Source organism: Petromyzon marinus, chromosome 10 (genome assembly GCF_048934315.1).
Source record: "Petromyzon marinus isolate PM22_M1 ecotype Great Lakes invasive population chromosome 10, UKy_Petmar_22M1.pri1.0, whole genome shotgun sequence".
In the NCBI taxonomy this organism is placed as follows: domain Eukaryota; kingdom Metazoa; phylum Chordata; class Hyperoartia; order Petromyzontiformes; family Petromyzontidae; genus Petromyzon; species Petromyzon marinus.
In genome coordinates, this window is record NC_133676.1 from 11,838,262 (window position 1) to 12,116,223 (window position 277,962).

General features: G+C 48.2%; 10 protein-coding genes and 2 long non-coding RNA genes across 15 annotated transcripts; 2 read left to right on the plus strand and 10 right to left on the minus strand.

The window, feature by feature from the left end:
- Nucleotides 1-74,004: 74,004 nt before the first annotated feature.
- On the minus strand, nucleotides 74,005-77,265 carry LOC142924234 (uncharacterized). The gene is made up of 3 exons (XR_012941425.1): nucleotides 77,005-77,265; nucleotides 74,493-74,611; nucleotides 74,005-74,150 (listed from the first exon to the last, which is right to left on the minus strand). It is a non-coding gene; the product is annotated as an uncharacterized LOC142924234 (long non-coding RNA).
- Nucleotides 77,266-82,116: 4,851 nt separating this feature from the next.
- Nucleotides 82,117-98,131, minus strand: LOC116940893 (cyclin-dependent kinase 5 activator 1-like). The gene is made up of 2 exons (XM_032951225.2): nucleotides 97,263-98,131; nucleotides 82,117-91,966 (listed from the first exon to the last, which is right to left on the minus strand). Exons 1-2 carry the CDS (start codon nucleotides 97,563-97,565, stop codon nucleotides 91,334-91,336), a joined length of 936 nt encoding a protein of 311 aa, XP_032807116.1. The 5' UTR covers nucleotides 97,566-98,131; the 3' UTR covers nucleotides 82,117-91,333.
- Nucleotides 98,132-105,375: 7,244 nt separating this feature from the next.
- Nucleotides 105,376-116,853, minus strand: PSMD11 (proteasome 26S subunit, non-ATPase 11). 2 transcript variants are annotated; one of them, XM_032951223.2, is made up of 14 exons: nucleotides 116,729-116,853; nucleotides 114,595-114,696; nucleotides 113,712-113,836; nucleotides 113,087-113,158; nucleotides 112,658-112,715; nucleotides 112,071-112,265; nucleotides 111,082-111,226; nucleotides 110,541-110,601; nucleotides 110,355-110,417; nucleotides 109,313-109,438; nucleotides 108,617-108,652; nucleotides 108,235-108,286; nucleotides 107,816-107,958; nucleotides 105,376-106,802 (listed from the first exon to the last, which is right to left on the minus strand). In XM_032951223.2, exons 1-13 carry the CDS (start codon nucleotides 116,814-116,816, stop codon nucleotides 107,816-107,818), a joined length of 1,266 nt encoding a protein of 421 aa, XP_032807114.1. In that variant the 5' UTR covers nucleotides 116,817-116,853; the 3' UTR covers nucleotides 105,376-106,802. The 2 variants fall into 2 exon arrangements, with proteins under 2 accessions (XP_032807114.1, XP_032807115.1); XM_032951224.2 differs by lacking the exon at nucleotides 116,729-116,853 and adding an exon at nucleotides 116,387-116,700.
- A 1,734-nt stretch (nucleotides 116,854-118,587) lies between these two features.
- Nucleotides 118,588-122,741, plus strand: C10H1orf35 (chromosome 10 C1orf35 homolog). Of its 2 annotated transcripts, XM_032951222.2 has the most exons (8): nucleotides 118,780-119,202; nucleotides 120,657-120,810; nucleotides 121,060-121,105; nucleotides 121,224-121,306; nucleotides 121,394-121,457; nucleotides 121,551-121,609; nucleotides 121,707-121,832; nucleotides 122,206-122,741. In XM_032951222.2, exons 1-8 carry the CDS (start codon nucleotides 118,830-118,832, stop codon nucleotides 122,627-122,629), a joined length of 1,329 nt encoding a protein of 442 aa, XP_032807113.2. In that variant the 5' UTR covers nucleotides 118,780-118,829; the 3' UTR covers nucleotides 122,630-122,741. The 2 variants fall into 2 exon arrangements, with proteins under 2 accessions (XP_075922290.1, XP_032807113.2); XM_076066175.1 differs by lacking the exon at nucleotides 121,394-121,457 and having other exon boundaries at nucleotides 118,588-119,202.
- A 1,427-nt stretch (nucleotides 122,742-124,168) lies between these two features.
- LOC116940889 (ADP-ribosylation factor 1-like) lies at nucleotides 124,169-129,130 on the minus strand. Its single transcript, XM_032951221.2, has 5 exons — nucleotides 128,868-129,130; nucleotides 126,741-126,907; nucleotides 126,260-126,370; nucleotides 125,952-126,076; nucleotides 124,169-125,363 (listed from the first exon to the last, which is right to left on the minus strand). Exons 2-5 carry the CDS (start codon nucleotides 126,883-126,885, stop codon nucleotides 125,202-125,204), a joined length of 543 nt encoding a protein of 180 aa, XP_032807112.1. The 5' UTR covers nucleotides 126,886-126,907; nucleotides 128,868-129,130; the 3' UTR covers nucleotides 124,169-125,201.
- A 3,084-nt stretch (nucleotides 129,131-132,214) lies between these two features.
- On the minus strand, nucleotides 132,215-143,467 carry LOC116940888 (uncharacterized). The gene is made up of 2 exons (XM_032951220.2): nucleotides 141,329-143,467; nucleotides 132,215-137,766 (listed from the first exon to the last, which is right to left on the minus strand). Exon 2 carries the CDS (start codon nucleotides 137,729-137,731, stop codon nucleotides 133,919-133,921), a length of 3,813 nt encoding a protein of 1,270 aa, XP_032807111.2. The 5' UTR covers nucleotides 137,732-137,766; nucleotides 141,329-143,467; the 3' UTR covers nucleotides 132,215-133,918.
- Nucleotides 143,468-150,150: 6,683 nt separating this feature from the next.
- LOC116941156 (uncharacterized) lies at nucleotides 150,151-151,745 on the minus strand. The gene is made up of 3 exons (XR_012941426.1): nucleotides 151,649-151,745; nucleotides 150,992-151,096; nucleotides 150,151-150,183 (listed from the first exon to the last, which is right to left on the minus strand). It is a non-coding gene; the product is annotated as an uncharacterized LOC116941156 (long non-coding RNA).
- An 881-nt stretch (nucleotides 151,746-152,626) lies between these two features.
- LOC142924196 (cysteine-rich motor neuron 1 protein-like) lies at nucleotides 152,627-155,480 on the minus strand. The gene is made up of 4 exons (XM_076066008.1): nucleotides 155,300-155,480; nucleotides 154,138-154,242; nucleotides 153,560-153,652; nucleotides 152,627-152,929 (listed from the first exon to the last, which is right to left on the minus strand). The coding sequence occupies exons 1-4, from the start codon at nucleotides 155,465-155,467 to the stop codon at nucleotides 152,627-152,629; spliced, it is 669 nt and encodes a 222-aa protein (XP_075922123.1). The 5' UTR covers nucleotides 155,468-155,480.
- On the minus strand, nucleotides 155,477-179,990 carry LOC116941147 (uncharacterized). The gene has a single exon (XM_076066176.1). The coding sequence runs from the start codon at nucleotides 178,278-178,280 to the stop codon at nucleotides 156,450-156,452; it is 21,831 nt and encodes a 7,276-aa protein (XP_075922291.1). The 5' UTR covers nucleotides 178,281-179,990; the 3' UTR covers nucleotides 155,477-156,449.
- Nucleotides 179,991-189,599: 9,609 nt separating this feature from the next.
- Nucleotides 189,600-207,129, minus strand: LOC142924197 (mucin-6-like). Its single transcript, XM_076066009.1, has 21 exons — nucleotides 206,997-207,129; nucleotides 206,360-206,419; nucleotides 205,280-205,442; nucleotides 204,348-204,594; nucleotides 203,812-204,005; nucleotides 203,338-203,443; nucleotides 202,389-202,542; nucleotides 201,100-201,412; nucleotides 199,691-199,737; nucleotides 198,498-198,672; nucleotides 197,617-197,755; nucleotides 196,294-196,638; nucleotides 195,705-195,992; nucleotides 194,829-195,331; nucleotides 194,196-194,504; nucleotides 194,000-194,046; nucleotides 193,397-193,779; nucleotides 192,837-193,091; nucleotides 192,150-192,435; nucleotides 191,376-191,635; nucleotides 189,600-189,739 (listed from the first exon to the last, which is right to left on the minus strand). Exons 3-21 carry the CDS (start codon nucleotides 205,417-205,419, stop codon nucleotides 189,614-189,616), a joined length of 4,317 nt encoding a protein of 1,438 aa, XP_075922124.1. The 5' UTR covers nucleotides 205,420-205,442; nucleotides 206,360-206,419; nucleotides 206,997-207,129; the 3' UTR covers nucleotides 189,600-189,613.
- A 12,560-nt stretch (nucleotides 207,130-219,689) lies between these two features.
- LOC116940887 (GTP-binding protein Rheb-like) lies at nucleotides 219,690-239,494 on the minus strand. Its single transcript, XM_032951219.2, has 8 exons — nucleotides 238,932-239,494; nucleotides 233,703-233,774; nucleotides 233,381-233,448; nucleotides 231,609-231,691; nucleotides 230,099-230,155; nucleotides 228,964-229,011; nucleotides 228,748-228,829; nucleotides 219,690-226,442 (listed from the first exon to the last, which is right to left on the minus strand). The coding sequence occupies exons 1-8, from the start codon at nucleotides 239,125-239,127 to the stop codon at nucleotides 226,350-226,352; spliced, it is 699 nt and encodes a 232-aa protein (XP_032807110.1). The 5' UTR covers nucleotides 239,128-239,494; the 3' UTR covers nucleotides 219,690-226,349.
- A 4,012-nt stretch (nucleotides 239,495-243,506) lies between these two features.
- On the plus strand, nucleotides 243,507-277,191 carry LOC116940886 (actin-related protein 3). Of its 2 annotated transcripts, none has more exons than XM_032951217.2 (13): nucleotides 243,507-243,585; nucleotides 243,844-243,899; nucleotides 250,979-251,034; nucleotides 252,123-252,247; nucleotides 253,952-254,062; nucleotides 258,039-258,134; nucleotides 259,239-259,346; nucleotides 260,457-260,600; nucleotides 262,480-262,653; nucleotides 266,670-266,762; nucleotides 270,771-270,896; nucleotides 275,412-275,495; nucleotides 276,661-277,191. In XM_032951217.2, the coding sequence occupies exons 2-13, from the start codon at nucleotides 243,856-243,858 to the stop codon at nucleotides 276,754-276,756; spliced, it is 1,257 nt and encodes a 418-aa protein (XP_032807108.1). In that variant the 5' UTR covers nucleotides 243,507-243,585; nucleotides 243,844-243,855; the 3' UTR covers nucleotides 276,757-277,191. The 2 variants fall into 2 exon arrangements, with proteins under 2 accessions (XP_032807108.1, XP_032807109.1); XM_032951218.2 differs by having other exon boundaries at nucleotides 243,547-243,597.
- The last annotated feature ends 771 nt before the right edge of the window (nucleotides 277,192-277,962 follow it).

The following is a 277,962-nucleotide window of genomic DNA, read 5'->3' on the forward strand; positions in this document are numbered from 1 at the left end:
AAAAACAAAAAACACCATGAGCGTTGTGCACGTGAGAGAGAAAAAAAAACACACACACAAAACCCGCAGTAAACCCACGCATACTTGGGGGTAACCCTCCAAGCTCCACACAGATAGTTTCAATGATCCATTGCTTGACTGCCATATCCTGGCCCCTTTGAACCTGAGCCTACAGCGCCAGGTATTGTCAGGCGGTCTGTGACAAACACGTTAGCAAATACGTCGTCACTTTATTAGTACTGCTACACGATTTCCGTCGCCTCGACTCACACTTACGTCGCTGACAGCAACCGTCCTGTCCTTGATTCTGTCGCCTCAGCCTTCGCCTCCACTCCAATGCCTTCGCGCAATGAACATATGTACTGGACTGCAGAGTACAACATATTATTTGAGGACAGTATTTTTGGAGATTTGACTGGTGCGGTGTGCGATGAGAGGGGGTGTCCCAGTTTGGTTGAACGGAAAAGTGTACAAGACGGTGGTGGGGCCGAGTGCTGGGGCATGAGAAAGAGAGGAGACCAAGCTATGGCAGTGACAGAGATGAGGATGTTTGCCGTGGATGTTGGGTTTAACAAGGACAGGGTGAGAAATAAAGAAGTGAGAGGAAGCCTCAAGGTGGCAGAAATCACCGAGAAGGTGAGAGAGAGAGAGAGTGAGTGCTGGTGCGGAGAGACAACAGGAAAACGATGTGGATCAAATGGTGCAAGTGATGCAAGTGGAAGGAAAGAGGTCAAGAGGAAGGCAGCAGAAGACGAGGTGGAGGGAGCGATGCGGTGCGATGGGACACGCTGGCCCGAGGAGTGGAAAGAGAGATGGCACAGGACAGGGCAGCGTGGAGGTTGGCAAGGACAGCGCCTCCCCCCCCCCCCCCCCCTCCACGTGAGGGGGACAAACGCGTGGAAAAAGCAGATTTTGGAGATTCGGAGAGAAAAAAATGCTTTGATTTACGTCGCTTCGATGTTTGTCGCACATTTCATGAACGTATCCTCGACGTTAACCGGGGAATTACTATATACAGCTCTTTATCCCCTGCTCGTGAGAAATAGTTTGTTGATATTTAAGTGGGGATTATGTTAATAATTGCATCTTTACCCGCACTATAAAACCCGCGGCTGTTCGCGTATACTTTTGCAACATATGTCATAACAAGGTCTTTAACGTTCGTCTTACAATAGTCGACAGCATCTCGAGTCCACGGGACTCTCTTCCCCTCCACGCTACAACTTTCCGTAATTACCAATTATCAGGTGCGCGGAGCGTGCAGTGACTTAAATAACACGTGAATACCCACCCGTGTTACTTGCACATACAAATACGAAGATCCCATGTGTAGACTTGACGGTCTCTTGGGGCAAGTGCCGTTAGCGAGCACCCAGCGAAGCGCACGCAGAGGTGGGTGTTCAGAACCACGCCCGTCCGCCTTTGTCTCCCCCGTGGCAATGTGTCACGCACGCACAGACGTGTCGCCACTCTGCACGCACATTAAACCGCGCTCGCGGGGTTTCGCGGCGACGCCAGATGCTCAATCCGTGTTGACTCACCCGGTATCAAAATTCATCGGCGATGTTTTCGCCGCTGGAATGAAAGCCAACTCAAAGAAAACAAAAAGCCGCGTTCTTTACCACAGCAGCGCTCTCGCCCCCCCCCTTCCCTTCTCAAGTTCCTTCCTACATTGAACAAGACCACCACCTATTTACGGGCGGGTGGGCAAATAATGACGGACTCTCCTACTTTTTTTTATTTTCGGCATCGGTGGGGTGTTTTTTTCTTTCTCCCGTTCTTTTTCGCGTTTCATAACGATACCCATATCTGCTCATATCTTTGTACATATATAAAGTGGTGTGGCTAGATAACCTGAGTCAACTCCTGTCTGTCTAGGTGCCAGTGGCGACGTCACACCGGCATCCCATTGCGTTGAGCCGGGTTCCTTGCTTGCTACACATCCCACGCCTCGCACCGCGCAAGTGGGAGGGGCCCCTTCATCCGGCAGTGGATTGACACGTTGCTGTAAATGATACAATAATATTAATTACAAAAAAATGTGTTGCCCCTCTGGCTGGGTGGCTGGAGGGAGGGACGAACGGGCACGTCCAAAGTACGCAAGTGATAATAATAATAATACTTGTATTTACATCGTTCCCGTACCGCCACGAAGCGTCTCATACCGCAGTTGTTAGCCTAGGGGACCCCCCAATGGCAGCATGTCCATGTGAGTTGGAAGGCAAGGTGGTATTAGGTGCGCTTGGTGTGTGTGTGTGGTGTTCGGTGCGCTATAGAGGAGTGTGTGGTGTCTGGTGCGCTACAAAGGGGTGTGTGGTGTTAGGTTCGCTAGAGGAGTGTGTGGTGTTAGTTTCGCTAGAGGTGTGTGTGGTGTTTGGTGCGCTAGAGGAGTGTGTGGTGTTAGGTGCGCTATAGAGGAGTGTGTGGTGTTTGGTGCGCTAGAGGTGTGTGTGGTGTTTGGTGTGCTATAGAGGTGTGTGTGGTGTTTGGTGCACTGTAAAAGTGTGTGGTGTTAGGTGCACTAGAGGTGTGTGTGGTGTTTGGTGCGCTATAAAGGTGTGTGTGGTGTTTGGTGCGCTATAGAGGTGTGTGTGGTGTTTGGTGCGCTATAGAGGTGTGTGTGGTGTTTGGTGCGCTATAGAGGTGTGTGTGGTGTTTGGTGCGCTAGAGGAGTGTGTGATGTTTGGTGCGCTAGATGTGGGATGGAACAACAGTCACGGCCGGATTTAAGTGTCTTTACCCCCAGGGCACCCACCTCCTCCCCGGTTCTTCCCTCTCCCCCTTACGCACGCACACACCCGATCCTTACACAAACACACCATATCGTACGCCCATATACTTAACCTGATGTATATTATACTGCTCTCTTAGTTTATCGTGTAATTGGGAGCACAATGGACTCGCGATCCAGAAGTCGCCGGCTAGATTCGATCTCCTGGCGCGATAGGTGAAACAATTGAGAGTTGTTGGTTTTTTAATATCCCCCACCCCCGCTTGTGTTCACCCAGAGTTAGTCGAATTAAAGGTTGCACGTGGTGGGGTAAGGTGCGAGTACAACCTCTTCTTCCAATAGCGTCTCACCAGCGTGGAGGAGTAGGCCAAGTACTCACCAGAGTGGCGAGATGTGAACTACCTCGCTTGGTCTCCCAGGAGGTCGTGGTTTCGACCCTGATTCTGACGCCTGCTGTATATTTGGAATTTGCATGTTCTTCTCTCCGTGGTCGCGTGGATTTTTCCTCCGGTCGTCTTCCGGTTTTCCCCTCCACATTTAGAATCAATATACGTTTAGAGTATTTGGATGCTTAAAATGTCCACGTCATTAGCCATTTCGTTGAGCTATCATTTGTCGCCAGGTCGCTTCTGACACAGAGCTATAGAGCTTAGTGGGCCTTACATGGTGCAATTAAACAATACTTTGTATAGTTTAGATGTACTCTGTAGTCATTCCGCTCTCGAGTGGAGACCCTTCCGTTAGCAGTGGCGTGATGGAGAAATTGCAGGGCTGCACATTTATCTGTTTTGATTGCGTGATGTTCTGCTGGGAGCTGGGGGTCAGTGGTTTAGTTTAGCCCGGGTCCGATTACGGAAGAGTTCATCTCTGCCACATGGGAAAAATTGTATGATGAAATTAAAATAGCCTCATAAAGCAGAAATTGATAAAGACAATTTTCATAAAGACTCTTAGTTTTTGTAATTGAAAAAAAGTAATTTTATTTTATGAGCCTCTATCGAGTTTTTGGCCCTGTACTAATTTCCTTGTCTCACCAAACTAAATGCAGTCTTGCTCACACTCAATGCATAGAGACCTACTTACTGTACTGCGTTGCTGTAACATCCTCTCCAATGCCCGAAACAAAGGTATACCTCGTGCGCAAGATTGCTCCATCTTTGCCTGATCCACTATCCCCTGCTACGGGATAGCTGCACGGGTGATACCACACCCGGCCAGTAGATGTCATAAGGGATAGACGTTTCAATTAATATCCCTGAACCAATGTTTCTCTTTCGGGATAAATTATTTATGGAACGCGGATACACTCTGAATGCGACCCGTCTCTATATTAATGCTTCCCCCACGTCCCGTTTTGGTAATTGGGAGTTGTTTAACCATACTTCACTATTCTGGTCAGTACGAGCGGAAGAGTATGACCGGTTAAAATATCAACCACTACTTGATGTTAGTCGTGGATGGTTATCGAAGTCAGGCAGTTGGGTTCATAGCGCAGTCGCAGTGCGCTAACCACTGCGCCCACCGCTACTGTCGCTACACAGAGGTCCGGAAGCTAAGCATGAACGAGCCAGATGACCTGAGCTCGATGAATACCGGCCACTCGCTCCCCTCCCCCAACTCTCCTTCACCAACCAGCACTGACCAGTGTGGTGATGTGAGATTAAACGACGCTCGTGACCTACACGGCGTGGAGGCGGGAGGAGGCTTTCATCCAGCAGTGGATTGAAAAAAGGGTCGTGCGTGCCATGCAGACAAATGACCGTCAGAGCGCGAACTTTTAATTCGACCCTGCGAGCCACTGAGCTCGACTCGTCGATGACATTTTCCACGCAAAATTCCACTGTCGACTTTGACTTGCAATTGAAACGACACGGAACTGCGGTGGTAGATTGGTATATCGCTGAGTAGTGCCACGCGGTTGATTTGCGATCAACCTAGGTTCTTCAACTTATATACATCGATTCGTCCGCGTGCGATTCGATGATATTTTAATTAAGCGTTGTACGCAATTAGTTCACGCAAACGCTGCTTGCGTGATGAATCCTCGCCGAGTCACGTGACTATCTGCACACAAAGACAAAGATTCCCCGTGTAGCCTGCATAGACTATTGGGGCAAGTGGTGTTAACGAGGCCAGCACGGCACACGCGTGGATGGTGTGGCTAACACGGCGACTAACGGCCGCCTTTGTCTTCCCTGTGCTGATGTTTGCATACCGTGTCAGTTACTCAGTGAAGGCTGAGTGAGGCCCAGGACCGGTTTAGACAATCGTCACTTATGTTTGCCGTGCGGAGGATCGAATTTGGGTCGCCGGGTTAGTAGTGCAGTGCGCTAACCACTACTCTGTCGCTTTACCTGGAAATATGAGAATACAAATACGTGGTAATCGCACCTCCGATTAGAACGGTTGGCTACGTACGGTGCGAAAGAAGTTCAACATACATTAAAAAAATAACTGCATTGTAATCCTTCCGACTCAAGTCACCATCAAAATAAATGTGAGCAAATATGACAGACTGACTGACAGGCACAATATTTCTGTTATGAAGGGTTTTTATTTTCTCATCATTTGTATGGATGTAAGTCGAACTTCTTTCGCACCGTGCGTCGCCAACCATCGTAATCGAAGGTTCAGGGGAAGGACATTTTTTTACAGATTTGACACAGACACACAATTGAAGGGGGGGGGGGGGTGGAAGGAATGATCATAAGTAAAGATTTTAATACGAAGCGCCTTGCATTTCAAACATCCCTTTCACTCGGGTGAAATCATCGCGCGAACATACTCTTTGGTTTTTGCGGTAAACTCAGGTAGGTAAAAAATAAAATTGATACAGTAATTTTGCTGTGACGGTTCCACCTGAAGACGGAAGCTTGTGTTGCCTCCGAAACGTCGTGATTTAATTTAGTTGTTTTTTCATTAATTTTTTTACCTACGTGACTTTACCGAAAAAAACAAAGAGTATGAATCCTTGCAGTCACGAAAACTTCAAATCTAGAATCATCACGCGAACTTTTGGACGGAGCCTCGTGTGTATTCCACGCGTGTGTAGCAGCTTTAACTCAGCTGTCATTCACACGAGGTCGTGGCCGGCTGACTCGGAGGTTGGAGCACTGAGCTGGCACCGCTTCGAACCTGAGTTCGAATCCAGGCAGTCGCCTGTGGTTGAACCGAGTTCTCATATGTGGTGAGTTTTATTGCTGCCATTCCGCCTTAAATGTTGACCGGCAGCTATCATACCCTTTGAGCGATGTGTTCCGCCCAAGCACACTTAATTTTCTTCGTCACCATTACATACCGGAGTCGTTTGTATTCTGTTCCATGTATTCCTCTGTTTGTCTCACGGTGCGTTTCCAAGCATGCATCTCTCCACTTTTCAGTTTTTCTCCTCTAATCTATGGTTAACGTCCACGTGTCTAATCCATGTCCATGTTTCTAATCCATGTCATTACACGAAACATTCTGGGAGCCGGACGCTGTTAAATTCCAATTGTTTCCAAAGGTTACAATTAATCAACTATGAACATTCATGCGCCGACTTGGAATTCAACTTCAGTCAATTTTCAGTGCCAATTTGTTTCGAATTTTGACACAATCGTCTCATGCAACTGTTGTCTTTTACGGGATACACCAATGCACGAGAATGTTGAAAATTGTACTTTCATCGCGCTTACAATGTCTCGTGCTCACTCTGCCATCTTGTGGCCTTCATCGGAAAATCTGGAGACGCGGGGGCAAGGGGTTGGCATTGAAATTCACCCTGGTCGGTCTTCTTCTTCGTCTTCGTGTGGCTGGGTAAGCAGTCGTAGTTTGATGTCGAGGTTAACCATCAATTCAACGGCTTCAGGCGAGGCAGTGTGAATGGTTGCGATGTCACCGGGAATGGATCTCTCAGGGCAGGAGTTTGAGTAACGCGAGGCGACCGTTTGACTTGGGTGGCCACGGTCACATTCTGGGCTGCTCCTCACGTTCCACTTGTGAAGCAAGTGGCTGTCACATCGTCTTCCCTGGCTAGGTCCTCAAGCGGTCGAGGGTTGTCCAAGTTGTCAGTGGAAGGTTTGAACCCTGGAACTTCACTGCTCGGGTCAGTTACCAGGTTGCGATTGGTGATGTTTGCAGTAAACCAGAAGTTTCGCCATAGAGAGGTAGGGCTGTCATCGGTTTGTAGGGCTTGGAGTGAATCCAAGTAAGGATTGCAATATTTCATATGTGTGCGTGGGGGGGGGCGTGCCGGACTTCATAGGTGCTCACGAATAGCACTTGCCCCTACAGTCATTGGTGACCAGGAAGAGAGCTGAGACCATCAACCTGCTATCCTTGCTGCCTGTATTCACCGGGCAATGCTCTGACCTCCGAGCCACCCGGACTACCTCCACCCCCATTCCCGATGTTGACGTTGCTGTCGATGAAAGAGCTGACGAAACTCCACGCGCGATTGCCGTCACCAGAGCCAGACCATGGATCACATCATCCCACAGTGGACCCTGCACCGCCGTGCCACAGGGCAATATCACCGACATCCACCAATCCTCACACAGAGACTACTGGCATGGCTTAATAACCTCAATATTCACACGCGGATACAGAATATGACGTTGCTAATTTCACCTCGCCATTCGAAAGAAGAAGAAGAAGACGCGCGACTGATGACAGGGAAAGGTTATCTTCTTTGGTTTGTCAGTGGAGAAAACGCGCTATCTCCGGAACTCGCTGGATTCTTGCACGTGAATAGATTTAGTGAAGCAGGGTTATCCAGATTAATTAATCAACTTTGGATTATTCCTTGATAACGATTTACAATCAAGTACTCTCGCGTGAGTCGCGACAGATGGTGCGATTATATTATTAACCATATCTCAGATTAGATTACCACAGGGTCATCGTGCAAAACAATGAGGGTAATAAACTACAGGAAACATTTGGCAGAATAAATGGGTCACGGTTCCCAAATGTTACAATGTTCAACAATGATCAAAACGCATTTAAGTGTTACTATAGAATGAACTAATGTGTTACGAAATACTCGACGATTAAAAAGGTAAAGCATGAGCAATGTTGAACAATTTATTTTATATATTTGTCTATATCCTTAAACGTCATAAAATGTCATTAATGAGATTCTGAGCTCTCCTGCGCATTTAAATGGATGAAAGTCTGCAATGAGAATAGAAACCACCAAAGACACCCACGTGCGCGTTGCTAATCATATCACAAACAGAACGTTGTATGTCATATGAACCCCATCCCAGCTGGGCCCCTATAGTTTGCTCTGAGTCACGGCGGGTCCACCGAGCGGTTCCTTCAGAATTGTTGTTCGTCACTCACGCGCCCCAGAGGACGTTCATTGTGGAGGTGGAGCGTTTGAAATCATCTCGCGGGCAGGATCGTGTGAGATAAATAACGTACGGCTCTCGGCGAGGGCTCTATCCAACGGTGGATTGATCATGGATCGTCATCTTGATGACTCGCATTGCACAAGTACAGTCGTGTTTCACTCCATTGTTCGAGCTGTCGTAGATGTCAAAACATGTGAACGTGTCAAGTCACGCCAATCGTGTAGTGATGCGTCCCACTCGCGACATTGCGTCTGCAATGTTGTGATTTAATTTTTATACGTTTATTTTTCACCAAGGTTCTCCGCGGCTGAATGCATCTTGCCCTCGTAAACAAATAAAATCAATCAATAATAAAGCAGAAGGCAATGTGCTGATGTGTAATTCATGAAATCGGTTATTTTTTATTCAATATTTCAAAGCGCAGAACGTCTCTCACAGTAATGAGTATGAGGACGCTCTCACATCCTCAGCAAAATCTGCAGCCACAAGAACGGCCCTTAATTATGTGCCAGGCTGCCGGTTAACCACGCAGTGCAAGGGTTACTGTGGGGGCCCATTCGTTCCTCATGCTGGGGACTGGGCGTGGAGCGTGGTTGGCATGGGCCACAGTGATGGGGGGGGGGGCTAAATGGGGTCTCCTGTCCAATTTCTCCCTTTTTCATATCCTGGTGTCTGGGCCATTCCCGTTCGTGTGCCCCGGTGCAGTTGCACCGCCTGCGCACTCGATGGCTACGCCACTGCTGCTGCGGACGCAAACATCGCTGAGGCTGCTGTCGTGGGTAGTGAGCGAGGCTCTGTGCCCAGTGGCTCGGTCTCGTAGCGTCTCGCGTGGTTCGTGGCGCAGAGTGACACCCGGGGATCAGGGCTGAGGGACCACGTGAAGTCTCCGGGCATCTCCACCAGGAGGAGCCCATTGGGACCCGGGCTCAGCGAGCGCCTCACACCGACTGCTCCCTCCGCCGGGTTTCCTGGCCACAAGCTCACTCATCACTCGTCGTTAATTACGGGCATCTTCATCGTCGACCATGATCTATCCACTGCTGGATGAATGCCTCCACAGGCCTCGCATGATCGCAATGCAACAGTCTCATCTCGCTCGTGCAGTGCGAGCTGATCTTACTTGCACGTAGACGCTGTAGAGAGGCCACTCGCACTGCGCCTTCCGCCAATAGACAATGAACGCCACGTGGCGTGAGCTGCGACTGACACGGGCAGCGCTGCTCTCATTCTCAACTGCTGAGTGGGCAGCAGCAGCAACTCGCGGGCGGCAGAGGGCAGTGCTGCCCCGACAGTCAGAATCAAAACACTGTATGTAATTATACTGAAGGAATCCGATGAACTATACGACTTTTTCACAGATGTCCAGTAGGGGCGGGTAAGAACGTTACAACAACAACAACAACAAAATTAAACACGATGAAAGGTTAAATAAATCACTTAAAATACAAAATAATAACTATCTTTTATCTTACCAGGTGAAGGCCACTGAGCTATTCGCTTTTTATTTCAAAAGCGACCTGACCACAAATGACAGCTCAACAAAGTTGTCCATCATGTGCAAATTCATAGCAGCAAAATCATACGAACGGATGTTTGTTGGCTGCCCCTGCAAAAAACCTCACGGACACTACCGCTGTGCCATAAACAGAAGACGCTCTCAGTCCACTGCTGGATGAGTTATGACCGCGTGTTGACATGGCCGGAGGCGGTGAGCTGTGAGTACAGAGGCGCCAGGTGCATCGTGCATCGCAGAACCGTGAAAGACGCCGACAGATTAAGGAAGCCGACAACTCCTCAGTGGACTGACCGTGGCTGATTATGGCGATGAAGAACACGGATCAGCGTTGTGCCCGGCCGTGCTTCGATTCCGGATGATTGAGCCCCTCTCAGTTTAATCGTCATTTGTGGTCATTGTATTCACACACTGGGAGTCGAGCGGTGGCGCTGTGGTTAGCGAATTTTGGCTATGTACCCAACTTTCTTCAGAGCGGCCACGGCTAACATCGGTACGTCAGTGGCATCTCGTAGTATGTGAACCGATTTTGAGTCAGAGGCGGATCGAGAAACTTTCCAAGGAGGTCCCGAAGTTCCCAAGCGTTTTAAATCGCCATTCAGTGTCGCATTTCTGGTAACCATCAATGCTCTACAACACAGTACAGCAGTACTCATTTTCTGGATCTGCAGGTGTGGGGGGGGGGGGTTTGGCATTGCCCCAATCGCCCCCCCTCCCCTTGGGTCTACCACCACTGGCCTGCCCCCCCCTTCACCAACCCCGCGTTTGTCGTCGTGGTAAAGTATGGTCGAATAATACCCCGGAAATGGCTTTTGGGAAGCCTTCAATCAGCGGTTGATGAATAAAGGGCTGTAAATCGTAATTATTTGCCCAGGAAAAAATCCCACCAAGTCTCGAGATTATTTTTTTTCTGGAGAGTCCTGCATTTGGTTGTTTGGCCAATTCCATTCATTTGTGTTTGTCTTCACGTGGTAAAATATAACGCACAGATGCAAGCAGTCCACAGACTCAATGCACAAACGAGTTGACCAAATCTGTCTGTGGGTCGCAATCACTGACCTAGCCACGCATTCTTTGTATATTCATCCGTTTGTCAATGCACCGCTGGGTGAGGGTCTCCCCACGCCGTACGGATCGCGAAGGTTATTGAGCCTCACCACGCAAGGTCAGTCAGCGCGGTATTGGTGAAGGCGGCGAGAATAATCGTGGGAGCATACAAGCAGTATTGCACAACAATTAAATGTTCTGCACGCCCCTCTACTGCCCATTACACGTAGCCTCGTGCCGTGTATATAATTACCCAATTATTGGCTTGGGGAATTTTAATGGGACGTAATAGGGCACTCTCGCTTGCTCTCGATGCATCAAGAAGCGAGGGTTAAGGAGCCGCATGCATAATCCTGGGTTTGTTAACCACGGAGATTTCCCCTTGTGACGTAGCGACCAATGCGATCGACTGGCCACGCTTCCAAGGCCTTGTTGACAAAGAGCCTTGAGACCCATCAAGGATTTCCTGGGCAAATCAAGGACATTGTCGTTTATATCCCCATCTCGTGTCGGGGACAGTCACCCAACAGTGGACGGACAAAGGAGTGTACATTATATTTCAACGATTTATTTAATTGCAGGAGGTCGCTTTCAATCAATACGAGCTTTAGGGAGCCGTAAAGTTTACCAATTTAATTCCTTTGCATCTGAATTCATTCCCGAACCTCACGCAGCCAGACGGAATACGACACTTGAAGAGGGATTCATCAGAAAGGAAGAGGTAGTGTTGGGGGTTTTTTTTTCTTTTTAAAGATGGAAATATTATGGCGAGAGACAACTACACTACAGAGCCAAAAATATGGAAGCACAAATCGTCTGGATACATCTACGAGTCAGAATCACACGAGGCAGACCGGTGCTGGAGCGGTTAGCGCACTGCACCATGAACCTGACAACATGAGTCAAATTCCCGGACACGGCTAACATCAGTGGCGAGATATATCTGAACCGGGCGTAGGAACTTAAACTCAGCAAGCGGCACCGACCGGTGTGATGGAAGTATCGTCAAAGAACTCTCATGACCGACACGGTGTGGGGAAACCTTCATCCAGCAGTGGATTTGACAAACGACTGAAAATCATCATCATTATTATTATTATTATTGAACAGACGAGAAGAATAAAAACGATTGCATCGATGTCACCGTAAGTGCTAAAGGAGTAAGGAGGATTATATGCGGTACAGTATTCTCGCCAACAGCCATGATCAACTCACTGCTGGATGAAGGCCTCCCCAAGCCATGGCAATCTCTCAAGAGCCCTGGGACGTTGCAAGTCATCGAGGACCAACACAGAAGCTGATTTCTTCACACCACTTATACCAATAATAGTAATTTACACGTGTAATGTGCAAATTATCCGTAGATCACAATGATTATACAGTATCTCACAAGTACACCTATATTTTCAAAGATAAATTGTATTAAATATTAAACACCGCAACGGCTTTGCTTGCCGTGCATCATAAAGCCCGTTCCCTTGCCTGGCCAGTCACGCCCTACACACAAAGACAAAGATCACCACCCCTATAACCTGAACGGACTGTTGCGGCAAGTGCTGTTAGCGAGCACCTCATTTGAGGCTGAGTCGACCTTAGGGAGGCCCAGGACCGATTCAGATCATCATCACAGGGTCGCCGGGTTCGTGATAACCGATATACAGTGTCTCCACACATACACACACACAGACTTACACGTACAGCCGTTTTGACAGTTCGGGTAAGTGCTGTTGGCGAGCACCTATTAAGGCCGGCACGGCACACCCTGAGGGGTGGTGGGTGATATAGTCAGCAATGCGCCCGCCCGCCTTTGTCTTTCCAGTGCTGATATTCACACGTGCACATACGGTCACACATTGCATCCCTCTCTCTGCGTGTCATCGACCTCGGCTGAGGTTGGTAAAGAATGCAGTAGGTAATAAAACTACTCAGACATGTTGAAATTGTATAATCGATGACACAATTGTAAAATCGATACCACTTAGAAGAATCGAAAACAGTTCAGTGTCAGTGTTTTCCTGATTAAACAAATGCTTGCGATGTAACCTTGGTCCGGAAAGTCGATAGGATGATGGCCAAAATTGACTTCTCAAGCAGAGATACTGCGCTCGATTAATAAACTAACGCGCAAAAGTATCGCCACCTTTGTCCATCCACTGCTGGATGAGCGTCTCAACACGACCATACTTCGCCACGCTGGTCACTGGGGGTTGGACATAGAAAGGGTGAAGTATAGTACGCTTCACACAACAACATTTTTTCTACGGTGGCTGATTTTTCCCCATGCGAGCACTATCCAGGCTAAACTTCCTGCTTAGCTTCCTGTATCTGGTGGTCATAGGGCGCGTTCCGGGGTGATTATGTCACAAGCTTATACATCCAGGACCATATGAATGCACTGTACTGTATTATGTTAATGCTGGTGGTGCTGCTGCTGCTGCAGGGTCACACAATAGTAAAATGTGGCCGCATCTATCTTCGTAAATATTTAATTGATTTGGAGCGAAAATTGCTTTCTCCGACCTGAGCGCGCGAATGATTAAGCGGTATCCCGGAGGCGAGATACAGACTTTGGGGGGGGGGGGGCGGGAGATTGGGGGTTGTTGACGGGTGTGTGGTGTGTGGGGGAGAGGCAGGAGAAGGGGTTTGGGGTGATAGGGGAAGTAGTCTCGTTGCCGTGGAAACCGAGTTGCAGGTAATTATCGGCCCTAAAAGGATTGCCAGCTCGCATTTGTGGCTCCATCACACACGCGGGCCCCCTCCGAGATCTCCCTCGCGGCAAACTCCAAGCGAGACGCTCTCTGCTCTTAATCGAATAACCTCGTCAAGACACGCAACAGCCAGAGCATATAGGCCAATATCACCAGTCACACAATATTATGAACATCGTAATAATCAAGGCCATCATCGTCATCCATTGATATCGTCGATATCAATATCATCATGATGCTGATAATCGCCGTTATTAACATTGATCATCATCACCATCAAGGTAAAGATCACCATCAGCATAAAGATCAACATCAAAATCTTCATCACCAATATTTATCATCGTCAAAATTATCAGCAACATCATCCATATGAAGATCACATGATTACCCAGAAGGCTAGTTTATATTTGGCCCAATCCACATTGTGCTGTGTTTATTTATTGTTATAAGTTGGTCGGCATTTGTTACGCTTATTAATGTTTTTAAATCGCGTGTTGTTAAATTACTCTGGCTGTCGAGGCGATGCTGCTCCATGCGTTCTTTGGGTTTTTTTAAACTCCTGGTTACATAAAGGACAACAAAAACTACCGCATTGAATGAGCGGTTCAAACGCAGACCGATGCAAGTCCCTCCGTATGTGTCTGTGTATGTGTCTGTGTATGCCTCGTCGTGTCTCTGTGTGTTCGTGTGGCTGTACATTTCTGGGGAGCGGTAGAGTAGCGCTGCGCTACGAACCCGGCCACCCGAGTTCGATTCCCGTTCACGGCCAACATCAATGACGATTATCTGAACCGATCCTGGGCCTCCCCTTGGTCGAGTCAGCCTCAAATAAGTACCTGGTGCGGTGTGTAAACATCGCCACTGGGGAGACAAAGGCGTCCGGGCGTGGTGTTGGCCACCCACCCCCTCGTGTACCGTTCTGGCATTCATAGGTGCTCGCTAATAACACTTGCCCCTACAGTTTGTTAAGGCTATACGGGGGATCTTTGTAGTTGACTCTGCAGTACGTGTGTGTGTGTGTGCGCATGCACGAGCACATTGCCATGGTGTCTGCCCATAGCCGAGGAGGCGCCTTATGTAAGCCGTGTCCCGTGAGCACGACAAGCATCGTACGGGCCAAATATATATGGCCTTTAAATATTCCCTCTTTTGCATAACAACACTTAGTGATGTGCACATACACGTACACGTTTGTTATGCACAATTTTATTTCGCGTCTCAGACGTGTAGTGCAGAAATCGTCAAAAGGCACGATTGTATTAAGAATAAAATGTATACATTTGACATTTCATTTCCAAAAAATTCACAGAATGAATGCCTTTTCCCCTAACCTATGTATGTCGTCTGCTTGAGAAGCGCCATAGTTAAAGAGTGTTTCATGTACGTAAACATCTTACATGCTGGGTAGAGCGATGGCCCAGTGGTTACAGGCACTGCTATGAACACGGTGACCTGCGTTGGATTCTTATCCACGGCTAACTCATTTCAGTGGCGAGTGACTTCTGAACCGCGCCTAGGGGCGCTTAAACTCACCAACCCGCTATGACCGGCGTGGTGAAGTATGGTCAAACAATCCTCATGACCGACAGGGCGGGGAGAAACCTTCATCCAGCAGGTGGATGCTACAAATGGGCCGTCAATATATTTCACATTCAAAAAATAAAATGTTTCAAGACTACAATGAGTTGAACCGCAATGTACCGATACACGTGATCATACGGTATATTTACTGCGGTTACACAGCTGGATTTTTTTCTTCCCCCCATGACTTAATGCGTGATCCTGATCGGGCACGTCGAGACCAACAACCCGATAATGTCACGTGGCTCCCTCGCCGCAACAGCCGCAGAAATCGGAGCAAATCGGGGCGTGTAAGTTGTGCCTAGCAGCAGCAGGCATCACTTTAATTCTGTTACAACAGCAGACGCGATCTCGCCTGATCTAATTTTCTCCGCCGCTTCCAAGTGTGTGTGTTTTTTTTCCCTATCTCTAAATCACGGTTGCTGAGCACACGTCCCAATGCACCCCCCCCCCCCAAAAAAAAATGCCAAGCGGCCAGCAGCACGCCACGCCAGAGGGCAACACTCTATCCCACACATATGATATTAGTCCGCACTTTGCCGTAGCGCATTGCAAGGCCCCTCGGGCCACTGGGGGCCCCTGGTGGCCTTTAGTGCGGCGCCCGACAGTTACACAACAACACCAACACGTGACAACACCCCCCATCATCTTCGTCATCATCATCATCGTGCTGCTGTCAAACCCCCAATGGTTTCAAATGAGTGGCGGCCCTCACACTGATGATGTCTTATCGGCGACAGTGCCCCCCCCCTCTCTGAAAACGAGTGAGGAACACCGCTCTCAAGGTATCCTTTGCTTTCTCTTCCACGATGGCCAAACGTCTTCGACGAGGCGGGCGTACCCGCATACAAAGCTGCCATAGTTACGAGTCAATGCGTTTCTTAATTTGAACAAGGTGCATATGAACTTGAGGCGGAAAGAAACGATGAGAAGCAATTCGAAAGTCGAGCAGCGGTGCTGTTCTTGCTGATGCTTCGACACCTCATTTATTTATTTTTAAATGACCCTCTTACGAGTGTTGCTCGACATCATGTGATTGCATATCGTGAAAGCGACGGTTCTATGTCTTACATACGAGAGTGTTAAAGGAGATACAATGCGTGTATTGAGATTGGTGGGGGACGAGCAGAAGGCGTTTGCATGAACAAGTCGTTTTTTTTTTCCCCCAGAATGTATCCCTTATCGCGTTAGCGGGATATTTAGAAACGATGCCGTGTTGTAGCGGTCAGCACACCGGACCTGCGATGCAGAGGTCGCCGATGCGATCTCTTGGCGCGGCAGTAAAGAAAAAAATAAAGGTCAAGTTTCTCAAAATCTTTCACCGTTTGTCGATCGGCAGGCCGCTTGTGGTGGGGCAAAGTGTGAGTGCTCCCATGCACCTGTCCGGCGTGTGATGGAGTCGGCCGTAATACACCCTCGTGATGGGCTCCGCAGAGCTCCCTCTATGGGAGGCACTCCGCCATCAGCGTCGTGAGACAGCGACGTTTCGGGGTGCACCCCTCACCCTGTACCCATTCATGGATCACCCTGCAGAGAGAGAGAGAGAGAGCTTTCGGGGGCCACTGGGGCGGACGTGGAAGACGCTTTCGTGCCGGAGGGGGCGGAGAGGATTGACGTGGCGGCGATGGGGGAGGTAGGGGCGGTGGTGTGTGCGTGAGAGGGGGGTGGTGCTGTCTGCAGGTCACTTCACCTGCCCCCGCAAGCGAGGATTTAGGTTCTGTAATCTCGTCAAGGCGACACGAGTGGCGGTGGACAGCCGTGACCGAGGCCCATCACACGGGCAGACCCCCCCTCCCACCCCCCATCTTGGCTACGAACAACTACAATAGTAGCAGGAGGGGTGGGAGTGGTGGCGCAGTGATTAGCGCACCCAATCCTACCCTATGAACCCTACCAACTGAGTTGGTCGGTCATAACCAGCCGGGGCAAGGTATGGGTCAAACAACATCCGTGACAAAATACCTCCGTGACCGACACGGCGGGAGGAGGCTTTCATCTGGCAAGCATTTCGAGTGTATTTTGTTCAACCACGTGAAAGTTGCAAGAGAGGAATCAAGAGACCGGGACGACTCTTGTTTGCCCGCATGGCCTGGGACATTCCTCCGCCAGCAGGGGGGCGATTATTGCAATTGTATCATTCCCAATAATCTACTTTGGGAAAATGTGGACTGTTGACTCAGCCCATCATCATTCCTCCGAGGTCGACAAACTAGGTACAACTTTGTGCGGAAGTCAACAGTGGTTGTGCTACGAGTATACTGGCCGCCTCCATATGAATGTGGAATTTCCGGCACTGGCTCAGGGCTGTAAAAGGAGATGACCACCGCCTGAATGCTCATTTGTGCAGGAAATCAGTGCCCTTTGACTTCGCTCGCCTTGTCAAACACACCACAGTGTATTACTGAGGAGACAAAGCAGAAGAGTGTACCGATGTAATTAGCCTGTGTGTGTTAAGAGGATTCGCTCATCATGACCAGCCGTGATTGTTGGATAAAGGCCTGCCCAAGCAGTCGCCAATTCTCGCCCAAACCTACAATCCACAATCCATGTACGCCAGCTCATATTGTCGCTCCATCTGCCCAGCGGGTGTAACCTCTGACGCGTTCAATCCTTTGGCAGCGATTCCGTCTTGAGTCTCGACCACTGGCCATCATCCCTTCAAGCAACACGCCCTGGTCAAGTCCACTTTATCGTAACAGTCAATACAATGTCTCATATTTTGTTCCGTTGTCTCTGTCAAAGGCTGTGTCTGATCCACATAGCAATGAAGTTTATACACACCGATTACGACCTTTTTATTTTTTTCGGGACATTGTTACGTTGCTTTTTATTTTCAAATTCATTTTGTTAAAAGCACTCCAACCTGCAGGGCTTGTTCAACGCCTCCATTGTTATTTCGATCCGCCTTCAATGACTGCCTCGGTGTGCACACTCTGATGTGTTTAAAATGTGTCCCTTCTTCGTGAATACGTTTGCACGTGTCTTTTTTAGTTTGCGCATACTATATTATCTTGAGCCCATATTTGCAGCTTCTTCATTACGTTTTTAAATCATATCATATAAGTTAATTTTAATTTGTTGCGATAATGACTATGCCATCATAGATTACGATTGTGGATTATCTACATAGATACTGCATTTTCTAGACTGTAATTGATTATCCAGGTCTTAGGTTTTTTTTCACTGCAAACCTCTGCACCAATGATCGCTTCATGGAGCCTCCTTTTCTTTTTCTATAAATTTGTCATTCTGGCCGCGAGCCCACACCGTGGAAGCAAAGCTCATTGACATTTTTCAGACATCCGTTTCCGAACTGCTTCGCAGGATACAGTAATACCTGTTGGGGGGTAATCACTATTTATGGAACGGTGTGTGTGTGCGTGTGTGCGAGCGCGTGTGCGTGTGTCCGCCAAACCATAATATTATAGACAAGCGGAAGGCAGTTGAGTTTACAAGACAACTTTTTGTAGGGAGTAAAAAAGAAAGGTTATAAAGGGGCAGCCCTGGAATAGTTTGCTCACTCCGCTGCTGCTGGAAGGGATCTCAACGTGAGTAAGCTTTAGAGAGTCCCATTTTGACGGTATATAGTTGTGTTACACCCTATACACTTCCACGCCGGCCAGTCGTCTTGGAATTGATGGGAGTGCCCAAACTTTATCCCACCACACGCGACCTGCCGATCGGCCAACTGCGGTGAACCCCATTTTATATACCGCTGAGTGGACAGAGGTGGGTGAGGGCGGGGCGGGTAGGCGAGTTGTGGGGGCGGGGTAAGGTGACCCATTGCTTCAAATAGCGGTACAATGACTCGTCCTATCACAGTGTGTGTACCTTCGTCGCGGTCACTGTTCGTGTGGTTTTACTCTTTGGTTCTTTCGGTAAAGTCAGGAGGAAATAAATTAAATTAAATAATAATAGAATACGACGTTTCGATTGCCACACAAGCAACCATCATCAGGTACAAATGGAAGAGAAAACACACCTAGTAAACTTGGAAATATAATGCAAATACAACACAGACAGAGAGTCGGCCAACACAAGAGTCAACATCCCACACAGAGAGTCGGCCAACACAAGAGTCAACATCCCACCTGGTTGATTACGTTCTTACAAAGATTGCTAAATTTGAGAGAGAGAGACAAAACATAGACACGGAGACACACTTCGACAGACACACAAGCAGAGAGAGACTCACACAGAGGCAAACAGAGAGAGACACACACACATAGGCACACAGAAAGGAGGGGGGTGCAGAGGGGCAGAAGGGGATTTGTGTGGAATTCCTGTCCATAATTCCACGCCACATACATAGACGTAAACAAACACACACCACACACACATACACAGGGATCACAACTACAGCGTGAGGTGCGCGGCTGAAGATGGCCATTGGGAACGCGTCATCAGTTGGTTCGCTGCTCCAAGGTCACTTACCGAGCGCTACTCCAACAGCCCTGTCCCGGGCGATACGACTGAGCGTGCTTTCGCGGGGTTTTTTTCTGCACACGGCATTGATATAAATAATGTAGTTCGATTCCTGAACAAGCTCTCAGCACGTGGAGCAAAACGTCGAACACTGTCGAAATCCCCAACCCACAATCCAACCTACAATCTTCCAAAACACACACATATTGTTGTTCAGTCGGCGATTAACTTCCCTGGGACGTGCAGCGAAACGTCGGACATTACCGAAAAACTCTCGGGGGGGGGGGGGCAACCACAACACACCACACACATTGCGAGCTGTAGCCCCTGCTGCTGGGGAGCTCACGGGAGGCGGCTGTGGGGGTAACGAGGGGAGCGAACAGCTGTGTGCTCCGTGCGTTCTGCGTTCACACGAACCCAAGGCACTCCCCCGCCTCCGCCGCTTCCCCCGTCCATGCTGCACCCACGCTTGAGCGGTATTCCGGACAGGATTCGAGTGTTGTGTAACCTCCCATCTGTCCAGCGTCTGCCTCTCTACCTCATTCTCCTTCTCCCCCATCGCAGCCCACCACTCCCGATCTGATAAGCATCGCAGCGAACCAAAAGAAGACGCCGCGCGGACCCAGTTAGGGGGGTGGTGTTTGTTTTTGCTCCAGCCCACTGCTCGATGCAGTCCTCTCCACGCCGTATTAGTTAGTTGGTATTAGTTAGTTGGCATTAGTTAGTTGGCATTAGTTAGTTGGTATTAGTTAGTCGTGGCGAGTTGCTCGATTCGTACTCAGCGCGGCTTGGTTGAAGGGAGTGTCCCAGGGTCAGTTTATTTATCACCCGCCACTGATGTTAGCCGTGGCCAGGAATCCAACTCAGGCGGGCCGCTGTGTTCTTAGAATGCTATGGCGCCACCGGCACGTCACACTGGGATTTGTGGAGCGTCTAAAGACGCTGCTGTGCAGGGCAATTATAAACTACAGCGCATGTATACAAAATACACAATGGACGAAATGAAAAAAAAATCGAGCAAAACAAAAGCATGGGTTGGGCAAACGAGCAGCGGCTTGCCACGTTGGCCATTGACGCGGTTGCGAGTGCTTCGAGTTAATCCTGTGAGCTCTGATGAATGTTTAATACGGCTTCAGCTGGCCCTTGAAGCACATCCTTTTAAACGGAGTTCGACGATTCCTAATAAGGACAGTTTGGTTTGGCTTCTGTTTTGTGGGTCACGGTGACCAGTGACTCAAACTTGCCGGCTACCGGAGTGTGTTTGTATATATTTATATATTTTTATTCATTTACATATGAAAATTCATTAAATGTAACTACACAACATGTTCACGAACGCAAGTCTAGATTTAGCACCTGTTCCTAACTGTCAGGCCTACATTAGTTGTTTTTTTTGTACAATTCACTCATTGTGAATATTGCATCGCATTTACATCTATCCAAGAGACATAAGACACGCTTCATTATATACGCTGTGGTATCGTTTTTACAGCTCTAAGCGTTGTGTGCCTGCGATCACATCGCTGGGAATGCGCCAGACATTGCAGGGAGTTCTTGCAGGGAGCTGAGCAGGTTGTTGATCCTGCTCAGTGCTGGGTGGAGTGACCAACATGCACCAAACCAGGTTGTATTGGGGGCTATACTGCGGGCAGAAGAGGATAGTGTAGCAACATTTATTTCGGTGCGGTAAGATGCGCACCTCCGATTGGCACGGCCGTCTACGTACGGTGCGAAAGAAGTTCAACGTGCATACATGCGTTCCGCATCTCTTCTGTCAAACTTCAACTCAAGCTGGCCAGCGTGATGGTGTCGTACAGTTAAATATCTCCCCCCCCCTCCACACAGCATGTCCTGACAACACACAACTGCGCACGCGTGCGTTATGTACAAGATTTTGTATACTCCTCGTGCGTCTGTTCATATGAACGTACAGTATTGTATGTTTGGTGAACTTATTTCGCACCGCACGTCGTTAACCGTGCTAATCGGAGGTGCGAGCTAAGGACAACAATCTTAACACAATAAGGCAGTTATATACGTAACGATCGTTGTGTGCAGTACAATACTGTATTATACATAATGATAGTGGCGTCTCATTTAACAAAAAAAAACCTGAAATCACTAGGGGCCAAAACATTTGATAAAACCCATTTAAAATATCTATTTTTAAAAAATGCGTCCGTTCGAATTGCGGTCTTCACGCATCATGTGACACGTTTCCCTTCATCCCCCAGTTCTATCTGCGATTCCACGCGAGCGATCGCGGTAAGGAGGAGCAGCAGATGCTCGTCAATTCACGTGCTCCGGAGAGGCTAACACCTGCCGCCAGCCTTGCACACTGCGGCTTGTTCTGTGGCCGTTCGCGCACAAAACGTCGAGTTTATTATTATTTACCACCCCCCCTCCCTCCCACCTCCCATCCCGTTCATCGTCAGCGTGAACATCGGCAAGTAGTTAATGGTTTATCCACTGCTGGATGGAAGCCTGTGAAGACCGTTTGCCATTTACCGCAGCCTCGTGACACTTTAATCGGCGCTCTCCCCAACACTCCTGTCCTTTCGCGGCCAACCCCAGTCCGCGTTTACAGGCTTACCACGCGTCTCCGATACCAGGGAAAATGAAGGCGTCGCGTGCTTGCACGAGCCCGATGATTGCTCAACCCACGTCTCACGGCACGAGGGTCGAGCACCATGTAACATTAAAGGGCTTCTCATTGTGTCATCATCGCAAATACACCCACACCTACACGCACCTCCGATTAGCACGGCTGGCTACGTACGGTGCGAAAGAAGTTCAATATACACACGTAGCGCAACGATCTATCCCGCTCCTGCACACGAGCTGATGTCATTGCTCCATCGCTACAGTGTTCCCCTCTTTCGACTGCCACTCCGTCGTTAGTCCCTTCGAGTAATGGGTCTTGCCCAAGCCCGCTCCGACGTCTGGTGTTTTTTTCCTTGCATATGTTCTTGAATCCGCGTGTCCCTCCCTCTTCCCGTCTCCCCTTCACACAATTTAAATCTACACTGTGTTAAATCTCACCGGCCACTGGGCAGCTGTGAAATATTCTGCCGCGGCAAATCAGAATGTGTTCAAGGTCTCACGGGGCGTGACAATGGACCGGCTAGGCACAACGAATGAACAAGAGGAGAGATAATGTTACGGGTCGAGTCTTACCCCGTTGATTGGTCAACACACCCTTTCAGAGTGGTAGGACTGCATTTCACACTGTTATGGTTCGAGGTGTAGTTGGGAAACGACCATTGTTGTAGGCTGTCCTTCCAATCTCCTACATATATGCTCCCCAGCTTCAACAATCTGCAGTGACCGGCATATTGAAAGGTGGTCAAACAACCCTCACAAGCCACACAGCGTGAGAAGGCCTTCATCCTACAGTGGATGGAAAATAGGTCTGTGAACGAAATATAAACTTCGTCATCAGCGGTCCTGGGTCAGTCGATGTGAATTCCACTTATTTACCGTGAACGGCGAATGAGATGCTTGAAGACTCGCGCAGAGATCTGCGAAACTCGCAAACCTGCTAGGTTGCAAGGTGGCCAGTAGATGGCAGTACAGCAAATCGATCCCTAATTCTACGTGTGAAGAGCATTTGGGTGCAATCCTATGCCGTGCGAGTGATGGGATTTTTCAGGGCCATCCGGTTTCCTCCCACAAGCCAAACACTCAATCGTGAAATGGGTAAAAAAAAAATCCCCAATGTAGCAGGTCGCTCCTGAACACAATAAAGTATTGAGACTCAGTGTGGCTTTCCGAGGTAATTAATTCATGTTTTATAAACCCTTTCCATCTGCAGCCCTTGCATAGGTCCTGTGCTCACTACTTGCACGCATCCCGGATACGTTACCAACCAGGACTCGCTTAATTCATTATAGGAACCACAAATCGAGCTGCCACCACTGCAAAATGTCATTCGACACGGAGTCCAGTAACCGCCGCGGGAAAGGTTCGCACGAGGCCGCGATTAATAATGCACAACGACAAAGTGCGGGAAAGCATCTACACAAGAACACGGCAAGCAGGAGTTCATGTTTTTTGGAAAGGAAAAAATGCGTTGCAGTTCTGTAAAACAGATAAAGGTGCAGCCCTGAAATAGCTTGTTTATGCCACTGCCGGCAGAAGGGCCTTCCACGACAGAGAGATTGAGAGAGCCGCCTCCAAATGGAATTTCTTGTCTGCTCTTCCACGTTGGCCAAACGTCTTGGAAGAGGTGGGAGGACCCACACTACCCCCCACTACAGGCAACCGGACGATTTACCAACCGTGGTGTACCCCATTTACACTACGAGGTGAACAGAGACGGAGGGAGGGGGAAGGGGGTTAATAAACTTGCCCCATTGCAGCGCTGGGAGATTATCAATCGGGCGATCTGTGCGTTCCCAGTCCGCCGTGCCAACCGATACACCCCGGCATCTTTCCTCTGTAGTTCCAGACATGTACATCATCACGCCACTCGCTATAAGAAGCAACTCGCCTCGAGACTTCTGAAATTCAGCGGGGGGGACTTGCAAATGAAGTGTGGGTTTGCGATACTGGCAGTGCGAACTGCGGAGCATCACAAAAACACGAGCGGCTTCTCGCCAGCGTTCAATTTGCACCAAAAAGAAAATATTTGTAAAGCGTATTGCATTTGGGTCAAACAAACTTCATCCATCACATGCATTCATATTGGAGGCTCCATCGTTGTCCAATACTCTCGTGTGAGTACTCCCGCGAGAGGTGTTTCTAATTAAAGCCACACTCATTTGCACCTTCGTTTCGCTGCAAAACTATCTTAGTAATATTTCCTCCCTTTGTGTACGCACACTGCATAATTTTGCTGAGGTTGTTTTGTTGTTGTAGTTATGTTCGCATTGCACGTTTTTGCAACCAACGGCACGACTGTCAATGCGGAATATCCATTAGCCAAGTACCGCGTCTGCAGTTTTTCATGCAGAATATAACAGCGGGGACATCTGACCGCTCACTGATGTGGAAATTTCGTCGATGCTATCGGATGTCGATGGTGAACAGTTTGATTTTAGCATTGAAGAGACGCGTTAAAGTGTCTTGCATTCTCACAAGAGCCGAGTGGCTCAGCGACTCCAGGTTTCTCTCTCTATGGTCACCAATGACTGCACGACAAAAATAACAACAATCACAAACTATTTGCAGGGAATAAAGTGTTGATATAAAAAGGCCAACTAAGGGATGCCCTTCAGAAGTAATTATACCAACCAATATTCTTTCGTATGACGGACAAAGCTTATAATGGGATGTCTCGTGTGGCGATCCACTCAATCGCTTCCTGAGATCCTAAGTGGACAAATGAAGCGCCTTAGGCAACAGATTTCGGTTGGCAGGTTGATGCGATGCGCTCCATGGAAAGGGACTCATGGCCACAGTCGCGCTTTGGGGTCACATTACCTCGTCTTCAACTCGTGAAGCAGGGGGTCGCTTCATCGCCCCACGTGTACCGTTGTGCGGATTGGCAAGCAATTCTCCGGACCCTTCTTCTGACAGCTAGCAAGTGGTGCACTGCTATCTGTATGTATGTTGAACTTCTTTCACATCGCACGTAGCCAACCGTGCTAATCGGAGATGCGGGGGAAAGACAACAAACTAAACACAAAATGCAGCTCTAAAGAAATGAGTTTTCAACAGAACTGCTTTTTGTGCTGAGCTGGCATAGTTCCGCAGGGAAATATTTAGTAGAATAAATAAATAAATAAATACACACGCACCCACATTTTTCCCAACATCACGGAAAGGGAGGTCTGGACCGCCCGACTCAACACGCTGCCGCCGCGACCCTCATCAACAAAAGCAGAGTGAGAAACGAACGAACCAACTAATGGCAGATGCTGATTATAATATATAATTATATATACAGTACATTTAGAGGCCACACACCACAGATTCAATTACCCAATTACCAATCTTGTCTGTCGTGTTTAAAATATTGTTGGCATCATTCATGTTGTTTTATGCCTGGTTTTATACGATTTTGTTCACTCCGTTCGTCTATATAACAAACAAAGTGATTTGGCGATGCTGCATTGACCGCGGTGCACAAGCACACATTTGACAAAGAAAACAAACACCGACTAATGTGTTGAGTTGTTTTTTTTCTTCATTTCAGTCCAAAGGTGACATTATCACATCATACGCAAATAATGTATAAAGCAACTGATGGGTGAAGGACTTCCCCCACACCATGCTTGTCACGAGCGCTGATTGACTTCACGTCGCCACATTCGTCAATGTCAGTCGCCGAAGGTTGATGGGCGGACTCAGGACCGGTTTAGATTTTCTTTCGCCACAAACCCGGCCTTGTCAAATCAGATTCGCCGGAAAAGCGAGGCGGTTTTCCACTCAAAACTGAAATGGGGGGGGGGGGAGGGGGGCACTTATCTCCTACTTACAGCTCCGGGTAAGCAGTGTCAATTCCACAATTCCTTATCGCAGGTGCAAGCTTTGAATGTGACGACGACAATTTAATTCATTTACTTCAGGCGACGTAAGAGCCCATTAATACCCTGTGGGGAAGAGGAGAACATACATTTTAGCATACTAATGTGCTCTAATTCCTGATTATATTCATGGTTTTAACAATAATAATACAAATCTTAATTCGAGTGCTTTACACGTGATAGGTGAATTACATCAATCACATCTCAAACATTTTAAAAGGGCACCCCCAGTGGCAGCTGTCCCTGTGGGCACAAGGTGACTTGGCACATAGCCTGCAATCGTGAATCTGCCAGGAGGGGGATATCATTTCTACCTGTTGCACTAAATGTACGTCAGAGACATCAGATTGACTGTTAATAACTAAAGCGGCCTTGGGCAGGACAGGCCGCTGGAAGGGATCGTAGCCGCTGGTCGAGACTGACGATGCAGTGGCAATCAGAGGAGGGCATCCGCCCAAAAGGATGTCCAGAGGAGAAATGGAGCGATGTGATCGGCTTGTGGGCAGCAGCTGGACGGATTGCTGCGCTGTACGACGGTGCGAGGTGGTGACGGTTTAGGGGAACCTTTATCGAGAAGTGGGATTGATTATGGCTGATGTGGAGCCTATTGACAACAGAAAAGTATATTTCAACGAAGGACAAAATACATAAATAGGTGACTCATGAATGCTGCACATAATGGCACCGGTATTCTGCTTCCCAACAAAGCGGTTCTCGTTTAACAACCCAGAGGAGGTGATGGGCTCAGTCGACCCCGAACCGGGCCTTTACGAGCCGCTCACTCCTAACCGCTGCGCCACTGGATTTGATTTTAAAGCGAATACGTGACTCGATCGGGCAGGGGAATGGATGGACGCGCGTCCGGCTCACCCTGCCCCCGGCAAAAGTCCGCCGGGATTCGACGGCCCAATTTAGCGTGGAGGTGATAGGGACAGAGAGTGGCGAGGAAAGGAGGGGGGAGGACGGAAGCCAGGGGGGCGGGGGGGGCAGTGTTGGGGGGACGGTCTGGCAGGAAAGCGGTTGAAGGAGTGACCATGGGGATACTGCTGGTGACCGGATTTATATTATTATGCCTTCCTCGGTGCCTGCTCTCCCATTGGATGGAGTTTGATAAGTCTTCTCGCTCGAGGCTGCAGGGGGACGCATTGATTCAGACGCGGGGACCACAATTGGTCAGGACAGAGAGCTATTTTTCACAAAGACTGTGTCATTGGCTTAGTGGCGTCAGCTATTGATGTTGGAGGATTGGAGGTGAAGCTCTTGGGAGGGGGGGGGGGGGTGCTGGCAGGGTGGGGGTCCTGTGCGTGGTTGGAAAGCGACGAGGTGACACCTTGTGTGAGTTCCACTGAGAGCGAGGAGGCAGGTGTTTGATGTGAGCGAGTGTTTGATCGCGTAGGTGCTAGGTTTTATTTTTAATCGCCGCCACACGGATCCGCCTTTGGAGCTGGGACATTGATTGTTGCAATTTTTTTTAACCTAACACTGAGCGCGAAAAGTGACTAACAACAGAATTCTTCTTCTCATTGCGACCGGGATGTCCGGCATGGAGATGGAGCGATGAAATGTAAACACATACGGAGGTGCTCGGTGGATTGTTACATCCCATGGATGAATGTCGCCATCTCTCACGATCCAGCGATATAATGCAATCGTATATACATATATACACACTGCACGGAATAATTAGCCAAGCTGTTTAGGTAGGCAGCCTATACAGATCAATGTAAACAGTTAGCCATCCCATATAATATGAGAGCAATGTACAATCGGTCGGAATTGACCAAACGCCAATTCCTTTCACCTATTTTTCTCTTCCACAGCGCCGTAAGCGGTTTATTGAATCATACGGATGTGGGGGGGGGGGTAGGGATGGGTGATAGTGGGGGATGAACCCCCCCCCCCAAATTGATCTCTCAACTGGAGCCCAGTTCGTCAATTATTGAAACTTATCCACGGACAACCTGCCACGTGTGGGGTCATCTCATTAACCTTGGAAATAAACAAATGCAGGGGAAAGCACACAGAGCAGTGACCTCCCGATGACAATGATATATATTTAAAAAAAGTAAAAATCTTTCGTCAACAGTGGTCCCTCCACGTTCCAAACGTGATTGAGGGACCCAGCAAGCGTCAGTATACATTGCCCCCATAACATTAAACAATTGGCTTATTTAAGGTAGTGCGTTGGCAGAGGTGAACAAGCACAAATAACGAAACTCAGATTCGTCAACACAATATTGCCTTAAAAGTAAAAAAAAAAATAGGGAAAGTTGTCGAACAGTGGCTCTTCTTCACAGCAGTGATATGAAGAAGTCCCATGCTTCTCTTGCTATGAAACAGGGTCATTGCCACTAACGTCACCTATTGTACATTGTCTCACAGTGTTGATTTCGACAGTGGTTCGCACGTTGATTCACGCGCAGGCTCCCTCGAAGCTGTGCAAGCAAAGTTAACTGGCGGCCTCTGTGTTCGTGTGTCTTCGCTTGCAGGGACGTTTGTGCAGTGTGGGGAGAGGCAGGCTCATGCACCGAGACAAACAAAAAAGACACAGAGACACCGACACAGAGAGACGGACTGAAAGGGATGGGGAGAGGATAGCTACTTAGAGACAGCGAACAAGCGACAGAAAGAGGGGAAGTGGGCGGCGAATGTGGAGAAGCGCACACGCAGGTGGTACACGTGGCACACACGCGTGGCACACACGCGTGGCACACACGCGTGGCACACAAGCGTGGCACACACGCGTGGCACACACGCGTGGCACACACGTCTGGTCCGCGTGACGCAAATCCAAGCTCGGTCGCCGAACTGAAGACGCAGCGGGGAGTGAGATGGACGGGAAGGTCCATTTTGATCGTCACGGGGAACGAGCCAGACGCTTCGGAGGAGACACGGACCGGCACACCCACCATCTTCTCTCGCACACACCGGGATTGTCCATCAGCTAAAGTCTGGTCACCCCCCGCAAAGTGGAAGCCAAATAGACACAAATAATAGCGAGTCGGGATGATTGATGGCCCGTGGTCACAACTTAATCTCCATGCTTCTTTCGTACGGATGCCAATGTCGATGCAGAGCAACAACTGCAATTTCACATTCAGGTGGTCGAGCCAGATAACTGCGTCAGGAGCAGCAGAGTGTGTGCTGCGATGTCTCCTTCGTATTTGTGAATTGGGCATTGTGTCGTTATATATTGCATGCTCTGTTGTGGATGACCACAGTCGCACACGACTGGAGAGATTTTAAGTGTCCATTTGTGCATCAGGTATCCGCATCTGCCACGGTTTGTGCATAGGATTCGTTAGGGTGGACCGTGAACTTCGTGAGAGATCAAACGCCAGGGATCTTCCGCGTTGGGTCTTTCAAGAGGTGTTTTTTTTTGCAAGTTCTTTTGAACTCCATTCATCGCTCCATGCTTCCACGGGGGCACGACGTAATGAGGGAGTGGTTGCCACAACAGGAGAGGGGAGCACGCAGGCAAGGAGGCCCTCCACAGAGACTGGACGATTAACGCAGCTCGTATGCAGGTGCGATGGGGATTTGTTAAATAGCAGAACCGCGAGACATGGCGACGTTTTGGGGATGTCTTCAACCCAGCAGCGGATTAATCACGGCTGATAATAAAGCGGAAGGCAATGTGGCAATGTGTCATTTATGAAATTGGGTCTTTTGCTCCAAAATCGAAAAGCACAGAATGCCTCTCACGGTAATGCGCATGAGGGGTTATTCACCACTCAATTGGCCACGGATGCTGCTGCTGATGATGAAGAACACGGATTAGCGTGTTCCCGGCTGTGATTAGATACCGGAAGATTGATCTGCTCTCAGCTTAGTCGTCATTATAGTAATTGTACACTCATATGGAGTCGAGCGGTGGCGCTGTGGTTAGCAAATGTGTCTGTGAACCCATTGACCTCAGTTTGATTCCTGGCCACGGCTACTCTTTGTCGGTGGCGAGTGGATATCTGAACCTCGCCATGACTCACACAGTGTGGTAATGAGGCCTTCAGTAAAAGAGTGGATTTACAAAGGGCTGAACGTTACTATATATGTATGTACTTATAGACAAAAATACACGGAGCGTAAGTGGATTAAAAAAAATATTTTCATTTCAAACGCCTCACAGCGTGTCGTTTTTTTTTTTATTTCCGTGTCTTTTAAAAGAACGAGAACGCGTGGGAAGGGAAGGCAGCGGTCGTTGGGGCGCCAGATGTAAGGCGATGTTCCCAGTCGTGGCTCCTCTTCGAGCCCAACAGCGATGGACAGAGCTCGTGGGTGATGGCAATTGGCTTGCGTGACCTTGTGGGAGCCGGGCCTGGGCTGCGTCGCCTCGCTCCAATTGCGGCCGAGAGAACGCGCGCGCCTTGCTTTATTCACAGGGCATTGTCACTCAGAGCCACGCAATGAATTCATGAAGAGCAATGTTGGCTTCGATAACCGTAAGCAGCTGCTGCTGCTACCGCCTCTTGCCAACCACAGGGGGCGTTACTAGGAAGTAACGAGTGCACAGGCGGTTCTCAGACTGTTCATTTATACGGAGGAATCCGATGAGCTGTAAAGCTCTTTTTCACAGATGGTGTCATGTTCAACGGACAGAGTGACGTGACAACCTGCCACTCAACCGATCCTCGTCAGACATGTCGCCACTCACCTGACACTCAACCACTCAGGAAGGCGACATACGCAGTCTTTTTTGTCATTAACCGTCCACTGCTGGATGAGGCCTCACCACGCGGCTGCACATGGTCAGGTGAACCCATTACGCCAATGCATATGCACTAGCACTCGTCTGGTGACGTTAGCCGTGGTCAGGGACCGAACCCAAAGTGGCTTGGGTTGGTATCGCGGTGCGCTAACAGCTGCGCCACCGCTCCCTTCGTTACAATAATAATAAAAAAATGAATGCTAACGCGACAGCGTTAAAATTAAATAAATAAAATCGCGCACCCCTACATTTGTGCCGTGCGTATAAATAAACGAAGCGTTGTTTATGTGTGCGGTCTGCGGTTATACTGTAAATGGTGGCGGGAAATTCCCCCCAAGAAATCCAACGCTTCGAGAACGGAGCGTCGCCAAGGAGGTTCTGCTGAACGCACGTGCGCGCGTGGTGCTCGGCCATCTGAAGAGCCGCTGGAGAAGCAGCGGCAGTTCTTCATTGCAAGGCCCGCGGGCCACTGACGGCCCCTGGCGACCTTCAGTGGGGCCAGTGACGGATTATCCTCGTAGCAAAAAAATAGCTGCATATACTCTTTGGTTCCTTCGGTAAAGACACGTAGGTAGAAGTAAAACAAAATAAATCACGACGTTTCGAACGCGACGCACAGGCGCCCGTCTTCAGGTGAAAATCGCGATAGCCGCGGTGTCTGCTGCAGACATCGTTACCGATATGTCGTATTAGCTGGCATCATAGCGAATTAAGCAATACAATTACTTTACTATGCAAGATAAAAATTAGTGTTTTAATATTTATGTGTTTTTTTTATGTAGGGCCCCTTTATCACATCATATGCTACTAGCTTACTCCGGCACTGAGTGGGGCCCGTGACGTGGGGCCTCGCGACAGTCCACAACGAATGTGAACCCCACCCCCCCATCGCCTCGCCCCCCATCATCATCATCACCATCGTGCTGCTGCTGTCGAACTCACCAATGGTTTAACATGTGCGGCGGCAGCTCACACTGCCCCCGCCCACAGAAAATTAGTGAAAAACACTGGGGGCGTAGAGGATTAGAAGTTGTTGCGCTGTGCGTTGCGTTCCCCGCACCTCGACGTGAATGCGTAGGCTCGACCCCGCCTCCCCCCCCAACGATGAATCTGTTTGCAAGGGGAACCTCCGATTGGTACGGTGCGAAAAAAAGTTCAACGTGATATATACAGTCCATAATTGAGGTTTTTGGGGATAGATCGCGTAAATAGAATTGTGTCGTTAAATCCCGCCACCACCCGACACAGCCAACTATGGCTATCCGCCTGCTGATGTCTTTTGTAATTATTGGCGAAACGTCGTACTCGAATTGTGAATGTTGCGAGTTTTACTCTCCAACACACCGGTGTGCTGAACTAGTAACGAATTGGCACGTTTCGTTTACGTGACAAACCTTACTGATTGGCTGTGTCGAGTGGTGGCGGGTTTAACGACACACTTAAATTGACGCGATCTGACTCAACAACCTCTATCATGGACAATGCTGGCCGCGAAAGCCTTCGTGGTAGATGGTACATGCAGCACTGCAGTAGTTCAACGTCTTATATACAGTCGTTGGTGTACGGTGCTTTTTCAGGAATATTTTTATGTTGTTTTCTCCTGAATGTTCTGTTTGCACAGTCACATAGTCACTTTAGGATGTTTTCTTGTTCATGATTTTGCTTTGTTGCGTGCGGTTGCACCCGATTCAAGAGCCGAATGGCTCACAGGGCTATACCAAATAAATGAAACTGAATGAAACTGAAGTTGTGCGTCGCGCGTTTCAGAAACGATATAAATAAATAAATATACCGCGCAACAACAACAACAAACCACCACCCCCACTATATAAGGTGGCCTTGCCAAAGACGCAGGCACAAACGCAGCCATCTGCTTCCTGCTCTTCACACGATGGCCCCGCAACAAAGACAAAGATCTCCCGTATAGCTTGTAGCAGACTGTTGGGGCAAGTGCTGTTAGCGAGCAGCACCTATGAAGGCCGCAACGTTACACGAGGGGGTGAGTGGCCAGCACCACGCCCGACCGCTTTTGTCTTCCCAGTGGCGATGATTTTACACACCACACCAGGAACTCATTTGAGGCTGAGTCGACCTAGGGGAGGCCCATGATTGGTTCAGATAATCGTCACTGGTGTTGGGCGTGAGCGGGAACGAACTCCGGTCGCCGGGATCGCAGGGAAGAGCGCTACAACCCAAAGACAAAGATCCCCCGTATAGCCTTAACAGACTGTTGGTTGAAAGTGCTATTAGCGAACACCTATGAAGGCAGGCGCGGTACACAACGCTGGTGGGTGGCAAGCACCAGACCCGACCGCCTTTGTCTCCCCAGTGGCAATGATGTTACACACCTCACCAGGAATTCATTTGAGGATGAGTCGACCTAGGGGAGGCCCAGGACCGGTTCAGATAATCATCACTGGTGTTGACCGCGAGCGGGAATTGAACTCGGGTAGCCGGGTTCGTAGCACAGCGTAGCGCTAACTGCTACACCACCGCTCCCCACCACCCACACACACAGACATCCACACAGACACCCAGCAACTCACTTCCCTCCCTCCCCCCACTCACTTCCACAAACCCCAGACGTCACGTGCTCGTCGTTTGCACACACTCGGGACTCGGAAGACAAAAGGCAAGACCCGGTGGTCATAGACGGGATTTTTTTTCTTCTCAAAACGCCTTCACTGGATTTCCTTAAATCGTTATTCTTCACGATTGTTGCCAGTACGTCCTATGGCCTAATATCCCGGAACGCGCCCGACCTCGTATCGGGATCTCCGAAGCTAAGCAGGGCTGAGAGTGGTTGGTGCTCGGATGGGCGTGCACCTTCTCCTACACCAACCCGCGGAGACCATGCAGGGTGGTGAAATATTGCAGATAATATATATCGTCAAGCATGGCATTCTATCTTGAAAACAAAAAAAGTTTTGCTGGCTGGCTAGAGGGAGGGCCGGACAGAAGGTGGCCTCCAAATAACGTGCGGGTTTCTCGTGTATATTGTTTTGATTCAGGAAGGGACATTAGTTGGAACGATAAAATAGAATTAATGTATAAACTAATATTTGCTACTTTTACAGTTATTTCGCTCTTTTCGTCAATTATATTACAATTACGCTATCGACGTTATGTCATGACACGGAAATGTCCATCACTATTTGTTTGAAAACGGCCAGCGGAATGTGATATCTTTGATCTCCCTGTAAGCGCCATCGCACCGTCGCATACACAGGCGCTGTGAGGGCACACGCGGCGGTTAGATGGCAAAGGGACCACGCGCGCTGGGCCCTCCCTGACCTCTGATGCTCTAAATTATCTCGAGTGTTTTTCCATATCTGTCGGCCTATGCAGCTCTGCTTCTGTCTCTCTCGGTCTCCCTGTGTCTCATGTGTGCATCTCTCTGTATCTCTCCGCGCCCAACTTTCTTCACGCGTCCCTCTTCCCGTGTACACCTTTCTGTGCATATCTCTGCATCTGCCTGTCTCGCTGTACGTCTGATGTAATCATTGTTCCTGTGTTTGTTTTTTTCTCTGCGTATCTTTGTCTTTGCGTGTCTCTCTTTGTGTGGGTCATTAGGTGTCCATCTCTCAGTCTCACCATGTTGATTTCTGCCTCCCTGTGCCTCGCTATGTGTATCTTCCTTTGTATTTGTCTCTATGTGTGAGTCTCTCTCTGTGCGCCTGCCCGTGCCCTTCTATCCGTACGTGTCCATCTCCGTATTGTCTCCATCATCGTGCCTCTGCGTCCCGTCTGTCTGCCTATCTTTCCGCGTTTAACCCCACGTCTTTCCGTGCCTCTGTATCGGTATCTGTAACAGATCACACACACACCGCAGCCGGTGGCGTGCTCTCACCCCATTCGGGAACTGCCCCAATATGCCGTGCAATCGCTGGGGAACAAACGTGGTCGCTGTTGGCTGTTTTGGCCACTCCGCCTCCTCTTTATGAGTCACTCTGCCCCTGGTTTTATGGGACGATGCGGCGTGGAAGCCACCTGCCCCTCAGTTCCTCTCGTTGCAAATAAGGACAAAGATCGCACCCCCCGTTTGCTTGGGTCGTATAGACCGTGGCTGCAAGTGCCATTAGCGAGCTCCCATTGAGGCCGTAACTGCGTCGTGGTTGTTGCCAGCACCATGCCCACTCAGCTGCCTTCGTCCCGCGTTCTTCGATGTTTTTGCACCGCACCAAGTACCCATTTAAGCGTGGTTCGACTAAAATACCTGGCAGGAAGGTTTCTGATCTATAGTAAAACATAATGCCCGCAAAGTGCGTGGCTGGGAATCGAATTCCGATTTTGAGGACCGTAGCAAACTGCTTCACACGAAGAACAAAGGTTTCCTGGAGTAAGCATTAAGGGGCCACTTCACAAGACAAACAAACAGAAATACCCCCCTATAGCCTGAACAGACTGTTGGGGAAAGTGCTGTTAGCGAGCACATATAAAGGCCGGTACGGCACACGAGGGGGTGGGTGGCCAACACCACGCCTGGCCGCCTTTGTCTCCCCAGTGGCGATGTTTACACACCGCACCATGTACTCATTTGAGGCCGAGTCGACCTATGGGAGGCTCAGGACCGTTTCAGATAATCGTCACTTGTTTTTGGCCGTGAGCGGGAATCGAACACGGACGGCCGGGTTTGTAGCGCAGTGCGCTAACTGCTACACTACCGCTCCCCCACACACACACACGCGCACCACGTGTTATTTTTACTGTTCTCAATCAACTTCAGGCAAAGACAACAAGGAAGCCAAAATGCTACTAAATCAATGCAATGGCAAAAATAAACAGAGCACTGAAGTGACACGTGATTGACGCACGTGCACTTCGGAGATGGAGCATTGAGAGATCAATTTAACACGTAGACTTTCGCGACCAATATTATTCACAATAAAGGTTTTTGGGTAAGATCGCATACGTATAAATGTGTCAAAGCCCTCAACCGCCCGACACAGCCAGTATAGTTTGTCACGTAAACAACGCGCCAATTAGTTACTACCAGTGCCGGATTAAGCTAGTGCGGAGCCTAAAGCATATATTATAAAGGGGCCCTAAATAAATAACACATAAATATGCAAACACAAATGTTTTACTTGCATAGTAAATTAATTGTATTTTTATTTTATTTTGCTATACAGCCAGATAATACGACAAATCGCTAACCTTAAACACCGCAGTCGTTCATAAAAGTTGAAGGCGGTATAGTACTATAGTAATGGAGAAGTGGAGAATCACTGAACCGGAACTGATAGGTTGAAAGAATTTAGCGCGGGGCTCTTGAAAGTGCGGGCCCGTAGCATATGTAGCTATTTTTAGTACTAGGATAATCCGGCACTGGTTACTACTTCAGCCCACCGGTGTTTTGGAGAGTAAATCCACAACATTTATAATTTGAACATACATTTATAATTTCAATAGAATGTTGTGGATTTACTCTCCAACACACCGATGGGCTGAAGTAGTGACTAATTGGCGCGTTGTTTACGTGACAAACCTTCCTGGCTGTGTCGGGTGGTGGAGGGTTACAACACATTTACACTCACGCGATCTTACCCAAAAACTTTTATTATGAATGGCAGATCAGTCCATGTGCAAGAGCGAGATGGATCTGTCTGCGAGATCTCGAGTCTCTGAGCAATGGCGGCGTTTTGGAGAGGGCTCCAACCAGCAGTGGATAGAACGTGGCTAATGATGATAGTGCTGATGACGATGAAAGCTTCACATGAAAGGCATTCTCAAGGGCCATGCCACTGCCATGAATTAGATTGAAAGATAAATTTGATTTCTTTCCCCAGGAAGGCTCTACAGTATGTGCTGGGAGTCCTGCGATGGTGCAAGTGTTGTAGGGCACAGATCTTAGTGTCCCACGCACATCTACATAGGTCGCGATACGAACGCATGTGCTTTAGATGTCACAGGACAAGGGAACCGGTCGAAAAGCCAAAAAAACCCCACACATTTACGTTGTTCTGAGAACAATAATGTATCAACTAAAATAACCTATTTTATCATCACTCGTACGGTTGACCTTTTAATGATAAATAACGTAAATGCTAAAGCATTTGAAAATTAATCAACATCAAGCACCAACAAACAATATTGTGCGGATTCTAAGTCATTTCAACACTTCATTTGCTGCTCAGCATCGATTTGTGTCACATACACAGAACACACGGGGAATAATTGCGCGTGATGTATTAAACTGTGGCAAATAAAATTTACATTGCAAAGAAAACGCAACGGAAACTTGCTCATTATGAAAGGATCAATAAACTGACCCTTCCAACTAACTTCTTTGGAACAAATTTACTGAGAGTTTGTATGTCCTTCTTTGAAGGAGCAAACTACCCATTGTCTCGGACAGATAGCACCGCACAAAACGGAAGCAAGGAGATGTCTACCAGTGGCAGGTGGGTTTGCGCACACACATTCAAACAAAGCCGAGAATCATTATTTTACTGCCGAAGTGGAATAACGCCAGCGCACAACACTGGCATTTTAAGTGACCTGCGGGTCCTCACAGACAAACAAAGGCTCAGATCAGCGTCTCGGTCCGGATAGCCACCCGTGATTGAAATGTATTCTGTAAAGTGTGGCTTGAGTTGATGGTCTCAGTATGGCCATCGATGACAATACAAAAACTACCACTACGTAGCCTTACCAAAATAAAAAAATGTGGATCACAGTATTTACGACGACAACCGACGTTTTAAATTAACTGTACAAAAACAGTTAACTGTAAATCTAGCTCTGCATGCATTAAATTTTCACAATTTTGACTCTGAGAATAAAAATAAACAAGTAAAATGTTGGATTGACTGGCATACGAGGAACATTCCTCTAAAGCAGAGCAGGCGAGACAGTCCTGCCCCTTAGTGTGGACAAGAGGTCAATTGAAGTGGTTTTGTGGGATCTGCTTCCGCGGACCGTTCTCTATCTGTATACCACGGGGATGATGATGCACTCCTCTGCGAGAATTGCCAACTGATTCCTCGTCTATGCACCGCGATCGTGGTTGCGACGTCGACAGCAGCAGCGAAATGCTCGCCGGACGACAAGAGCCAAAAGATGGCAAAGGTGAATGGGAAAGAAATTAGAGAAAAAAATTCTGCTGCAGTTTATAATTCATACACATCCTCATGACCCAGCATTTCCCTTCACTGCATGTTGAGTGTAATTCCCGTAGACCCCCCTCCTCCCGCTCCCTCGCGTTTTGATGTGAACGTAGTGGACACAAGGCCGGCTGTATTATTAATGCGCTCAGATGAATGTGTTGGAGGATGTCTCGCACTCTTGGGGAGACTGTGTATGTAAAATAGCCCACTGTACGTCCGTGCTTCCGTGTGACGATGTGCCTGCCGATACGTGCGCGTACAATATGATGAATACGTTGTGTGCAATACCGGTTTTGTCTATGTAATAATAAGAATAATAACGCAATCAACATATATGCGCTATCCGCTTCGTTGCCACGGATAGCATCAGTGGCGGGTGATCATCGGAACCGGTCATTAGGCCCTCTTTTCATCGTGGTGAAGTATAGTCAAACAGCTCTATTGGCCGACACGGCACGGGGAGTCCTCGTCCAGCATTTGGTTTGATGGTGAACTATGAATGATTATTACGAGATGCGACGGTTGCGGAGTGAGTGGAGGGGAGCGTTGATTTGATGTGTGGAGAGAGGAATGTGATTGGTGGCACTTGGGTGATTGCCTTGTTAACATTCACATCGCAGGAGTCTGTTTGAAGCCCTAAAGTTGTCGCGTCGCGTCGTACAGCACGCAGTTGTGTAGGCAGTGTCTGTGGTGCGCCACTGACCGACACAAAGGTTATCCACTAACGCTCGTGAATGGAATTAGCCAAACATCCCGATGCAGGACCCTCCTGAAAAGGCGTCTTCAGACTCAGTGAGGCTTTACCGGGTAAAGGGTATTGCCATAGTAACAATGTCACATTTTTGCTGCATTAGTGGCCTATCGCAAATTCAACGGGCTGGCCTTCTTCGGATATTAACCTTCATTGCAATGTGTTTTGCCCTCCTAGCCACGGAACAATACACCGCAGATAAACGTTTGCTTCACCAATTCTCGACCAATATAATCTAAGCCCAAGGATTGCCCTTCACCCCAAACCCTCACATCACGACTCATTGGTGGCTCAGTAGACCGTGACTTCCGCGGAGTGCGCGGATTGTAGCAAAAACAAAAAAAACTTCCCGCGACACGATCGCTCCCGGCCGGACCTCGTGGAGCAGAAATAGCAGCCGCCGATGCTAATGAAGCACCACCCCCCTCTCCCCCGTTGTTATCAGAACCACGACGTGTGATTAACTCTGGCGGTAATTGGCCCAATTGGGTTGATTGGGCCGCGTCGCGGTACGGACGGGGAGAGGTAGACAGGGGAGGGAGTCGCAAGAGAAAGGTGGGAAGGAAGGTGGTGATGGAGGAAGTGCGAGGAGGGAGCGTCGCGGGGGGGGGAGGAATTCCTAGGGGGTAGGCATGAAGAGAGGGGCATCCTATGGGGGGGAGGGGTGTAGATAAAGGGAGGGAATCCTATGAGGGAGGAACGGAGGGAGGGGGAATTAATTCGAGGAGGGGAGGGGGGAAGTACTGGAATGGAGGGAGCTATCATTCAGCTGTTGTTGCTGTTGTTGTGACTGCTCTTGCCGATTTCGCGAAGAAGCGCGCGCGCGTGCGGTGAGCGCAGAGCGCGAGAAAAGGTGGGCGCCTCCTACTCGTCGTCGGTGGAGCAGCAGCGGCAGGACGTGCCGGGAAAACCAAGCGCGGGGATTGTTCCAGAAGGAGGAGCCTCTGGGGAAGGGATTTATTCATAGAGGCCGCGCCTCGGCGGGGGTGAAGGGAGGAAGAGCGCGTCCGCGCGAAGGACGCGCAGCGCGGCACCTTAAAACAACAACAGCAGCAGCATCTACCGCCATTCGCAACTAAGTCACCACGACGCTTGTGGCAGGCTAAGTGCACTTTCAGACCGCACGATACGTGGAAGGCTCGCTGGCAGGGCAGGTCACTGGACAGATCCAGGTGCCTCATGGGTTAAATCGAGTGAGATGCAAACGCACATGCGCTCACACACACACAAAGAGGTACGATCCGTCTCCGTGTCCTGCATAGACTATCGGCTCAAGTGCTGTCTGCGAGCACGATGAGGTGCTGGTTTGTCCAGCACCAGCCAGGGCCGCCTTTGTCTCCCCAGCGCTGATATGTACACAGTGCACACGATGCTCGCATTGAAACCCGAGTCGACCTCGACACTGGCGTCGTCCATGGGACAACAAAGCAACGACTGAACCACTGCTCCACTGAAACTGTTGTACATACACACAAGGACAAAGAATCCCCGCGTAGCCTTCGCAGGCTGTTGGGGCAAGTGCTGTTAGCGAGCACGACTGCAAACAGGCACGCAACGTGAACTCCCTTAAATGTGGCACGGAGAAGCTTATCAATTTCAACGGTCATCCACACCGAATAATTGCGCATCCAATTTGGATTGGGGTTGTTGGAGGAAGGGTCGCCTGTTCTTGATTATAATAAACCAGAGAGGAGGCCTGCATGGGTGGGGGGTGTGGGGTTGGTGGGGCTAGGGGTGGGGAGGCAATAGGAACTCCCTCTACCCCCACCCCTTTCTTCTGCTGCAGCAGTTCCACGATTACCTCGCGGGCCCCCCTACCCCCCCCCCTCCACTAATGGCACGCCCCCCCCCACGCAAAGCGCAGTCGGCGCCACCGTAATTAGGAGGCAGCCCGGCGAAACGCGACGTCGGCAATCTAAATGAAGTGTCCGAGATGGAGCGCCGCAGGTGCAAGGTGCGATACTGGACATCTGTGAGAAATAGATTTTTCAGTTCATCGGATTTCTCCGGCATAAAAAAAAAATATTCTGATTCTGATATCGGTGGATTGTTTGCATCGCTGCACCGTGAGAGCTGGCCACGGCTTGTCGGGGAGTCATTCATCCAGCAGTGGATTGACTGATGTCGACGACGACGCTGACCGATCCCACTGCCGTGGACGCGATTGTTTTTTGTTCCCCCATTTTAAATTAAGCCGTCGCTCGAATTTCGTTCGCGACGCGTCCACTCACTGCGGTGCAGTGAGGATTTTCTGCGTACAGTGGACGGCCTCATTCCGTGGACTCCTCTGTCTCTCTGGCATGCGCTGAGATTCACAATGGAAGTGTTTTCTACACTGCATATCCTTATATCAAGTATTAGTCTAAAACTGGGGCGGTGGTGCAGCAGTTGTTTGCGCTGTGCTACGATCCCGGTGACCCGAGGACGATTCCCGACCACGGCTAACATCAGTGGCGAGTGATATCCGAACCGGTCCTGAGCCCTCCTTCCCATTCGCCAACCCGCACTGACCAGCGTGGAGAAGTATGGTCACACAACTCCCTCGACCAACACGGCGTAAGGAAAGAAAATCTCCACTCAGTGGTGTACGGACAAAGGGCTCAAACGTAATAATTTTATTTAGGAGGAAAATATAATATTTTATTTTATTATTTTATTCATATTAAACAACGGTAACCCCGCTATAAGCACGCCGCCGGCTATGCGCTCCAATTCTCTAGGGGCCACATTAGATTCGAATAAAGCCTGGCCGAGATGACGCTGCAGGGCATGTCCCGGGGAGAAGCACCGCCACGGTTCTTACGGCACGAAGAACACGCGAAATTTTCAAATTGATCGGTCCAGAGTTTTCTTGCTTAAATAAATGCTGCTCGATCATAAAACATACATCGCAGCCATTTTCAATCCACCACCAATGGATGAAGATGCGGTTGACCATACTTCACCACGTTGGTCAGTGCGGATTGATGAAATATGGGGGTTGGGAGGGGGGGGGCATGCAGGATGTCACTCGCCACTGTTGTTATCAGGGGCCGGAATCGAACTCAGGTGGCCGGGTTCCTAGTACACTTGTGCACCCCCGGTCTGGAAAGCTAATAGGCAGATGGACTAAAATATGTGTATCACAGAACGGAGTTCGGCTTATAGTATAATAATAATACCCTGGTTTACGGCAGGGATACATTCCTTGAATGTGCGACAAATATTGAAACGACGTAAAATCAAATCACTTTCCAGGGAAGGTGGAGGCGAAGGTTTGAGAGGCGACAGATACGAGAATGGATGGGTGATGCTGTCAGCGACGTAAGTGTAGGTTGAGGCAACGCAAATCAGGTAGCGGTATTAATAAAGTGACGACGTATTTGTGAAACAATGTGAAAGGGGAGACGTATATCGGGGTATTACTATATTTGCCTTTACTGTCAATATACAGCGAACACAGGGCGATCCGCTTGTAGACACCACACTGATTGTAGACACCACCATGATTGTAAACACCACACTGATTGTAGACACCACACTGATTGTAGACACCACACTGATTGGAGACACCACACTGATTGTAGACACCACACTGATTGTAGACACCACACTGATTGTAGACACCGCACTGATTGCAGATACCACACTGATTGCTAATGACTCTCTCGCTCTCGTCGCAAGGGGTGCTTACAATATCGGCTGAAAGTGACGGCCACAGCACATCTTGCAGAGGAGGGTCATCAAAGAATGCAATGCGCGTCTTGAATCTGGTGGGAGCCACGTCGAGGATTCGACTTAAAAGGATTTGCTCTCGATCGTGTTTTATTACTGTCGTTCGACAAGGAATTAAACGTTCTCAAGAGGACCTCAAACGTGCATGTGCGTGTGTTAGCTGCATGACGATGATAATTGTGCGTATGTACGTTGAACTTCTTTCGCACCGTACGTCACCAAACCGTGCTAATCGGAGGTGCGATAATTGCAGGATCGTGAGGAGACGTAGCAGCGGATTGTTAATACATTTACCAAGCAGTGGATGGAACATGACTGCTACAGATGATAACGATAACAACGACGATGGCGACGTTGGTGCGATATCTCTACAAGGGATCAGCCTGCACATCTCCCCGACGTGATAAGCAAGCGTCTGGCTCTCTCAATCTATATCTCTCTCTCTATCTCTCGGATAATCCCATCTCGCCGAGCACATTCCATTTGGACGTGCTGGTGGTGGGGGGGGCGGTGTCATCGTAGGACGTCGCAAAGCTCTCAGAGGACCCTCCTCCATGTGTCCTGGGGGGCCAAAAAGGACCAAACAACGGCAGCGGCAGGAGCCGAGGCCGCCTCGACCATTGGCCGCAGGCTTCTTATCGAGCGCGATGTCATTTACGATTTAAGAGAGGAGATCATGAAAATAACAAGCGCACGGGCGCGTTATGAAAGAGAGTGACAGGACCCTTCCTTAGGGGAGGGCCCCAATGGATTTTTTTTCTTTCTCTCCCCAACGACGAAATTTGGTTTTAAAAAAGAGACGGATTGGCCCGATCCACCCAATGGAGAAAAACAAAACGTGTATATATGATGATACTGCGTTGGCAGTGGTGCACAAAGCGTATAATAGATAAAATAAAATAACAAAACTAAAATAAACCCTCAATAACGCTGTCTCCACGAAATCTCCCACGGAGGCGATTAAATGGCTTAATAACTGCGATGTACACGCAAAATATTGCCACCTTCACCTTGTCATACGGAAGCAGAAGAAGAAGTAGAGGACGTTAAAATGAATAGTCGGTGTATATATAGAACAGACGTTTCGGGCAGTGGACCTTTTTCATAGCACATCATCCACGCAACGAAAAGGCTGGTTGGGAGTGGTGGCGCAGTGGTCAGTGCACTGTGAACCCGGTTGAACCACGTTCAATTCCCGACAAAGTCGAACATCAGTGGCGAGTGACACACCGAGGCTGCTCCTGCATTCCCTACCGCGAGAATTGAGGCTCCATAATCGCGGCGCAGAGACACGAGGAGCGGCAGACAGCCGTGGCCGACGCCCAACACGTGGCTATGAACAAAAATTTATCCCGTGCTGAGGAGCGGTGGCGCAGTGGTTAGCGCACCGGGCCTGTAAACACGCTAACCTGAGTTTGATTCCCGAGCCAGGGCTAACATCAGAAACGAGCGATATCTGAATCGGTCCTGGGCCTCCCAATTCCATAATTGGCACTAACCAGCGTGGTGGAGTATGGTCAAACATCTTCAGAGACCGAAGCGGTGTCGCGAGGCAGTGGTCCCGCAATATATGTAACGCAGGGGCGTCACATCCAATCTAAAGGTGCATGTGGGAGTGTGGTTTAACGGTCGTAAAACTGAGGGTGCGGTGTGTTTCATACTCACGTGGGATGGCCATAATGTCGTGATGAAACTGCATCACATTGCACAGACAGGCATGATTGTGAAAATAGGAATACATTCGATTGTATAAAACCCAATTTTAAGGAGAGCCGACTGATTGATCATACAAAATGGCACTCATGCGTGCAGCGTATGGACAATGAATCAACTCAGCCTGTAGGTGTGGTTATTATTCAGCTTTCAGACATTTCACTTTCACCCTGTACCCGAAGAGGGCTAATTAATCGCCACTCGGACCGCGTTCCATCATCTCTACCCCCCCTCCCCCACATTCACAGCCCACTGCCCTCCACCCCACCCCACACTTTTACACTGAATTCTAGGAATTAAATGGCTGTCTAGGGGCGCGGGAAAGAAGAGGGATGTGTGGAGGAGGCTGCCTTAACAGGAGATCCCATCAGCATTTTCAACGGAACAGTGGACACGTTACATTCTCGGCACCCAATCACGGTGATGCCTCCCTGTTTCACGGCACCGGCTCCCCCCCTTCGCCGTCTGCTGGAAAAGAGCCGAGGAGGTCACTCTGCTATCCTCGCGACTTTCAATCTCGGTCGGGCGCGACTCTCGCACTCATCTGCCACGAGAATGAAAATGTCCTCCGACGGATTTTCCTTTGATTCGCTATTGACAATATATATTGGAGCGTGTGTTTGTTTGTGTAATGTAAGGGGAGCGGTAGTGCAGCGTTTAGCGAGCTGCGATACGAACCTGGTGTCCCAAGTTCGATTCCCGCTCACCAGTGACGATTATCTGAATCGCTCCTGGGTATTCGCTAAGTCGACTCAGCCTCCAATGAGTACCTGGTGCGATATGTAAATATCGCCACTAGGGAGACAAAGGCGGCCGGGAGTGGTGCTGTTCACCCACCTCCTCGTGTGCCGTGTCGGCCTTCATAGATGCTCGCTAACAGCACTTGCCCCCTACAGTCTGTTGAGGCTATACGGGGGGGATCTTTGTCTTTGTGCTACAGAGAGGTGGCTGAGTGGCTCAGCAGTCAAAGCGCTGACCAGGCACCACGGGTATAGCTAAACACAGCAACAGCTGTGTTTAGCTATACCCGTAGTCAGCTATAGCCAGGGTTCTCACGTGCAACCGGTTCATGGCCTCAGATCGGTCACCAGTGTTTGCACGGAAACATTCCATTAAATGTGCGGTTTCACTTCATTGGCTAAACACCATCACGGAGAATTGCACGCTTCGCTTTTGAGACGCACATGGAGAATATTTTGCCGGGGCATTAAATGTGTTCATTTCATGTAGACGAAGAGGCCTTGTGTGGGGTTACTTCTGAAGTCGTTCAGTGATGCCACCTTCCAAGCCTAATCTCTCACCCACGGAATATATAAAACATACTTATATAATGGAGTGATCCTCTAAGTCCTAATACTGACACTGGGTTTGCAATATGATTTTTTTTACAAATTCACAGCGTATCATTTACTGCATCTTAAAGCATTAATTCAACAAAACATACCCGTATTATATATACGTTAATCCTGTGAAGTGGTGGAACAGTGGTTCGCACAATGTGCGAGGAACAGGGCTACCGGGGTCTGATTATCTGCCACAGCTATAAATTCAGTGGCGCGTGACATTTGCCAGGCGGTGGCGGCTCTGCACGTGGCTTGTAATGCAGCATTGCGGAGGCGAGGGTTGATGGATCACAAACATGTTGGGTATTAATTCCTTCCCGTGGGCTTCGAGGAGGAGCCATACCCTGGCTCGCCTAGGAGAAGGCAGTACAGCAAATGTGGACTGCACAATTGTACAAGAGCGATTGTCGCCCACGCACACGTGCGGATTTTCTCTCAATTGGCAGGATAACACCTTACGATAGAGAGGACCGCAGAACTTGGGGGAGGGGGTGGAAAGGGGATTTGGCGCCGAACTCCTTACCACGTGGCTGATGTCTTCCTGCATATCTGCGGTTCCGCGCTCTTCCGAGCCATTGTCTCTCTCTTCGAGAGTGAGCGAACACTGCGCGATGTGTAACGAGTTTAATGCATCGTCATCTGAACTGGCCCTGGGTCCCCTTTCACCAACACTAACCAGTCGGGCGGTGTATGGACAAATATGCCGCACCACTGACACGGTTTAGGGAAGACTACGTCCATAAGTGGATTGTAAATATAACTGTCAATTTTTTTATTATAATTACGAGGAGGTGGGTGGCCAGCAGCACGCCAGGCCGCCTTTGTCTCCCCAGTGGCGATGTTGACACACCACAGCAGTTACTCGTTTGAGGCTGAGTCGACCTAGGGAAGGCCCAGGACTGGTTAAAATAATCGTCACCAGTGGTGGCCGTGAGCGGGAATCGAACTCGGGTCGCCGGGTTCGTAGCGCACCGTGCTAACTACTGCACTACAATGCGTTACGCTTCCACAAGCTAGGGTAAAATGACAGATTTGACGTCACAGCTCACTTGCCGTGCAACAAATATATGCATTATTGAGTTTCCCCCTCTATAAAAAACAAAAGTGTATATTTTTAATTTTTGCATGGTGTACAGTTTGGAAAGTACCCACATGCCAAATTTCCAGTTTGTTGCATGTCGGGAAGTAGGCTAAACATTTTGAACAGACACACATTCACAACTTTGCTTTTTATATACGTGGAGATATATTCGCGTCTGTCGTGGGTAAAATGTCAAAGTAGCTTATTTTTTAGTCGAATTTCCAGGTCACATGCCAGACTTCCTAAGTGTGTCTCGACCGAGTGACCACAGCGCTTTAGGCCAAATAACAATTCCCCTCTTTCGTACCCAAGAAAGTGTCGCCGAGTCTCACCACTCTTGTTCTAGGATGGTCTTTTGGTGTGGGATGCTTGACCAATTCCAAATGCGAGTGTTTGCGTGGCATGTTAGGAAGAAACATCAGTGCGCGACGAAGACAAAAAACCACGCTCACGAGCAATCACAGCTCTGCATCCGTGGATTCAAATCATCCATTGATGTATCTCTCCGCCTACTGGCCACTTCACAGCCCAAGTGCACAACTCCATTGGGCTGCGAAGTCGCCATCCAACTGCTGGCCAGGCCCGTCCCCGCTGATCGTCGGGAATCCGACTCGATTGGGGCACATTCGGGTTGATTTGTTCATCAGCGGCAATGACCCTTTGCCCTACGATCAATGTCCTTCAACCGCTGGACTGGGGAGACAAAATGAAAACTCAAATTTTGAGAGTGGATGGGGTCATCGATGGCCGGATCGTGACAATCACGTGAGCTCTCAAGGACGCAGATTTTAATTTATTTCGTCCTTGTCCCCTCAGGGCTACAGACCTCCAAAAAGGGAGCGATATCGATTCAGAACAGGTAGACAGCATCCACAATTCCTACAGGAAAGTTACCTTCGTGTAAAAAAACAATACCATCGTTATCGTCACCATCCGCTGCTGGATGAAGACCTCCTCGACATTTCTCGCAGTCTCGCGATGCAAAACAAAAATGTGACTCCTGCACAAACAATCTAATCTCGATACTCCATCTCCACACTGGATGGCATTTCGGGCGAGTTCATTATTTAAACTGCTGCTGCTCCGTCATGAGTCTCGACCACCAACCACGCGTTCTACCCACGCTGACCTACTCTTCTATTTTTTCCAGTAAATACGATGTCTCTGGATTGCGTGTGTCCTCCAGTAAAGTGTTCCTCTTCCTCTTTCTGTTGGACTTCAAGCACGTGCCGCTTCACGTGTGTTTTTTTTCCGTGCGCTTTCAATGCTGGCTCAGTTACCTGCGTCAATGGTCACGCGCCCGATACGTGTTGTCAGAGCCGTGAGCACGGATCATAAAACAAACAACCTCCGATGGCAAACGCATGTTGGGACGCGTTACAGAATCCATGCCAATGCGTGGTTTTTATTCCTCGTTATTCGAACACCCCTCCCCACCCCACAACGATGAACACGGAACTGTAATTTTTTTTCCAGGGCAAATCGAATATCGTTTTTTTCTTTCCACATCCACAAATATAACACACGCACGCACACACACACACCTGCCTACATTCAAAAGGAGGGAGATTCCTTGAGCGGTGCGTCCCACGAGGCCTCGTTATGGATATTGACTCAGTCTGAGCCCAGCAGACGGCAACGGAGGGTGTTGCTTTTTTTTTGTTCAGACCAAATCTGCTCGATCGATCGCGTCGGGTTCGTTTTCGTCGCCTTTTGTAGCTTCTCCTTTTTCCTTTTCCTTCCCCATCTAGCCTCGTCCCCCCCCCGCCACCCCGCGTAGTTCCCTCTGTGAGCCGCGGAAACCGACAGCAGTCACGAGAATCAGAGACCGTCGAGTTCGGAGTGCAAGCGCGCTAACCGCTGCGCCACCGCTCCACGCCAATCGTTCGCCTATGGCAATTGGTTTGTTGCTTTTGCTGCTATTACATCGCAGTGCGTCGCAAGATCGTGAGCGGTGACAGTGGGCTTGAGGACACCCTCATGCAGCAGTGGATTGAGCAGAGCTGCTGCTGATTATGATGATCGAGCAGCTTGCCAGTAACAGCGGTTGTTTCATTTGGGTTCCACGCACTGTACCCGGTACACCACGTGCGTGTCACGTTGGTGAGCCGTGTCACTCTGACACACGAGACGCGCATCCCTGCCCCGGGACTTCTCACCTGCTTAAAACAAATTAAACTTGTCGAAAACTGCTCAAAGTAATGCAGTGTCTGAATATATATGTTTTAGCCGCATCAATTTAGCCCCACGCGTCTCTCTCTCTCTCTGTCTCTCTCCCCCTGTGCCACGTCCTTTCTCAAAGACGTCGGCGCGATCGCGACCTTCCGCTTCGCTACGCCCATAAAATATCACGGACAGGGCCGAGTGCCTAACGCAAAGTTCTCGAGTAAATAACTCAAATAGCGCTGCTTTAAAGCATCTCCAGTTGCATCAAATCGCCGTCCTCCCCGGCTTCCGGTACCTAGAGCTGCCCCAGTCACCACCACTGACGAACTCTTAAAGTCTTCAAGGCGGTCCTGCGACGCATCTGTACGCGTGTTCATCTGTGTGACCCCTTGTCTGGTAGGTTGGTCTGGTTGTATTTGTGTACGTGATTTGTTTACCTTCCTCTGACTTTGCACTTCTATCGCGTGTTTCTCTACTGTTTGTTGTTGTAACGTTCTTACCCGCCTCGACTGGACATCTGTGAAAAAAGAGCGTTACAGCTCATCGGATTTCTCCTGCAGAATAAATCAATATTGCGATTCTGTTACAAAATCCCGAGTCTTCGTCCCCCCCCCCGTCCCCACCCTCCTACGAACTTTCACCCCCAAGAAAGTCGGGTTAGGTTGGGGCGGATGGGGCTGGGATTGGGGTGAAAGTCTCCGCGTGGTGCCTGCTGCTGCTGCGGCATCTGCCGGGAGGAGCTGCGGACCTCGCTCGCGAACTCCTCGCCCGGTCCCGACAGCCGGGGACCGCTTCGTCGCGGGAAGGCCCTCTCCTGGCTCCGTCTCGTCGCTTGTCCCCCGTTCGCGCTGCGCGCCTCGTCCGTCTGCTGCCCGGGGGGGGGGGGGGGTGTTTGCTCCTCTTCTTCTCACTCCGCGTGTGTTTTTTTACATTTAAGGTTGAACGCGTTAATCGTGCATTAGCTCCGTTTGTCTGTCCGTATAGCTCTCTGCCCTGTCTGTCCGTCCGTCTAGCTAAATTGTGTATCTGTTAGTCTGTCCATCTCGCTGTCTGCCCATCTAGCTGTCTGTCCGTCTAGATGATTGTCTGCTTGTATATTTGTCCGTCTAGCTGTATGTCTGTCTGTATTTCCGTCTATCTGTCCATCTAGCAGTCTGTCCATCTAGTTGTCCGTCCATTTATCCGTATGTCTATCTGTACGTCCGTATTTCTGTCCATCTAGATATATGTCCGTCTCGCTGTATGTCCGACTAGGTGTTTTCCTGTATACTTTTTCCCGAACTTGTATTCATTATTACCATTTTCAACGATTTTTTTGCATATTAAAGCGAATCAAATGAAATCAAAACCATTTATATATCAACTCTGAATGTCTATACGAACGAGAATTTAGTCTAAAGTTGTGTTGATATTAGGAATTTACCCTGTTGAAAGCTGGACACATTGATTAAAGGGTAATTGCCCAAATCGTGAAGACCAAATCTACAAAAAACTTTTTTTTTAAATAGGCAAACGCCTTTTTCCCTGATTAGCTACACGTCCGCTTCCTTACTTCCAAGTCAGAACTCTATATCACTGCTAATTCCATATTTAATATGCATTAAGGAAATATTAACGTAATCCGTGTGCATACATTATTCTGTCTCCCTCGTTATACAAACCGTGACCATCTCTGCGTAACTGCGGTGATAGGGGGGGGGGGGTCTCCGTCTTTGCCCCTTTATCAGAGTGAAAGATCGAGCGTCAAATTATTGAGTGCCAAGACGTTCACGCGTTGCAGCCATTGGTAGAAGATGCCATCAGAGGCAGAGGGGGGTATTGTGAACACGGGCGAGCCTGCGAGAAATACAAACACTCTGTTCCCTCATGCTTAACAGCTTGTTCAATTCAATCAACGCAATAAGCCTTATCTGTTACTATTTTCATTATATTTTACCAGGTAAAGCCCACTGAGCTATGTAGCTATTTTTCAGAAGCGATCTGGCCACAAATGATAGCCCAACGAAGTGGCTTATCGCGTGCCGACATGTATAGCAGCCACATTCTCCAAACGCAAGATTCTAAATGTGGAAGGAAAAACCCGGAGGACCTGGAGAAAAAAAAAAGCCACCACGGGCAGAACACGCACACTCTAAATATACAGCAGGCGTCAGGCTTGGGATCGAACAAACGACTTCTTGCATACCAGGAAAGGAAGCTCACACCTCGCCACCGCAGCGCCCCTCCTCAACTCGTGCCGTTTCATTCGAGCCGCTTGGCATTCAGGGGCTTTCGTCCCCTGCTCGGCAACCGTAATTTACACGCACAAAAAATTGGGCGCATTGAACATTGAAAATCGAATGTTTGTTAGAATGTTTCTCGTATAAGACGCCATGCACTCAGGAAGGTACAACAACCTCCGTCTATAGGCCTCATCAAGGGACCAAACCCCGTCTAGACGTCTGGAACGATGGTGTTTACACCCGAGAGGGCTGTAAACCCCATCTTCCCTGCTTTCTCCACTGCTCCCTACTCTGCTATAGCTGTAGGCAGCCCTTGTGGATTCTGCGGGGGCCAATATTTTTTTCTTGAGCAGCCTGTTTTGTTTAGTTGACGGCCGCTTTGCGCTGCTGGCGTTTGTGTACCGCGTTACACAAATGAGTTAAACAAGAATAACAACAACAACGATTGGCAGTGGTGGAAGGGGAATATTGGGCTGGTACAGACGTAAACGGTATAACCAGTAAGCATGTGTAATGCTTAGTAAGCGGGTCCATGTTCACTCACCACCCCCTTCCCCGGTCGTTCAAAGAACTGCCACGATTTCAGGTTGCATTGCAATTCAAGAGTACATTCAGTTTTTCCCCCTTTTTGTTCTATGCCGTTTGATACGGGTTCATCCACTACCTTTGCCCCAAGTGTAAAATTAGCATTTCATTTGCATGAGTACAATACAATTGATTCTCACAAGCGCCATTCGACGATGGATCGTGATTGCAAGAACATAATTGTATTCTACGGTGATTGTGCAATTGTGCTCGCATCGAGAGGATAACTAAATCCACGTGGAGCTCTCCAGCTCGCAGTGCATCACTCTGTGTCAAAGAAGAGCCCCCCGGAAGATGGAATCACGAAATGACGCCCTGAGATAATTTCAAAAGGTCGGCTTATGCGCTCGAGACACAACATTCGATACCCTATACAGAGCGTTCATCGCACGTCAATCAAAGCAAAACTTTGAAGTCTCACAGCTGGAATTTAGCAACATGAAGTGAAACATAATTTAGTGGCATTATCAGTAGCGTAAAATTAGCCAAATGGGAAATACACATCGGCTTCATGGTAAATGTACCCCATACCCTCACAGTATAAGCATTCACTCGGACATGATCGTGCACATCAGCAGTTCGTAAGTGGCGTGGGACCCTTCTTAAAATAATCTCAATATCCTTATGCTTGCAGTTTGCTGAAATTTGCATGACACTGATGCAAGTGATTATTGCTCAGCGTGCTGTAGGCCACCGTCAGCTCCTGAATTTCCCACGAACTCCACGCGTGCGGCCAAAGCGGAACTCAACGGGAATGTCCCAGGGATAGTAAAATAAAAAAAACTCATCGCCACCTCGTGCTGAACGTCACAGTGCCCACGCACGCAGCTGTGACCTCAACACTCCGTATCATTGTAAATGCGTACAACCAGGTGTCAATTCACCACTGGATATAGGCCTCCTCAAGTTTTGAGGGTTGTTTGTTTGTTATGGTTGTTGTTATGATCGGTGCTGGTTGGTGACGAGGGTCTTTTATGAAACGTATCCCAGGATCGGTTCAGATATCACGTGCCTCTGATGTCAACCGCGACGGGGAATCGAGCTCAGGTTTACCAGTTTCCTGGGTGTAGCGCACTATTACCACTGCTCCCACCCTTCTCTATGCCGATATTTTAGTAATAGCAGTGCTGTATTGCTGGGGGGGGGGGGATCCTCGCGAAAATAATCCGGAGCAAAGAACAGAGCAGCCCACACCCCAGGCCGCTCCACATTCTGTCCCTTGCAGACACCGCAATAACCGTGGAGGTCGGAGGCAACGGAGCAAACAGAGCGGTCATTGATAATTATCATCGAGCGGAAATTGCAGCCCACGACGGACAAATCCGGGTCACGGCGGTCCTTTCTTACCGTGGCTTCAGCTCAACTGCAGGGGTGTTACAACAAGAGAACTCCATCGCGAAGAAGACGAATAATAATACAATATAACCACGAGCGCTTGTGTGATTCTCCCCGAGTAGCCGGTATCACCCATAACCTCGGCAATGCCACCGTTATAATTTATTTCGCGCGCCCTCGCATCACAAATTCACCGCTTCAGGCTCCTCGTTGTACCGAGTACCGGCTGAATGCCAAGCAGTTTGTTAATGATCTGGGTCAACGCAACGAGTGTATTATTGGTGCTAGTTGTTATTCGGTTTGCTACGGCGTCCACGGCACATTGGCAATGTTTGTCAACGGATCAGTTGATTCTAGATTTGAAGTTTTCGTGGCTGCAAGGATTCATACTCTTTGTTTTTTTTCGGTAAAGTCACGTAGTTAAAAAAAATTAAAATAAATTAAATCACGACGTTTCGGGCGCAACACAAGCGTCCTTCTTCAGGTGGGGACAACGTAGCGAAAGCACATTGCTTAAGCGGTGTGCTTAAGCGGTGTGCTTAAGCGGTGTGCTTAAGTGGTGTGCTTAAGCGGTGTGCTTAAGCGATGTGCTTAAGCGGTGTGTCTCTAAGCGGTGTGCTTTTGCTAAGTTGTTCCCACCTGAAGAAGGACGCTTGTGTTGCGCTCGAAACGTCGGATCAGTTGATACCATCGTATCAGATTTGCCCATCGGCAACAAATGTCAAGTCTCGCTGTGTGAATTGTCTTACCGTGCAAATGTAACTGCGCACAGACACATTTCCATCTGTACAACTACATTCGTATGATGGTCAAACGAAAGTAAAAATAAAATAAAAAAACTGCACACACATTACGTGATACACACTCACAACTCGCGGTCCTGCGAGGTGGGCCTTGCATGCCATGACAGCCTGTGGATTGAGCGTTATCCTCTCGTAAGCTTGTGTTGTCTCCAAGTATTTCGGTTTCCTCCCCACATTTAAGACGTTATTTACAATTGAATTGACCAAACATCCCAATGCAGGATCCGACTGAAAAAGAGGGTATTGGGACTGAGTGAGGATTTCTCGAGAATATTGTGATTAACAGACCAAAAACATCCCAAACAAGTCTTGGGATTCAATGAGTCTTCCCTGGATAATTGAAGGACACAAAAAATATGCCACGACCGTGAACAAATACAGTAGCAGTTTTTTTTTTTGTGGGGCAGACACCCCCCTTCACCCTCTGCCACAAGGCAACACGTGCTGTGGTGAATGATGGCTACAACCCGGCCAATACATCACGACAATTACAGCGAAGGCAGGTGCTGTAAATGGGGGCAATGGAGCGACATTTGCATGCGTGCGTGCCAACCCTCGAGACCACAAGCACTGAGAACTAGTGTGTGTCCCCATCCCCCACCATCCTCCCCCCGTCTGTTGCAACAATAGTGTAGCTGCCACCCTGACGTCCTTCCTCATCACCCACCCAACCACCCGTCCACTTATTCACTCATCCACCCACTCATCCAGATGCCCACTGAGCCACCCAGTCAGACACCCACCCCCTACCCTCCACTTATCCACTCATCCATACTTTTCGTCAGCCACCCAGTGAGCCACAAGCCCCACCATCCACGTATTCACTCGTCCACTCACCCAGCCACTTAGCCACTCACTCACCCAGCCATTCCCCCCCCGCCCCCCACACATCTAAACACCCACATACACAATCTTTCACTCAACCACTCATCCACCTCGCCAGCCACCTAGTCAGCCACCCACCCAGCCATCCACTTATCTACCTCTTGAGCCAGCCAGTCAGCGACGTGCCCATCTATCCAGACACCCAAATATCCACTCAACCACCTACCCACTCGTCTATCCAGACACCCAAATATCCACTCAACCACCTACCCACTCGTCTTTCGAGACACCCAAATATCCACTCAACCACCTACCCACTCATCTATCCAGACACCCAAATATCCACTCAACCACCTACCTACTCGTCTATCTAGACACCCAGCCCCCTACCCAGCCAATCCAAGGCTAACATCAATGGCGAGTGATATCTGAATCGAATGTGGGGCACTCTTCTCCGAACACGCACTGACCAGCGTGAAGGATGGTCAAACAACCCCCATGACCATCACGGGGTGGGAAAGTGGCTTTCGTACGACAGTGAATTGACAACAAAAAAAAGCTGTGAAAGGGTGTGGGGTTAGGGTTTGAGTTACGTGAGGGCTGACGATGGGTAGGTTGGCCCGTAATTGGATGGTGAGAGAATGCTCCCTTGGTTTCAAGTTGTTTGTGTTGCTCGTCTGCCGTTTTCCTGCGGCAAAGTTTCCGTAGAAAATGACTCATGACGAACGAGTCTATTAGGCGACTAAACAAGCAAGCGCACCGAGACGTACCGGAGCGCATCGCTAGGACCCGGAGGGGATGGGGGGGGGGGGCCCACGTGTCTGAGTGGAAGTGTCCCACTGAGTGCACGCGTGATGTGCGACGTGCACGCGTCTTTGTGTCCGAGGGACGAGCGGTGGCGCAGTGGTTAGGCGCACTGCGCTACGAACCCTAGAGAGCCGCGGTCGATTCCCACTCGCGGACAAAACATCAGTGACGAATATCTGAAGCGGTTATGGGGCTCCCTTAGGTCGATTCAACCTTAAATTGGTATCGAGTGCAGTGTGAAGGAAAAAAAACATCAGCACTACGAGACGAAGTCGACAGTAAACATACACAATCGATAACCATCCCCGAAGTATGCCGCGTTGGTCTTAATAGGCACTCGCTAACAACACTTGCCACAACAATCTGCAAAAGCTATACGGCTGATATTTGTACATGTATGTGTTAAGCGTGTGATCATCAAGTAGACTGTTGAAGGGCGCTACTGGGCTGGTGAAGGAAGTTGTCCTCCAACAACAGAGGAGGGTCAGAGGATCGACGCTCACAACAACGAACGGTTATCTGAACCGGTCCTGGGCCTCCCCTAGATCGACTCAGCCTCAATATGAGTACCTGGTGCGGTGTGTAAACATCGCCACTGGGGAGACAAAGGCGGTCGGGGATGGTGCTGGCCCTCGAATGGCGTGGCGGCGTTCATAGGTGCTCGCTAACAGCACTTGTCCCAACAGTCTGCTAAAGGCTATACGGGGGATATTTGTCTTTGCATGTATGTGAGGATACGTGACGTCATGTAAGTCTGTATATGCGACTGTGTGTGTGTGTGTTCGTGCCATGTGTGAATATACTCCGTTAGCAATGTATGTGCGCGTGTGTCTCTGTGCCGAGCAGCACGAGCAGTCGACGTTCCTTGCTCACTTCCAGCGCCTCTGTCATTCTTTTCCCAAGCACTCTCACGCGAGCCGCATTTTATATATATGTCGCGACTTTACGGATCAATCTGTACCCAAACACGCCGATATTATTGCCATCGTCTTCACGAGTGTTGGTGGGTTTTAGTCCACGCATATATACACAGCGCTTCATTCAGCTGGAACATTGCGAAGAACTTCGTCAGATACGACGTTGGCACGCCGCGTCCATCTCGCCAATGATGACGAATCGGCGTAACTCCGTTCCGCCGATAATAATCCCTTCTCCAAGCCAGCTTAGCAGCAGTGTTTCTGGAAACTACGCCATGTGCATACACTATAATATATATGTGGACATTCATTATTTAAATCCACGAAAAATGTATTTCACGTTTTATAACGCATTGTCATCACGCTTGCATCTCGCTAAGGGGCGAGGATCGTGCCGGGTACGGTCATTGAATCGAGCAGTGAGAAAACCCGAAGACGTTCGATCAGGATCGTGCATGCCAGCTTACTCTGCGAGAGAAGGGGGTAGCGAGCTCTATATGTAGAGAGAGACAGAGATATATGCTAATGAGATCGTGGTCTCATTAGCAACCGAGTTTGCTGGTTTAAATATATTCACCTGGATAACATTGGTTTGGGAAGCCCGTGAACTAAGACAGCGAATGTATATAGTCTAAATATATATTTTGTATCTGTATATGAAGATGGGATAGGGAGCGGCGGAACAGTGGTTTACGTGCTACGTTATGAAAACCGGCTGTCCGAGTTCGATCATTATCGGCTACGACACGGAGTAGATAGCAGGAGATTGAGAATGGCTGTTGTATTTTATGTGGAGATACATGACGGAGGTTGTCGTTATCTACTTACGCAGATGAACGAATCACAAAGAATACTGTATTATTATTATTACTACTACACCATTGACTAGTTTCCAACGGGAGGTAAGCCCATCCACTCACCTCCCCGGACGAGGATCAGCGGAGTTCCACAAAAGCCACGCACGACTACAGAGGACGCTACCGCATGGCTCGTTGATTAGGCGCTCCCTGGATAAGTGAATTGGATGAATTGCCACTATTCGATAGGTTTGTTTTTTTAGCATAGCATTGCAGTGAATTTTCAGACTACTAGCAAAAATGTGTACAAAGAAAAAATACTCAGCCCTTATGCATAAACCAAACCCTATAACCATTACCTGAACAACTGCGTTGAAGTTCTCTTATCTTCAGGTCACCTTCAAAATAAATATCGGAAAATGTGACTCATTGACAGCAGCAGTGACGCAGCGATAGACAAACTATGGACCGGTTTTGCGCTGATTAGAACTCGTCAGGACAAATTGCTCACTGCTGCCAAATGCGCCTCTGGAAACCATGCATGTGGTCTGCACATTAATGTCCTGTGATGGGGTTTTCTCGTAATTTACAGATTTTTGTGGCGGTGAATGTGGCAGCCACTTCTGTCCGCAGAGGGGTCGAGTGAGACCATTGAATTCAATGTACACTTTTAAAAAAAAATGTTCTCAAGTGCACTATTCGTTGTGATAATAATCAATTTTAATCGACGCATCGTTGCACCAGAGCTAACACGCAACTCGTGAGTTAATCTGGAATGCTTGAGGACAGTGGGAGGAGGAGGAGGCGTGCGTCACAGCACCTGCGCAGCCGGGCCTGAGTTTTCCTCAAAAGGAATCAAAGATAAATCCTCGCGTCTCCCGGCTCAAATCGAGTGTCGCTCATCCCAAGTTGAGAAAACGCGGCTGGAAATTCCGCATTGTCATGGACGCGCACATAATAGGGGTGTCTTGTAAAACTTGACAAGTCCCAAAATCGAATCGTCCAGAAAGTAGGGCTTTGTTGAGAGTAGGCAGATTGAGTGGATGCAATCAGTGAAATATTGAGTTTAATTATGTGGCCATCTGTAGGGGTACTATAAATAAATGTCAAAAGTGAATTTCCATGTGATCTCGTGAAACTAGCCTGGGTTACAGTGAGGGAAAAAAGTATTTGATCCCCTGCTGATTTTGTACGTTTGCCCACTGACAAAGAAATGATCCGTCTATATTTTTAATGGTAGGTTTATTTGAACAGTGAGAGACAGAATAACAACAACAAAATCCAGAAAAACGCATGTCAAAAATGTTATAAATTGATTATTATTTTAATAATGGAAATAAGTATTTGACCCCTCTGCAAAACATGACTTAGTACTTGGTGGCAAAACCCTTGTTGGCAATCACAGAGGTCAGACGTTTCTTGTAGTTGGCCACCAGGTTTGCACACATCTCATGAGGGATTTTGTCCCACTCCTCTTTGCAGATCTTTTCCAAGTCATTAAGGTTTCGAGGCTGACGTTTGGCAACTCGAACCTTCAGCTCCCTCCACAGATTTCCTATGGGATTAAGGTCTGGAGACTGGCTAGGCCACACCAGGACCTTAATGTGCTTCTTCTTGAGCCACTCCTCTGTTGCCTTGGCCGTGTGTTTTGAGTCATTGTCATGCTGGAATACCCATCCACGACCCATTTTCAATGCCCTGGCTGAGAGAAGGAGGTTCTCACCCATGATTTGACGGTACATGGCCCTGTCCATCGTCCCTTTGATGCGGTGAAGTTGTCCTGTCCCCTTAGCAGAAAAACACCCCCAAAGCATGTTTCCACCTCCATGTTTGACGGTGGAGATGGTGTTCTTGGGGTCATAGGCAGCATTCCTCCTCCTCCAAACACGGCGAGTTGAGTTGATGCCAAAGAGCTCCATTTTGGTCTCATCTGACCACAACACTTTCACCCAGTTGTCCTCTGAATCATTCAGATGTTCATTGGCAAACTTCAGACGGGCATGTATATGTGCTTTCTTGAGAAGGGGGACCTTGCGGGCACTGCAGGATTTCAGTCCTTCATGGCGTAGTGGGTTACCAATTGTTTTCTTGGTGACTATGGTCCCAGCTGCATGGAGATCATTGACAAGATCCTCCCGTGTAGGTCTGGTCTGATTCCTCACCGTTCTCATGATCATTGCAACTCCACGAGGTGAGATCTTGCATGGAGCCCCAGGCCGAAGGAGATTGCCAGTACTTTTGTGTTTCTTCCATTTGCGAATAATTGCACCAACTGTTCTCACCTTCTCACCAAGCTGCTTGGCAATGGTCTTTTAGCCCATTCCAGCCTTGTGTAGGTCTACAATCTTGTCCCTGACATCCTTGGAGAGCTCTTTGGTCTTGGCCATGGTGGAGAGTTTGGAATCAGATTGATTGATTGCTTCTGTGGACAGGTGTCTTTTATACAGATAACAAGCTGAGATTAGGAGCACTACTTTTAAGAGTGTGCTCCTAATCTCAGCCCGTTACCTGTATAAAAGACACCTTGGAGCCAGAAATCGTTCTGATTGAGAGGGGGTCAAATACTTATTTCTCTCATTAAAATGCCAATCAATTTATAACATTTTTGACATGCGTTTTTTCTGGATTTTGTTGTTGTTGTCGTTGTTCTGTCTCTCAGTGTTCAAATTAACCTACCATTAAAATTATAGACTGATTTATAGACTGATCATTTCTTTGTCAGTGGGCAAACGTACAAAATCAGCAGGGGATCAAATACTTTTTTCCCTCACTGTACCTTGACATATGTACTATCACGTTTTATCCAGGACCCACGCCAATATCAATAACCCACATTGTGCCGTGCCATGGGAATGTGGAATGGTCTAACACCGGCGCTCAAATAGCTGTGTATCCTGCACGTGCAAGCGCGGTCACCGAGTGGAGAGAAGGAGCGAAGCGCCCCCCCCTCCCCCACACCGTGACGCCGGCTATGTACTCGAGCTGTCAGTGCCGTGTTCGTGGACTTTCGTGTCGAGCGTCAATGCCCTCGTCGCAAATATCCCCGTGGACGCGTCACGGCCGGGGTTCCGTCGTCAGAGGCGTGGACATTTGAAGTCGAGCGAACTCGACGCCCCCGCGCCCTCCTGCACGGTGACGCGCCGCGCTCTGCCCGTCACGGCACGCTTCGTGTGCTCGCTCCTCTCGCTCCGCGCGTCCTCTCGCAATCGGTAGACACGGGCTCCGGGCGAACGGCGTTGAAGGAGACCGCGGCGTTTACAGGCTTAGCCAGCGAGAGAGAGAGAGTATGAGATGGTGATGTTGCATTGTTGAATTATTTTGGTTGGGGGGGGGCGTCCGATCGCGTAAATAAAATATCACGACATTATGTGAAATGTGAAATGTTTACTCTCCAACACACACCGGTGGTGCTGACGCAGTAAGGCAGTAAGGGACTGGCACGTTTGTTCACTTTATTAATTGGCCGTGTCGGGTGGAGGTGGGTTCACGACATATTTCCCCCCCCCCAACAATCGATTACGGATGACCTTGGTCACGACAGCCAACGTGTCAAAAGATGAGGTTTGCTAGACATGTAAAATTGTCATCATTTCCACGAAGCTTTGTTGATTCACAAGGCATCATCTTTTTCATCTATTTCACCATCGTCGTTTATCATCATCATCATCCCGGAAAAGCCTTACCATTTTATTTTTAAGTACGGTCCTGCATTGGGATGTTGGATGCTTGTCATATCATTTTTAGCTTGGTCGCGCGCAGCAGAAGACCATAGTGTCTGTTATACTGTATGAGATCCCTTCTCCTCTCGTGTGCGGCGAGGTGGATTCTCTTCTCGTGTCCCTGTTTCCTCCCACATGAAGCCAAACACTCACAAGTGGAAATTAGCCAAACATCCAAACAATGCAGTCCTCTCCAGAATGAGTCTTGCCACTCGTTTGGTTTGCTTTCATCGATAAATAACGGGCATTGTAAGTCCCCGATGTGTATTCGGGTGCTTACCGCATGTTCTACGGTATGACGACGTCCGACGTTTCGCTCCACGTGATGGGAGCTTCTTCAGGAATTTACGCCGTTTGAATTCTAAAGGGGCACTGTCACTGGTGTTTCGGTTACCTCGAATACGGCGGTCACCCGACATCAACCTAGAAATTCGTCTCGAGGCCATCAGCCGCACGCACGGCACCGAGGAGTTTCCCACCGTTGCTCGCGCGGACGTTGACGAATCGCGTTCGAAGGGGGGAAAATACAACAACAGATCGATGCGATTCAAGATCCTTCAGGCCCACGAGCGACGCGTTGATTAAATCTGCGCGTGCTCGTTAATGGAATATCTGGCGCGTTGTGCGCGCATGATGGATTACAAGCGGCAGATCAAAAGAACACGGATATTTGATCTGGAGCGAGCAACGAGCTTAAAGGCAAGCGGTACGAGGTCCGCTGTCTTGTTTCACTTAGAAGCAATTATTAGGATACGAGCTAAAGAGGGTAGATCGGTACCACCTCAGGTGACAAATGCTAGCCCTGACACCATGGTCATACACACACACATGGCATGCACACCCACACAGAGAGTCACGTATACAGACATACATGACGACACGTATCCTCACATACATACAAAGACAAAGATCCGCCCTCACCTCTAGCCGTAACAAACCGTATGGGACAAGTGCTGTTAGCGACCACACACGAAGTCCTGCACGGTACGCGAGCGGGTGGTTGGCCACCACCACGTTCGACCGCCTTTGTCTCCCCAATGGTGATGCTTCACACACCGCACCATGTACTCATTTGAGGCTGAGTCGACCTACATAGACACGCACGCATACTTTTATAGCATTTTATTTTGTTTCTAGATGTCTCATACCGCGTTATGTGCAAAACGATTTTCTCTGGCAAACGTACTTTACGGTACCCTTCTTTAACTAACCCTTTCTAACCAAAAAAGCTAACGCACTCACCTTGCTATCATACAACATTGTCATTTGAACATATAGTTATTTAAGAAAATCGTTGGTAGACAGATGGCTCAAGGACCATATGCTGTGTTACTCGTGGTCGCGTTGCGCACGCTCAGAGGACAGACGGTGCAGAGAGAACAGCGCTGAGCCACCACGCGTACGGTCGGGCCTACGAGACGGTCGTGTGCTATTCAAGCGACTATACGTAAACCGGTGGCCTTCATTTAACCATGCCACAGCCGTACGTTGCTGTTACACACACGCGCGCGTACAGCGAAACAGATACAGTACATACATACACTGCGGTCATTCTCAAATCGCCAATGGATGAAGGCCTGGTCACACCATGTTAGAGGCGGGGGGAGCCCTTGCCCATACTTCACTACGCTGTCCAGTGCGGGTTGGTGAGGCGGTGGGGGGGTGGTAGAGGAGTGGGGGAGGGCAGCACTGGGTTGTGCTGTCACTCGCCACTGATGTTAGCCGTGGTCGGGAACTGAACGAATTGCTGTACCAGCGCTCCACCCAGATCTATAACAAAAAAAAATTACACTTTCATCCTGCGGTCACACTGCTCTGTACACACACACACACGCAGGCTCACACCGATCAGACCCAATCCCAAAACAAAGGATTCAAACAATAGAAAACAGACTTTCAAAATAAGTTGCGTCTTAAGGCGCGATTTGAATACAGCGAGGGATATAATAATTTGGTTTACCCTTCCTGGCAATAAAACAGTTGTGTTAAGATGTTAAAAAACAAAACATAAGCCTTTTGCAAGGAATCATGTCTGCATTAACCACACATACTTGTGGTGAACATGCAAACAAAAACATGCTCTGGTAATCTACATAATGGGACCTCCTTTGCCAGTACCAAAACATGATAATAGGTTTTCTCCTTTTTTCTGGCAACAAAACAGGTGTTAAGATGTTAAAACACCTAACTGAAACATTTTACAACAAATCATGTCTGCATTAACCACAATACTTGTGGTCAGAATGCAAACAAAAAACACACTGATAATATATGCATTGTCTTTGAAACTGATTGGTCCACACCAGAGACAGATTTCTTTTGAGCCTCGTCTCAAAACGGTGCTAGACCCCAGAGTAAAACCTATTCATTCTCATGCTCTGGAAATGTATGCATTGTCGGCTGAACAGGGAGTCAAGCAGAGCGAACACCCCCAGTGGAATTGAATGCCACAACCTTGGGGCCACGCGAGAAATGGCCCGGTCACCAATCGTCGTACAGAGAGACGTGACCTCGGCACACACAGGGAGGCCAGACTCGGAAGACCGACGTGCTCTCGTCGGTACACGTGGGCGAAGGAAATCCCGGAGCATCCACTGAGAGCCTAGCAGGTGAGGAGAAGAATCTTTAACTCGGTCCGAAACTGGAACCGGCGGCCAATGGAGAGATGCCAGCACAGAGGGGGGTGGGGAGCAATTAATATGTTCAGCAACAGGCGTGCGCAATGGGATTCCGGCAGCCGTATTCTGCACGTGCTTCGGGCGACTTAACATGTTAAGGGGTGGGGGGGGGCAGCAAAACGGTGATTTACAAAAGTTAATCCAAGAGACAGCAAATGCAGTATACAGTATATAAAGCACATAATAAACACATCCACATTGCATGGTCCACACACGCACACGCCCATATGCTGTATGTACGTATCGTATAATATACGCACGTTACATAAGCACGTGCGTTCTATGCACTCGTGAACGGATTAGGTAGGCTACGTGTCACGGTGCGCAGCTGCGCGCAGCGCGTGCACGAACGGAGCTTTCACAACGCGCATCAGCACTCTGATTTTAAAGCCCCCGCCGCTCGCGAGAGAACGAGACGTGCAGCTCTCTCTCCATCTCCACTTTCTCGGCCCACGCGGAGACATCATCATCATCATCCCATACGCCGCGGCCTCGTCATTTAACCCCGAGACGCGAGCCCCTGAAATCACGGGCAGCCGTCGCTCGCTTGGCTCCTGAATCCCTTCACAATGGTGGCGATGGATGGGTGGCAGCGGCGTCACCTGATTAGGCGAGACCTTTGGAATTGCTCTCAATACTTAGGCGCAACTACACCGCACGTGGCGAAAATTTACTTCCGATCCCGTACCATTTTCCAACTGCATCCACCCCCCGACCCTCTGCGCCTCGCTCGCTCTCTCTCTCTCTCTCAGCTCCTCAACTCGATACAGAGGCGCAATTTGTTCATTTAGGCGGGTGGCGAGCGACCCATCACCGAAGTAGGAGTGTGCAGTGGTCGGCCACCTCTTTTCACGAAGACGAATGGTTCGTAATAAAGGTTTTTTTGGGGTTAGATCGCGAAAGTATGAATGTGTCGTAACCCTCCACCACTCGACACAGCCAGGAAGGTTTGTCACGTAAGCAATAAGCAACGCGTTAATTAGTTACTACTTCAGCCCACCGGTGTGTTGGAGAGTAAATCCACAACAGTTACAATTCGAAAACGACGTTTCGTTGAATAGCAAATCGTCCGATAATGCTGGATGTAATTATCAGCGAGACGTCGTATTCGAACAGTGAATGTTGTGGATTTACTCTCCAACACACCGGTGGGCTGAAGTAGTAAACTAATTGCCGCGTTGTTTACGTAACAAACCTTACAGGCTGTGTCGGGTGGTGGAGGGTTACGACACATTTATACTTACGTGATCTAACCCCCTCCCCAAAAAAACCTTTATCATGAATAATATTGGTCGCGAAATCCTACGTGTTAAGACGAAAGGTTCGATTCCCGGGGTCAGTTGCATAAACTATTGAAGCGCAAAAAATATATATATCCATAAAACTCATATTTGAATCTGCGTCGCTGTAGGGAGATTTTCACCTAAGGTGTTGTGTGCAACTGACCACTGGTCCTAGAGCGCGGCCCGTCAAATTACAGGAATCATTCGAATTTATTTACCAAAGCGTGCGCGATATGACGGGGATTAGACGTTTGAGAGAGCGTGTTAATTAATTCATCCATCACAGACTTCACCGAGTCGCATTCTGACTCAGTTGTCAAGTTTAAAAACAGCCAAGACCAAAAATACCCATTTCGGTATTTATATAAATACACCCATTATCAAGCGTCTATTTAACCTTGGCAGTCAATTAAAGAAAACTATTCAATGGATGCATGCAACGTGAATAGTCAAACGCGTCAATAGACATTCAAGGTTTATTTACTCTCTAACATTAGAGTTTAAATAGATACTCTTTGGTTCTTTCGGTAAAGTCACTTAGGTGAAAAAATAAATAAATCATAAAAAATGTAATAAATAAATCATCGTCAGATGTGACAACCACAGCAAGGAAATGTTTTCACCTACGTGACTTTACCGAAAGAACCAAAGAGTATGGATCCTTGCAGTCACGAAAACTTCAAATCTAGAATGAGTTTAAATAAAATACCATGTGGATGTGTCAGTCAAAAGGCCTTCGGGTCCAACGATTAACAGGAACATTGTGTACAAGCGGACCAATCCTGTGAACTGGTTGTGACTGTTTTAGGTCTCATCGGCAGGGTCTAGTCCGTCAATAGTTGACCAAGCTGCCTGTGGCGTTATAGAGGAAGGAGCCATTCGTGACTACGGTGGGCCGTGCAGTACATGTGCAGCCCTCCTTACCAATCCACGGCTGTGCGAGGGTCTCCCTACGCCACACGGGTCGTGCGGTCATTGACCATGCGCGGATGCGAGGAGCATAGACAAGGGAGCATAGTACATTCCAACAATACATTTTTCTGCGCTCTGCTATCTACTGCCCGCAGCAGCCGATACCAACCCGTCCTGTGCACATCGATCACCCATTCACGCACTAACCAAGCACAAAAAACGTTTTTTTTATTATCTACGTGACTTTACCGAAAGACACGAAGAGTACAAAAACCTGCTTAACTTCTGAGAGCCAAACGGGATCGGGTGGAATCCGGGATTATTTGGTAATAGTCCGTGTTGCTATTGCAAATAAACGGTACGTTTCAAAACGATCTGACATGGTAAGGTGAAGCAGCATATCAGCTGTTGGAGATACCGGCAGGGTGCACGAGTGAACAGAGATGTGGAAAGGCACAGTTGCCAGGGTCCTCGCGTCGCCATGGCAATGGACATCGCGCTCCTCTCCCATGAAGGAGATCCCGTTGCCATGGCAACCGTAACCGGGGAAACGGTAACCCGGGGCGACGGTAGCCACGGAGACGGGGCTCCAGGCTGCGGTCAGTAAATTAATTTCGTCCACAACCTATGTGTGCTGCTGCTGTTATTATCATTATCAATGTGATAATGCATCGATTCGTCGATTAATGTTGTTGATTAACCACACGATGTGGGCATCCGATCGCCTGTGTAAGAATCTGCTCCCGAGCCAGTAGATTGCCGCTACATTAAATACGATGTCGACGAAAATAACAGAATCGCGACAATGTATGCATGGTTCCGCAGGCAGGAACACAGAAACTGCACGTGTAGAGAGTTCTGACCCGCCTAGTGTAAAGACGAAGACCACACACACATTAAAACTAATTATCAGTGATCTGTCCTGAGCCTCCGATTTGCACGGGTGGCTACGTACGATGCGAAAGAAGTTCAACATATATACATACAGTACATGTCCACTGCTGTAATAAAGGTTTTTTTTTTTGGGGGGGGGGGGGGTAGAGCGCGTAAATGAAAATGTGTCGTTAGCCCACCACCATCCGACACAGCTGATTAGGAAGGTTTGTCACGTAAACAAAATGTGAAAATTACTTGCTACTTCAGCACACCGACGTGCTGGAGCGTAAAACACACAACATTTACAATTGTTGTTGTGGGTTAACGACACATTTAAAATGTACGCAATCTCACCCCCGCCCCCCCCCCCTAAAAAAAAAACCAAACCTTTATTACGAATATTATTGGTCGCGAAAGCCAATGTGTTAAACTGGTGTCCACGACTCGACAAATATATTCTCAAGACAACGCCATCTCGCACGGTCGTGCGATGCAGCAATTCATCTGGCTCGGACACATCCATACGAGTCGATCTCTGCGAGGCGGACGTGTCCTCGGGCGCGTTCCCTGCTTTGACAGTCTCGACCTAGGGGGAAAGATCCTTCACCCCGACGGCGTCTCTTGCTCAAGCCTACACGCGCAGGCATTATATCAGGGATGCTGCTGCTGCTGCTGCGTTGTCAGTGGTGCACAGACGGCGAATACCAACAACAACAACAAAATTCCTCAGCACGTTCGTCCACGACACTACCTTGAGAAGGGAAAGTGTAGAGCAGGTGACGTTACGGGCAATGCCCCTACTTTATGTGCTAACCCGGCGGCTCGAATTCTATTCTCGCAATACGGCCAAAGTCGGTTACAAATGTCTACACCGCGAGCTCGACTTCGTCTTGGCGCGGTGTGTAAACATCAGCATTGGGGAGACTGTGCTCATCGGTTCTTGTGTTTGTGGATACGCGTGTGGAGGTGCTCGCATGGGGAGCGGTGGTGCAGCGGTTAGCGCGCTGCGGCGACCCGGGTTCGATTCCCGCTCACGGTCAACACCAGTGACGATTATTTTAACCGGTCATGGGCCTCCCCTAGGTCGACTCAGCCTCAAATGAATACCTGGTGCGATATGTAAACAACGCCACTAGGGAGAATAAGGCGACCGGGCGTGGTGTTGGCCAACCCACCACCTCGTGTGCCGTGCCGACTAACAGCACTTGCCCCAAAAACGGTAAAAGGCTATACGGGTGGTCTTTGTACTTGGATCGTGTGTATGCGTGTGAGTGTGTTACGATCCCAGTCAGCTGAGTTCAACTCCCGTCCGTTAACTGAGGTCGACTCAACATTAAGTTAGCAACCAATACGGCGTGTGAACATCAACACTCGGGATACAAAGGCGGTGGAGAGCCTCAGCATCCGCCCTCGTGTTCCACATCGGCGTTAATAGGTTGCTTGCTAATGGCACTTTCCCCTAGGATCTGCGTGTGTGAAATGTCGACTTTATGTAAATTATATTGAACATTATTGCAGAAGGGCTATCCTTAGGCGTACGTGACATATACGCCAGCTGGTTTGAAGTACCTTTACGTCTTTACAATGGTGAATTGTATTTTTATTCCGCCTAATTAGCATCGAAATGTCTCTATTTCCACAGAGTGGTCGTTAGTGATGGGACACATACGCGCCTTTAGTGCCTGGCCGACTCTGTTTTTTTTATTTTCCGGATTGGAACCACGAAGCCATATAATGCATCAAGATTGAGTTAATTAATCATAACATGTTGTATCCATACATCACCGTTATATTGATTCTCTCGCGACACTAATTGTGCCAGGCGTATTCAAGTGGCAGACAGAGACAGATTTCCCCTCCCGCTTCCCCACCGTCTTGCTTTTAACGGGCTGTTTCCACAAAATCTGTTTGCGAGCATCTATTAAGGGGTGCTCCGGTGTGGCGTGGCCAGATCCCCGCTCCGCACTGCTGATGTGTGCACACCGCATCGGATCACACATTCGAGGTTTAATTTTCGGAGCGGACCAATCTCTCTATATATAAATGCATGTAAAACGTATTTCGCACCGTGCGTAGGCAGAACCACTTGTAGATGCTATTATCTCTGTCCGGGAATCAAACTCGGGTCGCCGTGTTCATCGAGTGTGGTGCGCGTCATCACTCTACACAACATTCAAAGACAATCGTAAAGATTGCCCACATATCCTTAACAGACTGTTGGGGCAAGTGCTGTAAGCGAGTAGCACCTGTGATGGCCGAAACGGCACAGGAATGGGTGGGTGGCCAGCACCAAGCCCGGCCGCCTTTGTCTCCCCAGTGGCGATGTTTACACGTCACAGGAGGTGCTCATTTTAGACCGGGTCGACCTAGGGAAGGCCCAGGACTGGTTCGGATCATTGGTACTGGCGTTGACCGTGAGCGGAAATGAACTCACCGCACTAACCGCTGCACCACCGCTCCCGACAACAATGTCACACACAGACAATTACACGCACACTTCTACGAAGAAGCCATCGCGGTTCAATCTCGCTAAATTGCCATGCTGCTATAATTCAAAGGAGAGATTTTTTTCCAGCAAAACATTTCTAGAAAATTGATTCGGGTCGCTGTGGGTGCCCCCTGTCCCATTATCCGGCGGCGTAAAGCGATCGATATGCGCCTTCAAAGAAGGTATCCAGCCTCTGAGCACCACGCACCAGCTACTCGCAGATTTTGAATGTTTTCTCGATTGCATCAAGAGGACTGAAATGGGCTGAACATTTCGTTCTCACTCAGTCAATGAAGTTCCAGGTTCAGCGTCCGGACCCAGATATACTAACCGACGTCAGTGCCGGGCCGTAAACTTCGTTACAAGACCATTCACTCGCGAAAACGCACGCCGCCACCGCCGCTCACGCACGCACACACGCACGCCCGCCCGCATGGCCTCTCTTTAACCTTACAAATTAATTGTTGGGGCGAGCTCTGTCACAGACACAGGCAGGCACCAGACTGGGGGTGGCTCGATGGCCATGAGCGTCGCCCAGTCCCGACCACTTTTGTCTCCCTAACGAACGTGATGTTCGCGCCCTATCCGCACCATTCGCTAACCGCAAGGCGGAGTCTTGGGTAGGCACAGGTGGGATTCAGACACCAAGTTTATCGAGGCCACCACCCCCCGATTTGTGAACCGGAGCGGCAAGCTTTTAAGTCGTCGTGGGAACGAGGCATTAAAAGTGTGCCATGACGTATGGAGGATGAGACATGGACAAAGTTAGTGGAACTGTATTTGAGAAAGCGCAAAGAAGCATGGCTGGATATAAGCTTTGAGTGACGCGAAGGAACGGGAAGAGGTACGCAAGAATTCGAGAACGTACGCAAGTTAAAATATCCTATTGATTATTTTATACATTAATCGGGCGCAGGTAGAACACCTCACTCAAGGGGATTGTGGCCAGAGGTCGAACCTAAACAGAGTGATAGCCAAAGAAGTGGAACACGACCAAGAGGACGTCCACCACGGCTGAGGAATAACCTCGGTGTGCAACCGCGAGATGAGCTGATGGAGTGGAGACCAGGAAATACGGTGACGGCGTAGGCAGCCCTTTCTTTATTCAGCAGCGCTTGACGATACAATCGAATCTCTGAGAGCAGAGACGGGGATGTGAATCATTGCAAACCTTAAGAGTATCCCCAGAAGCCCCGTTAGATGATGGACAAAGTGCTGTGGGTTTTTTTTTTTTTTTAAGATGAATTTGCTCCTTCAAAAGGAACGGGTCAGGGGGGTCAGATCAGCCGCTTTGTTGGTGAGCTGCCGAATGTCTCAACACGGTGCCAGAGCCCGGGCTCGACGTTCCCTTGCCCAATTTTTTTTTTTTACAAATCTAGCTGCTGACCGCGTTTTCTCGCGCGCACGCGGCAGGGTCACGCGGGGCACCTGGCCGCGGGGTCCCTTGCAGGTTACACGAAGGCTGAAGCTCACGACAAATCCGATGCATTGCGATTCATGCGCGCATCGGACTCGCGTGCATGAATAGATTTATGTTCAAAGCTCGTACATGCCGGAGCGTTGGTAAGCGGTTGTGTATCAATATACAGGTTTCACCCCCACTCCCACCACCCCCCCCCCCCCCCACTCGTGTTTTGTTGTTGTTGTGGTATATGGGTTCCATCAAAAGGGCACACAAAGAGGAACCGCACGAGACAGCTGCCTATCGAGTAGCGCACACAGTACGCACAAAGTACACACACCGTACACACATACTGTGCACACAGACAGTACACACACGCACACAGTACACACGGACAGTTTTGACCCACTTCCGACCGCACAGCCACACTGCGAGTGAATTCAAATGGCATAACACGAATTTTGGGTAGAAATAGGTTTAGTCGCATGCACGTGAAATGACACAAACCTAACCCGCACAAAGCGAGGGAAACCTGTTTATATAATTAATAAATGTTTCGTGAAGCAGGACCATGGCCAGAATTGTCAGACATTTTTTATATGTATTCTTGTTCGGCCAGGTAAACAGGAGCTCCTTGTTATTTCTATGCTGCAGGTGCACTGCGTGGAGAGGTGAATCATGCTATTATTTCCGGCTGTTAACCACAAATGCGATTTTTTTTTAAATCCGGCTGAGTAATATACACACGCTGTTAACCTTAACGCGAGTTTACGCACCAATATATAGTATATTTTATACGAGTGTCTGCGAAAATAGCTTTTTTTCTTCTTGTTGTAGTTTCGGAACAGCCGAGGAGAGATTGTTGTTTCGTTTCTATGTACGTGTATGTTGAACTTTTCGCACCGTACGTAGCTAACCGTGGACATCGGAGGTGCAGCATTACTCATAGATGCGTGAGTGCTTCGTAGATAAATGCGTGACCCCCATTTTTCCAGCGATTTTATTAATTATCGCGATTCAGGACCGCGATTGCAATAAAATAAAAATTGATTCATATCGTTACGTTGCGGCGATTGCAGAAGCTGCGATTTAGGCCACACGAGCCCTTTAACGCATACTTATCGAATATGAATTCATACCAAACGATTCGATGCATACATTGTTGGGCTTAAGAATCTTTATTGATAAAAAAACACTCACATTCGTAAATAACATGAACCTTCAAAAATAAATCGCATATAAGCGACGTTTCAGATAATCGCCCTTCTTTACAGTACAGAGAGGGCAGAGGTATATTAATTTAATCACCTTTGTAACCCTCCCTATACTGTAGTTAATACATCCACTGTGGGGTCAACATATCTTCCAATTCGTATAATCATTGTGGAACGTTGGTACACATCGTACGCTTCCTACACGTGTGAGTGGCATAGCTATGCATAATTGAATAGTGTGTAAGGTTACGAATGGATTTATGCTAATGAAAATGCTAATGTTACATGTTACATTAGCATTTTCATTGAGACTGAAAAGAAATTATAATCGATTCCTGCATTGCACCGCAGCCCTGAATCGCGTCTGAATCCTCAGAATAATCTCAGACATTTACATTGCCATCAATCCAGATCTAGTGTACGGATAGAAGGCCTCCCACGTGCCAGTGTCGGTCGTTTCGTGTTTGTTTGACCATACTTCACCACGCTGGTGACTGCAGTTCATGAATATAGGGCGCCCAGGACGCGTTCTGGACAGCACGCGTCAGCCACTGACGATGGGGTCGCGGCAGGAAATCCAACTCGGGTTGAACGCGCAGCAAACGCATCATGTGTCCCCATGAAGCAGTATGAGTACACGCAACTATAATAGACGAGAACTCCAGGCCGTGGTCTGCACATACATTCATAAATAAGTGTGTTTCAATGTAAGGTCAATCTGGTTCTGTCGCGCAGCCCGCTAACCACTGCCACCCCTTAGCGCAACATGAGATCGGGCCCGTCGCTTTTATATTAAGGGCAGAGACACCACAATGGGGTCGCGCGGCTGCGGAGGATCCCACGATCAATTGGAGAGACAAAGGCGGCCTGCAGAGCCAACCGCGGAGAGCGGGGTGGGTGGGGAGGGGAGGAGGTGCCGTGACGGAGCCCGCGTGAGCGGCGTTGGCGGCTCGCGTTGGTCGGGCTGGGTGGGTGGGCGGGCGGGTGGTGGTGGCATTAACATTCACGGCGCGACGCCGCGTCTCGGGAAACTCGGGGGGTAAACAACCATTGGGGGGGGGGGGGGGGTGGATGAACCGTGGCCCGCGAGGCCTCACTGACCGGCGGACGTGGGGGTAAGAGTGGGAGGGGGGCCACACGCAGGCACCGTACACGAGGAGGAGGCAATTAAAGGTGGACAAATGAGACGGTGAAATATATATAAAGGTGACGAGTGTTGAAACGAGTATACGGAGAGAGACAGACTCGGGTAATGCATAAGAGGACGGGCTGCAGCACCTCCGATTTGGCACGGTTGGGTACGTACGGTGCGAAAGAAAGTCAACATACATACAGACAGACACGGGCATATAAGCCGCAGACGTACATTTGATATGTATAGAGAGAGATATTGGGACGGACGTTGGGACAATGTTTGTATATGTACGTGGTGGTGCAGGTGGAGATGGTGGTAATTGAGTAGGGAGGTGAGTGAGGTCTGACAACGGTGGTCGCCGCGGTGGGGTTGGGGAGCGAGTGGAGTGTTCTGCATGTATGTTCAACTTCTTTCGCACCATACGTAGCCAACCGCGCTAATCGAAGGACAACAAACTAAAAAAGCAACAACAAGCAGTTCTCCGGAAATTACTTTTCAATCCAGATTTAGGCGTGCATAGCTCAAGTCGGAAGTAATGTTACGGACAGATGTTGAATGAAATGGAAAGACATTGAAACAGACGTCGAAGCCCTTGCACATGATGTTTTACACCCAGCACCAGATTGCCCATTGAAGGGTGAATTGACTGTTGGGGCAAGTGCTGTTAGCGAGCACCTATGAAGGCCGGCACGGCACACGAGGGGTGGGTGACCAGCACCACGCCCGGCCGCCTTTGTCTCCCCAGTGGCGATGTTTACTACACACCGCACCGGGTACTCATTTGAGGCGGAGTCGACCCAGGGGAGGCCCAGGACCGGTTCAGATAACCGTCACTAGGTGTTGGCCGTGAGCGGGAATCGAACTCGGGTCGCCGGGTTCGTAGCGCAGCGTAGCGCTAACCACGACACCACCAAACACACCGCACCCCATCATCGAGGGGACCGGCGCAGTAAGCAAAGGTGTTCGCCACGCTTCGCCGAGCAGGCATAGAAAATGTGCAGCTGCCCCCCCCCCCCTCCCTCAGCCCCCCCCCCAGGCAGGGGCTAAAGCCACGGGTAAATAACCGCACGCTACAGCGGCCTCCGTATAGCCCCCCCCCCCCCGCACTCTGCCCAGCCCACCATGGCAATGGATCTGATCCATATGGCACAGAGCACGTGGGGAGCGGTAGTGTAGCGGTTAGCGCACTGGGCTACGAAACCAGCCACCCAAGTTCGCATCCCCCCTCACGGCCAACAGCAGTGACGATTATCCGAACCGGTCCCTGGCATCCTCTATATCGACTCAGCCTCAAATGAGTAGCTGGTGCGGTGTGTAGTAAACATCGCCACTCCGCAGGCGGCCGGGCGTTTTTGCTGGCCACCCACCCCCTCGTGTGCCGTACCGGCCTTCATAGGTGCTACTCGCTAACAGCACTTGCCCCAACAGTCTGCGAAGGCTATATGGGGTGGGGGGGGGGGGTCTTTGTATTTGTATGGATGTACTATGTTGAACTTCTTTCGCAGCCAACCGTGCTAATCGGAGGTGCGAGGAGGGACAACAAAAAGCAGTTCGCAAGAAATTAGTTTTCAATCTACATTGAAAAGTGTGACACCACCACCCGACACAGCCAATTCGTAAGGTTTGTTTAATTACTCTAAGGTTGTGAATTGCCACTTCAGCACACCGGTGTGTTGGAGTACGACATTTCGCTGGTGATTACAATCAGCTTCATCAGGCGATTTTTCCAGAATTGTGAAGACTCTATTCCCGCTTGGGTCTAAAATAGAATAAAGGTGATGTCATCACTGTGAGGCTTTCAGGTGCGAAAACCACACGCGGTTAATGTTGCCAAAAATAACAATGGATTATGTTAGTCTGAGAATATGCAGAACAGTTCTTAATATCGGTTGGGTTAGTCACAGTCGCGTAATGGGTTATGCTCCTTGAGACGAGATCAGCAAAGGTATTGTGGTTCATTTGTGGCAAGCACTTTGTGTGTACCGTGCGCGACCTTGTAATAATGTATTCGTTCGACAACCGAAAGCCATTTGATAAGCACAGAGCGGTCCTTATTCGGCTCGCGAGACCCATTGAGCAGCTCTTTTTCCACGGGACCCACCACGGACCCACCACGAACCACAACTATCGTCGCCAGCGGTGGTGGTGGAAGTGGTTGCAGGATATCCCCTCTGGCGCATACTCTGCGGCTCGTGCTGGCGCAGTCGTCCGTTGCGCGCGCTGTGCCCCGTCCAAGCGGGTAGACACGAGAATAAAAAAAAACGGACATTGGATGAGCATACGTAAGGCCAGCAGCTTCTCTCTAACTGTGCACCAGTTTATTTTTACATCAGTTCACACGAGGAAGGGGACTTTTTGGGTGGGAGAGAGGGGGGGAGAGAGAAAGAAGCACACACGTGCACAGAGAAGTTATCGACAGCACGTGTGGTATTTAAAACATTAACGTCTGAGGTGGATAGTAAGGGTAACATATCACGTGACCGGTCGAGCACGCTGGCTTTTCGATAGATTCTCGCCATACCTACCCATGACCAATCGTACATTAGACCGCACGATGTAGCTGCGATTTGATATAGAAGACCAGAGTCTGAAATCACCAAGTAAAAGTAAAAACAAACTCAATCGATTTCATTCATCAGCACCGGGAGTTTAGCTTCATCAGATTTTGTCAGCGACCGAGGAAAAAAAAGAGATTTCGGCACTCGGCACACCGCATCCAGTATAGCCCCCCACTGTGGCTTGGCTACGAGTCAAGTGCCACCCACTCCAGTCTAAAAGCAACCCGGAAAATTTGCAGTGAGAATCTATGAGGTTTTTGGGTTGGTTCACGTAAATATAATTGTGTTGTTTAACCTGCCACCACCCGATGCAGCCAATCAGTAAGGTTTGTCACGTAAAAAGAAAACATGTCAATTCGTTACAAGTTCAGCACACCGATATGTTGGAGAGTAAACCCACAACATCTTAAACCCACAACGTGCAGGAATGATGCAATCTGCATAGGGGCCCTCTGCACCATTTTGTTCCACGAGCAGAACCGATTCTGCCGATGTTAATCATCACCGACGATGTTTTACTTACGCTTGCTCACACAATACATCTTCACAAAGTCTAAACACTTTTCTTCAAGAGGGTCCTGCCAATTTTTGTTGTTGTTTTGCAGGAGGGTGGTGATGTTGTTTTGTGCAATCCCAGTGGAGTAATGTGCAGGTAATTTTGTTTTCAGCGTTGGCTTGTTTAGCCACTACCAGTTACATTGTACACGGGTTTTTTTTAATCTACGGGAGGAAACCGGAGGAAACTCCATGCAGGATGGGGGTCCAATGGGGGTTTAAATAGAAAACTAAACTATTTTTGTTTATTTTACTAGGCAAGGCCTACTGAGCTGTATAGATATTTTTCAGAAGCGACCTAGCTACCACGAAATGAAAGCTCGACAAATTGGCTCATCATCACGTGGAAATGCACAGCAGCCAAATACTCATGTTTAGCAGCCAAAATACGCATGTCTCTAAAATGTGACGAGACAAATCGGAGGACACGAAGAAATATCCACGCGGTCACTAGAAGAACATGCAATCTCCACGTACACAGGCTACGGGCTCGGGATCGAATCCACGACCTCCTGTATACAAGGCGAGGGAGTTAACCTCTCGCCACTGCGACTCAGCCGAGTCGGGGAAGTCGAGGCCTTTCTTGCAGCGAGGCTCGAGTGTTACCACTGCGCTACCCTGTCGCCTTGATGAGACTCGGAAAGTCGAAAACAATCCAAGAGTTTTCCCGATTAGAATTGCTGACTGATGGGCAAAAATTCATGATTTTGTACGTGGCGAGACAGAACCCCGTGTCCGTTTATCAATTCACAACTGACGACCAAATGCCTTGAAGTGAACAGTGGTAGTTGTGATGTGCAACCTACTCCCCGAGATGCGAGTACTACGTAGTTTAAAATACTACTAATACATTACAGCTCTTTGTCAATTCACTACTGGATGAAGGCCACCCCACAGCGTGTCGGTCATGGGGGTTGAGACCATACTTCACCACGCTAGTCCGTGTGTTGGTAAAACAGAGGTGGGGGAGGGGGTGTCGGGGGGGGGGGTGCCAGCACCACTTCAGATATCACTCGCCACTGATGTTAACCATGGTTGGTAATAGAATTCAGATCGCTGGGTGCATAGCGCATTGGGCTAACAGCTTTCGCAGTCTAGCGCGAGATTGAATTACTGTATTTGGTCACACAGATTAAATCGGATTTTTTTCAGAGAATTATCCCCCCCCCAACTGCTCCCCGCCCCCCCACTAAGATGACGTAAGAGCGATAACAGAAGCTCTCCCTCACCGTGTCTGAAATAACCTTTGCACGATTACCCTTGGATTTGTCCGCGTGCGCCGCGATGAATTCACCACGAGGATGGAGCAGAGCAATTCCCTTCAGCGAGAAGGGGCCCACTCGAGCGCGTTCTCACCGATTCCTCACCTGCACGCCCTGCCACCACTCGCCCATCTCTCACCTTCTGAACATCCTCCACCAAACCCACCACCTCTACCACCACCCCCCATTCCCTCTTTTCATGACACACAAGGTGCTTGTCACAAATGGACCACAATACCTTGCTGAACTCGTCATGGAACATAAACCATCACGCGAATTCCGGCCATCCTCGCAGCGGCTTTTGGCTGGCCAAGACGGCGATCGCATCACGCGCTTTCTGGAACGCTCTTCATTCCAATATTAGGAAGCCACTGGAGCTATGCACTTTTTTAAACTGGATCGAAAACTCATTACTTTAGAACTGCTTTTTGTGTTTAGTTTGTTGTCCTTACCCCGCTCCTCTGATTATCACGGCTGGCTACGTGCGGTGTGAAAGACGCTCAACTTACATACAGAACACTCCACTCCGTTCCCAACCACATCGCCAGTACCCACCCTCTTCTCAATTACCACCATCTCCATCACCACGCCCATGGCTCACATTGAGCCACATTGAGCCATGGGAATGTTCGGCTGTTTGTTAATTTGGATTGTGTCTTCTATTAACGTGTGACCGCCACGTGGCTAATTCTCACTTAAGATCGTGGATAATTGCGTTGGTATTTTCATCTGCGTCATCGCCAACGGAGGCTTGTACATCAGAGATTCCGGCAAAGACAAAGATCCCCCGTGTAGACTGTAGGGGCAAGTTATGTTAGCGAGCACGAGGGGGTGGGTGGCCAGCACCACGCCCGGCCGCCTTTGTCTCCCCAGTGACGATGTTTACACATCGCACCAGGTACTCATTTGAGGATGAGTCGATCCGGTTCAGATAATCGTCACTGGTGTTGGCCGTGATCGGATTCATAGCGCAGGGCGCTAACCGCTACACCATCGCTATATACACACAGACACAGAGACACACTGACACCAAATAGCCGTCACACCACATTGCGCCTCTCCATATTTGCTCATCATCACCGTTCCAATAAAGGAAAGAGGTGGCTGTGGAACTCTCTCCATTGATTGGTTTCGCTTCACAGTGGTTACTTTGAAATCAAGGCTTTTATCATTTAGCCTCTTGATTTTTTTCCCAATATCTCATGATTATTTAATCGTTTTTATTCAATTTTCATTATCTTTGTGTCCATGTTATTCTGTGAGTATTTTTTTACAACATATGTCTTTGTGTGTATTTTATTTAAACTTGCGTGAAGTGGCCGATAACCTTGTGGTATGAAAGGCGGTATATAAATAATGTAACATTATTACAGGACACGTTTGGTAGTTACACACTGCACGCGCCTGATGATTGGCAAACAAGTCCCACATGGATACATTCAACAGCCGCCATACGCCACTAAGTGGCGTTGACGGCACCACGGGGCTTTTTCCAGGCTCGGTGCACTCCGAGGCCACGTGAAGTGTTAAAGGTTCGCTGGCAGTTAGTTACGTGGACAAACCCAGGTGCCATGGGCTGACCGACTTAAGATGACTGGCAGATTGACCACCTGTGCCCCCCACATACATACAAAATATGTCCAACTTAATTTGAGCGTGCATCTGTACGTTGCGTAGGACAGATACACATACAACACTCACAAGGTCTCTCTCTCTCTCTCCATTTGACGCAGTGCTCTTTGAATCGCGTAAAGACATTTAGCAATCATCGGGCGTGTGCAGCAGCGTGTATCGACTTTGATTTTACGCGAGTAATCGTGCAAAGGCGCTCCGAAGGTATAGGTCGCGAGCACAGGAGGTTTGCGGAAACCTTTGGATGTCGAATCACGTGGATTCACAGAACAGAAAACGAAAGTCTACATATGAATAGTCTTTGGGTCTTTCGGTAAAGTCACGTAAATAGAAAATAATAATAATAATAATAATAAAAATGAGGGTCATAATGCGGTCATTATGACCCTCATTTTTATTGGGCTAAATCCATGTCAAACCTTTAAAACAGCCTGCCGCCTCAGCAGCTTTTCCCCTCTTTTTTCTCCTGATGACGATTACTTGTGTTGCGATCGAAACGTCGTGATTTTTTTACTTCATTTAAATTTTAATTATTTTATTCTTATTATTTTTTCTATCTACGTGACTTTACCGAAAGACCCAAATAATATGAATTCCTGCGGTTACGAAAGCTTTAAGTCAAGATCTACATATGAATTTAGATTTTGCTAAAACACGTGAAAATCCCACATTTCGTGTCGGAAATGACGAACTGCCTTTCAGAAATCTCTTCCACGATCTCGTTCAGGAATAACGTCTGCTGCCTCATTAACTGCAATTAGTGAAATGCGAACCTAACAGCGTTGCGTTGCAAAAGACCGCGTGGCGGTAGAGGTTTCCATCCACTGCGTGGCTGCCACTTAGAACACGTGCCTCGTTAACGTCCGCCAGTGACTTCATATGCACGAGCATTCATTCCAAACGACGTCCGTTACGAGAAAACGCGTGACTTCGTGAATGCTAGGCCTCTTAACTGCCATACGAATCCGGCGAGCTCGATTCGATATCTGGAAATGGTGTAAGACCAGTGGTATGTAAATTTGTGCTGGGCCTCCCTTGGGTCATCTCAGCCGTAAATGGGAACCCGGTAGTGCGTGTGAACACGAGCACTGGGAAGACAAAAGTAAGTCTCTGCGAGTATAAATATCATTTCGTTTTTAGTTCCATCAGTCTAGGAGCCTTCTGAACCGATATCCTTGAAGCAGCATTTTGTTTACGCAAATAAACTCCGCACCGGTTTCGCTGGGGTCGTCCACGCATTCCAACTTTTACGGATGGGACCCGATCAATGCCAAGCAGCAGCAACATTATTGATAATTAATGCGTAGTCTAAAACATGTACGTGCTATTTGTTTTAAGTAGAGCGAAGGAATGGAGCGCATTTATTTATTTACTTACGCGTTACCCATCATTCCCCCACGACGGCCCATAATCGGTTGTGATGATTAATCGACGCGGCTGGGCGACTCCACCACTGCAGAATACACGTGGGGTTGTGTCGTGGGGAGAGCGGGGGGTCTACATATCCTGCAGCACCCCAAGTCCACGCTTTTTAAAATCCTAGCACACGATCTGTTGACACTTCGCGCACATGTCTGTTTTACAACTATGACGGCAATACCGGTGGTGGTGGTACTCATCAATTCAGTCACCAAATATAGGGCTCCTATTAAACGTGAGACGCGCGATCATACCAACAGCTCCAGACTATAGACAGAAGCAATTTTCATCATTAGCCAGCGTTGCCAGCAGGAGTCCGCGCCGTGCGCTCTATATTTAGGCTCGCGTAAACACGCGAAGAGAGAGCGAGAGAAGTGAGAGAGACAAGTTTATGTTAAATTACAGACTCGGCCACGTCACCCCCGTGTGTAATTTACACTCGGCCGCTTGCGTCTCTCGCACGCACAAATACGCACGAAGACAAATATCCCCGTATAGCGTTAACAGACTGTAGGAGCAAGTGTTGCTAACGAGCACCTATGAAGGCCCGAACGCCACAAGAGAGAGTGGGTGGCCAGCACCATGCCCGGCCGCCTGTCTCCCTGGTGACATGTTTACATATCGCACCAGGTACTCATTTGAGGCTGAGTCGACCTCGGGGAGGCCCAGGACCGGTTCCAATAATCGTGACTGGTGTATGCCGTGTGCGGGAATTGATCTCGGGTGGTCGGGTTCGTATGGCAGCGCGCTAACCGCTACACTACCGCTCCACACACACACACAAAGCACCAATTTTTATTTTTTAACGCTGTACAAACTAAAGTTAAAAGCGTTTATACATTAGCTCTGTCCGTCCGTACCGGGGGGAAGGGAGGGCACAAAAAGACTCGCGTAAGCATGATCCAATTAGAATGAAATTGTAGAATAAAAGTTGTGGTGCTATTTGGAATGTGCCCTTTTGAAAATTATACGCACATTGATAAACGGGAGAAAAACTCAATAACACTGCCTTTAGCGAAACATATATAATTGGCGACGTTTGAGACAATAGGTCTCCTTCGTGATGTATTTCTACGTTTTATTATTGAGTTTGAGGTTAGCATAAGAGCCCAGTGTCATAAATAGAAGCTCGCAAACACGCGAATGTCGTTGCAATAACACTGACCCAAACCCGAAGTAGCCAACTATTAACGTGTCCGAGCCCTCCCATTGACCTCCCATTGACCTTATAACCCATTACCAACTATCCCCCCATGCACTCGTACTAACCCTACACCAACCCTGTTAATCTCTCTAATGAGTCATTATTACCATCGTAGCCCACTCACCCACCCTAACTTACTACTCGATAGCAAACCAGCCACCAGTACCAGCCCTGACAGTGACATTTAACCCTACCCGAAGCTTAGGCGCGTCGCTAGGGCACCTTTTTCATTTGGCAATGTGTGTCCGTGGTTCAGTTCTCGTTTACACACAATCACTTAGCAGACGTAGTGCGTTGGGAAAAGCGCTTTAGTCCTTTTAGTGCATGCAGGAGAGGCCCGTGGGGCGTTTGAGGAGGGGAGGGAAGGTGAGGGTTTTGGGTGTTCGTTGGCAGGACCTCCTCCCCACGCAGACCCAGGGACTGTTGCATGAAACCGTCTGCCAGAGAGGATGAACGTCCCCTGTAAACCGCGATCGTGCGGCGAGATGCCCGCCTCGTTAGCGGAGCGAGTCGCGTGCCTCTCTTAATCAATTACATTGGTGGCCGCTTTAATTGCAGCGCGCGCTTTTCTCATTAGGAAATAAAGAGTGGAGCGAATTATTGCCAATTACAGCGGCTGTTGCTGATTAACGCCACTTCTGTGAGCTCATCGCGGGCATGCATCATTAATGCCACCGATACCCGTATTGATAGAAATGATGATGATGATGCTGGTGATGATTGTTATGGAACTGCTGCCACTGGTGCTACTGCTGGGGACCATGACGATTTCGTTGCTACTGCTGCTTGTGCTACTGGTTGTGGCGGCGATGATTACGATTCGGCTGCGATTACTGTTGCGGCAACTGGTGCTGCTGACAGAGGGATCGGTGCATCGTGATGAGCTACTGGTTATAATGGTGATGGGTATTCATGGTGGTACCGATGACATGAATGGTAATGAATGGTTATACCTAGAATGATGAAGTTGATGACAACTATGATGATGATGACGTCGATGACGAGTTTCATGACGTTTGTGAGAATAGTGATGATATTTGTCATTATTGCCTATATATGATAACTCGAATAACTCATGAACGCCAACACACATCATCCAGTTTACGGAAAACATTTATTTCATGTCTTTTTCGCGATACAAAAAAAAACTATGACTTCACAAAATCTGCAATAAGGTTCCGTAAATTAAATATATATATAAAACAAAGCAGAATGACGTAATTCCAAAATGTCAATAAATAAATTGCACATTGAGCCGTTAATATTTCAGCAACTTTTCAAAAAAAATACACAATGTGAACACAGTTCATACAAACCAAAGGAACATATATACATAAATAATCATATTAGTAATTATCATCATAACAATAGTAACACTGTGAGGACGGGCCCTGTGTTTGAGATTGGCACGTGTATTTTTCGCCGCGATGCTGCATTGTTGTTCTGTCACAAACCATCAACAAACGAGTCACCTATGCATATATATGTATAAATATGTACACACATTTATTTTAAAAGCAACGAGAAAGGGGCCTCTGTTTTCAAAGACCAAAGCAATGCGAATGAGCCATAGAATGTAGACCGCCCCCTGAGTCGGAATACTATGGAAGTTCAGAAGATAGTAGCTGATATAACGTGTTTATGAAACACGTTTGTTATGGATCCACGTGGTTCAAACACGCACGTGTTGTGTTGCAATTGATGTTGCTGCTGCGTGGATTGTGCCGTGAATAGCCGGATTTCCATGAATTGTTGGCGAATGATGACTTTCAGTCCGATTTTTTTTACAAGAAAATGTTTCAAGCCAATTGGATCTGATGAGGCGTAAGTCATCAATCACGTACGGTAAAATGTTGGCCGGTAAAGTGTAAGCTCCCTACCCAGAATGCTTTTCCGCTGCATCGGTCACGAGTTCCATTCTGGGCCACGGCCGAGCAGCAGTGGCACGTGATATCCGAATGGGTCCTATGCCCTCACTGACCAGCGTGGTGAAGTCTGATCAAACAATCTCCAGCAACAATGCGGCGCGTGGAAGCCTTCATCCAGCAGTGGATTGACAAAGGGCTGTTAATGATTATTATTACATTATTATATGGGCCACGAATTAAAGCAAACTCATCACACTTTATAACAGAAAACAAAGATGCTTCAAACAATGGGCCTTCATCAAAGCAGAGAGAATGAGGGTGGCGAGATTAATTGGCTTTTGTTTGGTAATGCGTCAAGAGAGCATGCAGCGCGCTCCCCACCCACGCCGCGACAACGGATGCGTCTCCGTGTCACCCCCGGCACAGGTCAAAAGGAGACTCGTGCCATGGGGCGGCAGGCATTTCCAAGATCTCTTGTCGGACATTTCAGACACGTGAGATGGATAATGATCATGACGTGGGTTTTTTTTTACTCGGGAATTTAGTCAACAAACTCGAGACCGTAATTCAGATGTAAATTATGTGTCCACTTTAGCACACGCTCAATAACATAACGATAACAGAAAACTGCTCATGAAATGCCACGGCGAGGGTGCATTCAGTTTCGTTTTCGTGGAAAACCGTGAATTGTATCCATAAATAATTAGTATTTTGAAGAACAAAACACTGCGAATTGCTGTACCTATTTTTCGGGCGAATTGAAATTCTGACCGAAGTTGCCTACAGTGTGGAACTCCTCCCCACGTGCGAAGTCGCACCCTGTTTGAACAAGTCGCTCACTGTTTTGATCTTTGATAACACGGCTCAGCTGGAATGATCGTTTGAAGAAGTGACGTCTATTTAAATGTGTCTGCGATAACAGCAAATAATTCATCATAACCCCCCCTCCCCGCTCCCCCCAAAGCTTCTCCTCCGAGGCGATAACAGCGGATAAAAACATTGCCGTAAAGTCTCGAAACAGACGCGTGAACACCGCACGCCTACACGCGCGCGCACGCCGACACCCGCGCGCGCACACATACGCGCACGCACAACATACGCGCGCGCCCACGCACGCGCACAAAGCAGAATATTTTTGGGGCTGGAAACGAAACGGATTCCGTCTCCCTTCACCGCCCGCCCCCCTCCACCCACGCGCTGTGCTATCGCGGCACAAACAGCTGAGCAACTACGCGACTCCTAATGAGCTCAAACGAACACTAGCACAGCCAAAACGTGCAGCTATGGACGCGATAGTTAAGGGAACGCTACAAAAAAAAAACAAGCCACAACGTTCGAGTGAAACGGCAGCGAAGCGTGGATGTACACTGCCTCGGGCTGCTGTCGTTTTCGCTGTTGCTGCTGCTGTTGTTGTCAAGGTTTCAGCCAGGATTAACTTTTTTTTTACAAATAAATAGATAAATACACAAACTAGTCATATCGATTGGTTATTCTTCTCTTTTAAAACGAGCCCCACTTGGCAGTCGTGCATCGCGCATGACCGGTCGTTCTGGGCACGAATGGCTCGTTCCTGGGTTATGGGGTTCGAGTTGGCGCTCAAACGCAGAATCGCGCCCCTATTCGTTCACGGCGGAGAAAGGCTTAATGCCGGCTGTCGATGCTATTCCCAGGACGAGCAAATTATTTGCGCGACAGTTGTTTGCCTAAATAATGAATGCGATTGGGTTACTTAAAAGTCGTGGACTTAATTCTTTAGCCCATTAGCACCTGGCCCCCCGGCTCATCACGAAGATAGTGAACTAAATGATATCGACTTCTTGGTTCTTTCGGTAAAGTCACGTAGAATGAGAATAAAACAATACAACTAAATAAGACAATAAAATTCTCACGACGTTTCGGCCACAACACAAGTGGCCGAAACACAAGTGGCCGAAACGTCGTGAGAATGTTATTGTCTTATTTTGTTTTATTCTCATTCTACGTGACTTTACCGAAAGAACCAAGAAGATTAATCCTTGCAGTCACGAAAGCTTTAAATCGAAATTTAAATGATATCGAGTTAAACGGTTACTTAGGCGAGTTGTCGTGACAACTGCACGGGAATCATTGATGTAACACAATGGAGGTTCACGTTGGATAACATCTCTCGCGCGCGTATCGAGTGAGGGGTACCTTAGTCTGGCTAAATGAGCCTTTGGCACGTGTGTTGACCCCCCCCCCCGCCCGCTCTCCCTGATTAACGCTGACCCTGGGAATGCTGCCGTGCTCTAAACCCCAGCTCTTACAAAAAAAAAATCTCTACATCCGAAAAAAAATCACCCCATGAGCCTTTTCCATACCAACGCTTTCCAGCAGAATTTGCACAAGCGATGCAAACTCTGGGCGGATTTCGACTTTGTGGGTCTCACCAGCAGTCCGACCTGTTAAACAAATGCTGCCAGGCTGACAGCTGTTATTGGCAAGCGCACTTCACACGCATGATGGGGCCCGTTTTATTGTCTTCTGAGAAGACCCACTTTCTTATACACCCTGCCCTGAATATCTACCACAATTCACAACAATAATAATAATAATAAAAAGCATAGTTCATGCCGCAAAAGTTTGTTGTTTTGTCCTAGTTATACCTCATTTTAGAATACATGTCTGTTGTGTCGGTCGTCGCCTGGAAGCTGCCTTAGTCTGACCAATAAAGTCTTAGAGATGCCTCTTGAATAACAACTGTACAGAAATAATTTCATGAATCGCATGCCGGACCAGGTCCATCTAGTTCCGGCGTCTCACTTAAAAATCACGTTGTTATTGTTGTCGTTGTTTCTCTTATCTGTAGAATTGCATTGTTATGCAGCACTGATGGTGCACGGCCACAAAGATAACTTGTAAAAGTACAAAACCACCTCTATTTGCGGTCACGTGTGGATGAGTCCCATATACTTGTATTTAAGTCTTCCCCCCCACCCCCACGGGTCCACTCTGTGTACCCATGGCGTAGCGCAGTTAGCACGAGTCCTGGGTGCAAATAATAAAATGGGGCCAATGTGTAGCCTGGCGCCTGGGCTCCTCCATCCCGTGGGGTCCCGGTGCAATTGCACCGCCTGCACACTCGATGGCTAGGCTGAGGGTGATCGCGACTGCACGATCGCGCATTTGGTCCGAACAGTGTCCTTCGACTAAGCCGAACGAGAGCCCGCTCGAGCCGACCTCTTGCAACGGAGATCTGGGGTCTCTATAGCTACGAAGTAGTCGTTGAGATCATGTGGATATACAATTCCTGGTTGCATTGAATTGTTTGGGGAGCGGTGGCGCAGTGGTTGGCGCACTGTGCTATGAATCCTTCGATTATTGGCCCTTAAACGACCTGACGAGGGTGAAGTATGGTCAAACAACTTCTAAGACCTTCACGGCGTGGGGAGGCTTTCACCCAGCAGCAGATTGACAAAACGGTTGGAATTTTTCATTGTTATTAATTAAATTATCGTATATCTTTTATATATTACAGTTGGGATAATTACACTCGCACAGAGACACCTATTGCCGGCGTCGTGAAAGTGTCAACTAAGTCGCTGACGAAGTGTTAACGTGGCAGCGCACAGCGCCCAATCGAAACTTCCAGAAGAAATTCCTGGTCAGGTGCAGGCGTACGGGGCCGATCATGCACATCTACATCGGTAGCCAGCACGTGACATGTCCATTGCGTCAACGCTGTTTGGTTATTTTACTCTGATCACACGTTAACGACGGAACTCGTTAATTCCCGCGACTTACGTCGCCCCAGCTTTGTTTTGCATGTACAGACGTTTGAGAAAACACCACTAATCTGCCAATCGATTAATCGTTTTACATCTCCACCCTGTATCGCTCTCGCCGACTCGCTCCATTTCGTTGTTTTTTTTTTAGTTTACGCGTCGTAACCCCCAAGCGATCGGTAACCGTCACACCGTAAACCAACATCCGCCATTCGTCATCAAATGACGGTGACGTCACCACGGCGCCTGTGCCAGGCCAGGTGCACTTTGAGGCCACGTGAAGTATCGAAGGCTCGCTGACAGGAGGTCACGGGACAGACCCAGCAGGTGCCATGGGTCGGCTGACTGAGATGACTGGGAGATGCACCAGCTGTACCCCCTACTGTGCCAACCTGCTGTGCTTTAGCCACCCGGCGCTCCGCTCGTTGTTGTGAGCGTCGCTCCTCTTGCCCTCAGTTGTTGTTGGAGGGCGACTGCCTCCAGCTGCCCAGTAGCAGCAGCGTCCTTCACGAGCCTCCTCCATCATAAGTAGGCACACACACACACACGAACACACACACGCGCGCGCGCACGAATCGCCCATACACAAGTGGAGCAAGGTCATACGGATTTGTCGCGGGGAACAAAAGCGTCGCGAACAACCCTGGGTTGTTGTTGTTGTCGTTGTTACCAACACGCGGAAGAGCTGACCAATCGCAGCCCTCCGCCCTGGGGGCTCATCGCGTCAGCGTTCGCACGCAGCCGCGCTAACGCCGTGTTCGTAGTGGCACCGAGCAACACAGAAACGCGACCTTCCAAGGTCGCTCTTTTGTGTTGTGCTCCCGTACGCGTGCGACGGACATAGCACGAGGCAGCCCCGTAGCATCGGGGGGGGTGGGGGGGTACTGATTTCCACCCCCTGCTAAAGGTTCAGCCACCCCCTCTTCGTCTAATATGGGATGGGCACGACACAACGTGAGGTTCGGTACAATTAAGAGACGGACGTCGCAGCTTTGTCTCCTTGTGTAATGATCTCGAGGACGCCCTTCCGCTAGCAGTCAGTCACGTGAGCAAAGCAATTTCAGTCCTGCGCCTCTGCCTTTTTTTTTATCATTTACGGTGATGAGAGCAAATTGCCGCAAGAACGATGGACACCTCGGATAGAATCATCGTCGCCAGTCCTGTTTGTGGCGGTTCGACTGTCTCTCCCGTTTGTTTCACGTGGACTCTGCCGTGCCTCCCTCCCTCCCCTGAGTTTGTGTATCACCCCCCCCCTCCTCCCTCCCCCCTTAAACGGGGTCACGCTACGGGGCTGGCCGGCACAAGGCAAGAGCGGCGAGCGTCCGTGGACACAGCCTCGTGTCAACGACCCCCCCCCCACCTCGAGCGACTCCGCTCAACAGATGGCGCGCGGGATTAGCAGCGCTCGGCGCACCGCAGCGACCCTGGAGCCTGCGGTCCCCGACCGCACTCGGCTCCGACTGTCACGAGGGGAGCCACAGCGACGGGATCAACGCGTGGGGTTGGGGGGGGGGGGCTCTCGACGACGCGGCCGACCGCACCTCCACGCGCGACGCGAGCGCGCGTGGCGCCGCGTTCCTGCATGCGTCCGCCACTCGACACGTTCGCCAACCGGTTTAATTGATGGTGGCAATACTTGGCACACTAATGCCCGTGTTGCAGGCCAGGTCCACAGGGCCAGCTGCCCCCGGGAGTGCCCCTTCAAATGTTTGAGTTGGGCTGCCCCAGCGTAGAGGGCGCTATACATCAAAGTAAATCATTCTCACGATGATTAAGATCGTCGTGTCGTGTCTTTTTTTCGCATGCGCGTGCATGTTAATTATTTACACGCAATAATAAATAAAGTGATGGTCAGTATGCTGCTACTGATTGACACTACTGCGCGATCGAGACGTGACCGCATGTATAAACGCACAAGCTCAGTACCGTGTTAAATAATAAAGTGACGATGTTGATGATGTCTGTTATCGCTACAAACATAAGTCGATTTAACAGGATAACGTTGGGAGCAATGGCCATTCTTCAGAGTAGAATGTGTAGCCTTGAGTGTATTGAATGGTGAACGTAGTGAGTGTTCTTTTTCTAGATTTGAAGCTTTCGTGACTGCAAGAATTCATACTCTTTGGTTCTATTCGGTAAAGTCACGTAGGTAAAAAACAAATTAAAAAGAAAAGAAACAATTAAAAACACGACGTTTCGGAGGCAACGCAAGCTTCCTTCATCAGGTGGGACCAGTAACAGCCAAAATTATTTTTAATTTGTTTTTTACCTTACGTGAGTTTACTGAATAGAACCAAAGAGTATAGTGTTCTTTTTATTTGTTATTCTGAGCCCCCACTGCCAAAGCGAGTTCCTTTGTTTAACATTTCCAAATGTTGTTTTTTGTTGTTGTAATTACTATGTTTGCTTTTTTTTATCCCTTTCCTTCCTAACACAAGTTGGACGTAATATTCGAATTCATTATTATCGACAAAGCGGGCGTGGTTTGAGCATAGCTGCTGAAACGTGTTCACGTTCTCAAAACAGCTATCGATTTTATTTGCGGTGCAATTATCTCTATTCTGCATCGTGTTGTGTTGCTTCAACTTTGAACCGTTAAGTGTACACCCTACCGGTTGCCGCTCTGCTGACCCACACACCTTGGCAGCTCAGTTTGAGTGGTGGCGCAGCGCTTGTGGCCCCTTCACTGCACAATGAACTCGATCAACCTCGATTTCGATTCCAGGCCACGGCTCACCATCGTCAGTGACGAGTGATATCTGAACCGGTGCCTAGCTCCAACCCACATTTCACGAACACTCACCAACCCAGCATGGTCAAACAGGGCCCCGTGACTGGCACACAACGTGGGCAGATATATCTTCGTCCAGCAGTGGATTAACACAGGAGGGGCGGGGTGCAAATAAAAGAGTGTCTTGTCCATCAACGATTCATCACCCGGACACCAAGGTGACCTCCAGCAAACAGCTCAACAAGCACCACCAACAACAACAAATTCCATACAACAGCACAGGCGCCTTCTCATCAGAGCAGGCAGTTGTCGACGGGACGTGTCGTCCATCCATACAATCGAGTAAGTCGCCCTTGGATCAAGTCCTTCGTCCGAAGTATTCGCCGCTTCACATCGAGATTCGTACATATTTCAGGTTCCTCCCCCCTCTCCCAAGTGTATCTTGAGCGCGGAGAGGAAGCTATGGGATCGGCTCGCCTGCGAGATGGATTGTTCCATCGCAGGGCCGTGAGAGATGGCGACGGAGTGCTTGGAGAGGGCCGTCATCCGGCAGTGGTTTGATCATGACAGATGACGATAGAGTCGTTAATAAGCTCACGGCCACATGTGGGCCATCATCGGGCATTGGTTGAGTTGCTGGAAATGAGGTCGATGGGGGGGGGGGGTACGGCGGCGGGAGGGGGTGGAGGAGTTTGAGGGGAGGGGCTTGGGGGAGCACATTTTCTTTCCCCCTCCCCCACGTCCTCCACCCCCCCTCCAGACATACACCCAGACCCCACTTCCCTCCAGTGAGAATGATAGGAAGTGAATTTACAAAGTGACTTGACCGAGTTTCCTTTGCTGCCGTTTCACGATCCTCAAACTCGCAATTCCGCGTCTTTATTTCCCTCGGCGTTCGTCCTTTGGGGTTAGGCATCTCGCGAAATCATAACTCGTCGGCGCTCACAGACCCTCCACACATAAAGTACCTCTAGTCAGCAGTCGAAGCCTTTCTGACGTCAAGTTCTATCAGTCGTTCGCACTCGCGCAGCCAACGCGCTCGGAGTGAGATTCCGGGGCTCGAGAGGGGTTCGGTGCATGGGCATTTGATCCGCAGAGGGAACATCAGCTGGACAGTTATTGTGTTATTGTTCTGTATGACCTCACCGAGGGGGCAGCGGTGGGGTCAGAGTGGGCGGGACAGTGTGGAGGGGGGGGGTGTCATTGTATAATGCGTGACCGTGTGCATTGTATGTATGGGACTGTGTGTCCGCGTCTGAGACTGTGTGTATTGTGTGTGGGGCTGTGTCCGCCTGTGTGTGCGTGTGTATAGGGCTGTGTGCGCGCGTGTGTGTGACCGTGTATATTGTGTGTATGGGGCTGTGTGTGTGTGAGTGGAACAGTATATATGTCTTTGGGGCTTTGAATACTGTTTGTGTGTTTATGAGTAACGGTCTGTATTAAGCAGTGTGTACGTATGTTGAGAGACGGTGTGCGTGTGTACGTAAAGGACTGTACGTATGTAACAATATGAGTGTGCAGAGGGGGGGGAGTGTGTGGCGGGGTGTATGTATGGTAAAACGTGTGTGTGTTGAACAATGTATGTGGCTGTAGGTGTGTTTGTTTGCAACAGTGTGTGTGGACGTGTTTGTAACGGTGTGTTAATGAATATGGTATACCTGTGTATGGATGTGTATGCATATATACAATATCTACGGGACTGTGAGCGTGGGGCTGTGCGAGTGAGTGACATATACAGCACGTCGACTCTTAGCTCCTTCAACCCCATCTCCTATCGGGACGCGACCTCCTAAATCCACTCACTCTCCTTGACTCGCATCACCACTTAAGCGAGAATCTACTCCCGTACGCGCATCAACCCTCCCCCCCCCACCCCACCGAATCAAGTATGAACCTCTTGTATCCATCATTGCCGTATTTTTCTTCTTCTTCTTCAAATCCTCACACACGGTAGGACACAGCTAGCGCGGCTACCGGTCGAGCGTGAACGTCCACCGAGGCTGCAAGTCGCGAGCTCCCTCCTCCTTGAGCTCGGCGAACACCTGCGTGAAGTAGTGCGGATCGGCGTTGATGCGCAGCATGTGCGTGCTCATGAGGTCGATGATGCGCAGGCATCGCTCCCAGAAGGCGTCCCGGCTGCTCTCCACGAGGAACGGCTTCAGCGGGTACGAGATCTCGTTGCCCATGTAGGAGTAGGACAGGTAGAGGCACGTGAGCAGCGCGGCTCGCAGCTCGTGCTCGCTGCCCGTGTGCGCGCTCACCGCCTCGCGGCACAGCAGGTAGACGAAGACCACGTTGACGGGCGTCACGAACGCCTGGTCCTGCCAGCCCTGCAGCAGCAGGGACCGGTCGACGGCGCGCAGCCACAGGCCCGGCTCCGACGGGGACAGGTGGCGCAGGCGAGAGCAGCGACGGCACAGGAACTCGCCCAGGCACTTGAGCAGCTCCGAGGTGGAGGCCTGGACGACGACTCGGCGCGGCGGGCTCCGCAGCAGCGAGCTGCCGGACCCCGGCTTCTTGGACGACACCTGCAGCTGTTGCTGCTGCTGTTGCTGCTGCTGGTACGAGGGAGGTGGGGCCGCCTTCCCGCCCCCCGGTAACACCTGTGTGTGTGTGTGAGCGCACACGCACACACGCACGCCACCACCACCACCACCACGACGACGACAAGCGGGTCAGAGAGAAGTACGAAGAGCAGGGGGCAGATGTGCAGTCACGACGTGCTTGGTGGTGGTATTGACCCTGCAGGCAAGAAGTTTTGAATGCAACCCCTCCTCCTTCCAACCCTGCCCAATTTACCCCCCCCCCCACACTTTGTATACCGGCACCTGTGCCCCGTGGGCAGTTGGCACCGTCTGCCCAGACAAGAGCTGCCACGGTGGGCAGAGTTTGGCGAGCGGTGGAACGGCGGCGCGGTGGTCAGCGCACTGCGCGATGAATCACGCGCAATTATATTCGATTCCCCCGAAAGTGGCTAACACGAGTGGCGCGTAAACATCTGAACAGATCCTGGCACACCTTCGTCACAAACACGGACTGACCAATGTGGTGGCGTATGGTTAAACACCCCCCTCCCCTCCCCCGCCGCTCCACCGCGCCACGATCTACACGGTGTGGGGATGCCTTCATCCAGCAGTAGAATCACAATACACCGCGAATGTTGGTGGAGATGGAATTGCCTAGCGGTGGCGTGAGACGAGGCAGAGGGAGTAGTCGTGAAGATCACGTGACCCCCTCCCCCCCAGCCGCCCCCCGTAATCTGGCTGATGAATAAAGATTCGACGAATCATCACGATTCAGGCTCGCGATTCAATTCAAGAACCGATTGAACCATTTGCATTGCGGCGCATGTAGCGGCCTCTGGCGGCTACAGGGGGTCAAGTTACTCATTTGAACCTACACCGTCTACGACTCGAAACCCCTCGATTCCTCCACACGCGCGATTCGATGGATGTGTTGCGAATCTCGAACAAAGAGAGATATTTGGCGAGGTCGGTGCTTCGTGGTAACATGAGGTTTTGTGTCTGTGTGGCTGTAACGAATGGGCGATCGGATTCGACTCGAACACGAGTCGACTTGGATTCGCGTAAAAGTGGTGGAGAGGCGTTCCGCCTCCCCTTTCACAGCCCTTTGGCTCGTGGTGGAAATTCCACATTCCTCTGACGGAGTGAGTCCATGTATTGACGAGAACTGGTGAAAAATAGCGTATTTGGCTCAATTGGGCTTACCCGAAATAAACTGATTGACGCCCTATAAATTCGTCCTCGTTTTTGTTTATCGACCTTAGCAGGGAGGGGGTGATATGCGGAGTCGATTTGAAACTTGGGATTTGAACTAGGGAGGGAAACCCACCGATCGCAATGACAACGGTGGCGGTCATTGATGCGTGCGTCAGAATGATTGTGGTAACTGAGCGATGATGTGAGTGAAACCAATCAACATGCGCACCGTGATGTTTGGGGTTCTAAAGTCGCTATTTTGGTCTTCAAATGTTTTCTACTTAATTATATTGTTCCAAATGTTAAGATGTCTAGCCCTTACAGCACGTTAAGATGTGCACCCAACGACTCATTCGGTCGCGATGTGTTGGATAATGACAATGCAACGCAGACCAACATCTACACATTATCATCAGCCATGCTCAATCCACCGCTGGATGAAAGCCTCCCGAACGAATGCCTCGTCGTCTCTCCCGTTCGTGCCATGCCACGGATCCACGCCGTTCGTGATTGATTTCATCACATTAGGATAATGGGATATTCATATCATAATTGGTTTTGTTTCCGTTTCAGCCCACGAGACGTTCCCGGCGCATCCACACAGCTTGAGTCAGCCTGCGTCTCTGGCATGGTATTGTCGATCGGCTGATTTCACTATGTAACGCAACTTATGTCCCTGGGTAGTAAGTGTTATTTTCTAATTGCTTATGCCTCAAAAGTATAGAAAATAGCTATTATTCCCCACAAACTTTGCTTTTGTGACCACAACTTTATGTGCAGGAATGACACAAATGCACACCACGTTTTCTCATTGAAAATCGGTCAATTTCAAAATGTGACCGTCCTGGTCACAAAAGCAAAGTGTGTGGGGAATAACAGCCATTTTATGTACTTTTGAGGCATGAGCAATTAGAAAATAACACTTACTACCCATTTTTTTTGTTACACAGTGTTCGGAGCGATAACGACCCGGTCGTATCGATATAAGCACAGATCGACTGTGCATTCGCAAGTAAAGCTCTGGCAAATCGACGCGTGATGCAATAACATCACGTACATTTCGTATAATACTCGTGATAATGTACAGCCCTTTACCAAGCCGCTGGCTGGTCGAAGTCTGCCCCCAAAGTGGCGTTGGTCATTCAGGGTTGTTTCACCATACTTCACCACGCTGGTCAGTGCGGGTTTGGTGAACGGGCAAGGCGCTCAGAAGCACCGATTTAAGACCCGTGCTTGCGGGCAAATCGAACTCGGGTCGCACGTGCGGTAACCATTGCGTCTCCGCTCCACGACCACGCATTCCGTGCACTCGTGCGTACTGATGTGAGTACTGTACATATATGTACACGGATAAGACTATCTCGGCGCTATGCGCTTTGCCGGTCAGCGCAATCTGCAGAGAATCTATCAGTCGATAGGAATTGTTCGCCCGTCTCGTCGTGGCAGTTAGCGCCCGTTGACTCTCGGTATTGATCGGGCGGAATTTTCCGACACTCGTCGAGCCAGATTAAGGCACAATGGCGAGACGCAGTCGGGGGCGGAGTGGTGGGGGGGGGGTGATGAGAATGGAGGGAGGCACGGTATTGGGTAGGCTAGCGGTTCTGCATTGGATTCGTCAGTGGTTCCATGTTTTGACAAAACGGTGGTTGTGTATTGGATGGGTCACTGGGCCTGCGTCGCGTCACACGAGAGATCTAGATTTATCCAACGGTTATGCATCGTGTGAGTTAAGCATTGATACAATGTTTCTGCGTATGATGAATGCATTATTCTGCATTTTACGTATCAAGGTTCTCCATTGTATAAACCAGTTGTTCTGTATTGAATGGGTCGAGACTCTATAATGTAAGGGTCCTGTATTAGATCATCCAATGGTTCTTTATTGGTTAGGTCGCTGTCGCTGGTATTGACTTAAGCTGTCACCCGAATTCCCTATCATCAACTTTAATCGACAATTGGAAAATAAAAAAAAATATTTAAAAAACTCTCCAGTGTGCGACTGTGGCCATCCAGAACAGACCGTACAGCATACAACGACTCAACCCCCCGGTCCACAAATACGAAATAGACATCACAGCGATACACGCCGCTGCTCCTGACGTGGTTATGTGGCTCGACCACCTAAATGTGAAAATGTAATTGTTGCTCTGCATCGACATTAGCCATACGAAAGAAGACCGACAATTTCCTACTAATCATTTTTTTTGAAACCACGAATCACCAAGCGTACACATCCACAGCGACAGCAGACAGAGCGATCTTGAGCGATAGCAGGCGACGCGACTGTGCACCGCGTGAGATTGCGTCGTGACCGGCGGTGAGACTGAATCGCGCGTGAGAACGCACGAATACACATTCTATAGCCTGGCTGCTGAATGTGCAGTCGATATGGGGAGAGAGAGCAGTGACGCAGTGGGATAATCACCAAAACTGGCCACCTGAGTTCGATTCCCGGCCACGGCTTATATCAGAAGCGAGTAATATCTGAACCGAATCTGGGTCCAACCCACCACTTATTTTCACCGATAACCCACAGTGGCCAGCATGGTGAAGTATGTTCAAACGACCCCCACGACCGACGCAGTGTAGGGAGACTTTCACCCAACAGAGGATTGACAGAGGGTGATATCGTGCATTATTAATGTTAACTACGTATCGCTCGGAACCCTCTATAAAAGGACGGGGGGGGGGGGCGATTGTTCAGGTGGCAAGTGGGGGGGGGGGGGGGGCAATGCGCTGGCTCGCATTTATTGAAATTGAAACTGTAAACTAATTTAAATTTTTACCAGGTAAGGCCCACTGAGCGGTGTTGCTCTTTTTTCAGAAGCGACCTGGCCACAAATCATAGCTGAACGAAGTGGCTCATCGTGTGGACATTTACAGCAGCGAAATACTCTAAACGCGTGATGTTGATTCTAAATGTGGAGGGAAAAACCGGAAAACCTGGAAAAAAATCGACCCGACCTCCTGTATAACAGACGAGGTAGTTAACATCTCGCCACCGCGGAGCCCAATATACATGCCGTGCGGGTAGAGCCCTAATCTGTGCTTAAATACTTAAATCCACGATTTGTCTCTAGTACAGATCTGCATCATACAGACGACGATCGTGACTGGGCAATGCGAATTCTCATTCTCTGGGACTAGAGAGCTGAGCGACTGCGGTGAATTCTGATGGTGTTCTAGAAGGGCTACAATTCTGAATGACTGGTGTAAATAGTGATGATGCTGTAGAAGGGCTAGAGAGCCGACATTGGGCACAGGTAATAATGTCAAGCCTGTGCCTCTACTGCAACTAGAAACCACCCGAAAGTCCACATTTTAGATTTATGGGCCCCCCAAAAAATTAGGACCTCGGAAATGTATTGATTTATCTTAACCTGATCTGGACCTTTCTTAGATAGACTCAAGCTTAAAATAAATACATACACATCGGTCTTGATAATGATTTGCGAGCAAAACAATGACACATTCACGAAGGAATGGTGCGAGGGGTGGTGATAGCGGTCGGGGTGGAGATCGAGTGCTTTGATGGAACGTGGTAGTTGCGTGGTTCTTGCGGAGTATTGGATATGTCGTTGAGGGGTATTGGATGATTTGTGGGGTGGTTTTGGAGGGCGGCTTGATTTGGGGGTGGTTTGTGGTGTGGGGTGCGATGGAAATTGGGTATCCAGGGTATGGGGGGGGGGTAGTTAAATGTTGGGGAGCGGTGGCGCAATTGCGATCCCGTTGCGCTACAAACCTGTCGACCCGATCTCGATTCCCGCTCAAGAACGATATCAGTGGTGGGTATTTGAACCGGTACTGTGCCTCCCCTAGGTCGACTCAGCCTCAAATTAGTACCTGGTGCGGTGCGTAAACATCGCCACGAGGGAATCAAAGTGTGGGGGGGGGGGGGTAAATGTGTCAAGTCGTGGTGCTGGCCACGCACCCCCTCGTGTGCTGTGCCAGGCTTCATAGGTGCTCGCGAACAGAACTTGCGCCAAAAAGTATGCTAGGGCTGTCCTGTAGATCGTTGTCTTTTAGTGGTTGAATGGTTGAGGATTCCAGGTGTTGGGTGGGTGGGTGGGTGTTAGCAGGTTGAGTGGTTGAGGATGTCAGTTGTTGGGTGGGTGATTGCAGCTTGAGTGGTTGAGGGCTGTCGATAATTTTTCAAATAACCCGTCTGCGTGCGTCTCACCGGTGCGGGAGGCTGGCAGTAGGCGCTGAGGTTGGCGCACGAGAGCGACTTGCGGAGGACGCCGCCGCCGTTCCCCTGCGCCAGGGCAGGACTCGTCTTCTTCGCGCTCTTCTTGCGCGTGGAGGCGGCCACGAGGCGCTTCCACGTGAGCGCAGAGATGAGCATCGAGTGGCGCTTGAGGCCCTTCTCCTTGGCGTTCTTGCTGTTCTGCACCGCCGTGTAGCGCGCTAGCGACGCGGGGCCATCGTCCGCCACGGAGCGGACTTTGCGCGAGGACGGGGACAGGGACAGGACGGTACCCATGGCTCCGGCCGGCTCACGTGGGCAGCAAAAGTGCTGCCCTGGCGTCGTCGGATGAAGAGTGGGGTGGGGGGGGGCAGCGGAGGCTAAATGAATTAATGAATAATATAAGCGATAATTTGTGCAATTGTTACCAAAAATAAAAGCATGGATTTGAATGAAATACAGTCCGCACGGACGCGCGCTGTGAATGCTGCGAATGGATTGTCAAGCGGGTGAGACGGGAGCGTGAAATGAATGTCTCGCGGAGAACACGGGTCTCACAGCGCGATGTGGGGTGAGTCTGAACGGCATGGAGAGGCGGGGGGGTGTGGAGTAGACGGACGGTACGAAGAGGCGACGTGGCGATACCGTTAAGAGCGAGACAGAGACGTCGAGAGCGAGCGATCGGACCGCGAGACGGAGGTGGCGTGCGCCGTGCGTGAGGTGGCGCGCGCGGCGCGGCACCGCTCACAATGGATGCGCGCCTTCCCACTCCCTCTCTCCGTGGCGCTCGCTCGCACTCTCTCCCCTCTCTGAGCCGTCTCCCCCGTCTCCCGCTGCCACTCTAGGCCCGTCCCCCCACTTCGCCGGCAGCGCGATTCTATTGGCGGATTCCCACGTCTCTTCCATCCCTCCCCAACCGGCACCTCCACGCTCCCTCATACCCGCCCACCCATCACGTGTCGCCCGTATTACAATTGATGCGGTTGTTTTCGCGACATCCAGCGAATTTTTTTTGGGTAGAAATAGAACATTTATTTTATTATTTGTATTTCACGCTTCTATATATTTCTGCCTTCTCTTTTACGTAATCGACCGGGGCAATGTGTGACTCGGATACGTATATGGATGATAGCTGGAGGTTGGATTTAATTTCTATATTGAAAAAAACGATGTAAAATTTATCAAGAAACGTATGATCTTATTTGACCAAAGAAATCCATGCATTTCATGTATCCGTAAGCATAAACACATATACACATGGGTATGTGTAGATACTGCATATGACCAAGGGATATCGTGTATGCATGCCCCTATGCATTTGTATACATGTATGCATGCATACAAATGCATAGGGGCATACATACATAGATGGATAGGTGTGCAGAAAATACGTGTGACCTCAAGAAGTAGTAGGCCATGCTTAGAGACCACAGCCGTGGATCACATATAGATTTTATTTACACATATTCATGCGTTTGCACTTACGCACGCACGCACGCACGAATGCGTACGCCGATAAGCACGTGGGCACGTGTAGGCAGTGCGTATGACGCTCATGCGATGCGGCGGTGTTGACGGCGAGAGGGAGACGCGGGCGACACGGAGGTCCCGGTAGCTGTTTTGTTGCAGCTCGGCCAATGAGGAGGCGAGGCACGTGCGCACAGATAAACAAGAACATAAATAAATAAACAACGGCCCTTTTCAACTTATGGAGATTATAGTGACCTCACCAGCGGTTCGCCTGGCAGAAGGATTCCCATTATTGTAATGCAATTTGGCGCATAGCGAGGGATGGGGGGGTTGAGGAAGGAACGTGCGTGGAATGTGCGGGCTGCCAAAGAATGCGCTTTTAAAGAATGATGCTGATTACCATGATGATGATGGTTGAGCTGCTGCTGCTGCTGATGGTGAGTGGATGAGGAGAGTGTGAGTGCGTGGGTAAGTGAGTGTGAGTGAATGAGAGGGTGAGTGAGATGACCGATAACATTGTGAGTGAGTGGGAGAGTGGAGGCATTGCGTCGGTGAATGGGCGTGTGAGTGAGGTCAGTGAGTGAGGAGAGTGTGAGTGAGTGAGGGCGTGAGTCAGGACAGTGACTGAGCGACGAGAGAGCGATTAAGTGTGTGAGCGTGTGTCATTGGTTGAGTGAATGAGGCCAGTGTGTGTCTGTGGATCGGTGTGTGTGTGAGCGAGCGAGTGGAAGGGTGTGTGGGTGAATGAGTGTGTCGGTGATGTCACTGGTTGATGTCAGGAGCTGAATGAGCCAATTGTGCATCTGTCTGTCGTGGCTCAATTTTGAGATCGGGACACTTTGACTTCATGCCAAAGTAGGGATTAATACGTATAGATAATTACAGTGAGGGAAAAAAGTATTTGATCCCATGCTGATTTTGTACGTTTGCCCACTGACAAATAAATGATCAGTCTATAATTTTAATGGTAGGTTTATCTGAACAGTGAGAGACAGAATAACAACAAAAAAATCCAGAAAAACGCATGTCAAAAATGTTATAAATCGATAGGCATTCTAATGAAGGAAATAAGTATTTGACCCCTCTGCAAAACATGACTTAGTACTTGGTGGCAAAACCCTTGTTGGCAATCACAGAGGTCAGACGTTTCTTGTAGTTGGCCACCAGGTTTTCACACATCTCAGGAGGGATTTTGTCCCACTCCTCTTTGCAGATCTTCTCCAAGTCATTAAGGTTTCGAGGCTGACGTTTGGCAACTCGAATCTTCAGCTCCCTCCACAGATTTTCTATGGGATTAAGGTCTGGAGACTGGCTAGGCCACTCCATGACCTTAATGTGCTTTTTCTTGAGCCACTCCTTTGTTGCCTTGGCCGTGTGTTTTGGGTCATGGTCATGCTGGAATACCCATCCACGACCCATTTTCAATTCCCTGGCTGAGGGAAGGAGGTTCTCACCCAAGATTTGACGGTACATGGCCCCGTCCATCGTCCCTTTGATGCGGTGAAGTTGTCCTGTCCCCTTAGCAGAAAAACACCCCCAAAGCATAATGTTTCCACCTCCATGTTTGACGGTGGGGATGGTGTTCTTGGGGTCATAGGCAGCATTCCTCCTCCTCCAAACACGGCGAGTTGAGTTGATGCCAAAGAGCTCCATTTTGGTCTCATCTGACCACAACACTTTCACCCAGTTGTCCTCTGAATCATTCAGATGTTAATTGGCAAACTTCAGACGGGCATGTATATGTGCTTTCTTGAGCAGGGGGACCTTGCGGGCGCTGCAGGATTTCAGTCCTTCACGGCGTAGTGTGTTACCAATTGTTTTCTTGGTGACTATGGTCCCAGCTGCCTTGAAATCATTGACAAGATCCTCCCGTGTAGTTCTGGGCTGATTCCTCACCGTTCTCATGATCATTGCAACTCCACGAGGTGAGATCTTGCATGGAGCCCCAGGCCGAGGGAGATTGACAGTTCTTTTGTGTTTCTTCCATTTGTGAACAATCGCACCAACTGTTGTTACCTTTCGATTTAAAGCTTTCGTGACTGCAATGATTCATCTTCTTTGGTTCTTTCGGTAAAGTCACGTAGAATGAGAATAAAATAATAAATTGATAAAATAAAATAACACAATAATATTCTCACGACGTTTCGGCCACAACACAAGCGGCCTTCATCAGGTGAAGGGAGCGAGACTGTCTGGTAGGACAGCGCTGTCCTACCAGACAGTCTCGCTCCCTTCACCTGATGAAGGCCGCTTGTGTTGTGGCCGAAACGTCGTGAGAATATTATTGTGTTATTTTATTTTATCAATTTATTATTTTATTCTCATTCTACGTGACTTTACCGAAAGAACCAAAGAAGATGTTGTTACCTTCTCACCAAGCTGCTTGGCAATGGTCTTGTAGCCCATTCCAGCCTTGTGTAGGTCTACAATCTTGTCCCTGACATCCTTGGAGAGCTCTTTGGTCTTGGCCATGGTGGAGATTTTGGAATCTGATTGATTGATTGCTTCTGTGGACAGGTGTCTTTTATACAGGTAACAAGCTGAGATTAGGAGCACTCCCTTTAAGAGTGTGCTCCTAATCTCAGCTCGTTACCTGTATAAAAGACACCTGGGAGCCAGAAATCTTTCTGATTGAGGGGGGGTCAAATACTTATTTCCCTCATTAAAATGCCAATAGATTTATAACATTTTTGACATGCGTTTTTCTGGATGTTTTTGTTGTTATTCTGTCTCTCACTGTTCAAATTAACCTACTATTAAAATTATAGACTGATCATTTCTTTGTCAGTGGGCAAACGTACAAAATCAGCAGGGGGTCAAATACTTTTTTCCCTCACTGTACATATAGACATGTGAATAATAATACAGTACAGTTGTGGTTTGCGCACTGCACTACGAATCCGGCGACCCGAGTTCAATTGCCAGCATCGCTAACAAATATCTGAATTGGTCCTAGGGCATCTCCTAAGTGGTGTTCACCACCCACGGCCTCGTGTGCCGTAGCAGCCTTCAAAGGTGCTCGCTAACATCACTTGCCTCAACAATCTGTTCAAGGGTACATGGAGTGGGGGGGGGAATCGTTGTATTTGTGTTAACCTTACAGTTCGAGTTCCTGTGATGCAAGTTGATGTTAAATTTCGATTTAAAGCTTTCATGACTGCAACGATTCATCTTCTTTGGTTCTTTCGGTAAAGTCACGTAGAATGAGAATAAAATAATAAATTGATAAAATAAAATAACAATATTCTCACGACGTTTCGGCCACAACACAAGCGGCCTTCATCAGGTGAAGGGACGAGACCTGATGAAGGCCGCTTGTGTTGTGGCCGAAACGTCGTGAGAATATTATTGTTATTTTATTTTATCAATGTATTATTTTATTCTCATTCTACGTGACTGTACCGAAAGAACCAAAGAAAAAGTTGATGTGAGTTACTGACCTGCCGTCCCGTCATGCAGTTGTGCAGCCTCAAAATAATGCATAAACACATCTAAATCAGTTTTTTTCGCTGAACCTGGCAACCCTGACTCTTGACCACATCTTACATTATTGCGGAGTGATGTCTGCTGTGATATTCGACATCTTCACCAAGCCACAATGACAGACCAACAGCCCCCTTGTTGACCGAAACGGCACATGGATGCCTTCATCCAGCAGTGGAGTGATAAAAGGCCAATTCTTATATTTAATATTGGTCTGAGTTGAATATTCAATATCTACCTACGTAATACTGCTCGTATATGAATCGCACGTTGCTCAAATCAACTTTCTCCAGTTTTAATGTTTTCAAGCCCCCACGCACAGCGCGATCTCCAACTACAAGCCGGTCAATCTTTCTGCCCTCTCTCTCCACTCTGAATAAGGACCATTGCCAGACACGTCTATTTCAGAACAAATCTATTACCCGTTGTTGTGGAGCACTGTTGGTAAATAATGCATAAACAGACCTCCGTTCTGCGTCTTAGCGTATACAATAATCATCTTTGTTTTAGTCATCGACCTATTATTATAATTGGCTTGCAGACAAAATCGCAGGGCAATTTTAATGACATCGGTGGCAAGTTCGTTTTTTTTTCGACGTAACAAGTAGCCCGCGTGTCCTTGGGACGTGACAATCCGTCCTTCCCTCTCTAGCCAGCCAGGCAGCGAACACAACTTTTTTTTCAAATATAGTACGACACGTGCATTCCTAAATGTAAACACACACAGGAAAAATCATACAAATATTTTAAAGGTCACACACGGCGGTCTACTAGAGCGGCAAACACACATCCTTTGGGTTGACAGCCATCACAGTGAACGTTTGTGAAGAATATAAAGGACATCCTAGTGGGGAGGAGATGTAAAGTGATTAGCCGCTGGGCTATGTATGTTGAACTTCTTTCGCACCGTGCGTAGCCAACCGTGCTATGAACCCGGCGACCCGAGTTCGATTCACGCTCACGGCCAACATCGGTGACGAATATCTGAGCCGATAGTGGGCCTCCTCTATGTCGACTCAGCCTTAAACGAGTACCCGGTGCGACGTCTAAAAATCAGTACTGGCGAGACAAAACGCGGCCCGGCGTTTTGCCGGCCACGCAACCCCCGCGTGTGCTGGCCTTAATAGGTGCTCACTAACAGCAATTTCCGCAACGGTCTGTTAAAGGCTACGTGGAGGGGGGAAGGGGGGGGGATCCTTTGTCTTGTTTAGATTTCCTGACCGCAACGACAGATCGCGGCGGGGTTCTGCACCAGACAGACGCCGAATTGTCGAACTCACGCCCCCTGCTGCCTCCGCCGAATCGCCCTCGCGCGCTGTTGCACGCGGGGAGGGAGCGGCAGTAACTTCAAAGCGCGCGCGCGCCTCGTCAACAGAGACACTTCTCAATTAGCACAAGCGGCCAGTTGTTCCTGCGGGGGCTGGGCACGTGGATGATTCAAAAGGGTGATTGTTTTTTTATTACTAAATATCACTTCAAAGCATGCTTGCAGAGGTTTGGGAAACACACAGGAGTGTGTCCTGTTGCAGCGCATTCACGGGACGGATGGGAAACTCGATACCAGAGGTGATGCACAGATTCGTGTGGGTGATTTATCGGCATCAGCCATGATCAATGCACTGCTAGATGAAGGCCTCCCTCCGAAGCTGTTCCCTCTCGCATAATCCTGTGATGTAATACTCCAACCGAGCACGTTCACACGAACTGGGACCGCTTTAAGATCCCTTGGCCGTCACTCCGGCATCAATATTTGTGACAATAGGCCATGCAAACGATATGCGAGTGTTACTCTAACGTGGCGGCGTGAACACCAAATGGGCAAACGAGACCGATAAAAAAAAACAATAGAGACGATGAAAGAAAACGCGGCTATGAATTACAAATGATCAAACGATTGAAAGAGGTGGAGAGGTATAGTTATACACCTGATGAAAGTTGAGGCACGCCAGCTTGAGATTTTTTTTATGGGGGGGGGGGGTATCTTCAAATGGATTCCAGATATCGAAGCAAAAAGCCAACACGAGCTTGTGGGGCACTGTCACGGTAGATATTATTGGAGGGCGCAGCGCGAACAGTGCGGCAACTGCGGGATCTGAGCGAGGGTAGAACGCGTTGGCAAAGATGCGTGGTGGCTGGCATCAACAGCTTTGGCCACGATAACGTCTCAATATTGTCAACTGGCTGAACGCGGGCCGGATGTGCCCTGGGAAGACCATTTGGATTGGCTCATCGGGGAGAGAAGTACAAGTCGGTGACATTACGTTAAGTTGCCCGCCATCAAACCTGAGTGTCAGCCGGAAAAATATGGCTGGTGGCCTCTGGACTACCGCAAGGTTATCATAGGCAACATTAGTTACAAATTTCCCAACTGCTCCAGTAGCCTTTATTTGTCACCGAACCCATTGAGGAATGGGTGCGATGTCAGGGTGGAAAATTATTTGAGGGTGTATGTACAACCCTGTCAATCCACTGCTGGATGAAGGCCTCCCCATGCTGTCAGTCACGGTGGTTGTTTGACCATACAACCACGATGGTCTATGCGGGTTGAAGAGGGGGGCCCAGGACCGGTTAGCTGCCACTCGTCTAAAACTCAGACCAGGGAGGGACGTGTGCAACCTGAAACCTCTATGGTAATAGAGATCACATGCAACGATTCGTGCAAGACCTGCAATGTATGCATACTATACTTTCCCGTACCTCCGATTAGCACTGTTGGCTACGTATGGTGCGAAACAAGTTCAACATACATGTTAACGGTTTCCTGTTACTTTCACAAAAATTTAACACGATGTACAAATGAGCCTAAAACGAAACACTGATGGGACAAAAGCTAAAGCCTTTTTCAAATCGCACCCTAAATTATGCCAATTGAATTCCCATGGGTGTTGTCTACCGAATTAGGTTTCAGAACGTGTGTGCATCTTGGCCAGTGCCTTGGCGTGGTTGATAATGGGCCCTGCCTGATGAAAGGAATTAAATGGGGCCTCCTGTCCAACTTCCCCCCTTTCTGAAAACACAGCAACAGGACCCATCCGGACCATTGGCCCCGGTCCAGCCGCACTGATTGTACTCTCGATAGCTAACGGAGCTTATCTTGACACCGTGAGCATTTAAGACTGCGTCTCACCCAGACGTCAAACACATGTCGACACTCTTGGAAAACGTCGGATTTTATTGAGGAATAGACCAGAGGTTATCCTCTCGGCACGCCCTCCCCAGCCGGCACGACGAGTCGCTCCGTGCAGACGAGGTCATGGTAGGGTTAGGGGTGCGGTGGTGGGGGGAGGGGGGGGTTGTGGACGAGATACGGCTTGGAGGCTTCCCTCGTTATAACCACAGGTCCACCGCGCTTCAAACAATAACGTAAACCAGAAGAAATCGACATGACTGCAGACGCGCATCATTGGCATTAAAAATAACAGTAGGGCAGGTCTTCCCATGCAATCAAGTGTACTTTATTTCATCAGGTGAAATCTCGTTGGAGATTTGTTATCCCGCTTCAAAAATATCAGATAAACCTTGGTAAATATTTTCCCATCAATATTCTTTTTTAATTTGAAATGTGGGTTCTAAGTCTGGCACACCATGACTTGGATTTGCAAATACAGATCCTGTGATATCCACATTCACTTTCTGCAGTTGGCGATTTTTTTTATTTCCCTGCAGAAATATCAGCTGAAAATGCACCGCTGCTTTACTTTTGCTGCGCTACCAATGCTGCATTACTCGGTGCAGCACAACAAAAGCTACCAGACACGTGCCAACCAAATTGTTATAAAAGCAATGCAAGCTCTGAACGAACTTCAATAGACAGAGCCAACTATTGAAAAGATGACTGTAATAAAAAAAATTGGGACTTAACAAAAAAAATAGTGCACACAGTTGCCAACCAGAAGTAGTGCCACAAGTAACATAGGTACCCAAATGTGTCTTGCATGACATTCGTTGACACTCACTCATGTGCGACAGCTCCCACTGCAGCACTTGTGACACTGCTCCTGAAAACACATCCTCGTCGTGTTTCCTTGCAGCTTTGTCCGTAGACATTTAGCCGTCAATCGCACTATCGTCAGTTGTACAAAAATCAGACGGAGCTTACTTATTGTACTGTAGTATTACGTGGTATTTGAAGTGGACCCCGTACAAACGTGAGCCCCCACTCTTGGATTCTGAAGCCCAGAGTGCCTCCTGAGTGCCTCCCACAGCACAAACCCACGAACTCCATGGAACACCTCCGTGTGGGGGCCACACGCGCGTTTCACCTGCGACCGAGGTTTGTGGCCGACGCCTGTGGCGAATCCTTTATAAAACTGTTGCGTGCATAAAACACAAAACCGGGTTGAACGCTCTTTCACAGAGGGGACTCGAGCACTACTGGTCGCACACAGGTACACTCAGCGACCGCACGTGCAGCGTCCCCTCTCTCTTCAACTCACTCCCACTGGGCAGGGACTGAGGGGTTGGCCTTGGTTTGGGTGGTGAAGGTGGGGGGGGGGGGGTAGATGGGGGAGTGGAGGTGGAAGAGAATTAGGGGATAGGTTGGGGTGGCAGGGGGGGCAAGGGGTCGAATAACAGTTGATTCTGTGGGGGAAAACAACGGTAAAGAGAGGAAACAATTAGACAAGTAAACAAAACAAACTCGTACAGAATGATCAACATGGGTCTTATTTACTACATACAATTAATCTCACATTTTGGTCCACTAAGCCAAACTTCTGTACACAGCATGCTGCAAGAAAACAAATGGTCTCAAAGTCCCACTGGCTGATGGACCAAAATCTTATTTTCTTTTTACACGATGAAAAAGATCATTATTCAGTATGCAATGCCCACAATAAACAATGGCAGCACAAAAATTTAATAAGTGTGAATTAGATGTAAGTGTTATAATATAAAATGTGTTTTGTGTGGGCGTTGAGGTGGATCATCGCATTTTTTAAATCAAGAGCTATCAGCCACCTGAGAGTAAAGGCCAATACGCAATCTTGGCTCGAACTTCTCACGAAGAACACATTTACTGTGGGCAGGTATGACAACTTGGTACAGCATTGGCCTAGTGACAGGTGTTGAGTATAGCCTAGGAAAGCGGAGTTTGTCGAAAAGAATTACATGAATATTGGTCTGCAGAGAACAAAACCTTGGTTAGGCATGTTGACCTCTGATCTGATTGGAAGTTTCTATCCCAGTTGCTCACTTAGGGGGGGAGCATCCGTAAAATTTGTCCAAATTGGGCATTGACAACTGAGGTGGCCTTGGAAAAACACCTGAAAACCAACAAAGCGATTTTGTTTCAATAACCCACACTAACCCCATTGGAACACTTAACAACCCACTTTTGGCTGCACAACAAAAGTAATAATTAATTAATCTTGTCCACATCATCGACCTAATGTGAACAAAATTCATATTTTGTAGGCAATGAGTATGTGTGGGTAATGCATTTTTACCAGGACGCCTCTCAATCTTTACAAAAAAAAACCGCAGCAACCATTCCCAGCAACGTCGGCCACAAACCTGCCCAAGAGCATCGGGGCCCCCTTCAAAGTAAAACCTTTGCTAGAGCCATCGCCCTGTGGAGTCTGCAGCATACGCACCTATGTGAGCTTCTTTGCCTTGTTGTATAGCGCATCCACAACCTTGCTCATGCTCTGTATTGTCTCCAGCGCCGACTCGTACGTCTTGTCCACTGGCGGCTCCTCCCACACGATCAGGACGCCCTCGCCCTGGTCAAGGATGCCTGGACATGCGCACGCATGCGTGGATGTTAATGAGAAGCTCCAAGCCACACATCCGCTCCGTATGTGTGCCGAACTTCTTTCACACCGTACGTAGCCAACCATGCTAATCGGAAGTGCGGGAAATCGGAGGTGCAGGAAAATTCAAGCATATGCATCAGTGGGAAGAACGGAACTGCAATGGTAGTGAGAGTTAAGAAGCGTTGTGTACAGATGCACATTGAGGCGTTGATTGCCTTTGCTCATCACTGAATTTGCATTGTGCTGAACGAACCTACCGTAGAACTTTTTGTCCAAAATCATTTGTGAAAGCTTCTTTTCCACCAAGTTCTAAAAAGAATGCAATAACCGTTAAGAAACATGAGATCAAATAAAAACATTCCCTAAAATTGAAATAAGGTAAAAAAAGTACAATTCACCTCTCCCTTCACAATCCAGTCAATTGTTGACAGATTCAAGAATGAATGAAAATATTAACATTGTGAATGCAGGACCTATATAGCGACTGCATGGGTTATACAAATCAATCACAAAGAGGAATTCTAAACTATTTGTCTTCCAAACCCATTATGATGCATGTATAATGCTTGATGATAACGTATCAATATATGCATAATTACTTCATCCTGTGATTTAATAAAAACACAAGTAGGTACTTACTTTCTTTAGCTTGATGAGTGTTGCCACATGGTCAATCTAAAAGTAAACATATAGCAACGTGTTAAAACCGAAGAAATGGATGGCAATTGAAACTTATGTGGATTATGTAAATAAAAGTGTCGCATGAAGTTTAAAGACTTTCAGGAGGCTCCTACATTGGAATGTTTGACTAATCCCCTTATAAGCAGTGTTTTTCATTGTCCTGGAAAAAGTCCATGCATTGCACGGAATACGACTCAAAAGCTCCACACAATAATCCAATGTTGTACTGCCAACTGTATGTATGCAGAACTTTTCGTACACCGTACGTAGCTAACCGAGCTAATCGGAGGTGCGGGGGAAGGCCAACAAACTTCCTGGCCACGTCGCCACCCAAGCCTACAACACCTTGTATTCTCAAATAACAAGAATCAACCCTGTAATATCAAAGATCCCACGACATTGGGCACATTTAGGCTAATCGTCACAATGAGGAAATGAGCAGAGAGATGGTAGGCGCAGGATGGTTATTCATTTGTTTTACTGCCATCTATTGGCTACTTCGCAGCCCAGCAGGTCTGGGAGTTTTGCACATCTCTACAGGAGCCACCAAGCTTAGCTCCTGACACTTTCACAGATAAAAAAAAATATTACCACCACGCTCGGCTCTCGGACTTCCTTTGTTACAGTAGCGGGAGAAAAGCTGAGAACTCGTACCTGTACCCTCGAGAAGGGTTCAATGACGCGGATGAGGTTCTTCTCAAGGAGGTTCTGATAGAGCTTCTCCAGATGCGTCGCAATGATGGGGTCGTTCTGCAGCTCCTCCTTGTACTCGCACAGTGCCTGGACAGGATGCGGCAAAGGAAACCCGCATCACTGCCCGCCTGACCGTACCACCACCAAGGAGCTATAAGTGAGTATATCGACTGATGTGAAGGTGCCGAGTGGTTTTTCGCACTGCAGGAGCATGAGGGAGGGTGGAGGCATGGCAAAGCCTTCATCTATAAGCGAACTAGTCGATGATGATGAGCTTAAGTCAAGCAATGTGACATCTCATGTAGCAACACTGGCTTTGCAACAACGATGGGATCAAGCAGAAGGAAGCATGGCAAGGTACAATAATAATAAAAAAATCATAGCCCATTGTTAATCAACTGCTGGATGAAGGCCTCCACAAGCCATGTCGGTCAACTGCTGCACGGCCAACATGAGGCTCTTCATCTCAGGTTCCAGCCCCACGCTGGACACAGCTTTTACCCTGCCTGCTAGTCTAGTCATTAGGATTTGGTGCTCTCAGTAGTAAGGTATGGTGGCACCAATAGAATCACCATCGTGGATTGGCCTCGAGTGCATTTAGGTAACAAATACATTCATTCGCAAGAGACTTGCATACAAGTATTTAAAATACGACAGAACTCTTTACACTAATACCCAGTTTGCATTTTGGGGCTTTCCGAAATAAGTTGGATTTTTTATTCAAGATAAATTAAACTTTAAAGTTATGGTTATGTGACCAATTGTAAAACTTGAGTCATGTCAATGTGATTTTACTCTTCATCATCACCATCAGCGATGATCTATCCACTGCAGGTTGAAGGTCACATTGAAGCTTCAAAACTGTGCTGGAACACCTGGGACATACAGCCTGTGTAGGTTTTGAAATAAAGACCTGTGTTTTGCAGATTGTATATTTTTAGAAGCAAATATCAAGAACTAACACGTGCAAGGAAATTAATGACACCAATAGTGGGGATCTCACCTTGTTGAAATCTGACAGGGAGCGGTCTTTGCTTGCTTGCGCTATACTTTTCATGGCATCTGTCTGCAAAACAGCAAACAAAGAGAAGACACGTGTCAGCAAGAGGCTATAGCTCTATTCAAATTGTGGTTTTTTTTGCCAACGGTCAGTATTGCGGACTGTTAAACGGCACAAAATAAGTCTCACCTTCCTGCCGGCGTAGCGGAGGGCAAGCTTTCCACTCACTATGTTCTGAACATCTTCAGGCCTGTGACACATTTAAGAAAGGCAGCACTTACCCAACATGAAATCACCCTGAATGTGCACAAACTCAAATATCAGAAGCCGAGTAGGATTCATAATAGTAGGGTGGTGAACTGCCTTAGGAATACAAATTGCTGAAGGCATGAGTTGCGAGGTGGCCAAAAAATGCCAGTTACAAGTAATGGATTCTTGAAACTCTGGGTGAAGCTTTATGAACCCCTCAAGCATTTTTGGCTTTCATCCCACAAAAGAATCCAATTAATGTAATTGCCAAAACATTTCAATACAGTACCCTCCTGAAAGTTATCCTAGTTAAATAATTAATAAATAAGATTTGTATTTATACTACAAATGCTTTCTCTAAATGGCCAAGCTGCACAGTCACGTTCCTAGACCTGATTCACTGCAATCATTTAAACCCCCTAAATCTGCAAGGGCGCACGTCAAGAACAAAATAATCCAGCGGATGGGTGGAAATATTTACGTGTTGAGCATGATCTTGCACAGCAGCATGTATTTGAGGGCAGTGATGGCCCTTGGGCTGTCGATGGAGTCATATCCCTCGAAGGCTTCGTAGAAGTAGGAGTAGGCCGTCTTCCAATCCTTCTCCTCAGCCGCATGGATTATTCCTTAAGGTACAAACAATGACAATGCTGACAATATGCTCATGTAAAGTGATCGGTGCCCACATGTCAATTACTCTCACCTCCGATTAGCGCGGTTGGCCACGTGCGAAATAAGTTAAACACACTCAATGCAGAATTGTGAATACGCACCATCCATTCTGATCCAGGAACAGATCATAGGGCGGGCTATGGCAGAGTTATGAAGGACTAACAAAAGCTTGCATTATTAAAACAAAAATTGCATTATAATGCATAATATGCAAGTGTAACGATGCATCAATTCATTAATATCGATTATCCTTGCATTGAATTGTGTTAATTATTTATATATGTACTCTATGCAAGTAGTTTACATGTCCCTTCCTGCCACCAGAAGTAATGCACAAAACCTGAATCAGAATTTATCGATTTGTGGGCCTACTAATAATCTCTACTCCACATGACATACACCATCCTTATGCAGTATCTCTTAGCCAATAGCATTGCAGTTTGGGTATTGATAATACGCTCATTTATCCAGGAAAGCCTTACTGAGCCTTAAGACTCTTTTTGAGGATAGTCCTGTCAAGTGTTTTCAGAAGGGGTGATGTTACTTTGTGTAATCCCAACTGAGTAATTTGCAGGCAACTTTTCAGCATTGGGGAATTTTGCTAACACCAGTTACATATTTTTTTGCTGTATCTACGTGACTTTACCGAAAGAACCAAGAATACAGTTACATATTCTTCTTGCTGTGAGGCACAGAGTATTACCACTGCACCACCCTGCTGCCAAAATATACAAATGAACTTGCACAATTCTCACACACACTAACGGTATGGCCACAGCATGGCAAGCACATACACACCTGACTGCATGTCAAGAGCCGCCTGCATCTTGGGGGGGCAGTAGATGCCGTTGGCCGTGGTGCGTGCGGACGTGAGGGCGGCGCGCGCCCGCGGGAGGTTGCTGAGTGCGTGGTAGGTCTTGCTCTCCATGAGTTGCACCTCCACCAGCAGTGCTTTGTCATCCAACTTCTTCAGCTCCCGAAGCAGCTGGGAGCCTGAAGTAGCAGCAGGGGGAGAAGCAGCACAATCATCAGCAGTACATGTAGTCGAATAAACAGCAGACGCAAAAATCAGCAGATGGAACAGAATCAGAAACAGGATTAACATCCAGAAATAATAGCGGGAGCAACATCAGAAAAAGCACCAAGAGAACAGTATTGTCAATTAGAAAAACAGCAGCTGGCACAACAGGAATTGGCAAAGGGATGGCGTTAAACAACAGCAAGAGCATATGGAAAAGACACTTAAAGCGTAATGGGGGGAAAAACTGAGGACCACCAATGAAAAGGAGAATGAACACAGGAAAACTATTGGGGAGAATGAGGTTGATAAGCTGAAGCGAAGTACGATGATGGGGTGAAAGCAAGAGGCAGGCGTGACAACTCACCGAGCTGCAGGGCTTCTGGGTACCGCTTGGTGTCAAAATAAAGCGCCACGAGCCGAGCCTGTGGTGAGACGCCACAATCAAAGTGAAACATGAGTGCTCCAGTGAAGCCTACAATTACATCAACTTCAGCGTGACAAGTTGTTCCGTCCCCTCTGCTGGAGCACTCGTGCCCTTGGAAAGGGCCTTTGACCGATCACAAATTTTATTCTCTTTTCTTAGCTTCAATTAAAAATATTGTCTTTGTTCACCTTACGTTCCAATTATTAGTACGCGTTGGAACAAAAGTCTGCTTAATGCCAACATCGCTCCCATGCAGTATGAATACAACACCTTTATCATGACTATATTTTATGTTTGCATATACCTTGCCAGAATATTACTTTAAGCACTGGTCGCAAAAGGCCATGAAAAAATATTGTATTTCTATACCTCAAGTGCCTGCCTCAGAAATGTCCTCTTCTCTGCTTTGGCCCATTCAATGCACTCCAAGCACAAGTCAACCTAGGAAGCAGACAAACTCGGCATTACCGATACATCGCAAATGTGCAGCAAATACACAATCCAAGGTCATCGCATGGTAAATCATATGAAACGTATTATTGGACAAGGGAATTCAATAAATCACTTCAGTAAGTATGATTTAAGTAAAACAATTGTTGTGAATGGGGTATAACCCACAATAGTTTTAACCATAGACGTTTATATTTTTTTCATTATGTGATACATCTGCCATCTTGCAGAACATCGGAGGAAAATTTTCAACACATGAGAACAAGGGTCATTCCCCATCTACTACTCGATATATACCAAAATAGCTCTGATATAAGTAACACAAATATTGTCTTTTTACTTATAAAGGACGTGGTACAACGAAAATAAATGGATAGTAGATGTGACTAGAGTAGATAAAAAATGAAAATCTGAGCAGTGGACCCCATTGAATAACCTGACTTTGGGCTTAGTATTATTTAAGGTGCATTCCAAGCTGTGTCACTCTTGGGGGTGAACAGGAGACGGCAAGCGTGTGGTTACATGGGAAGAGAGTGAGACGCACCTCCTGCCCCGTGGCCGCCTCCATGTCCAGGAACATGTCGAGCAGAGAGCGCACCAGGCGCGCCGCCTTCGCCTTGCTCACAGAGTTCAGGAACGGCCGCACAAACTTGAGAAGCCCTCCCAGCTCTGAGGCACAGAAGGTGCAAGGACAGAGCAGAGTATGAATTCAGCGGAGGAGTTCCATACATTTCAGTTCAGTAAATGTTCTAACCACAACCAGACTGCTACGTCTCCTTAAGAATGCAAAACTTATTCTTGTACATCTCCCTTGTAGAAGCGGCTTCTTGTATCAATGGGATATTATTTGGCTTCCAATTAAATTCTTACAACACAAACATTGTCACTGTTTGTGTAACTAGATTTCCTGTGGCTATGTCACACTTGGCACCAGAATTCAGCATTTTGACATCAATGTTGAACTCCTAAAGATAATTTAATCTGTGGGCCCCATGCAATAACAATGAATCATAAGAATCCTAAAAGTGCCTTTGACCATGTGTTTATGAACTGTGTATATGTGGCAACTGCTCATATCCACACTAAAGTACACGTTTAGGATATACATTTTAATAAATAGACATTAAGGTGTAATCACATCTCCCGGATGTTGCGACATGAGCTGTGACGTAACAATATTTTGTGTGGCAAGACTTTCCAACAAATGCAACTTATAAAAGTACGAATTGGGATATGGGCCATGTCATCGGCACTCAAAGACTTTTGCAGAGATAAGACTTGTTCAATGTCAATTTAACAGCAAATGTCCTGCACATGGATATTAGAAACTGTGTGCATAGCAATAAAAGGCAAGAAAAACGAGTTATGCATGATTAGACATAGGTTGTTAGGAGTGGAATAGTGTGGTTGGAGAAGGTTATTTATACCGGCGGCCTGGCCAGTCTTGGCCAAAAGCCCCCCCAGCTCCAGGATGCTCTGCTCCTTCACCCGAATGGCTTCTTCATCCTCGTCCTCCACATCTCGTTTGACTGCAGAGGTGACGTTAATCAAACGTTACTTCAAGTCGCACTTTAATTTGGAAAAAAAAATATCCTACATTTTTGCACAGGGATTGGTAAAATTTCGAAATTGCAAAAGAACGTGCACCCGAGTTCACATCCAGAAGAGCATCAAGATGACCATCAACATATTTTAAATAAAAATAAAATATACCTTCTCCAAAAATACAATATTATTTTCATATAAATATGGGGAAATGGAGCTGCGTTGAGGATGACTGGTAAAATTTGGCTACAGTAAAACAGCGTCCTCTAGATTTCAAAATCAGAACATCATTCAGTTGAACACTTAAAAATCATTAAAATGAAAAAATAAAATATCGCATATACAGACAATATTATAATACAAATATACCAATTTACAATTACATTGCACACAATTAAAGAAACGAACATACATCTTCCATAAAAAAATAAACATTATTTTCAATGACAATAACAGCAATAAATAAACACTTTATAAAATAACACTAATAACGTTCATCATAAATTAACCATGGAGAGACTTTTTAAAGTTCGGCCCTAATTAACTGCCAGCTCTTTTATCTTGGGTTCACATTCATTAACTGCGTCTCTCAATGTCCCATTCGCTGTTCCAAAACAGCTGCGCACCAACCATCCGATTCAAGAGCCGAATGGCTCACAGGACTATACCAAATAAAAAAACTATGAAACTATCAGAATTGTAGCTGAAAAGGACTACGCTTTGAAAACGGTGTTATTGCTAAAGTTGTTTAAATCATCATTACACTCACCTAAAATAACAGTCACATGTGTGAACCAGCCTATGGACAACTTTTTTACCACAGCATCAAAAATTGTTTTGTCAATCTCAGCCCATTCCGAATCTGTATGGATGAAATAGATGCAATAATCCACATGCTTATGTGTAATGTCATCGTAATGCGACACCAACCGTCCGGTATACAAGGTAACACTGTAATGTCATTCGTGCCACTAGGCTTGAGAGCGCACAACAAAGCATGACTCATTGAAGTTAATAGGCCGGCATTGTGGGTACATTTTTTGGCATCCCTTTCCTTTCCAATCGGCATTGTACACACACCTGTGAGCTTGTGTAAATTACAAGTCGGTTCATAAAGACATACGTGTGCAGTCATAGTAATAATATAGTTTCTCTCTGAACCAGTTTAATTTTACTTAGGATCATAGTCCTCACCTACAATTCTAATGGGTTGGTGGCACGGCTGCTGTGGAACAGGAACGGCGGGGGGGTGAAACCGGAGTTTATGATGATGATGATAGTAAAACGTGTCCGAATGAGAAGACGAGATTTATAAGAGTTGCCGCCACAAAAAAAGCGTAACAGGGAGAACATTAACACTTAAACAAGGCTACCACATTAAACACTAATAACACGGATACCACTCATGCCAGTATTACTGATACAGTAATATTAACATCAATATAAAAAAAACTCCCAAATAACTGACAACCAATAAATTAAACATTACAAATAACAGTACATATACTATATTGACAATAGAACTACCAATTACAAAGCAACAATACTTATCAATGAAAAGAACATTTACAAATATAGGTTTTACACCACTACTAATTAGGTATAAAATAATAACCCTACCAATCACACCACTAATTAAAACACTATTCACGCGGACACTTGTCTAACACTTACCCACTGAAACAATTCCACCAACAGAAGCCATTTACACCTAGGGCACCAACACCTCCAGTCACAGCTGCGCTACTACTACTACTACCAACAATGTCACTATTACTTAGCGTGTACAATGCTAACAAGCGCTACAAATGACTGCGAGAAACCCCGTGAACTCGACACAACACTCTTGAGGCGCATGTGCCGCGCGGCCTGGCTCTAGGCGAGGCGTGACTCAGCCGAATTGAACACCGGCCCCGCGCCGCGCGTCTGTCTCCCTCGTCCCCGTTTCGTGCGCCCGTCTCTCCTTTTTATGGTCTCTTCGTGTCCCCGTCACCGCTCCGTCGCCCCCGCGCTCACCGAGCTGGTGGAGGATGTCTATGGAGGTCTTCTGGTCGCAGTGCAGGAGCGACTGCGCGCGATTAAACTCCACCGCGGCGGCCGCCATCTTCAAACTCGCGTCAGTAGGTCCCGCCCCTCTCCAACTGACCCCGCCCCTCCCCCCCGCGACCCCAGCCCCGCCCCTCTCCAACTGACTCCGCCCCCCACGACCCCAGAGCCTCGTCCCTCCCCAATTGACCCCGCCCCCAGTCCCGCTCCTCTCCAACTAACCCCCCCCATCACCCCCGCCCCGCTCCAACCGGCCCCGCCCTCCCACAACATAAGCCCCTCCCCTTTTCCAGTAACCCCGCCCCTTCGTATATTTATCCGGGAGGAATCCGATGAGCGATGAGGATTTTTTTTTATTAACAAATGTCCTGTAGGGGCGGGTCAGAAAGTTACAACAGCAAACAATACAAACACAGATAGGAGTGCAAAGTAGAGGAAAGGAAATACAATCAAAGGTAACAAGTATAATGCAAATTATTTGAGTCTTTCGGTAAAGTCACGTAGATAGGTTCAAAGAAAATAACAAAACATATTTTTATTTATTTATTTTCTTTGAACCTATCTATGTGACTTTACCGAAAGACCCAAAGAATATGAATTCCTGCAGTCACGAAAGCTTTAAGTCAAGATTTAAGTATAATGCAAGTTTAACACGTAGGCTTTCGCGACCAATATTATTCATTATAAAGATTTTTGGGTTAGATCGTGTAAGTGTAAATGCGTCGTAACCCTCCACCCCCCGACACAGCCAGTAAGGTTTGTCACGTAAACAACTCGGCAATTAGTTACTACCTCAGCACACCGGCGTGTTGGAGAGTAAATCGACAACATTGAGAGAAATACAAATAATTTTAACCACTCTGACAAGCTACAGGCTTAGTGTGCGTCCTGGAAACGTATTATTAAGTAATACATCATACAATTCCCTATAGAGGAAACACATGCTAATTAACTGATTACTAATCGATCATATAATACAATACCCCCTCCTCTGATCTCTGCACCTGATGGGTTCAGTGATAACGCCGTCCTGCTGCTGCTGCTCTATTTAAGACTGGAAGCAGGTGGATTGATTGCTTCACTATTCTGGCAAATCGCCCGATAATGCTGGATGTAATTGATAGATTAGTAATCAGTTAATTAGCATGCGTTTCCTCTATAAGGAATTGTACTTGTAAGATGTATTACTTAATAATACGCTTCCAGGCCGCACACTAAGCCTTTAGCTTGTCAGAGTGGTTAAAATTATTTGTATTTCTCTCAATGTTGTGGATTTACTCTCCAACACGCCGGTGTGCTGAGGTAGTAACTAATTGCCGAGTTGTTTACGTGACAAACCTTCCTGGCTGTGTCGGGTGGTGGAGAGCTACGACACATTCACACTTACACGATCTAACCCAAAAACCTTTATTGTGAATACAATGCAAGATTGAGCAATGCAGCGCAACAAAAACAGTCGCAGACCACACCAAGACAACAACAGCCCCTGAAAAATATAGCAACAATAATAACCACTTTGTGAACAGCCCCCATAGAGAATTAAAATTTTAAAAAATAACCTTGGCTCGGTTATTAGTTCCCCGCCTTTCACTCTCAGAAAGGCTCTAAACGAAGACGACACTGTTGTCGCTGATTCTGACATGAAACCTGAACCATCGGCAGGTCCGAGTGAGTGATCTTTGAGGTAAACAACAGCGACACGTGAGTAAACAACAGCGACACGTGAGTAAACAACAGCGACACGAGGGAGTCGCCTTCACGGCCCTTGAGACAAACTCGGGAGACGGCGAAACACCGCGAGACTCGGACGTGCAATGCTGATGTACCGTATCTGTTCTGAGGCAGCTACTAAACGGGTGTTTTACTCGTTTGTTAAACTATGTTTAAACTGTAAAGTAATGCTTACGTGGTTAATTGTTATTTACAATTTATAGTTTTGCCTTTCGCCCACGATCTGACGACTGACCGGCATTAAACGCTCTGCCTACCCCATTGGTTCTTCGCAAATCACGTGGTTGGCGCAGCGGACCAATGGTGACGCGAGAGGGCATCTTGTCGCGACCTTTGACCTATGTACAGAAGGACGGGGCCGTTACCCGAAACGTCGACCGTTCTATATCCGTATAATCGTACGTCCAAGGCAGTGTCTGTGTTGATATATTGCTTTATATACACATCATTAGTGCTCGTACACCACTGCTGGTGTAAGGACATTAGTGTTTGCAGTGGCCTTGAAGCCGCCGCCGCTGCTGTTGGTGGTGGTGGTGGTTGCCAGACGGTCCCAGGGGCCGAGGCCGCCGGTGTCTCAGCGCCGCTTCGTTGCTGTTGGCAAATCGGCGCCAGGAGCGAGATGCACCACCCGACACGGGCTGGCGTGCGGGGCGGCCAGGACCAGTTCAACTGGGACGACGTGAAGACGGACAAGTACAGGGAGAACTACCTGGGTGAGACGCGGCGGCGGCGTGGCCTAGCCACAGCCCGAAGCAGGCCGCTCTTTATGCACTTGCCGTCAGCCACGCGGCCCACTCGGAGTGAATCATTCCGGCGGCTTTGGAATAGATTGTAGACCGGTTCGGGCATCAGTGTCTCATCAGCAGAGGCTGGTTTTGCTTGGCCAGTGCCGATGAACTGTCAGATCTTTACATATACAAGCGCTCTCTGATAGATGCGAGTTTATTTGCTGCACGGATTATCCTGTTTAGCCAGTTGCCCGGATATTTCACACGGGAGAAACGAGCACAGCAACAAAGACCAACAATCAATATTTTACATCGCTCCCAGAATGTCGTGCCGCCAATTGATATGGGTTTAAGCTGATGAAACGACATTCAAAGAATGTGTAGTTTGCTTATTTTACTTCTACCGTAAAGGTATTCACAACGACGCTAATGGTAATTGTATGTTGTTGATACAGCACTCATGAAAAAAAGCGCTCAATAATTAAATTGTGTTAACTAAAATAGACTACGCATCGTTCCCATATTTGCTGCGTCACGTAAAAATATAAAAGCATAGCAGTTAAGCATTGGTTTAGCAAAGCTGATTGCTGATGAGATACTGAAGGTCGAAACCGGCCCAGCGTTTCCTTGTGTTAAACCAGTGCTGCTGACAAACGTCACGATAGCAGGTGGAAAAATACTTTTCACGTGGAGATATTTTCTGGAGCTATGGCATCGGGAAAACTCTCCATGGAGCTCACAGAACATACGGATTGTGCTTTTTTGCACGGCCCGAAACGTTTTAACACTAGTTTGTTTGCATTTAAATGTGTTCAAAATTGCCGTCACCGTCTTCAGGACCTTCCAAGGAGTTGCCCGTTTGTCCTCCGGTCATCTATATTCCACTACCCTTCAATTGTCCTCCGCTCCAGCAACCAAGGCCGTCTGTCCAAACTCAAAAACCCTCAATCAACATTCGCTGTAGTGGATGCTCCTCTGTTGTGGGCCCCATTGTGTACTATTCCCATTACCTGGACGTCTTCCCTGCAGACCCTTCCCCTGTTCAAGTTCAGGCTCAATACTTTTTTGTCTGTTAAGTGTCATAATTTGGAGTCTTAACTGCCTCTGGCATGTAACTTTTTTCCCCTCAGTTAAAAAAATCCTCAAACACTCCACCCTTCGTCAAACTCTAGGATGTGCATGTTTCACACATTTTGCAGTGTTGAGGCAGTCATCCAAGTAATCCAAATTGCATTGTAATACTTTAAAAAGTGGCCCTTCATGCACCGTTAGTTAAATAGCAACATTGATGTTTAATAAAGTGGACTTTCAACTCCAAATTAGTGGATGTTTAGCCTTAGGTTACTTTTACTGTACCTTTGATTGGGACCTTTGTGGCACGTGACTACACCAATACAAATAATCATCTTTGGTTCCTGTGCGATGTCGCGTTGGTGCAGGAAATTCACTGATGGCACCCGTGGGCCGTTGGCAGAAGGGCAAGGACCTATCATGGTTCGCAAAGGATAAAGATGGGGCCAATCGGGTGCTGTCTCGGCAAGAAGAGCTGGCGGCCGTGAAGCAAGCTGAAGAGGAGGCACTTATGACTGCACTGTGAGACAAACCGCCCAGTGGCATTATATTAAGTCAAAGTGTTTAACTTATAGAGTGCGGTTTAAGTTGGGAACCATAGCAAGTTCAGAACTGTATCGTCTTATTGAAAACATGAGCTGGCTTTGCCAATATATTTTTTTAAAGCAAATGGTGAACAGTTTGAGCACACGCCATTATTTACTGTCCAGATATATGGTTCCCGATAAAAGCTATGACTTGACATTCTCATGTTTTGAAAACGTTCCACAGAGGATACAAGAATGTGAAGAAACAGCCCACTGGACTAACACGTGAGGTAAGTGTGACGATTAGGTTTTTAACATGTATAGGAGTCCTAAAATAGGCAAACTAATAGGCAAAAAGTACATTTATACATGCTCATAATTTCAGTGTTCAATGTATTATCTTGTCAGGAATTTGCCGACATCTGCAAGCGAGGGACATTGGAAAGGGATGAAAAGGACATCGAGCGAGTTTCTGGTCTCGGCTCTTCACGGTGAGGGTTATCTTGATAACAATGTAAGGATAATTGATGCATTTTAAGCTTTTTTTTTTATGCGGGTTTGTCCTTATGTTTTTGCAGCCCTTCCCATATGCTGTCAAAGGAAGACAAAGAGGCTCAAAAGCAAGGATTGGCTGTCTTCACGGTGGGACTTATTGCTTGTATTTTGGGTTTGTCAAATTGAGCTTTCAGGGATAATTGGCCAACACACTCCATTAATCTTTTTATAATTTTGCAGCATCATCATCAGGCTGACAAGAAAGTCGCTACCGAGAACACAGACAAAGAACAGAAGAGGTACCATAAAAACACCATCTGAAGATGTATACATTATGAAATTGCAGATTGTAAAATTAACAAGTTATATTTAACTGCAAATTGTGTTCAATTGCAGGAATAAGAAAAAGAAATCTAAGAAAGAAAAACGAAAGAAAGAAAAGAAAAAAAAGCACTCCAAAAATACAAATATCAGTGGCTGCTCGTCCTCCGACTCAGAAGATGGAAAACGGTTCTCCAGCAAGTAAGTCTTGCCCAGATTTTCACATCGATATTTTCTGGCATATTGTTTGGTAAGCACAGGCCCGAGGCGTCAGGTTGGTCACCTGCAGTATTATGACTGAACACTATGGATTAGAAGATAGCATTGGTGGTAGTGTTGATGGCATTTATGAAACCATTGCAGTAATTTTCTATTCCCTTGGTTCTTTCGGTAAAGTCACGTAGAAGGGAAACAAAATAATATATTTTTATTATTTTATTGAAACAATAAAATAATATATTTTTTATTATTTTATTGTTTCCCTTCTACGTGACTTTACCGAAAGAACCAAGAATATGAATCCCTGCAGTCAGGAAAGCTTTCAATCAAAATTTTACTTTCTATTTGTCCGCAGTAAACAGAGGCCATCTCCACGTCCATCAGAACTGGAGACAAAGTCAAGATACGGTGGCAGAAAGGAGCACGAGAGATTCCCTGGGCCTCGGCACAGGAACAACTCGGATTGCTCCATGGAGAGAGATGGGCCTGGTGGCAGCCACAAGCGCCCACGCCGCACATCGCCACCGCAGAGGCAGCAGAGAGGCGTTTCCATCAGAGACCAACACACACCAAGGCACAGACACGACTCTGACAGCTCGCAGGAGGCCAGGGAGAGGAGGGATTCCAGGCGCACCCGAGACTCATCACCACACAAGTCCAGGCATGGACGCCCCTCCCACAGCCCTGGGGGCCCTAGAGGCCCGACCTTGCATAGCAGACGCTCACCCCCATCCACACGCCCATCACAGCAACGTCGGCGCAGACACGACTCGGACTGAATATTAAAAAATCTGCTGTCCACTGAATACTGCAGATTTTAGTTCACTTTGTATTTTTATGTAATGAATGAAAACGTGTATGATGTCTGTCAATAAACAAGTTACTTTATAATGGTGTTGAGTTTTTAAACATATTTACATGCTCATCATTTAACTGTTTACAGCACTATATTCTTGGTTCTTTCGGTAAAGTCACGTAGAAGGGAAACAAAATCATAAAAATATAAAACAATAAAATTCTCACGACGTTTCGACTGCATCACAAGCAATCATCAGGTGTGAAAAGCACAGCAAGAAAATTTGAAAAAAGTGGCAGTTATTTTTAACGTTAGCACCACTGAGAGCAATTTGACAAGTTTGTTCAGATGGACGAGTCCATCTATGTTCGGAAAAGAGGAGGGGGGAGACGAAAATAATGGATGCGGTCTGAAAGCCACCGTAAGCGTGAACAATCAATTAAAACCCGAAATGGTGTATCAAATCCTTCCAATGATTGCTAAGCCAGCATCCATCTTCTCGGTTGAAATTGTCTGTATATGTGGATAGCCTCATGAACGAATCTCTCATGGTAGCCAGATGGCTTGCAAAGAACCTGTCTTGAAGTCAATGTCATGTGAGCCTACTGAATTATAGCAGTGGTCTGCCACGGCCGAGGTGTTGATTTTTTTTGTGATCCCCGCAATTTAGGGTAAAGTGATGGTTTTGAAAGGCTCCTCAAGAGGGTCCTTCTCTTCATGGTTGGAGTGATAGCTTTGCGGATCTCCAAAATCTTGAATAAACACAAAATCCAGGTCCGATTCAACACATTACATAAAATCCGTGATCTGGTTCCATCTGTAAAAGATGTGATTCTGGACATACAGTACCCTGGCATCTACAAACTAAGTTGCCTCTGTGGTAGTAGTTACATTGAAGAAACCAAACGACATGTCTCGGACCGCATTCGTGAACACAAATCAGACCTAAAACACGGTAGGACCAACACCTCAGCCGTGGCAGATCACTGTTATAATTCAGTAGGCTCACATGACATTGACTTCTTCAAGACAGGTTCTTTGCAAGCCATCTGGCTACCATGAGAGATTCGTTCATGAGGCTATCCAAATATACAAACAGACAATTTCAACCGAGAAGATGGATTCTGGCTTAGCAATCATTGGAAGGATTTGATAAACCATTTCGGGTCTTAATTGATTGTTCACGCTTACGGTGGCCTTCAGACCGCATCCATTATTTTCGTCTCCCCCCTCTTTTCCGAACATAGATGGACTCGTCCATCTGAACAAACTGTCAAATCGCTCTCAGTGGTGCGCTAACGTTAAAAATAACCGCCACTTTTTTCAAATTTTCTTGCTGTGCTTTTCACACCTGATGATGATTGCTTGTGATGCAGTCGAAACGTGAGAATTTTATTGTTTTATATTTTTATGATTTTGTTTCCCTTCTACGTGACTTTACTGAAAGAACCAAGAATATGAATCCCTGCAGTCGCGAAAGCTTTAAATCAAAATGTTAACAGTACTGTCAAACACCAACATGTAGGTTTGTCCTTTACTTTATTACAATAGTTTTGATTTCTCCATCATATAAAACAAAGACCCAACTACCACAAAAACACATAGCAAAGCAATCAACGTCTGAATGTTTCCAACTACTAATATAACCTAGTCTATTTAAAAGGGCCTGACCATCTTTACAGGATATATAAATGCAACAACTTGCAATTTACTGCAATAACTCAAGGAATGGTAATGGTAACAAAAACCCAAAGACAAAAAAATTCATATCCCATACATTTGCACATAATGCAATGGATGTGAAACAACAACTTGCATTTGCTTCCAAACAACAACCCAGATGGCCTGCACTGCGTTGGGGGAGGCCCTAATTTACCAGTGGATTGAAACACTTGACAAAAGCAGTGCATTTGGAAATCAATGACATTCTAGATGAACATAGTTTTAAATGCAAACTTGCACTTTACAGGTTTTGCAGTCGGGCAAATAAATGTGTGATCTTGAATGTTTGGAATATAATTGTTTTAAAGCCAGGTTTATGCACGACAAATGGCTGTAGTTATATCCACTGCACTGCAGTTGCTCTCATCTCATTGTCAATTGAAGCCAAAATTGAGCACACCCCAGCACACCGACCTGATAACCTGCTCAACAGTAGTTTGCACTTCAGCCCTAAGTTTTTTTGTATTGAAAAAGGCATAAATAAATATGGAAATCAAAAACACACCTTACAGCTTTACCTGCAATCACAAACCCCCCCCCCCCAATGTTTCTATGATCCTCCATGAGCATCTGGATTCACAATGCAGCCAAATTGAGTAAGTATAGATTGGAAGGTTAAAAGCAACATTTGCAGTAACTTCTGTTTTTTATGCACCTAATTGTAAGGAACACCTCTGCTCCGCACCACCACCATTACACACACAAGCAAAAGTTCCATGCCTCGCTGGGATTGGGAATTGGGGAGTTTAAGGTGGGTGGGGTGAGAGGACAGTGAAGGAGGGATGGGGTGGCTCTCAGGACTGATGCTGGTTGCCAGGCAACAGCTGCGTGCATCACTTCCGGTTCTTGAGCTGGTTGGACAGCCAGTCAAGGCCCTCGTAGAGGCCATCACCACTGGTGGCGCACGTCGCCTGGATGTACCAGTTCCTGTGGCGCAGCGAGTGCAGGCCCAGCTTGTCTGTGATCTCAGCTGCATTCATCGCGTTGGGCAGATCCTGTCGAGGGAGGAAATTAGCGTTTATGTGGATGCTTATGACCAGGGCTTAATTTTCCATAGAATATTTTCTGGAATACTGGTAGGCACGTTGTGACTCGGGAGCCACAGCCATAGTGGAACGTATACACGGGATGTGTATTGGGCGTATCATTATTTCTGGGTCACCGACGCAGACAGATTCAGCTGAAATTAACAACTGCCAATTATCACATCACCCAGAATGCATCTTATCCCCATTATATTTTGAAAACTAAGCAGATTTAAGCCTGGATAGTGCTTGGATGGATGACCATGCATTAAAACAGCTGTTGTAGGCTGTTGCGAGGATACATTGTTAGCAGAGGGGAGTGCAGCAAGGAATAATTAATGATGCTACAACATCTATGGTCCCCGTCTTCACCAACCCTCACTGACCAGCATGTGCAGTCGTCAAATAACCCAGATGGCCTGCACTGCACAGGGAAAGCCCTCATTTACCAGTGAATGGACAAGATTCCAACTTTCCACAAATATAAGCGTTTCAGTGAGGGAGCACATGTTAGCGACTGGCAGCAAAACTATGACCCAAAATAAATATTCAAGTTACCTGTTTGTTCGCAAACACCAGTAAAACAGCATCTCGGAGTTCATCTTCAGCAAGCATTCTCATCAGCTCCTCCCTTGCCTCGTTCACACGTTCCCGATCATTACTGTCCACCACAAATATCAGCCCTGCAGAAACAGTTTACGTCAACATCTCAGCACTCCTACATCAAACCACTTTGCTTTATCTCAAGTAAATGACACTCGATTTACAAAAGGCATCTCAAACTCAGCCAATTATTTTTTCAGTGGCAACATCACTGACAACTTTAATGTTTATTTATCCTTCAAGAAAATGCAATAAACACATACCTTGCGTATTCTGGAAGTAGTGGCGCCAAAGTGGACGAATTTTGTCTTGACCACCCACGTCCCACACCGTGAAGCTGATGTTTTTGTACTCCACAGTCTCCACGTTAAACCCTAAACACAGAAAACAGCTCATTAGATGGGTGGAGCATGTACTGTATAGCTCGGCACCTGTCATGGTCACCTGGCACCAAACACAAATCGGCAATGGGATCAGCACTATAGTTGAATGTTTATGGCTGGTGTCAACAATGAGCCGGTTACTCATCTGTGGCGAGGGCAACCTGTGGATTGCCCATTGTTAGCCACTCCTACAAAGGTACGTAGCCAGAATTCAAACTTTGATGAAATATTTACCCTCAAACCACCATGTTCTCTCTACAAAATAATATTTCACACATCTGCCTCTAGCCCTGAAAACTGTCTAGCAGGAACCATGCCAAGACAATAAAAACAGTGATAAATTAACTTCGTGGTGTGGTACCTATAGTGGGGATGGTCGTGACGATTTCTCCCAACTTAAGCTTGTACAGGATTGTAGTCTTTCCAGCTGCATCGAGTCCGACCATCAAGATGCGCATTTCCTTCTTGCCCAGCAAGTCTTTAAACACACTAAAAAGGCTCCCCATGGCTGCAGAGATGAAGGCACAACTGTAAAATTCCAAACAAAAAAACATTGTTATCGCCATGGCCTGTTGCATCACAGAAAATACAATTACAATTGATGTTTTATAACTGACATTAATAGCAATGTATAGGGTAAATATTCACTTGAGATATATAAGTGGCTCATTTCATAAAACTTAATTCCACTGAGTTTGCAATTTAAAGACAACGAAGAACGTAAACGTTTTATACGACCAATCACACATGTGCCCACTGTACAATGTGCATGTAGATCCTGTCCTTGTTTACAGTAGGACGATTTCTGAATACGTATCTGTTTTTATTTAACTACTGATGACAAAATAACTGCATTGGCAGTGGTACACAGGTACAAATAAAACTCGCCATATTAATTAAAGGCTGTCTTATGCCAGAACAGAATATATAACTGACGCTTTAGGCAACGTCCCTTCACACAGGGAACCGAGATGTCCTACAGCTGACGAAGAAAGTTCTTTACACTGTGTGCCTTTATAAAAAGTTAAACTTAAAATAGACAAATGAAGTTCAAAACGGTCAAAAAACGGTTAATATCAACTTAGCATTTTCGGTTTTATTCAGGGCACCAGTGTAAATGTTGATTTACAAATAATACAAAATACATATTTCAAGACTCTGCTCTGCAGCGTCACTCTCCGAAACGTCGGCCTATTTTATATTGCTCTGTTGGCAGGCGGTAATAACGATGAATCGGATGATTTTTGCTTTATTTGCTTTAATTAACCCATCCAGTACTGTACAGTACAGTACGCGTTTGGCGACATTTACTTCCTGGATTGAGAGATTCCACGTCGCCGTCAAACTCAAGTTAGTCGACGAGGCAAAATATAAACGGAACTTGATTTAAGAAAAAAAGGGGCGAAACAGATTACACAGCTTTATGATGCCAATATAAGTAAAACATGTAAGAATCAGTGGCCATGAATATGGGGGAAAAAAACATTTGCCACATTAAGTGGTTCCGGCAAATTAGACAGGGTATACCGACTGTACACAGTAATTAATAATGTAGCCATTTGGCAATACACTGCTGAATTAAGAGCTTCTCAAACCGCGTCTTTCATAGATTGTTTGGCCAAAAGTCACCACACACTTGCGAGTGACGGATGGTGAAGAGGGCCTGGGCTCAGTACTGCGGTTCAAATATCACCCGGCACTGATGTTAGCCATGCCGATTCATAAACGCAGTGCGCTAACCACAGTGCCACCGTTGCACCCAACTCTGAACTACGTATTAAATAACCAATATCATCAACTTGACCACGGATATCGTTTTAATCAGAGCGCCCAAATCAATCAGATTACAAGTTCTTCTTTACACCGCAGCTCCGGATTAGCACGGTTGGCGACGTACGGTGCTAAAGAAGTTCAACATACATACAGTTTACTCAGGATGACTCAGAACATTACCACTCATCCTCCCGTGGTCACTGAAAACAATTCGTTTCACTATGGAGATTGTTGCCTGTCATGGGAATGTTTAATTTCCACCACGGTCTCCGCGATACCAGCGGAAATGAGCGCCGCCTCTAACACTAACGTAACAACCCTGATACTAACCGCATAATTACTATGTTTAATCAGGGTATAACTACTGGGAAGTGGGGGGGGTCGATCCAGTCATTCGCGCACTGAACTATGAACACGTCGACCTGCCTTTGACTCCCACCCACGACCAACACGAGTAGCGAGTGACATCTGAACCGGCGCTTGCACCCCTCCCCCCTCTCTCTCGCCGCCCTCTTCACACATCCGCACTGGTTAAGTATGGTCAACAACCCCCATGACTGACATGGCGTGGGGTGGGGGACTTCCCCCAGCAGTTGACTGACAGGGAGCCCCACATTATAAATGTGATTATAATTATCGTTCCCGTTGCAGTCGTCTCGCAACGAGACTGCCGCACTAGGCCCGAGGCTTCCTCGCTCCCCCCCCCCTTCCTTACCGACTTCCAATGACAACGAATCGCTCCGCTTGACGTTGCTCGCCCCCTTTGGACACCTCCTCGCGTCGCACCAGACCGAGTGTCGCGCTGACTGGAGCGCGGCGGGTTATTCTCGAAGCGCCCGTAATTGGCTCGCCGAGCGCAGGGACGAGGACGAGGAGGTGGAGAAGAAGTCGTGAGGAAAAAAAACTTCACCGCTCGCCGTCAAATACGTCGCGTTTAAAGGCCGGCTCCACGTCGCCGCGCATGCGCATTGGCGGGGGGCGGCGCGAGCGATTGCGCAATGCGCCCGCGTCACCGCGGCCACGCCAAGCCCCGCCCCACCCCGCCCGTCGCGAGCGTCCCATTGGTGATATCGGCCGGACGTCATCACTAGGCCCCGGCCACGCCACCGCCCCCATTGGCCTCTCCCCCCCCCCCTCGACCCAACAACCGCCCCGCGCGCTGCTGGAGACGAACGCGTGGCGAGTGACGCGTCACGTGCCCCGGGGCCTAGTTCCCGCCCCTACTCGCAAGCGCGCGCTCTGATTGGTTTACCTTCTGCGTCCGCCGCCTCCCGGCTCTCGTCGCACGCGCGCGCTCTGATTGGTCGTTGTGACATCACACGCCACGCGGGACGCGCGCGCGTGCGCTCGTTGCGCGTCGTCGAGAAACGCGTGGAGGTGGTGACGTCACCAGCCACCGCCTCCCGCTTTCGCCTCGCGCGCGCATGCGCAGTCGTGTTGTGAGGGAGGGAGGGAGAGAGGGAGCGCGCTCGCGTGTTGCGGGCCCGACGTTCCGGGTTCGATTCCCCCCGCTCGCGGCCGATCCCCGTGGGGGCGCCATCCGCTTAGTCCGTACGCATGCAGGGGGGGGGGGGGGGTTAACCCAAAAGCGTACGCTTGCGTATGGGGGGGGGGGGGGTCTACTGACAATGTACGCATAGGAAACGGGGGAGGGGGGTGAAGCCTCGATAATAATTTGTCTACATTGGCCAATGAGTTAGATAGTCGATGTACTCTCTGTTTGTTTAAACACGTTAATATTTTTAATCCTTGATCGTTTCTGCGTGGATTAAATATCGGCCGTTCTATAGGATTCGGCGGGGGGGGGGGGGGGTGCGTCAGGCTGTACGTACGCAGGTGGGGGGTGTAGAAAGTCCGCGTGCCTACAGGGAGGGGAGGAGAGGTCAACTTGTGACAGATTTTTGCGTACCTACTAAATGTATGGCCCCTTGACGATTATCCCAACCGGCCCCTGGGCCTCCCGCAGGTCGACTCGGCCTCAAATGATCACCTGCTGCGGTGTTGTAGTAAAACATCGCAGGGGGGGGGAGACAAAGGCGGTCGGGAGAGGAGTTGGCCACCAACAACCCCCCTCGCGGTGCCTTGGCGGCCTGAATAGGTTGGCGTCCGCAAAGCGATTGCAGCATCCCAACAACACTCCGTTTGAAGGCGGCGGGGTTGGGATTGCGCAATCGCTGTACAGTCGCCACGTGGGGAACGTCAGCGTGGTCCGCCCTGTCACCCCCAAGGCACGCGGTGCGATCGACCGCACGCTCCCCAACAAGGCCGTGGGGTGCCGCTGAGATGGTTTAAGAAATACTTTTGTTCTTCATACGAGGAGACGGAGACGAGGGAGACGGTGATCTATGTGATCGATTACGCTCACGCTCATCAAGCTGGCAATCCTCTGCTGGATGAAGGCTTGCTTACCCATAGAGAGTCGGTGATAGTGGTTTGGGGCCGTCCATAAATGACGTCACGCGATTTTGGACAATTTTTGACCCCCCCCCCACCTCGTCACACGGCGTCACAAAAAGTCAGACCCCCCTCAAATGACGTCACAAAGCTCTGCGCCCCCTCCCCCTCCAAAAAAATTCAACATGCTTCAAATCGCTTTAAACTATTATCATTGTAGTGCGTATTTAATGTGGCACTGCACTCTGACGTTGTAGGAGAAAACATTGATTAAAAACTCTATTTAATTAAGTAGAACGTGTTTATATTTATTTTAAGTTGCGCATTTTGATGTGACGTCACATTTCTCAAACCCTCCCCCCCCTCGTCACACATCGTCACAAATATCTGACCCCCCCCTAGGTGCGTGACGTCATTTATGGACGGCCCCTTTGACCATACTTCACGGTGGGCAGTGCACGTTGGTGAAGTAAATCAGATATTACTTCGCCCTTCATATCCGTGGAGGGGAATCAAACCGATGGACGGTTTCCGGTACAAGATGCTAACCACTGCGCCCACCGCTCCATGTAATATTTTAAATGAACATACATTGACGGCCCGTCCTTTTAAACGTTGCCGTATTAAAGCACTAAAACGTTCATTAAGAACTTGCACATTTCAGGACAATGCATATCTCAATGGTTTTGTATTGCTATAATTCACTGGGCGAATAGCAGGCTCATTACCCTTGTTAACATGAATCATTGGGCCAATGTTGGTCCAATGGTTTAAAACAAATGCCAATGTTGGCCCAAAGTGTAATCTTTACTGGGTAATAAGTTAACGTCCCCCTAATTAAAGGTCTATTAAATACAAACGTCAACAAAGCGGCTCACGTCTATTCTTTCGTATGACGGGACAGGCTTATAATGGGATGTCTAGTTTGGCGATCCACTGAGTCGTTTCCTGAGATCCTAAGTGGACAAATGAAGCGCCTTAGGCAACAGATCTCGGTGGGCAGGTTGATGCGATGCGCTCCATGGTCTGGGACTCATGGCCACAGTCGCGCTTTGGGGTGACATCCCTCGTCCTCAACTCGTGAAGCAGGTGGCCGCACCATCGCGGATTCGGTTGGGTGATGTCCACTGCCTTAGAGTGAGGTTCCTCTGCCGTTGGGTCAGTGATGATTTGTTGGTTCTATACGTGGCATGCGTCCTAGGATTCCATACATATGTACAATGAGCTGTGTCAGCTGCATGGATATTGGCTGCTGTTTCCTCGCATCTTGTAAACTACACGGTGCACGCCCAGGCTGTGCGTGCCGGGCTGCTCGACATACGTTTGAAGCTTGGTTTAAAACAAGAAAAAAACACTTAAAGTGACGCCACTCCAGTGATTGACAAGTCTGACCATGGTTTTAAAGCAACGTTTCGGGCAATATGCCTTGTTGCACATAAAGGGCCATTACCCGAAACATCGTTTATTTTTTTCTCATTCAAGGCCAGTGTCACCACTTTATATTATTATTTTAAAGTGTAGGTTTTTTTTAGCGAACACTTTATACCAGCATACACGTGTGATAGCCCGGAGCACAAAGTATAGGCGTGGACAGTACATAGGTTGTACATATAAAATAGTGATTTAGTTCCGTAGTCATGTTCAAACGAGAAATCACGTGATTTTCAATGTGATTTGAACATTTTATTTTTTGTCAACGTGAACAATAGATATTATGCTATATAATGCGTTGTACATGTATACTTCATTCAGTGCACCAATACAGTACTTTATATAAATCGCCAGTTGAACGTCTTTAGAATGTCAGCATATTTACACAATCGCAGTAGCCAGCGCATTGCACTCTTATTAACCTTTACCAACCCGCACTGACCAGTGTGGTGAAGTATGGTCAATCAACCCCCATGACCGACAGGGCATGGGGATGCCTTCGTCCAACAGTGGTTTGACAAACGGCTCGAACACACCCTTTAAAGCGCCTGGATATTTTATGAAAGCCACTATATAAGTTGCCATGATTTTTAAAAAAAATCTGATTTGTAATACGTAATCTCCGAGCATTTTTATTATTATTATCATCATAAATCGACTTTTGTCTCCTCTTTGCCCGCTGGATTGTATCGTTCAGTTGTGTCGGAAGCATTTGCCTTGATGTAACGTTTGCATACAATATTCGTCAATAATCATTATTCCAAGCATGTGAGTTTAAATAATCGATTTAATTTATTAATCTATAGATCGTGACATTCCTACAAACCACCTTCCCTGAACGTCTCCCAACACATGTACATGTCCACTCAATTACACTGCATTTACAATTATGTTCACAATTTTCGGGGAGCGGTGATTACCATGCTGCACTATGAACTCGGCAACCTCGGTTCGACTCCAAGCCACAGCGAACGACAGTGCTGAGTGATTATATGAGCCATTGGAGCCCCACCCGCTTAACCAACCCACGCTAACAACGCGGTGAAATATGGCCAAACAACCACAGTGGCCGACGTGGCGTGCGTTCATCCAGCAGTGGATTGACAAATGAGTGACATTTAACCACGTGAACCACGGTCTATCCACTGCTAAACGAAAACCTCCGGTATCACGGCCAAAAATATACTCATCGTACCCAGAACCACAACCGTACTGGCTGAGCAACGCTTCTCCGTAGCTGCACCAGACAAATGGAACTCTCTCCCACTGCACATTCGCTGCATGTAAGCAACTTCTCCCTTCTAGCAGCAGCTCAGGCCTCTCAGCTGTTCATGCTGGCTTATGTTGGTCTTTGAGCTTTGGCTCAGCTCCTCTGAGTTCTCGATCAAACAACGCGCCCAATTTCGTGAAATATGCACGCGCTATAAATTGTGCTTATGATTATTAAATACACTACATTATTATTCTTAGTTCTTTCGGTAAAGTCACGTAGAAGGGAAACAATAAAATATTACAAATATAAAACAAAATTCTCACGACGTTTCGACTGCAACACAAGCAATCATCATCAAATTTTCTTGCTGTGGTTTTTCACACCTGATGATGATTGCTTGTGTTGCAGTCAAAACGTCGTGAGAACTTTATTGTTTTATATTTTTATTATTTTATTGTTTCCCTTCTACGTGACTTTACCGAAAGAACCAAGAATACATTATTGTTATTATTATTATGTCATGCCAAACACTTTCATTGTATTGGCCAAACAACTCCGTGCAGGTTCTTCCTGGAAAAAAAGAGGATGGGCCCTTCAGGCTTTCCTTGTTGAACAAAGCTAGTTTTAATTAATTGAGCTGTTATATGCAACTGGTCTTACACAACGATCTCTTGTCCATGCTGCCGGTAGGATTAATCGCTCTCTAATGAGCTATCCTGGAGGTTTCCTCACTGCGCTTTGCACTGCCGACCCAGCTTCCTCCGCTTGCCGCTGCGCAGGGTCTTGGTTTTGGCAAACTTCTTCTCGATCTCCGCCCTGCATCCGTGGGCATCGGTCATCGCGCCCGCTGCCTCGTCCCCACTCGCCGACCCTGAACAGTCCGAAGAGAAGGAGCTGTCCTGGTCCTCCTGGCTCCACGTAGAAGAATCCTCAGGAGGATCTGCACTCGGGAACTCCGCAGAGGATGGCTCTAGTTGCAGAGGCTTGTCGGGCTGGCCTTGGTGGACATCTCCTGGCATCACCTTGCGCTTAGGAGGAGGATAAGGAGGAAGAGGAGGTGGCTCCGTTTTACCTGATCTAGCATTGGCATATTGAGGCTCATTATTTGTCATTGCTGTTGCTGCTGCTTCTTCTACTGCTACTTCCGTTTCTAATGCTGCTTCTGCTGACTCTGAGTACACATCAGCAGCTGCTGAAGAAGTTTCATGGCTGCTGGCTTCTTCTCCCGACCTTGCCACGACGATGACGGTGTCTGTCGAGCAGTCGGAACTGCTGCATGAAGCGACACAGTCTTCTTGCGGCGAGCTGGACCGTACAGACTCTGACTGCTCCTCGAATTTTGAACCTGAGGACACTCCTCCTTCTGCTCCTATACCACCTGCTTCGCTACTCCCCCCTCCTAGATCACCATTCGTCTCAGCTGAGACGACGTGCAGCTCATGGTCATGCGCGGAGGAGATCTGTTCCACAGCAGCCGAGGTGTCCTCACAAGTTTGGATAAAATCTGCATGGTCACTCGTGGGAGGATTTCCACTCACGCCATTACTTTTCTCGAGGTGTTTTCCACAGATGTCAAAGTCTGGAACATCGACTCTTGGGGCCGCACCCGCTGACGTTTCTCCAGCTGGCGAGTTGTCCTCTCGAGACTGCGTCACCTCATTCACTCCGACCTCTGCAGCCGCTTGAACCTCACCCTCGCCAGCTTTGGCGTGGCTGCTTTGAGAGCTGGTTGAGGCTCCAGCCAACATCTCTCTCCTGAGCACGTTGAGAGTCTCCTCTGAGACGGAGATCCCCAGGATGCGTGATGTCCGCTCTGCAAGTGACTCTTTCAGAGAGCTTCTCTCAACCAGAAGTCCACTCAGGCTTGGACATTTCTCCAGCTCCTTCTCTTTCACCTTAATCTCTTTATCCTCCTCATTTCCCTTTAGGCTGATCCCTCCAAACACCTCCTTTACTCTTCCCTGGATCTCCCCAACTACTGCTTGCCACGGCAAGCCATTTGGAGGTTGACACACGGAGCTGATAGACATGCCTGGACGTCGTGCTGTATCTTGAAGTATTTCAACGTGATCTCTAGCTGTGTGATTCACGATTGGCATTCGGAACTCCGTGGAATCTGAATAAGGCACGGGCTGCTGGTGACGTTCTACGCAACTGCCGGAATTTTCCGCCGGCAAGTTGTACACGTAATCCTTCGAAGAAACATATGTGGCTGTGATTGCCGTATCGCTGGCATCGATTATTGCAATATCCGGGTATGAGCTTGGCTGCGCAAGCTCACGTCGGCTGCTGTCGTTCACTCTGTCAAAGGTGTCCGTCCATCGTACGGGTGAATTTCCACCCCAGGGTGTAGATGCTTCGATTCGTGTTCGTCTGGCTGACTCTGACTGTTCCTGCTGCTGCAGCTGCTGCTGTGCCAGAGGATGGGTGAAGTCCCCACGTGCTGGCTGGCGCAAAAAATCCCCCTGCTGCTGTCTCATGCCGGTGTCGTCGAGTTCACGTATTGCTTCTAGGTGGTGCCATTCTGTTGGTCTTAGCAAGTGCCTTCCGAACGCCTCCTCGTCTCGTCTGGAGCTGGGCCCGAGCTCTGCTTGGGGTTTCTGCATGGCGACATTTGACCTGTACTCGCCAACCATTGCAGCATTTGCGTTCTCCTCGCCGAGGCCGGGTAAGTAGTGGTCCCGATTGTGCGTTGTCCTCGAAAGTCCTTCTCTCGCCGAGTCACGTATCTCTCCTGTACGCCACCAGTTACCTCCCCGATGATGCTCATAAACTTCAGCGGATGAATGGTCATTGTCGTGGAAACCTTCTTGTCGCGATTGATTGTCTCCGTAGCGTTCATCTGAAATAGCACTGCTGCTTTCAGAGTACAAACCACCACCATGTTCGCGGGCCGAGTGCACATTAATGTGCGTGAAATCATTAGAGGATAACACTTCTCGTGGGCGGTAATCATGTCCCGACCTGTCTTCTCTGCTGCAATTAATCTTCCTCCCATCGCTCTCGGACCAAGACCGTGCAGACCGCTTCTCCTGTTGGGACTCCTCTATCGGCGCCATTTGGTGGACTGCTCGGCCCGTGTCACCCATCGTCTTCTGTCCTCCTCCTCTGGCTCGCAGCGTCCTCTGCAGCTCACGCACCAGGGGATGCGAGGTGCTCCCCGAACGCGAGTCGAACTCGGCGGCGTTGTCGTTGAGGAGGGCCTTGATGAGGGGCGCATCCTCGCTCCGCGTGCCGTCGTGAAGAGACGTCGCGACGTTTGCACGAGAAATCAAACAGAAAATCGCCTCACCGCTGCGGCTGCTGCGGTGGACAATGGCCCGGGCAGGGCAGACGCCGGGGGGTGCACCGCATGGCTGATACTCCTCCACTTGCCGATGGCGTTGCTCGGGGATCTGCTGCGAGTTGGGATAAATGGGAGGAATCTTGTAATGAGGGAGGCGGTTGGATTCAGCTCGGGCGGAGTGGGACGCGACAGTTCTTTCCTGTAGCTCGCGTCCCCCGCGGAGTTCGTGCGATGTCGGGCTTGCGGGTTCATAGTCCGAACGGATCTGACCCTTGTTCTTCAGCTGCTGGAACGTCTCGTACGATGGGGGTTTCGCGTCTCTGATCGCCTCCAGGTCGCGCGTCGGATGCAGTTGTCCTTTCTCGTCTGTACGTCTCCCATCGCCGTGCTTTTGGGTTGAATCGTAGGCAGGACCGTAGGCGTCCGTCCAGCGTGGCTGATGGTAGTCGGTCGGTTCTGCCGCTGCGTGTCTGCTGCTCTTCTCCCTGTTGTTCGCTCCTCGGGCGCTCACCCGAGCCGTCTGATCACCAGTTGCGTTGTACAGATCTTCAGGCGCAATGCCTCGGGTGTAGGAGCTGTAATACAGATCCTCGCCCGGGTAAACGACATCCATCTGTCTGGGTGACGTAGCCTCGACTGTTGTATACTTGTGCGGGTATTCCTGTATCAGCTCCATCCGATGTTTCACCTCCGCCTTCCACCTTTCAGTGTCGCGATCCTCCACATACCTCCTACCTTCGGACCTACTTCTGCCACCGTCGCCACGCGCTTTACTCGTTTCCTTTTCTCTCCTCCGGACTTTCTCACTGTCGTGTCTCCTGCCTTCTCGCTGATCGGCCGCGACGCTCTTGGAGATCTCTCGCACGTCAGCGCCTCTTGTCTGCCTGCTACCGGGCTCCTTCGATCTCCTGTGCGGTTTGGACGACCTCGTGTCCAGCACGAGTCGCTCCATCACGCGACCCTCGTTCCACCCCGGATCAAAGCCCGAGTTCCTGTGAGCACCGTGACCTGTGACCGACCTCGACTGGTGAACGTCCCCCCGAGAGGAGGCGGAGGCGTGAGTTTCTCTCCGCTTCTCCGTTGCCCGCGGTCGAGTGGCGAAGCCCTGGTGCTCAGATCTCCTGTGGGAGGCGGCCACGGGCAGCGTCTGGTAGTGAGAGCCGTCGTGTCCGTGCTTGCTGGCCATCGTGAACCGACCTTTCTCCTCGTCCGGGACCGGTAGATCGTCCCGCGGGTGGCGTCGCCTGTTGGTCATTTTATTTTTTCCCCCCGCGATGACTTCGCGTTTGCCTGCGTTTGAAGGCGGTGAGTGTTTGTCAGCGAAAATGTGTTCAACATGGGCACAGACACGCGCGTAAAATGCGTATCAGGTTTGCCGTAAATTAATTTAAATATCTTATTCGTGGTCTGTTATCCCACACACACCACAAGAATATGCACCACCGAATGCTACACAGGCGTCCACACGCACACGCGACAAATAATACACTTCATAAAGCCCAACCACATTTAGTCCGGTGAACTATGGAACAAGCGTTGGTAGTGAGCACATATCAAAGCTGGCACGGCATACGAGAGGGCGGTTTTGCCAGCAGAACGCCTGACCGTCCTTGTGTCCCCAGTGCTGATGTTTACTCACCCTACCATGCACTCATTTAAGGACGCGTTCAACCAGGGCGAGCTCTGCACAAGCTCGAATGCCACTAGCCACTGATGTTGGCCATGGTCGGGAATTAAACTCAGGCGCCGTCGTGTAGTGATTAGCGCGCTGCGCTACGAGCCCGGTGACCCGAGTTCGATTCCCGCTCACGGCCAACACAATTGACCAACATCTGGACCGGTCTTGGGGCTCAGCCTCAAATGGGTACCTGGTGCAGTGTATAAAACATCGCCATTAGGGAGACAAAGGCGGCCGGACGTGATGCTGACCACCCACCGGCCCATGTGTCTTCATAGGGACTCGCTTACAGTACTTGCCCCAAACATCTGTTCAGGCTATACGGGGAATCTTTGTCTTTGTGTTGGCTCATCTCTCCTGTCAATGTTAGCTAAATGCCAGCTCTAATAAATAAACACATTAGCTTTACTTGGATGGGAGAAACAATCTCGTCGCAGAGTGTGTGGGAAACTTCATCCTCGATTTTGTAAAAAAAAAAGGCCACTTGATTTCTTTTCTGGAGAAGTCATCAAAACAAATCTTTTCCGCAGCCTTTATTTTAATACATTTGACGCGCTGCTCTGTAAGAATTGTTTTTATTATGGATTCTTTATCTCATGACATGACCTCCGACAGCACCAGCAGAATGAACTGGATTGGAAAGACACCGAGCAAAAATTTTAATTAAAAAAACCAACAGCTGTCAATTGAATATATGGAAAAGTGCGCGCACCACCGCCAAGCCAAACGGGGGTGCGGGATGAACCCGTGCTGACCTGAACACACGACTGACTCTGCCAGCCATGATGTGTGATGATAATGTGACGGCGATGTGATCATGATAATGTGTGCCACCAAAATTTTACGGGCGCAGGCATTTTCCTTTAATCTTGCACAAATCCCCCAACACGGCTCGCGTCGGAATCCGCCTGTCAGTTTGCTTTCATCGTGCCTCTGAGTGAGCCACAATGGGACCCCTCACTCGCTATAACCCACTCACCGTAGCCCACGCCGCGTCACCACTCGCTAATTCACACCCGCGATCCATTCAGTGGCCTCGCCGCCACGGGAGATCAGCCGGGGCGGGCCGTGGTGAGTGGCGTTTGACCGTGAACAAGAGTGGATCTCGTCTGAGCGAGTGAATGAGTGAGCGAGCGAGCGAGAAAGTCGCATTCCGTTGTCGCGCATGGCGGTGGTTATGCACGCATATGATTCGGAGCTTTTTAGCAAAGGGTTTGTGGATCAAGCACAGATTTGGAAAACTTCCATCCTTGTGCGTTAGAGGCAAACGTTTCCAAATCGTGCGTAGATTTGTAAAAGTGCTTTGCAGGCAGAGGTCGGTAGATCACGTATATATCTATGACACCTCCAGGTCCACTCTTATCCATATTATATGTCATTAAGAAGTGTTCATATACCTAAGAATTTTGGATAGGATCCAAAGTTTGAGTCATGGCCTGTCGATTGAATCTATCTGTGCGGAACGCTGAGTGTTATCCCCCCTCGTACGGGTGGTGGATTTTCTCCGGGTACTGCAGTTTCATCCCACATGAAGCCATCATTATGAAACTGACCCCCCCCCCCCCAAAAAAAAAAGCCCAATTACAGCAGGATCCTCCTGAAAATAGACATCGAGACTCAGTGAGGCTTCACATTATTAATATTATTGTTGCCACTTTCTCTGAATCATAACATTCCAAAAACACGTGGGGGGGGGGGGGTGGCACGCAAGTTAATTAAAGCAACTCCCACGTCATTCTCTTCCCGTTCCTCGCTTGGTGTTTTCAATAACGCGCCTCAAGTATTTGTCGATTGTGAAAATAATACGCGTTTAACTTTGTTTTTGCTTTCTCAATTCATGGTCTGTGGATTGAATAAAAAAAAACACACGGTATGAATGAACAAACACAGGCAAGTGCAATGTGACATCTAGAAAACGCATCCACCTTGTATAACACGGCGAGCACTGTTTAGAGATAAAACTATTTTTTGTTATGATTTCTGAGTCCCCTTTTCACCGCAACCCATTTGATGACCGCGCTAAAATATTACCCCTCTCGTAAGCAGTTGCCGAGAAATGCCAAAACTGTATTTTGGCCATAGCATACGTTAACGTAAAGGGTGTTTATAAATAATTCACGGACTGATTACGACCTTTGCAAAATACTAAAGCGTGCGCCATCATAAATAATCGATAAAAGATCCGCACGTATAGCCTTTCAGAGACGGTTGATGAGACAAGTACTGTTAGCGATCACCGCTTACGTGGCTCGGTTGTGTGTGTGTGTGCCACCCTTAATAACAGCGCGTGCGTATGCAACGTAACGGTTGTTTTGAATGTATTAGATACACGGGCAATGTCGACTTCATGTATCTGTCTCTCCACACAAACAAAAAATATAACTATTACGTACACAACCCAGCGGCCCGACAGCCTTCCAGGAGCGAATACTTCCAACTGCATTGATTCAATTCTGAACAATAAAATTCTGGATCGGTTTTGACATCAGCAGATTAATGCTTACTTGAATCAATGCGGGGTACCTTCCAGATGCTAAAGGCAATGACCCTATCTCTAGGATATGGGCAGAGTTATACGTTACACAAAATATTAATTCGCATCGTTGTGGAGAATATACGTAACAAAGTCATCGCGAAGGTATTGGTGCATCCACCCACGGACTCGCTCCCCGACTCACCCAACTCACGCGCGTCCCCTCGGCTCACTCGGGCGCCCTCCGACTGCTGAGGGCAACCCACGGGCAGTTTTATCCGAACCGAAGCGCTGAGGCACGCACTTCTCGCTCTGGGTGTCGCTCTTCTATTATTATTTAAAAAAAAACAATTTTTACAAAAACGAACGACACCCACAGCAGCAGCAGCTGTAGCGGCAGCTGTAGCAGCAGCGAGCACTCGCAACAATTAATGAAGGCACCGCTGCGACGTTTTTCATGAACACTTTCGAGCAACTTCGAATAAGGGGTCGCTTCCAGAAACGTTATTCCATTAAATAGCCGACGAAATAAACCAGTGGACATTTGCCTCACGTTATGTGTGTGTATGTCTGTGGTTATGTTTATGTGGCTGGCGCACTGCGTTACAATTTCGGATCTGATGATTATATCTTTGCCCATGACAATATGATGATGATGATGATGGAACGTTGGGACACCCTATATATGATTATATTATTACCTGCAGACAGCGTTGGTCGACGGTCCCCTGCCACGCACCACGCGCACGCACGGACGCTGCTTTTTAAACGCAGCGATGTTATTGTTGCAGGGGATATTCATTAGACGTGGCGAGGTGGTTGGGGAGGGTGAGGAGGTTGAACACGTCATGAACATTGCCGGTTCAATAGGATTCAGGGGCAATTTTAATGAGTGATGATGCCCAAACTTGCCCGTAGACACTTCTCCTCCTTCACGGTTCCCTCCCACGCCAACGCAACGAGCTCCCAGCGAGTTTGCGAGCGCACATCACGGCCTCTGCGTTTGGGGCACCATCACAGAGACGGAGGCAGACACAGGGACGTTGAGACGAGGAGACAGAGCGAGAGACACAAATGGACATACAACAGAGACACGCAGATACACAAGACGAGGAGACACGAAGATAAAGATCCCCCGTATAGCCTTGAACAGACTTGGGGCAAGTGCTGTCACACGCGATATTCTGCATTAAAGCCGAGGACACACAAGGATTAAGGCGACACACACAGACGCTAAGGAGACACGAGGACAGCCACAGAGACACCGTTACGCAGAGACACACACACACATATCGTGACACGTACGGAAAGAGACGTACCGAGAGAGAAATGGAGACAGACGCAGACACAGAGAGAGACAAACGCGGGGACGGAGACGACGAGACACGCTGCCGCACATGGCGTTGGTGGAAGCAGCCTTGCAAAATGTCACTTTCCTATGACAAAACTGTTAACGTCTCTCAACGTGGTACTCATTTGTAGCGACCTTGGTGAGATGAATGGCTGAGTCGATCCCAGACCAGGAATCTAAGTCGCAACAGGAATATTTCTTAAGCCACACTCGAATAGGCATGTGACGTATCATAGATTACATTTGATTATCATGCTGGTGTAACGATGCATCGACGGAGTAATGCAATCGTTTCGCCTCCAGTTATAACTACGGTTGAATTTCTTACCTGATATTTTCAGGTAAGAGTTGTGTACTCCCAAAATTCCAATAATACTGTTAAACGTTTTACGATCATATTTGGACGAGCAAAGACAAGATGGATGTGGCTTGCCAATATGTACGTAGAATTTCTTTCGCACCGTACGTAGCAGACCCTGCTAATCTGTTGCGCTTATATAATTTCGCGGAACAGCGTCCCGAACTTTTCCGGCTGAACACGGGCATGCACGTCTCGTCACGCGTAAGATATGTATCTCTCTATTGATCGCGACCTATAATCGTTTATACGCGCGCGACCACATGGCTGAGCGAGTAATTCATTATCGGCGACGCTATTGGATGGGGACTCCACCACAGAGCCAACTTGTACACGTGTCCTTCAGTGCATTCATCAGGCGAGGGCACGATTATATTCGTCGTCTGTCGTTGCAGCTTGTTGTCCTTCCCCCGCACCTCCGATAAGCGCGGTTGGCTGCGTACGGCGCGAAAGAAGTTCATCATACATATGCGTACAGGGTGGTGTTTTCTGAATGCCGGTTGTGATTACACGCAGCAAGTTTTTTTAAATATATATCACAAACGTAAAGCAAAAAAATTTGCAATGAATTGTTAATGCCGCTGCTGGCGAAAGGGTCTCCACACGGGGGCGCTCTAGAGAGCCCCTTTACTCAACCGTCACGCGATCTACTGAGGTGTATCTAGCCCAGTGTTCTGCATTGCAAGGCCTCGCGGGCCACTAGCGGCCCCTGATGGCCTTCAGTGCGGCCCCTGACGTGCGGCCCCCGACAGTTACACAACAACAACACGTGACAACACCCCCATCGTCATCATCGTCATTGTGCCGTCAGACCCAATGGTTTCAAATGTGTTGGCGGCCCTCACACGGATGATATCTTATCTGCGAAAGTGACTTCCCTCTGAAAATTAGTGAAGAACACTGCTCTCTACTCCATTGAGACTTCTGGGTGGGCAGGTGCCCATTGTTTCAACTGCCGAGCCGTGAGATCGAACCCTTGACATCTGAATCGCAAGCCCTGTATGCTTACCATTACAGTTCACCACGGCATCATCACTATAGCAGTTCAGTTGCTAGAAATATAAAGAGTATAAGCATGCCTCCTTGCTCACTATTTTATCTCAAACAATTGGTTTTGGTTGAAGTGTATGTTATGCAGTTAGCAAAACGCTTGGCGTTTACGATGATTTACATTTGTGTGGGTGGTGGATGTGCAGTCGTCTATGTGGGTGGATATTAGACCGTCAGTCCACTACTGCACGAAGATTACTCTCACGCCGTGACACTCAAAGGTAGTTTGACCATACTTCTCCCCGTTGGCCAGTGAAGTTTGCTGCTGCTGCTGCTTCTGTATTATGACTTTGTTGTCCTTCCACACCTCCGACTAGCACGGTTGGCTACGTACGGTGCGAAAGAAGTTCAACATACACACACACAACTGTCACTCAGGACCCTGGAATTGTTCTCAGCGATGTTGGCTGTCACACCACGGATCTCCCGTGCGAAATAGTCGAGAAGCTGGCTAAACGGGACAATCGGTGCACAGTAACAAATCAAAATAACACTTTGTCGCAAAGCGGTGTCATTATTCAATTAAAGCAAACACTTAATTTTAACAAAAACTCAACACACGTGTGTAAATAACACTGCTTGAAAAGTCGCCTATAATATATACATTTCTTTTTAAGGGCCTTTTTGTTGTTGTGGTTGTTGTATTTGTGCGTGTGCACCACTACCAAGGCAAATTCTGATTCACCGAATAATTCGTTTCTTTTAAAACGAGCACTGCCCGCGCATTTTCAGCGGGATACACGGCCGGGTTGGAGGGCGGGGCGGGGGAGAGGCACGTGACGTCGGCACGCGCCAACACGATGCTCGTGATGTCATAAAGGCGTGCGTGCGCGGTGACGTCACCACCGCATGAGCCAGCAAAAGAAAAAAACGTTGTTTTTCGTAAGACTGGATACGATTGAGTACTTGTGCAAGACGGTGGTGTGAGGCCGGTGCTGTTGTATGGGGCCGAGTGCTGGGGCACAAGAAAGAGGAGGAGGGGGGTGGGGGACCAAGCTATGGCAGTCACAGAGATGAGGATATTGCGGTGGATGTTGGGTTTAACAAGGAAGGACAGGGTGAGAAATGAAGAAGTGAAAGGGAGACTCAAGGTGGTAGAAATCACCGAGAAGATGAGACAGAAAGTGCTGTTGGGTGTGGTTCGGTCATGCGGAGAGACAACAGGAAATGATGTGGATCAGAAGGTGCAAGTGATGCAAGTGGAATGAAAGAGATCAAGAGGAAGGCAGCAGAAGACGAGGTGGAGGGAGCGATGCGGTGCGATGGGACCACGGTGTGCCCGAGGAGTGGAAAGAGAGATGGCGCAGGACAGGGCAGCATGAAGGTTGGCAAGGACAGCGCCCCCCCCCCCCCAACGTGAGTGGGACAACGCGTGGAAGAAGAAGATAAATGAAGAATACTTGCTGATCGTCGTCATCGCTGACCAATCAGAACGCTCCGCGGTGTCGGTTTGTCATCACTAGCAGGTCATGATTGGCCGGATTTTGAATGTCGAGCCAATGGCTACACCAATCAGAGTGAAAGGCTCGGGCACGCGGGCCGAGTGGCAATAAGGACACTTGTGTGAGTCAAGTGGACAATGCAACGTTTTGATTTGCGCAATGTCTTAAGTGGAGGAGGGAAAAAAAGAATAATTCGGTGGTTGTTTATATGAAGTGTGCTGATCGCGCAGCTGCTCACGTGGAGTGAGAAACTAATATGTTCAACTTGGCAGTTACTTGTGTTAAGTGGGAAATTATAATTGATTAATTTGACGCATTCCGAATACGCCCTCGTGGACTCTTCAGGTTGTCGTGCCCTCGTCTGGAAATCTTGGGTGAGTGCCGCTATTGTTGAAGGGCCATAGCGATGACCCATCTGTAACATGGGGGGTCTGTTTTCCTGTCTTCGGCGCGTCGTCGTCAAAGCACATGGGAAGCTCCTGCAGAGCGGTCACTTTCAGTTGATAACGCTGACTTTAGCCACCTCGAATCGGGGTTGGAATTGGCCCCAGTCCATTATGACATAGTGACCAGCCCGGTGATGTGGTGAGATGTTAACTACTTCTCCTGGTATGCAGGAGGTTGTGTGTTCGACCCCGACCCTGACGCCTGTGTGTTTGGAGTTTGCATGTCGCTTTCTTCCTTTGGTCGCATGAATTTTTCTCCGGGTCTTTTGGTTATCTTCACATTTAGAATCAACATGCGTTTAGAGTATTTGGCTGCAATACATTTCCACGTGATAAGCTACTTTGTTGAGCTATTATTTGTGGCAAGATCGCTTCTGAAAAAGAGCTATATAGCTCAGTGGGCCTTACCTGGTAAAAAAAAATCGTTTCGTTTGCGTTTTACTCTACACTGTTGTCAAATAACTTTCATAACCCACTCGGCATGCGGTGGTTCTCATCCAGTAGTAAATTGACAAGGGCGTACATTCACACGAAGTGTTTGTGTCTGCTATAACCACTTGGAAATACAAATTGGGGTTTCGACACCAAGGTAAAAAAGTACAACCAAACGTCAAAGCTTGCATAAGATACAATTTATTATTAATCACCTTGTCTACAAAGGAGACATTTCAAATGTTCACCACATTGTCATTAAAACAATCATTTCCAAGCCATGAACCATAAGTACACGTGTATATTATTATATTGTATTATATTGTGGACAGTCGGACGTGATTTGTACAGGCGTGACTTCATTTTCTGTAATACATTCTAATTCAATTTCAGTGAGGCATGTATAACAGACGCCCTCAGTCATTGCGCACACACGTTAACTCGGATCCAGTAGAAGTTACATTGACACCAGCTGCAGCCTCAATACTCTTTCGTATGACTCAATGCCAGTAAGATGGATGCCGTGTTAGGTCTCGGCAGTGATGAATATGTGGTTGGGTGGGGTAGGGGGGTCTTAGGGGGACCATTTACTCAAATAAACAACAGTGCCCCCGCTCTGCCACATGTCAGATGCTGCCAACTATTCAGAGGCAGCTTCTTCTGGTGGCTGGAAAGGCGCTCAAGTTCAACAACCATACACTTTTTTTTTATTTTATCAGGTAAGGCCCACTGAGCTGTATAGCTTTTTTTTAAGAAGCGACCTGGCCATCGCAAACGATAGCTCGACGAAGTGGCTTATCATCACGTGGAAATGCATTAGCCAAATATTATATAAACGTGACACACTTGCCATCGCTTCTTTCTGCCAGATGCCATAAGCATTTGCACAGTCGACATCTCACGATCCAAGGTCTGCTCTTACAATCTCATCCCACTCAGAGTTTTACATTGAGGACATGGCTATAAATGCCCCCCCCCCACTTCCATATTAGTTGGTGCCTACCCTTATTGCGCCCTATTTACTGTGTCCTAGAATCTCCACTCGATGTAAGGTTCGCATTGTTTACTGGCATCAGTTACACAAAGTTACCTTGGCGCAGTGTCAGTAGAATCTCCTTACTGAAGCCATCTCTGTAACAATTCGCAAGAATCATAAACAAACGAAAATAAGAGAACTAATAAACACTATGCGACCAATCACGTCGCCTCTTTGTCAAGTCGATTTGCTTGTTGTTTTTAAGGCACACGTTCCCGAAAAGAACTGACGCAGATCACTGCCGGACCTCAAAACGCTTGCGGGACCTGGAGGAATTAATTGCATCGTGTACACACCGTGCCATACACCTCGTAATGGTGCGAATTATTTACCCAAGAAAGCCTCACCGAGTCACACGAATATTCTTTGGAGTCCTGCATTGTGCTACCTATGACACTGTGATACCTGTAACATTCAATGACATGCTGGGAGGTGGCCAGGTGGCAGAGAGTTCAGGGCAACCTACTCTGAGATCCTGGGTTTGAATCCGGATTTCAGCTCGCCGGGGAAGTTCTCAAATGTGATGAGATAACGATCGCAGCCTGGTAACCAGTAACTGCCAAAATCCCAGCAGTGGACTGATAAAGTAGCTTCTCGATATCCCTTTCCAAAGGACCATTCTCTGATACGGGGGCGATGCACTGTTTTACGAGCTTTCCAAATGGACCCCCTTCATCTCATGCCATGATACCGATAGAACGATTCACTCGCTGAAACTCAAATCTGCACCGCTGCCTTCCGAAACATTCCCTGACATTTAATTCCTCACATTCATTTTTGCAATCAAATCATTCCACACAGGCCCAGCTTGGCATCACGCGCTGAGATCCGGAAGGTAGTAACAAATGTGCATCCGCGTGTTCTGCCATGCTTTTCGGGTGGGTGGTGGTGGTGGTGGTTACATCAACGCGACCGAGTGCACGGGGCTTTCGGGCCCGCACTGTGAGGACATGCAGGCGCAGCGCGTCACCGCCTCGTACGCGTGCAGCACCCGCGAGCCGTCGGGGCACAGCAGCGTGGCGGTCAGCGTCACCGTCTCGAGGGCCGAGCAGCAGCTGCACTCCTTTTGGTAGGCGTTGGACGCGGCACTGTACACGGACTGCGACGAGCACTGCCCGTCACACTGGGTCATGTTGACGGGAGTCTCCGACACGCAGCCGTTCGCTTCCAGGAACTGCGGTGCCGAGCTGACGCTGCAGCCGACCGCTTCTGCAGGGTGCACAAATGGGGCGTCAGGGTCGGGGTGAGGTCAGGGTCGGGTCGGGGGGAGAAACGGGCTTTTGCAAAGGAAAGCCATTGCGTGGTTTGCGCGTAACCGCTTGAGTGCATGTGTGCGGGGCTTTGTGAAGACGGTGCCTGCCCATTACCGATAAATGTGAATCAAGGTCAGATGTTTGCTGGGTTCATGGCACATTGCATCAACCACCAATGTGCGCTTCAGGTTCAAGGACTGACGGCTGCCATCACTTACTGTAGTCGCAGTACTTGCAGCAGCCGTCAGCGGTGGTCTTCACTGCATTCTGCACACGACAACAGCACGACACGAGACGAACGAGAAGACGGGTTTCAAGTAACGAGTAACATCATATCCAGACGTTATCTTCCTCGCCTGGCACGAAGGAGGTCGTGAGTTCGATCCCAACCCTGACAATGCCTGCATATTTGGAGTTAACGTGCTCTCTCTCTCCCCGTGATCGCATGGCTTTTACTCTGGGTTCTCCAGATTTACCTTCCACATTTAGCAGCATGCGCTGAGATTACTGTATTTGGCTGCTATTAATTCTACATTCCCACGTGTGTTGATTATATAAGTCACTTCGGTGAGCTATCATGTGTTGCCAGGTCACCTCTGAAAAAGAGCAAATCGCTCAGTGGGATTTTCCTGATTTAAAAAAAGGAAATAGTAATTAGTATCAAGCTAATGTGAATAGCCATGCTATAATCGTTCCTGCCACCTGAAAAATGTGTTCAGGCAATATCAGCATATTCAGACTGGTGACTGGAATAGGATGCTGTCAGTATTCTCTGTTATATTTGTATATTTAATGTATGCACACTTGAACAGGGCTTGAGAGGTATTTCGGGTGATTCCCATGGGGTCGTGCCACTTAAATATATTTCCCCTTGACATGTAGAGTTTTACAAGAACACAACGATCATTTCACATCGCCTATGGGTTACATTATCCCCGAGATCACGCATACAGAGTTTGCTCGGAGATTGTTCAAAAGTGTGTATAGTATTTTCATTTTAAAGACACAAGGACACACAGATATACAGCCAGACAAACAGACACAAAGGAAAATACATGGAAATGGACAGACGGTCAAATGGACAGATGGACAAACAGACACATGGAGAGACTGAGAGTCAAACATGGAAAGACATGAACACAAGCTGAAAGATGGATGACTGAACAGACAGACAAATGGACAAAAAGGGACACCGATTCATAGACAGAAAGGCAAGCAAATGGACAGTTTGACACAAAAAGACATTGACAAAGATCCCCCGTATAGCCTTAACAGACTGTTGGGACAAGTGCTGTTCGTGAGCACCTATGAAGGCCGCCACGGCATACGAGGGGGTGGGTGGCCAGCACCACGCCCGACCATCTTTGTCCTCCCAGTGGCGATGTTCATTAGACACCGCACTAGGTACTCATTTGAGGTTGAGTCGACCTAGGGGAGGCCCAGGACCGGTTCAGATAATCGTCACTGGTGTTGGCCCTGAGCGGGAATCGAACTCGAGTTCATAGCACAGCACGCTAACCTCTACACTTCCACTCCCCAATATTTGGCACACGCACACGCAGACAAGCAGATGGACGAAGAGACGTACAGACAGATGAGCACTCACCAGTGGGCAGCCTGGGTCGACTTCGGGGCACTGCGTGGCCGTGCAGAACTCGTAGACACTCACGCCGTCACAGCGACACTCACACACGACGCACACGTCCTGGTTGGGCGACCACTTCTCTCCGACCTGCAAACCACCCGAGGGAGCACGAAGCGATGCAAGGACGAAACACACACACACACAAACGCACACGCGTGTGTTATACAGAGTCCAAAAATGTGTTCGTTAAGCGGTGGATAGTGTTCATTTTGGATGGAACGATCCAACCTCGTAAGAGATGTAAATGAATTGTCGTGATTAGGGGTCATGATGTGTGGAATAATGGAAATGTTTTTGGTCACATTGTGGTGAACGGTAGCCCTCTAGTGCTGGATAATGAGAAGAATGGGAATGCGTATCGCTGAATGAAGGAAGTGCAAGATCGGACAGGATGGAGGGAACCTGAACCAGGAACTTGCTGTCATGCTGGAGAACTCGAGAAGAAGGCAGCTTGGTACAATTCTTGTTACTGTGATTGAGTAAAATATAATTCAATACGTGCACCCACCTGATAGGTCAGTCCAGCGCTCACACAAGCTGGGGCTGTAACGAGCACAGGGAGTAAATGTTAGCGTCAACCCCTTCCACTGCTCAAGAATCGATTAAATTTCGTCTCATTTTTACCATTGCGTTTGTATTATTTCACATATTACTATTTCTCGTTTATGCAATTTTGTTCACCGCATTAGCATAATTTTTTTAATCGCAAAACAGATTCTTGCAAAAGTGATTCGATGCACATATCAGGATCCTGACGAATTGTTGTTAATCGGCGTGCCGCTGCACTCCGTGTAATGTTGTAGGCGGGAGGAGAATTGCAGTGGCTGAACTTATCAGTCGAGTTTGTGGGCCGTGTGGCATCGCTATCGAGTGTACAGGCGGTGCAATTGCATCGGGACCCGTGGGCTGGATGGGCCCAGGCATCAGGCTATAATACACCACGGTAGCGAGATGTTAACTACCTCGCCTGGTATAGAGAAGGCCCTGGGTTTGATCCCGACCCTGACGCCTGCTGTATATTTGCAGTTTGCATGTTCCCCCCGTGGTCGCGTCGATTTCTCTCCGGGTCGTCCGGTTTTTCCCTCCACATTCAGAAACATGCGTTTAAAGTATTTGGCCGATATAAATTTCCACGCGATAAGCCACTCCGTTGAGCTATCATTACGTGTCGACAGGTCACTCCTGACAAAACGCTATGTAGCTCAGTGAGCCATACCTGATAAACTATTAAATAGTTTAGTTTATAAATTAGGGGGGATTTGGAGGGAATGTATTGCGCCAGGGGCCCCCACGTCAACCACGCTACGCCACGGGTGCCGGGTGACTGCCGGGTGGAGGACGCCGCTCTTACACTCGCACTTGTAGACGGCGCAGCACTCAGTGTCGTTGTTGACGCGCACGCGACGCTGGTTCAGCGCGCACACGGCGGGCAGGGGACACTTGTTGGGATTGCAGCCTGCGGATGCGAGCGCGTACCAACAAGAAACAACAGATAGCCACCGCAAAGCGTCAACGACTTGTTGGGGCAACACAGCGGAAACGAGTAAACTCAGACTGAGCCGAGCTTCTCACAGTACGAGCAGGCATTGGCATCGCTTTATTGCGTGCAAGGCTACCGGACTGTTTGGGAGGCTTTATTGAGATACACGGCGAGCTGGTAGCTGCTCCATCCATAGCCATGTCCACTCAATCACGACCCCAGTCCATACAGCGAAAGGCGGTGCTCTTTTTGACACCGTTCCTATCTACTGCTAATAGACCCTGTCAAATGCTTTACCAACCCATCCCGCGACTAAGATAGGCATGGCCTTGTCACGCATTCGGCCAGAAAATGTCAAACCGGGTTAAAATCACTAGTTGTTTTTTTTTCTCTCATCCTTCAGAACACACCGGGGCAGCCTTAAAGAAACCGGAGCTGTCCCAGTCAAACCCCAAGATAAGTGGTAGCATTAATTACGCGTCTGTGCGTGCGTGTGTGCGCGTGTGTGTGTGTCCATTTGTCACTCACGGCAGGCGAATTCCTCGCAGCAGGCGCCAGGGTTGGTCACGACGAGGTCTTCGTAGTCGTTGCACATGGGTTTCACCTCAGTGCAGGAGCTCTTGTTGCACACTGCACGCAGTCAGCAGTGAGTGCCGTGTTAGACGAATGCAAACATGCCCCACATAGCCTGAACAGACGACTGTAGAGGCAAGTGCCGTTTAGCGAACACCTATGAAGGCCGGCGTGGCACACGACCGGGTGGGTGGCCACAGCACCACTCCCGACCGCCTTTGTCTCTCCAGTGGCGATGTTTACACACCGCATCAGGTACTCATTTGAGACTGAGTCGACCTAGGGGAGGCCCCCGGACGAGTTCAGATAATCGTCACCGGTGTTAGCCGTGAGCGACGAATCGAACTCGGGTCGTTGGGTTGGTAGTGCAGCGTAGCGCTAGCCGCTACGCTGCCGCTTAGAGACCCACGGATTTATCTTGTCTCTACCAACTTCTCTCTGAACTCAATTCTTGATTAATGAAGTGACCGACTCGTGAATGCTCGATGTATTTAAATTTTATGCATATGATCAATTGTTGTGATTTAGCATTGCAAGTCAATTCAATAACTACATTGTGATGGAATGGAGTGATCCCAGTATGGTTCACATTAACTCATTACATACCACATATATGAATCGCTTAACCATACAAAACCACGCTGGTCAGTGCGGGGTAGTGAAAGAGAGACCCAAAACTGGTTAAGATTTCACCCGACACTGATAATAGCCATGGCCGGGAATAAAATGAAAGTGATAGATTCATAGCGCAATGTGCAAACCCATGCACCACCACTCCGTGGAGAGAATAATTCATGGCCAATGATATCTTTGCCTTGCTGCATCCTCTAAAGTGAGGGCCAATGCTCTTAATGTGAGATCTAGTATCCATTATTCAAGTACTATCCTTTTTTTTTTAGCCAGGAGATGAAAATATAATCCCATTGAGACACGCTAAACGTTACCTATTTTGTGACGATGACCCGAGTTGCATCGAGTCGATTGTAATAAAACAAAATGTTTAAAAAAAACCCCGCTATTTTGCATTTCCATGAAATCAAGTTCGAAACAAAGATGAGCCGTACCGCACTCATATACGGGGCAGCATGCTCCCACGTTGACCTGCACGAGCATCTCGTTGGTCCCACAGCAGGGCCTGCTGGTGTCGGCGCAGACAACGATCGAGCAAGAGAGGCCGGCCTCCGTGCAGGTGCACTGCTGGCACGTGTCGTACGGGAGCGTGAACACCTCGCCCAGCTGCGCGACGCGGCATTCAAACGGAAGACAGCACGGCGGGGTCACGAGCAACCGGGGGGTGGGGGGGGGGGGGACAGGAGCAGCCATTCGTTAATTCGTTGGTCCGCATGAACGCGCGTACATGTACAGCCCCTTTTAATCTGTTCACCTTTGGATCAGGGCCTACCCACGGCCGGGCGGGACGTTGGGGTTCGTCAACCATATTTCACCACGCTGGCCGATGTGTGCTGGTGAAGGCGGTTGGCATAGACGTCGCAGCGTAGTACAGTAAGACAACTTATTTTTGCTGCACTGCCCACTGGTGATAACGTTGCCCCGCATTGTAATTGAATGTTTAACAAAAAAATATTTCACCATTATGAATATTGAATTGAAATAATTGTATCACGAAAATACAAATTTTAAAATAATTAGATAGCGCTTTAATTATGACACCTGGCTTGCTGGTTAGAATCTAGCAATTTTTTGCATCGCAATGAATTTCACTCGTTGAGTGATGCTTTCTGCTCACTGTGATTGGCCTCCGCTATCCACATCGAGCACTCAGACAAGAGAGGGGCATGGTCTCTACCTATGTTGATGGATGCTTCATGGTGAACAAACGAAAAAACTACGTGTCGAGCAGCTCACCCTGTATTCATTTCCACGCTGGTCCCTGCATGCGTACGGCATAGGCACGCACACTGGACAGCACTCGCCCTCTGGAACCACCGGGTGCTCACCCTAATGTGAACAGAAGACGCGGACAGACAACCAGACAGTCAGTTGGAGAAACAGGCAGGTAGCCAGACAAGCAAGGAGAAAGACAAGTATTCAGACAGGCAGACAGACCAATGTATGTACATGTAGAGTATTTGGCTGCTATGAATTTCCACGTGATAAGCCACTTCATTAGGCTGTCATTTGTGAAAAAGTCACATCTGAAAAAGAGCTATGTAGCTCAGTGGACTCTGACCTGCGAAAATAAAAAAATAAGTTTACAGTAAAAAAAAATAGTTCATGTCTGTTGAACTTTTTTTGCACCGTATGTAGCCAACTGTGCTAATCGGAGGTGCGGGGAAGAACACCAAATTAACACGCACAAAAGCAGGTAGTCAGACAGGCCGGCAGGCAGGCGGACAGAGAGGCAGACAATGTCATCACTAAAATGCTGTCGTAGTTTCTGACAGCAGGAGCAAGTTGAGCTGTGCGGGCCGCCGCGCACGAACCTCAGCACAGGAGCAGATGCTGCACTGCTCATCCACGCACTGCGTCTGCCCAGCAACACACATGCACGTGGTGCAGCCTGAATTCTCCTTCCAGATGTAACCGCTCTGCATTCGGGAAACACGAAACGGAACAGAAACAACGACGTTTCAGCAGCGCCTGATTGGGCGAAGGCCTCGTGAAATGGGATTGAACGGCAATGCACACCCGTCCTATTACTTTTTTAACCTCTGTGAACACAGTGAAGAAGGTATTCGTTGAAGGCAAAGCCAGCCTACAGAAGGTCCAGGACAGGCTGACATTCCACTTGTCATTGATGTTGGGATTTCGATCGGGTCAATATCGAGTGACATAAGGTCTACGAGAGGCTGAGCTCAATAATCCAATCAGTACTTATATTCTTACTGAAGCCCTAATTTGCTGGCCATGTGTTTTTTTGTACTACTTTTTTAGATAATACTGTAATATTACAGTAGATTTAAAGGGAATGTAGTCAGACTTCAACTTAATACGATATGTGGATTGAATTATTGCCTTAATCAATCAAGGCACAGCTGTTGAAAGTGAAACAGCCTCATCACAGTCCCTCTCGATATATTTGATCAAACGTCCCAATGCAGGACCCTCCTTAAATAAGAGTATTGAGACTTATTGAGGATTTCCTGTGTAAATGTCATTATACTCATTATTCCTCTTTCTGAATTTACTAAATAAGGAATGAATGCATGCTTATATATACATAGCATAAGAACACATTGTTAAATCCACTATGGACGAAGTGAAAACCTTTACTAAACTGCGAAAACACATCGCCATGGTTACCCAACAAATGTTCACGGAGAATTCAGCAAATTTCTCAATAAATCGGACGTAAATTTACCAAACATTCGCCCGTGCATGAACTTTATGGATGCCACCACCTCTGCGGTGCGAAACACCCCAGCACATACGGAAATAATAATATCTCGTAATACCAGACGAGGGAGAAAACAAACAAAAAACCCCTACACGCTCGCATTGTGCATTATTACCTAGCTGACCAAAATCGGGACATCTACTATCCCGGAAAAGGTTAACAGATACCGTTACGTCAAGAAGAGGAAGAAAGCAAAAATCAAACAGAACAAGCAAGGTGACAAGCCGAGTGAAGGCGCCGTTGGTCACCTTGCGAGCGATGCCTCTCACGAAGCAGGGGCAGTCTGCCGGGTCCACGCACTTGAGGCCATCGCACACGGTGCCAGCCGGGCACGGCGCGGGACAGTGAGACGTGTCGCAGAGTCCCGGGCACGCTCCGGGCAGCACTGCGCCGCCATGCACGGGGGAACATGGCATTGCGTCGATCACTGGGGTGGGGGGGGTGGTAGTCTAAGAAACAGCTCAGCTCGATTCAAATGTAGGGCCATTTTTTCAATTGCACTTTTACATAAAGGCCTCACTCAGCACACTGTTGCAGTTCGGGCGTCGGTCGCTGAAATATCAAGAAGAGCCATTATTTTTCCAATTCGGTAAAACAAAAAAACAAAAACACCCCTCAATATTTCAAGTGCAGCAATGCATATGAATGGGAGACGGTGGTCCTGAATGAACAACGCCAGAAAGCAGTTGCTTAAAAGAGCCGCGTGCGTGCGGCTTCGGAGCCGCAGGTTGCCGACTGCCTGGTGAAGTTCCACGTGGATCGGCTGGCCATTTGTCAACCATGCTGATGAGTATTGATTGGTGATAGGGGCCCCCAGGATGAATTCAGACATCGCTCCTCTCGCCACAAATGCTAGCCATGGCAGGGAATTTAACTCAGGTCGCATGGTTTGTTGTTCAGTGTGCTAACCGCTTGCCACCCCTCTCTCCAATTCAGGTTGTTTGAATCAAAATGTATTCATATAGGTTAGGTAACCCATTGTTTTATAAAAGACGAATGCGTCTCTTTAAAAGCTGTAAATATGAGAATAGGTTTTTCCCCTTTTATCTGGCAACGAAACAGGTGTTAAGTTGTTAAAACACCAAACTGAAACCTTTTACAATGAATCATGTCTGCATTAACCACAATACTTGTGGTCTAAATGCAAACAAAATATTCTGATAAAATATGCATTGTCTTTGAAACTGATTGGTCCATACCAGAGACAGCTTTCTTTTGATTCTCGTCTCAAACGGTGTTAGACCAGAGGACGCCAAAAGGCTTTTGTTGGCAGATAAAAGGGGGAAACCCTATTCTCATATTTTGGTATTGGCAAAGGAGGTCCCTTGTTGAAGCTGTAAATATTATGATTTGCATGTTGTCCTGATTATTACTGGATCTAGGGTTTACGTCAACAAATTACAATGCATAATAACTGATCCTTACACAAGTGCTCATGACACATGCACCATGAGCATAAGTGTTACACCTAACTGTTGAATCGACAATGTGTGAGCTACCGAAGTAGTTAACCAAAGAGTATGCATTTCCAACGAACAAAAGTCGTATAGCTTCGGTAAGGAGGATGGTAAATTTGTGAGTGAACTCACCCACTGCCTCGGGCTTAAGTTTGGAGACGATGGACGCCACGAGCTTGGGAGACTTCTGTTCGGCGGGGCTGCACGTGGTCGTGCATGGAGCATCCGGCAATTGATTCACCACCGCCTTGATGGAGGAGACATCGACGGGGCTACAGGGAGCAGAACCGCTCGACGATGAGCACACAACGGGCGTTGTTTGCGCCGGCGAAGACGAGGGACCGCTCTCGCTGACAGAGCCACACGTCGGACCAGTCGGAGCCACGAGGCCTGTTCCTGCTGAGCACGGAGCCGCGTTGTCTGTTGAAAGTTTGGTGACCGGCGGTGGTGTTAAAGTCGTCTTCGTGAAAGGCGTTGTGGTGCTGCAGGCAGAGCTGGCTTGTCCGGATGTGGTCGGACCGCACGGCACGGAGGACCCGCGCGAAGGAGGTGTAGTCTCGCTCACAACAGCAGCGCTCGACGGGGTTGTGCAGGCTGCGTCCGCCGTGTCTTTGTTCGCCGGCGGGAGCGTTGTCTTGGTCAGCGGCGACGTTGTCTCCAGAGGGCTGCAAGCTACGGTCGTGATTGAAACTTCCTTCGTGGTCGGCAGCGGTGTCGGTGAAGATGTCGTTGCGCTGCACGCACTGGATGAATCGCCCGGCGGGACTGCTCCTGGGGCGAAGGCAACTTTGGTGGGCGCCGTTGATTCGGCGATGCTGCAAGTTGGCGTGACCGAGCCAGGCGGCAGGGTTGAACCACTGGGACTTGTCGACCCACATGGAGGTGCTGTTTCGCCAGATGGGCTGACCTTTGTGCTTGGCGGTGGTGTGAGAGGTGTAGTGACAGATGCCGTTACACCTGTGTCTGGTGAGGTCTCTGGAGGACTGCAAGTTACAATCCCAGTAATCGGGTTCACTTTTGTCGTTGGTGGAGGAGTAACCGGTGATGTAGTACTGCATGGAATGTTGGAACCACATGGGGTTGTTACAACGGGAGGGATTTCCTTAGTGACTGGAGGTGGTGTCAGAGTGGTCTTGGTGATAGGTGTTGTGGTACTGCACAGAGATGAATATGCCCCAGCTGTTGTTGGACCATATGGACCCGTTGAGCCACTTTGAGGGAGAATCTCGCTTCCACATGGCACTGTGGTAGAGATGATGTTTGTGCCTTGTGGTATTATATTTGATCCTGAGCCCGGTGATGACTCTGTAACACTGCAAGTTACAACGCCATCAACTGGAACCATGTTTACAGTTGGTGGTGGCAAGGGTGGTGATGTAGAACCGCATGGGATTGCAGAGCTACACGATGGCGTTTCTCCTGAAATGACAGTGCCTTTGGTAGTTGGCGATGGGGTAGATGTTGAAACGCCACAAGGTGTCGAGTTCGGCCCAACCACTGTGGAACTGCATGGACTTATACTTGTTTCAGCTGGAGGGACGACATCTTTGATTGCGGATGGCACCACTGTAGTCTTGCTAACGGCTGTTGTCGATTCACAAGGGACACCAGAGCCAGGAGTTGTAGAGCCATATGGAGGGATTGTTACAATGACGCCCGTTGTGATGTCAACTTTCGTTGTCGGTGGTTCCGTTTTCGTGATGGGCACCGTGGTGCTGCTCACGGTTGTGATGGACACAGGTGTTGTTGGACTGCAAGGGCCCGAAGAGCCACCTGACGCAGGTGTAGACACAACATCAATGATTGACGGTGATGTCAGGATGTCTTGTCCCGGTGTTGTGGGGCCACACGCAGAGGTTACTTCACCCACACTTATCGGCGCTGTGCTGGATGCAATTTTAGCGCTCGGTGCTGTCGTGAGCGTCGTCTGGGTAAACGGCGTTTCAGGATTGCAAGTCGTGATGTCTATCCCCGATGTAGCAATAGGACTTAATGAACTCACAGACCCACAAGGAGCGGTGGTTGCCTCTGGGCCAGGGGCAACTTTAGTGGTCGGTATTGTTGACAGAGTTGTTTTGGTGATCGGGGTTGATGAACTGGAACTACTCTCTGGTCCCGGAGTCGTGAAAACACATGCATACGTTGTTGATTGAATTGAACCTGTTGATTCTGGAATGATATTTTTGGTGGTCGGTTGTGGTGTCAGAGTTGTCTTGGATGATGGGACTGTAGTGCTGCACGAAGAGACATCAGATCCAGACGTTGTCGATTGGCTGCATGGGCCTGTAGACCCACTTGCAGGAGCTGTTGTTATTGCTACACTCCTTACCTCTGTAATGGGCACTTGCTTTGTGCTTGGTGGAGGAGTAAGAGTTGTCTTGGTGGAAGGTGGTGGCGTTGAGCAAGGTGTTGATCCTGATGCAGGTGAAGTTCCAGGGCTGCAGGTAACACCATCGGGAACTGGGATTACTTTCGTTGTTGGTGCAGGGGTCTGTTCAGAGACTGGAGGACTGCACGGACTGCTCGAACCACATGGTGGAACTGTTGTCTCTATGGGAATGATTTTGGTTGTAGGTGGAGGTGTTGGAGCTGTAGAACTGCTGCAGGGAGCTCCTGGTTGACTTGTTGAAGAACCACCAGATGGAGGAGGTGTTTCTGGAGGTGGAGGGTTCTTACTGCTTGGTGGTGGTGTCACGGTTGTAACAACGCAAGGAGTTGTAACTGGGACAACGTTTGTTGTGGGGCTGCATGGGACAGTAGATCCAGATGATGGAGGTGTTGTTTGAGGTGCACACGTTTCTGTGATAGGAACGTTTTTCGTTGTTGGTGGTGGCGTCAGCGTTGTCTTGGTGAATGGTGTTGTGACTGATCCAGGTGTTGTCTCTGGAATGCTACACGTCACAATTTCAGTCACTGGAATTTGTTTTGTGGTGGGTGATGGCGTAGGTCCAGATGCAGAACTGCAAGGAACGGTTGATACGCATGGAGCTGGTACTTCTGAGATGACAGCAACAGACTTGGTGGAAGATGGAGGTGTTAATGTGGTCTTCGTGAAGGGTGTGTTGTCACCACATGGAGTTGTTTCTTGTGCAGGTGTGGATGACGAGCCTGCAGTGGTTTGACATGATGGAGCAGTTGTTTGTGGTATCCCCGTTGCTTCTGTAACAACAATTGCTTTTGTGGTTGGTGGTGGTGTGAGGGTTCCACAGGGAATTGCATTAGACTGTGATGTTGGTTGACTGCTTGGAACAGTAGATCCGCAGGAAGGAGCTGTCGTTTCTGACGCTTTGGTGACCGGGGGAGGTGTCAGTGTAGTTTTTGTGAAAGGCGTTTCAGTATTGCATTGGGGGGAATCGGATGCAGGCGGTGGTGCTGTGCTATACAGTCCAGAAGATCCACCCGGGGGAGATGTGGTCTGTGGTAAACCTGTGATTTCCGTGATAGGGATTTCTTTTGTCGTTGGTGCTATAGTTGACGCTGAGCAAGGTGTGTCTATTCCTGGAGTCGATTCCAAAACACTGCAAGTTGGCAGACTGGTGCTAATTATTTTTGTGGTTGGAGCAGGAGTCTGTTCAGAAGCCGTAGGACTGCATGGGCTGCTTGAACCAGATGATGGAACAGTTGTCTCTACTGGAGTGATTTTGGTTGTAGGTGGAGGTGTAGAAGCTGCTGTACTACATGGAGTTCCTGGTTGTGATGATGTAGAGCCACATGGTGGAGGTGTTACCTCAGATATGTCTGTTTTAGGAGGAATTACTTTCGTGGTTGGTGGTGGTGTCACGGTTGTAACAACGCCAGGAGTTGTGTCTGGGACAACGTTTGTTGTTGGACTGCATGGAACAGTAGATCCGGATAATGGTGGAGTTGTCTGAGGTGCGCACGTTTCTGTGACAGGAACGTTTTTCGTCGTTGGTGGTGGTGTCAGTGTTGTTTTGGTGAATGGAGTTGTGACTGGCCCGGGTGTTGTTTCTGGAATGCTACACGTGACAATAACAGTTGTCTGGACCTGTTTTGTTGTGGGAACAGGGGTGATCTCAGAGGAGGGACTGCAGGGAACAGTCGAACTACATGGAGTTGGTATTTCTGTGACTGGGACGGATTTGGTAGTCGGTGGTGGTGTCAGCGTGGTCTTTGTAAAAGGTGTAGTTGAGTCAGGGCCCCCAGTTGTCGTTAAACTGCATGGAACTGTTGAACCACAAGGTGGAGGTGTTGATGGTGGTATACTTGTTATTTCTGTTAAAGTGACTGCCTTTGTCGTCGGGGGAGGTGTAAGGGTGCTACAAGGTCCGGTGCTTGATCCGGGCGTCGTTGAAGGACTGCATGTCACTGTTGAGCCAGACGGAGCAGTCGTGGTTGGTGGCGGTGCTGTAGTAGTGTCAACTTTGGTCGAAGGTGGAGGTGTCAGTTTGGTCGTTGTGAAAGGAGTTTCTGGATTGCACTGAGTTGTGCCAGTCACGGGTGCAGATGTTGGACTAGAAGGTACTGATCCACATGGTGGAGCCGTTGTGGGTGGTGAGCTTGTTATACCCGTGGTAGTTATGGCTTTCGTTGGTGGTGGTGGAGTCAGAGTTGGTACCGTTGGAGGTGGTGGTGTTATGCATGGAGCTGTTGTATCTGATACTGGAGGTGTCACCGGACTGCTGCAAATTGGAATACCAGTAGTTGAGACCAGCTTGGTTGTTGGTGTAACTGCAGATGTGGAACTGCATGAAGGAGAAGAACTGCATGGAGGTGGTTCAACGGTGGTTGGGATTACTTTAGTGGTTGGTGTCGTGGCAGGTGTTGTGCCAGAACCAGGTGTCGTGTCAGGTCCGGATTGTGTTGTTGGGCTGCATGGAGTTGTAGGGCCACTTCCAGGTGTTGTTGATACAGGCGAACAAGTTGTCACAACAGGAGGGATTTCTTTAGTGACCGGAGGTGGAGTCAGCGTTGTCTTTGTGAATGGTGTTGTGGGGCTGGATGGTGGAGGTGTTGAACCACATGGACCTGTAGATCCACATGATGGAATTGTTGTTTCCCAAACGGGCGGTAGGGCTGTTTCAGTGATGGCCTTTGTGGTTGGTACTGGCGTTGGTGCCGTTGAGATTGATTGTGTAGAACAGGCGGGCGTCAAGTCCTTTATGAGTGGCGTAACCTCTGGATTGCTGCACGTGACTACGCTTGGACTAGAAGGTATTTTTGTAGTTGGTGGTGGAGTCTGCGAACTGCACGGAATCGTAGAGCCACCTGGTGGAACGGTTTCACTCACGAGACTAATTTTAGTGGCTGGCTCTGTCGTCAGCGTTGTCTTCGTGACCGCTGTTGTGGAACTGCATGAACCGTCTGGTCCGGGTGTGGTCGAGCCACATGAGGGGGTTGTTATCGGTGCAGGAGACAGCTCGGTGACAGCGGATACTTTTGTACTTGGCGAAGTCGTCTTTGTGAAAGGTGTTGTTTCTGCTCCTGGTGAAGTTCCGGGGACATTGCAGGAAACCGCACTGGTGCTCTCAGTCACCTTTGTGGTTGGAGCGGGGGTCTGCTCAGAAGCTGTGGGACTGCATGGGCTGCTGGCACCACAAGGTGGAACCGTTGTATCAATGGGAGTGATTTTGGTTGTTGGGGAAGGTGTTGGGGCTTGTGAAGTACTACATGAAACACCTGGTTGAGTTTGGTTAGGACTGCACGGAATGGAGGTTACACTTGTTTCAGGCACATTCTTAGTGCTAGGTGGTGGTGTCAAAGTTGTCTTGGTAGCAGGTGTTGTAACAACGCAAGGAGTTGTATCTGGGACAACGTTTGTTGTGGGGCTGCATGGGACAGTAGATCCATATGATGGTGGTGTTGTTTGAGGTGCACACGTTTCTGTGATAGGAACGTTTTTCGTTGTTGGTGGTGGCGTCAGCGTTGTTTTGGTGAATGGCGTTGTGACTGCTCCAGGTGTTGTCTCTGGAATGCTACACGTGACAATTTCAGTCACTGGAATTTGTTTTGTGGTGGGTGATGGCGTAGGTCCAGATACAGGACTGCAAGGAATGGTTGATCCAGATGGTGCTGGTGTTTCTGATATTATGGACTTAGTGGTAGGTGGTGGCGTTAGTGTGGTCTTGGTGAATGATGTGTCACCACCGCATGGGGTTGTTTCTTGTGCAGGTGTTGATATGGAACTGCAAGGTCCTGTAGATCCACATGGAGGAGGCGTTGTCTCTTGGATGCTTGTTACAGCTTTGGTTGTTGGTGGTGGTGTTGTACCAGGTCCAGATGTTGTTGGACTACAGGGTACCGTAGATCCAGGTGAAGGAACTGGTGATCCAGTTGCAGATGTTATTTCACTGATAGGGGTGACTTTTGTGGATGGAGGTGGGGTGACTTTGGTCGTTGTGAAAGGAGTTTCCGTATTGCATGGAGTTGTGCCTGGCACAGGCGTTGGTGTTGGGCTGCAAGGCCCTGAAGGCCCACTCGACGGAGCTGTTGTTGGTACGGAACTTGTAACACCAGTGGTAGCTTTACTGTCTGGTGGTGGAGTCAGAGTTGACTTCGTGGGAGGTGGTGAGGTGAATCCAGTTGTTGTGTCTGATACAGGAGGTGGTACGGGTGTGCTGCAGATTGGAGCAGCTGTAGTTGAATCTAACTTTGTCGTTGGTGTAATGGAGGATGTTGGACTGCACGAAATGGTCGAACCAGATGGAGTTGGTACAACTGTGGTCGGAATCTCTTTTGTGACAGGCGGTGGCGTGAGGGTGCTCTTCGTTATTGGCGTTGTACATGCTGTTGTTGTATCCGACACTGGAGGTGTTGCAGGAGTGCTGCAAATTGGAACGCCAGTAGTTGAAACTAACTTGGTGGTTGGCTCGGCTGTAGATGCAGTACTGCATGAAATGGTAGAACCGCATGGAGGTATGATTGTCGTGGTAAATATGACCGAAGTAATTGGTGTCGTGACAGGTCCTGCACTTCCGCAAGGTGTTGTATTGGGTCCAGATGGTGTTGTTGGACTGTACGGAGGTGTGACGCCACTCCCAGACGTTGTAGATGCAGGTGGACAGGTTGTCACAACAGGAGGGATTTCTTTAGTGACTGGAGGTGGTGTCAGTGTTGACTTGGACACAGGCGTTGAGGTGCTGATTGTCGTTATGCCTGTACCAGGTGGAGGTGTTGAACCGCATGGACCTGTAGATCCACATGGTGGGGGTGTCGTTTCACCCCCACTTGGCGGTGCCGTTTCAGTGATGATCTTTGTGGTTGGAATTGGGGTTGCAGTTGTTGATATTGAAGGAGTAGAACAGGCAGGTGTCAAGTCTTTGATTAGTGGAGTAACATCTGGATTGCTGCAAGGAACAACTGTTGAAGGTGGAGATATCTTTGTAGTAGGAGGTGGGGAAAGTGAACTGCATGGGCTTGTAGAGCCACTTGGTGCTGGTGATTCACTGACCGTGCTAATTTTAGACACTGGAGCAGTTGTCAGGGTTGTTTTGGTAACGGGCGTTGTAGAACTGCACGGAACCTCTGGTGCAGGTGTAACAGAGCCGCATGGTGTAACACCGGGTGCACATGTTTCTGCAGATGGGACGACCTTTGTGCTTGGTGGAGGAGTAAGAGTTGTCACGGTGGAAGGTGGTGGCGTTGAGCAAGGTATTGGTCCTGATCCAGGTGAAGTCCCTGGGCTGCAGGTAACACCATCGGGAACTGGGATTACTTTCGTTGTTGGTGCAGGGGTTTGTTCAGAGACTGGAGGACTGCACGGACTGCTCGAACCACATGGTGGAACGGTTGTCTCTATGGGAATTATTTTGGTTGTAGGTGGAGGTATTGGAGCTGTAGAACTGCTACATGGAGCTCCTGGTTGACCTGTAGAAGAACCACCACATGGAGGAGGTGTTTCTGGAGGTGGAGGGTTCTTACTGCTTGGTGGTGGTGTCACGGTTGTAACAACGCAAGGAGTTGTAACTGGGACAACGTTTGTTGTGGGGCTGCATGGGACAGTAGATCCAGATGATGGAGGTGTTGACTGAGGTGCACACGTTTCTGTGATAGGAACATTTTTAGTTGTTGGTGGTGGTGTCAGAGTTGTCTTGGTGAAAGGTGTTGTAACTGACCCAGGTGTTGTCTCTGGAATACTACACGTTACAATTTCGGTCACTGGAATTTGTTTTGTGGTCGGTGATGGCGTCGGTCCAGATGCAGAACTGCAAGGAACAGTTGATCCACATGGAGCTGGTGTTTCTGGTACAATGGACTTGGTGGTAGGCGGTGGCGTTAGTGTTGTCTTAGTCAGTGACGTGTCACTGCTGCAAGGAGTTGTGTCAGATCCACATGTCGGTCCTGTATTAGACGAAACCAATGGTGACACTGTTGTCTGTGGTGAATCTATAATTTTGCTGATAACTCCCTTCGTAGTTGGTGGTGCAGTCAAAGTTGTGTCAGGTACTGGTCCTGTTGATGGACTGCAGGGAACAGTAGATCCAGAAGGTGCAACTGTTCCTGATGGACTTGCCACTGATTTAGTGGTCGGTGGAGGTGACAGAGTCACATCTGAACCTGGTGGAGTTACTTGACTACATGGACTGGTGGCTCCACAGGGAGGAAGTGTTGTTTGTTTAGCAATCAATGGTTGGCCAATCAAGATTGATTTAGTAGTTGGTGGTGGGGCAAGAGTTGACTGAGCAACAGGGACATTCGTGCCACAAACGCTTGAGTCTGGTCCACATATTACTTGCTGACTGGATGAACTTACAGACTCACTAGAAACAATGGAAGTGCTTGATTCACTTACTACATTATTGGAGATAATAATATTAGAATTAGGTGATTGTTTCGGTGTGGATTTGGTTGAAGGAGTTGTGTCTGATACAGGAGCAGATGTTGGACTGCAAGGTCCTGAGGGTCCACATGGTGGAGACGTTGGTGGTGGTGCGCTTGTTATACCGGTGGTAGGTATGACTTTCGTTGTTGGTGGTGGAGTCAGATTTGACGTTGGGGAAGGTGGTGGTGTTGAACATGCAGTTGTTGCATCTGATACTGGTGGTGTTACTGGACTGCTGCAAATTGGAATACCAGTGGATGAGACCAACTTGGTTGTTGGTGTTACTGAAGATGTGGAACTGCATGAAGGAGAAGAATCGCATGGAGGTGATTGAACGGTGGTAGAGATTACTTTAGTGGTTGGTGTCGTGGCAGGTGTTGTGCTGCCAGAATAAGGTGTGGAGTCTGGTCCGGGTTGTGTTGTTGGGCTGCATGGAGCTGTAGGACCACTTCCAGGTGATGTTGATCCAGGTGCACAAGTTGTCACAACAGGAGGGATTTCTTTAGTGACTGGAGGTGGAGTCAGCGTTGTCTTAGTGAATGGTGTTGTGGGGCTGGAAGGTGGAGGTGTTGGACCACATGGACCTGTAGATCCACATGGGGGAACTGTGGATTCAGACACACTTGGCGGTGTTGTTTCAGTGATGACCTTCGTGGTTGGAACTGGATTTGCAGTTGTTGAGATTGAAGGTGTGGAACAGGCAGGTGTCAAGTCTTTGATTAGTGGAGTAACATCTGGATTGCTGCAAGGAACAACTGTTGAAGATGGAGATATCTTTGTAGTGGGTGGTGGAGTAAGTGGACTGCATGGGCTTGTAGAGCCACCTGGTGCTGGTGATTCACTGACCGTGCTAATTTTAGACACTGGAGCAGTTGTCAGGGTTGTCTTGGTAACGGGCGTTATAGAACTGCATGGAACCTCTGGTGCAGGTGTAACAGAGCCACATGGCGTCACTCCAGGTGCACATGTTTCTGCGCTTGTGGCGACCTTTGTGCTTGGTGGAGGAGTAAGAGTTGTCACGGTGGAAGGTGGTGGCGTTGAGCAAGGTATTGGTCCTGATCCAGGTGAAGTCCCTGAGCTGCAGGTCACCACATCGGGAACTGGGATTACTTTCGTTGTTGGTGCAGGGGTCTGTTCAGAAACTGGAGGACTGCACGGACTGCTCGAACCACATGGTGGAACGGTTGTCTCTATGGGAATGATTTTGGTTGTAGGTGGAGGTGTTGGAGCTGTAGAACTGCTGCAGGGAGCTCCTGGTTGACAAGTAGTAGATCCACCACATGGAGGAGGTGTTGCCGGAGGTGGAGGGTTCTTACTGCTTGGTGGTGGTGTCACGGTTGTAACAATGCAAGGAGTTGTGTCTGGGACAACGTTTGTTGTTGGACTACATGGAACTGTAGATCCAGATGATGGTGGTGTTGATTGAGGTCCACACGTTTCTGTGATAGGAACGTTTTTCGTTGTTGGTGGTGGTGTCAAAGTTGTCTTGGTGAATGGTGTTGTGACTGACCCAGGTGTTGTCTCTGGAATGCTACACGTTACAATTTCGGTCACTGGAATTTGTTTTGTGGTTGGTGATGGTGTAGGTCCAGATGCAGAACTGCAAGGAATAGTTGATCCGCATGGAGCTGGTGTTTCTGATACTATGGACTTAGTGGAAGGTGGTGGCGTTAGTGTGGTCTTGGTGAATGATGTGTCACCACCGCATGGGGTTGTTTCTTGTGCAGGTGTTGATATGGAACTGCAAGGGCCTGTAGATCCACATGGAGGAGGCGTTGTCTCTTGTATGCTTGTTACAGCTTTGGTTGTTGGTGGTGCTGTTGTGCCAGGTCCAGATGTTGATGGACTACATGGTACCGTAGATCCAGGTGAAGGAACTGGTGATCCTGGCGCACTTGTTATTTCAGTAGGAGGGATGACTTTTGTGGATGGGGGTGGGGTGACTTTGGTTGTTGTGAAGGGGGTTTCCGTATTGCATGGAGTTGTGCCTGGCACAGGCGTTGGTGTTGGACTGCAAGGCCCTGAAGGCCCACACGGTGGAGGTGTTGTTGGTAAGGAGCTTGTAACACCAGTGGTAGCTATACTGTCTGGTGGTGGAGTCAGAGTTGACTTCGCCGGAGGGGGTGGTGCTGTGCTTACAGTTGTATCTGATACAGGAGGCGAAGCTGGAGTGCTGCAAATTGGAATACCAGTGGTTGAGACCAACTGGGTTGTTGGTGTAACTGAAGATGTGGAACTGCATGAAGGAGAAGAATTGCATGGAGGAGGTTCAACGGTGGTTGGGATTACTTTAGTGGTTGGTGTCGTGGCAGGTGTTGTGCTAGAACAAGGTGTGGAGTCTGATCCGGGTTGTGTTGTCGGGCTGCATGGAGCTGTGGGGCCACTTCCAGGTGTTGTTGATCCAGGTGCACAAGTTGTCACAACAGGAGGGATTTCTTTAGTGACTGGAGGTGGTGTCAGCGTTGTCTTAGTGAATGGTGTTGTGGGGCTGGATGGTGGAGGTGTTGGACCACATGGACCTGTAGATCCACATGGGGGAACTGTGGAGTCAGACACACTTGGCGGTGTTGTTTCAGTGATGACCTTCGTGGTTGGAACTGGATTTGCAGTTGTTGAGATTGAAGGTGTGGAACAGGCAGGTGTCAAATCTTTGATTAGTGGAGTAACATCTGGATTATTGCAAGGCACAACTGTTGAAGGTGGAGATATCTTTGTAGTAGGTGGTGCAGTAAGTGGACTGCATGGGCTTGTAGAGCCAGATGGTGCTGGTGATTCACTGACCGTGCTTATTTTAGACACTGGAGCAGTTGTCAGGGTCGTCTTGGTAACGGGCATGGTGGAACTGCAGGGAGACTCTGATGCAGATGTAACAGAGCCGCTTGGTGTTACTCCAGGTGCGCATGGTTCTGGAGGTGAGACGACCTTTGTGCTTGATGGAGGAGTTACAGACGTTGAAGGTAGTGGAGTTGAGCAAGGTATTGGTCCTGATCCAGGTGAAGTCCCTGGGCTGCAGGTAACACCATCAGGAACTGGAATTACTTTCGTTGTTGGTGCAGGGGTCTGTTCAGAGACTGGAGGACTGCATGGACTGCTCGAACCACATGGTGGAACTGTTGTCTCTATGGGAATGATTTTGGTTGTAGGTGGAGGTGTTGGAGCTGTAGAACTGCTGCAGGGAGCTCCTGGTTGACTTGTAGAAGAACCCCCACATGGAGGAGGTGTTTCTGGGGGTGGAGGGTTCTTACTGCTTGGTGGTGGAGACACGGTTGTAACAACAGAAGGAGTTGTATCTGGGACAACGCTTGTTGTTGGACTACATGGAACTGTAGATCCAGAAGATGGTGGTGTTGGTTGAGGTGCACATGTTTCTGTGATAGGTACATTTTTCGTTGTTGGTGGTGGTGTCAGAGTTGTCTTGGTGAAAGGTGTTGTGACTGATCCAGGTGTTGTCTCTGGATTGATACACGTCACGATATCAGTGACTGGAATTTGTTTTGTGGTGGGTGATGGTGTAGGTCCAGATACGGAACTGCATGGAACGGTTGGTCCACATGGAGCTGGTGTTTCTGCTATTATGGATTTAGTGGTAGGCGGTGCCGTTAGTGTGGTCTTGGTGAATGATGTGTCACCACCACATGGAGTTGTTTCTTGCGCAGCTGTGGATATGGAACTGCAAGGGCCTGTAGATCCACATGGTGGAGGTGTTGTCTCTTGTACGCCTGACACAGCTTTGCTTGTTGGTGATGGTGCTATCGTGGAACAAGGGATAGTTGCAGATGCGGATATCGTTGGCCCAAATGATGTTGCAGATCCACACGGAAGGACTGTTGATCCTGGCGCGTTTGTTAAATCAGTAACAGGGATGACTTTTGTGGTTGGGGGTGGCGTCAATGTTGTCTTTGTGAAAGGTGTTTCTGGGTTGCACGGTGGTGTGTTAGACACAGTGGAAGCACCTGTATATGGCTGTGATGATCCACATGGAGGAGCTGTTGATAGTGGTAAACTTTTAATTTCTGAAACAATGACTCCCTTTGTTGGTGGTGGAGTCAAAGTTGTGTCAGGCACTGGTCCAGTTGATGAGCTGCACGGAACTGTCGATCCATAAGGTGCAACTGATCCTGACGGACTTGTCACTGATTTTGTGGTCGGTGGAGGTGACAGAGTCGCGTCTGAACCTGGTGGAGTTACTTGACTACATGGACTGGTGGCTCCACAGGGAGGAAGTGTTGTTTGTTTTCCAATCGGTGGTTCTCCAGTTAAGACTGATTTAGTAGTTGGTGGTGGAGCAAGAGTTGTCTGAGCAACAGGAACAGTGGTGTCACAGACACCTGAGTCTGGTCCACAAATTACTTGCTGACTGGATGAACTTATAGACTGACTAGAAACAATGGACGTGCTTGATTCACTTACTACGTTATTCGAGTTAATAATATTACAACTTGGTGATGGTTTAGGTGTGGATTTGCTTGAGGGAGTTGTGTCAGATACAGGAGCAGATGTTGGACTGCAAGGTCCTGAGGGTCCACATGGTGGAGATGTTGGTGGTGGTGCGCTTGTTATACCGGTGGTAGGTATGACTTTCGTTGTTGGTGGTGGAGTCAGATTTGACGTTGGGGAAGGTGGTGGTGTTGAGCATGCAGTTGTTGCATCTGATACTGGTGGTGTCACCGGACTACTGCAAATTGGAATACCAGTGGTGGAGACTAACTTCGTTGTTGGAGTGACTGAAGACGTGGAACTGCATGAAGGAGAAGAACTGCATGGAGGTGGTTCAACGGTGGTAGAGATTACTTTAGTGGTTGGTTTCGTGGCAGGTGTTGTGCCAGAATAAGGTGTGGAGTCTGGTCCGGGTTGTGTTGTTGGGCTGCATGGGGCTGTGGGGCCACTTCCAGGTGTTGTTGATCCAGCTGCACAAGTTGTCACAACAGGAGGAATTTCTTTAGTGACTGGAGGTGGAGTCAGCGTTGTCTTTGTGAATGGGGTTGTGGGGCTGGATGGTGGAGGTGTTGAACCACATGGACCTGTAGATCCACATGGAGGGACTGTGGATTCAGACACACTTGGCGGTGCTGTTTCAGTAATGATCTTTGTGGTTAGAATTGGGGTTGCAGTTGTTGAGATTGAAGGAGGAGAACAGGCAGATGTCTCAGGCGTAACATCTGGATTGCTGCAAGGCACAACTGTTGAAGGGGGAGATATCTTTGTAGTGGGTGGTGGAGTAAGTGAACTGCATGGGCTTGTAGAGCCACCTGGTGCTGGTGATTCACTAACCGTGCTAATTTTAGACACTGGAGCAGTTGTCAGGGTTGTCTTGGTAACGGGCGTTATAGAACTGCATGGAACCTCTGGTGCAGGTGTAACAGAGCCACATGGCGTCACTCCAGGTGCACATGTTTCTGCGCTTGTGGCGACCTTTGTGCTTGGTGGAGGAGTAAGAGTTGTCACGGTGGAAGGTGGTGGCGTTGAGGAAGGAATTGGTCCTGATCCAGGTGAAGTCCCGGGGCTGCAGGTCACACCATCGGGAACTGGGATTACTTTCGTTGTTGGTGCAGGGGTCTGTTCAGAAACTGGAGGACTGCATGGACTGCTCGATCCACATGGTGGAACTGTTGTCTCTATGGGAACAATTTTGGTTGTAGGTGGAGGTGTTGGAGCTGTAGAACTGCTGCAGGGAGCTCCTGGTTGACAAGTAGTAGATCCACCACATGGAGGAGGTGTTTCTGCAGGTGGAGGGTTCTTACTGCTTGGTGGTGGTGTTACGGTTGTAACAACGCAAGGAGTTGTGTCTGGGACAACGCTTGTTGTTGGACTACATGGAACTGTAGATCCAGATGATGGTGGTGTTGATTGAGGTGCACACGTTTCTGTAATAGGAATATTTTTCGTTGTTGGTGGTGGCGTCAGAGTTGTCTTGGTGAATGGTGTTGTAACTGACCCAGGTGTTGTCTCTGGAATGCTACACGTCACAATTTCGGTCACTGGAATTTGTTTTGTGGTTGGTGATGGCGTAGGTCCAGATGCAGAACTGCAAGGAACGGTTGATCCGCATGGAGCTGGTGTTTCTGATATTATGGACTTGGTGGTAGGTGGTGGCGTTAGTGTGGTCTTGGTAAATGATGTGTCACCACCGCAAGGCGTTGTGTCTTGTCCAGGTGTTGATATGGAACTGCAAGGGCCTGTAGATCCACATGGCGGAGGTGTTGTCTCTTTTACGCTAGTTACAGCTTTCGTGGTTGGTGGTGGTGTTGTTTTTCCAGGTCCAGATGTTGTTGGACTACATGGTGCTGTAGATCCAGATGAAGGGGCTGTTGACCCTGGCGAACATGTTATTTCACTGGAAGGGATGACTTTTGTCGTTGGGGGTGGGGTAAGTGTGGTTTTCGTGAAAGGTGTTTCCGTACTGCCTGGAGTAGAACCAGGTACAGGTGTTGATATTGGACTGCAAGGCTCCGTCGACCCACTTGGAGGAGTTGTTGTTGGTAAAGAGCTCGTAATACCGGTAGTCAATTTACTGTCTGGTGGCGGAGTCAGAGTTGATTTTGTGGGAGGTGGATTTGTGGAGTAAGGTGTGTCTGATACTGGAGGAGATACTGGAGTGCTGCAAATGGGAATACTTGTTGTTGAGTACAACGTGGTGGTTGGTACAACTGATGATGTGGGACTGCATGAAATTGCAGAGCCACATGGAGACGTAATTCCTGCAGTGGAAATTACTTTAGGAATTGGAGTCGTAAGTGGTGGCTTGGTGGCAGGTGTTGTGCTGCCAGAATAAGGTGTGGAGTCTGATCCGGGTTGTGTTGTTGGGCTGCATGGAGCTGTAGAACCACTTCCAGGTGTTGTTGATCCAGGTGCACAAGTTGTCACAACAGGAGGGATTTCTTTAGTGATTGGAGGTGGAGTCAGTGTTGTCTTAGTGAATGGTGTTGTGGGGCTGGATGGTGGAGGTGTTGGACCACATGGACCTGTAGATCCACATGGGGGAACTGTGGATTCAGACACACTTGGCGGTGTTGTTTCAGTGATGACTTTCGTGGTTGGAACTGGATTTGCAGTTGTTGAGATTGAAGGTGTGGAACAGGCAGGTGTCAAGTCTTTGATTAATGGCGTAACATCTGGATTGTTGCAAGGCACAACTGTTGAAGGTGGAGATATCTTTGTAGTAGGAGGTGGAGAAAGTGAACTGCATGGGCTTGTAGAGCCACCTGGTGCTGGCGATTCACTGACCGTGCTAATTTTAGACACTGGAGCAGTTGTCAGGGTTGTCTTGGTAACGGGCGTTATAGAACTGCATGGAACCTCTGGTGCAGGTGTAATGGAGCCGCATGGTGTAACTCCAGGTGCACATGTTTCTGCGCTTGTGACGACCTTTGTACTTGATGGAGGAGTAAGAGTTGTCACGGTGGAAGGTGGTGGCGTTGAGCAAGGTATTGGTCCTGATCCAGGTGAAGTCCCGGGGCTGCAGGTCACACCATCGGGAACTGGGATTACTTTCGTTGTTGGTGCAGGGGTCTGTTCAGAAACTGGAGGACTGCATGGACTGCTCGAACCACATGGTGGAACTGTTGTCTCTATGGGAACGATTTTGGTTGTAGGTGGAGGTGTTGGAGCTGTAGAACTGCTGCAGGGAGCTCCTGGTTGACTTGTTGAAGAACCCCCACATGGAGGAGGTGTTTCTGGAGGTGGAGGGTTCTTACTGCTTGGTGGTGGTGTCACGGTTGTAACAACGCAAGGAGTTGTGTCTGGGACAACGTTTGTTGTTGGACTACATGGAGCTGTAGATCCAGATGATGGTGGTGTTGGTTGAGGTGCACACGTTACTGTGATAGGAACATTTTTAGTTGTTGGTGGTGGCGTCAGAGTTGTCTTGGTGAATGGTGTTGTGACTGACCCAGGTGTTGTCTCTGGAATGCTACACGTTACAATTTCGGTGGTGGGAATTTGTTTTGTGGTGGGCGAAGGTGTCGGTCCAGATGCAGAACTGCAAGGAACAGTTGATCCACTTGGAGCTGGTGTTTCTGATATTATGGACTTGGTGGTGGGCGGTGGTGTTAGTGTGGTCTTGGTAAATGATGTGTCACCACCGCAAGGCGTCGTGGCTTGTGCAGGTGTTGAAATGGAACTGCAAGGTCCTGTAGATCCACATGGAGGAGGTGTTGTCTCTTGTATGCTTGTTACAGCTTTGCTTGTTGGTGGTGGTGTTGTGCCAGGTTCAGATGTTGTTGGACTACATGGTACCGTAGATCCAGGTGAAGGAACTGGTGATCCTGTTGCAGATGTTATTTCACTGATAGGGATGACTTTTGTGGATGGGGGCGGAGTGAGTGTGGTCTTCGTGAAAGGTGATTCCGTATTGCACTGTGGTGAGTTCGATGCACTTGAAGGACCTGTGCTACTTGATTCAGATGATCCACATTGAGGAGCTGTTGATGATGGCAAACTTGTACATTCTGAAATAATTACTCCCTTCGAGGTAGGTGGTGCAGTGAAAGTTGTGTCAGGCACTGGTCCTGTTGATGGACTGCACGGAACTGTAGATCCATACGGTGCAACTGATCCTGACGGACTTGTCACTGATTTGGTGGTCGGTAGAGGTGACAGAGTCACATCTGAACCTGGTGGAGTTACTTGACTAGATGGACTGGTGGCTCCACAGGGAGGAAGTGTTGTTTGTTTTCCAATCGGTGGTCCTTCAGTTAAGACTGATTTAGTAGTTGGTGGTGGAGTAAGAGTTGTCTGAGCAACAGGAACAGTGGTGTCACAGACACTTGAGTCTGGTCCACATATTACTTGCTGACTGGATGAAATTTTAGACTGACTAGAAACAATGGACGAGCTTGAGTCGCTTACAACGTTATTCGAGATAATGTTATAATTAGGTGATTGTTTCGGTGTGGATTTGGTTGAGGGAGTTGTGTCGGATACAGGGGCAGATGTTGAACTGCAAGGTCCTGAGGGTCCATATGGTGGAGATGTTGGTGGTGGTGTGCTTGTTATACCGGTGATAGTTACGACTATCGTTGGTGGTGGTGGAGTCAGATTTGATGTTGTGGGAGGCGGTGGTGGTGTTGTGAATGCAGTTGTTGCATCTGATACTGGTGGTGTCACCGGACTGCTGCAAATTGGAATTCCAGTGGTGGAGACTAACTTCGTTGTTGGAGTGACTGAAGACGTGGAACTGCATGAAGGAGAAGAATCGCATGGAGGTGGTATGCCTGTGCTAGTTATGACTTGCGTTGGTGGTGGTGGAGTCAGAGTTGGTTTCGTTGGAGGTGGTGTTGTGCATGGAGCTGTTGTATCTGGTACTGGTGGGGTCACCGGACTACTGAAAATTGGAATACCAGTGGTTGAGGCCAACTTGGTTGTCGGTGTAACTGTAGATGTGGAACTGCATGAAGGAGAAGATCCACATGGAGGTGGCTCAACTATGGTAGAGAGTATTTGAGGGATTGGTGTCACGGCAGGTGTTGTGCTGCCAGAACAAGGTGTGGAGTCTGGTCCGGGTTGTGTTGTTGGGCTGCATGGAGCTGTGGGGCCACTTCCAGGTGTTGTTGATCCAGGTGCACAAGTTGTCACAACAGGAGGGATTTCTTTAGTGACTGGAGGTGGAGTCAGCGTTGTCTTTGTGAATGGTGTTGTGGGGCTGGATGGTGGAGGTGTTGGACCACATGGACCTGTAGATCCACATGGGGGAACTGTGGATTCAGACACACTTGGCGGTGTTGTTTCAGTGATGACTTTCGTGGTTGGAACTGGATTTGCAGTTGTTGAGATTGAAGGTGTGGAACAGGCAGGTGTCAAGTCTTTGATTAATGGCGTAACATCTGGATTGTTGCAAGGCACAACTGTTGAAGGTGGAGATATCTTTGTAGTAGGAGGTGGAGAAAGTGAACTGCATGGGCTTGTAGAGCCACCTGGTGCTGGCGATTCACTGACCGTGCTAATTTTAGACACTGGAGCAGTTGTCAGGGTTGTCTTGGTAATGGGCGTTGTGGAACTGCAGGGAGCCTCTGGTGCAGATGTAACAGAGCTGCTTGGTGTTACTCCAGGTACGCATGGTTCTGGAGGTGAGACGACCTTTGTGCTTAGTGGAGGAGTTACAGAAGTTGAAGGTAGTGGCGTTGAGCAAGGTATTGGTCCCGATCCAGGTGAAGTCCCTGGGCTGCAGGTAACACCATCAGGAACTGGGATTACTTTCGTTGTTGGTGCAGGGGTCTGTTCAGAGACTGGAGGACTGCACGGACTGGTCGAACCACATGGTGGAACTGTTGTCTCTATGGGAATGATTTTGGTTGTAGGTGGAGGTGTTGGAGCTGTAGAACTGCTGCAGGGAGCTCCTGGTTGACAAGTAGTAGAACCACCACATGGAGGAGGTGTTTCCGGAGGTGGAGGGTTCTTACTGCTTGGTGGTGGAGTCACGGTTGTAACAACGCAAGGAGTTGTATCTGGGACAACGCTTATTGTTGGACTACATGGAACTGTAGATCCAGAAGATGGTGGTGTTGGTTGAGGTGCACATGTTTCTGTGATAGGAACATTTTTCGTTGTTGGTGGTGGTGTTAGAGTTGTCTTGGTGAAAGGTGTTGTGTCTGACCCAGGTGTTGTCTCTGGAATGCTACACGTCACGATATCAGTGACTGGAATTTGTTTTGTGGTGGGTGACGGTGTAGGTCCAGATACGGAACTGCATGGAATGGTTGGGCCACATGGAGCTGGTGTTTCTGCTATTATGGATTTAGTGGTAGGCGGTGGCGTTAGTGTGGTCTTGGTGAATGATGTGTCACCACCGCAAGGCGTTGTGTCTTGTCCAGGTGTTGATATGGAACTGCAAGGGCCTGTAGATCCACATGGAGGAGGCGTTGTCTCTTGTATGCTTATTACAGCTTTGGTTGTTGGTGGTGCTGTTGTGCCAGGTCCAGATGTTGATGGACTACATGGTACCGTAGATCCAGGTGAAGGAACTGGTGATCCTGGCGCACTTGTTATTTCAGTAGGAGGGATGACTTTTGTGGATGGAGGTGGGGTGACTTTGGTCGTTGTGAAGGGGGTTTCCGTATTGCATGGAGAAGAGCCAGGCACAGGCGTTGGTGTTGAACTGCAAGGCCCTGAAGGCCCACATGGTGAAGGTGTTGTTGGTAAGGAGCTTGTAACACCAGTGGTAGCTTTACTGTCTGGTGGTGGAGTCAGAGTTGACTTCGTGGGAGGTGGTGAGGTGAATCCAGTTGTTGTGTCTGTTACAGGAGGTGGTACGGTTGTGCTGCAGATTGGAATACCTGTAGTTGAGTCAACCTTTGTGGTTGAAATAATTGATGAAGTAGCACTGCATGGATTTGAAGGACTGGATGGAGATATGGTGGTAATTTCTTTCGTAATAGCTGTTGAAATGGGTGGTTTAGTGACAGGCGTTGTGCCACTGGAAGGTGTTGTGTCAAGTCCAGATGTTGTTGTTGGGCTGCATGGAGCTGTAGAACCACTCACAGGAGTTGTAGATGCAGGTGGACTGGTTGTCACGATAGGAGGGATTTCTTTCGTGACTGGAGGTGGTGTCAGTGTTGACTTGGAGACAGGCGTGGAAGTGATGATTGTGGTTATGCCTGTAGCAGGTGGAGGTGTTGAACCACATGGACCTGTAGATCCACATGGTGGGGGTGTCGTTTCACTCCCACTTGGCGGTGCCGTTTCAGTGACGATCTTTGTGGTTGGAATTGGGGTTGCAGTTGTTGAGATTGAAGGAGTAGAACAGGCAGGTGTCAAGTCTTTGATTAGTGGCGTAACATCTGGATTGCTGCAAGGCACAACTGTTGCAGGACGAGATATTTTTGTAGTGGGAGGTGGAGTAAGTGGACTTGTAAAGCCACATGGTGCTGGCGAATCACTGGCCGTGCTTATTTTAGACACTGGAGCAGTTGTCAGGGTCGTCTTGGTATCAGGAATTGTGGAACTGCATGGAACCGCTGGTGCAGGTGTAACAGAGCCACATGAGGTAACTCCAGGTGCGAATGGTTCTGGAGTTGAGACGATCTTTGTGCTTGGTGGTGGAGTCAGAGTCGTTGAAGGTGGTGGCGTTGAGCAAGGTATTGGCCCTGTTGCAGGTGAAGTCCCTGGACTGCAGGTCACCACATCGGGAACTGGGATTACTTTTGTTGTTGGTGCAGGGGTCTGCTCAGAAACTGGAGGACTGCATGGACTGCTCGAACCACATGGAGGAACTGTTGTCTCTATGGGAACGATTTTGGTTGTAGGTGGAGGTATTGGAGCTATGGAACTGCTGCAGGGAGCTCCTGGTTGACTTGTAGAAGAACCCCCACATGGAGGAGGTGTTTCTGGAGGTGGAGGGTTCTTACTGCTTGGTGGTGGAGTCACGGTTGTAACAACAGAAGGAGTTGTATCTGGGACAACGCTTGTTGTTGGACTACATGGAATTGTAGATCCAGATGATGGTGGTGTTGGTTGAGGTGCACATGTTTCTGTGATAGGAACATTTTTCGTTGTTGGTGGTGGTGTTAGAGTTGTCTTGGTGAAAGGTGTCGTGGCTGACCCAGGTGTTGTCTCTGGGATGCTACACGTCACGATATCAGTGACTGGAATTTGTTTTGTGGTGGGTGATGGTGTAGGTCCAGATGCAGAACTGCAAGGAACGGTTGATCCGCATGGAGCTGGTGTTTCTGATATTATGGACTTAGTGGTAGGTGGTGGCGTTAGTGTGGTCTTGGTGAATGATGTGTCACCACCGCATGGGGTTGTTTCTTGTGCAGCTGTTGATATGGAACTGCAAGGTCCTGTAGATCCACATGGAGGAGGCGTTGTCTCTTGTATGCTTGTTACAGCTTTGGTTGTTGGTGATGGTGTTGTCGTGCCAGGTCCAGATGTAGTTTGACTACATGGTACCGTAGATCCAGGTGAAGGAACTGGTGATCCTGGTGAACATGTTATTTCGGTCGTAGGGATTACTTTTGTGGATGGGGGTGGGGTCACTTTGGTCGTTGTGAAAGGCATTTCCGTACTGCATGGAGTTGAGCCAGGCACAGGCGTTGGTGTTGGACTACAGGGCCCTGTCGGCCCACATGGTGGAGGTGTTGTTGGTAAGGTGCTTGTAATAATTGAGGTGACTTTGGTGTCTGGTGGTGGAGTCAGAGTTGATTTTGTGAGAGGTGGATTTGTGGAGCAAGGTGTTACGTCTGTTACTGGGGGTGTAACAGGCGTACTGCAAATTGGGATTCCAGTAGTTGACACCAACTTTGTTGTTGGTACAGCTGAAGATGTGGGACTGCAAGAAATTGTAGAACCACTAGGAGGCGTCGTGGAAATGATGTTAGTAATTGGTGTTGTGACCAGTGTTGTGCTACCATAAGGTGTTGTCTCCGGTCCAGATGTTGTTGTTGGGCTGCATGGAGCTGTCGGGCCAGTCACAGGCGTTGTAGATGCAGGTGGACAGGTTGTTACAACAGGAGGTATCTCTTTAGTGATTGGAGGTGGTGTCAGTGTTGACTTGGACACAGGGGTTGACGTGCTGATTGTGGTTATGCCTGTACCAGGTGGAGGTGTTGAACCGCATGGACCTGTAGATCCACATGGTGGGGGTGTCGTTTCACTCCCACTTGGCGGTGCCGTTTCAGTGATGATCTTTGTGGTTGGAATTGGGGTTGCAGTTGTTGATATTGAAGGAGTAGAACAGGCGGGTGTCAAGTCTGTGATTAGTGGCGTAACATCTGGACTGCTGCAAGGAACAACTGTTGAAGGTGGAGATATCTTTGTAGTAGGAGGTGGAGTAAGTGGACTGCATGGGCTTGTAGAGCCACCTGGTGCTGGTGATTCACTGACCGTGCTAATTTTAGACACTGGAGCAGTTGTCAGGGTTGTTTTGGTAACTGGCGTTGTAGAACTGCAGGGAACCTCTGGTGCAGGTGTCACGGAGCCACATGGTGTAACACCAGGTGCACATGTTTCTGCAGATGAGACGACCTTTGTGCTTGGTGGAGGAGTAAGAGTTGTCACGGTGGAAGGTGGTGGCGTTGAGCAAGGTATTGGTCCTGATCCAGGTGAAGTCCCTGGGCTGCAGGTAACACCATCGGGAACTGGGATTACTTTCGTTGTTGGTGCAGGGGTCTGTTCAGAGACTGGAGGACTGCATGGACTGCTCGAACCACATGGTGGAACTGTTGTCTCTATGGGAATGATTTTGGTTGTAGGTGGAGGTGTTGAAGCTGTAGAACTGCTGCAGGGAGCTCCTGGTTGACCTGTAGAAGAACCACCACATGGAGGAGGTGTTTCTGGAGGTGGAGGGTTCTTACTGCTTGGTGGTGGTGTCACGGTTGTAACAACAGAAGGAGTTGTGTCTGGGACAACGTTTGTTGTTGGAATGCATGGAACAGTAGATCCAGATGATGGTGGTGTTGACTGAGGTGCACACGTTTCTGTGATAGGAACATTTTTCGTTGTTGGCGGTGGTGTCAGAGTTGTCTTGGTGAAAGGCGTTGTGACTGACCCAGGTGTTGTCTCTGGAATGCTACACGTCACGATATCAGTGACTGGAATTTGTTTTGTGGTGGGTGACGGTGTGGGTCCAGATGCGGAACTGCATGGAACGGTTGGTCCACGTGATGGTATCGTTGGCTCGGCTCCAGATGGCGAGGCGGTTTCGCTGATCACCTTTGTCGTTGGTGGTTCAGTCAGCGTCGTCTCAGGGAATTGTGTTGTAGCACCGCAAGGAGTTACATCTGATGAAAAAAAAATGACAGTCATTAACGATTGCTCTCATCAAATGTCCTGCACCATTAAAACATAATAAGCAATGGAACCACATTGCTAACTTGTGCTTTGTTCCACACATTATCCTCCCGTCTTGTCCATTTATAACCTACAAGCCTCATATTTGCTAGTTACAGTCTGCTCGTATTTAATTAATTCATAGGCCACGTTAATCTCTTCAATTCCCAGTTTTCTCAATGTACCCAATGCCAGTGTTAACTCGTGTTTTACACCAGTTGAAAACACTTTCAACTCATTGTCATATCTTTTTTTGTTTTTGCATAACCTGCTTACTCTGCATTTCTCAACTGATGCTGACTCGTACAAACTCCTGACAAAGAAACAATGCAGCTAAACGCTGGGAGTGGAGCCCCGAGGGCCTTACCTTTCACAACACTCGACGCACCACTCGCAGGGCCACAGGGAGCAGGTGTCGGTCCTTCCGGAGACACGACTTTCGTCGTAGGAGACGGTGCAGACGTTGTCGTGGGGCCGCATGGAGTTCCTTCTTGTGCCGGTTGTGTACCACCGGATGGGCTGTTGCAGGCGGGTGGCGCGATTGCCTCTACCCCATTGCTCTGAGCCGCTTGAGTCACCGCTGGTGGCGTCAGAATAGTGTCGGTGACCACTGGTGCGGAGCCACACGGTGTACTCAAGGGGGCTGCTTCTTTACCAGGCGTCGTCTCTGGAGCATTGCAGGCCACAATACCCGCAGTGGAGCTTATTTTCGTGGTCGGCAGTATTGTGGAAGATTCTGTAGAGCACTGTGGCCCAGCAGTGGTGATGATATTGATGGATATTGGTGCAGAGCTTGTGATGGTTGCTGCCGTAGGACTACAAGGTATCTCTGGCCCAGGTGTTGGAGATCCACGCGATGGTGTTGTTTCAGGAACACCTGTTACACACGTGCTTGGGATGACTTTAGTAATTGGTGTAGTTGACGGTGTTGTCTTAGTAAAAGGTGTTGTAGTTAAAACATCAGATGGAGTTGTTCCTGTTGGACCACAAGGACTAGTATTGCTACACAAAGGTAAAGCTGTGTCAACCACCTCAGGTTGAGCGGATGTAATAGCTTTAGTTGCTGGTGGAGGTGTCAGAGTTGGCTTAGTTGTAAAAGTCGTTGAGCTACAGGGGATATCTTGCGTTGGCCCAGATGGTGCAGTAGTCGTAAAGATGTCTTTATTGATAGGTACGACCGGCACTGTTGTTTTTGTATCAGGTATCGTGCTGGAAACGGTGGTTCCTGGTGCAGGTGCTACGGATCCACAGGATGGGGATGTTACTTCTGACACACTCGGTGCACAGGTAGTAATGATGTCTTTGTTAACTGGTGCGACTGGCACTGTCGTCTTTGTGCTTGGCAGTGTGGTTGAAACAGCAGCGCCTGGTCCAGGTGTTGTGGACCCACATGAAGAAGCCGTGTCACTTCCGGCTGGGACTTCTGGACCAACAATGGTCTGTGCGGTCGTTATTACTGCGTTGCAAGTGGTTACCTCCCTCCCAGGTGCTTGCGTGGTAGCACACGGGCCTGCAGACTCACTCGGTGGCACATTGACTGCATTTGTTGGCTCCGTTGCGCATGCAACTGTGGAGATGGCGGAAATCTTAGCAGACGGTGGCGGCGTCAGTGTTGTCTTAGTGACTGGAGTTGTAGTACTGCAGAGAGACGAATCGGGTCCTGCTGTAGGGCCACAGGGGGGAACCGTTTCAAATACACCAGGTGGTTCTACTAAGTCGGATCCTGAAACTGGACGAATAGAGCCACTTGGGGGAATATTTTCATTAGAACCGGCATATGCGAGCACTGTTGAACATGGGACAGGCACATCGGGCACGACTGTTGAAACCTTATTAGACGGTGGTGGTGTGAGTGTTGTCTTCGACGATGGAGGTGTAGTGGAGCAGACGGGTAATGTTGTCCCTGGAATAGCACAAGTCGTCAAACTTTCCTGTACAGCTGGTAATGATGATGATGTAGAACCACATGGAACAGTGGAATCGCATGGGGGTGATATCAAATCTGAAACTACGTCAGCGTTGGTGCCCTCTGATGGTATATTGATAATAACTGATGGTGTTGTTTCTGGATTGTTGCACGTCCCGATGTCTACCACTTGGCTTAGCTTTGTGGTTGATGGTGGTGCCAGTGTGGTTGGACCACATGGACTAGAAGACTCGGACGAAGGAACAGATTCACCTGCCTGAGATGATCCTCCAGAGCATGGGACTGCTGGTACTGAAACTTTCGTTGTTGGTGCAGGTGTCAGAGCTGTAGTTGAGCTACAAACCGAGCTCTGGACAGGTAATGAGGAATCACGTGGGAGTGATGATGTTCCGGGTGCACTTGGTGTCTCGCCGGCAATGCTCACTTTGTTGCTGGGTGAGGATACGAGTGTTGTCTTTGTGGCAGGTGGAGTCTCTGTTGATCCAGCACTTGGCCCGCACGTGGTAGGGCCACATGGAATGGTCACGTCCAGTGAACCAGAGGAGCCACTTGGACTGCCAGAGTTGATTGGAGGGGAAATTACTTCTATACCGCTGGCAATATTTTCTTGTGGGATAATTACTTTGGTGACTGGTGGTGGCGTTACAGTTGTCTTTGAGATCGGGGTTGTAGTGCTGCATGTAGTCACAATGTCTTGTATAGATGGTCCTGAACTGCACGGGACTGTGTTTCCACAAACTGGCTCAGTGACTAAATTTTTAGAAATCAAATTGTTAATCGTGGCTGGGGGTAACGACGTCGTCGCACAAGCAGGTGGCGTTTCTGCGACAGATGCCGCATCACTGCCTGGCACTGTCTGTGGATTACTGCAAACCACGTCAACAGAATTCGGATTAAGTTTTGTGGTCGGCGCTGGCGTCTGGGAAGACACTGTGGAACTGCAGGGACCAGTGGGACTACAAGGAACTGTAGATATTACGTCCAATGAAATATCATTATTTGCCGGTGGTGGCGTCAATGTCGTCTTGGTGAAGCCCGTTATTGGACTGCAAGTTGATTCTTGTTGCGCAGGTGATGCAAGACCACATGGAGCAACTGTCGTTTCAGAAATCACTGATACAACTGGAGGAATGATGTTGGAGGCTGGTGGTTGTGCTGGAGGAGGAGCAACTTCCACAGGTGTCGTCGAGCCGCATGGAATGCTGGCATCGCAAGGCAGAACAGATTGTCTGCCTCCATCAGAACCTGGTGCAAAGATGTCTTTTGAGGGCGCCAGTGTTGTTTGACTGGCGGGCGTTGTAATGCTGCAAATTGTTCCATCAGCTGCAGGAACACCACCCTGTTGGCTGTCATATGTTCCTGGAACGTTGTTCTGGCCCGATGGGTACTTATTCTGACTGACAACATTACTTGTTAGTTTAGATGATGAACTGGATAAGATATCTGTAGAAACTTGTACATTTACAATGTCTGTGCCACAATTCACGGCACAAGGACTGCTCGAAGAATCTGGGTTTGTTGGCGAGGTATTCGTTCCCGGTTGGTTACTTGGAAGTCCAGAATCCGGTGTTTTCCCACTTACATTTGAGTCAACTGCCGGGCTACCCGGTGCTGCAGACGAACAGCTGGCAGTCGGAGCTTGAGATATTTTCGTCGTTGGAGAGGGGGTCGTCAATGTTTCTTTGGAAACCGTTGTTATGCCACTGCAAGGAGTTGTGTCCAACCTTGCTATTGTCGGGCCACCTGGAGTAGTAGAACCGCATGGAGTGGAGGAGCCGCACGGAATAAGTGTGGTTTCCGGAATGGCAGTGGCTTTGGAGCTTGGTGGGGGGAGATGACTTGTGGTCAATGAGATGACAAAAGGAGGAATTGTTGTCTTACTAGCAACGTCGTTATTGGCTGGTGGAGGTATAAAATTGGACGTCGGTGATGGGGTATCCTGACCCTGGACTGCAGAGCTGCATGGGATAGAGGAGCCGCAAGATGGATTTGTTTCAGACCCGGGTACAAATGTGTCTGGAATCACAATGTTGGTAGCCAGTGTCGTCTTGGTTAAGGGGCTTGTAGTGGTGAAGCAAACAGTTGTCCCTGGTGTTGGTGCTGGTGTAACATCACGTACGGAAGTCAAGCCGCATGGAGGACTCGTTTCAATCACATTTTTGTCAAATACTGGCACGTCCACAAAGGACGGAGGCACCAGAGTCGTCTTGCAGGAGGGTGTTGCGCTGCTGAAAGCAGATCCGCCAGGAGCAGGTGTTACGCTAGGACCACATGGTGGTATCGTTTCAACGGGGTTGTTTTGAGGAACTGGTGGAGGTGTCAGAGTTGTCTTGGTGAATGGTGTAACGGTGCTGCAAGTCGTCACATCTGACCCAGGCACTGTTCTTGAGTTGCACGGCACAGGTGTTACCGCTGCCCTGCTATCTGGTGGGTAAACAACTTCAGTCGCCACCTCACCGCCCGGCACTGCTGAGCTGCAAGAAGCTGTCGTGCCACAGGGCGCAGCGGGTCCAGGCGGGGCCACAGCTTCGGTTCCAGTTGGCGGTGCGATGCTAAAGGTTTGTATTGTGCTGGGTGTTGATTTTGTTGCCGGTGTCGTCGCGGTCGAAACACCGGGTTGGCACGTGGATCCACCACAGGGCACCGTGGTGCTGTATGGGCCAGGCGAGCTACTTGGGGGGTTCGTTTCTATCCTGTTTGGTGCACAGATGGTGACTACCTTCGTAACAGGCGGCGGCGTCAGAGTCGTCTTGCTGATTATTGGTGCGGTGCTACAAACAGACTCCTGGCCAGGGGTTGTGGAACTGCATGGACCTGTGGAACCGCATGGAGGAGCTGGTTCTACGGTAGTGACCACCTTCGGAGGCGGCTCAGTTGTCTTTGTGATCCCCGTTGTGGCACTGGATGGTGTATCTGGTACTGGCACCGTGGAACCGCATGGACCGGTAGAACTACATGGAGGTGCTGCCGTATCAGTGGGCGGTACGATTGTGGTGACAATTTTCGTCACTGGCGGAGTTGTCTTTGTGGCAGGTGACTCCGTGCTGCATGTGCTAACTGTTCCAGGAGGTGTGGTGGAACTGCACGGTCCTCCAGAGCCACATGGCGTGGTAGACTCCGATCCCGGGGTTGTGATCTTGGTGGCGGGCGTAGTTCCAGATGTGTCCTTCGTGCTTGATGTTGTGACGCCGCTGACGGTCGTGCCGCATGGGACTGTGCTTCCGGACGGAGGCGCGGTCGTTTGTACGCTGGTTACTGTTGTCGAGATCTTGGTGATGGGTGGTGCTGTGGTGAAGCCTGAGCAAGGTGGCAGGGTGCTGCCGGGAGGTTCTGGGGGAGCGGGGGTGCTGCAGGGCGTCACTGATGTTGTGGTTGACGCGCAAGGTGGTGGAGTGGTTGTCTCCGGCTTGCAGTTGGGTATCTCCTGCTGCTGCAGCATGTTGTTCCAGCAGTAATATCTCAAGCATTCGGGGACGTTTTCCCACATTCCTCCAGGCTGAAAATGAACAGATTACCTCTAAGACACATTGATTTGAAGTACTAACTGTAATACATACAGCAGTCGCATCTCATGGACACGATTTCAATAATTTGGTGAAATATACATGATTCCTTTTGACATTTATTTTTCAAAAGCATTTCCTAGGTGTCAAAGACTGCTGTTGCATTACGGACAGTTTTTTTTAATTATGATTATAGGCATATAATGATTGGTCAATAAAATAGATTGTTAGGCATCCTGGCGTGACAAATTAAAGTATAACAAGATAGCAAAATATTGCACATGAATGTCTGCTAAATCATGCCTTTGTGCTTGGAATTATTTTTTTTCCATGAATAAATGCATACCGCATGCCATGACATGCACATCACAAGATGGCCATTAATGAAAAACATGGAAAAGTGTGCACAGAAGGGGAAGACGTTAAAAAAAGCTTGGAGAGGTGTACACACGGAGAATTACCCTGAGACACAGAGAGAGGAACACGCGTTGAGGCCATCGCGCGGCAGTGGATTTTTTCAAAAGGAATGTAAATCATTCTTGACGACGACGATCGGCAATCGACGAGCGTCCGATTGGTGTGAAAGCGAGAGGCAGCGCGCGCGCGGACTCACCGGGATGACGGTGCCGCAGGGCAGCGAGCACGTGCACTCGGTGACGCGCACGCACGTCTCAGGGTCGCGCACGAGGTAGCCCTCGGCGCAGCGCGGGTATTCGCCGCACACGTCGATGCACGACTCGTCGTGGCCCGCCTGGCACTCGAGCAGCGAGTAGCGGTACGCGTGGCACGTCGCCTCGCACGTGTACGCGCACTTGTGCAGGTCCTCGGGCGGGCAGTCCTCTGTGACGGCGGCACAAAGGCAAAGATCCCCCCCATCCCGTGTAGCATTAACAGACGTTTTGGGGCAAGTGCTATCAGCGAGCACACACACCCACGCACAAAGGGAAAGAGTATCTGCATAGGCTTATCAGGTGTTTAGAGCAAGTAAGCACCTATGAAGGCTGCGACGGCACACAAAGGGGTGGGTGGCCAGCACCACGCACGGCCCCCTTTGTCTCCCTAGTGGCGATGTTTACACACTGCACCAGGTAATCGGCCTAGGGGAGGCCCAGGATCGGTTCAGATAATCGTCACTGATGTTGGCCGTGAGCAGAAATTGAACTGGGTCACCGGGTTCATAGCGCAATGCACTAACTGCAACACCACCGCTCCCCACGCACACACACACATGCACATGCGTCGTGTTGTAGATTGTTTTTGGTTAACACATGCAGGTGTGCATGCATGCATATGCACAGTTTGTATAATATTGGTTCAACGTAAACACTATTCATCGTAATAACGGGGGACAGACAGGAGATGGAGTGACGCAATTGGAGCAAGATGGACTGTGGTTGAAGTCACACTATTACGATTAAGGTGAATCTGTAACGTTATAGTGGCATTATGAGACCTCCTTTGCCAGAAACAAGATATAGGAATAGGTTTTACCCTTTTAACTGGCACAAAAACTGACACCTTTATTCAAGGCATCATGTTTGCAAAAAACCACAACACAAGCAGTCAGAATGCAAACAAAAAAGACAACTCTGACAGTGCATATTATCAGAGTTGTCTTTTTTGTTTGCATTCTGACTGCTTGTGTTGTGTTTTTTTGCAAACATGATGCCTTGAATAAAGGTGTCAGTTTTTGTGCCAGTTAAAAGGGTAATACCTATTCCTATGTTATAGTGGCAATTAATTAAATATAGAAGCTGCACTCTCCCACCTGGGAGTGAATGAATCGATGAAGGAATGAATGAACGACGAGGACATGAAACTCACCTGGAGGAATGAATCGACAGGTGGCTGTGGTGGAATCGACATTGCAAGGTGGTGAGGTCGCGTCTGTGGAATACAAAAAAATGCACACCAGACACACACGGTATCTGTAAGAAATGTTGGCAAGCAAAGTTTACCGACTGAAAAAGAACATCTTTGAAGAAAACTCAGAAATTGATATCTGCTATTTTATTATTATTATAATCAAAAGCCATTCTTTCATGCACGAGGCTATCAATAATCATTGCACCCTCGGTTAAAAGTGTCCCGCCATCGCACCGCGTGTGCGACCTTCATCATACGTCGCAAAACTTTCTCGTTATGTCAGTTCGTTGAACGCGTCTTTCGCTTTAGCGCGGCACTTCTCGGGAGACGCAAATCCTCCTACCGCTCGCCGCGTTCGGCTACACGAACGCGAACGCCTTCCCACCCATGTTGCCAAGAGCTCACGGCGCCACCCACCAGCAGGATCCCACGGCGGAGGCGTGACCGTCTTGGGGCACGGCAGGCCGATGCATTGGATGTCGTGGTCCATGCAGTAGCTGCGGAGAGATCACGCGCGACGGTGAGCGCTCGCCCGAACGGCGCACGCTGCGCACGGACGCAGAGAGGCCCCTTTCGTCGATCCATCGCTGGACTCAGGCCACCCGATGTGGCGCGGGGTCATGGGGGTCATCCGGCCGTACTTCACCTCACCGGGTACGTGCGCGTTGGTGGCGGTGCAAAGCATCGTTGCGGGAGAGCAGACCAGCAGTAAAACAATGCACTGTGCCGCGATGCCCTCTGCTAACCACGACGGAGCCCCGCAGCCAGCCTGTGACACCTGTTTCAATCTGAGTTGGGCACCCGTCCTCGCACTACCAAGACTCCATCCTGCTTTGCTTCCCAAGATCTCAAGAGATCCGGTGCACTCTGCGCTATTCAGCCACAGGAAACACCGTTCTCACAATGAGGAATTTAAGTTGAGTTTTTAAAGATGTCCCGGTTGACTTAACGCCGACGTTCCACTCACACGTGAACGGGTGTCACGATCTGCTGAGTGCGACACGTGAACCTACCGTGTGGAGAGGTGGATTTTGTCACCCGTGACAGTTGATCTAAGACTCCCCAACCCACCGTGTGGACAGGAACTTGATGCCATGACCACATTGCTGGGTGTGTAACGATGCGTCGGTTCATTGAGTTTGTCTGATTTGCTACAGGGTTGTCCCCGTTTAGCGAGTTGCCCGGACAGAGATCCGCGATGCGTGAGCATAGCAACAACAAAACAAAACCAAATATCGAGATTGCAGAGAACGAGTACAGGGCCCTTATGGAACATTAGTTACATGCCCTTGGTTATGCTTGCGATACATGTTATGGAACCATGCACAAAGGGAATGGATTCATGACGATTTTAGAATTAAAATATGTATTTATACTGGAGAAATCCCATGAGCTATAAAGCTATTTTACAAAGATGTCCAGTAGGGGCGGGTCAGAAGGTTAAAACAACAAACAGTACAAAAATACATCAGGAGTGCAAAGTATAGGAAAGGTAAACGAATCACTTAAAAAATATATAAATCAAACTAAACAATTGTTTATGTTACCGGGTGAAGCCCACTGAGCTATTAGATTATATTTCAGAAACGACCGGGCCACAAATAGCTCGACAAAGTGGCTTATGGTGTGGAAAATCCTCACAACAAAAATATAAATGTAGTTATGAAAATTACATGCAAATTAGAAGAAGTAAGAGGAAGACTCAAGGTGGTAGAAATCAGAGAGAAGATAAGAGAGAGAAAGTGCTGTGGGTGTGGTTTGGTCATGCGGAGAGACAACAGGAACATTACGTGGGTCAGAAAGTGCAAGTGATGCAAGTGGAATGAAAGAGACCAAGAGGAAGGCAGCAGAAGACGAGGTGGAGGGAGCGATGCGGTGCGATGGGATCACGGTGTGCCCGAGGAGTGGAAAGAGAGATGGCGCAGGACAGGGCAGCGTGGAGGTTGGCAAGGACAGCGGACCCCCCCCCCCCCCCCCCCGTGAGTGGTATAAGCGCGTGGAAGAAGAAGACAGTATAATTGAACGAAAACAAATCTGTGCAAGAGATAAAGGTGCAGGGGGGTGGGGGGAATTTGCAACAATACAAACGAGACGTGGACAAAAAAAAACCGAGACAAAAATAATCAACGCTTGAATCGAACCGCACCCACGGAAGTGCTCGTCGCGCGCCCCGTCTCAAAACGAACGTCCGACGGTGGACAACGCCCTCGAGGGAGGAGGAAGAGGATGAGGAGGAGGATGAGGGGAACGCGTGCTTGCTCGATCACTCACCAGCTCCTGCACTCATCCGACAGGGAGTCGATCTTCTGGCCGTCGTAGATGAGGACTCCGTCTATCACCTTGCAGACGCACTCCTCCAGGCGCATGCATTTGGTCGTGAGCTCGTTGAACACCTGCAGCGAATGGCACGATTGGTCACCACCGAGGCAAGCAACGGCCACTTGTACTTACTATGCACCGTCTTTAGAGATTATTTCGCACCGTACGTAGCCGACCGTGCTAATCGGAGGTGCGGGGGAAGCACAACAAACTAAACACCAAAAGCGGTTCTAAAATAAATTAGTTTGTCAATATAGATAATTTAAAAGTGTATAGCTCCAGTGGCTTCCTAATATCGGATGGAATGGCGTTCCAGACGGCCGCAGAAGCGCGCGATGCGGTGACCGTCTTTGTTATCGTCAGTGCGTCGAGTCGTCGATCTAATCGTTGATTCTTTCCCTCGTGATACACGCATCGCATTGTGTGCGTAAGAATCGATGCTTTTCAATGTGCGTGTGGTGGGCGTATGTATGTAATGAGTCCACGTGACACCTGACGCCACTAATGGCCGCTACATACACTCGAGTATTCATTTGAAGCACAATCGAGGTGAATCATCACGTGCACGTTTAATTTGACACATCGCACGTGCACATGGACACGAGCATGCGTACACGGCTATTTAGGTGTGCACGTGGATCGTACGCAATATGAGGAATGGTTACATCGTCTGAGATGTGACGGAGAGCAACAAGTGACTGTGATGACGCTGCGTCAATAAGCTACGCCGCTCACTTGAGGCGCATTCTATTTTGTCCACCATCACCTTGATCAGTGTTCTGCACTAATTTTCGAGGAGGGGGGGGGCTGGCACTGTCGCCGATAAGACAATGAGTGTGAGAGTCGCCAACACATTTGACACCATTGTGTCTGTGACAGCACGACGGGGTGTTGGTCACGTGTCGTGTATTGTCGAGGGCCGCACTAAAGGCCACCAGGGGCTGCCAGTGGCCCGCGGGCCTTGCGATGAAGAACGCTGCTCTTGATCATCATCTTAGATGTCCCAAGGCGTTAATCCGCACTCAGGAGAAGACGTCTTTGCTCACGTCGCTTCATCGTCACGAGAAAACTCACTTTGCCCGCGAGTGATCTCTTGACTTGTGGATGCATGGGCAGAACTTGGAGCCAGGTCAAGTGTGGAGTGGATTTTGTCAGCGAAAAAGATTACTCTGGAATTTCTCCTATTTTCCGAATATTTATCTGTGCTCTTCACATCTATTTCCATATTTCCATTTACACGCAAACAGTATTTGAAATACCGATAGAAAATTATACACTTCATTTATTGCATTCAGTCATATATAAGGAAATCTGTCAATCTAAAAATGCACTTTTAACCCAGCAATCATTCTTTGTACCATCACCACTCCCTCTAAATCTGGCCAGAGACTTTCCACCCACCAGGAATACATTCAAGGCTCAAGTTCAACTGCGTGTGTACAGGCCAGCGATTTGGAGAATATTTCCGCACCCGGCACACCACACCCAATTCGCATCTCACTATAGCTATGTCTCATAGCCACGCAACCAACTGCAACCCTACCAGCGATCCGGATAATATTCAGTGATAAGTTAAGTCCCGGCATCCATCCATCCATCCATACAAACAGAAGAAGAGAGAGACTGAGGTAGAGACCGCCTGACTGACTGACTGACTGGATACAATTCATGAACGGACGGGACGAGAAGTTCGACAGAGCCACCGGATACCTCGTTGTCGTGCACGCATCGGCAGCCCTCCACGCACACGTCCGGGCAGCTCGCGTACACCTCCTCGTAGCGCTCGTAGTTCTCGCACGTCTTGGGGCAGGCGGGCACGCACGGGTCGTAGCGCATGCAGCCATCGCACTGCATCGCTGTGGGACGCAACGGAACGCGCCGGGGGGCGGTCGGTCCGTCGGTCGGTTTCCGAGGCTGCCTAAGCGCCACGCTCGCTGTGCGTGTGGTGGGTTTCAGGGTTCGGTGCCCCGCTACACCAGCAGTTAGTTGTGATAGGCAAGCAGGGTATCCCAGGCTTGTCCTTGTGGGATGGAGTCATTTGGTTTGCCTGAACTTGCAGCGTTCATGCAAGGCGCGAATGCAATGCCACGCTTTGGACGCGAGGCTCGCTCCGCCACCGTCTGCTATTGGCACGGTGAACGATGCTGGTCACAGTTATTCCTTTACGTAGGTAACAGGTTGTATGTATATATAAAAAAAAACTCATCTCACTACGGCTGTCGCTACGAGCCACGTGCCACCTTCTTCCCATCAACCTGCAATCCTTCGTGAGAAATAAATCCCGGATGATGACAATGACGACGATGACGACAACGATTCAATAAAGCGGCGACACGCGCCGCAACGAAAATTAAACGATGACCACTACAACGACGATCACTGCGACGATTGAATAAAAGGTGTGTGTGCGTGTGTGGGGGGGGGGGGGGGGGGGGTGGGGTAGGGGGTGGAGGTGCATCAGTAACTCGAGGAACAAATACGTACGGCAGAATTCGGGTGTGCGCCAGTAGACGTAAACGCCGTAGCGGTTGCACTCCTGCGCGTAGGCGGCCACCGCCGTGCACAAGCACTCGCAGTCGGCGCCAGAGTCGCAGCCGCACGCGTCGTAGACGCAGCGCTCGAAGTAGACGTAGTAGGGCACCTCGGCGTGGCACGCGGCGAACGCCTCCGAGCGGATGATGCCGCACTTGCGCTTGGCCCAGGCCTCGCGTTGCGGGAAGAGCGCGCAAGTGTCCGTCACCAACTTGGCGTCCAGGCAGTAGCTGCGTACCTGGTGGGGGGGGGGGGGGGAGGGGGGGCGAGCGGAGTGGTGCAGAGTACCGCGGTAGCGAGATGTTAACTCCTTCGCCTGGTATGCAGGAGTTGGTGAGTTCGATCCCGACCCTGACGCCTGGAGTTTGCGTGTCTCTCTCCCCGTGGTCGTGTGGATTTTTCCCCCGGGTCTTCCGGGTTTTCCCTCCACATTTGGAAACGTGCGTTTAGAGCGTCTGGCTGCAATACATTTCCACGCGATAAGCCACTTCGTTGAGCTATCATTTGTGCCCAGGTCGCTTCTGACAAAAGAGCTATTTAGCTCAGTGGGCCTTACCTAGTAAAATAAAAAAATATAACAGAGTTTCGTTGAGCAGTTTAGTGTGAGATTGAGCGAGCGAACTGCCCAGCGCTCGGCACCTTCCAGGAGTCTGCGAACGCGTCCTCCTGTATGACCACGATGCCCTGTGGAGTGGTGAAGTCGTTGAGCTGGTTCCCGTCATAGTCGCCACACAGCCCCATCACCTGGACAAACGTTTCGAGGTTTGTAAATGAGAGAGAGAGAGAAAAAAAAATCACAATCAGGAGAGGACGGAATCTTAAAAGGGTCTTGCGTGGGAGGTGAAGCACATTCGCCAATAAAACATTCGCACGATACCAACCCCAACTAACCAGCTAGTCACGAGTACCAGCCCTCCCACTGATTCCTAACCCTAACCAACCAACCCACCACACTAAAACAAGTTCGGCACTGAACCAACTACACAACCAGCAACCCCCAACACCAACCATGACCATGACCCATTGTCCCACCACCCGGGCACTTATCCCGGCCTCCTCTCCACTGTCCTGTCAGGTTGGGCCGTCAGCAGCACCATCCCCCGTGCTTTTGCTCTCTCCCTCCTCTCTCTCCTTTCTCCCCCCCCCCTCTCCGCCACCCGCCCCCCGATCGGTGGATATTCCCCGTCCCGGTTACTCACGCCCTTGCTGAAGCCCTGGTCCAGCTTGATCTGCAGGTGAGTGCCGCGGTCCCAGCTGAGCGTGACGCCCATGTCAGTGCGCACGAACACCCAGCGGCCCACGTAGGAGACGTGGAAGAGGAGGGCGCTGTCGGCCGCCACGGGCTCGCCGCGCACCAGGCGCAGGCGGTGCGTGACGCCGGCGCGCGTCACCGCCAGCGTCACGGCCTTGGTGCACGTGGTGCCGCTGGTGCCGCACGGAACGTTCTCGGCCGACACGGCGAAGGAGCCGAGGGGTCCGTCGACGGTGCTCTGCGCGTAGACGTACTCGCACGAGCCCTGGAACTGGTAGAGCTTGCCGTCAAACGACTTGATGTGCGACGAGCCGTACGCCGTGCACAGACCTGCGGGGGGGGGCGAGGGCGGGCGGGTCATGGAAGGTCACGGAGGGTCACGGAGGGTCACGGAGGGTGGGTCACCAAGGTGGTGGTTGTTGTTATGGTGGTGGTGGTAGTTGCGAGGTTTGTAGGGGTGGTTGGAGATAGTGGTGGTGGTGGTGGTGGTGGTGATGATGATGGTGGTGGTAGTCGTAGTTGTGAGCGTAGTGGAGGTGTTCATAATTACCTGAGCACAGCTTAGTTTCGCACTGCCACTGCTGGTTTATGCAGACACTGGGGAGAGATGGGGCGGGATTGAAACAAAAAAGACAAATATAAATATCACGGACATGGCTAGAGTGGTGGCATAGTGCTTCGTGCACCCGCGCACACTGGATGCGGCGGTGTGCCGCACGCGGACAGCGCAGGCGGGACGCCCTCACCACAAGTTGCACTCGACCTTCATGCTCTCGCCATCGCCGTAGCTCATGCCCCCGTGGTAGCAGGGGCACTCTTGGGGCAGCACGCAGGCCCCCCTCGCCGCGTCCCACACCGTCGTGTTGTCGCACTGGCAGCCGCCTGCGCAGCGGCCCGCCGAGGGCTGGGGCGCGTTGCGCGTTCGCGGCAGGTGCATGTTGTCGCAGGTGAGCGGCTCGGGGTCCTTGCAGCTCACGTACTCCTGGTGGGGGCCGCACAGGTCCTTGGTGCCGCAGTCGTTGGTGGTGCACAGCCACTTGCCTCGGTAGCACTCGCTGGGGGGTTGGGGTCGCGGAGGGGAGGGGGAACGGGGGAGGGGGGCGGTGGGGTTGGTTGGGAGAGGATGGAGAGGGTCACAGAGTGATCTATTGCTCAAAACTATCAGCCACGAATTGCTTTTAATTGTTCATTTTTTATCGATGTTTAATGATGCGATAGCACTTTGGGTGGCAGATTTTTTTAGTGGTGGTGGTATTGATGGGTGTTGCTTTGGTATTGTTTGGTTGTATATATGACAATTGGTTGTTATCGGTGCTGGGTGGTGGCGGTAATATTGGTGGGCACTGGCTGGCAAAGGTGGCTTTATCGGTAGCTATCACTTCGGAGTAGCCGTGACGGCGAATCGTGAAGGGCAGCGGCTAGTGGGAGACATCAGTGGCGGCAACAACATTCGGTGCCCGGGCATCCCTCGTCGTCCGTGTTTCCGCGACCGCGCGCACCAGATGTTGCAGTCCTGCATGCGCGCCTCTCCGCTGACGTAGTAGATGCCCTCCCACACGCAGGGGCAGTCCTCGGGCGGCACGCAGCGGCCCTCGTAGTCGAGCACGGAGCCCAGCGGGCAGCTACAGCCCTGGACGCACTGCTCCGTGCAGTCGACGCGCGCCGACAGCTCCAGCGCCAGCGAGCCGCACGACGCGTCGCACGCGCTCCCGCACTCCAGGTACTGCATCCCCAAGGGGCACAGCGCCACTGCGCGGCGGGGAGGGCGGTGGGGAGAGGTGTGGGGGGTGGCAGCCGAGAGGGGCACGGGGTGGGGAGGCCGAGAGGGGTGTGAACCATCGCGCGAACTGCGGTCAACCTCGCGAGCGGCGGCTTTTGGCTGCTGCCCATCGGTCAAAGACGGCGGTCGCCGCATCGCGCGCTTTAAGACGCGCTTCTGCGGCCGTCTGGAACGCTCTTCCTTGCGATATTAGGAAGCCTCTGTGCACTTTTAAATTATCTAGAGTGATAACTAATTTATTTAGAACCGATTTTTGTGTTTCGTTGTCTTTCACCCTCACTATCCTATCAGCACGGTTGGCTATGTACGGTGAGAAAAGAGTTCAACATACGAGGGGGGGGGGGTTAAAGGGAAGGAAGACATGGAGGGGCGGGGCGTATGAAATCGGAGTGTGCATGTGCTTGGTGCGCCGTGTGTGTGTGTGGTGCATTGCGTTGCCGTGCGAGCAGAGGGTGTCATTTCAATCGAGGGTTACGAAGGGGCTGGAGGAGGAGAGGGGCTGTCTCGTACCGCACTCGGGCACCGCATCTCTCCACCCCGCGATCGTCACCCCGGCGCGCGCGCATGCCAGCGAGTAGTCGGCCAGGGAGTCGCACTCGGGCCACGTGAGGTCGGTGGAGCAGAGGGTGTTCATGCACGAGTCGTAGTAAGTGTGGTGGCTCACGACCTCGTGACACTCTGCACGCATCACACACACACACAAAGACAAAGATCCCCCGTATAGGATTAACAATATCGGGGCAAGTTCTGTTAGCGAGTAGCACCTATGCAGGCCGGAACAGCACGCGAGGGGGTGGGTGGCCAGCCCCACGCCCGACCGCCTTTGTCTCCCCAGTGGCGATGTTTACACATCGCACCAGGTACTCATTTGAGGCTGAGTCGACCCAGGAGAAGCCCGGAACCGGTTCAGATAATCGTCACCGGTGTGTTAGCCGTGAGGGGGAATCGAACTCGGGTCATAGACAAGTTCGTAGCGCAGCGCGCTAACGGCTACACCACCGCGCCCCTAACACACGCAAAACAACACACACACCCCCTCTCACGCTCACACACACATTCCCGCAATCGCGCACACTCACACACACACGTGGGCGTGACTCACGGGAGAAGGGCGCCTGCAGCAGCAGACCGCACACGCTCTGGGCGCGCAGGCGACGGTACTGATTGATCTCGCACGGGTCGACCACCTCCACGGCGGCGCTGGCGCACGTGGCCAGCGCCTTCCACTTGTTGGCGAAGGCCCCGGGCGCGCTCTCGACGTCTCCGAGCGGCGTGCGGAAGTCGTTGAGCTGGTGGTTGTCGAAGTTGCCGCACAGCCCCTCCATGCTGCCCATGAGCGCCGGGTGAGCGGTCACGTACACGCGGTTGCGGCCGTCGAAGAGCAGCGTGAGACCATTTAGAAGGGTCAGCTGCAACAGGGTGGCGACCGGAGGTTAGGGCGCTGCTGGTGGTGGTGCTGCTGGTGGTGGTGGTGGTGAGTGTTTCGAAGGTCCCTCTGGCAGGTCACGGAACAGACCCAAGGTGCCGTGGGTTGTCCGACTGAGATGATTGGCAGGTGCACTAAAGGCAGCAGGAACGTGGTGCTGGCTAGCCATGGCTGGGTGCTCGCTAACAGCATTTGCTCCAATAGTCTGCTCAGGCTATACGGGGGATATTTGGTGAGTTTGGTGGTGGTGGTGGTAGTGATGGTGGTAGTGGTTATAATCATGTTGATGTGGTCATAGTAATGATAGGAATGGTAATTGCGGTGGTGGTTGTGGTGTTGATCATGAGCGTGATTGTAGTTGTGGTTACAATAACGTTGTTGGTGATAATAATAGTGGTTGTGCTGTTTGTCGACCATGATGATGGCGGTAGTGGCGGTGGTGTTGATGTTACGGTGATGGTGGTGATAATGCTAATGGTGACAAAAATAATGATACTAATAATGCTAATGGTGGTTTTGATAATACTGTTGGCATCGGCGTGTCATGATGATGATGCTGATAACCATATTTATTGTGGTGGTGGCGGTGGTGATAATGATGGTGCTACTAATGCTGCTGCTACTGATTAGGCTATTCCAGGGGTCGGCAACCAAACTAATAAGAAGAATATGTTTTGTTAGAATTCAGTAAAAAACTCAATAATTCAATGGCCGCAATGAAATGCGAATAACGCCACGAAGCAGTCCTTAAAGAGCCGCGTTCGCCTCCGAAGCCGCCCCTGGACTTGTCGATGTTGCTGCTGCTGTTGCTGCTGCTGCTGCTGCAGGGCTGTGTGACCGGTGACAGCCGCTTGACAATGGGTGGAGGAATACGCGAGGGAGAGCGGAGAGCAGCGGTTCCGCGGAGCGGATAAGCGGAGCGTGCTGTGAGAGCGTGGGGGGGGGAGGGGGGTACACCCACCTTGACGAACTCCTGAGACACCCGCTCCACCTGGAAGCCCTGCCCCGCGTACGGGAGCCTCTCCTCGCTGTTGCTGACAAGCAGCTGCCCTGCCTCACCCAGCCGAGCGCTCTCTCCACTCACGGTCAAGATCACAGCCCTGGGGACCGGGAGAATTGGATGGGGCGCGGGAGGGAGGGCGGAGGGAGGGGGTCCATTGTATTAATTTCACTAGAGCCCATGCCAAAGCTTCGCTTCGCCAATTGCAGCATCGGGTGTTAGCTTCGCACTTCCGATTAGCACATTTGACTACGTACGTTGTGAAAGAAATTCAACATAATACTTTTAAACTATTATTTTTGTTTGGGTCTTTCGGTAAAGTCACGTAGATAGGTTGAAATAAAATAACAAAAAACTACGACGTTTCGATCACAACACAAGCCATCCTTTATTTTTATTTTTTTCCCCCTCCTGATGACGATCGCTTGTGTTGTGATCCAAACGTCGCAGTTTTTTGTTATTTTTCTTTCAACCTATCTACGTGACTTTACCGAAAGACCCAAATAATATAAGTTCCTTCAGTCACGAAAGCTTTAAGTCAAGATTCATGTTTACTTTACCAGGTAAGACTCATTGAGCTATATAGCTCTTTTTTTTCAGAAGCGACCGGGCGTATCATTGAAGTATAAAGCAGCCAAATAGTCTAAACGCGTGTTTCTAAATGTGGAGGGAAATCCCGGAGTACCGAGAGAAAAATCCACACGATCAGGGGGAGAACGTACAAACTCCAAATATACAGCAGGCGTCACAGTTCAAGATCGAATTCACGACATCCTGCGTACCAGGCGAGGTAGTTAACATCTCGCCACCGTGGCACCCCAATTCTGTCTCGCGCCTCTCACCTGCTGAAGCCGCCCTGGTTGCAGTCCTTGGTGAGCTGCACATCGATCTGGTAGGAGAGCGACGTGGAGCAGCTACTGACGCCACGCACCAACGTGTACTGGCACTCGCCTTCGAACTCGTACGTGCGCCCGTCGAACGTCGTGTACGACACCTCGCCGATCACGGCGCACGTGGCTGAGAGCGCAAAGACAAAGCATCCCGTCGTGTCGCCTTTTACAGACTGTTGGGGCAAGTGCCGTTAGCGAGCGCCGATGTCACACGAGGGGGTGGGTGGCCAGCATCAGGCCCGGCTGCCTTTGTCTCCCCAGTGGCGATATTCACACACCGCACCTGTTACTGGGCCTAAAGGAGGCCCAGGACTGGTTCGAATAAGGGTCACTGGTGTCGACCCTGAGTAGGAATTTAATTGTGGTCGCTGGGTTTGTAACGCAGTGTGCAAACTTTTACTTTACTGCGGAGAGTACACACACACACGTGTGCACACATTTACATACACGTACGTGCACCCACGTGTACACGTATGTGATGTAAATACATTCAGGTACGCGCGCACATGTATACGTTAACATACAGAGATGCAGACACATACACATACGTATACACACACATTTTTATACATTACGTGTACACCTCGATATGCACACACGTGCTGCCCATACTTACACGACACATACACACAGGGGCGGAGCCAGGATTTCAGGCCGGGGTGACATTCAACAAATTTTAATTTCAAGAATGATTTAGAGAGTCAGGCTGCTGAACTAGACGCCATCGGTTGGCGACACACTCTGACAATGCAGTTGCACGGAGTCCGCCAGACCGAGTGTCGTACACTTACACGCAGAATGTTTCAGATTTTCGATTTTTTTTTCGGGGGTGACAATTGTCTGCCCTGTCACCCCCCTGGCTTCGCCCCTGCATACACATGCAACAACGCGCATACGTGCACACGCACATGCCCACACACGTTTGCACCGACACGATAGCCTTCCCAACCTACTTTCTGAACTGCATCTTACAGGTTCCATCTCGTTCCCCGTAGGCGGTTGTGGCTCAATCTGTACGTGAGCCACCTACCCCACCGCGAAGCCACTAGGTTAGTGAGCTAGTTCCAATCACAGTCAGCATATTGAAGCTCGTGTGGTATTTACGTAAATTATCATTGTAGTTATTATTGGGAGGCCAGACTCACCATCACATTGGTTTTGTGAGCACGTCCATTTCCCGTACTGGCAGATGCTGCAAATACAACAAACAGTCGGGATCAGAGACAACACAGCCGGGCCCTGTGTGCGCTGTGCAGCAGCATGTCGTGGAGCTAAGAAATCTGTGCAGAATTTACAGTATATAAGCAGGCAATAATGTGTTTGTAGGACAAAATTGCTAGCGGGAAATCGTCACTGAGTCTCAAGGCTCGTTTTTGCGAGGGTCCCACATTTGGTGAAGTTGTACCATTACATCCATGGGTGTTTCATATTCTTAGCTCTTTCGGTAAAGTCACGTTGAAGGGAAACAATAAAATAATAATATATATAAAACAATAAAAATTCTCACGACGTTTCGACCATAACACAAACGGTCGTTATTGTTTCCCTTCAACGTGACTTTACCGAAAGAGCTAAGAATATGAATTACTGCAGCCACGAAAGCTTTAAATCAAAATCCATGGGTGTTGTTTTGCCCGTGCAAGATTACCGGAGCACCCAGAGATAATTATCCGCCATGCGCTACGAGAGGATAACACAACGAATACCCTCCACAGAAGGGTTCGTGAACCAAATTGCTGCGCTGTCGTCTGCCTCTTGACCACCTCGCAGCTCAGCGGGGTAAGGGAATTCAAAATTTTCTACGTGATCGCCCACCGCGCTTTGGTGATGCTGGCATGGGGGTTTTGTAGCAGCCATGCTTGTTTACAAATGCACTGAGCGCTGTCCACGGTAATGATCCCTCCCAGCTCGACACTGCGCTGTCCCTGGTACTGATTCTACTTCATGGCTCCTAATCACCCACTCGGGTCAAAGACTCGGCAAATTGCCTAACCAACAAATGTCGGTCGGACTGAAGATTCTGGCTCTAATACATTGTATTATTATAAAACATGAATTATACGTTTCCGCTTCCGGCCTTAAGAGGCAGTAAGAGCAGCAGCAGCGTTTGAATGCCAGTGTCAATTGCAATGACAGCTGCGGTCCAATCGGTATCAGAAATCCGTGGTATTAGCAACGGTGGTAGGAGCAGCGGCATCATTAATCGCGAGCAACAGGAATAGCAGCCGTGGTGGTATTACGTCCACAATGTAGACGCGATATCATCAGCAGTCATAGCAATTATAGCGACAGCAATAGTAGCGGTGGTAGGATTACCAATCACTCTGCAAAACCAGCAGCGAAAGTAATATCAGCAGTCATATCAAATATTTTAGTATAAGTCATCATTGGCCACCATGGTCAATCCGCTGCTGGATGAAGACTTCTCAAAAGTCACTATTATTAGCATCGGCAGCAACAGCAGCTGTGGCATTAATATCAGCAGTCGTATCGATTCAAGCATGTGCACGTCAGTGACAAATAGCGTCAGTGGCAGTGGTAGCAGCCCTGGTACCAGGTGTTGCAGTCTTGCTGGATGCGCGTGCCCGGCGTGAACTCGCGGCGGATGTAGAGGCACGGACACTCCTCGCGCTTGAGGCAGGTGCCGTTGTGCAGGTAAGTGCCCTCGGGGCAGTGACAGCCGTCGATGCACAGGTCGTCTTCGCAGTCGTACGTGGCGTCGAAGCAGGTCTTGGGGCACGACGAGCCGCAGCTGTTGTACACCATGCCGCACGGGCACTGGATGGCTGCGTGTGTGGACCGCGCACAGTAGGGAGGACGGAGGCTTGTTCGATGCGAGATTCCAGGTGTGCCATTGTGTGTGCGCGCTGGTGTCGTTTTGTGTGAATGTGTTATTTACGTGTACGCGTGCGTGTCAGTGTTTGCCTGTGTATGTGTGCTTGGCAATATGTCTGAACGCGTATTCTCGTGAGTACGCGTGCGTGGGTTTATGCGTGTGTGTGTCTGTGTACGTGTGTGCTATTGGCCACTCAACCCCCTCGTGTGTATTCATAGGTGCTCGCTAACGGCACTTGCTCCTACAATCTGCCAAGGCTATATGGGAGATGTTTGTGGGTGCGTGTGTGTGGGGGGGTGAGTAGGATTCACCCCGGCCCATAGTGGCGCTGTATAAGGAATCGCGCAGCAATGCAGCCAGGCAGTCACGCTAACCATGTCCCTAACTCGGACCCACCGAGGAGAAATACGCCTGCTCAGGAAAACAGTGCTGTGGCCTCACTTAGCACCTCACGCCATCGCTCTCCAACTCATTCTCCCTATCCACGCCCTTTACAGCACCGCTCTGGGTCATCCAATGCGGCGATCAATCCACCGCCGGATGAAGGCCTCCCCAAGCCGTCTCCATCTGTTACACGACGGCGATCCTGCGATGTAACCTTTGGGTCCCGTAGCGTAACTGGCGTGGGGGGCAGGGGGCGTCTCGCCCCCCCCCCCCCCCACCGATGGCCAAAGCTACGAGTTGGGGCCCCCTTGACAACCGCCGCGAGATATGTTTTCAACTGCAGTGTAAAAGAACAAACGCTCATGTAATGATGTGATTAGACAAGAGCAGTTGCGACCGTGTGAGACGAATCAAATATCGCGGCCCCCACGTGACCGATTGCCGCAACCCCCTGAGCCGATAATGTAGCCACGACGCCGCTCTATTGGTTCCCGGACCCGTCAACGATTGGCGGCAGCGTCGTCGTTCCCACTTACGAGGGAGATTGGAGCGGCCGCTGTGGGCTCGTCGCGGTGGGCAGATGCGTCGGGGGGGGGGGGGTGCGGGGGGGGGGGGACACTCACGGCAGCGCTGATCGGAGCGCCATTCGACGCTGATCCCGTGCCGCGAACACTCGCGGAAATACGCGGCCATCGAGTCGCACACGAAGGACGCGTCCCCTCCGGCGCGGCAAATGTCCTCGGCGCACGCGTCGTAGAAGGGGATGGGGTCGACCACCTGTCGGAGGCAAGGGTCCCCATCATTCAGGCCACGCGTAGAGCCCGTTAAGGGGCGAAGTTGTCGAACGCCGACTACCGATCGGAGCGCGTCGCTTTGAGACGCTGGACACTCTGGCCCCAAAAAGAATGTTGACGTTGTGACTCGAGCGATTGTATCGAGGTGAAATGTTTATAACGGTTGATGAATCGACGTTCGTGTCGGTGCCGCGTCGCTACGAGGTGGGAGGGGGGAGGGGGGGTGTGGTCAGAACCCATGTCCGGACGATTTTCTCGACCACATATTTGAACCGGTTTGTTGCGGCACTGATTTTAACCGTGGTGGGGAACGGAACTTAGACTCATGATAACACAAGGACAATGATCCCCCCGTATAGCCTTAACAGACTGTTGGGGCAAGTGCTGTTAGCGAGCACCTATGAAAGCCGGAACGGTACACGAGGGGGTGGATGGCCTGCACCACGCCCGACCGCCTTTGTCTCCCCAGTGGTGATGTCAACACACCGCACCAGATACTCATTTGAGGCTGAGTCGACCTAGGGGAGGCCCAGGACCGGTTCAGATAATCGTCACTGGTGTCGGCCGTGAGCGGGAATCGTACCCGGGTCGCCGGGTTCGTAGCGCAGCGCGCTAACCGCTACACCACCGCTCCCCACATGATAACACAACCACACACACTTCTCGGAGAGCCCTGAGCACGAGTCGCAAGGGTCCATTCTCACCAACTAAACTGTCACCTCCATCTATACCACCACCACCATCAACCACCACGGTGAGAATGAGTGAGCCTCGTTACGTCTTTGCAGGCCGTGTTGAGCAGATCCTTGCAGGCGAGCAGCGCGGACAGGGACGTGGGGTTGAACCCAGACAGTGTGTGCTGGAAGTCGCAGAAGTCTGCCTGGCTCGGGTAAGCGCTCAGGGCTGGTGGGGAGACACAAGCACACGGGTCACCGACTCAGACAATCATTTGTATATGACTACAACAGCGCAGGTGTGTACACGTACAGCCCTATTGTCAATTCACTGCTGGGTCAGGGCCTCGCCACACCACGCGGATTGTAAAGGTTATTTGACCACACTTTACTTACACAAGTCGGTGCAGGGACCATATACGTTGGCGCATAGTGCAGTATAACCATTGATCCTGCTGCACTGCCCTCTGCTCACAATTAACCCCGGTAGCAGCCTCCAACAGCTGTTTCTTTCAGATTCAAAATATTGCATTTATACTGGAGGAATCCGATGAGCTAAGAAGCGCTTTTTTTTCTACAGATGTCCAATAGGGGCGGGGAGGGGGAGCGGCGCGTGACCGGGTACGGGTGACGAACCGTTCACGCGGAACGTGGCGGCGAAAGTGATCGCCACGCTGGTGAGCTGCCCGGTTATGGAGGTGAAGTCATTGCTGCAGTCGCGGTCGAAGGTTCCCAGCAACCCGTAGGTCATGCCCAGCATCGTCTCCGAAATCTGACCGGGACAGATCAACAGCATCAACAGCAGCAGTTTCGCCATCAGCAGCAGCAGCAGCAGTAACATCATGAGCAACAGCGTCAGCAAGATCTGAATGGATAGACCCTCGTCATAATAATCCACAGCAGCGTCACAAGTAACGTCTCCAGCAGTGGCAGTAGCAACAGCTCCACTATCGCGACGCATGCGTGTACGGCTCCTTTTAGGAAGAATCCCCCAGGGAAGAATCCGCCCCGCCGCCGCCGCTCCCCACTCACGATGGATTTAGCAATCAGTTATATCGCACCCCCCCCCCCCCCCCCCATACACACACAGTGGCTTAACGTGCGAGGAGCGCACCTGGACGAACACGGAGTCGGCGCCGTCCCAGCGCAGGGTGAATCCCAGGCCGGACTTGAGGAGGATGTAGGAGGCGGACTGCTCGATGACCACGCCGTAGGTGATGACGGGCAGCTGGAGTCGCTCCCCCTGGGCGAAGGCGGCGGGGCCGTCCGAGTCGCGGCGAAGTTCGATGCGCACCTCCTCCATGAGGACGGTGAGGGAGCGCTCGCACGCAGGGGCGCCAGATAGCCCGCACTCTGGGTTACTGGGGGAGGGGCGGGGGGGGGCGATAATCGTCGTCGGTCATTGCTTGTCGTTGTCAGCAGTGGGAGTAAAGATTTAGCGGCAGCAGCGGCGGCGGTGGCAGGAGCAGGATGATCGACGGTAACTTCATTGGACAATGCCAAAGCCAACTTCATTTGCAGTGTCGTCGTGAGCAGCAGCAGCAGCCAGCTGACGATATTGATGATGATGATGATCAGCATCGAAAGTAGCAGCAGCACGATCAGCGCTAGCAGTAGCAGGATCATGATAATAATAATATACATTTGTAAGGCGCATTTTATCTGTAGATCCCAATGCGCCACCATGTATGGAAAGCAGAGAATGAACCGAACCTGCAGGGGTAAACGGCCAGAACGAGAGAGGAAAGGCCAATTTAAAGAGGTGAGCTTTTCAACAGCAGCAGCAGTGACATCGAAGACATGAGCAGCATGATGATGATGGTTATTATCTGAATCATTATAGTAATCGAAATTATCAGCAGCAACGTCATTATTATTGTTGCCTCTTCTACCACCATCGTTATTATCATCATTACTTTCAAAAACATCCTTTCAATATAAAGGGCAGATGGCTGCGCAATTGGAATACAAATCACGACAACGATGGTGATGATGATGATGATGATGAAGAAGAGGAAGACTCGAGGGAAGACTGAGAGGATTTACATGTCGTTGTTGACGTAGATGTGGAAAGTGTGGTCTTGCATATCTCCCACAAGCAGGTACGAGCCCAGGCCGCGGAATCTGTAGATCTTCCCGTCAAAGGTGCGGTAGTGGGTCTGACCCCACGTCATGCCGTATCCCATCTCCTGCGAGGCCACTTTGCCGACTGGACAACACGTACGTGCGCACATTTAAATATACAACAGTGCACGCGCCTTGTTCCAACCGTACATTTACAGCTCCGCAAATCTGCTGCCGGATCAAGGTCTCGTCGTGCCCTGTCGGTTATGCGGCTTGTTTGGCCATACTTCACCACGCCGCTCAGTGGGGAGGGGAGGCGTTTGGTGAAGGGGCACCAAGGGGCTGGTTCAGATTATCACTCACCACTGATGTTATCCGTGGCTGGAAATCGAACTCAGGTTTGCCGGGCTTTGCAAGTGCAGCGAGATAACCACTGCACCACTGGCTCCTCCTTAAACAACCGATATTGATGGTAGTCATCAACAGTGCCATGAAAACCCCGCCACGCGTAACTCCCACGGAGAGAGCCAACAAAATCGACCATCCGTGGGCCGAAACTGTTGCTTCACGGCCATCTCCTTGCCACCTCGTGTAGGTACATGACGTGCAACACGTACATGACGTGCCCACGTACATGATGTGCAACACATCCATGACGTGCAGACGTACATGACGTACAACACGTACATGACGTGCACACGTACATCACGTGCACATGTTGAGCACACGTACATAACGTGCAACACGTACATGACGTGCACACGTACATGACGTGTACACGTACATGACGTGCACACGTACATAACTTGCAACACGTACATGACGTGCAACACGTACATGACGTGCAACACGTACATGACGTGCACACGTACATGATGGATCATACTTCCCCGTGCTCGTCCGTGCGAATTGGCGAAGACGGAGCGCCCCGCGACAGCCTCTTGTTACGCACTGAGGTCGCTCATCCGAGCACAAGTTCAGGCACAACCCTGCTCAGCTACTTGAGATGTGACGAGATCGGGTACACTGCGGGTGTATTGGGTCGAGGAGATGTACACACACCTGGGCTGAAGACGCCGGTCGTGTATCCCAGAATCCCGTCCGTTAGGGGCAGTGACACCTCTGTACTCACACACACGAGGAACAGAAGATGGCATTGATTAGATATGTTATATGTATGTGTATATATACAATTCATATTAAATCATTGTCAATCCACGACTGGATGATGGCGTTCTGCTGCTATTGCTGCTGCCGCTTCTGCTCCTGACTATGATGACACTTGCTGGTGGCAATGGTAGTCGTGATGACGATGCCACTGTCGTTTTGTGGTGGTGGTGGTGGTGGTGATGGTGATGACAGTGTTGTCGCTGCTGCTGATGCCGTTGCTGCTGCTGATTCTGGTACTGCTGATGCCACAGATAACGTTGATGCCCTTCCTCCTGCTACCCTTAGGATGGTGATGATGATGATGATGATATTTCTGCGACTGACAGCTACAGCATCAATCGACAAAATTCCATAAACACCACACAAAACAAAGAAAGACAAACAACAGCAGCACCAAGCAACAACAGACCCCCCCCCACCCCCCACCCCACAACTCACGCAATCTGCCCCGACCTGAGTTCGACTCCCTTCATCAAACCACCACCACCACCACCACCCAGCATCCTCACCGCCCAGCCCAGCCACTCACCGACGCACTTGGGCACCGTGTCGGTGGGTGACCACTTTCCATCCACGCACTTGTACGCGTCGGGCACGGGCTCGACGAACGTGTACCCGTCCGAGCAGCTCGCCTGACAGGTGACCAAGCCCTCGTCGCTCTGGCTGCACAGAAGTTCGCCATTGGCCGGCGGGGCGAGGTCTGGGCAGGTGGGCCGACCGGTCACGCAGTCCGGGAAGGCGTTGACGACCGGGCTGGAGGGCAGGCTCGGGAACCAGTGGCCCGTGGACAGCTCGCACACGTAGGCCTGCGGGCCCGCGAGCCGGTAACCGGCCTGGCAGGCGAGCGAGCACACGCGGAACCCGCCCGCATCGGAACATTGCGCGCTGCCGAAGGCGGGCTGGCTGGTCACCACGCACTTGAGGCTCTCTGCACGGGGGCGGGGAGTGGGGGGGTGAGAGATTTGAATGGGGGGGAGGGGGGGCGAAATTGGACGGGGGGTTATTTTGTGTAGCCATATGAGAACTCAAGATGTGAGGATGAGTCTATTTTGCGAGATTGACCAGGGGAAGCGCGGTGGGGAGGGTGGCATGAGTAGATGGCGACGATCGATGCTCTGTATGATCCCAATTTTTAGGGGGAAAATTTTTCAAAATTGCCAAATTTGGACCATCACCGTGAAGATCGTGACGGTAGCAAAGATTTGTCAATACATCTATGATGATGATTTGTAAACGTCGGTCATTTAGCTACCCGTCAATAAGCGTCACAACCAAGCCATCGGTTCTGCACGCTCTCCAGGTCGGGGTAAGGAGCTCTCAAAAAGCCTCGCATTTTGGGAAATAGACAAAACACGCGGTGCATTGCCTTTACCGCACGTGTTCCACTTTGTGTGTCGAGAATCACGTACGATGATAAGCATCTTCACAGCAACAAACCAATAGCTTTTTTTTGGAGGGGGGGGGGGCGGGTCGGGGAGGTGGAGGGACTAGAGCCTTGGGGGGTGGTGGTGGTGGTGGTGGGGGGAACTGACGCACCCTCGCAGCGGAGTCCGCTGTAGTACGGAGGGCACGAGCACGTGTCCGGAGCCACGCACACGCCGCCGTTGAGGCAGCCCGTGCTGTTCGCGAAGCACAGCGCTGCGTGGGCACAGAAGAGGGGGCGCGGTGAGGCATCATGGAGGGGGTTCGAGCCGACGTTGTTGTAACCACGCAGGCGAGAAGTCAAGGAGAGCAGAGGTGAAAGACGTCTCATTTGCCAGAGTCACCAACACGAGAGAGGGGGGGGGGGGTGATGATGTGGAGGTACATCGAGGAGGAGGCTGATGGGATATCGAGGAGGGGAAATGCTATGCCATGACTTGAAGCTTTCGTGACGGCAGGAATTCATATTCTATGCCAGTTGATGCTTCGACTTCACGCGAACGTGTCTTGTGTTATAAGAATAGGTTTTACCCTTTCTGGCAACAAAACAGTTGTGTTAAGATGTTAAAACACCAAACTGAAACCTTTTGCAAGGAATCATGTCTGCATTGACCACATATACTTGTGGTGAACATGCAAACAAACAAAAAAGCATGCTCTGATAGTATTTTGATGATGGCAAGGGAGGTCCCATGACGTATCTTGTGTTGAGAGGTTGATTTATGGTGACAGATGAGTCAGGATTAAGCGCGTTGTAGGGCTTATTGTGTGAACAGTTCTTACACCACTAAGTCAGTAACCCAGACCAATGCGTAGCCCTCTCGGACTACCATCTGTGCGGACATTTGCAAGTAGCTCTAGGCCACGGCGAGGGATGGTAACGGCGGCGAGCAGGGACGGGGGAGGGGGGTGATGTGGGGGGGGGGGGGGATCGGTCATCCAGCAGTGGATAGATCACGGGGACTCACGAAAGCAGTCGGGGACGCTGTCCGTGGGACTCCACAGCCCGAGGGAGTTGGAGCACGCGAAGTTTATCTGCTTGTTGCCTCCCGAGAACGCGAAGCCAGGGTCACAGGAGGCCGTGCACTCGCTGCACACAACACACACACACGGGAGAGAGAGGTGCTGTTAGCGAGCCCCTAGTAAGGACATATATATAGCATATGTACAATGTGTCTGTGTGTTGCGGTAGCGCAACGGTCAGCGCACTGCGCTACGAACCGGACGGCCCGAGTTCGATTCCCACTCACGGCCAACACCGGTGACGATTATCTGAACCCGGGCCTCCCCTAGGTCGACTCAGTGTTAGCTGCGCCGTGCGTTATCTGCCCCGTGTATCACGCACGTCCATGTCTGGATGATGTCGCAGTGGATGGAGCCATTCACTGGTGGAGGAAGGCGCGAACATTTCGTTGTATCTGCACAAAAACATACACACATGCACAATAACATACCCACATCCACGCTCGCATGCATATATACAAAGACGCTATATCTTTTGATTTAAAGCTTTCGTGACTGCAGTGATTCATATTCTTGGTTCTTTCGGTAAAGTCACGTTGAAGGGAAACAATAAAATAATAAAATATATTTAAAAAATGTCGTGAGAATGTTATTGTTTTATATATATATTATTATTTTATTGTTTCCCTTCAACGTGACTTTACCGAAAGAACCAAGAATAAGCTATATCTTTGTTTGCTTAAATCAGAGATTGAATTCATTCAAATTAAATTGAAAAGCCCAGTATAACATCATGGCTTTAATGTGCAGTCATTGGTGACCGGGCTGAGGCCAACAACTCGCCACCCTTGGGAACCCGGTTTAATCACGCGCTGCTATAAACTCGGATTCGAACCCAGGTTTTCGTCATTAGCGGCTCAAATTCTCTCTTCCCCCTTAGCCACCCGGCCACCTCATTACCGTATTCCTTGATCGCGCGTGTTTCCTCGTGTATGTACGGTAACTGCGCACAGTCAAATCTCTCACGGGTTGTGCGCAACCTATAGATTATTATAATCCTTCCCCATACCAACCGATTATCAGGTTTGGCTACGTACGGTGCGAAAAAAAATTCACAAACATACATAATCGGTACTCACCCAGTATCAGTCCAATGTCGCTCAAGGCTGCGGAGACACAGCAAACGACTTTAAACATCACGTGTATTGATTTTTTTTACGAATCGGGGAACTTTAGTTAGAAGCGTAACGAGTTTTCCACCGCGCAATTATGAAATCCTTTGTTTTAGATTGTGATGAACGTAGCGGGCTCGAGCATCTGAGAGACGGGTGTCGCGTTAACGCATTACACACAACATGCCGCAATTGAAACGAATAGATAATATATTCATTATCAGAGTGTGTTTTTTGTTTGCATTTTGACCGAAAGTTTTGTGGTTAATGCAGACATGATTCCTTGTAAAAGGTTTCAGTTTTGTTGCCAGAAAAAAGGGGAAAACCCAATTATTACATTTTGGTACTGGCAAAGGAGGTCTAATGATGTAGTTGCTTACCCCGAGCCCTCGTTACTTTGATAGTGCATTGTCTTTGAGCTGTACGCCTTTTGGCGTTTTTTGGTCTAGCACCAATTGAGACGAGGCTCAAAAGAAAGCCGTCTCTGGTATGGACAAATCAGTGTCAAGGACAATGCATATATTATCAGAGTGTGTTTTTTGTTTGCATTTTGACCACAAGTTTTGTGGCTAATGCAGACATGAATCCTTGTAAAAAGGTTTCAGTTTTGTTGCCATGAAAAAGGGGAAAACCCTATTCTTATATTTTTGTACTGGCAAAGGAGGTCCAATTACGTAGAGCATGTCTGTTTGCATGTTACACCACAAGCATGTGTGGTTAATGCTGACTTATTTCCTTGCAAAAAGGTTTCAAACTTATTTTTTTAAACCACTGCTCTGTTGCGTATAATTAATCAGATGCTTACCATTGTTACTTGGCGCGACAACCGACTTGACGGACCTGCAACACAAACCACCACCACCACCACATTACTCGCGTGCGAGGGTCATTTGTCAGCATCGTGACCTATGGCCAACACTAGTCACGTTGCATGTGCGTGTTCACATGGCTCTGGGGAGAGGAGGAGGAGGAGGACACCGGAGGATCCCCCAAGGCACAGAACAGGGAGAGAACAAAACAAACTCTACAGAGAAAGACGCCAGCGTTGGGAATCGAACCCGGGTACTTTCTTGCTGTGAGGTACGAGGGTTACCACTGCGCTACCCTGCCGCCAACGGCATTAGCGAGGTATGTAACAAGACAAGGTACATATATGTAACAGGTGTGTAAGCACACGAGCCTTTTTTTACAGGTGCATTAAGCGCGTGACGATTTACACAGGGCTGTAAGGGTGTCAGACAGGCGTGCAAAACGCGAACAGTGTACTCTGGCGTGTAACTGGTGTCTAACTCGTGTGTGTTACTCTGGTGTGTAATTGCATACGACATTGTTGACGGGTGAGTCAGCACGCACAATGAAGTAGGTGGAGCATTTGAACGATTAAGATCGCACGATTATAGTCCGGTGCATGTGAGGTGCATCACAGCGATAGACAGAACAATTGCACAGTTAAAATATGCATTTCATAAAATGTGATCTCTTTTAAAAAAAGGAAAATAATCATGACAACGGGAATATGCAGGTCTGTTCTCCTTTATGGAGGTGAAAGCTGTTAGTTTATGGGTCTCTATGTTAGTCTTTGTCTCTATATGTGAGCGTATGGGTTTCTATGTGAGTATCTGGGTCTGTGTGAGTCGACGTGTCTCTATGTTAGTCTATGTTGCTCTATGTGAGTGTGTCTCTAGGAGAGCTGGATAATTACAAAGATCCTACAAAGCAAATTAGAATGAACAGAAATGTGGTTTATAAGAAGCATGTTAAAAATGGCACGGAGAGAAACGATAAGAAATATAAATGTGTTATGAATAGCAGTACGGCAACACAAACAATCCCATGAATAAGAGTAATTTGAGAAAACCAAGTAACATCTCTTGGACATGTAAAATATAAATAAAATACACTGAATACTATGTTTTGACTGGGACAATTATAGGTGCCACAGAAGCCAGCGAAGACGGCGAATTAAGTTTCACAAGCTGTTCGAGCAATTGGATGCATCTGCAAGGGCTCTTTAACGCACGGTTCTTGAGTAAATACCATGGACAGCGCTAAATGGACGGAATTCCACGATCGCCGACGTCGTTGACTGGACACCTCTGAGAAAGATCTTTATAACTCATCGGATTCCGCCAATATAAATTCTTATTCTGATGCGATAAGAAACCCACGGCTCACAGAGCGAGAGAGAGGCACGCACAGAGTAAGCAGACACGGTAGCAAGCAGGCGGTGTGAACGATACGTTTCGGGATGTCACAGGTGTCTTAACGAGCGCGTGAGCGATGGGACAGGTGAGTCAGTTGCCAAGGTCACCTGCTGCAGAGCAGGACCGCGGCGAGGGCAGCGAGACACGATGCGGGCAGGCCGGGCTGCATGTTGGCTGCGGGGATGAAACTGCACGAGCGTCCCCTGGGACTCTCACGGACACACTCGGACACCCAACTCCAGCGAATAAATTCTTGCTGCGAATTCTCAGGAACACTCGGGGAGCTGCAAGTCCCCGTACAAGGACCGTTGCTTCCCTATTCTGCCACAGTCACTGCGTGGGTCCCTTTTATTCGCCTCGGCGGCATCGATCCGAGAGCCGGATTGGTACGGCTCCTCTCGCAGTCCTCCAGAGTCGAGAGGGGGGCAGTGCTCGTGGTCGAGCTGAACAAAGGTTCAAGTTTAAGGCTCATCCCCACCCGCGTCGAGAGCTGGAGAGAGGGTGGAGAGAGGGTGGGGAGTGGCTTCTCACCTGACCTCGGACCTCCTTGTTTGCACGGTGACACAAGAGTCTAACTACATCCGTCCATCTTTGTTTGTTTTCAACTCAGCAGCCTAAAGTCATTGCCACGCGAACACTCGGGAGACGCTGGCAAACAGATCAATGGGGGGCCCAGCCCACAGACCCGCCATCGCTGCATCCTGGTGCGCGCGAGGTGATGGCTGATGTGTTGAGGTGCAGGGAGGAGGTGGTAGTGGTGGTGGTGATGAGGTGGAGCGAGATGAGTGGTGGCACAACAAACACGTCTAACGGGACAAACAATACGCAGCCATGGGGAGGGCAGATGCCGACTGCTAACAGAGAGATCGTGACGTTCGTCAACGGCAGGACGGCTGACGTTTCGGGCAATGGTCCTAATGCAGAGCGTGGTGCGTAAACGTGTTGTGTGTGTATGATTATAATGTTCGCATAAGCGGGAGCGTATTCATACAAAGACATAGATCCCCCATAAAGTCTTTAACAGACTTCTAGATATTCTTAGCTCTTTCGGTAAAGTCACGTTGAAGGGAAACAATAAAATAATAAAATATATATAAACAATAAAAAAATTAGACTTCTAGATTTGAAGCTTTCGTGACTGAATTCATACTCTTTGGTTTTATTCGGTAAAGTCACGTAGGTAAAAAAAAAACAAATTAAAATAAAATAAACAATTTAACAGACCGTTGGGAGAAGGTGATGTTAGCGAGCGCCTATTAAGGTCGGTGCGACACGGGTGGGGGGGACGGTAGTGTGGCCAGCAACACGTCCGACTGCGTTTGTCACACACCGTGCCGGAAAGTATTGTTTGTAAAGGAGACCCCCGGGACAGTCCCAGGTATCTGTAATTTATTTTGCACGTATCGCGATTGTGATTTGCAACTTCACCTTGGCTTACTGCTTGATGCTGTTCAGTTTTGTGTTTCTGTTGCTTTGTGTTACGGGACGCGTTTGAACTCAACCTTGTGATTCGACCCGTGACGTCCCGGTTAATAAGGACTACGTGACTTAACGGATTGTTTTCGATCTCTATCACGACGACGAAGTGCCATCGATGTTAGCCATAGTCGGGAATCGAACTCAGGCCGCCGCGGTTCGGAGCGAAGTGCGCACACGAATCACAGCGCCATCTATCCGCTTATTGCGAACGCGCACAAGCACACGAAGACAAAGATCCCCCGTATAGCCTCAACAGACTTTGGGGGGCAAGTGCTGTAAGGGAGCAGCTGTGATGGACGGCACGGCACACGAGAGCGTAGGTGGCCAGCACCACGCCCGGACGCCTTTGTCCCCCTGTTGACGATGTTTACACATCGCACCAGGTACTCATTTGAGGCTGAGTCGACCGAAGGAAGGCCCAGGACCGGTTCAGATCATTAATCGTCACTGGTTTTTGGCCGTCAGCGGGAATCTAACTCGGGTGGCCGGGTTCATAGCGCAGCGCGCTAACCGCACAAACACACACACAGGCGCATGCACACAAATACACATATACAAAGATCCTCCGTGTAGCCTCGAACAGGCTTTTGGAGCAACTTCCATACATACACATACATAATCCAGTTAAATGTTTTACGTAGCGAACAGACACAGATAAATTAACAAGTCAGTCTGCACGTACGATACGGCCTTCTTGAGTCACGTACTACTGTGCATACACATCGTCACAATTGTAATAACGCTACGCACTCGTTGGGCGGGGAGTGCCTATTCTCCCATCTTACACTCATCAGCTGGATTTACATTGATAAGGGGTATAGGGAATTCCCGCCCACCAATATATTGTTAGTTATGCCACCGAATCACGCACTATATGTGCATTAGTTTTTCTTACTATCCTGGGGCGTAATCAATAATATTTATTAGAGGTTTTAAAAGTAACGTAATGTGATGCCGTATTTTTGTTATATATACACAGATTGCATTTAATTATATTTCATATGTAGATAACCATTGTGATGCATAGACTATCGTAAAACGAGCGATAAATCTCGATTTGCAATGATGATGTTGATTAAGCTGCTGCTGCTGCTGCTGTGATAGCAGTGGGTGCACAAGCAACAACACCATTTTTATTATTTTTCTATCTACGTGACTTTACCGAAAGACCAAAAAGAGTAACAACACCAAACTTCAATAAAACTGTGGCCGTACATATATATGTCGTAGGCGACGCTTAGGGAAATAAATTAGGCCTATTCCCTAAAACGTCGCCTCTGATATATTTTTTTCCTTTCAAAGTTCACAGTGTTATTTACGAATGTGTTGCGTTCTTTTATTACATTGTAAAGATATTTTAGAAGGGTAAACGTATGGCACAATTGTAATCCTTACGTTGCTTACATGATTTACCACGACAACAAAAATAACGATAGCCACATTTATCGAATCTGGCCCCGAGAAATTACGAATCGGAGGTTTTATTCTACGTTGGTGCGATGTCAGCGTCGAGTCCTGCATTGTTATACACACTGAAACATCCGTGATCACGCCCAAGTGGGTTTCCTTCCGTCGTGTGTCACGCAAAGGGCGAGCGTGACCACAGCGCGCTTCGTGTTACCCGTGATCTGCGTACACGATGCTACTGCAATGCGCTTCATTAAACTGTAGTATAAACCCAGCGTGGTGAAGTATGGTCAAACAAACCCCACCGCGTTGGGATGCTTTTTTTTGTCCGCAGCAGTTGATTAATAATCGACTGCAAGTAACTACAACATCAACGATAATAACAATGCCAATAATTATTACATCCAGCAGTCAATTTGTATTAACTGACTACTGGATGCGGGCCTTCCCACGCCGTGTCGTGGATGAGGGATATTCGACCATACTTCACCACGCTGGTCAGTGCGGGTTTAGCGAAAGCAGGCGGAGCGTAACACGTGGCTGTGCGTTGTCGCCTCAACGGGGGAAACACAAACACTCGAGGATTTGATAGACCCAAATCCAGAATCCACGAGGCAAGGATCCAATCCCACAGCCTCATCAGTCCTCCTTCACTCGGCAACGGCAGCGAATTCGCTTGTGTCGTCCTTGTGAAAGATTGTGGACACGCGGAACACACGACAGTATTTATGATTATGATTCCAGTCGGAAAACGATGATTGCTGCTGCTGTGTTCGCCTATTAAAGCTCCGTGTTTTGTATGCGCGAGGTATACTGTATATATGTATTTATAATTGCCTCGAACTAAGACATAATTCTTGCAGAGATGATTCTTCCGTCTATAAACAGCGCGGCCATGCAGTTCACCGTGAGCATTTGATTCAAGCAAGCTTGACGCCGCCGATGAGACACTGAAGGTCGAAACCCGTCTATAGAGTGCGCTGGTATGGAGCCAGTGCTGCTGATAGGATACACTCCCAGAAGGCCGTGTGCGGCCAATGCGTAGTTTAAAAAATATAATAAAACAAATATTAGTTTCATGTAAAGAGATAACATTTGGGCAGGAGGCGTTGTGTGTGTGTTCTCCCGGGTGAAGCATTGCAAGTGATTGAAGCAAGGCCGTAGCAATGGTGTCAACATTAGGGGGGGGACCAAATCTTCCAGGGGGTCTGGGGGTCCTCCCCCCCCCAGAAAAAAATCTAAATTTGAAAACGAATATCCTGCCTAAAATATAAAAAAAATCACTAACTCATAGGATTGACTTTTTATTTATTAGTTATGTCTAATAGTGTATTGTATTACATTGCTCTGTTTTTTCTGTTTTACCTTTGCTTGTTTCATTGTATGTAATGGTAGAGATTAGAGATTAATAAAGTACAACCATAACCACAATCATATAAACACATCTATTTAATAGCAATATATTGGGGGGGACATTTTGAGCATATTTGAATATTGGGGGGGGGGGGGGGTGTCCCCCAATTGTTAGTGTGCTGGTTTAGAGATACCAATCAAATATCTGTCGAACACCTCCGTTTCTGCTCTACCGCACTGCATCGCGCATCCGTCTACACCGGGAGCATCAATCAGTGGCGCTTTGCCAATCACAGTGCGCTTTATCGCCCCTCGCGTAGCGTTACGAACTTTTGTATTTCTATGTTTCCAGCCCTTTGTCCAATCCACTGCTGGATGAAGGCCTTCCCGCGCCGTGTCGGTCGGTCATGCGGGTTGCATGGCCATACATACTTCACCAAGCTGGCCAGTGCCGGTTGGTGAAGGACCGGTTAAGAAGATGTCACTCGCCACTTATGTTAGCCGTGGCCGGGGATAGAACTCAGGGAACCGGGGTCCAAAGCACAGTGCGCTATGAATGATTGCCCGACTAGGCTCCCAAACACTAAAAGTAGTCTCCCAATTAATAAATCTAATTTGTAAAACTATATTATTAACATGATGCCTTGAATAAAGGTGTCAGTTTTTGTGCCAGTTAAAAGGGTAAAACCTATTCCTATATCTTGTAAAACTATATTTTAAGTAAATTTTAGTCTACGTATACTGTGTGTGCACGTGTGGGGAGCGGTAGTGTAGCGGTTAGCGCGCTGCGCTACGAACCTGCCAACCCGAGTTCGATTCCCGCTCACGGCCACCACCAGTGACGATTAACTGAACCGGTCATGGGCCTCCTCTAGGTCGACTCAGTCTCAAATGAGTACCTGGTGTGGTGCGTAAAAACATCGCCACTGGGGAGACAAAGGCGGTGCTGACCACACACTCCCTCGTTGTGCCGTTCTGGCCTTCATAGGTGCTCGTTAACAGCACTTGCCCCAAAAGTATGTTAAGGCTATACGGGGGGTCTTTGTATTTTTTTTATACTGCATATCAATGGAGCGGCAGTGTGTCGATTAGCGTGCTGCGCTACCAACCCGTCGACCCGAGATCGATTCCCGCTCACAGCCAACACCAGTGACAATTATCTGAACCTGTCCCGGGCCTCCCCTAGGTAAACTCAGCCCCAAATGAGTACTGCACATGGTGTGGTGTGTGAAACATCGCCACTGGGGAGACGACAGCGGTCGGGCGTTGTTGCTCGCCACTCACCCCCTCGTGTACCGTTCGGGCCTTCATAGGTGGTGTTTCCTAACAGCACTTGTCCCAAAAAGTCTGTGAAGGCTACACGGGGGATCTGTATCTTTGTACATCAGTCACCCCGTGGCGGAACTTTCTATTGGGTTTAGCGTCACACTCCACAGGAGGTGAATCGCTCGGTTCAATACAGAACTCTGTCGGCTGACCCCTTCCCATCCGAGTGAAACCAGTGGACTTAATAACACAATTTATATACACGGATGTTTACCGTAAACGAAAATATAATTATTACATTTATACTGTATAGCGCTTTTCATCAATGATTTAAAAGCGCTGTACAGGACACAGCAGCAGCAGCAGACAATCGGTATAAACCCAATAGTATAAATACATTTTAAAACAATAATTTACTAAATTAACTAAACATGTAATAAGCGGATCGGATTCCATTGTACTAGAACGAAATTGTATCTTCCTGGTGCTTCTCGAAAATCTTCTAAATGTTACAACACATCGATCACTCGCGATCACCTCCGGTTTGTATCGATGTGTCTGTGTGTGTGCCAGTCACAGATATTGCCTGTTTAACTATCGCTTATAATTAGGTGACGCGTGTTCGCTCAGAATAGTTCGTTAAAATATACAGCACTAAGCCGTTGTATGTATATTCGTCACGTGTGTGTGTACCGTGTCAAACGTGTGGTTTCATTGCTGTTATAGTCATTGTTAAAGTTTGATGAATAAACTCACGTCGTATGTGTTTGCCGAGAGAGAGAACATCGTATGTTTGAACCAACAACACATCTCGTGGATTCAATTATCTTAATGCGTACGCTATTATTCAATATGTACGTGTATGTTGATCTTCTTTCGCACCGTACGTAGCCAACACAGTTAATCGGAGGTGCAGGGGAAGGACAAAAAAAACTAAATACAAAAACCAGATATAATTAACAATGTAAAAAAATACCGAATATAATTGTCACGGATATGATTCTCGTCTATCGAGTTCAAACTTTCATTTTCATTCAACTGTAGTGGATTCTACTACACATGGCATGGAAAACACTACGTAAGTTCATATTCTTAGTTCTTTCGGTAAAGTCACGTTTTATATATATTTTATTATTTTGTTGTTTCCCTTCAACGTGACTTTACCGAAAAAACTAAGAATATGAATTACTGCAGTCACGAAAGCTTTAAATCAAAATTTACTACGTAAGTTATTTAATGACGCTGCTATTTTGGCAGGGGTGCACAAATAACACAAATCACAAGACACTGTCAACACCACTGTGGACTGAGAAATAAAAAAAAAATACTAGACGACGTTTCGGGCAATGGCCCTTCGTCGTCACGCGCACAGGCCAGATACACAAATTGGATAACAGCTGGAGACTGAAATTTCACACCATGGGACTTTGAGAATAGAAATACAAATCTGCATATTTTTGGTAATTGGCATATTAAGTTACCTATTTAGTAGTTACCGAGTAACAGATAAACTAGAGCATGTTTGGCGAGTGTCGATACGCAATCCCCAGTATGTGTGCGTGTGTGTCTTCACAATTTTTGTGATGCACGTGCATGCAGTCGTCCCCAATCCACCAATGGATGAGTCTCCCCACGCCACGCCAGTTATGGGGATTTTGCAACCATACTTCACCACGTTGGTCAATGCGGTTTGTTAGGTGGGAGCAGGACCGATTCTGATATCGATGTTAGCCGTGGGTCTAACTCGGTGTGCCGGGTTCATGGGGCAGCGCGTTTACCACAACACCACGTCCTCCCACCACTCTATGCACGTGTGTATCGGCCGGGCGAGGTGCTGGCCACCCCACCCCCTTGTGTGCCTTTCCGGCCTTCATAGGTACTCGGCAATAGTACTTGTCGAGGCTATACGGGTGGTCTTTGTCTTTGTATGTATATAACAAAAACATGCCGCGACACTTTTATTTGTGACTACTTTATTTAGAGGTACAGTACAACAACATACAGCACACACATACACACCTCTTCCCCTTCACACGTGGAACAAAATTACAAAACGTAGCTGAACAGTATTTCAAGGATAATTCAAGACGGAATCGACAGGTAAACCACCCAAGTGGTGTGGTGAGCTCACACTCAGCACCAGGCTTACAAATTAAAATGTTGCGAGAGAAAAACAAAAACCCGCACACGGAACACAAAACATCGAGTAAACCCGTTCTCTGCATGAGATAAACAAGTATTTAAGGCGTTGCATTGTTAAGGACACAGTTTCAGTTAAAAGGCGTACGTATTGTTCGTGTTTAGTATGCGTGTGCAAGGTAAAGGCGCAGTCCAGCAAAGGTCCGCTCGTGCCGCTGCTGGCGGAAGGGCCTCCAATTAATTTCGGAAGCGAGAGTACCCACACTTTACCCACACCTCCCGATGCCCCATTTACTGGACGCTGCTTGACAACCAAAGGGTGGGGGAGAGGGGGTGAGGATAAAAAAAAGTCCACATTGTTTCAACTCCCGCGCCCGGAGATGGAATCGGCGACTGCTGGATTGCAACTCCAGTGGGCAGTTAACACAGTCAGGTTGTGCCGACATCGCAGTGATCTCAAACAACTTAACTATTTTACAGACTGTGCTTTTTTTGTTCAGAAGCGGGCATTTTTTCCAGAACCAGCCAGTCTACAGATGCGTGCGAGGTTAACAGCAGCGCGCCCTATTGCACACACAGCAGGTCCAACGGCACTGCTGCTATAGCGTTACGGTTCAAAAACGACAAGTTACAGCCACTTCACCATATCACACACCAGTGTTCGTCATCGCAAGGCCCGCGGGCCACTCGCGGCCCCAACACACGAATGTGACAGCAGCCCATTATCATCGTGCCGCTGCTGTCAAACCACAACGGTTTCAAATGTGACGGCCCTCGCACTGATGTCTTATCGGCGAAAGGGCCCCCACCGCCCCCTGAAAATGAGCGAAAAACACTGGCATACGCAAAACACACACACACACTTCAGTGCAACCGTTTTGACAACACGCTTTATTACTATCACATGTATATTATACCACATCCTCCCGATTATAAGACGCACCCGTTCCCCCTGTATTTTAAAAGGCAAAATTTGAGAGGTGGCCACACATCTTTAGAATACTGTTTGGCGTGTGCCCGTGATCAAGATTTGTTACGCCCTTCATGACATCGGGGTGGGGAGGGGGGGCGTTGCGGGCACGTCTTAATTTCCGGGGATTTTTATAATTCGGAGAATGTGGTATATATATAGCTTTAAAAAAAGATGGATGAAAATGATTTCATAAGAGACATTTCCAAATTACTACCTTCCCTTTGGGCGAGCTGTAACTTGCACCATTAGAAATTAATGAGTTTTAACCCGATATAGGATGCAGCCTTGAAACACTTGGGAGTATTCAAGCAAGAATGTTAATATACTGACAAAATATAACTTGTGAAACCATTATCACCATTAGCAGCCATGCCCGATCCACTGCTGGATGAAAGGATCAACATTTCTTACACATTATGTTACACGTGTGCCTCCGAAGACATCAATCATGCCATGTCGCTTGAATTCAAGGATGCAGCATACGTTCGGTTAACATACACGGCTTTGTCATATCGGTTTCACTAAATCCCTTGATCTTCACTCGTGACGAGAAAGCATTACGAGTGTTGATCAAGATTCACTTCGAAACCCTGGACAGAACGGACAGGTGCATTTCTTTGGCAGACCCTAGATTACACACACACACACACGTGCAGTTTTTTTCCTTCTTTCAAATTCATTTCACTATCGTCCACACACGACGCGAGAGACGGAGACACGAATGCGCGTTGGTAGCAAGAACCCTGCGCCAGCCCGAACACCGACGCGTCTAGTCTCTGCCACCACCCCCCACCTCAATTGTACGAGGGGGTTGGAGGACTCTGTAGGCTGGGTTATAGTGTTAGACCGCACGGATTCAAACAACACCAAGGCATAGCAGCCACGTGCGGTGTTGTCACAGGAAGTAGTGACACATTCACGTTTGGACGAAACGGCCAAAAAATATATAACGGGACGAGTCAGCGCCGGCGATGTACACTCGTTGGTGGTAAACGATGTCAACGATGGGTCACCTTGCCGGCGGGAATCATGACGACAAAACACGACATTCAGTAACCACGCGAGAATCGGACCCCCCCCCCCCGCCGCCAAAAAAACCCGAGACGACCAAATTTCACCAACGAAATGAGGAAGAGTGTGCGGACGTTCGGTCACGGATTACGCATCGGATCCAATTTTAATTCAATCGTTTTAGGGCACAGTGCGCCTTGCAAATAATTTCCCTCTTCCACACGTCACCGTGCAATCCGGTTTCATGCAAGTCGTTTTGGCAACAGTTTTGTGAAATACCCACGGCACTGGTTGCGAGACATGGACTGGTTTCAGTAAAATCAGTTGCACGATACCGGTTGCATTTCTGCGGCGTCTCACGATTTGAAGCGTTCTGCGAAACGAATTGAACTCTAAAATCGCAGTCAAATCCGCTACACTGGAATTCTTTTTTTTTTATAGGCGACTAATCACGCATACGTCTTTCACTCGAAATGCATACAAAAAATACGGTAACATAAAAACGTATCCCACAATAAACATTGCTTTAAAAGTAAAAGTAGACAGGCAACGTTTCGGGCAAAGGCCCTTCTTCATAGCACGTTGGCTAATATAAGGCGGCGTTAGACGAATGTTAAGTTGTATTGTTGTGCACTTGTGCCAGCAGTGTTAACTAATTTGGTCACACGAGTTGCGCTCGACTGGTTAACTTTTAAATTGGCTTACAATTTTAAAAGATTGAAGAGAAACTGATTTACCCTGTTGTTGGTTTTTTACAGTTTAGTCACATTGGTTGCACCTAAGGCGGTTTATTTCCATCGCGTAAACCAGGGTCCTACGAACCAAACCCGTCTCTCTCCACAGAAGACGTATCCTGGCGAACCTTCACGTTAAATCCTTTAAATACAAAACCAAAGACAGAAAAAATATATAAAATAAACCACATTTGTGCTTTGATAGGCTGCTTGTTTTTCCCCCTTTCTTCAATAGAATAAGGAAATAAGGCAAGTCCCTACCAAGGGTCGTCATCGACTAACAGTTAAATTCAAGCATTTATTGTCATACGAATTGCACTGCGTGCAGAGGCGCAACTATTCATCCAGGAAATGACAGCGGCCACTGGTGTCTGCGGGGAGGTCACGTCAGTTTCATGCACAACGCACAGGATAAAAAATATAACAGATTATTACGCGCACGACTAGGCCAAGGATCGATACCCAAGCGATGCATGGTTACGCCTCTCCTTGCGTTAGCGATTCCACGCAACACGTGACTTAGAGATGCCCTCTGGGGGCATATTTCAAGCACTAGAGGTACAAAAACTCACCTCTGTTATCCTCTGCTCCCTCATCTACGAGCGACCCTTATAACTTACCAGTGTCCCATGCACATGCTAACGGACACTCACTGCACAGTCCCATCGTGAAAATACTCTGGGTCTTTTGAGATATGCGTAAACCAAGTATTAATATTTTTTAGCTTTTTTTCACCATTTCTTTACGAAAAAAATGTGTACCTCTGCAAGGTTATTTATAATTTTAATACATAAAGCTCAACGTTCTCACATTACGTAAACCAATCCATGCAAATAATAACACCACACGTGTTTGCACAGATCAAATAATGTCAGATGGCCAAGAATGCATTTTTTTGTCTTAAGTCTTTTGTATTTCCCAGCCAATCAAAATGTGCATTATTAAAAAAAAAATTGTCACAGGTGACTTCGGGAGACCTTTAAGCCCCCGTTTAGTCCTGGACAAGTCAAGTCGGCAATCAGTCCTTCAAGTTGCGAACGGACATCATTATTCAAACAAACGGAGGTAACTAAGGCTACGCATTGTAACAAAAAACCAACGTTAAACTATTCTCAGACTACATTGTCAACCCTTCACAATTTGGCCCCCCAAACACAAACAAAAAAAATACACGCGCAAAAAAACGAACGCTAACTAATACGGCAAATACACGTAATAACATTCGGTGGCAAGCAGCAATTATTATAAGTCTCTGGGGTTCATGGTCCAACCCTCAAATCCACACAGGTTAAATCACATGCCTCCCCACCCACCTTGCCACTGTAAGGGCAAAGCCAATGCGCATGCTCCGCCAAACGTGGAAGGCCGCATTTTCCCCAAACCTCAGTCCTCACGGGCCACCACAAATCGCACCGTGTTCACTCCATTTCCCCTTCAAATTCAGCGCTGTACGCGCACCTGACGTTTACCAAACATGTTGCACGCGCGACCCCGGCATCGGTTCACCCCTACGGCAAGTGCCAATACCGGGGACTCGAGTGCGCGCGCGCACACACGCTGGACGGCGATGGCAAATTCCCATCGCGTCACGTGCGGCTTGTTTTGTAATCGCCAGGTGCGTGCAGTAGATGACTTCATCTGTGCTGAACCAAAGGACTGGTGCACACGCGAACGAGGCACGCCGTCGTGGTATCACGGGACAAAGTTTGTGAAAACCCTGCGAGGGGATGGGGGATGGCAAGGGAAAGTCAAAGTGATCCCTGCACCGTCCCATACTCAATACGTTGGGTCGCCAGGGGGAGGGGGGCATGTGGACTCTCCTGGTGTGGCCCTGCTGGGAAAGGTGACCACAGAGTCTTATTTACCTCGTTTCAGCTGCAGGGGAACAGCAACCCGAACTACCGTCTACAAGGGAGCGACCCGTACAGGCACCACCACCCAACGCAGGGCGGGGGGTTCTGAACGGTGGGGGGGGGGGGGGCGCGAGTCAAGGAGAAACGGTACTTCAACCGAAATGTAAACTTTCATTCTTCAAGGACGTGTCCATCGCCTTGTTCCTGAAGGGCCCACGTGACATGGGGATTTTATGACAAACTTTGCCACGCCGTTTGCTGTTGTTACAAACATGTAGTTGCCAAAACCATGGCAAAAAAAACTGACTGCTGTTCTCTTGCGGGGAAACTGGAAAAGCAAGTTCCAGTCCGTTTGCAGAGGATGCACTCGATTACGCAAGGGTGTGTTACTCTGTAGACTAATTATAGTGAATACACTCTAATTAACAAAGGGTGTTTTCATTGGCAAGACATAATTGCGACTTGGAACCTTTACTGTGCCACCACCAATCCAAGTTACCAGTGCCCCGTGCAAAACGGGCTGCAGGTGACAAATCGATGGCGACATTCGCACGAAAATGCATGGTGGCAATTGCTGAAAGACGGCTGTCCTTAAAGTGCCCGGCGTGTCATCACGGCCTTAAAGCAGTGACGCTTTGGGCACCAGTGGGAATGAATCCAGTACCTCCAAGGTGGCTGTAGGGATACACCATTTAAAAATAACCACAGCCTCTGTGAGCAATTTAAATCCACTTAAACTCAAGATTCAATCACATTGATTCAATTAGTCTGCTGAACAAGTTTTGAGAGGCAGCACTTGTGCCTGGAGAAATGAAATGTATTTTGACGTGAACCACAGAATTGATCAAGTAGCAGCGAGCGGTTGTTGTTGGACAGGGGTTGATATCCCGAAACATCCCCACCCAACAAGGTATTTCAGATGTAGCCAGGTTTCTCCTTGACTGGTTTTCCAAACAAACATTTTAAAAATAAAAATGAGGTCACAAGTTGTGGAGCTAAAGGCAGGCAGAGGGCTGGAGGCCGTTGGTGAGATGTCTTGCAAACAGGAGGCGGGCGGCAGGGGGTGCTAGATTAACCGTCTCTGCCCAATGATAACATCAGCTGTGCGAGACCAACTAGGACATCGCTGCCCATCCCTATGCAAGAGTCCTCACCAAGAGCCGTTCCACAGAGCCACCCTGAACGTTCATGGCAACAGACACGCTTGCTGCTGCTGCGCACGTGTAGAATAACACGCGAGTGTTGATCCAGCATCACGACTGGTAAATCAGCGGTTCGTCTTAGTGTACGCCGACATCCAGCACACACGCACACACCACACACTCGCGCGTGCACGCACACACGGACCAGTCGGCTGGTTTTGATTCAGTCTCACACACACACAGACCGCGTGTGCAGTTTTGACCTGCCATACGAGGTGACAATGGTCAAGGAACTTGTCTGCAAAACGCAATGCCTGTATAACAGTGTTCACTACGAGCAGTGAAAGTAGGCCTTCCACAGAGCAGCAGAGCCACCGGCTAAGCAATCCATGACTGATTAATGATCCTTGTAACGTGAAACTGGGGTGGCGTGAAACTGGGGTGGCGGGGGGGGGTAGAAGTGGGGGGGGGGGGAGACAAAAGGTGAGGATGGGGAAGTTCGCGATTGCCTCTGCAATTAAAGCGAAGCCAATTGTGATTGGACAGTCGTGAGCCTGTGGTCAAGTGGTGGTTGGAGTGTGCGGCCCGGTGGATGTGCGGCCGGGTGGATATGCGGCCAGGTGAATTGGCGGCCGGGTGGACGCGCAGGCCAGGCGGATGTGCAACCCGGCGGATGTACGACCGGGTGAATTGGCGGCCAGATGAATGGGCGGTCGGGTGGATGAACGGCCGGGCGGAGGGACGACGCGCAAACCTGCGCCTAACTACATCAGGCAGCAAGAGAACTTGGAGCGCATGCAGTTTTTGTCGATCCTCTCCATCTCCAGTACGATCTGGCGGAACACCTCCTGCACGGCCTGAAAACAAACGCACAGCACAACACAGGTTTCCCAGTTAATTCTCTGTTCCAGCCATGGCTAACATCAGTGGAAAATGATGCATCATCACCTGGTCCTGCCCAACCCCGCACAGCTCCCCCAGCCAACCGGAACTTCTCAGACCCTGCTTTGACCGTCCTGGCGAAGAATGGTCAAACAACTCCCCCCTCAAGCCACTCCATGTTAAACTGCGTAGGGAGACCATACAGCAGCAGATTGACAAAGGGACTGTGGATAAACCAAGTGTTCAGTTAAAATTGATTGGAAATATCAATACGATAGATAGGTGTGTATGCCCTTCACAAAAAATACCAGTATCGCGTTGTTTACATTGCCAGATAATTGCATTTAGGATGCGGTTAAACAAAGGGTAAACAAAGCCGAGGTGGGGAAAAAGCCACGTGATCAATATCAGCCAAATGCAGACAGCAAAACGAAAAGTGTTAAAAACTGCCAACACAAGACATCATTTGCGGCCACGCGAAAATGAATAAAACCCACACACGGGGGAAGCTTCCCAACATTTGGATTCGAGTTGTACCTCCCCTAGTTCTTCAGTAGAAAGATACCGATGCATAACAACTCGTGTTGACCATTACTGCCTCAGTGGTTAATGGTTATTAATCATTCTGCACACTGCTCGTCGAACCCAGGTGGGGTGTGTATAGGTTGGGGGGGGGGGGCACGCCTTGTGTGCGCACTCCATGTGCCCTCTTGCAAATGAGGGGAATGTTTACAAAGCTTATTTTGCTGGGAGCCCTTCCTCTCGACCCCCTGCAGAGCGTAAATTCCTGCATACTCCCTGCTGCTTAGTCAAGAAGTGTCCACACACGTCCCCCATCACCACACACATCCCCCCCCATTACGACATCCACCCCCTCCCCCCATCACGACATCGACCCCCTCCCCCCCATCACGACATCCACCCCTTCTCCCCCATCACGACATCGACCCCCCTCCCCCCCCCATCACGACATCCACCGCCGAGATTACATCGACCCCCTCCCCCCCATCACAACATCCACCCCTTCTCCCCCATCACGACATCCATCTTGACCATCCACCCCCTCCCACATAACCAGCCTCAGGAGACCAACACATAACCACAATCACCCCCCCCTCCCCCCCAAAAACGCAAAAACGGGGGACAAGACACTCCCCCCACCCACGCAAAACTGCCAGATGGATATCCCAACCAAGGGAAGAAACAGCTGTGTTTGTATGTTTGTATGTATGTATGTAGAACTTCTTTCACACTGCACGTAGCCAACTGTGCTTATCGAAGGTGTGGTTCACATCGTCTCTCTGGGGAGACTGCAAAAACAAAAATGTGGACTAGAGGGTGGTTTAACGACGAGTGTGGTGGTGGTGGTGGTGACCCTGGAGGGTCGTGGACATATGCCGAGAGCGTGGAGGAGTTTGGAGAATGCGGAGGCGTGGGAAGGGATGAGGACGTATGGGGGAGAAGGTAGAGTGAGTTGTAGGGGGGTGGTGGTGGGGGGAAGGGAGAGTTCTAGGGGGGTGCTGGTGGGGGGAAGGGAGAGTTGTAGGGGGGGTGCTGGTGGGGGGAAGGGAGAGTTGTAGGGGGGTGGTGTTGGGAAGGGAGAGTTGTAGGGGGGTGGTGGTGGGGGGAAGGGAGCGTTGTAGGGGGGTGGTGGTGGGGGGAAGGGAGAGTTGTAGGGGTGTGGTGGTGGGGGGAAGGGAGCGTTGTAGGGGGGTGGTGGTGGGGGGAAGGGAGAGTTGTAAGGGGAAGGGAGAGTTGTAGGGTGGTGGGGGGAAGGTAGAGTTGTAGGGGGGTGATAGTGGTAGTGGGGGGAAGGGAGAGTTGTAGGGGGGTGGTGGTGGTGGGGGGAAGGGAGAGTTGAAGGGGGGTGGTGGTGGGGGGAAGGGAGAGTTGTAGGGGGGTGGTGGTGGGGGGAAAGGAGAGTTGTAGGGGGGTGGTGGTGGGGGGAAGGGAGAGTTGTAGGAGGTGGTGGGGGGAAGGGAGAGTTGTAGGGGGGTGGTGGTGGGGGGAAGGGAGAGTTGTAGGGGGGTGGTGGTGGGAAGGGAGAGTTGTAGGGGGGTGGTGGTGGGGGGAAGGGAGCGTTGTAGGGGGGTGGTGGTGGAGGTAAGGGAGAGTTGTCGGGTGGTGGGGGGAAGGTAGAGTTGTAGGGGGGTGATGGTGGTGGTGGGAAGGGAGAGTTGTAGGGGGGTGGTGGTGGGGGGAAGGCAGAGTTGTAGGTGGGTGGTGGAGGCGGAGAGCGAGGTGCTGGAGGAGATGAAGGCAAGCGGTAGGTGAACAGACCTCATTCTCCTTGGCGGTGGACTCAATGAAAGCCGCATGCCAGGAGTTGGCCAGCTTCTTCCCTTCCTCGTAGCTTATCACTCTGTTGGCAGGAAGGTGACAAAACAGGCACGCCTCTGTAAAATCCACTCACGCCCGCAACAACATTTCCAGCAATGCGCACATTGTATCCATGAGCACCGAAGACAAACAAACACACACGAGGGTATTCCTCACCGGTCCATGCTCAAGTCTTTCTTATTCCCAACCAGGAGCATTGGAACGCTGTAAAACAATAAGACAGATGTGTAACTTGTGCAGAAAACAAAGCAAAGCATGACTCGTACAACTTTCCATCAGCATTTTCATCGAGCAATGCTTCCGTCAACGATCATCTTACGAGTAATACTGCACGCAAAAGGTGATTACACACGAATGTGAACACCGGATCAGTCCTCCCATCATACCCCTGATTGTCACGTGACATCACCATACCACATGTATAAGCAAACAATGGAAAAATCAATTCAATTGTCATAATGTCATCTTTTGCCATCTGTAAAAAAAATCACCTGTTGTGCGTAATATTATTACTAACCCGATTTGTTTCCACCCTGCACGCACTTTTCTCTCCGAGTTTCACGTATTTTAAGGAAAGCGTTGGGATGAGTTAACTCCTCTTCTTACGTGGTTGGCCATTAAAATGTTTATTTACGGCAAAACCTAAGTCACCCAAAACACGAGAGCTCGTGACAACAGCGAAATTCGAGGCTTGTTTTTACAAAACACGGTTCAATCAAACATCTCGTTGGGTGTGCTACCCGGTGACAGTTACAAGCAAGGGAACAGGCTGGGTGTCTCATCGCTGTGCATATATGGCTGTTGACCAAGAACATTTAGATTATTGTAATATGAAGACAACTATTTGACCAAGACAAATTGGGAGAGAAAAGCTAATTTGATGGCTCGATTAAAATAAAAATGCTGATAAGTTAGGTTAATCCTTTAATATCACGAAAAGATAACAGTTACCCTAAGGAGACAATTCACTAATAATTTGGAATCAAACAATATTTAGCAGTAATGCGGTTGAGAGTACAAAACAGATATTTAAACGCACCACTTAAGACAAAAAGTGGACGTGTTACATGAAGCATTGGCTACGTTAATCACAATTCTTAGAAGATATCAGCGGGCAGCATACCACCGAACTATGTGACCCACATCCTGTACCATCACCAAGTATTTGTGTGGGGATCAGTGGTGGGGGGGGGGGGTTAAGAGGGGAACCCTGTGATAATTCCCCATGCGTGACAGAGAGCACAGTGAGTGTGAGGGGAGGGGGGGGGACTGGCAATTTCGTACGACTTACCGCACTCTCCCAATAATGTCCTTCAGCTTGTCATGGATTGTTTGGATCACCTGAAAGCTGCGGGTAGAGGACAGAGTTGGCGTTACCTCGCGAGAGGTGCAACAAGTGTGGCATTCGCCGCATGACGACGATGATGAAACGGCTCCTGGAAACCCACTCTCGTGCGAAGGCGTGCGAGAGAGGGTTTGGAATAAACGGAGCGCACGCTGGGATCTTTACCAACGGTCACGCAGAGTCGACTTGTTAATTATTATTTTCTGTTCAAGGCACTATGAATTAAAAAAAAGAATGCCCTTCCTTCCGCGGGATCCCACAAGTGCTGGAAGTCACCGACTGACCCCAAAAGACGGCTTTTCTCATGGTTTCACCCCAAAATGTTTCATTTTAACCCTTCGATTTTATATCGGGTAGAATGGAATCCCTTAAAGTGAAGTGTACCTGGGGTAATGGACATTACTAATCGTTATTCACCACACTCGTTCCTTTAAACATATTGTACAATTTTAAAACTGCTCAGCTGATATGCGATAAACAAAAAATAAATATTAAATCGGCGAGACTTATTGTTTGCCCACTAGAATTATAAATCATGTAACTACATTTCCGTGCAAATTATTGCATGCCTACCAAACGCCTGACATCGTCTCAACGCAGCTGCATCTCAAGACGCTCATGACCAAAGCAAAATGGCCTTGGGCCGTAGAGGGGCAGCCATAACAACACGGATTATTTAATGTGCAAAATGTGTTTTCGTTCAAAGCAAGGTCACTCTGTCTGGTATCTTTCTTCCTATGTTTACCGGCATAGGATAGTGAGCAATGTGTTTGTAATCCCCTGCAAAGTTACACTATGAGCTCACAAGGCCACTTTTGTTTAGCTCCCTTACATTATACATTATAGTCACCACCCCTTTCCCCTGCCTACTCCCTTTACAATGTTTTGTGTTTATGTCCAGAGGTCTGAGCAAATAGGACCATTATCTTCAAACGTCTGTATGAGCTGCACCACAGTGTTTTGCTTAAGGAGATAAACAAACGGAAACCAACTATGTTAGATAAACCAAAGGAAACCAGACACTCAAACCACCAGTGACTCAAAATAGCGCCAATCGAAAAGGAGGATCGTACACTGGGCCTGTGCTAAAAACAAAGCCTTGTTTTTTTTTCTATATTAGGCTCAACAGGATCTTAATATTAAAAAAACAAGTTGTGAAATCTATTATGTATATTTTAGGCAAAATAGGGCCTTGGGTAAAATTAAATGTTGTGAAATGTTAGTTCTGGCCACAGTACAAGAACCAAACTAATAGCTTAACTCATTCCAACATTTTTCTTATAAAACATTGGCATCTCTTGACCAATACAGGGACCCATGTCCATAATTTAATATAGCCGCCCTTAGCAGTAATACTTCAAAATGAACCGGCCAAGCGGTAAAAGCCTGCCAAAAAAACACTGGCGACTCGTTGAGGATATCCTGGGTAAAATGAGGAAGTTTAATTTTAAATCACCTCCTGTTGGACGTGACAGAGTAGACCAGCACGTAGCCATGCACATCCAAGGAGTAGAACTGCTGGAACGGAGAGTACTCATCCTAGAGGCACGCGGGCAGGTACAGGCAGCACACGCACACAGACGTCAAGAACAGCAAGCTAGGGAAAAAAATCATGGCCACGCGATGATCGTAGGGAACGCATTCCCAACACGCGTTCAGCAGCATTTAGTTGGCAGCACGGAACCCCAGCGGGGCAAAAATGCGTTTGTGTATATTCAAAGTCATATTTTGTTCTAGTTGTGAGCTTCCCAGGTTTTGTGGAAGTCTTCAACCAATTTGGCCAGTGTTTTATGTATACGCCAAGTAACGTATTATAGCATCACAACATCATACAATAGGCTCGTTTATATTAAATCGTCGTCACGAGTTACCGTGCAATATTTTTTGTGGAGTCATTTGCCTGTGACCAACCCAATAAAAACGTAACCACGGGTCATTTGAAACAGGAATTGAAACCCAGGATTGCGGGAGTTGCTGACTCATCGCTCCTGGTGGTAAATCCCGAGCCGCCTGGCCACTCTCCCACCGACATTAACATAGCAAAGTATCCAGAACACGCTAAAAAATAATCATGCACTCCCACAGCAGATTGTGGGTGCGATATATTTGGAACCTGCACTGCGAGCGGACGGCCGTTGTCCATAACAAAACGAAAATATTTGATTTTACCAGAAAAGGCCCACTGAGCTATACAGCTCTTTTTCAGAAGAGACCTGGCCACAAATGATAGCCCAAATAAGTGGCTTATCTTGTGGAAATTAACATCAGCCAAATACTCTTAAAAATGAATGTTACTAAATGTGGAGGGAAAAACCAGAGGATCCGGAGAAAAAGCCACACGACCAACAGAAAATAAAAATTATTTAGTTTTCGACGCCGAAACAATCTAACCTGCTCCTTTCAGAAACGTTGCGATTTTATGAGGCTGAGACAACATGGACACCCTCCACCGAAGCCAAACACACCACAAGTTGTTTTTTTCCATTTCCCACATCGATCTGAGCAATAAAAACACGCGGCCACCGCTGTCCAAGTGTGCGTGCGCACCTGTACGCACGCAGGAGCATAAACACACAACTCTGGCCAATTTATTTTGTTTGCTAAACAACTGTCAACAGGAGCATTTCCTACTGTGAAATTTCAGTTGCCATAGTTCCAGCCCTCAACTGTACAGGTCAGCTGCGACTATTAACCTGCACACACGATCAGCGATGAGTGACGTCTACACCAATACTGGGGTCACTTTCACCAACCGCCACAGAACATCTTGGCGAAGAATGGCCAAACAACAACCCCCAAGACTTACCCAGCGCAGGACAGGCCTTTCATCCAGCAGAGGATTGATAAAGAGCAGACCATATTTTTTGTATTCCTTACTATTATTACGTTAACTAATAGGTTTTTTCCCCTTTTTTCTGGCAACAAAACTGATACCTTTTGCGAGGAATCATGTTAACATTAACCAAAAGCACATCTGGTCGAACACCATATGAGACTAGGCTCTAAGAAAAGCTGTCTCTGGTGTGGACCAATCAGTTTCAAGGACAATGCATAAATTATCAGAGTATTGTTTTTTTTGTTTGCATTTGACTGCAAGTATTGTGGTTAATGTTAACATAATTCCTTGCAAAAGGTGTCAGTTTTGTTGCCCCTAAAAAAAGGGGAAAAACCCTATTAGTATATTTTGGTACTGGCAAAGGAGGCCTCATGATATTATTACATTCTTACCTGGCCGGCTGTGTCAACCAGCTTCAGGTGGAATTCTTGTCCATCCACAGTCAGCATCTTGTTAAAGGCTGCACAGCACGCGGACAAACATGGAGATGAGCACATGCAAGATAAAGTTGCAGCAATATATATGCTGTACATAAGCACATATGAGCATCGGTATGATAAAGCAACACAATGGTGGGAGTGGGGGAAGGGAAACTTCCGATTCAAACACTCTGATATAACCACATATGGGGGCTTGTTCCAAAGCGCCATTGATTGTATCCAATTTCTGCTTTGATGCAGCAATGCAGGGGGGGATAAATAAAAACATACTTACTGTTTTCAATGGTTGGATCGTACGAGTTCAGAAACTCATCTTGGGCAAACTGGACAGTCAGAGAAGATTTCCCTGAAAAGACAATCGACAATATAACAAATTACGAAAAATCACTTTTGGCACTTGTAACACTTTGTCACCATTAATTTTCTCTTCCGAAGTGATTCACTAGCGGCACGGAAGTAAGCAGGAAGCAGTAAAACAGGCGATAAGTGTTGGCATATTGGACGAAGAAAAATTGTCCTCGTCTCTCTGGTTTGGGTCTCCCAAGTTTTGGGCAACCCAATTGTCCGATTTGGTCTATTTTAATTTAAAAGGGCAGATTGCTAATCACTCAACTTACACTACAGATTCATTCATTGAGGTACTCAGGTGCCCCCTCTCAACCCTGTTACAGGACAAAGGTAATGCATACACCCTTTCAGGCATGATTTTAACTCGAAGGCGTTTACCTGTCACCTCTTGTCCATTGTGTCTGTGTTGTCCTGCTTGAGTATGAATAATGCACTTAAGCAGTAAAACAAAGACGAGAAACTACGAATAATTGAATTTCCTGATTTCATCACAAACAAGCACAATAAAACTGTACAAGCATTTAAATGGAGTAAATGCAAATGATACCCCCCCCCCTACTGCCTCCACACAGGAACACAGGGGGGGGGGGTTGAGGATAATCCCATTTAGGGGGTACCCTTCATCAAGGAAAACAAAGGCCAAGCCTAAACCAGCCCCCTCGCTGGGCAAAGTGGCCCTGGAATTCATTTGAAATGCGCATACTTCTGGACAGACACCAACACTAGAATTCCCATAGGGAGACCTTGCCTCTGCATTCCAGAGCACTTATTTCACTTGTAAATGAGAAAGATATGCATCTGTTATCACAGACACATGTAAGGCTGTTTACTGAGTCAACATTGTTTTATTCCCCCCCCCCCCCCCCCCCCCCGCAACAAGTTACAGGAATTAAGATATTGCTGAAGTAGCAAAAAATAAACGCCCACGAACTGAGTGATTTCGCATTGACGCAATAAAACCGAGCCCTTCATTTTAAACATGATCATTGGGGATTAAGCAGTGGTTCTCCCACTGTTATGAACTCAAGAGACCTACTACTACCGACAACTATTTTTTTTATTTTACCAGATCAGGCCCACTGAGCTACATAGCTCTTTTTCCGAAGCGACCTGGCTGATTACGTGTAAATTTATAGCGGCCAAATCCTCTTAAACGTATGTTGATTCTAAATTTGGAGGGAACAATCGGAGGACCCAAAGAAAATCCACACGACCATGGGGAGAGAGAATGAAAACTCCAAATATACTCACGTCAGGGTTGGGATTGAACCCACAACCTCCTTCATATCAGGTGAGGGAGTTAACATCTCGCCACTGCGGCGCCGAGTGCAATTCCCAGCCATGGATAATATTTCATGAACCTAGAGTCCCCCTCTTAACCAATCCGCACTGGCCATGCTGATAAAAGTATATTCCTGTGTAGGAAGTTGTGGGATGTGCTGTTTGAACTCATGTCTCCTTACATCCCTTCGTTAAAAATAATGAGACCTAACAAGTACAAAACTGAGGCTAATTCATTGTCCATTTTTAACTCGAGGCTGAAGCCATTGTTCGAACTAACTTTTAGCGGCACAACTTATCAGCAAATTATTAGCCCGTGTATTATTTTAGTGGATTACAATCTCTTGTGTTTTTACAGTAACAATGGATTACAGTGGACTGGCAAAGTTCCTTGTGAGATCTTGATCCTGAGAGGCGTGCTGCGAGTAAATGCAGTGTTATTGTTGCTGCTACTACTGGTATTAATCATTCACATTTAGAAGAAATACTGATCACAGGTCAGTAGTTAGCCTTTGATGGGCTTTTGGGTGAGAAAAATAAACAAAAAACAATACGGTCTGCCCCAGGGCCACGTGTCGACCACACTGCGACCTTCAGCTAAGTCACGCCAAAAATGCACCGCGTCACTCCGTGGCCTGTGCCCCGATTACACGGCCTGACCCTGGGAAGAAAAGGCCCTGCCCCCAGCGGTTCACGACCCGGGAGGAGGCATTCTCAGGCCCTACCACGTGCTCCATAGTCTGTGGCCGAACCCGTGGCAACGTTCACATGCCTACGTGTTATGGGCTCACGGACATTGCAATATGGACAAAAAATGGGACAGTTTGGAATTTTTATGGGAAAACTAGGATGTACATCATGTGATTGCTTATAATTGTTCAAGGAATCTGGCTGTAATTATCAAAGGCTTCCATTTTTTTTGATGGATTTTAAACACGACTATAATTTGCCTCAAGTACTGCACATTATACTTTAGGGTTGTGACGGTTGTCCACTCCCGCTATCACTTACAGTGGCAATATGATGACTAGTCAAGGATCTGTTTTAATGTTGCATTGAAGAGCGGCCTCTACAGCTTAAAGGGTCACGGCCAAAATTCCACTCCATACAAAATGTACAAAAACAGTCCAACTGACCTTTGAGCGCCACGGAACTATAAAGTGAACGTCTATTCTGTACCTCGTGCGAAATGTCCATGGAACATGTTAAGGGACGCCACACAATCTGCATATGTACCAATGAATAAATAATAAAGGGACAGGAAGTCCTTTCTCTGTCTCCACTTAAACATAACATTGATTTTTTTTAGGCCATCACCTATGGGCCTATCCAGAACAATTTGCTGAAGCAGAAACACCAAGCCTCTTGACCAGTTTTTATCTTCGGGGGTTTCCTCGGCAGTCCGGTACTGGTAAAGGACTGCTCTAATTAAGGTTGCCAAATGTTATAGAAGGCTCTCTCCATCGATGCGATTGGGCAAGCATTTTCACAATTACGACTGTGCAAGGCCATGGGATATATATCATATGGAGTACTGCACAGTAATTTGAAAGCACATGTGTACTACACACACACACATCATCAGCCATGACCAATCAACTCCTGGAGGAAGACTTCCCAAAGGTCAAAGTCTAGACAGAAAATATATATGCTTACGTGTGCGAGAATATATATGTACGGGTGAAAATACACACATCTGCCGAAAATTCGTTTCACATTACCAAAGGCCAAACAAAGGACCAAAAGTGGGTGACGGGGGTGGTGATTGGGGTTATTCTGCCCACACACCCACCCATAGACCCCAACCATGCCTTGCTGTTTTTATTTCACGGACAAAGGCAAAGAAATGGGAGTAAAAAAAACGAGGGAAAACCAAAAACACTAACTGTGGGGCTGGGCACCGCCCAAAAGACATCCCCTGGAATTACGGTATATCTGTTACAGAGGGCCCACAGCTACGGCTGGTGATGGGAGGTGCTCATCAGCAAGTCGCTGGCTAACAATGAGTGCAGGGCGTTGTACCCAAACCCACCCCCATAAAAGACAAAGACGCGCATAAGCCACGTGGTGAACACGCTCCTAGTTGTTGTAGTCGTTACAACTTTCGGGGGAATTTGGAATCCTGAGATTAAAAACCCTGCTTTTACAGATTTTATGTTTTTATATTCACGGACAAAGCAATACCGCTGGCTATTAAGAGTAAAATTGGCACATTGGGCTGGGCTCGAATAAATACTCGGTAAATTTGAGGTCAAACTTTTTCTAAGAAGTAATCAAGCGCCAGCTTGTTTTTTTAAACAAACAGAAAACTGGGTTAAAGGGTAGCTCCAAGAATTTAAGTACCATTACCACCCCTAACCACTACTCCACTCCGTCACCGACTTCTACTTTGCTACAAAAGTATACAGCGCTTCTGCAATTAGGGTTATACATTTATGGACACTCCACAAAAATAATATTAACTTAGAAACCCCACTTATTTTAAAGCCCCTACACATCTCCCTCCGATGTAAATACCCTGACCACATATTTTAAGCGCTCAAAAAGGTAAACCTAGTCCAAAAAACCTGAAGATCTGGAGCCATCCCATTCACAATGTTATCACTTATGTATTGAGAAGGGGGGTAATTAGATTATCTAGAGAGCATCTTCTCGTGGCAAACTAGCCATGCTGGGATGAACACACTGACAACAGTGAAGCGACAAGGCGCACACACACTTGAGGTTCCGTTTAAATAAATTAAACTGCATATGCAGTTTATATAGGGACCCCTGGCGTTTATAACGATATAAACAAAGTGCTTATTAGGGAGCAAGCTGTCTTTATAACTTACCTTGGCAACATCACAGCGGAGCCACATGCGCTCCGTACGCACACCGCACATTAGCCCACATGGGAGTCCAAATGAAGCTTTGCCAAGTTGAACACAGTTGTATATATTGCAGTCACAACAGGCAAGTTCATATTCAGAAGTAAATGTAACAATATATTTTTTAAAACGTGCAGAGAGTATGTTAGATTATGTATGGTACTGTATTGTTAAGTGGGGAGCGGTAGTGTAGCGGTTAGCGCGCTGCGCTATGAATCCGGCGACCCGAGTTCGATTTCCGCTCACAGCCAACACCAGTGACGATTATCCAAACCGGTCCTGGGCCTCCCCTAGGTCGACTATGCCTTAAAACGAGTACCTGGTGCAACGTGTAAACATCGCCACTGGGGAGACAAAGGCGGCCGGTAAGTGGTGCTAGCCACGCACCCCCCTCGTGTGCTGGCCTTAATAGTTGCTTGCTCACAGCATTTGCCCCAACAGTCTGTTAAGGCGATTTTAGGTATTGTTAATTGATAACCTTCAAGCTGTTGGGTTTACTGACAAGGCCGTATCCGCAACAGAGGCACTCTTTCGCTGCGCTCTGCACGGTGAAGTCAAACACGTGCCATCGTCGGAGCGCACGCGAGCATCGCACCGATGATACTCGTGCCGAACACGCGAGTTGTTAACGAAACACGTGTGCATGTGCGATTAGGCGTATGTGCCATTACAGAAGTGTATACGGCATGCTATTACACGGCTCGCTTTGCTTATACACGGGCTGAACACGTCTATTCCGCACGTGTGCGCTATTACACACGTGTACGCTGAAATAGTACACAGTATACGTGCGGCGATTACTACACCGCCACCTTTATCCACTACCTCGAACGCGCGCGTGGCTGCGCCCGCCAAGCAACTCGCACTCCCATTAGCCGATGAACATAAACACGCGCACGTGCGCTTCGGTTTTTTTTGTATCGACACGCAGAGATATTCCAGAGCCGTGGATCTCGGCGTTCCAACTCTTACAGCTTCCCCGGCACACACCACCCCGTTCTTACCAACAGAGGGGAATCCCAGCACGGCGATCTTGCGGAACTTCGGCGGAATCGGAGGCTTCTCGTACTTCTTCTCTTCCTGCTTCTCCTCCTGCTGCTGCTGATTTCCTGGCTTTTGCTCCTTCTGTTTCTGGTCTAGCGGCATAGCCGCTGCACTGGAGCAGCAAGCCTGGGCCGCGGTTCCCGCAGTCGCGTCCATGATTGCGATGGATTTCAGTGTTTGTATTTTTTTTCAAAGAGATATAAATTAGGTGGTCGGAGCAGCAGCAGAACTGAAACGGGCAACGCGAGTTGACGACGGTTAACCCACGTGGGCTGGGAAAGGCAGCGAAAAAATGGGTGTCCCCGCCGGGCTTATCGCGGTTGCACGCTGCTCGCGCGATTGGAACAAGAAGAGACCGCCGGGGAGGGTAGAGGCGGATAAGGATAAGGAGGAGCGGGAAGAGGAGCTGCGTCTCAGGGCGCGGCGAGACGCGAGTGAAGAGCCCCGCGTGAGCTCGCCGCGAACATGGCCGCGGCACGCCGCGCTCCCCACCTCCACACGCGCCGCGACGCCTTTACGGCACAGCTTTGTGTACAAAACTGTCGTAAAGATAATTGGTCGGATACGGCGGCGGGGCGGGGGGGGGAGGTGTGTGAGAATTTTTTTTTTTAAAGACGTTTGTTTTTTTTTGTCGTACACATTCACGCGGTCCGTTATATATTTCGAATAATGCTTCGCGTGCCCATCGACGTTTAGATTTTTCGAGGGAAGTAAGTTAATTGTTTTTTGGTTAGGACGTTGCCGTAAAAATGTCTACGCTTTACGACATTCCGAGAATTCCTGCGACTGGAGCCCGCCCTGGGCGGTGACGTAATTTTCGCGCGGCGAAGTCGAGATTTATTTTGATCACGTGGCAGCCTCGATAGCCAATAGCCCATCGTCGTCTGTAGGCCGCGCCCATGCCCGTATATGGGTCGTGGCTGCATTGCGCGTCCGATTGGCTGCCGTGGATTTGAACTGATCCAACATTTTTCTTAGTTTTTTCGGTAAAGTCACGTTGAAGAGAAACAACAAAATAACAAAATATATATAAAACAATAAAACATTCTCACGACGTTTGAGTTATGGTCGAAACGTCGTGAGAATTTTTTATTGTTTTATATATATTTTGTTATTTTGTTGTTTCTCTTCAACGTGACTTTACCGAAAAAACTAAGAATATTAATTACTGCAGTCACGAAAGCTTTAAATCAAAATTTGATCCAACATTGTAAAATTATGTAGGGGGGGGAACAGCTGCATTGGTACATTCTGCCAAAGCAATTGCTTTCAAAATATTCCACTTGAATCGACAATGGTTTGCCCCAAAGGTGGGAGTGTAAATTATGGTGGGGGGGCAGCGGGCGGTCCCCGCCTGGGTGTGATCGATTCAAAACAAAATCTAATCAAGAATCTATAGACTTGATTCTCGAATCGCAATTTAAATATATCTATAGAGTTAACAACTGTATAGTATATTAATTTCACAATGCACAGTATGGACTCGCATCGAAATAATTATTTGTGTGTGCATTAAAAAAAACGTACACCGGAGACGTGACAGTGCTCGCAACATTTCGATTCCGATCATTAGCAATTTATAGATTATCGGAATCAACAACAATTTATTATAAACCCTTCATCTATCCACTGCTGGATGAAGGTCTCCCGAAGTCGTCGCCAATCCCTCGTGGTTTTGCGATGCCAGCGTCTGGCGCCTGAACACGACCAGATTTCACGTATTGTTGAACTTTTTTCTCACCGTACGTTTAACTCTTTAGATTATCGTGTTGCTGTTAATGTCCAAATGATGGCCATTTTGTGGCCAGGCTGCTTTTGAAATTTAAGTTAATACCTCAAGTGGGCTTTGTCTGGTAGGATTGGGGATGGTTTCGTTGTGTTGTTATGGGCGTTTGGGTGATTTGTTTATCTTTCTTGTACTTTGCACTCCTATCGTGTATCGTTGTAACGTTCTTATGCTAAAATAAGAGCTGTATAGCTCATCGGATTCCTCCAGTATGAATAAATATTCTTATTCAACCATGCTAATTGGAGGTTAGCGGTTCTAAAGAAATGAGTTTTCAACGTATCGCTAAATCTCTGTTGGTGGTGGCAAGTGCTCAGGGGACGTGCGTGGTGATTTCCCTCCTTTGACTGCCACTCCCTGAATCCTTTAGTCTCGACCATCCTCCCTCTCTTCTTGCCGACCAGCCCATACTGGACATGTGTGAAAAAATTAAAGAGCTTCATAGCTCATCGGATTCCCCTTGCAGTCTAAATACAGATTCTGATTCTGGCTACCGATGGTGTCTGTGCCTAAAGGTCACTGTCGATGGTGCTGACCAGTCCATACAGGACATGTGTGAAAAAATTAAAGAGCTTCATAGCTCATCGGATTCCCCTTGCAATCTAAATACACATTCTGATTGTGGCTATCAATAGTGTCTTGTGCCCAAAGGTCACTGTCGATGGTGCTGACCAGCCCATACTGGACATGTGTGAAAAAAATAAAGAGCTTCATAGCTCATCGGATTCCCCTTGCAGTCTAAATAAAGATTCTGATTGTGGCTACCGATGGTGTCTGTGCCCAAAGGGCCACCTGTACTTTTGTCGATGGTGAATATTGTGCGCCAAACTCGCGGGGACATTTCCTCCGACTCCTTCCAGTGAGAAATGCCTCCCCCATGCGTCTTTCTTCGCTCACTTTACAGCTTTTGATACGTTTCTTAAACGTCGTCCCACGTGTGTGTGTGTGTTTTTATGCACGTCATAATAGCAGATAATACCTACATCTGTGTGCCGCTTTTCATCATCAAAATGTTATTTTCCAAAAGCACTTTCAAGCAGCCTTTGAATAGTTCCGATCCTGGCCCCCCTTCAATTATCGGTCTAATGACTGTAAATCCAATCAGTAAATATGAAACGGTCAATATTTTCCTCTGTCTATGCCGTTATTTTCTCCTAACATCGATAACTTTTGAATACTTTGATAGAAAACTTTTTGAATGACATAATCAGCGTTTTATAGTAACGCACACACCCACGCTTATAGAAACCATGGTTCTAAAGAACCATAGATTAAATTTTGATTTAAAGCTTTCGTGACTGCAGTAATTCATATCTTAGCTCTTTCGGTAAAGTCACGTTGAAGGGAAACAATAAAATAATTAAATATAAAACAATAAAAATTCTCACGACGTTTCGACACACCTGATGACAACCGTTTGTGTTATGGTCGAAACGTGAGAATTTTTATTGTTTTATATATTTTATTATTTTATTGTTTCCCTTCAACGTGACTTTACCGAAAGAGCTAAGAATATAACCATAGATTAATCATTGGGAACAGAATACTAAAATATATCAGGCCGTTCGTCGCCTGTTTGCAAGAGAACACGGTTCGAATTTCTCGGGCCGCCCTGATTAACACTGCCGGGTATTGTTAACCGTAATAAGTAATATTTAAAAATACTATTTTTTTAAACACGCTTTAATTAAATGTACTAGTAATGGAAGAACTCCACGACTCCAGCAAGTGGCCCCGAAGCTTGCCACAACGTAAGGGGACCGTGGTGATTTACAGCCAACGTCAGTTGGCCGTGGACAATTAGAGCCAAGCCGAAACATGACATATAAAAAAGATTGTTTAAAAATAGATATATATTTTTTATTTTGAATGATAGAATATAGTATTGTCATCAGTATGACATAAGTATTCCAAGTTTGCAGGCGATACCACATTGGGAAGTGGGTTAATATTGAGTTACAAGATTTGAGGCTACAACAACAGACAGACAGAGTTAAATAAAAGCGTGTAAAAAAATACGCGACATTTAGAGATCTCGTTGTTGTCATTCGCAAGAGAATGCCATTGCGTGCCGGCGTCATAGTCCTAAAGTTAGCATTTAAACCTAAATGACACCGCCAATCACTCTCAATCAGGGATTACGCGTAAGCACCCCCCCCCCCACGCCTACTGCGAAAACTTGGCAGGACCCAACTCAAAGAACACTCTTGAGATTCGGAGAGGCTCTCTCATGGGTGACAACAAGCGTAATAACGCTACCAATTTGAAGACAGGATAAAAGATTTTGCCGTAAGTCGACAATCACGATAAGTTTAGTTTATCTTCTTTGGTTCTTTCGGTAAAGTCACGTAGAATGAGAATAAAATAATAAATTGATAAAATAAAATAACACAATAATATTCTCACGACGTTTCGGCCACAACACAAGCGGCCTTCATCAGGTGAAGGGAGCGAGACTGTCTGGTAGGACAGGGAGCGAGACTGTCTGGTAGGACAGCGCTGTCCTACCAGACAGTCTCGCTCCCTTCACCTGATGAAGGCCGCTTGTGTTGTGGCCGAAACGTCGTGAGAATATTATTGTGTTATTTTATTTTATCAATTTATTATTTTATTCTCATTCTACGTGACTTTACCGAAAGAACCAAAGAAGATGAATCATTGCAGTCACGAAAGCTTTAAATCGAAATTTAAGTTTAGTTTAATACACGATCACCTCCCGATTCCGTATTCAATGGAATCGACGTACGAGGTACTGGAATCGCGATGTTGATTCTGAGGGGAATCGAGAGTCGCCGCCATTTCGCCGACGCCCGGAAGTGTGAGCGCAGGTCTGTCCCCCGGTGCGTGAGGCGCTGCCTGCCCCTTCCTTGCTGCTCATCCTCGCCTCGATCGCTCGCTCTCTCGTCCACCCACCCCTCACCCTCTTCCACTCGCTCCACCTTCACAGCAACTCCACCTTTTGCCCGCGATGCAATCAATTGCGGGGCTCTTGTAAAATTCGCTGCCTTCATATATGCGCGTGTGCGTGTCCTGTGCTTTTGCCGCTGCTGCTGCTGCCGCCGCTGCCACCGCTGCTGCTGTTTTAGGACGGAGCTGACATGGCTGGGCGTCTGCCCGCTTGTGTGGTCGACTGCGGCACGGGGTGAGTGGCCGACTCTGGTGTGACGCGAGGGTGACTTGGTTGCCCATGCGGGGTGTGTGATTGGGCGACTAGGTGGGTCGCCGTCGGTTCTGTTGGTGAAAGGGCGTGAGTGGTTTCGCTCGGGTGGGTGCTTAAGTGAATGGGTGCGTTGGTGGTTGACTCCGTGGATGGTTGTTTCTATGGGTGGGTGAGTGATTGTGTGTTGGTGAGCGACTAGGTGTGTGAGTGTTAGTCGGTGACCGGGTGGGTGACTTCGAATGTGGCTAGTTGGTTGGGTTAGTGTGACAGCATGGGGGGTTGGGCGTGTAGATGTCTGACAGATAGGTGGTTGAGTATGTGAACGGGTGAGTTGGTGGCTGGGTGAGTGGGTGTGTAGCTGTGTGATTAGGTTGGTTACTCGAGTGGGTTGCACAGTGAATGTCTAGTTGGTCATGGTTGCATGGTAACTTGGTGGCTGAATGAATGTGCAGCTGACCCGAGTGTCTAGTTGTATGGTCAGGTGAATGATTGGGTGCCGAGTGGGTACTTGGGTGGTCAGGGTGATGGGTAGTGCCAGTTGATTGACAGGGTGAAAGATTGGCTGGCTGGGTGTGTCGCTGGTGAGGTTGCTGAGTGAATGACTGGCTGGGTGGCTGGACAGGTGCCTAAATGCGTGGTAAAATGGGTGGCTGAGTAGACTGCTGAATATGTAGAGCCAGGTGGCTGGGTGTGTGGTCAAGTGGGTGACATGACGGTGGCAGCGGAAGATGGGTGGGTGAGAGTGTGGGTGTTTGGGTAAGGGTTTTTTTATGTTTCGAGTTTTTGTTATGGGTGATGGGGAACTGGGTGAGTCGCAGCGTCAGTAAGCAGTCCACAGAACTTGTATGTGCATTTTTGTATGGGCAGGGTATGTGCTGATGTGTGCTCAGTGCAAGGAAACGCTATCTTGACGCAATTACCATGAGCAACACAGGGTAATAGTTTATATGGGTTTGTAAATGTGAATGACGTTTTATTGATATCCTTGAGTAGTGTAAATGACAGAGTGGTTGCATACGAGCGAGAAAGAGTTTGTTGTTATATCTGCATGTCTATTTTTAAGTTTGTGAATATATGTAATGACTGTAATGTGTGTGAGTGGTGGAGTAGCCTCGTTATTTCTTGCTTTAACATTTATAGAAAAAATTTTGACCAGAAATGTTCCCGTTTGCTGTCAAATGAACATTAATGACTCTGACATTACTTATGAGAGAATGCCATTTCGAACCAGTGTCTTTGATCAGATTGGATAATTGCTGTCAAATACATGTGGTGATGTAATTACCACCAGTTTCTCCCTTGGGTGTTATAGAGTTTCGCTGGCAAAACATGGTCCTCGGTATATTTTGAATTGTTAAATCATCTGCACGTTTCTTTAATAACCCATCTTGTTTCAGTCAGCCTGGATCCTAAAAGCCAAACTACATTATTCAAATAAATAAATACACCATAATTAACACTTCCTTAAAGCTAGAAAAATATATCGTAGGCTAGCAATCTGGATTATGGCTGTTCCTAACATTTAAAAGCAGGCAGACACGCCCTGGCATCAGGTAACCCGGTGCTGCAATGAAAATTGGGCGAGCGCTCGGTTGTGAGACTGTGTGGGAGTTTTTATTAACTTCAGGGTGTGTTGCATTGCCAAAGCAAGCACTCTTTATCAGTCTGCCATCATCTCCCCCACCTCTCTCCTCACACCCCCTCCCTCTAGGCATTCTTATGAAACACAAGTGTTAACCCAGCAGAAGTTGCAAGCATAGTTAATGCCTATTATATTTTTCCAGGAAGGGCTTAATCAGCTTTTATACTTTTTTTTAGGAGGGTCCTGCTTTGGGATGTTTGGCCAATTATATTAATTAGTGTTTGGCATGTGGGAGGGAAACGAAGAACCCTGAGAAAATTCACCATGAGTACAAGGGGGGTAACATCTGCACGCATTCATTCCATTGCTGTACAGTACTTTAATGACATGGCCACCATACAGCCCACGCCTGCAACACTTGGCATTCCCAGACAGTCACCCAGTCCAAGTGACAACCAGCTTTAATTCTGCTGAGCTTACGAGATCTAATGATTGAACGGATTTGGGCGATTTGGTTATAATAGGCTTCCTTCAGCAAGCATCATCCTCAGGTGTCCTTGGCATAAAGCACTCTGGATCCCATGGCTTCTACTCCTGCTCAAAGCCTCTAGGTGGGCAGGTTCCACATTCTTTCTTGCCAGCTAGGTGTGTCCAGGGTAAAGGAATGTGAGGTGTGTTTAGACTGAAGTATTCCCGCAATATCCAGCCAGTTTGTGCGTGCGTTTAGCTATGTGTGCGGAGAGCTGTGGCTTAGTGGTTACCGCCCTCCCCAGCAACCTGAGTTTGATTCCCGAACACACCAGCCAGTTTGTGCGTGCGTTTAGCAGTGTGTGCGGAGAGCTGTGGCTTAGTGGTTACCGCCCTCCCCAGCAACCCAGCAACCTGAGTTTGATTCCCGAACACACCAGCCAGCTTGTGCATGCGTTTAGCTGTATGTGCGGAGAGCTGTGGCTTAGTGGTTACCGCCCTCCCCAGCAACCGGAGTTTGATTCCCGAACACACCAGCCAGTTTTTGCGTGCGTTTGGGCTGTGGGTGCGTCGAGCTGTGGCTTAGTGGTTACCGCCCTCCCCAGCAACCTGAGTTTGATTCCCGAACACGGCTAAATATGAGTGGCGAGTCATACCTGAACGAGTCCTGGGCCTCCCCTAGGTCGACTCAGCCTTAAACGAGTACATGCTGTGATGTATAAACATCAGCAATGTATGAGACAAAGACGGCCGGGCGTGGTAAAGGCCACACCACCCTCTAGTGCAGTGGTTCTTGACCTTTACTGCTGCCTGCACCCCTTTGCTTCTCAGAATGGGCATCTCACACCCGCAGAGGGTGCGTGCACCCCAGGTTAAGAACCACACCGCTCTCGTGCGTCGTGCCAGCCTTAATAAGTGGTCGCCAACAGCACTTGGGTCAACTGTCTTTGAAGGCTATAAATATGGATCGTTGTGTCTGTGCGTGCGACCTGTGTGTTGTGCTGGCACACCCTTACACCTGAAGTGGCTAAAAGGTTTCTCATTTCATATTGGTGGTCACGCCACATCATTGGTAGCATGCGCAGATGTACTGATTGAAATTAATTCTGATGATCCTGCCATACGCATCAAATTGAGTGTGGGAAGCAATTGTTTTACCTTTCCTGCAAATTATGATTCGCGAATGTTAGCGTTGAGGCTAATGGAGCGAACAAAACTGGACGAACAAGCTCGAACAAACAAGTTGGTATCATGATACCAAAATAACTTTGTAAACTCCGAATCATCACAATTGTATATCTGATAATTATAGACTTACGTGTGTTGGTGTATGCACAATCGTGTACACTGTAGTATTTACTACTATAATGAGCCAAGAATGTATGTGTCCCGCACGTGACGTCACTTCACGTCGACCAGCCCCCCTGATTAATAATCATGAACAGGTTACGTCCTCAAATTTTGACTTAAAACTTGCGTGACTGCAGGAATTCATATTCGATTATTCTTTCGGTCAAGTCATGTAAATCGATTTTATTAACCTTATTTTTACTATTTTGTTGTTATTTTTTCTATCTACGTGACTTTACCCAAATAACCATCGAATAGGTTACATCCTCCACATGGACCCCCCCCCTCATTAATAATCATGAGCGGGTGACCTCACTCCGCATGGAGAATCCCCCCCCCCTTATAATAATGAGCAGGTGACGTCACTCCACATCGAACAGCCCCCCTCATTAATAATCATGAACAGGTGACGTCCTCCAAATGGACACCCCCCCCCCATTAATAATAATTAGCGGGTGACGTCACTCCACATGGGGGGGGGGGCGAAGCGCATCCTCCCCCCTCCTCAGCGTCAACTCACAACCCTCACTACAAAAGCAGAACCCTCACGTCACGTGATCTCCGTAACGCTATTGAGACATAGAAGTAAAAAGGACGTCATGATGAACAAGTGATTATAACCTTTAAATGAAATAAGTCTGTGTCACCGCGGCCTTGGATATAATGGATATCACGTCGCGTTCTGTGCTTTTTGCTTGCAAGTTTCAGATTTTCTGCAATACACCCGTCCTTGGACGGGCAAAAGGCTAGTTGTAATAATGTCTCACCGCGTTTACTCAAGACAACCGTTGACGTGACCTTTGTAAGAAACTGTAATGTCTCTCCGTGAGGTGAATGTTATCTTGGCCGCTTTGGCAAATGTTTACATACACAGACTGTACACATTAGTTGTGTAATGATTTGCCCTACTCCTCGACACAGTGCAATTCCATTGAAGAATCAATGATCTTTTTTTCCCTGCTGGTGCATGTTGCACCTTTGGTGGCTGCAGAGTTTAAAGGGAGCAGTTGCATGAAAATATGCATTAACATTATGTGATCGTTTACATCCCTTTGTCATTGCACTGCTGGATGAAGACCTCCTTGTGCCATGTCAGCCATGTGGGATGTTTGACCATACTACGCCACACTGGTCAGTCTAGATTGGTGAATGGAGAGGTACCAGTTCAGTTATCACCCACCATTGATGTTTGCTGTGGCCAGGAATCAAACTAAGCTCTCTGGGTTCATAGCACAGTGTACCATCCACTGCACCTTCTATCCCGCCTTGTAAAACATAACGGAATTGAAAATAATTAATTCTTGCATGCACAATTCGACGCATCCATCCCAAGTGTAAGAATCAATTTTTATTGATGTATCATTCATATGCTAAACACACACATGACCTTAGAACCATCGACACCAACTTCATCTAACATTGTCAATATACAATCGGCAGTAATGAGAATAAGGGCCAGTTTTCACTGTTCAGCATACTGTGCGTCTCAGCCAATGGACCATCCTTACCTTCAGAATCATGTTACCTGGCAGCTCGTGATAAAGCCGAGCACTAACTCGTGCCTCTGTGCCAACAACTCCTGTCCCATTGCATGGCTGCTTTGGGTTAAAAGTATGTGTATCGTCTCATTCATTGAATCATGTCAAATTTGCTTTAAAAATTTAAACAAAAACTATCTGTGCGTTGTTCATGGATTATTAGTCACTTTTGAGACCATACCATTGTTTTTTTTAGCCAATTTAGAGCCCTTTTTTCAACTCACTGCTCTTTTAGTGGGGTGGGGAAGCAGGACTCGATATCAGTCGTCACTCACGTGAGTCATGACTGAGCTCACATAGTGCAGTTGTGCTAACCACTGTGCCATCACTTTACCTATTTTTGTGCCATTACCCCCACTTTAATTTGTATCTTGACTTTCATTTGTATTTTAGGTTGTACTTCATTGTTCTTTGAATTGCTTTTATTGCGTATAGTTTTTTTTTCCTCCCGATACTATTCCGTATTTACCCAGGTCTCTTAAAAATCTTGGCTATTACCTGCTTGTAGATAAAGTTCACTTATGACTGTATGACGCGCCTGTCGCTGACACACTTGAGGACTTTTGTGCTGAACAGTTCCCTGAACTTGTCACCCAACCGCACACTGTATCTATAGCCCTAGAATGTATTTCCTGTATAGAAGCTTTAGATTTAGAAAACTAAGGCAACCCTGCTTGGCAGATGAAAATTTGAGATTATGAATGAACTAATGAGTACAGTTCTGGTACAGTACTCCATGCACAATTATACTCGACATGTATGGGGTAATGCTTGGGTATTTTTTATATATATTGTGATTTTACGCTGCAATTTGACTTGTTTTATTAACTCAACTTTTTAACACTAGCTAAATATTTTATGACATTTTCCGGCTGTTGATTTCCATTGCCATGCATTAAAATAAATGCCAGCCGCCTGTCCTGCTGTGCCTGGGTTAGGTGTACTCAATACACCTACATTTTTAATTGCTGATAATTGCCAAAGCAGTTCACGTTCACCGAAATGGCCATATTTTTGTGGTCCCCCTGCTGTCTTTGTCTTCCTAACGGTACAGTGTTTTGTTGTATATAAGCATTGTAATTGTTTGAAGTCGGCTACCAACTTAGGTTGAGCCGGTGAATTTTTACGGCATTCACCAGACTCCACAGGATCTAATCCCAATTATGGGCATTTGATTCTGTTCACAATCAGAGGTGCATTACCATTCCTCTTTGCCATGTCAACACTGGCACATGTCTGCAAAACCACTTGTCGGCACAGCTGGGTACAGCTGCGTAGGGCGCGTAGCATGGAGAGCTCATGACTCAGCCAGCCCAGCTGCCACCACCAAACGTTCCATCTTGCTTAGTCTCCCTCCCTGGCCCACGGGGAGGGAATTGCATAAGTGCCGTTGACTTCAGGGAACTCAATTCTGCTGGGAAAATTGGTGAAACTGTGGGAAGCTGCTGGGAATTTGTCAACTCCACTGAGGAGCATTGGTTATGCGGGACAGGGAAATGATTGTCCTTCCTTGCCTGAGGCTGTTGCTGTTGGTTGGGGTGGGTGACCCACTCTGCAGATATTTAACACAGATCACATAATGGGGAAGCTGAAGGCATGTTGAAATTTGGCCTGGAAGTACCACACCGTGCGGTTATGAAGCTGCAGGTTCTCCTTGTGTCTTCCGAGTTTGTGTGGCTAACATACACGCAGCTTTGCGAACAGCGCGGGAAATGAAAGTGTTCTGCCACCATCGCATGCAAATGCTATACTCTTATTAAATGTAAAAAAATGTCAGACATAACAAAGCTTGAGACTGTCTGCTGCTGTGAAACAAGAAGCACTTGTCTTCCCTTTCCCTGTGCTTATAACGTTAAAACTTAAGTGTAATAGAAACACACGCACTATATTTGTATTGTTCAATTATATTTAACCATTTTGTATTGTATACAGGCGTGTCACATTTAAAGGGTGAAACTCTAGTCAATTAGTGTTTTTTTTATTGACACCGTTTACCATGATGGCGTGAGATTCGGTTGTATTTATACTGTATGCATTTAAATTGAATTGTGATGAATCCTAAGAATTTTCAGGAATATGTTTATGTGACATGCTGTGTTTTAATATGCACTCTTGTGTTTCAGGTACACAAAACTGGGTTATGCCGGCAACACGGAGCCACAGTTTATCATCCCATCATGTGAGAACGTTGGTGTATTTCACATTCACTGCCGTCATATGCAATATTTCAGGAGCCACAATGCAATGTGAATACGACATGGTCCTTAATAAATAACGTCACAAAGCAGTCCTTAAAGAGCCGAAGGTTGCCGACCCCTGCGCATGGTAAACTGGACTTCCATGGTGGACTGGATTTCCCATGGTAAACTGGGCTCCCATGGTAAACTGGGCTTAGAGCCGTATGCGGCTCCGGAGCCACAGTTTGTTGACCCGAGGTAATGGACAAAACCCAGTCCATCCAACATAATTTTGAATTGGACTGAGTGCAAAGCTTCCTGGGAGGATCTGTTCCAAACGTGTGGAGAACAGACGGCAAGTGTCGTTCCCTCTGCTCATGAGAGATTTATACAACTTTGAAAGTTAAAAGTTTAGGGAACAAAATGGTTTAGGTCATACTGTGTTTTAACGTAGGGAGACATAAGACAATTGTTAGAATGCAAAAAGTTGGGCGATGTATATATTAATTTGAAATTAGTCTGAAAGGACTCAATATAATGTAGTAGGCAGTTAATAATTCACATTTCTGTCGGGTTTCAGTATCACGCGTCAAGAATTGATTATTTTTCTTCCTATTTTACAGTTTGAATCATACACCCTGATTTTATGCACATATGCATGTAGGCAAATTGTTACATGCCTGTAGATTGAGAGTCATGCAGCTGACACCCGAGTCAGAGGCATTTTCTCACCAGAGCTTCCTCTAATATGAGCACTGTCGCAAACTCACATGCTGGGTGTTCTCATCATGAATGCTGGCTGTTCTTGTCGGGTCTCAAGCTAAGCAGGGGTGAGTCGAATTAGTCCGTAGATGGGAGATTGTCTGGGAATACTGGGTGTTATCGGCTTGAGTTGTGAGGAGGCCAGGAGATGGCAGTATTGCAATGTTTAAAAAAATATATATCTCTGCGGAGTGCTGATGTGGAGATGGCCTAAGACAGGAAGAAGTGGAGGAGGAGGACCAGGAAGGTAAATGCCCTGCATGAGCGAGGAAAATGTCAAGAAGAAGATGATGATACTACGTGTGTGTACGTGTGCATCTACGTGCAGGCATCGCCATCAAGGAGTCAGCAAAGGTGGGCGACCAGTCCCAGAGGAGGGTGATGAAGGGCGTGGATGACCTGGACTTCTTCATCGGAGACGAGGCCATCGAGAAGCCGAACTATGCCACCAAGGCATGCGCGCCCGTCCAGCAGATTTTACACACACTCGGTCGTTTTTTTTTACTTGAGTTCACTGGCTTCTTGTTTTTTGTGCATTAACACTGAACCATAAGGGTTATAAAACATGTCTTATTGTAGCCCTATGAGCTTTATTCATTAATATTGAACCCTAAGGATCCTAAAGGTATATTAGTGTTGCCATATCAGGTTTGGACCTTTTAGCCAAACCATAACAATCCTGAGCGCACCTTATTGTGGTTCCATGGGCCTTGGGTGTTAATACTGAACCATGTGATTGCTAAAGGTGGAATTGTCTGGTAGTCTGGCTCTGTGTTATTGACTGTCTATGAATGTACTGTGTCTGCTAATTTTACCCACCTCGCTATTGGAGTGTGTATACGTAGGAAACATTTCTGAAAATGTAATATTATATACCGTCTAATATCTACCGGATGTTGACATCTCGGAGTGCTTGACTTACGGGTCACCGACGTAACTTAAATACTCATTGAGATATAACCAGTCTATCACTACTACTTTCGATTTAAAGCTAACGTGACTGCCGGGATTCATATTCTTGGTTATTTCGGTAAAGTCACGTAGAAGTGAAATAATAAAATAAAATAAAAATATTAAATTCTCACGACGATTCGGCCACAACGCAAGCAGCCGTTCTCAGGTGAAGGAACAGCTGTCAGAAAGACAGCGTCTTATATTATGTTTTATTTTTTATTATTTCCCTTCTACGTGACTTTACTGAAAGAACCAAGAATATCACTACTACTGTTAGGTGTGATGTCTATCTCTTTCTACATGTACCAGTATTAACATTCAAGTCAAGACACGTGTTGTCATTGTACGCAAACGAGTGTGTGCTTGGAATTAGTCTTGAATTATATAAACTAAAGCTTCACCTGCTGGCTTCAGTGTGCAAGCTACTTAAGCCCAGTTAAAGTGGATATTGAGTTAAATATTTGTCTTCTATATGACCATAGTTCTGTATTGGCATATGCCTCTATTCAGGCGATCTTTTTAAAATGCAATCACATGTGCAACTATTAAAAAAAACACACATTTAAACATGACTCAATTTCTTGGAATATATGTGGGGCTATTTGAGTTCAGTTGAGACTTGCATAAACACTTCTGGAAAACTGGCAGCCGGTACTGTGTGGGCAGTTTTACGAAGTCGACACTTCTGCAGCCAGAGAAGGAATGTTAAATTTGTCTTTCCTTCGTCTGGCTCTCTGTTATGACCATTCTTAGATGTTGCATGTGGAAAACCATCTCATATTTAAGGAGCACATAATCACTCGCCTCCCTGTTACTTTTTTATAGTTTTCTCCCACAATCATTGTTCCCACGCACTGCACAACTTGATACGTTTGCCATTATCAAGGACCCAAGGACCTTTTCTACCAGATTAACTGCCATCACATCCATACTGCATTCAGTGACTACACTGTAGAGTATAATCATTTTATTTCTTTATGCACACTGCTTGACTTTTGAACTGCTCCAGTTCGTAACTCTCCTAAATTTTCTATTCCCCAATTCCCGTAACGTCTTTCACCTTGAAAAACATGTTTATTCTTATCTGCTGTACTCGCAATACTGCCGTCTCTTGCTGGCTACATTGCTGTTCCAAGGCTTTTGGCCTATGTTGAACAGCTTTGATTAAAAACAACACTGAATGCGTTTGTCTGTTGATAACAGTGGCCCATCCGACATGGCATGGTGGAGGACTGGGACCTGATGGAGAGGTTTATGGAGCAGATCATCTTCAAGTACCTCCGAGCCGAGCCTGAGGACCACTACTTCCTCCTGGTGAGCGGTTCGGGATGACTGCCGAATCGCACTCTCACTCCCACGGCCAACAATTTATACACACAGATTTTTAAATAGCGCTAGCACAGCTTTATTTATGTAAACTGTTCCTGTAAGAAAATGCCAAGCTGCTCAATGCTGTATATTTCCTGTATTGAATTTTTATTTTTCTGTAGCCAGATTTCAAGTTTGGTAAACACGGAACTATTTAATACTAAACCATTTGCTGTGTTCACAAATGTCAGGGCTTTTATCAAGATCCCAAAAAAACACATTCCTAGCTTGTTTTCAGTTGAGGACTCAGCCTCAGTTTTTGGTCCAGCAATTGCTTTGTTTTGCAGGCCACATGACAGGGCAAGACAATGACCTGTTTACGTAACTTGTTTTCTTTTCTTCTGAAAAGAAACAATGCAAATTTGCATTATTTAATCTTTAATCTGGATATTCCCTGGTCAGCACACTTTACCACAGATGAGTCATACTTATCACCTCCGCAACATGTTTGGACCCACACAGAGGGTTTTCTGCGTGGAATTGTGCGTGTGTTTTTTTTTTAAAGAATTTTACAACTGTTAAGAATTTATTATTATTATTTTTATTTAGAAAATGTCACTTCTGCACAGTGACTGCATAAGGGCATTTCCCAGCGCAAGCAGGCCACAGCTAGTCAACGTGGGCAGGTTGAGGCCTGCTGCAATTCTGTAACTTCAACCTCCTGGCCGCAAGGCTTACCCAACGATATTTCTCGTGGAAACAGTGCCCCTGGGTTGCCGGCAATGTTGTCTTGCCGTTAATCGAGGTGTTGGTATGTACAGCTGCCTGCCCATAGCCCGTTTGCGAGCGTGAGCTTGCGTCGCCCCAAACTTGTTTTCAGCACCTGCTAGTCTCGCTGTGTCCCCTCCCCCCAACCCATGGACACCGCCCATGCAAAGCCCTTGCTTACAATGGGTATCGTAAAATCCCTCCTTTAGTTTTTGGTGTCCTGTATTTTGTAAACAAATGCTTTCATGCCCTATGATTACAAATGTTAAATAGGTTGTAATATTTACGTTTTTGTTTTGTCAAGCAGGCAGCACTGTTATTTAGTGCACTCCTAGATGGTGAAAATAGGTGTCACAGGAACCAATATGCATTCAACATGGCAGAATATAACCACGTATTAATGAGTCTAATTAATTATGCATCTTTTCACGACTACCAGGAGCGTTATGTCGAAAAGTGAAACAAATCATCGTGGATGGTTCACAAATTTGGTAGTTTTTTGCCCTGACACCTGTACCCAACAGGCGACTTACTATTGGGAATAATGATATCATGGTTTTTTTGCACCTTTACAGCACATGAGTACTTTGGTAATTCCCCAGAGAAATCATCGGGTGACTGCAGGAACTATGTTATCGACTCAAAGTGACTCATGGGCGTATGTGCTCGTTAACAGCATAGCCATCTCTCACATGTGTACATAAAATGTAATAATAATCAAATAGTGGACAAGGGTGTTATTCGCTATGTAAAAATCTGATAACATTTTGACCCATTGGGCCAATGTTTTCCAGCAGCAGCATTTGTTTAAGTAGGCAAACTGGTCCGTATTGCCTGTCCAAGTCTTAATGCTTTGCTGTTATGACTAATTACCCATAAGTTGTCACAACACCATAACGAATATTGCACAATTACAGACTCTACCGGATATTTCATGAGAAGAATAAAGCAAGGTGTTAGTGACGCACGATGTCACAAGTCGACACGCTTCCACCTTTGTTCACGTAGCGCACATGAATCTCTCCCATCTCAAGTCACTATTGGTGGAAAGCACGATTACTTCTAGAGCCCATAGTTTACAGAGATTATTATAATTGGTGTATTGTTGCCCTTAGCCACTGCTAAACTCTCCACAGTGATTAGGGAGGGCTTGCTCATTAAAAGCACCTTGAGGCACAGAACAGTAATAGGCTATGATGGTTATACTCTACTGATGGCTCCTAACAAATATTACATTTTTAGATAATTATCTCATTGTCCTGCTACGGTCTAAAATAATGGCCTAAATTTTGCTTCTTTGGAGTTGGTATGCATTATACACGTGATAAGGTGATGTTACTTGACATGCAAAGCATGATGGTAAGAACGATCCAATGATCAAGGTGGCGTCTAGAAGCCGCCTTTTGTGTGTGTATTACTGGACTCTTATTGCATCCTGCATACACTTTTCCGTTGCAGCCCGCGCGCGCAGGGAGAATTGTAACTGGTTCACTGTCGTTAGACCTCCTTTGCCAGTACCAATATATCATAATATGGGTTTTCCCTTTTTTTCTGGCAACAAAACTGAAACCTTTTTACAAGGATTCATATCTGCATTAACCACAATACCTGCAGTCAAAATGCAAACAAAAACATACTATGATAATGTATGCATTGTCCTTAAAAACTGATTGGTCCAGACAAAGAAAGCCGTCCCTTGATCTGGGCCAATCAGTTTCAAGGACAATGCATATATTATCATAGTATGTTTTTGTTTGCATTTTGACTGCAGGTATTGTGGTTAATGCAGATATGAATCCTTGTAAAAAGGTTTCAGTTTTGTTGCCAGAAAAAAAGGGAAAACCCATATTATGGTTCACTGTCGGTTTGTTCTGAGAGGGCGGTGATGGTTGGCGTCTGCTACACTGTTGAGGCAGGAGGTAGCAGGGTGGGACCGGTTAAGCTGCAGCGCCAGCAGACGCCGTCCACCTGTGCCGTAGTTTTGGGTGTGTCGCTTAGTCGCCGGGGGCTGGCACGCTGGCCCAGTGCGGTTTCGTAACTGTGCCGAACCAACAGTGGCAGGGCCGACGCAGGAAGGCAGAAAACCACACACGATGCCGTTTCTGTAAAGGCCCCAGATTAACAGAGCTTCCCCCTGCCAGGATCGGTAATTTCCACTATTTGCCATTTCCTTATGAATTCCCGTAAAGAAATGTCTCATATGCCTTATGTAGTGCACATTTATGTACCGGGTGTATTTCTACAATGTCTTGTTGCCCTGTCTTATCAGTAACATGCAATTTAGTGGAAGTGAAAGTCACGTTCTGTTAATTCATTTAATTGTATGTTAATGTAAAACACAAATGAAGATGATAGGTCGCTGGTCGAAATCTCACACCATCATGGCATTTAGAGCTTTAATTTAATGCTATTGGCGAGAGGATCATTGTGTCAACCAAAACATTTATTAAAATTGATTTTCACGCTTGAGATGTGTAAATAAAATGTCGCTTGTAAAACATTCATAATAGAGGGTTTTTTTGTTAGATCGCGTAAATATATAAATGTGTATTTAAAACCAGCCACCACCCAACAGCCAACTCGTAAGGGTTGTCACGTGAACAGAACATGTCAATTCGTCACTAGTACAGCACACCGGTGTGATGGAGAGCCATTCTTGTTGTCATGACATCTGCAGCCACCAGAGGCGCTACATTCCTTCTAGAGGAAGGCTTCGCCGAACGTGGTGGTGATGTTTCTGCTATGCGCAGTTTGTACACTCATTGTGATGAGAAGCACTGATTATATTATGCTTCTCGGAAGGGTTAGGTATCTGTATCTGCCATTGTATTTAGTGACTCACGTTCGATTCTCAGCCTCAACTAACAGCAATGGCAATAACAGAAGTAGTCCCGGCACCTTCCACTCACACCTTCCAAGAACTCGCCACCTTATTCTGACCTGCGTGGTGAAGTATGGTCAAATAACCTCCATGTCTGACATGGTGTGCCAAGGCCTTCATCCAGCAGTTAATTGACAAAGGTCTGTTAATTATATTATTATTATTATTGAAAAAATAAGTTACCAAGGCATAAAAGGACAGTTGAGACCTCCTATACAGTGATAGCAGAATCATTTTGTGTTCATATGTAAAGAAAAATTACCCTTAATTACCACGAACTGTCGTGTAATTTCATGTCACGGTTAATTATGCATGGTTGCCGGTGTAATACAGACGGAACCACCACTCAACACCCCAGAGAACAGAGAGTACACGGCAGAGATCATGTTCGAGTCCTTCAACGTGCCGGGTCTCTACATTGCCGTGCAGGTAAGTGTCCCTCTGCTGCACCTCCGATTAGCACGTTTGGCTATGTACAGTGCGAAATAAGTTAAACATACATACAAGCAGAGGCGACAAGAGTGTCATCTTCCTGTTAATTTGCTTTAATTTCCGCTCCCCACAGCTGCTAAACTGCAATCCTGACACAACGACCCCTCTGAGACACCAAATCGAATTTATCTGCTTCTGTCTTCTCCCAACACCTTTTTTATTTGGTTTGGACATTAACATAAATTCAGCCCAATTTTCTCATTCCCCCGGGTATGTTCTCTCTAGCAAGTAGATGGACGTACGAGTGATTGCACGTGTTATCATGTCGGCATTTTTGGTAGACCTTCCCCTTTTATTTTTTATCATTGCTATAGCATATTTAATAAATTCACTGCAGGAAATAATACAGTTGTTGGTTTAAGGGGAAGTGTTGGCGTTTCACTTGATGGAACCAGTGATTGAGATTAACAATGCAATGGCAGCCAAAGGGGTAACACACCCAAGAGGTAATTCACTGTCGAGATGAGGCGATGCAATCGCCTCGTGTGCAGGAGCTGGATGGATTGTTGCCTCTTGATATGGTGAGAAATGACAGTGGTATAGGGAGGCTTTCATCCAGCAGTGGGTAGCTCATGGCTGATGACGAAATTCGCTGACTGGTATTTTTTTTCAACGGGTTTTATTTTTATGGGTGTGGTTGTGTTTGCACGGGTGTGGTTTGCACCAAACGTAGTTGAGTAAATTGGTGCGGCTCTGTTAAGTGTGGCTGTGCGGGTGTGCCATAGTGGGTGGGTACGGCTGCAGTGCATTGTTGTCGTATAGGAAGGAGCCTGTGGGACAATGCGGTATTGCATGGTTCGTTTGCGTGGTATGTAACTGTTGGGGTGAATGCTGCTTTGCATGATCAAATTCATCTTTCCGAAAGCACTCCAGTATACCCTTGTCCACCTCTTTATTTCATCATTTAGATACGGGGACCACCTTTAATAACCATCCCAGGCACACATGTTCCTAGGTGTGTCTGTGTCGTGATGCGCACCTATGTTAATGGGTTCGGTTGCCCCTCTTACCCGCCGTCCCAACGCGGCACGTGTTTTTCAGGCAGTGCTGGCACTGGCTGCGTCGTGGACGTCAAGGCAAGTGGGTGAGCGCACGCTCACGGGGACTGTGATCGACAGCGGAGACGGCGTCACCCACGTCATCCCCGTCGTGAGTAGCGCCATGCTTGAGTCGTGGGTTCAATCGGACACAGCCACTCGGCGAAATCCATTTTCTTTACAGCAGGAATGGAGAACCTCTGGCTCACAGCCTGGAAACGGCCCGCAAATAATTTGTATTGTGACCCGCGGCCACATGCTTCTTTGCTGCACTAATCGGCGATGAGAGTGAAATATTTTTAACCTGGCATCAACATTGTTTTCAATTTTAGTGAACTCAGTTGCTTCTGCCACTGCAATAGGCCTCTTGCGGTAACATAAGTGACTGAGGTATGCGTGTGTTATTGTGTGTAGGACCACCAATTAATAATTTTTTGAAATCCTATTCAGCCCATACTTGACCTGTGGCTTGTTTAGAAGCTATTTGGATTCCACTTGCTTTGGATGGAAATTGTAAAATGCATAATCAGAAAGACACTAAGTGTATGCATGTGTTTTTTAAATTGTGTTTTGAGTGCCACGTTTGTGTACACACATTCAGTACACTGCATGTATAGTTAATGATACCCTTCCAGGCTGCACTAAGCCTGGAAGCGTATTATTAAGAAGTACATATTACAATTCCTTATAGAGGAATCACATACTAATTAACTATTACGAATCTATTATATAATTACAATACCCCCCCCCGCCACCTCCCCCTCTGATCTCGAAACCTAACGGGGTTCAATGATGACGTCGTTCTGCACTATTTAAGGCCGGAAGCAGGTGGATGGCTTCACTATTCTGGCAAATGGCCCGAAGATGCTGGATGTAATTTCCAGCGAAACGTCGTACTCCAATTGTAAATGTTGTGGACTCACTCTTCAAACACACCGGTGGGCTGAAGAAGTAGCTAATTGGCGTTTTGTTAACGTGACACGTCTTACTGATTGGCCTTGTCGGGTGGTGAAGGGTTGCGATACATTTATGCTTACGCAGTCTAACACAATACCTTTATTATTAATTAATCTATACATACTTGATATGAAGATGGAAGAGTTTTGCATGTAATTAGCTAATGTTTATTACCCCTTCTTAGAGCTTTTTTTTTGCCGTGGTCATCCCTAAATTCTCGGGCGTTAGTGAAGTGACGAGAATCTGTACGCGCGTTGCGAGCCAGGCGGAGGGGTATGTCATCGGGAGCTGCATCAAGCACATCCCCATCGCCGGCCGCGACATCACCTACTTCATCCAGCAGCTGCTACGCGAGCGGGAGGTGGGGATTCCGCCAGAGCAGTCGCTGGAGACTGCCAAGGTCATCAAGGTACTTGATCTCACGCAGGACAATGCGCACGTGGGTACGGCGTGTGCCACGGAGCAAACCCACCTCTCGTCGTGTTATAAGAATGCGTAACCCAAGAGCACGACCACCGTTATCTCTTTTTAACATGGGTATGTGACGGTTAAATGTATTTTTACGTGTTCACGTTGGGGTGTGCCGGTGATGCAATGGTTGGCACACTGAGCTATGCACCTGGTGACCCGAGTTTTAATTCCGGACATGGCAAACTTCAATGTTCAGTGTTATCTGAACCGTTCCTGGTTCTCCCACTTCATTCACCAACCGGCGCTGACCAGCGTGGTGAAGTATGGCATGTTACATTCACCATCGTGGCGTGAAAAAACGTTCATCTAGCAGTGGATTTACAGAGCTGTGAATTTTATACTGTTGATATATCATCCATTGAACCGTTAATTTAAGAATTGGTCAAATTCAATTTGTTTCAATTGTGTGCAAATTTATCCTTAAAGAAAATATTCTGAATAAATGAGACAACACGTTTAGCATGGCAGTAATTCCAAAGTAATATTACTCAACATTTGCTTGTTAACGCAGCTTAAAACTTATTTTAGCGCAGCTTAAAACTTCTTTTTTATACAGCCTGGGGTACGTGTGTACAAAACTATATAACAGTTCTTTTACTGGCTTGTGTCTATTAAAAGGCACATGGAGAGCTTTAATAGTGGCCAATATAAGAGGTGCATTATTGGACACCGACATGTGGATTGATGTCGAATAGTTTATTGGCTGTGGATTGAAGCTTGATATTTTTTCTTGTGGTTCACATTGAACCCATTGGTTGAAGATGGGATAGTCACTGCATGGAAATGAAAATCATATTTACAACACATTCCTGCGGAGGGAGCTAGTAGGAACGTTGGGTTGCTCGGTCAATGGCCAGGGTCAACGGCGGCGTGGTGTGTTCCGCAAATATGCCCGACTGTGACGGCGGGCACAAGCCGGTGTGAGGTTAAACCTTGAGTTTTATAAGGGCACCACGGGTGACCAGCCCCTCCCCACCCAGCCCCACCCTCCCCACCCAGCCCCACCCTCCCCACCCAGCCCCTCCCCACCCTCCCCTCCCCACCCAGCCCTACCCTCCTCACCCAGCCCCTCCCCACCCTCCCCTCCCCATCCAGCCCCTTCCTCCCCACCCAGCCCCTCCCCACCCTCCCCTCTCCACCCAGCCCCACCCCTCCCATTTTTGGATGCACGACGGATGGACACAATAATCACCTGTGGGCTGGTGTAACCAGTGTAACCAGGAGGTTCCTACCAGTATAAACTGATAGTGACTTACCTGCTTTACTTTCTCTTGAAGATCATCATCTTGTAGACCTGCATGCGATTGGGCTGGGTGTCTCTGAAATGATTCATGGATGATATGCCTAATCAGCATGTATCTGCCAATGGAGCGCCACTGCTAAATGTTATGACCGCTGTACATTATGAGACCTCCTGTGCCAGTAACAAGATATAGGAATAGGTTTTACCCTTTTAACTGGCACAAAAACTGACACCTTTATTCAAGGCATCATGTTTGCAATAACCACAACACAAGCAGTCAAAATGCAAACAAAAAAGACAACTCTGATAATAATATGCACTGCATATTATTATCAGAGTTGTCTTTTTTGTTTGCAATATGCACTGCATATTATTATCAGAGTTGTATTTTTTGTTTGCATTTTGACTGCTTGTATTGTGGTTATTGCAAACATGATGCCTTGAATAAAGGTGTCAGTTTTTGTGCCAGTTAAAAGGGTAAAACCTATTCCTATGTTATGACCGCTCTTATATTTATTGGTGTTATTATCTCAGTAGTTTTTATTTTTAATACCGATGTTGCTTCCTTCACCAGGAGCGCTTCTCCTACATCTGCCCGGACATTGTCAAAGAGTTCAACAAGTTTGACTCGGACCCTGGCAAGTGGATGAAGCAGTACACCGGTGTCAACGCCATCACCAAGAAGGAGTTCACCATCGACGTGGGTTACGAGCGCTTCCTGGGGCCCGAGATCTTCTTTCACCCGGAGGTCGGTGGGAGACGGGGTTCGGGGGGGACATTAGAGACACACTCCCTCCTCTTTCTAGAGGGTTGTCGATGAGCATCACCTCTCTACGCGTCTCTCTCTCCTCCGTCGTTAATCTGCATTTGCGCTACACGCTCTCTTTGGGTAAATATGACGGTGGTTCCCCTTGTTCCTCCTGTTTCGGAGTATGGAAGCCATGCATCAGATGCTCTGGATAATTACCTCCTAGATATACACCTCACCTCAGAAATCCCTGTATATAATCACATTTTCAATGCCTTGTTAAAATGTCATGCCATAGCCTGTTAGATGGATACCAAAGACATTTTGCCATCTGTCTTGGACCCAGGACTGCGCCCTTGTGTTAAACTATGTTTCAGTTGAATATGAATACATAAATGTGATTATAATGGATTATAAAGTGTATTGATCCATAATAGAGGTTTTTTTTGGGTTAGATCACGTAAAGATAAATGTATCGTTAAACCCACCACAACCCGACACAGCTAATTAGTAAGGTTTGTCACGTAAACAAAACGTGCCAATTCGTTACTGGTTGAGCACGCTGGTGTGTTAGAGAGTAAACCCACAACATTCAGAATGCGAGTACAACGTTTAGCCGGTAATTGTAACCATCCTCATCGGGTGACTGCCAGAAGTACGCAATCTAACCCAAAAAAAGCTGTTGTGGATAATATTGGTCGCGTAAGCCTCCTCTGTGTTGAAGTGTAATGAGTTATTGGTCTCGGCCCAATTACCAATGGCTACAAAAAACACTTACATTTTTGCCACGTACTCTGGCTGCATTCCAACTTCAAGAGTGTATCAAACATTTCCCTGTAGCAAAAGGCGACTCCAGAGAATTTCTTAAAGAAGTGGTGATTACGCTCCAACGCATGGAGCGGTGACCTGCTCTGCGTGAGTTCCAAGTCTCAAGGCTTGATGCTGATAGCAGGATTGGAACAATATTTGTAAAAAGAGACAAAAACCTAAATAAACAGCCATGCAGGTCAGCTGTTTTACAAACAGGCTGTACAGACGGCATTGTTACAATTCGTCGCTGTAGCCTTATTCACTGCTATGTCGAACACATTCATCACTGCCCCCTTTTCACGTCCCACCTTGTGTGTACACGCATTCATGATCAATCATTCAGTGGCAATGAAACGAGTAATAACTGGTGCGTGGGTAATGAGGTAAGAAGCACATTTATCACACAAAGTGCCTTCTGAATGTGAATTGCCTCGTTAAGTAGACCTTAATCTGTTTGGTGGATATTTTTTGCATTAATCTCTACTAGAATTGTTATGTTTCACTGCAAAAAGGTCAAAATATACCCCAATAGGTTTCCACCTGTCTAAATAAAGGACCTTGCATTGAACTAAATAAATGCATTCCATCGGCTGCTCAGAAAGCACCAGCACCAGGAGACTGCATTTACTAAATGCAGCAGCGGATAGAGCAAGGACACATCCGAGCGCTGTGTGGCCTCTCGCGCTCCCGCAATGAAACGATCCACCCAGCACTTGCACACGAGTCGATTTCATCACTCCGTCTTCCCTTCTTTGGCTGCCCATCCATAGTTAGTCTCGACCGCAATCCATCAACAATCCCTTCTGGCGATGTCTTCTTACCAATCCCCACTTGATGGACTATTGTAAAGAAATCTTATCTTATCTTAAACGAATTTATATAGCGCTTTATCCAAGGCGCATTACACAGAATTCACAATAGTACATATGAATTTAAAGGTGGAGATGAAGTGAATTCAATAGATGAGAGAAAGCAATGGGCAAATCTGTAATGCTTGTATTCAGTGAAAGTGACATTGATGACAGTAAATGATGATGAATGGATTGTATTATGGGAAATGAGTGAAAACCATGTAATGAGAATATGAAGAGGGAAAATTAACAGTAGCGGTTATGAGGGGGCGATTAAGGGGTCGTGGGGTGAGCCAGGGATAATAAGTGATTTTTGAGTGCAGAGCGGAAACTAGTGAGCGAATATGTAATGTGGAGAGGAAGTTTGTTCCAGTGAAGGGGGCAAGAAGAGAAAAAGAGCAAAAGCGGGGATTGAACGCGACCATAAGGAGGAATAGAGATTGATTATCATCGTGTACAATCTGTGCTTGGCTGTTGGTTAGGAATGCTCCTTGGTGGCACCCGCTTTGCATTTTGATGCGAGTCCGTGGGAGCTGTCGCGTTGTGTGCGGTGCACGTGGTTGGAACAGCAGGTGGAGCTGTAGACGCGCGGCTCAATCGGCTGTGCCCGCAGGGGCACTTTTGAGCCCCACACCAATTATCACATCAAACGGGCGCCAATCAATAAGCAACAAAGAAAACGACACGGACAAATTAATTTATATTTGCAACGTTTATTTATTTCTTTTTTATTGACGTTCATATATAATCTCAGAGTGGTCTAAGCGGTTTCCCATTACATTAGCTTTGGATGACGATCGTCTTCCCCTTTGTGGAAGATCCACATTCCTATGGGAGGAATGTGTGTGTGTTTGTAGGGGAGCCACTATATCTCAATTTGGTGGGTTTTTTATATCTACATTTTTGTTGTTGAAGCATAAACACACGTACATCCAACATCTCAACCAATGATTTGCATCTTCAAAGTGACATTTGAAATGTCAATATTTACAGTGCAGCTTCACATTATTCATAAATAAAAAATGTGAGGACCGAAATGAATGGAGGGAAATGTAATATGTTGCATTCAGCAATCATTACACTGATCTGCATTGAGAAATTTTAAAACCACTCGTCACTGACATTATGCCTTAACTTTTGTTAAGATTTGGGCACCCATAGTTGTGTTAATTCTTGCATCTGGTTGATCATTGTTAAACCGCTTGCCGACGATCCCTGCAGATGTACGCATGAATACGTGTGCGACAGCCTGTGTTCAACAGTGCAGTTTGTGTGTTCAGCAGTGCAGTCTGTGTGTTCAGCAGTGCAGTCTGTGTGTTCCCGGCTCAGTAAATTGTGGTCCCTTTATAATCCTCTTTAACTAAGTTTTCTCACACCCCAGCCCTTGCTACCCCACACGGTGTAGCTTTCCTTGATTACCAATATTTTCCATTCACATGCAAATCACCTGGAACGTGCCCGATCTGATCAGATATCAGAAGTTTAGCAGGTTTGAGCCTGGATATTGCTTGGATGGGTGACTGCTGTGGATTAAACACAGTTTTCACGGGCTACTGTGGGGCTACCTTGCCAGCAGAGGTTGGTGCATAAATATCCGTGCTCTAAAGTCTGTGCTCCCCGCTTTCACCAACCCACACTGACCAGCGGAGTGAAGCATGGTCAAATTACCTGGGGCGGTGACACGGTGACACAGTCTCGCGGGAGCATGCTCGCCGCTTGTTGCAGAGGTTCCACGGTTCGTTCCCGCGGCTGCCCTAATTAATAGTGCGGTTCTAGCAGCCACGTTAATACTTTGTGCCGTCTAATTTTTTTCAGTGGACGTTAAAGATTCCCTGTCCTCATTCGCAAGAAGGGGCCATTGTGTGCTGGCATCACGGTCCAAATTACCAAAATTCTAAAATCACACGAACAAAAATTACTCAGTTGGAATTATACGTAGCAATAATCACTTCCTACTGGCAGACGAATGCCCCAGGTCACTCTTACAATTGAGACTCATCCTGGTCTCTTGAGTTCTCACCTAGTTAACCAAAATTAATTATGCAATCCAAGCGGCTGCATGCACCTGATAGTCAGTAATCACGGAAAACCTGCGATTACTCCAGCAGTCTTACGCGCTTCGCTTGTTGCACACAGTAGTCCTATGCGGGGCAGGTGTTTACATCATGATGTACGTTTCCTGAATATCAGAACATACTGCATAACAACAAAGGGGCATGCCGAATTGCTTGCTTGTAGAAAAGGCAGCGGGTCTAGATGTGTGTTAACCCTGGCGTACGGATGATCCAGGGTTGAATGACGCTATCGCCGGTTGCCGACCCCCCTACCATTCCTCCTCCCCCCCTCTTCCCACAGTTCTGCAACCCCGACTTCACGCAGCCCATCTCTGAGGTTGTGGACGATGTCATCCAGAACTGCCCCATCGACGTGCGCCGGCCTCTCTACAAGGTTCGTGCTTCCACACGGCCCCTGTGAGCGATTTGGCTGCGGCGCAGTGGGGAACCACCCCGAAGGATGGGCACCACGTTGGCGAGATCTTAACTACATCGCCTGGTGTACCGGAGGTCGTGAGTTCGATCCAAACCCTGACGGCTGTATATTTGTAGTTTGCATATTCTCTGCATGGTTGCGTAGATATTTATATGGGTCCTCTATTTTTCGCTCCACATTTAGAATCGACATGCGTCCAGATTAGTTGGCTGCTGTAAATTTCCACATGATAAGCCTCTTCGTTGAGCTGTTATTTGTAACCAAGTCGTGTCTGACAAAGAGCAAATAGCTGAGTGGGCCTTTCCTGGTAAAATATAAGTATTATAGTTTTTATCTACTTTGGGTCTTTCGGTAAAGCCACGTAGATAGATCAAATATTGCCATACATAGAAGGGATCACCAAAAATATTTCCAAAATCATGAGGAAACACAAGATCCAGGTACGATTCAACACAGTACATAAAATTCGTGATTTGATCCCATCTGTGAAGGATGTGATCCCTGTAAATGCAATACCCCGGTGTCTACAAACTAAGCTGTGTCTGCGGCAGCTGTTACATTGGGGAAACTAAGCGACATGTCTCGGACCAGGTTCGTCAACATAAGGCAGATCTGAAACACGCCAGGACTAATACCTCAGCCGTGGCTGATCATTATTTTAATGCTGTGGGCACACAAAATTGATTTTGCCAAGGGTACTCTGCAAGCCCACTGGCTATCAGCAAAAATTCGTCCATGAAGCCAACCAGATATAAAAACAGACAGAATTTCAACCGAGAAAATGGGTACAAACTGAGCAATCATTGGAAGGACGTTATTAACCAGTGTAGGTCATAACTGGCTGTGATGTTCCTTCCCTACCAACCTATGTTAGCAGTTATTTTAGACTCTCTGAGTTACGTTTACTAACACAACCACCGTTAGCTGTATTAGTAAATGGGGGCCTGCCATCCTGTTCCACCTCCATGTGGTGATGGCTCCTTCCGAGCTCTCTCCGGGCTTACATTTACATGCCAATTTCTTACATTGACATGCTAATCTTTCAAAATACGATGGCCACCCCCACAGCTTCGTTTATCAAGATTTACCCGATCTTACATTTACATGCAAATTTCATCTCGAGCCCCTCCCACTGACCCTTGAGCTACACCCATTCCAAACCTTTATAACTCCTTACCTTAGCAGCGCTCCCACCATATATTCTCAGCAGCTCTCCCGCGATATTTCTCACCTGATGACGATTGCTTGTGTTGCGATCGAAATGTCGTGATATTGTTATTATTATTTTTTATTATTATTTGATCTATCTACATGGCTTTACCAAAAGACCCAAAGAATATTAATTCCTGCAGTCACGAAAGCTTTAAGTCATTATAGTTTTTAGTTTTATGTGGTTGTTTGTGCTGTAGCTGCAATGCATTATGGGTTGTACCACATGTTGTTCCCCATAATGACCATAACATTTTTCTCCATATTTCGGGAGCTTTTTAAGGAATTCAGCTCTGAACTGGGCTGGGAACTTTTTCTCAGGAATTTAGTTCCGAAATTAATTCCTGAAAGAAAAAAACAACCTCTCAGCACACGGAGCGAAACGTCGAACATGAACAGTGCGCGTTACAACCCAAAAACACATCAGGGATAGCCATGCAGTGGGAACCTCGCCATATCCCCCACATGCTCCCTATTCTCCAGATCTGTGTGTGCCGTACACGTGCCCTCCTGCCTAATATATTCCATGCATTCAAAGTTTTCCCGCTGCATTTAAACTCCTGCAAGGTTAAATGAGGGCCCGGCGTTGCCGCATACGCGCAAGGTGTTTTATTTGGGTCATTTGGTTCAGCTGAAATGCGCAAGGAAATTCAACCCCAACCCACCACCTGCAAGCCCTGGAAGACCGCCTAAAATAGTGCGGCGCTTTAAACGTTACTCTGTCCCATGCGTACGCCTTGGCCGATGCATTCACACATTAATATTTCTGGCGACCCAGGTTAATTTCTGTCCAATTAAAAATGTCCCATGGGCCTCCAATTGACTGATTTTCTTGGCGAAGGCTCGGCAAATCCCCTGTCCTGATTCGGGTTCACCGGCAGCCGTGTGTTCCTGACATCAGCTCTCCAATTACAACCCCCCCTTCAACAGTTCATAAGTGACTCCACAGTAACCGTTCAGAGCGTGTGTATGTATGTGTGTATTCGTGTGTGGGGAGTGGTGGTGCAGTGCACCACAAACTCGACGACATGAGTTTGATTTCCACTCGCAGCAAACATCAGTGACGGATATATGAAACTGTCTTAAGCCCCCTCGCTAGGTCAACTCAGCTGCAAATGAGTGCATAAACATCACCACTGGGGAGAGTCAAACGGCCAGGCATTGTGCTCGCCACCCATGCCCTCATGTGGCATTTTGGCCTTTGCAAGTACTCGCTTAACAGCATTTGCCTGAGCAGCCTGTCTCGACTACATGGTCAGGGCTTTTCCTGGGTCGACTCGGTCCTAGACGCGTACTTGTGTGGTGCGTGTACAAATTGCTGGGGGGGGCGGGGGGGGGAAGGTGACCACCGGGTTTGGTACTGGCCAAATCACCACCTCCTGCACCTTGCAGGCCTTAATAGGTGCTCGCAAATAGCACCTGCCCCATTATACTTCATATGGGGGTTCTTTGTTGCACGTTTGTTTTTGTATTGTGTTAATTCGCACGTGGGGAATTATTTATGCCTATGTTTATGAACATAACTAGGCCAGGGGGTTTGTTTAATTGCTGAAGGATAGCAATACATATTTATCTGCCTATGGTCTTTCCGAATTTATGTTTTTCAGGAGTGTTTGTGTCAAATAAGGTCACTGTGAATCTATTTTGACCTGCACCAGGTCTCCTCAGAACGTTGTGGCCTCATTAAACCATTGTTGAATCCTACCCTAATATTATCAATAAATCAACGGCATATGTCAATAGACCACTCGAAGGTATCGTTAAATATTAAACGCATGCATTCCTGAACATTGTTCACAATGTGCTATATTCAGTATGTTACAGGCAATCATTTCTAACAATGTGGGGCCCAGGCACTAAGTTTATTACACACAGGCTTGTCTTTCAGTCACCCCTGCTAGTTAACCCATAACGCTTGAAACACTTACCGAACCTCTTGCAAACATGTCTTCAGCACACCACATGGCTGTAAATTCCGCATAGCCTGGTACAAGCAACTCGGTGATGTATTCTCCACTTGCTGGTTAATGGCAGCAGTTGCTGCTGCTGCTGCTTTTGTGTGTGTGAATGTGTGTGGTTGCACCTGCCTTCATAGCTGCTTCTGCTAACAGCACTTACCCCAACAGTTAGTTAAGGCGAAACGGTTGGGGGGGGGGGGTCGGAATATTTTTCTTTGTGGTTGCACCCAATGAGAAACTGTGGCTGTTGCACTACAGCAGGGTTTTCAGTCAGAGGCCCTCAGGCCACATCTGACCCATGAAGGCCTTTGGAGTGGCCTGCCAAGCTATGGCCCACAAAGGGATATGGCTCACCAGGACTTGAAAAGAAACAGATGAGTGAGGTGAAATCAAGATAAACATGAGAGAGAGAGATGAGAGACCTCGACGCAAGAGATACAGAGTAGTAGTTACGTGAGATATTATGTCACGTCACCCACCGGCACGTGATAAGTTTATTCTGTGGCCCACTGGAACGCATATCTCAAGAACCCTGCACTATGCTGTGGACCTTTTACGTTTGACTGTCGACAATGGATAACATCGGTGGAAAGTCGTACCTGAACTTATCCTCAACCGCCGTTTGGTCGACTCAATCTGAAATGAGTGCCGGGTACGGGTGCGTAAGTATCAGAAGTGGGGAGACGCACAGGTGGCTGGGTGTGGTGCCGACCACACCCACCTCATGCAACTCTACCAGCGCCCATCGTGGCCTGCTAACAGCACTTCTCCCAATTTTTGTGCATGTGGTTGCGTGCAGAATGTGGTCTTGTCCGGAGGCTCCACCATGTTCCGTGACTTTGGACGGCGACTGCAGCGTGACCTCAAGCGCACGGTCGACAGCCGGCTCCGGATCAGCGAGGAACTCAGTGGCGGTCGCATCAAGGTACCGCCACTCACACAAACACAGCAACAACAACAACAGCCGCTTGTGCCAGGATTGGTGTACCTTGAGGCCATGTGAATGTCGGAAGTTACTCTGGCAAAGTCACGTTTTGACTGCCCGGAAAATCCATTCATTGCTCTGAGCATCCCTCTTTAGCGATGCTCTTGAAGGATGATACTGCCCAGTAGCATCCACCATGGAGGTCGATCTTAATGCTTGTACCAGTCATCCGCAAGTCAAATCACTTCGACACACACATGCTCACACAGGCAAGTACAAACACACACACCTGCTGAGGTAGCTGGATGGTTCAAGTGGCTAATAGCTGTAAGAGCATTGAGCGAGCACCACTGAGAATCCTGGGTTTGAATTTAGGTTTCAGCCACCCGTGATTAAAATGGATTCCTTATTATTTTTGGACGTTTTCACCAATTCTATTCCAATTGTGTTATCGGCGTCTTGTCACTGAGTGAAGTGTCCGTTTAGAATTCTTAAGAGTATCACATTACCTTGTGGTGGAGAATGGCCCATGGAAGAATATATTTCAGAGCTACTTCTGAGATGCCAATAGATACAATACAACATATTGTAACTGGTAGTGGCCTAACATCCCAATGCTGAAAATTTTATTGCAAATTACTCAGGTGGGGTTACTCATAACAACGTCACCTACAGCTGCAAAACAATTGCCAGGACCGTCCTGAAAAAGAGTTGCAAGTTTGGCTTTCCTGGGCGAACAAGTGTAATAACAATCCACATTAGTTGTGTTGCCATTTTGCACACACTCCGCTATGTAGTTTTGTACATTGCATGGCATTCAAACCAAAATCTTAGTTTTCAACTTTCAAAGATTAAACATTTGCCAAATTTTGCGACTCACCAAATTGAACGTGGAATGTGTTACCTAGTTATTGGTAATTGGGATGAGTCGGTCAGCTCACTTGAGATCTTTGTTCCATCATGGATGGCAATCTGGATTCGAACCCAGGTTCTCAGTATTGCTGTCAGTATTCTCTGACCCCAGGGTCATCATCTGGCCTTTTTTTAGCAATTTGGTAGTCTCAGCCAGTTCACTGCACAGAAACAACCCATGATAATAAGGTAGTTTTTTTGCATTATTCAGCATGTTCCAGCTGAGAGGATTAAAACAGATTTGGTTGGATTTTCATGCGATGAACATTCTGTGCAGCACATGAAACAGGTGTGTCCCTAGTGTGCGTAAAGAGTCCGATTGATATTACTTTCAAAGTAGTTCTGTGATTTCATTCTTCCATTGTTGCTCTGTGAATCAGCGTGGGGCATTTCTCAATTTAAAGTTCTGCGTTTCCTTATATGCCACCAATAATGTATTTGCAATATCATTTAGGGAGGGGGGCAGACAACCCACAGTAATAATGTTTTGTTTTATATTGGATCTTATATTTTTTGATTGAATTTCAATTGCTGAGAAACCACAGACAAGGCAGCCAGGGGGTGAACCAGCGCTACCATCAATTGCCAAAGCGCTGTAGTCCTCTATATATTCAGATGTTTTCATCCAATTAATGATTGTTAATACATGTGGGAGACCCCGGAGTTCCAAGAGAGATTTCACGCGTGTGAAGGGGCAGTACTCCATCTCATACAAAAGGGACAGATTATATAGGTTGCACTCCCCACTCCCCTATACTGCCTTCTGGAAGCCAGGGTATGGCACCTTCTCAACGTCCACAGGAAGAGAGTTTCAGAGCATTTGTGCAATCCACCAACCATCGACTGCATAGTGCTTGATTACAGGCGTGCATGCATAGTCTCCACCGCCCCGGTCACTTGAGGGGCATTCTTGAAAAACTTGATAAACCCACATTTACAATTTTAAGATAGCCTACTGCTTTCATTGGAACACTTTACAGTACTACTTTTAATCATTTTTTATTTTATCGTCTCCCCATAGACCACACATGAAACATAATAATTCACTCCATCCACTTATTGTTCCCATTCTCAACACATCCACACGTTTTGAACATTGCGCCTTTTGTGGGTTATAAATTTTTTTTAAGATGCCCTTCATTTATTCATTAAGGAAAGCCCCTCTGATACTTTAGCACCGTCTTCCATTTCGACGTGTGGCCATTTGCTTTACAACAAGTATCTTGTATGTGCAAGATTATTGGAGTATCTATGGAAAGTGCAGGCGTATGATTTGATAACACTCCACGGTTCGTACACATGCATTAACTAATGCATTTAGTTAACTATCATTTGGCCACATGGTGGCCCAGCTGATTTGGGAGTTTTACAAGTCTGCACGATCCACCAAACCCTTGCCTATAAAAGCCCTGGATGTCACAGGCTTACGCTGCTGTGCCCAGTGTTTATCTATTATCCACCACAGCTTGGGCAAAATTAAATACAAAGGCAGAGGACTGGCACACCAGCAATTAATTTTGTAAATGACTGGGTATTATTTCACTATCGGATTATAGCATTACAAAGAAAGGAATAATTCGCCTCATTTAAACACATGTAAAGTAATACATTCAGTCCGCTATTAGCATTCTGCGGCTATACACGAAGCAGGAAATCGGCACTGGCTACTAACGTGAGCAGTTAGCATTTCCTTGTAATGGAAAGAGTGGTTGTTTTTGTGAAGCTTTCCTTGGCACAGCGTTTTTCAGTTTATTTCAGTTTCAGTTTATTTATTTTGGTATAGCCCTGTGAGCCATTCGGCTCTTGAATCGGGTGCAACCACAACAAACAAAAAAACAAAAATACGAACAAGAAAACATTTTAAAGTGACTGTGACTGTGCAGTATTGGGTGTGCATTTGCACGGGAGGGCAGTCCACCCTAATGCAAATGGATACCTGGTGCGGCGTGTAAACATCGTCACTTGGGAGACAAAATGCGGCCGGGCGTGCTGCTGGCCACCCACCCCCTTGTGTGCCGTGGTGGCCTTCATAGGTGCTCGCTAACAGCACTTGCCCCAACAGTCTGTTCAGGCTATACGGGGGATCTTTGTGTGTGTGTGTGTATATATGAAATTGCTCTGCTTTTGTTCCCCAAGTGAACGAATGTGTGATAAATCTCAATGTTTCCAAGCTTACTGCAAAAAATTGACGCATTGTTTGCTCAATTTTTATTATAATGTAATATTGACTTTTCAATGAAGCCAATATATTGAGCTAATAGCCACATGATTGTTTTCCAGGTTGTTGCCACTCTTTCCCAGCTCCGTCATCATGATTTTTTGCTCTCAGCATTATAACGCACTATAATTACATTTCATTAGCGTTGCTGCGTTCATGACGAACAATACAGGTTTCGTTCTTCTCAGGCACCAAAATAATAAATATAATCGACCTTACAGATATCAATTTCAAATTTCTCAGACAAACTGAAATTTTAATCTTAAAATTGTAAGTCAGTGTGAAGTTATTGGGCTTTTATCGATTTTTAATGTCTTTCAGAACATCTAAATCAAAAGGGTTTTTGGATCAGGCACTGTGCAAAATAACTCACCCACCTATTATCAGGCTTCATTGAAAGTACCATCTAATCGCACATTGTGATGGGTGTATGTATGCTGATTTTTTTCGCACCGTACGTAGCTAATCTTGCTAATCGGAGGTGCAGGGGAAGTATAACAAACTAAAGACAAAAAGACGTTCTAAAGAGATGAGTTTTCAACCTCTATTTAAAAGTACATAGCTCCAGTGGCTTTCTAATATTGCAAGGAAGAGCCGCAGAAGCGCATCTAAAAGCACGTGATGCAGTGACCGTCTTTGGTGGTAAACTATTTAGTGGTATACTGATGCATCGATTCATCGATTAAAATCGGTTATGGTTGAAGTAAATGGATCGAATTGTGCTGCTGAGAATCCGTTATTTTTCTCGACGGATATGTTGCATGCAATGAGTTCCCGTGACCCCCTTCCCCGGCATACACGAGAGTCGCAACATTGCACTGCAATTAAAAAACAAATCTTGAATCGTATCGCAACTCCGAATGGTGACATTTTGAGGGGGGTGGGGGGGGGTCAATAGTTATACACTAAGATGTAAAACTACAAGTTTGTGCATTTTTTAAATTCTATTTCCATGTATATTTGAACTGCCACCCCGTGGTGTGTCTGCGTGTATGCGCATGCATGTGCATTCATATGCAGTACACAGCACGGTAAGCAGAGTGATGTCCTTGTTTGCAATATTAAATTACACTTAAGATGTCCATTTAAAATAAATTAATTCTGAGCGGCTCCTGTAAAGACCACTGCAGTAAGTGAGGAGTCTGTCACCGAGAGACATTGATTTCATTTCATAATAAATAAATATACCCTCAAACGGAAGAACAAAGAAGAGGGGGTGGTTAAAAATAGAAACGGAGCAAGCTAATTAAAAAGCCATTTTGGGGGTTAGCCGCGGCTCGTAATGCCGGCCCTTGGGTGGCACTGGGCGGCGTTTTTGGCGTAAACCTTAGCTGTGCGTGCCGTGGTTTGTCTATGTATAAAATATTAATGCATTTCTCCCGCAGCCAAAACCGATCGATGTGCAAGTAGTTACCCATCACATGCAGCGCTACGCCGTGTGGTTCGGAGGTTCGATGCTGGCTTCCACCGTAAGTGCCTTGCCAATCCGCACGCGCTGTTGATATTGTTGCATACACAGCACCCTGGGGCAAAATATCAGTTCATTTTCACCCTTGAACTGATATTTTTTTGTGATTTTTCTATTTTTATTGTCGGAATATGGGGTCATGGTGGCGCCGTCGTTAGCGCATTGCGGTATGAACCCTGCTTACCTGAGTTTCATTCTTGGCCACGGTTAATGTCAATGGAGAGAGTGGTCTGTCCTGGATGCCCCTTCACCAAACTGCACTGAGCGGCCTGGTGGGATGTGGCCAAACAACCCCCGATGAAGCACACTGTTTGTGGAGGCCTTCATCCAGCAGTAGATTGACAAAGCGCTGTAAATGATTGTGTAATTCTTGGAATGTTTGCCCTCGTCTGTTTTGCCCATTGGTTTTGTTTGTCTCTCGGTGCTGAGTATGTACAGAGCAGATTCAACTCTTTGCTCTTTCATGATGATTTGTATTCATGCAAAGTCTGTTCGAATAGCAACTTAAAAAAAGCAATGAGCTATGCTTTCTGCAAGATCCTTGTCAGGTTTGTTTTAAGGTTCTGTGTAATATTAATTAATTTATGGCGAGCCTGCAGGACGTATCGGTTACAGTCCCTTCCCATCTGCTGAGCTCTATTAGCAACCCATTCATTACAGCAGCCTGCGAATAATGCGGTGAAAAATGTATTTCACATAAAGCAACATCTGCCCATTGATTCGTCTTTCTCACTGCCCTTTGTGTTGCGGTATTCCTGACTCGTTTCCCTCTTTGGTTCTCTGTCCTCTGCTGTCCTGCCCAACCACGCATCCCACGTCGTGGTAGCGCAATGCTATCTCCCTCGCCTGGTATGCAGGAGGGCATGGGTTCCACCCTGACCCCGACGCCTGTATATTTAGAGTTTGCATGTCCTTGCGTGGATTTTTCCTCCCGTGTCCTCCGGTTTTTCCCTCCACATTCGTTTTAAATTATTTGGCTTCTCTAAATTTCCACGAGGTAAGCCACTTCATTGAGCTATAATTTGTGGCCAAGTTGCGTTTGAAAAAGAGCAATATAGCTCAGTGGGCTTTACCTGGTAAAATAAAAAATAGCTTTGTTTAGTAACCTCCCGAATACTTTTCTGTCTCCCCCCCACCCTGCTGTCTCTGCATCTCCCCTCCTCCAGCCCGAGTTTTACCAGGTCTGCCACACCAAGAAGGACTACGAGGAGTACGGGCCCAGCATCTGTCGCCACAACCCGGTTTTTGGCGTCATGTCCTAACGGGTGGCATCAGAGCTCCACTCACGCACTCACGCTCGCACGCACGCTTGCTCGCTCGCGCATACTCGCACATCTGGGGCTCTGCAAGCTGCCTTGCAAGTGCACACGGGGACAGGAATGCATCTTTGGCGGACGCTCCATGAAAAATAAAAACAGCAATGCACTGTCCAGTTCATATATATACAGTATATATATCTTTTGTTGCCGTCTGCGAACCATGTCATTGCATTTGGTTATGTTTGATCCGAGTCCTATTTTTTTTTACTTGTTAGGATCAGGTTCGATTTTAATCACATCACGCAATAAAAACGTGTTTGAAATAAACATAATACTGTCCCATTAATTTTTTTTGCATATGCTTACGTTTATACAAAAATAATTATTCGTATTTTCTAAATGTGTTTTTTTGATTCATTAAAAAAGGTTGACGCAAAATGAGTTTTATTTCTCCCCATTTTCCTCTCATCGCAAGTTCTTTGCCGGCTCTGCTAGCCGTTTGAGCTGTGCTCGATCGACTCGTGAGTTTGAGCTCACGCTAACCCAGGGTTTCGATGATGTGCGCTCACGGTTACGGCGCTGGGCCGGCAGATGCTACGTGCAAATGGGAATGCCGAGAATGTGTTTTTGGCAGTCCGCATGAACTGTGCCCATTGTGGCCCAGTATTCAAGAATAATGATGATGAATTGGTGGCTGGAATGTACAGAAACCACAATAGCCTACATCAAATTATGGTGCTGCAAGCCTTTGCCACAGAGTCTGGGATTGAAAACCTATCGCAAGCGTTTGAAATAAAAATATCCCAAAAAGTTTGAATATTGGATTTCGTACAAATTGTTATGCCCGCTGCACACATTTGTCGTATTCTGAAAATTCTGAATTTGCAAAATAATTAAAAATATATATAATACCGAGGCCCTCTCTTGCCATTGGTTTTCAGTGCCCGAGTGTATCATTGTTTAACGTCTATACATTGTGAAATCATTTCCCCTTCCATTCTGCCTGACAGTGACGTGGAATGTGCACATTTTTTGTGGCAAACTTTGAAACCTCGCCATCCGTTATTTTCGTGTGTATAAAAAAAATGTATGCAATATGTGTCTTGGGTGTGGCGGTCTTGGAATGACAGTAAACTTTTTGAGTGTCGTGTTGCGTTAACATTTTAAAGATGAACATGAACTTGATGCTACGGATTTCATTTGTCTTCT

What these genes read in the sequence shown, in the direction of transcription:
- LOC116940893 (XM_032951225.2), bottom strand. Translation starts at nt 97,565, where the DNA reads ATGGGTACCGTCCTGTCCCTGTCCCCGTCCTCGCGCAAAGTCCGCTCC. An exon ending in ACTGCCAGCCTCCCGCACCG is followed by an intron (nt 91,967 to 97,262) that starts GTGAGACGCACG and finishes ACACACACACAG; the next exon opens with GTGTTACCGGGGGGCGGGAA.
- PSMD11 (XM_032951223.2), bottom strand. Translation starts at nt 116,816, where the DNA reads ATGGCGGCCGCCGCGGTGGAGTTTAATCGCGCGCAGTCGCTCCTGCAC. An exon ending in TGCAAGATCATGCTCAACAC is followed by an intron (nt 110,602 to 111,081) that starts GTAAATATTTCC and finishes AATGTGTCACAG; the next exon opens with GCCTGAAGATGTTCAGAACA. An exon ending in AACCCTTCTCGAGGGTACAG is followed by an intron (nt 108,653 to 109,312) that starts GTACGAGTTCTC and finishes GTTTACTTTTAG; the next exon opens with ATTGACCATGTGGCAACACT.
- C10H1orf35 (XM_032951222.2), top strand. Translation starts at nt 118,830, where the DNA reads ATGTACAGAAGGACGGGGCCGTTACCCGAAACGTCGACCGTTCTATAT. An exon ending in CCACTGGACTAACACGTGAG is followed by an intron (nt 121,106 to 121,223) that starts GTAAGTGTGACG and finishes TTATCTTGTCAG; the next exon opens with GAATTTGCCGACATCTGCAA. An exon ending in ACAGACAAAGAACAGAAGAG is followed by an intron (nt 121,610 to 121,706) that starts GTACCATAAAAA and finishes GTTCAATTGCAG; the next exon opens with GAATAAGAAAAAGAAATCTA.
- LOC116940889 (XM_032951221.2), bottom strand. Translation starts at nt 126,885, where the DNA reads ATGGGGAGCCTTTTTAGTGTGTTTAAAGACTTGCTGGGCAAGAAGGAA. An exon ending in CACGACCATCCCCACTATAG is followed by an intron (nt 126,371 to 126,740) that starts GTACCACACCAC and finishes TTCTGTGTTTAG; the next exon opens with GGTTTAACGTGGAGACTGTG. An exon ending in CTACTTCCAGAATACGCAAG is followed by an intron (nt 126,077 to 126,259) that starts GTATGTGTTTAT and finishes CTGTTTCTGCAG; the next exon opens with GGCTGATATTTGTGGTGGAC.
- LOC116940888 (XM_032951220.2), bottom strand. Translation starts at nt 137,731, where the DNA reads ATGACCAACAGGCGACGCCACCCGCGGGACGATCTACCGGTCCCGGAC.
- LOC142924196 (XM_076066008.1), bottom strand. Translation starts at nt 155,467, where the DNA reads ATGCCATGTTCCCCCGTGCATGGCGGCGCAGTGCTGCCCGGAGCGTGC. An exon ending in TGAGAGGCATCGCTCGCAAG is followed by an intron (nt 154,243 to 155,299) that starts GTGACCAACGGC and finishes TCCCGAATGCAG; the next exon opens with AGCGGTTACATCTGGAAGGA. An exon ending in AGCGTGGAAATGAATACAGG is followed by an intron (nt 152,930 to 153,559) that starts GTGAGCTGCTCG and finishes CGCGTCGCGCAG; the next exon opens with CTGGGCGAGGTGTTCACGCT.
- LOC116941147 (XM_076066176.1), bottom strand. Translation starts at nt 178,280, where the DNA reads ATGCCTTTCACAACGACCAAAGTGACCCCACCCCCATCCACAAAAGTA.
- LOC142924197 (XM_076066009.1), bottom strand. Translation starts at nt 205,419, where the DNA reads ATGGGATACGGCATGACGTGGGGTCAGACCCACTACCGCACCTTTGAC. An exon ending in CAGCAAGACTGCAACACCTG is followed by an intron (nt 199,738 to 201,099) that starts GTACCAGGGCTG and finishes TTGTATTTGCAG; the next exon opens with CATCTGCCAGTACGGGAAAT. An exon ending in AAGGTCGAGTGCAACTTGTG is followed by an intron (nt 194,047 to 194,195) that starts GTGAGGGCGTCC and finishes ATCTCTCCCCAG; the next exon opens with TGTCTGCATAAACCAGCAGT.
- LOC116940887 (XM_032951219.2), bottom strand. Translation starts at nt 239,127, where the DNA reads ATGGACGCGACTGCGGGAACCGCGGCCCAGGCTTGCTGCTCCAGTGCA. An exon ending in GCTGGGATTCCCCTCTGTTG is followed by an intron (nt 233,775 to 238,931) that starts GTAAGAACGGGG and finishes TTGTCTTTTCAG; the next exon opens with GGAAATCTTCTCTGACTGTC. An exon ending in CGATCCAACCATTGAAAACA is followed by an intron (nt 233,449 to 233,702) that starts GTAAGTATGTTT and finishes CGTGCTGTGCAG; the next exon opens with CCTTTAACAAGATGCTGACT.
- LOC116940886 (XM_032951217.2), top strand. Translation starts at nt 243,856, where the DNA reads ATGGCTGGGCGTCTGCCCGCTTGTGTGGTCGACTGCGGCACGGG. An exon ending in GTGGTCGACTGCGGCACGGG is followed by an intron (nt 243,900 to 250,978) that starts GTGAGTGGCCGA and finishes CTTGTGTTTCAG; the next exon opens with GTACACAAAACTGGGTTATG. An exon ending in TGCGCCGGCCTCTCTACAAG is followed by an intron (nt 266,763 to 270,770) that starts GTTCGTGCTTCC and finishes GGTTGCGTGCAG; the next exon opens with AATGTGGTCTTGTCCGGAGG.